This window comes from Capra hircus, chromosome 1 (assembly GCF_001704415.2).
Source record: "Capra hircus breed San Clemente chromosome 1, ASM170441v1, whole genome shotgun sequence".
NCBI lineage: Eukaryota > Metazoa > Chordata > Mammalia > Artiodactyla > Bovidae > Capra > Capra hircus.
This window is the reverse complement of record NC_030808.1, coordinates 129,863,778-130,069,225: the sequence shown is the minus strand read 5'-3', so window position 1 is coordinate 130,069,225 and position 205,448 is coordinate 129,863,778. Positions and strand designations below refer to the sequence as shown.

At 38.2% G+C, this 205,448-nt stretch overlaps 1 protein-coding gene and 1 long non-coding RNA gene across 2 annotated transcripts; one reads left to right on the top strand and one right to left on the bottom strand.

Moving 5' to 3' along the window:
- LOC108636254 lies at positions 5,515-9,319 on the top strand. The gene is made up of 2 exons (XR_001918242.1): positions 5,515-6,298; positions 6,425-9,319. It is a non-coding gene; the product is annotated as an uncharacterized LOC108636254 (long non-coding RNA).
- Positions 8,240-187,409, bottom strand: PIK3CB (phosphatidylinositol-4,5-bisphosphate 3-kinase catalytic subunit beta). The gene is made up of 24 exons (XM_018049899.1): positions 187,214-187,409; positions 135,067-135,172; positions 107,313-107,499; positions 101,840-102,065; positions 94,291-94,514; positions 91,910-92,089; positions 89,911-90,081; positions 88,904-88,981; positions 76,020-76,271; positions 74,447-74,543; positions 71,247-71,377; positions 68,825-68,875; positions 52,744-52,932; positions 48,064-48,185; positions 45,031-45,174; positions 43,384-43,483; positions 35,431-35,609; positions 34,506-34,615; positions 33,679-33,757; positions 19,373-19,540; positions 18,087-18,210; positions 11,162-11,307; positions 10,087-10,219; positions 8,240-9,734 (listed from the first exon to the last, which is right to left on the bottom strand). Exons 3-24 carry the CDS (start codon positions 107,481-107,483, stop codon positions 9,597-9,599), a joined length of 3,213 nt encoding a protein of 1,070 aa, XP_017905388.1. The 5' UTR covers positions 107,484-107,499; positions 135,067-135,172; positions 187,214-187,409; the 3' UTR covers positions 8,240-9,596.

Here is a 205,448-nt window from a genome sequence, read left to right as displayed (position 1 = left end):
AAGCCAATATACAAACAATAGACTAGGGGAAGAAACTTGTAATGGAGATGACAAGATATATGTAAAAAGAGTCAAGATATATGTAAAAAGCTCTTAAAAACCGATAAGAAAAGTCAGGCTAACTGTAAAATGGATAAAGGATATTAATAGCCTATTTAAATCCAAATAGCAAATAAATATATTTTTAATGCTGAAATTAATTTATGATTAGGAGTATTATTTTAAAAATGAAAACAGGAAAAGATTTGAAAGAGCAATGACTGAAATGTGGAAGAAAGTGTACCCCCTCACACTTTGGTGACAAAATTAATAAAATAAGCCTCAATGAAATGAGGCAGAAGCCATATGAAAATGGACAAATAATTAGTAGAGGATGGAATAAAAGTGGCAAAGGTAATGGTGACAAATCTCTTGCTAACAACTGAAAAACTGGTCAAAATATATGAATGGGCAGCAACAGAAATAACCAGCAATAGAAATAGACCCATATGATTTGTAGATTAAGAATTCATTAGATATAAAGCTCAAAATGATTATGTTTAAAATGTTCAAGGTAATAAAAAGACAACTCTGAAAATTTCACAGAGAACAAAAAAATATTAAAAGGCAAAGGAAAATTTGAAAAGAACCATAGAAACTGTAGAACTGAAAAGTATAATTATGAAATTAATAACTCAAAATCAGAAAAATAATAAATTGGGAAATAGGTGAGAAGAAAATATCTAGGAGAAAAATAAAAAAGGAGATTACAGAGAAGAGTAATTAAAATATAGACTATACAGTTAAAGGTCAAATACATGTAAACAGAGTTCTAAAAAGACGGAGAATTATGAAAAAGTAGATTTGAAGAGAATTTTCCAAATGGAAAAAGGTAGCAAGCAATAGACTGAGGAAGATCTGCAGATACCAAGTAGGAAGAAAACCAGCCCTCGGTATATTATAGGAAAACTGCTAAAAAACAAAGAAAAACATAAAAAATTTTAAAAGTGTCTAGTGGAAAAAAATGCATATTAAAATATAGTTAACTTCTTAACAGAAATGATAGAAATAAGAGAACATTGGAAACAACTACTGAACCCACTTGCTGCAACTACTGAAGCCCAAGTGCCTAGAGCCTGTGCTCCTCAAAAAAGAGAAGCCACCACAATGAGAAGCCTTCACACCACAAGGAAGAGTAGTGCCTACTCACCACAACTAGAGAAAGCCCATGCAAAGCAATGAAGACCCAGTGCAGCAGGAAAACAAAAAAAAGGTAGAAAAACTTTAAGAATTATGAAAGGGTATTCTTTGGTCTAAGAGAAAAATCATCCCAGATGAAAACTTGAAAATGCAGAGGAAAAAAAGATAAAAACCAAAGATAGTTGACTGAATCCACAGTTGACTGAATCTGTGGATATAGAACCATATATACGGAAAGTGAAAGTGTTAGTCACTCAATCATGTCCAATTCTTGGCCAGCCTGTGGACTATAGCCTGCCAGGCTCCTCTGTCCATGGAATTCTCCAGGCAAGAATACTGGAGTGGGTTGCCATTCCCTTCTCCAGGGGATCTTCCTGACCCACAGACTGAACCCAGGTCTCTTGCATTGCAGGCAGATTCTTTACCAGTTGAGCCATTCTGCCCTTGGACTAAAGTCTACTAAATGATCCACAGTTAATTGACTCTGTGGATACAGAACTCCATACAGGGAGGGGTGACTAAAGCTACATTCAGATTTCTGATTGTGTGGGATATTGGCCCCCACAGCCTCCATGTTGTTCAAGGGTTAACTGCATATTTAATGAACAATGGCTGTATAAAATAATATTTTCTTGTGGGATTTAAGACTGATATATGATTAAAATTCAGTAACAACAGCATATAGGTTGGTAGAAACTTAAACAGATTTAAAGAGTTCTAAGTTCTTGTGTTGTCTGGAAAGATGATACAAGTACCAGTAAACATTAGACCTGGATAAGTCTATATACTTTCCCATATCCATTGAGCTATGCAAGTTCTTTTTTTCCCTTTCATCCATTAATGTGATCACCTTAACTGATGTTTCTTTCTAAACCAGAACCATCTCTCTTTCCTGGGATAAATCCTACTTAAAATATTTAGCTAGCCTGATATCTCACTTAGGTTTTATACACTAATGATTCAAAGTGATACCTACAACTTACGTCCCCTTGGACTACAAAGAGATCCTCAGTCCATCCTAAAGGAAATCAGTCCTGAATATTCATTGGCAGGACTGATGTTGAAGCTGATGCTCCAAAACTTTGGCCATCTGATGCGAAGAGTTGACTCACTGGAAAAGACCCTGATGCTTGGAAAGATAGAAGGTAGAAGAAGAACAGGGCAACAGAGGATCAGATGGTTGATGGCATCACTGACTCAATAGACATGAGTTTGAGCAAGTTCCAGAAGATGGTGAAGGACAGGGAAGCCTGGCATACTGTAGTCCACGGGGTAACAAAGAGTAACATATGACCAAGCGACTGAACAACAACAATAAATCATCTCTAAATTTGGATGCATTTAATAATATTGTTTCAAACTATAAAATAAAAATTGACATAACCAGTATAGGCAAATTCAAAATTTTAGTAGGATATTTTAACTTACCACTTTTATAAATGCTTGACAAAAATTCAGTAAACATAAATAAATCTAAACAATAAACTTAATAGCAGAATAGTTCTAATGAACATATATAAAGCAGTTGATCTAATAACTTAAATAGGGATTTTTTTTCATGTGCACACTGAACATTTATGAAATTTGACATGTCATAATGACAATATTGTGTCATAAAAAGTAACTTTCACAATTTCGAAAGAATTTAAACTCATGTTGTATGAATGCCATCCAATCTAGATATCAGTAACAAAATGATAATAATAAAATCCATGTGTATTTGGAAATAAATATACTTCAAAGTAACCTGCAGGTCACAGACATCAAAATGATAATTTTGGAAATATTTTCTACTGAATTGTGATGAAAAGTCTTTGTATCAAAATTTATAGGATGCAGATAAAGATTGTTATCATAAAAGCTAAAACTGATCAGCTAAGCAACCTTCTTATAAAGATGTAGGAGAGGAATAATAGCAAAATAAACCTAAATAAACTACAAAGAAGGAAATAATAAGGATAAAAGGAGAGTAGAAAACAAATGTACAACAGAGGCTCAAAAAAAGCCAAAAACTGATTTTTCTAAGAATTGAAAAACTTCTAATGAAAGTAACTGAGAAAACAGAGAAGGCACTAACCAAAACCAAGAATGAAAAGAGGATATCACTATCAATCTTGCAACATTAATAAACTCTTAACATATGGATTATTTTATAAAAATGTTTTAAACGGTAGGTGAAACGGACACATGCCTAGAAAATCACAACTCTTCAAAACATATTTTTATAATCTAAATACTCTTCTAGCTATTAAACTAAATCCGTATCTCAAAGAAACATCAGACATAAGGTCATTACCAAGGTTCTATTAACCATTTAAGAAATAATGCAAACCTTACCTGTGTTGTAAGGTCATCAAAAAGTTAATGACAAAAGCTGAAACAGACCTTAAAAAAATTTTATAGGCCAATACAACTGATAAAAATAGATACAGAAATCTCAAATGAATTATTAGCAAATAAAATCCAGGAATATATATATTTTTAAATTATACATCACAATCAATTCGGGCTCATTCCAGAAATGTAAGTATTTGGTTAAATATATGAACATCAATCAATATAACTCAGTGTTTCTCAAGTGGCTCAGTCATAAAAAGTAGAGATGTGGGTTTGATTTCTGTTGGGAAAATCCTCTGGAGGAGGAAATGGCAACTCACTCCATTATTTGAGTCCGGGGAAATCTCATGGACAGAAGAACATGGCAGGCTACAGTTCTTGGGGTTTCAAAGAGTTGGACACAACTGAGCAACTAGCTGGCACACAGTGATATAACTTACCAAATGAGAACAATTATTTGATCATTTTTGTAAAATTAGAAAAATAACTTCCTAATATTCAGCATTCTTCATGATTTTTGAAACAAGTCCTGTGGGAACTGAAGCATGCTTTCTTAACCTGATAAAAGATCCAGATTCCAAAGTAAACACCATACCTATTGAAGATTTTCCCTTTGAGATCAGCAAAAGGTTAAATACTGCTTCTATTCATCTTTTGTTGGAACTCCTAACCAGTGCAGAAGGGCAAGAAAAAGAAATAAAATGCTGAAGGGAATGGAAAAGAAGAAATAAAGCTACTAATCATCTGCACGATATATACAAAATCAAAATGACTTCTATAAATGGTTAATAAGAATGTTAATGTCTGCTAAATAGAAACATCAGTATCTATTGACTGCTCTGAAACTTTAGTTAAAACTACTAAAACACAGGTTGCTGGATTCCAACTCTCAAATTTCTGATTAAGTTTTGGGGTGGGGGTCAAGAATTTGCATTCTGCTCAGTTCCAAGGTGATGATATTACCTCTAGTCAAACCACTGTGGATAGATACTCCATTGTCATGGACTGTAAGAGTCAATATTCTGAAGATGTCAGTTTACCTCAACCTAAGTTAGTGCAACTCCATTTAAAATTTTCATATTTGGGGCATCTCAACAAGTATATTCTGAAATGTATACTGAGGCATCACAGATAACTGTGAGTAAAGGGCATGGACACTTAGACAGACTCCCTGAATTTGAATACTGCTTCCTACTTAGTGACTGTGCATTCTGTCACTTGTAAAATAGGAAAGAATTATCACATGACTGTTAAAAAGATTAAATATATAAACTATATATATAAATATTATATATATATAAATATATATAGTTTAGATGTATGCCCAGCACATATTAAATACCATGCATGAGTTTAATGATAAAGCAAAATAAAATTAGGAAAATGAAATCTACTGGATATCTTCTAGAGTTCAGATGCAGACTCATGCATATGTAGACGGATAGTTTATGACCAACGGGGATATAGAACAGTGGGGAAAGAGGATTACATTTCCAACTGAAAGGTATCAGGAAAAACACATTATATGTAAAAAGTAGTTCCAAGTAGATTACAGATCAAAACAGATTAGGAAAAAAATTAAGCTTTCAGAGGATAATCCAGATGAGTATCTTCATGACCTTCAGATAGGGAAAGATTTCTTAAATACTATACAAAGGATATTAACCAGAAAGGAAAATAATGATAAATTGGACATTACAATTAAGATTTTATGTTATTAGAAGAAACATAACGCTTGTATACAAAATATATACAGAATTTCACATAACAAAAATTGAAAAAGCAATATTAAAAACATTCTTCCTCAAAACAAAAATCCAAAATGACAAGTAACTAAGCAAATAAAGGACTTATTCCCTTGTGGCTGAGATGGTAAAGAATCCGCCAGCAATGTAGAAGACCTGGGTTCGATCCCTGGGTTGGTAAGATTCCCTGGAGAAGAGAAAGGCTGCCCACTCCTGTATTCTGGCCTGAAGAATCCCATGAACTGTAGTCGCAGAGTCAGACATGACTGAGTGACTTTCACAAGCAGGCATTTTACAAAGGAGAAAATCCAAATGGCTAAAAACAGGTATGAAAGAGCAATTTAATCTCATTACTAGTCAGGGAAATGCAAATTAGCTTACGATAAACACAAATGGCTAAAACTCTTTAAACGTTGGTTAAGTGGGTGTTGCAGAGAACAGGGAGCAATAAGAATTAAGTACAAGGGGAAAATAAATTGTTATAGACATTCATTTTAGCATTACTTGGTAAAAGTAAAGATGTATATAATTCGGTGACCCACCAATTTTAACCTTAAGTATATACATCCAAAGAAATACATACACATGTGAAATAAGAGATGAATTCTAATAACCACAGCAGCATCATTTGTAATAGCCTCAAACTAGAAACAACCTGTATGTGCCCTAGACAGGGTATATAAATTATAGGGTATCCATAACATGGAATACTATACAGTGATGATAGAGGATGGAGATGCATGCAATTAATGGCTGAATCTTAAAATCACAATGCTGACAGAAAGAATCCTGATGATTGCCATAAAAGAAGATATGGCGATTACCTTGGCAGAGCCTTTACCAGGAAGGGGAACTTGAATGCTTTCTGAGATTTTTGTCAATGTTGTTTCTTGATCTGTGTGGTGGTGACCTGGATGTTTGCTCTATATGCTAATATTATTTATATGTATTATTGTTTTATGTTCTTTATAGTATGTGCCTTTTCCACAATAAAAATGGTAGAAGAGCAGGTGGAGAAGATCTGAAAGGCCAGACTTGTAAGTATTAAACCTGGGTTTTGTAAAAAGTGAAGGGGAATCAGGAGTTCCAAAAATCCATTAGTTATATATTTTCATGTAGTAATAACCCAGAAAGTGATGTCAGTTTTTTCTTCATTGGAAAAGGGAATAAAACCACTACCAATACTGAAGAGGAGGAGGCTCCAGGATGACATGATCCTACCTGGAAAGAGATGTAGCATTCTGGTGTGCAGGAAGGGGAAGAGGCAGGTAGAAATAAGCAATCGTTGATCCGGTTAATGCCCATGAATCATGCTTTATATACGCTGTACCTCCCTGCCGACCATGCTCTTCCCACTACCCCTTCACCTAGCTCCTATCTGTCCCTGAAGAACTCAGCTCAGTGGCCCACTTCTCCAGGAAACTGCAGCCCCTGCTCCCTCCCTCCTAAGAGCTGCTTGCCCCCAATAGTCAGGGTAACATGGCACAGCACCTCTCTGCTCTTCACCTGTGGACCAATCTTTCACCTCTACAGACAAGTGATCCCTGCATTTCAGGCTAAGATCTGGCGCTGATGGTCAGGGCTATAGGCTGGACGGGGCAGAACTGAGAAGACACTGGAAGATTGGAGACAGGCACAGAGCTCTGGACCTTTCCATGAGATTCCTCCCTTCAGTGGCCTTCAGGAGGGGGAAGCAGAGAAATAAATGAGATTGCCTCTGAGTTGGGACTCAGCACACGTTTCCATTCAGTCTTAAACTAGCCTGTTCCACAGAGTTGAGTACAGCAGTTATTACCAATCCCACACTACAAACAGGAAGCTCAGACCCTGAGAAAGAAAATAAACACCTTATTACAAGGTCAGAGAGGCAGAGCTGGACTGCAAATACTAGCCTCTGTAGCTCAGGGTCTGACTATAGACATGAGGAGAATACTCAGAAATAACAAAGTCATCCTTTGTCATCCCAGATGTGGGTAGACACAGACACTGTCCTCAAGTATGGAAATGTATAGGGTTTCCAAGACCTTGTTTTGGGAAAGAACCAAAGGCAGGGAGCCAAGGCAATGACTAATCAGCCGCCAGGCAGGAAACTGTTCCTCCAACCCAGACCCCTAGCCCACGATGGACGTTGGCTATTGTTCATCTTTCTGACTCAGGAGAAGCCCCTGAGAATCAGACATGCAGGTCAGCAAGTGTGTACGGAGTACCTGCTCGGAGTGCTCAGGAGCTACAGAGTGCTACCATTGCAATCTATGGGGGCCTATGACAGCGGGCAGGACAGTCAAGAGCCATGCCAGCCTTAGGCCCAGCACTGTCTGGGCAGGTTCATTTCTCTTTCTTACTCATGAAGACATTCACTGATTAAGCATATGTTTACCAAGGAACCCATGGGCTGAGATGTCTTTGGAAACAGTGGTACCCAATTCTACATGGCAATGCTCACCACTTTCTAAACCCCTGACCCATATCCTAGTGTGTGTAACGGTGGATTGCTATAGAACAGAGACTCCCCAGACACACCTGTCCTTCTTCAGTCCTATTCTTGGCACTCTCATCAAGTCTAGAACAGTCCCTGTTCATCGAGAACTGAACTGAATGGTCAGACAGTTCAGAGCTCCACCCCCACCATCAGCTGAGTTATTTCTGAGAAACTGTGCTCTGAGCTTCTGCCTAATGGAAGAGAGCTATAGAGTGACTAGCCTGGTCTTGGGTACCAAGTTTAACGGAAAGGACATTTTTCCAGACCTCAGGAACCTTCCCAAAGGCATGGGAACTTGGTGAGGACACCTTCATGTCTCAGGCTCCCAAAGTCCAACAGGCCTCCCATACTGCAGGAAACAAGGAGAGAAGTCACCGAAGAGATCATGAGCCTCAGCTTACTCCTGAGGCTGCTTTGTCTGCTGACTTGACCATTTCTGACGGTTCCAGCACCAAAGTTCAAAGGCCTGTGCTGCCCATAAAGAAGAGGTCCACACATCCCAAGAGCAACCAAAACCAGCTCACCCATTTATTTGACTGAGAACATTAAGGAAGACAACAAAATTAAACAATTTTTAATAAAATTCCTATAGAAAACTCAGTCTCAGGGCAAACATTCAGTTCTCTTTTCCATGTCATTGAGGACTGAGAGCTCCCAATAGTCTTTGGAGAATAAGCAGTAGTTTTGCTGGATGTTGCCAGTACTCAGAAAGAGCCTCCATTTACACATTCAAACCAGTAGTTCCTATTGCACATATTAACATTATCTGCAATCTAGCACCCTAAATATATGGTACCTCAACAAATAAATTAAAGAGTTCCATGTGGCATGAAACATTTCAATTTGAACTAATATTCTTGAAAAATCACATTATTACAAGTTTTAATAAATACAGTAAGAACAGCTGGCATTTTACTAAAACACTGAATTTTAGGTCTGGAGTTTATTCCATAAATAGTTTCCTGTTCATTTTCTTTCTGTCTTGGATACATTTGCTCAAGTATTATGCTCTATGAAGTGAACTCTTTCATAGATACCATGTAAAACCTGTATTAATATGTGCCTCATTATAGAAGCAGCTGGAAGAACTGGATCACATATTAACTAAAAAGTAACTTAGGAAAAAGCTCTGCTTTTGCAAAACTTTAAAACACAGGCTGAAGAAAATCAAAATAATATTTTTTTATATAGAACCCCCACTAGAAATTTTATAAATATATATGCAGCATAAATTATATTTGCCTCACCAAGCAGATTTTCAGCAATTCTGGCTGGGATGATGCTATCATGGTAGATAAATATCAACAAAAGAATTAATGTTTCCACAGGTTTAAAAGATTTCTCTTGAAAAACAATCATAATTTCAAATTATATTATAATTTGTAGTTTACACAATTTAAAAAGGGAGGAAAGAAAGCTTTCTTTTAAGCCTCATTTGGAAAGTAAGAACAGCTACTAGTCCCCAGGTATGGATAAGTTGGCTGAGTGATAACACTTGGTCACAATATGAAAAAGAAGTATTTACATCTTTCCAGAAAAGTACCAAATACTTAAAAAAAAAAAAAGACAAAAAATAACCTCTAGTAGCATTCCTTGGCGTGCAAAGTCAGCAGGAAACGATTCTCCATAATGTTGAGTTTTCATGATGAATCTTGGAAGCACTCAAAAAGCAGCGGGTGTTGTCAGGGATTATTTAGATTAGGTTACTGTGGGATGCCCCATTCTTAATTTAACTCTTGGGTTCCAGGATTTCATTCCCTTTGTAACATCTCTGGCAGGGTCATGTTCAATTTAGTGCAAGTGCAAAATGAAAACTAAACGAAACCAACAAACACATTAGGAGCAAAGGCTGATTGTTAAGATCTGTAGTCTTTCCGAACTGTGTGGGCCATCCAATTGACTTTAGTAGTCCAGCTTTCCCTGAGTGCCTCATCAAATTTTTGCTTGAATTGCTTGAGTGCTTCTTCTTCACTCTTCCCTAAGGCAAGAGAGTCCTGGCAATGAAAGAGAAAAATGTGATTGTATATATTCTCTGTAGTGAGGTGCAAACCTCAAAGTCTGTAGAAGGCCAGCTCAGCCATACAGTGTATTCCATGTTCTTATTCAAATACCATTTACAGGAGAGAAAATGAACACCAAGGTATGGTGATAATATGACCTCTGCCAAAGGGTTTTTGTAGATGAAATGAATTTACAATTACTGCAAGACAACTATTTAGCTTCTTGCTGCCACCACTGAAGGGTAAATGATTTATTCCATTTCCTTTGAACGTCTGGATAAAAGAGGTAGATACAGCTGAGCTCTTTGTTTACAAGGCCCAAATTACAGAGGAAAGAGGTTTATACCTTAAGATACTGTATATCCTTGACTGAGGTGAGCTCAGGAAGCCCTGCAGTCAACATCAGTGCAAACAGCGTGATGAAGAGATTCCCATGCCGGCGTAAAATCAGATATGCATCCTCACAACACTGGCGGAACCTTAGGTTGATGCAAGCAAATCACAGGAGTATGATATCAGAATGAAAACAGCATATTTCATAAATGAAAATGAGACATATAGCGAAACTTTCCATACAAGCCAGAATTTTTACTTCTTTGAAAACTGTCCCAGGGCTAAAATTTACATAAAATAAATCAAGCTCTTTAAAACCATATATATCTTTTCCAGAAACAAAACTGAACAGAAATATATAAAACACAATGTCACACTTAATCTACACGTTTTTATTCTGTGAGACATAAAAAATTAATTGTAAAAAAGTGGCAATTATACTCTATAAGGAACTCTAACCACATTTCTAGATTCTAGATTTGTGGGCTGATTCCAGAGACTTAATTTCTTTAATGTCCCCCAAATATATTCTGCAGAAGCCCACACAGATCTGGAAATAATACTAGGAATCATTTGTTAAGCCTATTGTATGAGTTGGTCACATCATATAACATATCTCTCATTATCAAAATACCCCTGAAGCTTAATTATTTTTATCACCATTGAAAATAAAGAAACAAAGATGAGATGCTAAGTAATGTGTTTGGAAACATCAAACAGCAAAGAATAGATCTGAGATTACAAAGTCTTTCTGTGAACCCTGACTCTCTTACATAGTTCACACTGAATGACAGCGAAATGCCAGTCCCTTTCAGCATTTCAATATCGAATGTCTTAAGTCTCAGAGAAATTTCCAATGCAGGTAAAAGGCAGAATTCTACTGGAATAAAACAGTAATTTATCTCAAATTCCTAGCATTATTTTTCATTCTCTGAATCAGAACATGGATCTCACAGGCAAATTCCCCGAAACCTCCTGTTAGCAGACTATCTCCCCAATTAAATATCTCTCAGCTAAGAAATGCTAGCCTAACTGGTCTCACGAGAAAACAGTAGATGTGTTTACTCTGACACGAGGACAATACTCACCGGCCAAATTTTTCTGTGTTTCCTGTTTTTCCTTGTTGAATCACATGAATGAAATCATAAGTAAGAATAAAAGGCACTCGCTCCCTTTTAATGCCAAATTTAGACTTGAAATTTCCAAGAATATGTCCAAAGTCAATGTGGAAGAGCTGGAAAACAAATGGGATTTAATTTCCACCCCCTCTTTTTTTTCTGGTGGGTTCTGAATAAAAAGGCAAGGTCGCAGCAGACCCTGAAGTACTACATCCAAAGTCATGAGACCCCTTCTCACTTTTCATTGACTCTTGGATCATTTGGGAAAAGTGCCTCTGATATTCATAGGTCTTTTATATTTAACAATAACCCTGATATTAAACTGCATATACCCAGTGGGAAAGATGAATCTTTAAAAAGAAAAATATATGCAAATCATAAACATGTCTGATTTTAAAAAGTCAAATAGTTTTATATACAGAGCCAAACCAAAACAGAGTGCATCCCTGCCCCACCAGTTCCCTCACCACCTTAAGTGCTACTTAGAGGTAACTTCCTCCCACACTTTCACATGTTTTCCCTGATATTTGCCTCCATTTTCCTAAATAGTATTAATATGTTTATACTTATTTTTTACTTCCTAATTTTGGATTACTGTGAAAGGTAAAGATTTAGTTGTCTTGTGATGATGTAATGCCTCAAATGCAGCACAACTATATCACAATTTATGGTTAAATCACTGTTGTTGTTCCATTGCTAAGTCGTGTCTGACTCTTTCCGACCCCATGGACTGTTGCACACCAGGCTCCTCTGTGCCCCATTATCTATCTAGTGTTTATATTGTTCAAACCGTGTAAATATATTTCGAAGTTCAGTCATGTGGTAATGGTATATACTATTATTACATTTCCTTTTTTTTTTTTTACAATTTTATTTATTTATTTTTGGCTGTGCTGGGTCTTTGACGCACAGGCTTTTCTCCAGTTGCAGTGGTGGTCTTCTTTCTCACTGCAGTGGACTCTCTTGTTGCGGAGAACGTGCTCTGGGGCATGCCGGCTTCAGTGGTTATAGCATGTGGGCTCAGTAGTTGCAGCTTCTGAGCTCTAGAGTACTGGCTCAATAGTTGTGGCTCATGGGCTTCACTGCTCCACAGCATGTGTGATCTTCCAGGATCAGGTCAAGCCCATGTCTCCTCCACTGGCAGGCAGATTCTTTACCACTGAGCCACCAGGGAAGCTATACATTTCCTTTTCTGCTCATCTTTTTCCTTGACAAAACTTTTGTTGTTGTTTTCTTAGTGTTTTATGATCCGGTCATTAATTTTTCACAAAATCTTAAAATTCTAAAGATCATTCCAAAACAGTTGTCCACATGGCCAGGTAGTCTGTCAGTTCCTGTCTGTGCTTGGCTGTTCTCCCGGCCTGCCACAGAACCATCACCCTGTGCTCAGCCTTCACTCTTCTCTTGGAGTCCCTGATTCTCAAGTCCCATATCACTGTCTCTTTTGGTATACACCAGATTTTCTCAATATTGGCACCACATCTGGGCCCTGTAATTCTTGGTTGTGAGGTTCTATCATATACACTATAAGATATCTGGCGGCATCTCTAGCCTCTACCCAGAGATGCCTGAAGAACACCCCCATTTACAGTCAAGACAACCAGAACCATCTTCAGGCACTGACAAATGTTTCCTGAGGCAAAAGCACCCCCTGTTGAGAATTACTAGTTTAGACCTTTGTTCTGACATCTTCCTGAAAAAAAGGCACAGAGGTGACACAGCTTTGGAACCATTTTTCTACTTTTATACTGAAAGTCTGGTATAGAATTCTAGGTTAGAAATCATTTTCACTCAAAATTATGAAGGCTAATTACCACTGTCCTATAGTTTCCAATGTTGCTATTCAGAAGTCAAATCTTTCTGACTCATGAACCCTAGTATGCAGCCTGCTGTGTCTCTGGGAAGGTTTCAAGATCTTCACTTTATGCCTGATGCACTGCAGTATCATGGTGGATGGCCTTAGCAAGGGTCTTTTCATCCACTATAAAGGAACTTTTGTGGCCTTTTGGCTGAATATTCATGAACATCAGCTTTGGGAACCATCTTTATTTTCTGGGAAAGTTCTTTCCCTTCCTCTTATGAGCTACTTCCTTCTGTAACTTTAGGATAAGATGGTAAACCTCCCTGGACTGACTCCCTGTCATTTCTGAATCTTTATTCTACATATTAGGCATTTTGTTCCTTTTGGGGACATTAAAGGGCAATATATACCATGGTGCCTCAAAAACAGAATCGGGGCCAAACTGCCAGGATTTAAATCCTGGTAGTCATTCTCTGTTTTATCAATGTTCTCGCCTGTAAATGAGGATACTACTACTTAATCTATAAAGTTGTCATCATGATGATTGAAGGAGTTAACATATAAAGAATTTAAAGAACTATGCTTTCTACAAGTAAAAGAGTTCAAGAAATCTTAGTTGATCTTTAATCTATATTATTCTAATTTTATTTGTTCTTCTTAACGTCCAAAAATTCCACTTTCTGATTTTTAAAAATAGAATCTTATTACTTCATAGATACAGTGTCTTTTGTTTTTTCACTTTTTAAATCATCCTCTGTTTACTGTAGTTACTCTGTTTTCCCAGAGTTCTTTTCCCCTCATTTTGCTTCTTTTTGGTCTCTATCTCCATCTGTTTCATGGTGGAGGCTTTCTACAAATGTCTAATAATCTTTGGCTGACCATTCATGTTTAAGAATGAGTCACTAAAAAGATAAATGAAAAATCTAAGGATGTGGTAGGATTCTTGATCAGTGGGCTTCCCTGTAGAATGACTGGGGAGAGACCTCAACAGTCAGGATCTGTGAGCTTCACTGGAACAGACCAGATTCTCTTGAGATGAACCACCTTGGGACAGTGGGAATATACACCTGGTTGCTATGTTCCTGGAGCAAAGCAAGCAGAAGTGGCTGGGAGTCATACTGTTTATCATGACAACATAATCACTTCATCTCCATTTTTAATATGGCAACTTACTCTTAAGCTTCTGTAGAACCTGTGTGTCCTTGAGTCAGAAGAATTGGTTTCTTTGGAGAACCATCTAGCCCTTCTTAGAGTCAGGAAGGAGACATGAGTACCTAACTGCTCCATATATACACCACCAGTCAATCCTGTTTTTAGTTTCTTCTCTTCTCCCCTTCTTCAGCAGCACTCACTGCCTCTAATTCCTTAGGGTGACACACCCACCTACAAGTAGCCATTTCCTCAGCTATGCTAAGTCACTGCTATTTCTCCATTTTGCTTTTGCTCATCCCCAAATCTGCTGATGTCTTTCACCCACTGTGGCCTCTTTCCGTATTATCTTTGACATCTTGGATTTACATATTGTTTAATTTATTTTTTATTGAGGGATAATTGTTTTATAAAATTGTGCTGTTTTCTGTCAATCCTCAACATGAATCAGCCGTAGGTATACATATATCCCCTCCGTATTGAAACTCCTTCCCCATCTCATCCGTCTAGCTTTATACAGAGCCCTTTCCTGAACCAAACAGCAAATTCCCATTGGCTATCTATTTTACATATGGTAATGTAAGTTTCCATGTTACTCTTTCCATACATCTCACCCTCTCTTCCCCTCTCCCCATGTTCAGAAGTCTATTCTCTGTGTCTGTTACCGCACCGCTGCCCTGTAAATAAATTCTTCAGTACCATTTTTCTAAATTCTGTATGTATGTGTTAGAATACGGTATTTATCTTTCTCTTTCTGACTCACTTCACCCTCCATAATAGGTTCTAGGTTCATCCACCTCATTAGAACTGACTCAAATGCATTCCTTTTTATGGCTGAGTAACGTACCATTATGTATATAAACCACAACTTTATCCATTCATCTGTCGATGGACATCTAGGTTGTTTCCATGTTCTAGCTATTGTAAATACTGCTGCAGTGAACAATGGCATACATGTGTCTCTTTCAATTTTGGTTTCCTCAGTGTATATGCCTAGGAGTGGGATTGCTAGGTCATTTGGTGGTTTTATTCCTAGTACTTTAAAGGAATCTCCATACCAACTTCCATAGGAGCTGTATCAATTTACATTCCCACAAAACAGTGCAAGAGTGTTCCCTTTTCTCCACAGCCTTTCCAGCATTTATTGTTTGCAGACTTCTGGATAAGGGCCATTCTGACTGGTGTTAGGAGATATCTCATTGTAGTTTTCATTTGCATTTCTCTAATAATGAGCCATGTTGAGCATCTTTTCATGTGTTTGTTAGCCATCTGTATGTCTTATTTGGAGAAATGTCTGTTTAGGTCTTTTCCTCACTTTTTGATGGGGTTGTTTGTTTTTCTGGTATTGAGTTGTTTCAACTGCTTGTATATTTCGGAAATTGTCATTTCTGTATGCAGTTCTTTTGTCTCCTTAGAGCTAAGTTTATTCCTAGCTATTTCTTTTTGTTGTAATGGTGAATGGGATTGAATCCTTATTTTCTCTTTCAGATTTTTCATTGTTAATATATAGAAATGCAAGTGACTGCTCTGTTTTGATTTCATATCCTCCAATTTTGCTAAATTCACTGATTAGCTCCAGTAATTTTCTTATACTATCTTTAGGGTTCTTTGTACAGTATCATGTCATCTGTAAAAAGTGAGAGCTTTACATCTTCTTTTCCAATCTGGATTCCTTTTATTTCTTTCTCTTCTCTGATTGCTGTAGCTAGGACTTCCAGAACTATGTTTAATAATAGTGGTGAAAGTGGACACCCTTGTCTCATTCCTGATCATAGGGGGAATGCTATCAGTTTTTCACCACTACAAATAACGTTTGCTGTAGGCTTATCATATATGGCCTTTACTATGTTGAGGTAGGTTCCTTCTATGACCATTTTTTGAAGAGTTTTAATAATAAATGGGTGTTGAATTTTGTCAAAGGCTTTTTCTGCATCTACTGAGATGATCATATGGTTTTTATCTTTCAATTTGTTAACACAGTGTATCATATTGATTGATTTGCATACGTTGAAGAATCCTTACATCCCTGCAATAAACCCAATTTGATCATGGTGTATAAGCTTTTTGATGTGTTCCTGAATTCTGTTTTCTAAAAGTTTGTTGAGGATTTTTGCATCTGTGTTCATTAGTGATATTGGTCTGTAGTTTTCTTTTTTTTTTTGTCTTTGTCTGCTTTTGGTATCAGGGTGATGGTGTCCTCCTAGAATGAGTTTGAAAGTGTTCCTTCCTGTGCAATTTTTTGAAAGAGTTTTAGAAGGACAGGCATTAGCTCTTCTCTAAATGTTCGACTGAATTCTGCTATAAAGCCATCGTGCCCTGGGCTTTTGCGTTTTGGGAGATTTTTGATCACAGCTTCAATTTCAGTGCTTATAACTGGGTTCTTCATAATTTCTATTTCTTCCTGGTTCAGTCACGGAAAATTGAACTTTTAAGAACCTGTCCATTTCTTCCAGGTTATGTATTTTATTGCCACATGGTTGTTTATAATAGCTTCCTATAATCCTTTGTATTTCTGCATTGTCTGTTGTAAACTCTCCTTTTTCATTTCTAATTTTGTTGATTTGATTCTTCTCTCTTTGTTTATTCATGAGTCTGGCTTAGGGTTTGTCAATATTGTTTATCTTCTCAAAGAACCAGCTTTTAGTTTTATTAATCTTAACTATTATTTCTTTCATTTCTATTTCATTTATTTCTGCTCGGACCTTTATGATTTCTTTCCTTCTACTAATTTGGGTTTTTTTCTTCTTCTTTACCCAGTTGTTTTAGGTGTAAAGTTAGGTTTCTCTCTTCGATGTTTTCCTTCTTTCTTGAGGTAGGATAGTATTGCTATAAACTTCCCTCTTAGAACTGCTTTTGCTGCTTTGAGTTGTCGTGGTTTCCTTGTCATTTGTTTCTAGAAATTTTCTTATTTCCCTTTTGATTTCTTCAGTAACCTGTTGTTAATTTAGAATTAACAACACTAACCTGTTGTTTAATCTCCATGTCTTTGTGTTTCATCCAGTTTTTTTCTTGTAATTGCTATCTAGTCTCATAGCGTTGTAGTTGAAGATGCTTGATACAATTTCAATTTTCTGAAATTTACTGAGGTTTGATTTGTGACCCTATATATTTCTTATTCTACAATATCTTATTAGAAGGGAGTGAAGAAAAAAATGGAGAAAAACTTGTCTTTCAATCTGATTAACGAGTAGTCTAAGGGGATTCTTTAACTGTGAACACAAGGTTCATCTCTCAAAGCCAAAACCAGAACTACTCAGATCTCCAAGGAGGTATAAAATTCTGGGTCCCTCTGAGAGTCAGAGTTCACATAGTGGCCCAGAGATTTTTATTCTGGAACTCCTCTAGTGTCAGCGAATTACGGCTAAACTGATAAATATCTCAAATTATTTTATCTGTCTTTGCTTAAAATAAAAGATTTACAAATTAAAGTCACTCTGAAGATTTATAAATCCTTTATTTCAAAACTAAGAGTTTCTTTATAATAAATAACCTGGTATAGTTCCTAAGCTACCCCAAAATGATATTACTCACACTCCATTTCTCCTTACTCCCACAGATGATTATATTTGATATTCTAAAAGAAAAAAATAAAGTGGGATTTGTCTCAACTTTTCCATTTCTCAATCTTTCTTTACACCCTACATAATACTGCTTCTTCTATTCGTAGGTATATGTGTCCCCCAAATACAATTTCTTATACTGAAGGAATAGGTCACTTATAAATAACCTCAATAATTTTAAGCATTTAAATAAATGTTTATCACCTAACATTAAGCAAGCAAACCAATAAATGAAGCAGATGGTATATGAAACAAGTGGTGGGAAATAAAAGAAAAGCCAAAGACATGACTCAGAGAATCATAAAGAATCTGAGTTTCATTAAGAGATTGTGCTGCATATAACAGCATCACTGAGGTCCTTGGCAGACTCTGGCAAGCTGCTTACCTGGCCAGTTTTTTTGACCATGATGTTATCACTATGTCTGTCACCAATCCCAAGGACATAAGAAGCTACACAGTAGCCGGCACAGGATAGGGTAAACTCCTCAATGGCTCGGTCCAGGTCATCCCTGAATGAGAGAAAAAAACAGAAGAAAAGATTTTAGTCTCCAAATATCAGATGGAGCCAATCCACATTTCTGTTTCCTTTCAGAGGAGCAGGGCAGGGAGGAGTCAGCAGGCTGGCTCAGATACCAGATAACTAGAAATCAGCTATTCAAACTGCTGTGTCCTGGGGCTCATGTTTCAGTGGGGATGGGGGGCAGTTTCATATGAATAGTAATGAGAGGAGACCACCAGCTTTGCTGGGTGTTACTGGGCTTTGGAACCATTTGTAGTTTTCAACAAAGACTAAAATTCATATTTAAGAGTTAAGTATTGAGGTTCCAATCATTTAAGTCACTGATTTAAATCAGAAGCAACTAATATAGACCCCTTAGGGACAAGGCCCTAAATCAGAATCTGAAAACTGATTCTCATATACAAGGTTTTGGATTTTGCCAATGATAAACATTTAAGTCTGACTTCAAAGTCTTAAGCCAGTAATACTTTTAGTGTTTTCTTCTCATTGAAAATTCTTTAATTTCCTATTTATTAGGGCTTGTCCAACACAATAACAGAATTCCTGGGCTTCCCTGGTGGCTCAGGTGGTAAAAGCATCTGCCTGCAATGCGGGAAACCTGCGTTTGATCCCTGGGCTGGGAAGATCCCCTGGAATAGGGAATGCCAACTCACTCCAGTATTCTTGCCTGGAGAATCTCATGAACAGAGGACCCTGGCAGTTCTCTGGGGTTACAAAGAGTTGGATATGACTGAACGAATGAGCATACACAGCACAACACAATTCCTAGCACTATATTGTTTAGACTGGAGAGACCACTTGACAAACTCATTTACTGCTACTGTGAAAATCTACTGAAAATTTACTTAGGTTCATACATTCCCATAATTAGAGAAGTTCATGCACTTAAAAAGTTACCTTACTTGTTAAATACTTAAACTCTTAGTTTTGTTAAACAACTGCTAGGCTCTGAAATTTGATCTAGATGAAGTAGAATTCAATGCCAATCTGCTGTTAGACTCTAGGAAGGCCTGTTTGTCATTTTGATCTAACCAGGAATAAAGCAATAGATAATATTAATATTTCCTCTAGGACACTGATGAGTCTACCTGAGAGAATAGTTATTTGTTTGACAGTTTGTTCAGAAGAATGATAAAGAAAAATACACGAACCCAGAATTGTATTCTTTAAGCCAGTTCAGAAGGGCATCTTTGTTGAAGGCTGCTGCTGCAGCCACATTGCTACTGTTCAGCTGAATGTCAGCAATTGTTTCAGAGGTGCTCACAACTTCAATGAGGCCAGAACGGTCTCCTGTTGCTAAGCAGCCATAAGGTAGCATCCTGAAAAGAAGAAAAGGGATATAGAGTCACAGGTCTATGCATCCATAAATTGAGAGACTGACAGTTATTTTTTTCTTTGAGTTTTAAAAAAAGTTTTATTACTATTGATACCCTTGTCACTATTGTATCAGTCATATAAAAAATATTAGTTCCACTTTCAGTCAGAGTATAAATATCTTGGCCAACAAATAGAGTACTTTATAGAACTCCAAAGTGCCAGCTAAATGTATCATTTATAACCTGATTATTCTGGTGCAATATTCTACTCATTTATGCAGGCAGACAGAAGCATATCAGAGAAAAGAAAAGCCTTTCATCTTTACCCTAAATTTTGGAGAAGAGAATCACCCTTTATAGAGCGTCTAGGTGCCACACTGCAGGCTAAGCACTTTACACATTACTTTGGTTAACAGCAACCCATCCTTCCACTGTTCAAGGCACAAACGTAACATAATCTATGATTCTTCCTTCTATTCCCAATATTTACCTACCTTGAAAATGCATACAGTCTCAAGAAGTTCTTTGTCTCCACCCTTCCTTAACCTACCACCCTAGTTCAGGTCACCACCACCCCTATTCAATTACTCACATTTCCTAACTAGTCTCCCTGCTTCCACAGTATAGTCTGTTCTAAACCCAACAGCAATATGTGCTGTATGCTCAGTCATGTCCAGCTCTTTGCAACCCCATGGACTGTAGCCCACCAGTCTCCTCTGTCAAGGCAAGAATACTGGAATGGGTTGCTATTTCCTCCCACAGGGGATCTTCCTGACCCAGGGATTGAACCCATGTCTCTTGCATCTCCCTGCATTGGCAGGAGAAATTCTTTACCACTGAGCCTCCATTTAAAATACATCCATAGGACTTCTCTGGCACTCCAGTGGTTAAGACTCCATGCTACCTATGCAGGGGGTGTTGGTTTGATCCCTGGTCAGGGAACCAAGGTCCCACATGCTGCACTTTGTGGCCAAAAGATTTTAAACAACAAACAGCCATTCATGTCATTCCCCTGATGCAATTTTCGGCAATCACTACCCACCTGAGTGTAAGCCAACATGCTTGTTGGAACTCCCAAGACCTTCAATCTAGTCCTGCTTCCCCTCTCTTAGTATCTTTCCCTTGCTCACTTGTTTTTACTACACGGACTCCCTTGCTACTCCTCATACATATCAGGTACAACACTCTTTCATTCCTTTATCTGTGTTATTTTCTCTGCCTGGAACATTCTTCCCCAAGACATCTACATGGCTTATTCCCTTACCACTTTGAAATCTTTCCTGAAATGGCACCGTCTCAGTAAAGAATTCCCAAATCATCTTATATGACAAAAAACTACCTGCTGTCTCTTCCCTGCTTTATTTTCCTCGATAGCCCTCAACACTCCAAAATCCTGTACATTTGTTAATGTGTTTGTTTATTGTCTATCTCTACCATTAGGATGTAAATTTCTCAGAGAGGGATAATTTATGCACTGTGTATATTCAGCACCTGAGAGTGTGTACAAAGCAGTCACTCAGTAAGTATTTCTGAATGAATTAAACAAAGTTAACAACAAAATTCCTATAACTAAGGTGAGTTCCTTACTTTTCAGTTTAACAAGCAAAATGTAAACTTAATTTGCAAAAAAGTCATCCATTTAAGTAGAAGATCCAAGACTTAAAACTAGGTCTAGGTGGCTGTAAAGCCATCTTTTTAACCTGATACAGTCTACACAGTCACTGACTTAGAGATCTCTCAGGCTGCTTCCTGTACAAAATAATTTTGGCTAAATTGATATGTAGCATTTTGCTTAAATTTGCATTTTTATGATCCCTAATAAAAATAACATTTTCTCAGGTCTCTTTTAGACATTTCAAGTAGAGTTTCTTTTGTGAATTAGTTAATCAGATATTTGGTCTATTTATTACAGTTTTAAACATTTTTCTTAGAGATCTATGTGAATTCTTTATATATTAGTATTATCCTCTCATTTTGGTTGTCAACATTTTCTTTGCTTTTCTAAAAACTGTATTATCACTAGGACAAATACAAAATGGAATAAGATACCTTGTAAATTTCAAATATAAGGCTGGTGTCTACAGAAAATGCAAAGTATACTGAATTCACTGATTCAATACATACAAGCGCACCTATATGTCAATCATTGTATTAGCTGCTGGTGATACAAAAAAGTGAGCAAAAAAAGAGAGTCCCTTTTCTCACTGATCAGATAAACCAGAAATGTGTAATGTGCATGTGACTATTGGATGAATGAGAAGTGCCACTAGAACATGTCAAGGACTAAGAAAGAGCTCTGTGAGGAGGAAGGACACGAGGGACAGAGGCAAGTACAAGGTAGAGAATAAATGCCAGATGAGGAGAGGAAGTGGTCAGTGTTGGAAAGACCAGGTGGAGCTTTATCTGTCATGTAAGAACTTTATCAAAGAGAAACAAATATGTGTGTGTGTTGGGGGAATGAATCAGTGTGTTAGTGTGAGTAATAATCAGATAAAAGAGAGTTTCATTTAAAAGGTTTTGAATTTCCTTCTAACCAGCAATTCAATTTTATGGCTCTTTAAGCTATTTCCTAGTTCTAACAAAATATGGTTGGGAGCAAAACTGTGAAACTACATGCCGACAGCCTGACGATATACAAATAGCCTGCCTTTACATCTGCATTATTGATTGATTTCTCTTTTTTAAAGTTTACCCTTCACTAGAAAAGGCAGCTATGGAGCATGACAGTTTTTACCAATCCCCCCATCCTTATCATGACACAGCACATGTGAGGTAAACACGGTCCGGTAAAGTGCACTTTGGCTCACTTTCCAACATCTCTTCCTACCCTACTTGTAGCCAAACTGGGCAAAAGTCCAACAACTTCCTCTTCAAAAGCAGACACTGATGAAAGCATTTAGTGTCTTGAGGATAAAATGCTCACAATGGGTAGGAAAAAACATCCTTGTCATAAAGACAGTTTGACAGAAGTCAAGCTGGGGACAAACTCTTGGAGCCCTGACCACCTTACAGGGGCCCCCTTTGCACTCAACTTCTCATTAAGGCCATGACAACACTTAGTAAAGTTTATCTTCCTTTCTCAGACTCTCTGACTCAAGGTGCAATTTGTTATCTTTCCATAAAGCAAGAATTGTAAAACGAGATAAATTCTAAAGCAGCAGGGATGGCAGCCCCATCACCCTACTCTGAATGGGTATGTAGAAAGTTTTCTCTGACCTTGACTCTGACACACTGACCCAAGTCTTGGTGGTACTTTAGCCCACTGCCTCAATTGGCTTGCATTGCTTCCATCTTCTTCCTTCATCCTTCTAACTACCGATACCAATGTCATTAGATCTGCTGTGTAGCTCTCTTAAAGGGAAGTAAACCCCCATTAGTACGACACAGATATAAAGTCACAATGAAGACAACTCTCCAAAATTCAGTACCTATTTGATGACCAGTGGTCAGAGTTCTAATACTGATGGCTTATTAAACTTCTAATTCGGCAGGGAAGCTATCAAGAGTATTTTGAGACATCGGAGAAAAATGAAAAATATGTACTTTAATTCATGCTAATGTCGCACTTTTGCAGGAGCTAAAATATTCTGATCAAAATAGTAATGCGTAGAAGGCACCTGAAGATTTGACATTGAACTTAAATGTAACTTTGCTAGAGGCTCAGTGGTAAAGAATCTGCCTGTCAATGCAGGAAACATGGGTTCTATCCCTCACTGGGAATGATCCCACATACCACAGAGGAACTAAGCCCATGGGCCACAACTATTGAGCCCTTGCTCTAGAGCCTGCGAGCTGCAACTACTGAACCCATGTGCTGTAACTACTGAAGTCCATGCACCCTAGAGACCATGCTTCACAACAAGAGAAGCCACTGGAATGAGAAGCCCTTTCTGCCACAGCGAGAGAGTAGCCACCTTTTATCGCAACTAAAGAAAAGCCGGAAGAAAAATAGAAAAGAAAAGCTAGCACAGCATGAAGACCCAGCAGAGCCAAAATTAATTAATAAATAAAATTATTTTTAAAAAATAGTGTGTGCTACATGAACCAGTTTAACCTGAACAGCTGGCCAAAAGAAAAAAATACAACACCAACAGTGGGGCATGTATATTTATAGAAACTAAAAAAAAAAAAAAAAAAGTTTGGTGGAAAAAACAGCTATTGGTTTGAAAATGAACTCAAAAGAATTAAAATCCTGCATATTTTTAAAAACACGGGGTCAGAGTACAAAAAGTCAGCAAAGATCTCACTGAACAGACAAGTTCCTTTTTCTTGTCAGACACACATTGTTTCCCCTGAGACAGATACCAGGTTTATTTCTAGCACTCCCACATGTGGCTGCCTCCCTTTGCCTGAGGTCACAATGAACTTCATTTGATGCTAACTGCTTTACAGCTAAATAGAATGGCCAAAACAAAAAAACTAGGAGAAAAGAACTTAGTTTGGATTTCAATTAGTCTGATTAAACTAAGGATAGTTTTTACGTCAGTCTTTTGTAATTAAAAAGACTCAGATGGCTAGAAGCTGCTCAACTTTAGTATAATAGCCCACTGTGGAGCTTTATGTGCTGACCAAGGAAACAAGTGACAAGTTACCAGCCAAAGCTTGAAAAGTTTTCCCCATTTTTTATGGACAAATCAAGTAAAATCAGTTTAATTGGGGTTTACTTTATAAGAACAATTAATAAACTTTTACTGAACTGAACCAGATAGTAAATATTTTAAGTACTGTAGGTAATTAAATCATTTTGTACCTACAGTATAAATGCGGCCATAAAAATAAGAAGGAAAAACAAAAAAGGTAGGTCAGACTCCTCTGAGTTTGTGTTCCTCAGGAATAATTTCTTACATTCACCCATTCCCCTCTTATCTACATAATATTTCTTATGACTAAGTTATTGACCAAAAGTTTGCTACCTATTCAAAACTACCTGTTCTATTTTGACACATATGTATTAGAAATTTCTGCTAATTGAAAAGCAAGAATCTTTTAAAATGACAGTAGTCAAAGGTCCTTTTTAGATGTACTATAATCTTACTTCTGTATTCCAATCACACCTACAAGTCCTATTTATGGAAGAAAACCTATGGGAAATTGTTCAATCTACCTCAACAGTATTGGAAAAGTTTACAACGGAAAAATTCAAAGACCAGAGAACTCTTAAAAACAAACAAAACAATGGACAATTACATACTTGGGCCACCAGAATACTTTTATATACGAAGAGTTACTAGGTAAGTCTTACCATAATTTTTTCTAACTGCCAAATAATAAAACAACTGAAATCAAATTTAGAGTCTGACAGACCACAATTTGGATCTAGCTCCACCACTTACTATTTCTATAATTTTTGACAAACTGTTTAAAATCCCTTAAACTTTAATTTTCTCATCTGCTGAAAAGAAATTTTCTCATTTTCTTGTAAATTACATGACATTACATATGTGAAGAAACTAATACAATACATTGTTCAATAAATAAATATTTTAGGTTTTAATACATTGAACTTAAACAGAAATAAGTAAATACTCCTAATCTTGCAGGGATAAAGTCAAGCACAAGTGTAACTGTTGCTAGCAACCTTGTGGACAAAGTTGCTGTAGATACTAAAACACATAAAAATAATAAAGTAAAAAAGCTTTTAAAAGTTACAATTAATAAGAAAGAAAAGGAGACTTCTATATTCCAGATATATAGATTATTTACAGTAGTGGCTCAGGAAGTTACTGACTTGGCTGACATTTTAATGTGCATGAGAAAAGAGACATGGCATTGAGCCCCCGAGAGGCAGGATCTGGACTTGAAATCCTACACAAAGCTGGGGCTAGAAAAAGGCTATCAAATGTATGAAGAGAACTAGAAAACGTCTGTCTGCTCATTTATAACAGCATATACCATAAGAGTTTGCCTTAGATCTAACCTGGGCCTGGGGTGGGCAATAAAAAAGGAGAGATTCATGAAACTGCAAAAAATTCAAGCCTTCCCATATCCTTATGAGACTCAAATATAGTCTGAAATATGAGAGCCTGAAGGCAGAGTTAACATAAAAACTGGTTGCTCATGCATGAAGATCTTGGGCAAAAGCACAAACGAAACCAAAACTCATTTTGGGAGGAACTTTCACACCCCAGGTGGCAAAGGACCATCACAGAAAACACTATATTCACCAATAATGAATTCAAAACTAAATATTAGTAACTACACAAGGAAATGAATAAGATTAAGCATGTAAATGAAAAGGTGATACCCTAAGAGAGAAAAGCGTGAAAGAGATGCTAAGATGATAAAGACATAAAAAAGGAATAGAAAGTCTAAAAAGAGAAAAGTACAGTATTAATGGGAAAAGAGGTATACAAAAATCAAATCAAATACAACAGCTAAAAAAACAATTACCAAAACAAACACACTACACTGATACACAAGAAATTAGACAATACTGAACAGATAATTAATGAACTGGAAGATAGAATAAAAGAAACTACAAAAAAGATAAAAAGGAGAGAAACAGCAAAGATATTAAGATGACATGTAGGAAAAAACAGGAAAAATCAAAATACACCTACTAAACTTTCAAGAGAAAATGAAGGAAACTGCAATGCTGAAAAATGTGGATGCATTCTGCAGAAACTAAAAGATGTGATTTTCTATTAAAAAAAGATACAAAGAAAATAGACAAGTAAAAATAAATCAAAAGAAATCCAAACAGACAAATTATAGAAAAACTATAGAAACAAGGACAAAGAAAACTTTTTTTCCTGCAATGGGAATTAAAAAAAAAAAAAAAAAAAGACAGCTTGTTTAGATTGACAGAAGACTTTAGAAAACGACAACAGAGGTCAGGATACTATGGAATAACATCTTCTAGATTTCTAGGGAAAGTAGCTATCAATCTGTATTTTCAAATTCTATAACCAGGTAATATAAGCAAAAGGAGTACATCAAGGCTGTATATTGCAGAGTACATCACGAGAAACGCTGGACTGGAAGAAACACAAGCTGGAATCAAGGCTGCTGGGAGAAATATCAATAACCTCAGATATGCAGATGACACCACCCTTATGGCAGAAAGTGAAGAGGAACTAAAAAGCCTCTTGATGAAAGTGAAAGAGGAGAGTGAAAAAGTTGGCTTAAAGCTCAACATTCAGAAAACAAAGATATGGCATCTGGTTCCATCACTTCATGGGAAATAGATGGGAAACAGTGGAAACAGTGTCAGACTTCATTTTCTGGACTCCAAAATCACTGCAGATAGGGATTGCAGCCATGAAATTAAAAGACACTTACTCCCTGGAAGAAAAGTTATGACCAACCTAGATAGTATATTCAAAAGCCGAGACATTACTTTGCCAACTAAGGTCCGTCTAGTCAAGGCTATGGTTTTTCCAGTAGTCATGTATGGATGTGAGAGTTGGACTGTGAAGAAGGCTGAGCACCGAAGAATTGATGCTTTTGAACTGTGATGTTGGAGAAGACTCTTGAGAGTTCCTTGGACTGCAAGGAGATCCAACCAGTCCATTCTGAAGGAGATCAGCCCTGGGTGTTCTTTGGAAGGTATGATGCTAAAGCTGAAACTCCAGTACTTTGGCCACTTCATGTGAGGAGTTGACTCATTGGAAAAGACTCTGATGCTGGGAGGGATTAGGGGCAGAAGGAGAAGGGGATGACCCAGGATGAGATTGCTGAATGGCATCACTGACTTGATGGACATGAGTCTGAGTGAACTCCAGGAGTTGGTGATGGACAGGGAGGCCTGGCGAGCTGTGATTCATGGGGTCGCAAAGAGTCAGACATGACTGAGCGACTGAACTGAACTGAACTGATAAGCAAAACCAGGAAGTTAAGGACCTTTGAAAATCCCCTCTTCTATAAGAACAACACTGGCAAAATATTGTAACAATCAACTATTTCAGTAATACGGAAATATAAAAATGGTTTGCACTGATCTGGGGAGTATTTTTTGGCTGAATCTCAGTTTTGTTTTACTGTTACTTATCCCATCTACTTTCTAGTTCTTCAGTAGACATGGCAACAAATGTCTCATAATCACTGTGGTTACAGCAATCTGGAGCCTCTAGAGGGGACAAAAAAGAGGTTGGAGCACCTTCAAAGCCTCAGTTCTACCTAACTGTCATTCTTTGAACTCTGTTGCAATTTCTAAGAAGATTGCACTAACAATTCTGTGTTTCTTTGACCTGACTGAGACCTTGCCTACTGTGAACTGCCTTTTAGCTAAGGGTGTTTCTCAAAAATAACCAGGAATAAGGTGTTCAACACTGAGGCTGTCTTAAGGGTAAATAATAGTTGGGTCAAACAATAAAGAAAAACTTTAACAGAAGACTTAAAGGAAAAACTGTGGAATGAGATGTTCATAAAGGATATGAAAGACTACAACACATCCAAAGGAATCTAGAAGCTGCATGGTTGTATGCCTTTCTGGGGTTGTGCAAAGGGAGAGAAAAGAATCAAGAAGGCCCTAGCACTCACTTCTTACTAACTGAGGCTTGCACAAATTAGGGGTCACAGCTCTAAATTACCTGGCTGCCTCAAGATATGTCCCAACATGCACAAGAAACCTCAGTAAAGATTGGAAGACTTAAGAATTCCAGGCATTTAAGGAAATCTGTGGTTAACCATTAGCTGACCAATAAACTAACCAAGCAGAGAAATCAGTGACCATGCATAACAAAGAACACAAACTTTACAAAATTAGTTGAGAAGTCATGAAATAAACAGCAATAACAAAAAAGTCCTAAACAAGGGAAAGAACCTGATTTTCAAGGTTCACAAGATTAAAACCCTATATTAAGTATGTTCAAAGAAATAAAAGGAGCCATATCTAAAGAACAAAAGAGAAGTATAAGAATGATGAATCAGATTTTATTAGTGGTCCGCTGGTTAAGAATCCACCTGCCAATGGAAAGGACATGGGTTCAATCCCTGGTCTGGGAAGATTACACATGCCGCTGGCCAACTAAGCCCATGTACCTTGGCTTTAGGGCCCTACTGAAGGCCGTGTACCCTGGAGCCCATGCTCCACAGCGAGAAACCACTACAATAAGAAGCCCATGCATCACAACTGGAGAGTGGCTCACACTCGCCACAATTGGAGAAAGCCCACATGCAGCAATTGAGACAGCACAGCCAAAAATAAATTTTAAAAGTTAGAGGGAAAAAATGATGAGTCACCAGAGACTATATTTAAATAAACAGAAATTATTTAAATGAACCAAATACCACGACATTTTTCAAAGAACCTGAATAATCCTAAATCTTATCACATACCTAGATTTCAGAATGCGCTACAATAATCAAAACATCATGTAACCAGCACAAAAACAGACACATAAATCAATGGTACAGAACAGAGTCCAAAAGTATACTCATTCAATGGATCAATGAGTCTATGACAAGGGAAGCAAAACTATACAACTGAGAAAGGACAGTCCCATCAATAAGCATCACTGGGAAAACTGGATGGCTACAAATAAAAGAATGTAAACAATATCTTCTAACATCATATACAAAAATAAACTCAAAATGGATTAAAGATCTAAATGTAAGACCTGAAACCACAGAACTCCTACAAGGGAATAGAGGCAGACAATTCCCAATTTCAAAACTTACTACAAATTAATCAAGACTATGCATAGAAATAAGATATATAGGTCAATGAAATAGAATTTAGACTCTAGGAAAATTCCCTCACATTTACAGTCAATTCATGTTTCACGTAAGTGCCAAGACAATTCAATGAAGAAAGAACAATCTTTTCAACAATGGTGCTGCGACAACTGGATACCAACACACTAAAAAAACGAAACTGGACTCCTACCACGTACCATACAAAAATATTAACTGAAAGTGGATTAATGACCTCCTAGATAAGGGCTAAAATAAATTTTCAGAAGAAAGCATAGGTGTAAATCTTCCTGACAGTGGACTAGATAATGGTTTTCCAGACCTGACACCAAAACCACAAGAAGCTAAAGGAAAAAACAGATAAACTGAACTTCATCAAAGTAAGTATTTTATGCATCTAAGGACAGTATCATGAAAGTGAACAAACCCACAGAATGGGAGAAAATATTTGCCCATAATGTATTCACTAGGAGTCTAGTATCCAAATATATAAGGAACTCATAACTCAATAGATAAATATAATAACCCAATTCAAAAATGAGCAAAAAACTTGAATAGGTATTTCTCCAAATAAGATATACAAATGACTAACAAGCACATGAAAATCTGGCCGACATTATTAGTCATTCAGTTCAGTTCAGTCGCTCAGTGGTGTCTGACTCTTTGCGACCCCATGAAGCTCAGCACGCCAGGACTCCCTGTCCATCACCAACACCCGGAGTTCACTCAGACTCACGTGGAAAATGCAAATTAAAATCACAATTAGAAGATTAACAAAACTACAAACTAGAAACTGACAAATACCTATTATATTGGGAGGTTTTAACATAACTCTGAAGTGACAAGTAAAACTTTAATGAGAAGAGAGATCTGGACATAATCAACAAATTTGATATAACAGACCAGTTTATGACCTTATAGTTATTAACTACAGCATCTGAAATATTTTCAATCAATGAACATCACAATCCATCTGATAGAAAAACTGGGCATATGGTAATGCATAAAAAATCTTAATAAACATGACATTGATCTTACACAGACCACAAAATCTGACAGTAGTCAGGTACAATAAAATTAAGACATCTTAGAGTCACCACCAACAAAAAGTTCAATGTAATTTGGGAGTCAAAATAATTTAAACTAGTTCAGGACTTGAAGAAATAAAAATGGAAATAATAAAACATTTAGAAGTAAATTCTATATAGTGTGATGTATTATAAAAAAGGACAAACAAGTACATTTTAAAACTTAAGGGAAAAAAATTTATGGGAAGCAGTTAAGGCAGTTAGAAGAAATATATGTATGGTTTTAAAAACTGGAAATTAATGTCTCTGTAGCACAAATGGTAAAGAATCTGCTTGTGATGCAGGAGACCAGGGTTCGATCCCTGGGTTGGGAACATCCTCTGGAGAACGGAATGGCAATCCACTCCAGTATTCTTGCCTGGAGAATCCCATGGACAGAGAAGTCTGGTGGGATGCAGTCCATGAGGTCACAAAGAGTCGGACATGACTGAGCAACTATCACACATACACATGCAATGTTCTGTTTCAAAAAATCAGAAGCAGAATTAACACAAGTAAAAGGAAGGAAACTATAAAGATGAAATCAATGATAAAAAGAGAAAAATTAGAAGCCCATTCTTTTAAAATACTTGAAATATTTAAGATGCAATCCTCTAAGACTAATCTAGAGAAGACTAATATGGAAAAAATACTGCATACAAAATAATTTTACAAATGTAAAAGGAGAAAAAAATTAAACACAGCAGAAGTTGACAAGATATTATAAATAGTATGGTAATAAATTAAAAAACAATGAAGAAATAGACAATTTTTAGCCTCAAAAGGGACTCAAGAAGAGTAGTCAAAAATACCTAAATCCCAAAAAAGTCAAACTAGGACTAAACTTTTGCAGAGATAGAAAAGAAGTCAAGTTTAAAATTCAGAAAAAAAAAAAAAAATACAGCATCTGTAAGATAAGTGTACAGCAAAGGGACTTTTTTAAAAATAATACAAAAAGCATAAACCTTAAAGGAATCTACATAATTCACAGCAGAGAGAAAACACACTAATTATAAACATTGAAAAATTACTCAACCAAAGAAATGCCAATTAAAACTCTATGAGATACCATGTTATATCCACTAGATTTGCAAAAAACTAACAAGTCTGATTGGCAAGGAGATATTTCTGGAGAGAAACATAACACTGGTATAAACATTCTCGAAGCCACTTGGGCAACAGTGGTAAGGGTGAAAGTATACAAGCTTTATGACCCAGCAATTCCACTTCTGCCTATATAAACTAAGGAACTCTTCCAAATATAAGTAAAGAGAAGTGTACAAACAAATAAACACAAATAGCTGCTAATAGAGGAATGGATAAATTTGTGTATTTACTCAAAACATTAATAAAGAAGTAAAAATAACAAATTAGAAACTTCACATATTAATCTTGATAAACCTCGAAACATGTAATTAAACTGCAAAAAATTACATGTGATATGATAGTTATTTATTAGAAGTTCAAAACATTCAATAGATATATAATATATAGTTTAAGCACAAACATACATGTATTACAGTTTAGAATAATGGTAAATCCTGAGTTGTGAGAAAGGAGATCATAAGAATGCATGTTTGATCTGCATATTTCTCTTTTAAAAAAGTAAATATGAAAACATGTTAACATCTGTCATTAAACTATTAAATATCTATACAAATCTGGGTTTAACAGCACAAAAATATTGTCAATTATCATCTACATTTCATGTTTAAAATATTTCACAGTTTAGAAAAGCAAAGAAGTAGAAGATGAAGTTATTAATAACTAGCATGGAAAAAAATTTTTTAACTGTATGGTTCTATATTATATCATGAACGATGTTTAATGTTTTTCTCTCCTTAAAAGGAATATACTGTAGAAATCTAGAGAACCAGGTGTACCAAGAGCAGAGGGGATTGTATCATCTTTAATCCTACCACCCATAAGTAATGTCTATTATACCATTTTAGTTTCTGTAAACATTTTAAAATGTGTGTCATTTTTCAGGAAGCTTTTCATCAAATGGTTGAAATCATTCTATTAAAATATTTTTTGCATCTTACTTGTTTGCACCTCCAAACTGATCGAAATTCTCTATAAACAATACTTTTAAATACCTGAGATGTTTCGTCATATGTGAAAGCACACCATTTTTTAAACCATTATACTATTGAACAAACGTTGAAAAGGGTGGCCCAATTTTTTTTTTAACTGTAAATAAAGCAAGAATGAGTACCTTTGTATATAAATCTCTTTTTACATTTTTAATTTTAAATTAAATTATGGAAATATTGGATATAGAGTATAAATAAATGATATAGAGCTTTATATTAATTTATAATGGTATATGACAATATTTGTGTTTCTGTTACTGCAACAGTGCTCCAGACTGCATTTCATTTAACAAAATTTTTGGTAAGAAATCAATGGTATCTAATTGTTCTTTTAATTTGAACTGCTGCTGCTGCTGCTAAGTCACTTCAGTCGTGTCCAACTCTGTGCGACCCCATACACGGCAGCCCACCAGGCTCCCCCGTCCCTGGGATTCTCCAGGCAAGAACACTGGAGTGGTTTGCCATTTCCTTCTCCGATGCATGAGAGTGAAAAGTCAAAGTGAAGTCGCTCAGTCATGTCTGACTCCTAGCGACCCCATGGACTGTAGCCTACCAGGCTCCTCTGTCCATGGGATTTTCCAGGCAAGAGTCCTGGAGTGGGATGCCATTGCCTTTTCTGATTTGAACTTCTACCTTAGAACAAATGGTATTTGCATAATTATTAGCTTATTTATTTTATAACCCGAATGGCCTTTTCACATCTCCCTATATATTTATTTCTATGAACTCTTTTTAATATTTAGAATTTTTATCCCTTTGTCCTGTTCATTATGAATCAAATAATGGGGTGAGTCTTGAATTTGGTTTGCTGACATTTGAACCTTATATTTTTATATAATTAAATATATCAACAGTGTTGCCAATTAAGATTTATAACAATTAATCTTTAAAAATCCAGTATGTTTCCTTTTTCTTTGTCACCATAAACCTGTTCTGCTCACTGTCTACTCCTCACAATGGTGGCAAGCAAAAAACCCTGAAAGTCCTAAAGACTTCACTTTCAGGAAGGTTAAAAGAATCCGGGTTACAAGGCTGAAAAAGAAGAGGCACAGGCCCTTCTCTGGCTTATCACTCTTGCAACCACCAGTGCATCTTTCCTGAGACCACCTCCAAAACTGCAGATTGGGATGTGACTCTTGCTGTCATAAGTGTAGTTTTACACTTGATGAGGTTTCAGTAAGATAATGTATTGAGAGATTGTTGTAAATATAAAGTATTATATGGATATGATTATGAACAACAACCAATAATAATTTCAGGAAGAAATCAACAAGAAGTTTTTAAAACTCTTTGGTGGAAGGAATACAAAATGAGATAAAAAGAAATTCACCAGAAATCTTACCGAAGGTCCAGACCAGCTTCTTTCCAAAGTAAATCCATCAAGCGCAGCATTTGGAGTGTCAACATATCCTGCCGTAAATCTAAGCGGGAAAAGCCCTTATATAAGTGCTTTCTACTTTATGCTTAATAACATTAATTTAAGATTAACTAATTCAGCCAGAATTAACTGGCTGGAAAATAAACACTGAAAAATAACTCTTCTGTTCAATTTCTTTTCCCAGAATTTTAAATTTCTTTTAAAATAGTTGTAAGCACATACACTTAGGTTCACTTAATTCCATTTAACAGACCCAACACAGAGATGATATAATCTTCATGGACAGGGAGAACCTGAAGCTCAATGAATTTCACGTGATTTGCCTGCAATCCCAAAACTAATGAATGGTAGCAATCATGACTACCTTCTCCTTGGTGTGATTACTTCAGAGGCATTTCTTTTATAAAATATGGGTAAACTGTTTTAATTAAAATATAAAACTATGGCAGCAATATCAAAATTGTTATCAATGAAACAATGTTATGAATGTATTGAAAATATTCTCTTATACTTTATAAGCTTTTAACCAAAGGAATACACAGCATTGTATTTTGTAGGAAAAAGGGAAAGTTTATTAGAACAATGCATGTAAGTAAGCTATACAAATCACTTTCCCAAAGGAGAAAAAAAGGGGGTTTATGATAGGTCAAATTCAACTTAATGACCATTAATAGCTACCTCTGGCTGCCATCTGTTTGTTCTACATTTTCACATCATCTTTCAGAGAAAGCAAACAGATGACAAACGAAAAATACTAAGAAATTTGGCACTGTAAATAATTTAATACATACCATCACCATTTTTAAAAATCACTCCAACTGAATCCTCACCAAACACCTTGTTGTTGTACACAAGCCACAAAGGCTTCATTTTGGAATCCATGTATTTACACTTCTCAACACTGAAAGGAAGAAAGGGAAAAATTAGCCCACTTCAGTTAAAACATATGGCAAGATTGTAATGTTGCTATGAAATACTAGGCCTGGGAAAACCCCTCACCTGTTCCATTCAGGTCTACGGAAGTCAAAACTATAACATTTCTTCTTGGCAGAAAAGCAACTGTGACCCTAGCCTTGGTAGGCATGCAGTGATTACAAAGGAGCTGAACTGAAAATCCAGATTTGTCCTTCTCACCCTTCTCACCGCTATATTTAAAACTCCTCCTTTTCTTTCCTTATTCTTCTTTAACTTTTGTTATCATACATGGACAATAACAATCAGAGTATAACACTGGATTGTGAGTTTATTCGTGATTTCCTAAGAGGGATCAACTTTGAATCCTGATATACTGAACATAATAATTACTTTCCCATTGTTACTTTTACAGGAAAAGTAAAAATAAGAAATCATTTTCTAAGTTCATTGAAAAATTTCATTTTGATGGAACGTTTAATTAGTAAATAATCTATGATGGCTGCCAACATTTTGCTTACTAAGACTTTCAACTAAGAAACCAGTAATACAGAAAACAAATTTAATTACATACAATTGAACGGAAATTAACTTCCACTAACCCCACTGGTAAATTTAGCTAGAAGGCAAACATCCTACTAACATTAAGAATAACTTTTGAGAACTTTAAGATTTTCCTTCTTTAATTTTATTCCAATTACCAAGAGCTGTCTTCACTGCTCCCCTAAGGCAGTCACTCGGAAATCCCTCTTACAATGTTATTTAAAGGGAAGTTCACCAAGCACAGTATAGAAGGTCACTTACTAGAGTTCTGAGAGGATAACACATGGGTTCAGAGGTGACTGCAGGTCAGAGAGGGCTTCACGGTAAGCATTCTGTTTTAGACAAGTATGCATTGCTTCTTTCCCTTTGGCTCTATTTAGCTTCATTGCATTCAGTTTGATTAAACTATTTAAAGTTTTTAGTTTATTGAGTGCTTCAACCTGAAAAATAAATTTCCACACCACCAAAATGCATTTTTGTTAAAAACAGTATCACATGGTACTATTAATCAATAACCTTTCCCTATTAACTCTCCTCACCACAACATACAGGCAGGATAATCAGCTAAAGTAAAAATAGTACTCGCTTTATGACAAATATATTACATACAAGGAAATAAATTAATTGTGAACACTTGTAACTTAAAGTATTTTTCAAATGTTCACAAATCCTTTCCTTAAATAAAATCTTATAAACTAGAGAAAAGTAAAGAGACCTAGATTGCAGGTAAGAAGATAAGTATGAAACTTTACTGAGAACTCTGTAACTAATTGAGTTCAAATAGAATTTGAAACACAATAAATCTGAACCACACTAATTGGGCAACTCTATAGTACGAAAGGAAAATCTGCATTTTCAAGTAACCTGGGATTGACATTACTATCTTTGTTTAACATTTTTTTTAACACTCCTGTTTTACATTTTCTCAGTATATTCTCTTTCCACTAAGGGTGTATCGTAAATGGCTGTTCAATAAAATAAATATGAATACAGACAACAATAGCTATTGTTCAAGGCTAAATTACTGGTTTTTATAATGAGTTAAACTCTAGCTATCAAAACTTGAAAGTGAAAGTTGCTCAGATGAGTCCAACTCTTTTTGCGACACGATGGACTATACAGTCCTGGAATTCTCCAGACCAGAATACTGGAGTGGGTAGCCTTTTCCTTCTCCAGGGAATCTTCACAACCCGGGGACTGAACCCAGGTCTCCCGCATTGCAGGCTGACTCTTTACCAGCTGAGCCACAAGGGAAGCCCAACAATACTGGAGTAAGTAGCCTATCCAGTGGATCTTCCTGACCCAGGAATTGAACTGGGTCAAATCTCTTGCATTGCAGGTGAATTCTTTGACAGCTGAGGTACCAGAGAAGCCTCTATCAAAACTTATGCAAATAAAAAAAAACTTACGCAAGTAGTACAAGGGGAATCAACAAGGGCCAACTGAATCAAAATCATGTGTTTAAAAGTCAATCTTATTTTTACTAACTTAAGGACTATCCAGGTCATATTAGTCAAATTCTTTAAGACCTAGCCTTGGCCAGCCATAAAACATAGAAAGGAATATTTCATTTTATTATTATGTCATTAAAACTGGAAATAATTGATAAATGTTAAATACATACATCAACATGTAAACTGCATATAACAAGCATATAGAATATATATGCAACAAACATGAACTTTAAGGTTTGCATTTCCATGAACAGATTTATTTTACACCATGTTTTCATTTCTGAATTTTGCTTCTATACAAAGAAACCTCTAAGACTCTATAGGGATGTGAATTCAGCATGCAGTTTCTACAGAAAGGCTGAGGGCTTGCTCACAGGAAACTGGAAAGGTTCTATGTAGTTGGAAGATAAAAATCAAGATTGCTGAAGCTTGCCAAGTCAGCCATCTGTCAAAACCACAGACAGCCCATTTCTCAACAATTTCAGGAGCTGTACAAACACTTGTGGGAAGGGAACTAGCTGAGAAGTGGACTATGCAAATAAGAACTTTTTGTAGTATTTCAAATATGAATTTCTTCCAAATTTGTACAGTTGCAAATGTTCAGGGCCTATCCATAATTATGTTGATATCCATTTCCTAGAACAGTGTTCTGAATACCCACATGGCCATTAACCAAATACCTTTAAGAGTTTCAACACCTTGTCATATAGTAAGTTTACAGTGATAACAAGAATTGCCACATAAAGGGTACAATCTTACCCTGACTATCCATTAGTCAAGTCAAGAGAGAGTAAGAATAATGTGATCTGACATATGCCATATTTTTGGTGTTATAAAAGGAAAACTGGGGTTCTCAGAGAAACAAGAAAATGCCCAGTGTAGTTTGATCATATGAATGAGTCCAAAGAAGTAGGGACTTTATCAAGGTGCAGGGGATCGTGGTGTCTTAAAATTCAATTATTATTCATGCAATGAAAATTACTGCAGAGATTTTGAAAAGGGAATTATTGTTGTTTAGTCGCTAAGTCATATTCAACACTTTAGTAACCCCATGGAGTGTAGCATGCCAGACTACTCTGTCCACAGGATATCCCAGGCAACAATACTGGAATGGGTTGCCATTTCCTTCTCCAGGGGATCTTCTGCACCCAGGGATTGAACCAATATCTCCTGTACTGACACATGTATTCTAAACCTCTGAGCCAGGAGGGAAACCCTGAACAAAAGGTTAGGAGTTGGGAAACAAATGGCGTTCAAGTGAGAGAATTTAGAAAAGGTAAAAAGGGAGAGGAGTCTTTGCCACAAAGAAAACACAATGTAGTAACAAAAAACATAGTCTGGGAGAGCATATTTAATACTACATAAAATGTCAGTTACGTGAGTTTAATATACTACTTTCAGTTTACATCAGCTAGATGAAACTTGGACTGCAAGGAGATCCAACCTGTCCATCCTAAAGGAAATCAGTCTTGAGTGTTCACTGGAAGGACTGATGTTGAAGATGAAACTCCAATACTTTGGCCACCTGATGCGAAGAGCTGACTCATTTGAAAAGACCCTGATGCTGGGAAAGATTGAGGGCAGGAGGAGAAGGGGACGACAGAGGATGAAATGGTTGGATGGCATCACCAACTCAATGGACATGAGTTTGAGTAAACTCTGGGAGCTGGTGATGGACAGGGAGGCCTGGCATACTGTGGTTCCTGGGGTCGCAAAGAGTCGGACACGACTGAGCGACTGAAGTGAACTAAGATGAAACTACCCTGCTAATACTTACAGCTTACATACTGTAATAATTACAATCACATACAGCTTATGGTCTAAATTTATCAGCATTAATAAACACCTAAGTAGTAAACCTTCAGGACTCATTTTTCTAACATGTACTCATATATGTAGAAAAACTGAGAAGTTGATAAAACCCCCGATACTTTAATCAACATCAAATGACACCTGCAAACTCTACAGTATCAACCAGACTGAAACCGACTTTACCCTGGCTTCCTCAAAGAGACTTTTGCCACAGTAACTCCACACTGGGAGAAAGAAAATAATCAGGCTTTTCAGGGATTTTTGGACACTGTCTCTAAAATGGCACTAATGCAAAGTGACTCAAAATGTCACTGACAATCACCAAACCAAGGAGGGGCTTATGGAGGTCAAGTTAACAAGAGAGTTTTAGCATAGATCTTCCTTGCAATGGGCACAGTTGGTTCCAAATACATCTTGTGGTTATTTCTGTAGTTCAGGAATGTATAACTGAAACATAATACTCAGAAGGTGGCAGAATTCCTGTGTTGGTTCCCTGATTTCTGGAGTGAGGGCTACTATGGTCAGAAAGGCTGGGTGGAAGTTATTACAACTGTTTCCACCTAGTGTTAGTCACTCAGTCCTGCCCGACTCTTTGTGAATCCATGGACTGCAGTCCACCAGGCTCCTCTGTCCATGACATTTTCCAGGCAAGGGTACTGGAGTGGCTTGCCATTTCCTTCTCTAAGGGATCTTCCCAACCCAGAGATCGAACCTGGGTCTCCTGCACTGGAGGCAGATTCTTTACTGACTGAGCTACAAGGGAAGCCCGTTTCTACCTAAGAAAATAGTAAATACATTCCTGGAATAACTGTATAGATTAGTGTTATCATCAAGGACTTGAAAGATGCAAGGTGGTGATTCCCATCACATCCTCATTCATCCCGCCTACTTGGCCTATGCAAAAGATAGATGACTCTTAGAGAATTACAGGGAATTGTTACAGCCTTAACCAGGTGGTATATATCAGAGGCAGTTTCACTGCGTAAATAAATTAATTTATCTCCTGGTATCTGGTATGCAACTACTGATTAGACAAATGCTTTATTTTCCATACGTGTCAATAAGGACCACCATAAGCAATCTGCTCAAGTTAGCAATGCCAGCAATACACTTCCATTGTCCTAACTCAGGAGTATATTAATTCTCCAGCTCTATGTCATAGTTCATTTGAAGGAATCCTGATTGACTTTCCCTTCAATAAGATACCATGCTGTTCCATTACAGTGATAACATTATGCTGAATGAACCCAGTGAGTAACACACAGCAACTTCTCCGGACTTAAATTTGTATTTCAGAAAGTGGGAAATAAATCCAGCAAAAAATTTGAGGCCTTCAAACTCAGTGAATTTCTAGAGCTCAAGGAGTGTGGAATATGTCAAGATATCCCTTCTAAGGTAAAAAATAATTTGGTGCTCAGAACCCTCTTTACAAGCAAAATAAGGCACAACCTAGTGAGCCTTTTTGGATTTTGGAAACAACGTATTTCTCTTGTACCCTGGCCTATGTACTGGTTTTGAATGAAGTCCAGAACAAGAGAAGGCTCTGCAGCAGGCCCAAACTGCCACACACGTTGTGGCCACATGATCCAACAGACCTAATGGAGCTTGAACTGCCTTTGGCAGGTTCCTAGAGCTGAATCATAGCACAAGTCCTTAGGATTTGGCAGAGAAACAAAAAATCTACCATCCCCTGCTGATAGCTACTCTCTTTTTGAGAAACAGCTGTTCGAGTTTGCTTCTAGGTTTTAGTAGAGAGTGCATGTAATCATGCAACCTGAGCTGCCTGTCAAAAACCAGATTTTCTCTAACCCAGCACACATAAAGATGGGCAAGCACAGCGGCACTTCATGATCAAGTGAAAGTGGTTATATGTAAGACTGTGCCCAATCTGGCCCTGAAGGCTCAAGTTACATGAAGGAGTAGCCCACATATCCATGATTTCCCACTCCTGTTACACCATCTTCTTTCTCCTAACCTACACCATGGCCTCATGTGGAGTTCTTTATGACGAGTAGATACAGAAAGAGAAGACTTAATCATGGTTTACAGATGACTGGATTATAATACATAGGCAGCATATAGCATACAACTGTGGTACGACAGCCACTTTCAGGAATCTATCTAAAGGACAGCAGTAAAGGGAAATACTCCCAGTGTGCAGGACTTTGAAAAGTGTACCTGGATGTTCATTTTACTTTGAAGGTGAAACGGCCATGTGTGTAATTATATACCAATTCACGAGCTGTGACCAAATTTCCAAATTTGCTGGCATATTGAGTGCAGCACTTTCACAGCATCATCTTTTATGATTTCAAATAGCTCAGCTGGAATTCCATCACATGCATTAGCTCTGTTCATAGTGATGCTTCCTACCTATTCAGTGGAATGTAAAATCCTTGATGCCAGCGACATAGCTAACGTGGCTTCACATCACCAATACCTAACAGAAATCCTGGCATATAGTAGGTTCTGAATAAGTATATATTAAGTCATTTTTTAAAAACCTTCTAGTGGTAGGTTAGATAACATTCGATTCAGGAAAAATTACTGCTAAAGAACAGGAGCATGTCACTGTTATTTGTTAATGAAGAATTTCAGCAGGAAGAAGCTAATACAGGGTTGCTTTCCTTGATGGCAGAAATGCTCTCATTTCATCCTTTAGGGCACCAAAAAAGCCACCAACAATCAAGCCTGGGCCATGGTTATGCATCTCATTTGGAAGAAAGCTCTTGAAAAACCATTGCTATTTGCAACGACTTAGCTGTATGAGTCAAGACTATCTCCAAAACAAAAATACACAAATAACTGGATACTGAGACAACTGTCAACAATAACCCTTGATGGAATTCTGTGTTGAGTAAAACAGTATCTGTTTATTGGCTTATGTTTTACTTATCTTCAAAGATATATTTATAATGAAACAATGAAATTGTTGTCTATTTTATTTTGATTTAAAAAAGAGAAGTGTTGCTAAAAAGTGTGAAAACTACCAGTATAATAATAAAAAAAAGACTTAGTTTTATAGTTGGACAGAACTAAGTCTGATTATTCTTTTACTTAAAAACTGAGCTTTTAGCCAACTTACTTAACCTCTTAGAACCTTGTTTTTTACCTTGTCAAATTCAGGCACTATCAGTAACTACTGTGGCACATTATTAGGAGAGTAAAACAGCATACTTAAAACACTTATTATGGTTCCTGGCATATAGTAAGCATTTAATATCTGATCTATTAAAAATGACTAATACCTCATTATCTGCAATGATTAGAAAATGAAGACCTAGGAAGAAAATGACGGAATATGAGAGAGATATTTCATACCTGAAATATCACAGTTTCAGGCATGTATACACAGTTTGAAAAAGCAGCTTGAATATATTGAATTTTAGAAGTTATAACACCTACGAACTCAGGTGTCAAAATATCTCAATCTAAAACAAATGACAAATGACAGAGCATATGAATCATATATACTATTCTTATAAGAAAGAGTATCTCAGAGGTATGAAAAAAAACAGGGTCTAAAGATTTCACAACAGTTGTTACCATCAAACCCATTGTTGCTGCTGCTACTGCTGCTGCGTCACTTCAGTCGTGTCCAACACTGTGACCCTATAGACGGCAGGCCACCAGGCTCCCCCGTCCCTGGGATTCTCCAGGCAAGAATACTGGAGTGGGTTGCCATTTCCTTCTCCAATGCAGGAAAATGAAAAGTGAGAGTGAAGCCGCTCAGTCATTGTTGCTGCTGCTGCTGCTGCGTCGCTTCAGTCATGTCCGACTCTGTGCGACCTCAAAGACGGCAGCCCACCAGGCTCCCCTGGCCCTGGTATTCTCCAGGCAAGAACACTGGAGTGGGTTACGATTTCCTTCTCCAATGCATGAGAGTGAAAAGTGAAAGTGAGGTCGCTCAGTCATTGTTCAGTCAGTTCAGTTCAGTTCAGTCACTCAGTCATGTCCGACTCTTTGCGACCCCATGAATCGCAGCACGCCAGGCCTCCCTGTCCATCACCAACTCCCAGAGTTCACTCAGACTCACATCCATTGAGTCCGTGATGCCATCCAGCCATCTCATCCTCTGTCAACCCCTTCTCCTCCTGCCCCCAATCCCTCCCAGCATCAGAGTCTTTTCCAATGAGTCAGCTCTTCGCATGAGGTGGCCAAAGTACTGGAGTTTCAGCTTTAGCATCATTCCTTCCAAAGAAATCCCAGGGCTGATCTCCTTCAGAATGGACTGGCTGGATCTCCTTGCAGTCCAAGGGACTCTCAAGAGTCTTCTTCAACGCCACAGTTCAAAAGCATCAATTCTTCGGTGCTCAGCCTTCTTCACAGTCCAACTCTCACATCCATACATGACCACAGGAAAAACCATAGCCTTGATTAGACGGACCTTAGTTGGCAAAGTAATATCTCTGCTTTTGAATATGCTATCCAGGTTGGTCATAACTTTTCTTTCAAGGAGTAAGCGTCTTTTAATTTCATGGCTGCAGTCACCATCTGCAGTGATTTTGGAGCCCCCAAAATAAAGTCTGACACTGTGTCCACTGTTTCCTCATCTATTTCCCATGAAGTGATGGGACCGGATGCCATGATCTTCGTTTTCTGAACGTTGAGCTTTAGGCCAACTTTTTCGCTCTCCGCTTTCACTTTCATCAAGAGGCTTTTTATCTCCTCTTCACTTTCTGCCATAAGGGTGGTGTCATCTGCATATCTGAGGTGATTGATACTAATACTATGAGGAATCCTAATTTTTCAAATAGCATTCAATAACATTCTGTTAAATTTGCTGAAACTTCATTTCTAAGCTTACATTTTTTTATTAAAAAATGTATTAACTGAATTTAGTTATGGAAATCTCTTATGAAACCATGTGTTGGGAGAAATAGCATATGACACAATTTATCAAATATCATGTGGCAAAGTGAACATGAAGATTAAAGTAAGCTGATACCTGCTTAGAAAGCGCTTTCATGTGACCTACGCTTCCCCGGCAGTACGCTTCAAGGATAACACCAAATTGTACTGAAACAGCAGGAATGTGTACTTCAGATCTGCAAAAAGGTAACAGTAAAGAAGATTTATCAAACACTTCAGGTCCCCAGATGAAAATACTTTTTTATGAAATTAACTAATGATGCTTATCAAAGAAAGGAAGATCATATCACGTATACAGTCACTGGTTGGATGCTAAACTTTTAATTCTTTAAACACTGTAGTTCAAAAAGAAATGTGATATTAACATTAGCTAATGGTTTATTCCATGAAATCTGAAGTTTTTACATTTTGTTTTTTGCAGTGAAATAATATTACCAATTTACAGACAATTAAGATGAAATAGATCTGATTCATATCACACAACTAACAAATCCCTCAATTGACTTCTATTTGATTTTTTTCTCATTTAAAGAATGGTAAACACACTTGAAAAAAGAAGGAATATCTTATTCTTTTATTCCTTTGAGGATTTAAAAATAAGATTGAACTAAATGAGAAAGAAGATAAGTTAAAAAGTTAATAATAAAGAAATCAAGATTCAGAACTACAACCCCTAAAATAACATCAAAATATTATACAGCTTATTTTCTTTAAGAAGCTAAGCCAAAGAGGAGAAAAGTTATCTTTCTCTGTTACTGATTAGCTTCAAAAATATGAAGTCCAGGTGGGAAAAAAGTCACAAATGTCTGAGTAGAGTCAGAAACAAAGAATTGACAATTTTCCTAGGAAACAAAAGATCTTTAGTTCTCTTTCTCACTTTTACTCCCATATAAACTTGGTTTACTAAGACGGATATATTTCTGAAAATGACCTTGTCAATAAAGAAGCTAAAAATAAAGTTGCTGTTATAGGAAAACCTAAAATCTTTTGTGTGTGTGTGTTTATACATAATTTTATTTATTTATTTTTTGGCTGCCTTGGGTCTCCATTGCTGGGTGGGCTCTTCTCCAGTTGTGGTGACTTGGCTTCTCATTGCAGTGGCTTCTTTTGTTTCAGAGCCTGAGCGCTAGGGCGCATGCGCTTCAGTAGCTGCTACTGCAGGCTCTACAGCGCAGGCTCAATAACTGTAGTGCACGGGTTTAGATGCTCCATGGCGTGTCGGATCTTCTTCTATCAGGGACTGAACCTGTGTCTCTTTCGTTGGCAGGTGGATTCTTTACCTCTGAGCCACCAGGGAATCCCTAAAATCTTTACTTACGCAATAGTAGCAATGATGATACAACTATCCACGACCTTTTGGAGGCATAAGTAAGTCTATTTCTTAATCCAAATATGTTAACACAATAAGTATACTTTACTGGAAAACAGCAATACTTACAACCTATAACCATCAGTAGTAGTAATAAAAATTACTATGATGAAAAGTTATTAATTACAGTTAAAAATCAAGGAGGCATAGAGGGACATTTATCTGAGTTACATTGCCAAATCATGAAAATTGAGAATCTGGGTATTGAGAAATAGGAGAAGACACCAGGAAAGCATAAATGTTATGGATGACTCAAACAAAGCAGCTGGACTGTTCTGCTAAATGTCGTATATTATGTTGATTAATACTCACAGAAGCGTATCATGGACTCAATTTGAAATATAAAAGACTTACCTGAGGTGCCAAAATAAAAACTGCCCTATCCTCCGATTAGCAAGTGCTCTTTCTAGTAGGAATCTAGACAAGGCACAATCAAGAAAAGGCTCATATTTTAAAACTTGCACCAACTGTAAAAGATACTGAGAGAGTTCTTCATCACTGAAAGAAACAAAACACAGAGTAAGTCACTTAATAATCAGAGCTGGAAAAAGACCCCTTCTTACTTATCAAACTTCAAATACTAACTTTGAAACAATGGTTCTTGTGGGTCAAGCTTGTTGCATGCCTATATTCAGCTTCATGACTACAATAGCACAAAATAAGCTGAGGATTTCTGGTGGGCAAAAGAGTGTATGAAAAGGAGCAAAGAATAGCTAATATGGGGCACTTTCAGTAAGTTAACGAGGTTGATACAACTGATGACTGTATTTACAATGACCCCAGAGTTGTAATAAAAATAGTTTTCTAATCATGCTGAAGAAGTTTAAATACTCAATCAACCAGTTTTTTAAAATACAAATTCCATCAGTACTTCAGCAACTTAGTTTTCCTTTCCTATCAAAAGGTTAAGTAATTTTTGCTCCCCGATAATGAATGAACAATTAAAATCTTCAAATACTTTGAAGAATAAAGAGTGCATTTATAAGCTGGAAAGACTCAAAGAATTAACAAAACACTATAATTAAATGAGCTAAATTAATTAAGATTGTGGCTCTCTATTTTGTATCTATCTCCAAACCATTCACATGTAAACAGTCTCATTAGAGGCAATTCCTGTAGTCAGGTTAAGATTCGTTATCTCAAGTCCTCTACTTGGTGACTAATCTTGGACAATAAACGGTTAAGAATGTAGTCTAAATCAGATGTGGAACCTAAATCTAGGACATTATTCATCTAAAAAAAAACACCTCATACGCAGAAAATTTAACAGAGGAAGATGCATTAGAATTACCTATATGGAACATGAGATCACAGCAATCTCTGCCTAGGGGTCAATATATTTGAAAAATACACAATTGGCTCATTCCAAGGAGGTGGCCAGGTAGCCCCTCCCCATCAGGTATCCAATGCAAACTTAGGGAAGCTGAGGAACAATGGGGAGCCTCATTTTTAAAAACTATCTATATAACAATTTTAAGCTTACTGTAAAATCCATGCCCATTATAAAATCTATAAATAGTGTAAATGACAGAAGTATAGAAGAGGCTTCCTCTTTCCTAATACTTAAAAAGACGTCTCATAGACATACCTGAAAAAATATTTTGTATAATTTGCTTTGAATATCACACAATTTAAAACATAAATGATTTATTTAAAAAAGAAAAAAAAATCACTGTATCCTTAATTTCTGAGAAGTTTTGCTTTTTAAATACTCATACAAAGACTTCCCTGGTGGTCCAATGGTTAAGATTCTAGACTGCCAATGCAGGGGGTGCAGGTCTGACCCCTGGTCTGAGAACTAAGATCCCACATGCTGTGCGTCACAGCCAAAAGAAAAAAAAAACAAAAAACCATACAGTATAACCCCTCCTTTTGAGGCTAGAAGGAAAATGGAAAAAAATTTAAATCTCATTGTCTGAGATTGTCTCCATAACAATATTTTATCAAATAAATCCCACAGATTCTCACACATGTATTACCCTAAAGGGACTATACAAACATATTCACTGCATTGTTAATAATGGGAAATTTTGAGAAAATCTAAAATGTTCTTCAATAGAGAAATGGAGAAATATAATAAATCTCTATGACAGAATATTACACACTAGTGGAAGGAATAAACTACATTTATACGTAACAGGAGAAGACTGTCCTCAAAAACATAATGTTTGATAAAGGAAAAAAAAACGTAAAACAATATATATATAAGACACATTTATGTAATTTTTAAATGTACAATATTATTTCATAGCTATACTGTATAGATATATAAAACTGATAAAAACAGAAAAATGATGTATAGAAGAATACACACCAAATTTGTGGTAACAGTTGTCTCTGGGAAGTGAAAGTAATCAGGACTGAATAAGCAAACTATGAAGACTAACTGTAATGTTAATTGCTTAAAAAATACAAACTTAAAAGTAAAAACTTTAAAAATACAATTTAAGAAATTAACATTTCTTAGTTCTGGGTAGTGGATGGAAAAGAGTTAATAGAATAGCAAGCCAGATTGCTATCCTTTGAAAAAGTAAGCGTACAAGGTTAGCCCTTAGCTGACATCTGGGAATGTAGACGGGGAAGGCTTCTTACCACCCTAACAGGTAAGACTGGGTCACTGCTTTAACTGTTTTTGCAAACAGTACGGCTTATGCCCAACACCCATTTTCATTCTGGGAGTCTAGGATTTGAGAATATGCTAAACAGAGTTACTTAAGTGACTAGGTCTTAATAAAAATCAAACGAACGAACAAACAAACTACAACCAAGTCTCTAACAAGCTTTCTGGTAGACAGTATTCAGGCATGCTGTCACAAATTGTTCCTGGGGGAATTAAGCGTAGTCAGTGCGACTCCTTTTGGAAAGAACTCTTTGAAGCATCTCTCTGGTTTCCTCTGGATTCTGCCCCATGAATTTTTCCTTTGCCAATTCTGCTCTGTATTCTTTTGCTACAATAAACCTTAGCCAAGAGTCATGGAACTGGAGAGTGATCTTGGGGACAACCAGAAGCAGTTTTTGATTGTTTTTTTGTTATAGAGAGGGGACTCCCTGATGGTTCAGTGGTTAAGATACCGTGTTTCCACTGCAGGGGTGTGGGTTTAATCCTTGGTCAGGGATCTAAGATACAGCCATGTGGTGTGGCCAAGAAGAAAAACATCTGTATCGTGTGTGTGTGTCTCTGTGTGTGTGTGTGTGTGTGTCTGTGTGTGTGTTTTGGATAGGAGAGACTTGAGAGTATGAGAGAATAACAGGGATGAAGGGAACAAATGCTTTGAACTGAATCATTCCTAGCCTTTTCCTTTCTTACAGAACATCCAAGCAGATCTCAACTTCTCTTCTCACCCACAAGTTATTCCTTGACCCCAAAAAGCCTCCTGCAGGAGATACCTCATCTGTTGTAGGCAGCCCACCGCATATTCTCGTACATACTGATCTGGATAATTGAAATCTAGAAGCTCAAGGGCCTCCCGGGGGGGCAGTTTAGGCCAAATCTGAAGCAGTGCTTGAAGCTGTTTAAAAGTTGAAAGGAAAAAAGATTAGTTTTCTCTCCTATAACTTCTGAACAGTGGTTCACTTATGTTTTTTCTCAGTACACAGGAACAGAGATGGGTCAAAAGAAAGGAAAAGTATACGTTCAATTACTAAGGCCTCAAAAATCCATTATTGCTAATATAGGTTAATAAAAGATGGTCTCTGCTGACATATTCTATAGGTAAGCAGGCAAAAAAGCAATTATGTACTTAGCTGGAAGTAGAATGATACACTGAATATATGAACTCTACAATCATTAACCATTAAAAATTTTTTTAAAAGGAAATAAAGGCAGGGGCAAGAGGAGAGAAGAAGGTGAGAGGAAGGGGAGGAGAGAGAAAAGACTAAGAAATACTTAAAGGCCTTTGAGGGAGGCTAAAGAGGGAGGGATATATGTATACTTATAGCTGATTCACCTTGTTGTACAACAGAAATCAACACAACACTGTAAAGCAAGTAACCTCCAATTAAAAATAAAATTTTTTAAAAAGAAATACTTAAAGGTAAAATCCAAAGTACAAATATAAGCTGAAAAAGTACATTAATAAATCAACATAAAACTATCTTGAGAGTTTAAGAGAGTTTATATCTGTCACTTTATAAAACTTTATTGACTAGAATACATTTAAATCCTTTAAATCATAGTAAGTTACCCACAGGAAATAGAGTACCTAGTTTATTAAATACAGCCAGTTTCCCATTTACAGATGCCACTTAGAAATTTACGAGACATAGGATAAAAAAGCATCCCATGGAGGGATGACCTGGGATTACCAGTGAAGGCTGGGTTCAGATGGACATGGAAACCTAAGTTCCAGAAAACCCAAATTTCTAGAAAGGATTTCATCTGCCTCCTATGAGAATGAGTGAGACTCATCAGAGTTGATTTCCTTTTATGAAGGGTTGATATTGGAAAGACTCCCTTCCTCTTCATGATTTTGATATCTTTATAGCTTACATTCTTATTGCTGAAGGGAAGTGTGAGGAAAAGTGGTTATGAAGGAGAGTGAAACACTTTTTTGATAATTATGAGTTGTGGCTGTCCAAAGCGCAACCCTATCTGACAGAGTCTTATTCCTTAATTTCTGATTTATGTCGCTGGGTTTTTTGGATATTACTTAAACAGCACTGACATCAAGACCAAGGAAGAAGCACAAAATGTATGCAAGACCAGAGTTACAAGAATATGGCAAAAGATGGCAATGGCTGAAGGCTTCTCTCAATTGCATGTTCAACCTCAAAGTCGTGTTGCAGGAGGTGGCCTGTGAAACCTGCTGCCTGCCTTGTCATTTGTCAATTCAGCATTTGTGAGAAACTTGGGCTTTGACAATTTCATAAAAATAATTTAAATTTGTTGTTTTAATTATGAAAATTATAAAACTTCTCATTAGTTTCTCAAGTGCCCAAAAAAAGCCAACATCTAAATGAGTAACTAGTTTCATAAATTTAAGTTCTCTAATGATAATTTATAAAAAAATTAACTTTAAATTGCTTTACATTAGCAGAAAAAATAACCCTCTTGAGTAATTTTTAGAGATTGATTACATTACTATTAATATACATTTACATAAATTACTAACTTGGATATGAAATGTGATACTTTGCAATTTACATAATAGATTATATCAAAGTTATTCAACAAATACAGTGAAATGTTACTTTTTACATTGTAACTTTTACCTTAAATCTTGATTCAATTATTCTTAAACTACTAAAGGAAAAGATTACCTCTTATACTTGTTCTTTTAATGCATACAGTACTTGCATGCATACAGGACACAGGCAGACATACATACACTTACCTGTGGTATCAAAATCCCATGGGGATAGGGCTGTTAGGGGAAAATTATGTAAAAATGCTCCTCAGGAGTGTAATAATGAAAAAAGATGGAGGAATACTGGTTTAAAGGTATGAAACACCTACCTAATCCCAGGTTTTACCACACAATTCCTCCAAAACTCTAATGGACCAGTAGTCCTTATATAGATAAGGAAGACTGTTCCCTAAGGAACTGAAACAATAGTTAAAAAAAAAACTCCTAGCATCCCCAGTTAACACATGGAATACACTGCTCCACAAAAACAATACTGGGATAGATAATGTTATATAATACCAGAGGTTCAACTATGTTATGGGTTAAAAATAGCCCTACTACTGAGAAGTAATTCTTTCAGTATGTTATTTATAATTTTTAAATTGAAATATAAACATTAAATTACAAACACTCATCACTTCAGTTTGATGAAAACTATGGAAGCAAATAGGGAAGGCAAATCTGACTTAGCCAAATAAATAGTGAAATAAGTTTCACTATTTTAACTATTTTTCACTATAAATAGTGAAATTAACATGTAATTAATTGCTCATCTCCTGCAGAGAGGACTGAATTAATTTCACTATCTATATGGCTATTGAAATCCCTTCTGCAGTAAGCTAAAAGAATACTTTCCTGTGGATTAATGGGAGGCTAATCTTTTATAGGGTTTTCACCCATGGCTTATACCTTCAGAATCACAGTACAAATTTGCACCAGGTTCTAACTCGCCACTTCTCTTAGGCAGTCAATTTTTTTAAATTTTTTATTTATTCATTTATTTATTTTTGACTGCACTGGGTATTAGTTCCTGCACAAGTGCTTTCTCTAGTTTCAGCGAGCGGGGGCTACTCTCTAATTGTAGGGCATGGACTCTAGGGCACGTGAGTTTCAGTACTTAATGGCTTGCAGGCTCTAGAGAGCACAGGCTCAGTAGCTGTAATGGGCTCAGCTGACCCATGGCATGTAGAATCTTCCCGGCCCAGGGATCAAACTCATGTCCCCTACATCCTCAGGTGGATTCTTAACCACTTGACCACTAGGGAAGTCTAGTAGTTAATTTATTGAAAATATGGTTTATATTCTCTTCTGCCAGTTCAGTGTAACTGGCAATGGTACAGGACTGGGGAGAAGCCAAAACACACAATTTTTTATTCTGTTGCTCTTCCTTCCTAGACTACTAAAAGGGTGGCTTAGGATCATGAAATTCATGTCATCCTGTACTTGCTTATACATGTATAGGTTTTTCTATTAGAGTATTAAGTTATACTACTGACTTTTTCTACACAATGGAGGAAATTAACTTGTATCTGAAAACAGTAGATTTCAGATTCACTCATGGAAATGAGACAAGTATACTAAACTCCTCAGTATAAAAATCTGTGTCCCGGGGTTTCAAATAAAAAAATACTAAGCTTGAACTCTCTTAACTCTATTTTCTGACAGATAAAATACAAAACCTCTTTTTCAGATATCTTAAAGTATAGTAAGAATTTTTTTCTATTCTAATTCTATACAAAACAATAAAATGATGCATTTCTTGGATAGGCACTTAGAAACGAATGCTATTCATGAGAAGTAGGCAAATGTGCCAACTAAAAAATTCCTATATCTTACATTCAACCGTTATGGGGGTTCACAGAAAACTAACCTTGAATTTAAAGAAATAACTGGTTAGATGACAAACATATTGGAACAATTAAAATCTAGCTTTAAAAAAAAGATATCCTGACAAAAATAGCTTCTTTTCAAAATAAGTAATGGTCATGTGGCCTAACTGTATAAACAGTTCAAATAGGGCACATCATATAATTTTGTAACATGATTCAAAAAAAAACTGTTAGACACTAGGAATAAACTCAAAAGAAATGCTTTCTAAACTTAATTTGAGAAATAAAACAATAAAGCAAAGATTTTAAAAATACAAGATTAAAAGAAATATGTATTTCTCAACTAAATTTAACTCATTATAGATTTAACAAAACAAGAAAAAAATTTAAAGACCAACTGAATTTAAGTAACTAAGGTGAATAAATGTGGTTCTCTTAATATACCAAATGTATTCATTCTGATTAAAAAATCATTTCAAGAATCTTTCTGGAGAACGTTGATAACCAAATGAATTTAATAACGCCACTGTTTTTTCATAGGTTCTTGAAAATAAAATCAAGTAGCTAAAATTTGGTGGCTTCTTCTGGATCCAAATTTTTTTTTTCCTTTTCTCTATACTGCCTAAAGGTTCATCAATACTGCCCAACTTTAAATAAATAGTAAAAGTGATGTCTTAGATCATTTAATTTATGATCTAGAATGTTAACTTCTAAAAACAGAGGTTACTTTCAAACAATACATATGCATTTTAGACATTCACTGCAAAGGGTCTTAAAATGAAAACCTAGGAGTTCATTGACAAAGCTGGTAAAAGTAACCCAGGATCTACCATATGCTGACAGAAATTATGGATGATTATTCCAAGACCTAAGTTTTAGTCATCTCTAGTAAACGACATAGAAAACTTACTCAGAATTTGGGATTTTGAAATCTTAAAACTTTCTGGCCTACCATTTAGATCAGAAGGTCTGAGAGGTTAAAACCTGAAAACTTTTCCTGCAGAAAATTATCCTACCTATGGAAACATACCTTTGTAGGAAAAGACAATTTACATGAAATCAATAAAGTAATATAACGACCAAATGGAGTTACAAAAACAATCTCTTGTTACCTGAGCAACATCCTCAAGTTTATTCCACTTGATCGACAGCAGCAATTTCGGCAATGCGTGTGGGAAATTCTCTCTGCAGTCTTGTCGCAAAGTCCAAATAAGATCCATTTCATTCTCACACAGTTGAGACAATGGATCCCTGTCCAAGATTTCTTTCAGTACAGCAAGAAACTTCTTTCCACCTCGACTCTAAGAAAGCAAAATTACTCGTTACAAAATTAAATCGTGTAAACATAACTGGTAAACCTAGAACACAGGGGTTAGGGGCACCAACTCCCAAGCAGTAGAAAATCCCTAAATTCGTGCATTTAACCAAACCATGAATCATGTGGTAGTGTAGAATATGTATATTTTTTAAAACTTCACTGGATCTGCACAGCTCAAACCTGTGATATTCAAGGGTTAATTATACCATGAATTTTTAAAATAATTAATGAACTTTAAAATGTGAGATACTAACAATCTAATTCAATAAAAACTTGGAGCTTCCTTTAAAAGTTTTATTAACCTGAGTATTAAATTTGTAAAGTAATGATGAAGGAAAAATTATTCTTAGTTTTTTTAAAAGAATAAAAAAGAATCCTCTTTCAAAGTCCACGTACAAACACTAGGTGGCAGAATTGCAATTTGGATTAAAAAGAAGTCATATTTGAACTGAGTTTCTCATCTTTTGATATTTTTAATTGCTATAAAGAAAAAAACAAAATCAAAGATGTACCAAACATATGAAGTTTTTTTAGAAAAAAGTAATAGGTGCCTTCTCAGCTCTGAGGCACTAAACCATTTAGATTCAGAACTGAATCTTGGCTAAAATCAAACATTAAAAAAAAAGTTATCTCATTTTCTTTCCCAATCCTTGTAAGAATATATTAAAATAAAGAAAATGGACCATACTGTTTATTTAATCCAGACTCTGAATTAAGACTAACATGAAAGAAAGAGACACAAAATTTCCCAAATATAAAGAAAAACTATAGCATTTAGGCAAAAATGTATCTCCGTTACCCCACCCCCTCAAAAAATCTCCAGAACTATCTGATAAGATTGTGTAAGGAGTTATTAATATATTCTATTACTATGCTATTTGGTACTTGAAATTACTTTAGCTGGGATTTCATATCAACATTAAACTGAATAAATCAAACCACTAACTTTCTAAAGTAGTAAGATTCAAAACAGTATATGCATATGTTAAAAAGAATTAGGATAACACAGAGAAAATCTGAAACAGTCAATGAAAACACCATTGGAATCAATAAGCAATTACACAAGTGTGGAATACAAGGTTAATATATAAAAGTAAATCATATTCTTATGTATTAGCAATACACAAGTGGAATTTGAAATTAAACAACACAATACCATTTACATTACTACCACAAAATAAGGAAACAGGCATAAAGTTAAAATAAATATAAGATCTATATGCGGAAAACTATAGAACTCTGATGAAAGTAATCAAAGAATTAAATAAATGGAGCTATATTTCATGTTCATGGATAAGAAGACTCAAAACTACTGCCAACTTTCCTCAACTTAATATCAACAGATTCAATTCAAACCCAATTAAAATCTCAGTAAGTTATTATGTGGCTATCAAAAAACTGATTCTAAAGTTTATATGGAAAGGCAAAAGACTCAGAAGCGTCAACACATTATCAGAGAAGAAAGAACAAGGTTAAGGTCAACATGACCCTTTGGGTCAACATGACTTAGGTAAAAATAAATATGAAATACAAAACTATAAAACTCCTAGAAGAAAACAGGAGAAAATCTAAATGACCTTGGGTTTGGTGATAACTTTTAACATATAACACCAGATGCATGATCCACCACTGAAAGAACTGATAAGCTAAACTTCCATGAAATTTTAAATTATCTGCTCTGCAAAAGAAGCTGTCAATGGAATGAAAACAAAATCCACAGACTGGGGGAAAATATGTGCACATATCTTATAATAAAGGACCGGTATCTAAAATATACACAGAACTCTTAAAACTCAACAGCAAGAAAACAAACAATAAACAAATATACAGATCAAAGACCTGAACAGATACCTCATCAAATAATAAATACAGATGGTAAAATACATACATATATATAAGGAAATCAGTCCTGAATATTTATTGGAAGGACTGATGCTGAAGTTGAAACTCCAATACTTTGGCCACCTGATGCAAAGAACTGACTCATTGGAAAAGACTCTGATGCTGGGAAAGATTGAAGGCAGGAGGAGAAGGGGACGACAGAGAATGAGATGGTTGGATGGCATCACCAACTCGATAGATATGAGTTTCAGCAAGCTCTGGGAGTTGGTGATGGACAAGGAAGCCCAGTGTGCTGCAGTCCATGGGGTCACGAAGAGTCAGACACAACTGAGCAACTGAACTGAACTGATATATGAAAAGATGTTTAACATCACATGTCAGCAGGGAAATGAAAATTAAAGCAAAAATGAAATATGACTACATACCTATTAGAATGGCCCAAATCCAAAACACTGAACATATCAAAAGCTGCAAAGGATATGGAGCTACTCTTATTCAATGCTGATGGGAATGCAAAATACTACAATTACTTAGGAAGACAGTTTGGTAACAAACAATATCATGCTCCTTGGTTATTTATATTTACCAAAAAGAGTCAAAGCTTATGTCCACACAAAAACCTGCACATGGATGTTTATAGCAGCTTTATATAAAGTTGGCAAAACTTGGAAACAACCAAGATGTTTTTCAGTAGGTGAATGGGTAACTGAATGGATAAACTAGAATACACAGAAAGGAAAACTATTTAGCACTGAAACAATTGAGCTATCAAGTCACAAAAAGACACAGAGAAACGTTAAATGCATATGACTAATAGAAAGAAGACAATCTGAAAAGGCTATATGTGGAATGGTTCCAACTACAACATTCTGGAAAAAGCAAAACTATGGAGACATTAAAAAGATCAGTGGTTGCCAGGGACAGATATGTCATTATGCATGTGTGCATGCATGCTCAGTGTGTCCGACTCTGCTACCACATAGATTGTAGCCACCAGGCTCTGTCCATGGAATTTTCTAGGCAAGAATACTGGAGTGGGTTGCCACTTCCTCCTCCAGGGAATCTTCCTGTCCCAGGGATGCAACCCACGTCTCCTGAGTCTCTTGCATTGACAGGTGTTTTGTTTATGACTACACTACCTTGGAAGTCCTATATGTCATTATACATTTGTCCAACCCCACAGAATACACAACAGCAGGAAGGAAATCTAAGGCAAACTATGGCTGTTGAGTGATTATGATATATTAACGTAGATTCTTCCCTAGTAATAATGTACCATTCTGGTGAGTGATGCTGATAATCAGGAGGCCTATATATGTGATATGTGAAGGGGCAGGGATATATGGAAAATCTCTGTACAGTCCTCCTAAATCTGTTTTGAGCCTAAAACTTCTCTTAGCAAAAATAAACTCTTTTTATACACATGTATCCATACACACACAAACTCTCTCTCTCCTCCCATGTATGAATTATAGTGGGTTTATATTCAGAGCTTCAATCTAAAAAAGGTATGTTTTATTTCATGAACATGACTAAGTTTCTTTGAAAAATGATCATGATAAGTAATCAGAATTTGAAAATGAAACTTCTACACTTACATATAAAAGTGAAAGCTGATACTGCAAACAATGAAGAATATAAATTGTTCATGTGAGAGAAAGGCAGACTGTTGAGTTAAATAGCGAAAAAAGCTAGCAGACCTACTATAATCTCATGGATCAAAATAAGACTTTACAGACCTGCTACAGGTAAATATCCTGAAGACACAGTAGTGAAGGAAGAGGGAAGAGCAATGAGTTAGCTGTGTAACTGCACTGTGATTGTTTACTGAGCTATGAAAAGCACAGTACTGAATAAGTCCAAGATAAAAACAAACAACTACCAGAAATGTTGCAGGAAGCAAAAAAAACTAAGAACCTTACGTTCTTTTACAAAACAATCAGCAATTAAAAATTATATTTCAGTGCAACTGAAGAACTTACACTCATGTTAAAATGCTGGAATTTAAGTAATGACGGAAAAAAATGAAAATTAACACCAATATTCTCTACTTTGTTTTTATGTTTATATTTTTCAACTTATATACATATTATGAATTATTGACCAAAATAAAACACATCATATGTATCCGGCCATGAGCATATGAAAAAAGACTATGGCTCTTTCCCCTTGCTCACTAGAGGTAGGGGGTCAGATTGTCATATTCAGAGAGCCTACAAACTCAAAATGTGTTAGCAATAAGCTATCAAAGGACAGAATTAACCATGCATTGGCCAGACTGGGGACCTGACAAACACACAACTGAGGATGAGACAGCCCATGCAGTCATGGCTGGTGGGACAGAGTGTGAGAAGACAGTTAAATGATTGGGAAATTAATTACAAACAGAGGATTGAGCAAATAAATATGTTAAGGTTGATAGGAATCCAGATTACGCACTGTCAGAAAAGGTAAATCAAAATATATTAAGGCAGAGACTAAAAAGAAATCCTTTGGTAGCGAATCCAAATAAGAGACAGAGATAAGAACTCGTGGTTTTCAGCAGATAGACAAAGCAAAGAAACTTTGTTGTCGTTTAATCACTAAGTCATGTCTGATTCTTTTGCAACCCCATGGAGTGTAGCCGTCAGGCTCCTTTCTCCACGGGGTTTCCCAGGCAAGAATACTGGAGTGCATTGTCATTTAGTTCTCCAGGGGATCTTCCTGACCCAGGAATGAAACTTGCATCTTCTATATTGGCAGGTGAGTTCTTCACCACTGAGTCACCAGGGATGCTTAAATATGCAGCTAGGTGATAAAGATACCACCTAGCTCTGTTTCATGAAAAGACCTAAAGCTATTGCATGCAAAGGACAATGAGAATACCAAGTGCCCAGAATTTGGAATCGAAATACTTTCGACAAACAAAAGGAATCAGGACTCCCAGGAGGAATGACTAAAACCAAAGTTCAGTTCAGATCAGTTCAGTTCAGTTCAGTCGCTCAGTCGTGTCCGACTCTTTCTGACCCCATGAATTGTAGCACGCCAGGCCTCCCTGTCCATCACCAACTCCTGGAGTTCACTCAAACTCACGTCCATTGAGTTGGTGATGCCATCCAGCCATCTCATCCTCTGTCGTCCCCTTCTCCTCCTGCCCCCAATCCCTCCCAGCATCAGAGTCTTTTCCAATGAGTCAACTCTTCTCATGAGGTGGCCAAAGTGCAGGAGTTTCAGATTTAGCACCATTCCTTCCAAAGAACACCCAGGGCTGATCTCCTTTAGAATGGACTAGTTGGATCTCCTTGCAGTCCCAGGGACTCTCAAGAGTCTTCTCCAATACCACAGTTCAAAAGCATCAATTCTTCGGTGCTCAGCTTTCTTCACAGTCCAACTCTCACAACCGTACACGACCACTGGAAAAACCATAGCCTTGACTAGATGGACCTTTGCTGGCAAAGTAATGTCTCTGCTTTTGAATATGCTGTCTAGGTTGGTCATAACTTTTCCTCCAAGGAGTAAGCGTCTTTTAACTTCATGGCTGCAGTCACCATCTGCAGTGATTTTGGAGCCCAGAAAAATAAAGTCTGACACTGTTTCCCCATCTATTTGCATGAAGTGATGGGACCAGATGCCATGATCTTCGTTTTCTGAATGTTGAGCTTTAAGCCAACTTTTTCACTCTTCTCTTTCACTTTCATCAAGAGGCTTTTTAGTTCCTCTTCACTTTCTGCCATAAGGGTGGTGTCATCTGCATGTCTAAGGTTTTTGATATTTCTCCCGGCAATCTTGATTCCAGCTTGTGCTTCATCCAGCCCAGCATTTCTCATGATGTACTCTGCATAGAAGTTAAATAAACAGGGTGACAATATACAGCCTTGACGTACTCCTTTTCCTATTTGGAACCAGTCTATTGTTCCATGTCCAGTTCTAACTATTGCTTCCTGACCTGCATACAGTTTTCCCAGAGGCAGCTCAGGTAGTCTGGTATTCCCATCGCTTTCAGAATTTTCCACAGTTTATTGTGATCCACACAGTCAAAGGCTTTGGCATAGTCAATAAAGCAGAAATAGATGTTATTCTGGAACTCTCTTGCTTATGCGATGATCCAGCCGATGTTGGCAATTTGATCTCTGTCTGTTCTGTCTTTTCTAAAACCAGCTTGAACACCTGGAAGTTCACAGTTCACGTACTGCTGAAGCCTGGCTTGGAGAATTCTGAGCAGTACTTTACTAGCGCGTGAGATGAGTGCAATTGTGTGGTAGTTTGAGCATTCTTTGGCATTGCCTTTCTTTGGGATCGGAATGAGAACTGACCTTTTCCAGTCCTGAGGCCACTGCTGAGTTTTCCAAATTTGCTGGCATATTGAGAGCAGCACTTTCACAGCATCATCTTCCAGGATGTCAAACAGCTCAACTGGAATTCCATCACCTCCACTACCTTTGTTCGTAGTGATGCTTTTTAAGGCCTACTTGACTTCACATTCCGGGATGTATGGCTCTGGGTGAGTGATCACACCATCGTGATTATTTGGGTCGTGAAGATCTTTTTTGTACAATTCTTCTGTGTATTCTTGCCATCTCTTCTTAATATCTTCTGCTTCTGTTAGGTCCATACCATTTCTGTCCTTTATCGAGCCCATCTTTGCATGAAATGTTCCCTTGGTATCTCTAATTTTCTTGAAGAGATCTCTAGTCTTTCCCATTCTGTTCTTTTCCTCTATTTCTTTGCATTGATCGCTGAGGAAGGCTTTCTTAGCTCTCCTTGCTATTCTTTGGAACTCTGCATTCAGAGTCTTATATCTTACCTTTTCTCCTTTGCTTTTCGCTTCTCTTCTTTTCACAGCTATTTTTAAGACCTCCCCAGACAGCCATTTTGGTTTTCTGCATTTCTTTTCCACGGGGATGGTCTTGATCCCTGTCTCCTGTACGTCACAAACCTCAGTCTATAGTTCATCAGGCACTCTATCTATCAGATGTAGGCCCTTAAATCTATTTCTCACTTCCACTGTATAATCATAAGGGATTTGATTCAGGTCATACCTGAATGGTCTAGCAGTTTTCCCTACTTTCTTCAATTTCAGTCTGAATTTGGTAATAAGGAGTTCATGATCTGAGCCACAGTCAGCTCCTGGTCTTGTCTTTGTTGACTGTATAGAGCTTCTCCATCTTTGGCTGCGAAGAATATAATCAATCTGATTTCGGTGTTGACCATCTGGTGATGTCCATGTGTAGAGTCTTCTCTTCTGTTGTTGGAAGAGGGCGTTTGCTATGATCAGTGCATTCTCTTGGCAAAACTCTATTAGTCTTTGCCCTGCTTCATTCTGTATTCTAAGGCCAAATTTGCCTGTTACTCCAGGTGTTTCTTGACTTCCTACTTTTGCATTCCAGTTCCCTATAATGAAAAGGACATCTTTTCTGGATGTTAGTTCTAAAAGATCTTGTAGGTCTTCATAGAACCGTTCAATTTCAGCTTCTTTAGCGTTACTGGTTGGGTCATAGACTTGGATTACCGTGATATTGAATGGTTTGCCTTGGAAACGAACAGAGATCATTCTGTCGTTTTTGAGACTGCATCCAAGTACTGCATTTTGGACTCTTTTGTTGACCATGATGGCTACTCCATTTCTTCTGAGGGATTCCTGCCCACAGTAGTAGATATAATGGTCATCTGAGTTAAATTCACCCATTTCAGTCCATTTTAGTTCGCTGATTCCTAGAATGTCGACATTCACCCTTGCCATCTCTTGTTTGACCACTTCCAATTTGCCTTGATTCATGGACCTGACATTCCAGATTCCTATGCAATATTGCTCTTTACAGCATTGGACCTTGCTTCTATCACCAGTCACATCCACAGCTGGGTACTGTTTTTGCTTTGGCTCCATCCCTTCATTCTTTCTGGAGTTATTTCTCCACTGATCTCCAGTAGCATATTGGGCACCTAGCTGACCTGGGGAGTTCCTCTTTCAGTATCCTGTCATTTTGCCTTTTGATACTGTTTATGGGGTTCTCAAGGCAAGAATACTGAAGTGGTTTGCCATCCCCTTCTTCAGTGGACAACATTCTGTCAGAGAAACCAAAGTGGGGGTAAAGAAATCACCAGGTTAGCCTGGAACACTTTCTTGTACCAGAGAGAAGCAGATGCTCAAAGAATTATGTCGACAGTTCAAACAGACACAAGATAGAACTTGAGTTGCCACAGCCAAAATCTGGGTCAAATCAGCACATCAAAATTAACTATGTCATTAAATAAAAAAGCAATCACAAATTCAAACCACTATAATTTTTTAAGTAAACAAATGGGGGGTGGGGATGTGAGAAAAACATCTACCCTACAGCATAAGTCAACTAACAAACCCAAAAGGAAAATAAATTTGAAAATCACACTTTGGAAACCACTGTAATTAATACTGGTTCAGACAATCTGTATTAATAAATACTAAAAGAAGTGGGTGAAAGTTAGCTGTGAAATAGTATGTTTCCTAAGTCGCAAAATAAGTCCACAAACTTCTTAGTTATTAACTTCGTAGTAGAAGAACCTAGTGGACTCTATACTAACCAAGTAATAACAATTAATATCATCAGTAATGGAACAACAACAACCCAAAAACAAACAAACAAAAAAAAACAGCCAAAATGACAAATTGACATTGTTTGCCGGTAAACAATGAGTAAAATGCAGTAAGGACACATCACCACTTGAATGTGCTCAGTTGTGCCCGACTCTTTGCAACCCCATGGACTGTAGCCCACCAGGCTCCTCTGTCCATGGGATTATCCCAACGAGAATACTGTATCAGGTTGCCATTTCCTCCTCCAGAGGATCCTCCCAACCCAGGGATCAAACTGACCTCTTGTGGTCTCCTACACTGGCAGCAGATTCTTTACCACTGAGTCATCAGGGAAGCCCCCAACACTTCAATGTATTCATGCTAAAAATGCATAGTTAGAATCCAATCATGACAAAACATTAGGCAAATCCAAACTGAATGACATTCCACAAAGTAACTGATCTGTATCCTTAAAAAAAAAATCAGTCATTAAGGATAAGGAAAGACTGAGTAACTTTTCTAGAATGAAGGAAACTAAAGACACATGTCAAAGAAATACAACAAGTAATCCTGGGTTGAATCCTGTGCCTAAAGAACACTACTGAGACAACTGGGTAAATACGAATGGAATGCGGGGAACAGACAATAGAAGTGTATCAACATTATTTTCCTGATTTTCACGGATTGATTCTGGTTAACTATGAGAATGTCCTCATTTTTAAGAAATAGATACTGAAGAATTAAAGGATAAATGGCATAATGTATGCCACTTCATCTCAAATGATTCTAAAAGAAATGCATACACACACATGGAATGATAGAACAAATATGGCCAAGTGTTAACAGCTGGGGAAGTTGGAGAAAGCTGTACGGGAATTCTTCATACTCTTCTCTCCGGTTTTCAGAAAGTCTGAGATTTTTTTTTTTAATGTTTGCTCTTTTCTTCCATCAAATGGAGGGCATTAAAGATTCCAAATCATTCTATTAAGAAAACATTCTAGATAGATCCCCAGAACCTCTGAACTAAAGGCTGAGTCACTATCTGCATTCACAAAAGCCAGTCGTTAAGATTTTGTGCCTGAGATTCAGCAATAAGAAAATAAAACTTTTTAACACACATGTTTTAGATTATTGCAGGGTTTCTAACCCCCATGCTATCTCATAGGAGGATGGTCCTGTGCATTGTAGGAAGTTGATAGCACCTGAACTTCATTCACTACCTGTCAGAAACAACCTCCAGTGAGTTGAGACAAATAAGAAAACTTTTAGACATACTAAATGCCCCACTTGAGGCAAAAAAAAAAAAGCCACAGGTTGAGAACTACTGGCTAGGAAGATGAAAAGCGCCAATTCAAGAATCATAATTCACAAAGATCCCATTTTTTTCTATTCTTCAGATGTCCCACAATCTTTGGCAACTACATATTTTTTAAAATGCCAGTAGCTATTAGGCTTAACACTTTTAAAAGAGCAGAAGTGCTGTTGAGAAGGATATGAAAAAACTAGAATCCTTTTGCAGTTGGATTTTGCAGGTGGGAATGTGATATGGAACAGTTATTTTAGAAAACAATGGTAGTTCCTCAAAAGATAAAAAACAGAATTAACATATGATCTAATAATTCTACTTATGGGTACATAGCCAAAAGAATTGACAGCAACATCTCAAAACTATATTTGCACACTCATGTTCATAGCAGTGTTATTCACAATAGCTAAAATGTGGAAGCAAATAAGGGGATAAACAAAATGTAGTACATAAACTGGGTATTAGTGGCGCTAGTGGTAAAGAATTTGCTTGCCAATGCAAGAGACGTAGGTTAGATCCCTGGATGGGAAGATCCTCTGGAGGAGGAAATGGCACCCTACTCCAATGCTCTTGCCTGGAAAATTCCATGGGCAGAGGAGCCTGGCGGGCTACAATACATGGGGTCCCTAAGAGTCAGACATGATGGAATGACTGAACACACACACACAAATACACACACATACACAATTCAGCAAGAGAACTTACCATGATCTTATTGAAGAATGTAACATGCTCTTGATATATACACGAAGAGAGGATTAAAACAGTGAAACGAGAACATAGTTCTCTCTATTCCTTTCATTCAAAAAGATGAAGTATTTTAAGTATTTAAAAATACTCACCAGTAACAGTTCTGGGATACAAGAGAAAGTGCCTAACATAGGAATCCTTTACTGAGAGAAAGCAGATAGGATCAGGAATCAGATCTGCTAAGATTCAAGCAGTAGTGACACCGTTCCAGGATGCATTCCAGCTTAGAATCAGAGGATTCAAGGAATGAGAGGTGGCCAGGGGGAATCATCAGGGAAGTTAGTAGTAACGGATCTGCAGGTGGAGCAGCTGCTGTGGTCACACATGCCCCTTATTCTGTTTGTGCTGAGCTGAAACAGCAATGGGACTAGCCCAAAACTGAGATGAGGAGCAGGGTACTAAGTACTTGGGAGACACTTGATCTCAGAAGGAAGGAAATCTTCACATATAGGAAACTCATTTTCAGCACAGCCTACCCCAAATCCTACAGACATTGAATGCAGGTTACAGTGAAAAAGCAAACAACCAGGGAGCCACAAGTACACAAGAGCTAAACTTAAGAATCACCAAACATTGAGAAAAGCCGAAATAAGATGCCAAAAGAAGAAGCAAGACCACTTCAAAGATAAGATTGTTTTATTCCTCAGAGAGAATTAATGTGACAGAATAGCCATGAAAAAGGAATAAACAGAAATCTTTTAAAAGATAATGAAACAAACTCCAACCTGACTAATCACAAGAAACTGCAAGTTAAAATAATATGTCATCAGTTTATGTTCATTGAATCAATAAATTAAAAGGGTTAGCAGATGCAAAAGGACTGAAACTCTCCCACAGTGCGTTTTAACCCTTTTTGGGTATGCAACTTGAATTTAGAATTCTTACTAAAAGGGGACGAACCTTTCAATTTATAATTTTATTTATAGGAATTTATCCTACAAAACACAAACATGTATAAAGACATACAAAACATTCACTGCAACAAAGCTTTAGTAGAGAATAAGTGGAAATAAACAAACATACACCAGCAGAGGTATGAATATTTAATAACTAATGGTATCAGTAATTAATCTCATGAAATATTAACAATGCTTTCATAAAGAGAGAAGTGGAACTCTTCCTACAAACATTACAAGATCCATAAAATTCATTGCATGAAAAAGGAACAAAGTAAAAAGATCTCAAACTTTTCAAAAAATGTACAGATATGTACACACAAAGCTAAACTGTTTATACACTTATCTTTAGGAGAGAAAGGTAAGTAGCAGTTAGTAAAAAAACTTACATTTTTGGTTCCATATAGTTTATTCATTGTACTATGACAAACCTAGATAGTGTATTAAAAAGCAGAGACATTACCTTGCCTACAATGGTCCGTATAGTCAAAGCTCTGGTTTTTCCAGTAGTCATGTTATGGATGTGAGAGCTAGACAATAAAAAGGGCTAAGTGCTAAAGAATTGATGCCTTTGAACTGTGGTGCTGGAGAAGACTTCCGAATGTCTCTTGGACAGCAAGGCGATCAAACCAGTCATTCCTAAAGGAAACTGACCCTGAATATTTATTGACGGACTGATGCTGAAGCTAAAGTTCCACTACTTTGGCCACCTAATGCAAAGAGCTGACTCACTGGAAAAGACCCTAATGCTGGGAACAACTGAAGGCAGGAGGAGAAGGGGAGGACAGAGGATGAGACGGTTGGATGGCATCACTGACTCGATGGACATGAATTTTGAGCAAACCCCAAGAGATGGTGAAGAACAGGGAAGCCTGACATGCTACAGTCCATGGGGTCGCAAAGAGTCAACGTGACTGAGTGACTGAACAACAACTATGTGCCCACTAAAAACAAAACAATACAGCAAACTGGACAAGAATACTGCATCCTCATTAAGGAAAGAACCTCTGATTTATGTAAGACAGCAGTAGATCATAGGAGAAATAACACAAATTAATTTAGCCTTCTGATATCCAAAGAGCAATATTAACACTAATAAAGGGTAACTAAAAACAGGCATGAGAATAAAGACAGGAGTATATACATATACATATATACATGTCTTAGATTGCAATTGTATGCTTCCATAATTTCCAGACAAGCTGATAAGTGTATACTTGTGATAAAATTATTTTATTTCACTAAAGAGAACTACAGTTGACCCTTACACAACATGAGGATTAGGGATGCAGACTCTCGGAACAGTCAAAAACCATGTATAATTTTACAGTTGATACTCTGTATCTGAGGTTCTGTATCCACAAATTCAATCAGCTTGCAGATTACGTGGTACTGTAGTATGCATTTAATGAGATATCTGAGTGTAAAAGGACCTATGCAGTAACTGTGTTCTTCAAGGGTCAACTGTACTCTGAAAGCATTTGTAATAGGAGTTACTTGCACTGCAGGGCTATGGACATTTTTGAGAACTCTATAAAAAGCAGAAGACAGCCTGGGAAATATCCAAAACAATCTTAAGAAAGAAGAACAAGTAATCATACTCCCTGACTTCAGACTATACTACAAAGCTATAGTAACCACACAGTATGGTACTGGCACAAAAACAGACACACAGATCAATGGAAATGAACAGAAAGCCTGGGAATATATCCATACACTTATCGTCAACTAATCTACAAGAAAGGAGGCAAGAATATACAATAGAGAAAAGACAGTCTCTTCAATAAGTAGCCTTGAGAAAACATGGACAGCTACATGTAAAAGAATGAAATCAGAACATTCTCTAACACTACATACAAAAATAAACTCAAAATGGTACTATATAAGTCCTAGAGGAAAACATCAGCAAAATACTCTTTGACATAAATTGCAGGAACATTTTTTTATGTCTCCTACAGTAATGGAAACAAAGCAAAATTAAACAAATGGGAGCCAGTTAAACTCAACAGCTTATGCACAGTAAAGGAAATCATAAACAAAATGAAAAGACAATTTACAGAATGGGAGAAAATATTTACAAACAACGCAACTAACAAGAGATTAATTTCCAAAATATACAAACAGCTTATACAGCTCAATAATAAAAAATACATACAAAATAATTTTTAATGTATAGAACATCTAAATGTTAATAGCTGTTTCTCCAAAGAAGACATACAGATAGCCAATAGGCACAAGAAAAGATTCTCAACATTTCTAATTATTAGAGAAATACAAATCAAGACAAAAATGAGGTACCACTTCACACCAGTCAAAATGGTAATCATCAAAAAGCCTGCAATTCATAAATGCTGGAAAGGGTGTAAGGAAAAAAGAACCCTACTACACTGCTGGTAGGAATGTAAACTACTGCAACCACTATAAAAGACAGTATGGAGCTTCCTTAAAAGACCTAAAAATAGAGTGGCTATACGATCCAACTATTCCACTCCTGGACATATATCCAGACAAGATGAAAACTCTAACTTAAAAAGACTCCTGCACACCAGTGTTCACAGCAGCACTATTTACAATAGCCAAGACATGAAAGCAATGTGAACGTTCACTGACTGATGAACGGATAAAGAAGACGTGGTATGTATACACACATATATACACATCTTACAATGGAATATTAGTCATAAAAGAATGAAGTATTTCCTACTGTATAGCACATGGAACAATATTCAATATCCTGTGATAAAACATAATCGAAAAGAATATGTACACATATGCATAACTGAATCACTTTGCTATACAGTAGAAATTACCACAAAATTATAAATCAACTAAACTTCAATAAAATAAAATTTAAAAACAGAAATGAAACATTGCCACTTACAGCAAAAGGAATGAACCTAGAGATTATCACACTAACTGAAGTATAATTCACTTAGATTATCACACTAAGCGAAGTTTTATCTACAAAACAGAAATAGATACAAACACCAAAAAACAAACTCTACAGTTATCAAAGAATAAAGTTAAGGGAAATAAATTGGGAGTTTGGAATTAACAGATACACACAGCTATATATAAAACAGATAATAAAGATCCACTGTATAGCAAAGGGAACTATATTCAGCATCTTGTAATAATCGATAATGGAAAGAATCTGGAACAGATATATAAACTGAATCACTCTGCTGTACACCGGAAACACTGTAAAGCAACTGTACCTCAATCTAAAAAGGGCTCCCTTGGTAGTCCAGTGGTTAACAATATGCCTGCCCATACAGGCGATACAGGTTCCAATCCCTGGTCTAGGGAGATTCCACATGGCACGGAGCAACTAAGCCCATGCATCATCACTACTGAGCCCAGGCTCTAGAGCCCACAAGTAGAACTACTGAAACCCATACGTCCTGTAGCCCCTGTTCTACAACAGTGAGAAACCCATGCGCTGCAACTACAGAGTAGCCCCTACTCATTGCAACTAGAGAAAGGCAGTGCACAGCAAGGAAGACCCAGAGCAACCAAAATTTTAAAAGCAATTTAAAAAATTTTTTTAATTAAGGAAAAAAAAAAAAAGAAGAAGGAAAAAAATGAAGAAGACAGTCTGGGCCAGACGTTTCTCTAACTACAACATTAAATATTGCATTCATTCTGTACAAATAATAAAACCATATACATTATCTCCATTTGTCTCCTGGCTTCTAACTAATGACCATTCTATATAGAGTGGCATCACTATAGTCACTTGAAAATTATAAACTGATGACATGAAAAGAAAATATCAGATTAAAACTCAGAAAAGTCTTAAGGTTAAAGCAGGAAAAATTATTTAAAAATATAGATGGTAGAAATATTACATATATTGTAAACAAAATAATTTATTTTGAAGTCCTTGAGCAGAAACAATGGGAAAGGTGTGTGTAGCAGAGACTATTTGTCTGTCATTATGCACTGCCCCCTTCTAGTTTTATTAACTATAATCTGTTACTCTTAGCCAAGTACATGACTGCCGGCCAAGGACTATATTTCTCAGTCTCACTTATCATTAGGTATGGCCTCTAGTCTAACTTTTCCTGTTCCTGCGGCCCGGAAGGTAGTAATGTAGAAAGTTGAAGCACCAGTATTAAATGAAATAAAAACGACATACCAACGTGAAAGATTACCAAGATGCAAGAAACCTGGGTCCCCAGCAGTGCAAAACCTGCCTTAAATATATCTGCTCTATTCTGTCAGAGAAGTTAAGAAAATATAACCTCCTCACTCAACTGAATAACATTCAAAAGATGGTATCATGAATTTATGAAGTGTCAGAGCATCCCTCACAGACCACCTTCTGAACCTGTGCTTGAACCAGAAAAGTGCTTACTAACTAAACACAGACCAACCTCAAACAGCTGCCATTTAACAAAACATTAGCATGTACATACTCACGCACACTCAGACTATTCTTGCATATGAGGATGGTCTTCCATAAGTTCATTACCATAAATGACATGAAAGTGACTAATAATAAGCACAACTTTGTAACATAAGGCTATTTTAAAACCTTGATACTTACTGATACATTAGCACTATCACTGCTTGCAATCTCAGCTGCTTTTTCAATAATCTGTTTAAAGAAATGGAAAAAATTAAAATTGGGCTCTTGTATTTGTAAAATTATAGGTGTAAATGTCTAGACTTGTACATAGACTTATACATCCACATGTACAGGAGCTACATATGATATGACATTTCTATGGTTTATAACGTGAGAATTTTAAATGCAAAGTGGTATTATCTTCAAACACTTGACAAACTCTTTCCTATAAAGGACTATTGACTCCCAGACTATGCTAGGATTCTCTATAGATAAAATAAGCAGTGACTAGTATATATGAACAAATTTTTAATATAGGTAAATATTTTCTGGTTAAGAAAATGCAAAAGTATGTAATAGCTGGGAAATAGCAACCCACTCCAGTATTCTTGCCTGGAGATTTCAATGAATGCAGAACCTGGTGGGCTACAGTCCATGGTGTCTCAAAGAGTTGGGCACGATTTAGCAACTAAACGATGTAATATTTACCAAACACAGAATTAAGTTTTTATCATTTCTCACATTTTATTCTGAATTAGCAGATAACAAGGCAGAAGTAATGTCAAGAGAAAACATAAAAATATTTTCTGAAAAAAAATATATATTTTTTCTGAATTTAGTAAGTTCAAAAGAGGTTCTGATTCTTGAAAAGATGGGGAACCCACTACTCTACGGGAAAGGCTCAGCAGGTAAAAAAACCTGAAGATCCATATCCAGTTACTGAGTTAACTAATTCTCTGGAAATAACTTAATTGTATCCATACGTATGAAGTATACTGGTAATTTCCATCCTATTTCATAAGGTTATATGATAAAATTATATCACAGTTATTAATATTAAGCAATAATCATAAAACTAATTTGAAAACTAAAATGCATACAAGTGGGTAAAGCAGAAAACATTAAATAAAAACATGAAATTTTCCCTTTTTATATCTGCATTATGTTTTTTAAATGATCATATATGCAATTGGACAATTAAAAGAAACTAAAAAATATAAATATATTATACACATTTAAAGACTAAACTTTCCATCCTACGTAGACCTTCAAAGACAGACTCTCCAAGGGATCAAAAAGGCAAAAGTAAAGCTTAAAGACCAGGTGTAGACGATTCTGCTGACAACAATGCTGAAATAGAACATTTCAAAAAACTGGACTGCTCTTAAAATATTAGATTAAAATTCTTAAAATTGCACAAGATGTTACATTTGTAAAACCACCTCAAAAAGCATTTCTTTTGATCCAAAAGAAATTATAAGTGACTGCTGAACACATACAGTAACTGGAGACAAAAAAAATCTGAGCTTGGACTATTAACTGTATCACAAGTAGTTATAGCTTATGTATAAATTCCTAATCTAAAGAATAAAGCCAAAAAAAAAAAAAAAAGAATAAAGCCACAGGATAAATGTAATGGATGCATCAAAACGTACCTTCCACCCAGTGTGCACTAAAGCATACGGTTCTTGACATATTTGAGATTTCTACTTAATAATCACAAATTTTAATTTGGTTCTATATTACTGAACAGAAAAAGATTCTAGAAGAAAATGAAAAATTACATCTACGTGGATAAAATTCAATTAAAATAAAAGTAAAGGAAGAAATATTTGGTGGTACAGAATGTTAAAATACAATTAAGTGTACAATATATTAACTGAAATTGTACTATAGCATAAATGTTTAAAGGCAGCTTGGACTCAAATGACTTAATACTATAAACTTCTTATTTATTATCTGAGAATTTGCTCAAAGATTTCCTCACAAAAATCAGCATCAATCATACCTGAAACAAAGATGCCAAACCTGAAGATAAAACATATGACAGCTTAACTCTCTTAGCATGTAAATGATGATAGCCTAATTTTCAACCTCCACCACTCTCCATATCCCAAAGACATGCAGCTTATACACTAAAAAGTTATGTTTAGAAACAGAAGCCCTTGCTGTAGCTTTTACAAAAGTAAGTCTGACTAACACCATATTCAACACAAATAATCTGTTCTTTGCATACCAACTCTAATCACACTAGTGATTATCTTTAAACTGAACTGACACACTGGCACGTTTCACTGAGTATTTCACACGTTTAGAGCTATAAATGAATGCATTTACAGCCCTTTTAAATTGGAAAGAACCTCAGAGAACAATTATGATTTCCTCATTTTACAAATAAGGAATCTGAACTCTAGAGATGCCATGTCTCACTTGCTCACTGATAAAGCCAGTACTAAACAGAGCTGGCTTCTGGCTCAGTGGTCGTTCCACTGAACCAAGTTGTAAATGCATATACCATCTTCAAAGAGAAACAGACATATCTAGCTTAAGTGATAAAGTTACAGAGCTGAGAACTAATAACTGAATTATTTCATACATAGTGCCCCTTTAATTAGCTTACCTTATCGAAGGGAGGATAGTAATAAGGTTGTTTTTTATTCTCTGGGAATTTTATGTGCAAAGCTGTTGCATTTTCTGTATATGGATTTGTTTGAACAGTTCCCATTGGATTCAACATTTCTTCAAGTTCATCTAAAATATGCAAATAATTTTGATTCTTAGGAAAATGCTTTTAAAACTAAACTAAAACAAAACCTTAATGGATTTCTATCATGAAAATTATCTTAAAAGTGCGTCACCAGGACCACTCTGGTGGTCCAGTGGCTAAGACTCCCCGCTCCCAATGCAGAGGGCCCCTATCTGATCCCTGGTCAGGGAACTAGACCCCGCATGCTGCAACTAAAGATCGTTCATGCCACAACTAAGACGCAGCACAGTCAAATAAACAAACATTTTGGAGGTGCGGGGGTGGGGAGGAAACGACTGCGTCACCTATGGAAGTTTGATAGACAATATCACTAAGCCTCTAATCTTCTTCATACTTGGCACAAAATTTGAATGTAAGTTTATATCACATCTTTAAAATGAAAAAATTAATAAAAATTAATAGCTACCTCACATCTTTCTTCAAATTTGTTTAAGTATATTCAATCTACAAATAAAAACAGTTGGAACTATTCTTAATTGCTCAAAATTAGGTGGTGCATAGGAATTTTTATTATTTCAACAACATTAATCTCTTAGTCACATATGTTCTAATTTTCACAGTCATCACAGTAGTACCCAAACTGGTACTTTGAGTGTCATCGATGATATTCCTTTTGACAAACCTAATGTTGGTAATATTTCTCTGTGATCTCAAAGCTGCTGATATAAACACCTTCTCTGGTAGTTTCTGAAACATTCCATCTAAGTGGTTCTTCTTCAAGACACGCCTTCATTTTCTCTATCATTCTAAGTATAGCCCATTCACAGATAATGCATAGTAATCAGAAAGTCAACATTATCTTAAACTCTGGAGATGATATAACTTTCTCACTTCACAGAGAAGTAAACTGTTGAAGAGACATTAAACTCTGAGGAAACAGAGTTAGCAGTACAAACTAAAGTCTCCCCTCTTCAAACTATTTCTCTCATAACAGATTTTTCGCACATTCTTTTGCACTTTAGTAAGGAAATAAAAGATAAAACTACATTCTGTCCAGACCTGATGTCTAGGTAGTATGCAAATTCAGAACTGTCTCTCAAAGCTAGAAAATCTTTACAAAATATTTAAAAGTTTCAGCTCTTTAATCAGTCCTTTGCTTATCATGTTTAATACTCTCAAATCTCACAGATTCCATTTTGACCTAGATTGAAGGAATTCTCATAATTTCCACACTTCTAAAGCTGACTTCTCAGCAAATTAATAATATCCTCTATTTGTGTTATCTACATAGTAGTGTTATTTTGTCCTATCAGTTGCATCCTATCTAAAGTCCAGTGTAGCATTTTAGTATTATCAGCCCCAAACATATGGAGAAGAGAACACTGCACAAAATATGCTATTTTGCTTTAAAATAGGGAGAAAACTAGAAACTGGTGCTTGTAGTTCCTGCTGTATATATAAGGAATTAATGTGATTATAAACCTTCTAATGAGAAGCTATGAACTCATTAGAGTATTTATAGTTCCTGTGTTTCTAGCTTGTACCTACTAGGATAAATGTGAATTCTAGAAACAAAACAAGCAGAACAAATATCTCTAACATTTTGTTAGAGATAAATTCAGGTCCATGGGATGACAAGTTAACTGCAAAAATTGTCAATTTTTCCAAAAATGTCAGTCAAGTAACTTACTGATTTTGGAGAACATGTGTGAGTCTAAATTAAAATTTTCAGAAAAGTATACTGCTGAACGGAATAATTTTTACTCTGAAACTACAGCTCCTCTTAAGAAACGTGTAAATGCACACCACTCGCCTATATTTAGGGAATAACGTGGTTAGTGAAAATTAATAGAGGTGTATGGAGGAAAGGGTGGAGAAGGCAATGGCACCCCACTCCAGTACTCTTGCCTGGAAAATCCCATGGACGGAGGAGCCTGGTAGGCTGCAGTCCATGGGGTCGCTAAGAGTCAGACACGACTGGGCGGCTCCCTTTCACTTTCATGCACTGGAGAAGGAAACGGTAACCCACTCCAGTGTTCTTGCCTGGAGAATCCCAGGGACGAGGAAGCCTGGTGAGAGGCCTGGTGAGAGTCGGACACAACTGAAGCGACTTAGGAGCAGCATGCAGGAAAGGGTAGGAATAAAAAAACATACACAAATAAAATACTAGGATGTGAGCAGTTTATAAATATGTCTGTGGATAACTGATTATCCAAAAACAGTTTCTCAGGTAGGAACTACTAAGATAGAACATTTAAAAATGTTTGTCACCCACAAAATAAACTTTTTAAAGCAAGAAGGTTCACAATGTTATGAAATGGATTAACCAACGATGAAGACAGGGGAAAAAAGCCAGTATTTTAACACAAAATAAAATTTCCAACATTTGTGAAAGCTATGAGAACAATGGAAAGAGTCAAGTAATCTTTTGCACAAATCCTAGGTTTGAACCAATTACATAAGACTGACTGACTTATCAGTGACTTTCCCTTTTTCATCCATAAAAAGCCATCTCATCTCTTAACATGAGAATGTAAGCATTTCCTCTAGTTATTATCATATAGTTTTTAAAAATGAATATTATTGTTTAAAAGTCAGATAAGAATTATTTCCTAGGTATTTTTTTCCTCCACTGATACATAATTTTAGGAGTACTATTTAAGCCATCTCACAGGAGTACTATATATGAAATACAGGCATATGGAAGATGCTCCTCTCCTAGCTCAAGTTTCAAGCTAAAGCCAACTAAGGAATAAGTGATTTTACTATCCTTCCAATGTTAGTTAATGTTTCTTCTAGGGTAGAAGTTTAAAACAACTAGCAATAACAGAGGTTGTTAAAAAGACATTCTTCTTGAGAATTTCTCAGAAACCTATAAAAAATAAAAGTTAATGTGAGAAAATACTCATCAAAGTAAATATATTCAGATACAAACCACTTGTAAATATATCAATACAATCTTTCAGAAAATCTGTTTTAGAATAAACAATAAAAATATGAAAAGATGGTTTCTTTACTGGACTTAAAAAAGAGTGAGTCATAAAAACATGTTAACTAGTCCCCACATGCCAAAAATTACTCTTTAACACTAAGGATTAGAATGTAAATCTTACCAGGAAATGAAGACCAGCTGTGTAGTATTATATCTCCAGATCTCAACTGTCCTTTAAAGTCAAAAACCATCGTATTTACCCAGGCTACAGGATAATGCTGTTGAAAAAGATACCATTGCATAAATATGCTAAGAATGAACTTTAAGGTATGAACAGGCACATGCCTTTTGCTTCAGTATTGGTTCTAGAGTTCTAGATGATTTCCCCCCAAATCAACCAATATAAAAACAAGATGTACATGGAAAGATGTTCAACATCTTTATAATGGTTTTAGAAAATTCTAAAAGCTAATTAATGTCTCTCACAATACAGTATGCAAAAAATAGAACATTTATTGTCCATCCGTTCCAAGTGATGAGGAAGTTTTAATAATTCAAGGAAATATGTCTGATATAATGTCAGATTATATGTCTTAAGAGCTTTCAGTCTACATAAATCTCAATTTGGCAAAAGGCAATGTCTCTAGGTATTGTAGAATTTATTCACCTTTCTAAAAAGGAAATACCAAGCTAACAGAACTTTTATGTAGACAATTAGACTAATTAACCAAGTCCCAGGAAATGGCAACCCACTGCAGTACTCTTCCCTGGAGAATCCCGGGGCAGAGGAGCCTGGCGGGCCACAGTCTATGGGGTCGCAAGCGTCGGACACGACTAAGCACATACGGTGCAGCACAGTACAGTAGAGAAAAGGCTATAAAAGCTTGGACACTTTGACTGAAATTATGTATCCGTGGAGGGAAAAAACACTAAGGAAATAACGCTTATCTGACTTTTGAACAATAATATTCCTTTTTAAAAACTACATGATAATAACTAGAGGAAATGCTTACATTCTCAGGTTAAGAATAAAAAGATACTAATTCTTGTAGATAAATATAGTAACCACATTTTTTAATGTATAAAATTCATATACCCATCCTCAAAAAAAACCCTTTCCATAAAGTAAGAAGAAAACAAAAAAGACTTGAAAATGTGAAATTGAAGATGAGCTATGAGAACAGGTTCACCATCCTTTATCCACAATTTCAAAGTCTAAGAAACTCTTGAAAAGCAAAGGTTCATTTACTACTCATTTGACAATAAAACATGACCAGAAATGACATGAAGCTAACTGACAGCCTTCATTTGTCTCATTTAGTGTGAATACTCATATATTTCACGTCTAGAAACAGATGTGTTTGATTACTGAGTTGTCCCAGACCCTACATGGGGCGTTCAGTGATGTACGATCTTTCTAAAATACGTAAAACTTTACATTCTGAAATACATCTGACACCAGAAGTTTCAGTTAACCCGTAATATTTTAACTCCTTTCATTCTTAACTATATTTTCTAAAAAGCAAACATTTATAATAGAACACTTATATTAATGATATTTACTAAATTTGCCAAAAGAAAAATGAAAAAAACATAAGGGAGACTTACTGTCTTTTTAAAAATCAATTCTTAGGGACCAAAGTTATATGATATAATTTCATTTATATTAATCCATTATTTTAAATTTTAAAATTATTCCATTATGTTATTATTATTCCATTATAAAACTTTTTCAGAAATTAGTATATAACTACCACTTTTCCAGATTTCCTGATGGTCTGATACTTAGAGGGATTCATGGTTTTAGTTGATTTCTTAGTTTTCACTTTATCCAAAACTGCATAAACAGCAAAACATAATCGAGTCATTCGTGGCAGGTCACAAGTATTGATATCAAATTCCAGTGGTTCATTCCAAATATGATCATTCTTCCCTGATATCTCTGAGCTTACAACAGTTTTACACAGGAGTTCGGTACCATGAAAAAGGCCGGCCCTGACATGAACCTGTAATGATGGAGACAAAAACAGAGAGTCATGAATACTGCACCACTAGAACATCTTTCTTTTGAAGAATGGAGAAGCGCATACTGGCAGAAGAAGCAGACAAACTCTAGGACAGTCTATTAGTCCACAGAACCATTACATGATAATTAATCACCATGTAATTCACAAAACTGTTAGTTAAAACCTATTTTCACATACTAAGCAGACTAGCTAAAGAGTGTCTCAATGGTGTAAATGGATCTAAAGAAACCAAGACCATAAGTATAAAAACTACTACTATATGCTTACTTCCAATCAATTCATTTACTAAGGGCCTTGTCTTAGTCTTTTGTACAGCTGGGAAGGAAAGGGTGGATAAAACGTCTCCAAAATCTCTACTTACTTCAAATAATTTATGAATCAGTCATTATAAAGGTCAACTTGAAGATATTCTATCCATATTTACGGTTATCCTACATACCACTATCTTTCATTTGTGAAAGACTCAGGTTCAGAGTGATGCAGGACATGTGCAATATGTCCCAGGAAATTTTATTTAGTCATTTACATTATTTATAAAACAAGATGACATGATTATCTCCAAGTTAAAAGTGAGTGGTAAAAGTAGAATGAGTACTAAAACACAGAGCCTGGGACTTTCCTGATGGTCTAGTGATTACCATTCTTTACCTCTACTGCAGGGAGCAAGGGTTCAATTTCTGGTTGGGGAACTAAGATCCAACATGTCACACTGCACGGCCAAAAAAAGAATTTATACAAAACCCAGTTTTGAGTAAAAACACACATATGGAACTTCCAGAAAGTCTTTGACTTTGGAAAGTCCAAATATTACTATTCAATTAAATACTCACATGGCCAAATATACTACAGACTGAAATATACAGAATGACTTTTTCTGAATTGCACGGTCAACACTGTAAGTCTATCCAGTGAAAGACAGTATAAAGAATATATGTATGTAACATTATTTTACCGACTACAATGATGCTGGCAGGGGCTTTGGTGTGCATCACCCACTGTGTCTCCTTCATAAGAAACTGCTAAACATCTCTCCATTAAAATAAAACGATGAACTACAACCACAAGACTAACAAGACTGTTTTTACCTTAAAGAGATTCTGGGCATTATAACTGAGCATGTTTGCCTTGCTTTGGATGCAGTCTATATTGCAAGCAGAGAGCAAATCCTGCAGTATACATCAAGTAGTTATATAGGATCTTACTATATAAATATCTACTACAAATCTTGCTCCTGGCTTTTTAAACTATTAAACATCTGAATTATTTTTTAAGAAGTCATATTTTATATATTCTTTGTTCATATATGAGACTGTGTGTGAGTGCATGTGCGTGTGTGGGGTTGGGGAAGGCGTGCTTACCTCAAACCATTTGTGAAATGAGATTAGGGAAATTATAAATAAAACAAAATATAAATAAACCATATTTTGCATCTTTTGTATGACAATGGAAGATAGGAATTTCAGGAAAAAAATGATATTCAGTTCTTACTCTCAGTGACATTAAAGGCTTATGAACCTATCACCTTTTGTATACAGAATATATAGTTTATTCAGAAAAATCACAAGTTTAAAAATAAATATTCTTCCATGTTTTTGTGATAAAGACAAGATACTAAAAATAAACTGCTAAGCTTAAAAACATTTGCATCTCTTAGTTTTTGACAATTTTTGAGAAATAAAAATAAATTAGCCCACTATATAAAAAGTACTCAATAAATGTTAATACTTTAAAAACAAAAAACAAAAAAAATGTTGGTTATCATTGAATCAACCAATTATTAGCAAAATGCAGACATATGGAAAAAGTGAAAGTGTTAGTCTCTCAGTCGAGCCCAACTCTTTGCAACCCTGTGGACTGTAACTCCATGGGCACCTCTGTCCATGGAATTCAGAGAATACAGGATAGAATACTTGAGAGGAATGCCTGGATCAGTTGAATATAAAACTCAAAAAAGAACTCAAGTAGAATGAACTAGAAAAGTTCACTCAGTTACACTAGCTGTAAACAGCAACAGCCAAGGCTGTTGTACGTAAAAGAATAACTATAAAGAATGACTCTAACTTGGGTGTGGTAACGATAAACAAAAAGAGACCCAGCACATTCTGAAGAAAACTGCTGAAATACCAATCATTATCTAATAGTCAAACTGTGATCATTTAAGACCAAGTCACTAGAACTAAGTCTGATTGAGAAATCTCCTCGTAATCCACTAATATAACTGAATTTCATACATGGTTAAAAATAAACAAGAGTAGAAAAACTTATCTACATTTAAAATGAAAGGAAAAATTTGTGCTTTCTGAACTTAGAATCTCCTGTAGAAGACATTAACATGGTTTTTGTTTTCAGAAAAAGCAGTAAGAAAAATTATTCTCTACATTTACATCATGTGAAATTTTGTCAAAATCGCCATATTTCCTGATGCTTTGTCTGAATCACCATCAGGCTCTGAAAAGTTGAGAATTTTAAAACAGCATCTTGTTTAATTACAATCACACATTTTTTTGGCCAACTCAGTAAACTTCCAGACACATTTTCACAAATCCCAAATATCTGGAGATCAAGAGAAGGCAGGCTTTGTCATGGAAATGACTTTCCACTGTGCTACAGCCAGGATGTGTCAAGCCTACACATAGCCTACATTCCTGAACTCACAAATTAAGAATACTGTGCTGGGTAAGAAATGAAACTTTCTCCAAACATCAACACCTAACTTCACTTTTGTTCCACTATATATTCCCTTTTTATATAAGACAACTAAATAACAATCAGTAGTCTGAACAGAGCCAAAGCCTTTTGACGGTATGGATTACAACAAACTGTGGAAAATTCTGAGAGATGGGAATACCAGACCACCTGACCTGCCTCTTGAGAAACCTGTATGCAGGTCAGGAAGCAACAGTTCGAACTGGACATGGAACAACAGACTGGTTCCAAACAGGAAAAGGTGTATGTCAGGGCTGTATATTGTCACCCTGCTTATTTAATTTATATGCAGAGTACATCATGAGAAACACTGGGCTGGAGGAGGCACAAGCTAGAATCAAGACTGCCTGGAGAAATATCAATAACCTCAGATAAGCAGATGACACCACCCTTATGGCAGAAAGTGAAGAAGAACTAAAGAGCCTCTTGAAGAAAGTGAAAGAGGAGAGTAGAAAAAGTTGGCTTAATGCTCAACATTCAGAAAATGAAGATCATGGCATCTGGTCCCATCACTTCATGCAAATAGATGGGGAAACAGTGGAAACAGTGTCAGACTTTATTTTTCTGGGCTTCAAAATCACTGCAGATGGTGACTGCAGCCATGAAATTGAAAGACGCTTGGAAGAAAAGTTATGACCAACCTAGACAGCATATTCAAAAGCAGAGACATTACTTTGGCAACAATGGTCCATCTAGTCAAGGCTATGGTTTTTCCAGTGGTCATGTATGGATTGAGAGTTGGACTGTGAAGAAAGCTGAGGCACTGAAGAATTGATGCTTTTGAACTGTGGTGTTGGAGAAGACTCTTGAGAGTCCCTTGGACTGCAAGGAGATCCAACCAGTCCATCCTAAAGGAGACCAGTCCTGGGTGTTCACTGGAAGGACTGATGTTGAAGGTGAAACTCCAAAACTTTGGCCACCTGATGTGAAGAGCTGAGTCATTTGAAGAGACCCTAATGCTGGGAAAGATTGAGGGCAGGAGGAAAAGGGGACGATGGAGGATGAGTTTGTTTGATGGCATCCCTGACTCGATGGACATGGGTTTGGGTGGACTCCGGGAGTTGGTGATGGATAAGGAGGCCTGGCGTTCTGCGTGCAGTCCATGGGATCGCAAAGAGTGGGACACGACTGAGCGACTGCAGTGAACTGAACGGAACTGAGTCCGAACAGGCTGAAATTCCCATGGTTTCATGAAATACGAGTGTACGTATGAATGCGCAGTTGGGTCTGACTCTTTGCAACCCTATGGACCGCACACAGCATGCCAGGCCTCCCTGTCCACCAGGTTCCTGTGTCCATGGAATTTTATAGGCAAGAATACTGGAATGGGTTGCCATCTTTCTGACCCAGGAATCGAACCCACGTCTCCTGTGTCTCTTGCATTGTCAGGTGGATTTTTTACCACTAAGGCAGCTGGGAAATCTTCAAGAAGTATGGGTGTGTGTTCAGTCACTGTAGTCGTGTCCAGTTCTTTGTGACCCCATGGACTTGTAGCCTGCCAGGCTCCTCTGTCCATGGAATTTTCCAGGAAAGAATTCTGGAGTGGGTTGCCATTTCCTCCTCCAAGGGATCATCCCAACTCAAGGATCAAACCCTCATCTCTTACAATGCAGAGGATTCTTTACCACTTAGCCACTGGAGAACCGCTTAATAAAAAGGCATGGTTGCTCTGACTTAGTGGGAGAAGGCCTGTCTTACATTTAATTAAGGATTTACAGATGTCAGAGGCAGCTACATTAAAATGTATTAATTCATTGCACAAATATTTATCTAGTGTTACAGGTACTGAAATAAGAAGATAAAAAGATTAAGATAGATATTACCTCAGGAAAGAAAAAACTATTTTAACATGATAGGAATGCTGATAGCCACAAAATTAGGCTTATGAAGTGTTAAGATTTTTGACTAATAAGAATCAAATTATGATTTTGAAAGAGAAAGTATCTGGCCTTGGAACTGTTTGAGTTTATCATGTTTAGGGTTCACTGAGTTTCTTAAATGTTATATTTATGTCTTTTGCCAACTTTGGAAAGTTCCCAGTAATAATTACTTTAGTTTTTCTCAGCCACACTCTTTCTCTTTTCTTTCAGAGACTCAGATTAGATAAGTGTTAGACCTTCTGATATTGTTACTCAGGTATCTGAGGCTCTATAGAGTTTTTTCTCCTCCATTTTCTTTCAAATTGTTGTTCAAAATGGAAAATTTTATTGATTACTCTTCAAGTTCACTCTTTCTTTTCACACTATTTCCACTATGGAGTCCATTCAGAGTTTTTTAATTCATTATTTGTTTTTCACTTAGTTCATCCTTTATTCTCCCTCCATATCCACAGGTACTACATCCTCAGACTAAACCAATCAAATATGAAAAGTATTTTGGAAAAAATTCCAAAAAGTTATAATAAGCACATTTGAATTTGCTGCGCTCCAGTAACAATTTATATAGCATTTACATTTTATTAGTTATTTTAAGTAATTAAGACTTCCCTGGTGGCTCAGATGGTAAAGCGTCTGGCTACAATGTGGAAGACCCAGGTTCAATCCCTGGGTTGGGAAGATCTCCTGGAGAAGGAAATGGCAACCCACTCCAGTATTCTTGCCTGGAAAATCCCATGGATGGAGGAGCCTATTAGGCTACAATCCATGGGGCTGCAACAAGTAATTAAAGGAGGATTTAAAGTATAGGTTATGCATAGGTTTTATAAAACTACCATGCCATTTTATATAGTAATTTGAACTTCCTCTGAGAATCCTGGAAGCAAACCCCTCCAGATACTGAAGTACAACTGTGTATTGTGGCTAAGACTTTCTCATTTTTTCCCATTATTTTCCATTGTGTTTGCTTTGCCCTTAGTTGCTGGAGCATTTTTATAACAATTTCTTTAACATGTTTGTGAAGACTTTCAACATTCATGTCATCTCAGCACTGCTGTCTGTTGATTCTCATAGTCCATAGGGCTTGAGATTTTCCTGGTTCTTTTTATGCCAATTAATTCTGAATAGTACCCTGCAAATTTTTAAAATTTATTTATTTTTGGCAGCACTGGGTCGTCGTTGCTGCTCAGGGACTTCTTCTAGTTGTGGCGCAGGAGCTTCTCATTATGGTGGCTTCTCTTGTTGTGGAGCACAGGCTATAGGGGGCTGGGCTCAGTAGTTGTGGTGTACCGGCTTAGCTGCCTGTGGAATTTTCCCAGACCAGGGACTGAACCCATATCCCTGCATTGGCAGGCAGATTCTTATCCACTGCACCACCTAGGAAGTCTAGGACACGACTTCATATACATTTTCACTATTATAAGTCTCTGGGTTTTATTTATATTCTATAGAGACTGCTGATGATTTGTTTTAGGAGATAATAGTTTCAAGCTGCAAGTTTCAACAAACCTTCTGTGAGTTGTGGTTCCAATACCAGTTCAGTTTTCAAATTCTTTGTAGGGCTATTTGGAACTATCCAGTATGTGCACCAAAATACACTGACTAGTTTGAGATGCTGGTTATGGTTTATGCCACAATTCTCAAAGTATATACGCAGCTGTGACTCTGATCCATATACGTACAGCTCAGGAATAAACCTAGAAGTTTTGTGAGCTCATCCCACTCTGAAATCATCCAAGTATATTTTGTGGCTACCTAAGGCCCCCCTTTTATTGTCACCCAGCAAGAAAACTGAGGCTTCGTTCACTCATATTTCCTACAACAATGCTGAACAGAGAAGGCAGGGGCAGGGGAAGTGGGCGAGTGGGTATCAGGATATTCACCATTTCCCTTAGGACGAACGACAACTCCTCTAATCAAACAGGGATGTTCAACTCTGCATTTTTAGCAACCACTGCTGTTCTGCTACCACTAGCGCTCTGCTACTGCTGCCTCAGGACTTCTAGGGAGACTGGGGCAAATGAAAATAGAAAACAAAGAAGAAAGGCCAAAAATGGGGAGATCCCTACTGTCTTTTCTGAGAGTCAGAAGAAACGATTGCAAATAGTGGTATAACTAGAGGGCAATCTGAGCTCTCTGTCTACACAAATACCATCTTTTAGATTTTGAGCAGCACTGACTTCAGGATTCTGCTGAATATCAAGCTGGACATATGAAAAGGCAAATGCCACAAGGCAGGTAAAAGATCCACCAGAAAGCTCTATACTACAATATTCTAAGCACTTTCACAGTGAAAGCCATTCAAGTGCCAACCAGGCAGAGTAATGAATCCTTATTGAACACCTAGGATTTCATTACAGACTCCATAGAATCATGTGATCTTACTCCAGTAAGAACTCTGGGACTGTGATTACAATGGATTTCACTCCCATGAATAGGTTTTACTATAAAACACAGGTGACTTTAAGAAAGGGAGGGACTTCTCTGGCAATCCTATGGTTAAAGCTCTATGCTTCCACTGCAGGGAGTGCAGATTCAATCCCTGGTTGGGGAACTAAGGCTGCACATGCCACAGAGCATGCCCAAACAAAACAAAAAGGGAGGGAGATTATCCTTCATGGGCCTGACCTATTGATGAGCCCTTAAAGGGACCAGATTCTTCTGGCAGGAGATTCAAAGCCAGAAAAAGATTTAATGCTTGAGAAATACTGTTTCAAGAATTGAAAATACAGCCAAGAATAAGAACCTGAAAGATTCTGAGGGCAATTCTCCGGCAAAAGCCATCAAGGAAATAAGAACCTCAGTCCTATAACTGTAAGGAACTGAGTTTGGCCAATAATTTGAATCATCTTGGAAGCAGATTCTTCCCAAGAGCTTCAGTAAGTAATGTAGCCCAATTAACATCTGGATTTCAACCGTGTAAGATTATAAGCAGAAAACCCAGCCACACCATGCCTAGACTTCTGAACAACAGAAATATGAACAAACAAATATGTGCTGTTTTAAGCTGCTAGGTTTGTGTTAGTTTGTTATACAGCAAGAAAAAAACTAATTTAAGGGGCTGTAATGAACTTAATGCCAATAAATTTAAATAAATTTTAAATTCTTCAAAAGACGAAAATAATCAGAGTTGACACAAAAGAAATAGAAATTATGACTGTCTATCTATCCAGTAAAGAAATTAAATTTCTAATTAAAAACATTCCCACTAAAAAAAACCTACATTCAGGTGTTTGGAGTAATTCTACCAAATATTTACGGAAGAAACAATACCAATCCTACTTAAACTTGTTTAGAAAACTGAGGAGGAAAAGGCTTCTTACCTCAATTTATAAGGTCAACATTATCCCAATTCTAAAATCAGAGAAAGATATTGTATGGAAAGTACAGATGAATATTCCCCATGAGCACAGACATAAAAATGCATACCAAAATATTAGTAAGTCAATATTAGCAATAGATAAAAAGGCTACTACATCTTCAACGTGTAGTACATAAAACTTTTGAAAATCAATCAAACTGGGGCTTCCCCGGTGGCTCAGTGGTAAAGAATCTGCTTGCCAATGCAGGAGACGCAGGTTTGCTCCATGATCTGAAAAGATCCCACTTGCCAGGGAGCAACAAAGCCCTTGTGCCACAACTATTCAGCCTGTACTCTAGAGCCAGAGAGCCACAGCTACTGAGTCCACAGGCCGCTGCTACAGAAGCCTGTGTGCCCTAGAGCCAGTGCTCTGTAACAAGGGAAGTCAAGGCAATGAGAAGCTAGCACACCGCAATTGGGAGCCCCCGCTTACAATTAAAGAAAAGCCCATGCAGCAGGGAAGACTGCGCACAGTCAAAAAAAGTAATTACATTATAAAAATGAAAAGGAAATCCAATTAACAGACTAAAATATAAAAGCTAAAAAATCATCTCAATAAATACAGAAACCTATATGCAGGTCAGGAAGCAACAGTTAGAACCGGACATGGAACAACAGACTGGTTCCAAATGGGAAAAGGAGTCTGTCAAGGCTGTATATTGTCACCCTTCTTATTTAACTTATATGCAGAGTACATCATGAGAAATGCTGGACTGGAAAAAAACACAAGCTGGAATCCAGATTGCCAGGTGAAATATCAATAACCTCAGATATGCAGATGACACCACCCTTATGGCAGAAAGTGAAGAGGAGCTAAAAAGCCTGTTGATGAAAGTGAAAGAGGAGAGTGAAAAAGTTGGCTTAAAGCTCAACATTCAGAAAATGAAGATCATGGCATCTGGTCCCATCACTTCATGCAAATAGATGGGGAAACAGTGGAAACAGTGTCAGACTTTATTTTTCTGGGCTTCAAAATCACTGCAGATGGTGACTGCAGCCATGAAATTGAAAGACGCTTGGAAGAAAAGTTATGACCAACCTAGACAGCATATTCAAAAGCAGAGACATTACTTTGCCGACTAAGGTCCGTCTAGTCAAGGCTATGGTTTTTCCTGTGGTCACGTATGGATGTGAGAGTTGGACTGTGAAGAAGGCTGAGCGCTGAAGAATTGATGCTTTTGAACTGTGGTGCTGGAGAAGACTCTTGAGAGTCTCTTGGATTGCAAGGAGATCCAACCAGTCCATTCTGAAGGAAATCAGCCCTGGGATTTCTTTGGAAGGAATGATGCTAAAGCTGAAACTCCAGTACTTTGGCCACCTCATGCGAAGAGTTGACTCATTGGAAAAGAGTCTGATGCTGGGAGGGATTGGGGGCAGGAGGAGTAGGGGATGACAAAGGATGAGATGGCTGGATAGCATCACTGACTCAATGGACGTGAGTCTGAGTGAACTCCGGGTGATGGTGATGGACAGGGAGGCCTGGTGTGCTGCGATTCATGGGGTCGCAAAGAGTGGGACATGACTGCGCGACTAAACTGAACTGAAATACAGAAAAAGCACTGGACAAAGTGAAACTTTTTCTATCCCTTTTAGTATAAAAACTCTCAGCTAAGTAAAAAGAGAAGAAAAATTCTTGAATAAAGGGCATGTGTGAAAAACCTACAGGTAATATTGTACTTAAAGCTAAAGACTAAATGCTTTTCTTTACAATAAAGAACAAAACAGAAACATCTACTGTGATGGTTAATTTCATTTATCCATTGACTGGATCTTGTGGTGTCCAGATATTCTGGTTATTTCTGTGACAGTGTTTTCTTTTTGATAAGATTAACATTTAAATGGGAGGCTGATTAAAGCAGATTATCTTCCTTTGAGTAGGTGGCTCTAATCCACTCAGTGGAAGAAATGAACAGAACAAAAAGATTGGCCCTCCTGAGTGTAAGACAGAATTCTTGCCTGACAAACATAAGCTCTTCCTGGGTCTTGAGCATACAGAACTTCCAGAGGAACTACACCATAGGTGCCTCCTGTTTCTCAGGCATTCCAGGTGGCACTAGTGGTAAAGAACCAACCTGCCAATGGGGGGAGGCAAGATATGCCAGTTCAATGCCTTGGCCTGGAAGATCCACTAGAGTCAGAAATGGCAATGTGCTCCAGTACTGTGGCTTGGGAAATCCCATTGACAGAAGAGCCTGACGGGCTATAGAGTCAGACACGACTGAGCGACTAAATACAAACAGACTCAGAGTGGAACTAAACCATCCGGTCTTCTGGTTTTCCAGCTTGCAAACAAACTTCACAGACTGTGGAACTTAAACACCTCCATAATTATATGAGCTGACTCCTTAAATAAATCTATGTGTGGTGGACTTTCTTGGTGGTTCAGTGGTTAAGAATCTGCCTGCAAATTCAGGGTACATGGGTTCTATCCCTGGCCCAGGAAGATTCCACATGTGCCACTATTACAGAAGCCCGCAGGCCCTAGAATCTGTGCACTGCAACAGAAGAAGCCTGCAAAGCATAACTAGAGAACAGCCCCTACTTGAAGCAACTAAAGAAAGCCTATGCAGCAACAAAGACCAAGCACAGACAAAAATTAAAAATCAATAAATCTCTGTGTATATGCATATATATATACACACACATACACATACACAAACACCCTATTATTATTTTTCTTGGGAGAAACCTGACTGATATGTTTGCTCTCATCATTTTATTCAGTATCACACCAAGGTCCTAGTCAGTACATCAAGAAAAGAAAAGTTTGGAAAGAAAGAAGTAAAGTTCCCTGCTCCTCATCTACCCCTAATCTTTTTTTTCCCCTCCAGATTTCTCTTCAACATTATACTGGAACTCCTAATCTGAACAGCAATTAAAAAGAAGAAAGAGGGATGTACGTACAAGAAAGTGATGCCATAATTGCATTAACTTACTTCAATTCATCTATGTAACCTCTCTGAAAAGAGAAAAAGGGTAAAGGAGGGAGAACCAGAGAAGCAGATGGAGTGGGGAGGGAGAGGGTACTTTAAATACTATATTAAGCCCACTAGTCCTAAAAATATATGACCACAAACAATAAAATCAATCCAGCTTAGAATAGCTGATGGAAGTTGGTAAAACCTACAGAAATAAAATGTTACTCATAAGTAATCTGTCAAAGACAAAAATAAAGCATAATGCTTAAGAAAAATAAAGGCATATAGTAAATGCTTCTTTGGTTTTCTTTAGGAATAAACTGAGCAAGGATGAAAGGCTTCAGAGAAACAATAGCTAGAAAAGAATTAAATAGCTAATAAATAACAATAACCTAACAAATGGGAAGAATAAGTAGTAATTCCCATTTTTAGAATGCAAATTACACATGGATTCATACAAACCACTAAGCAAAATGATACATATATGTTTAAAAAAAAACACCCCATATGTAAAGGTAGGTATATTGAGGGTATATTTGCCAATATATGACTTCTGCCCTTAGAAAAGTAATATCCAAGGAACTTTACTGAATATTTAATAATCCAGAGAATCATCTAAGATATAAAATCAACAAATCAAATTATAGATTTATATATATTATATATATATATATATATATATATAAAACATCATCCCTTTTCTTTAACAAACCAACCAATCAATAAAATAAACACGACCATAAGTTTATATATATTTGTATAAACATGGAGGTCACTCAAGGCTTATTGACCTTGAATCCCATGTGATGGTAAACAGATGACGAGAGATCGACAACTTCTTTCTTAAATCATATTTGGACTTTTTTTAACTGCTGCAACAATCATGTTATACTTTTACAACTGGAAAAGATTAAGAAAGAAAATTTAAATTCAACGGAAAAATAAATTACCATTAAAATAGAAAAGAAGGCTAGTTGGTCTTAAAAATTAAAATCTAGCTAAGAATATAAGAGAAAACACCCTTATTTTAATGACAGCTACCCAAAGAATCTTTAATGTCCACTTAGAAAAACAAGGCATTGGTAATCTTTGGCAAGGTACTCCTGAATATATCCTCATGCCAGCAAACATCTCAAACTAACTGAATCTCTTTCTTGGATCACAAAACTATTCACTTCATTTCCTGCCAAGCAAAATAGAGGAAAATGCATGCTTTACACTTTGAAGCAAAATGCCTTGTTAAGTCTTTACTTAATTGTAGGGGTGGTGCAATAAATCCCCATGTGTTAACAAGTTGTGGTCTACAATGTAGTCATCTATTTTATTTCAGGAATGGTATTACATTTTCTGTCTGTTCAGCAAGTTTAAAAGGAAAAGAAAAAGGCAGGGGGGTGGCGCCTAAAAGAGGCTGAGGGAAGCTCTGACCAAAGCTGAAAAAGAAGAATAAGCCTGCACAGAAACATGTGACCTACAGTTTTGGCTTAAATTTCACTTGCTGAATTCTTGATCTAAACCAATTTCTTTTCCATAACATACACTGGGGAAATGTCAATCTATCCAGTACATCTCCAACTATGCAAAGAATATTTTAAAACAAAGATTTATAATTTTTCTATAATAAACTGCCATATTCTATCTCCTGTAACTGACCAAAATGGATAAAATGCAGTCTCCCATCTGTCCTTAACTGAGCATATTAGTGAATTCAAATAACAGAGCAGAAGACAAATTCAAATCTAAATAAGTACTCACTTTTACAGTTTCTTCTGTGTTAAGTTTATTTCCTTTAACCAAGACAATTTGGAAAGGATTGTTATTTTCCCAAACATGCTGGTAAAAAATGAAAAAATACAGGGTATTAATGTTTAATTTTAATTAAGAATTCATTTAATTACTCATTTCTTAATATTTAATTAAGAAATGAATATTTGAGGCCAACAATGAAACTGCCTTGTCAGTTCGCATGTGCACCGGTAAAATAATGAAAATACAACTCTGAACTAACAACTGAAAACCACATATATTAACTTAAGCATCACAACCACTAGCCCTTAGTTCTCAAGGTAAAACAATACTGCTACAAAATTCACTAGACACCATAAACAAATGGTATTAAAAGCTTTGGATAAATAAAGAATTGACAACATAAATTAATATACAGGTAATATATTAATTATCAAGGAATGGTTTTTCTTAAGACAGAAGAACTATTTAAAAACTGTTAAGTACTCCAATGAACACAAATTTAAAGGTCTGCTTTATAAAAATATTATATGCTAGAAGAAATGTCTTTGTTACATTTAAAGTCTAAAAGTTCAATAAGAAGAAAACAGACAAATTACACCAAAACACTATTATAAGCTAATACAAATGAGATATACCAGAAAATCAACTATCTCAGCACACTTAACTTTTCTACTGGAATGCCTCAACTTGCTCTCTGAAGTCTCACATTTAGCTCTAATCTCAAAATATACTCAATTTGAGGGCATTTTTATTTAGCAACTAAAGATAATCAAAAACATAAATGACCTATTGAGAATCATATGTAGCTTGGGTATGGAAAAATAACAGTAGCTTTAAAAATTACTATTAATAAATGGTGATGGATCTTTAGCAAAACATGAATTAAGTTTCCATAGGAGAACTGAGCAAAGAATATGTGTGGGAGGATTAAGCATACAAGCTAACAACAGCAACAACAACAAAAAAAATCACATGGCTTTTAAGGTCACCAAAAGTTCATATGTGAAACTTACAGAAATAATTCGAGTTTTCTTTGGTGGTAAAGGAAGAGGAAGGTTAGATGAATTTCGATTTATGGCAGCCTCTATGGCAACCATTTCCTGTTCATACAGCTTCTTGATCTTGCAACACTCCACAAGTATAAAATGGGGCAATGTTCTGTTCATCACACAGTTCCGGATATACTACAGTGGCAAGGGAGAGTAAGGCAAGGATTTTCAAACAAAACTTAAATCAAGAGAAAAATAAAATTAAGCTGAACAACATTAGAACAATGTTGAAAGTCTATATCAACAATTCAATGTCAAAGATATGAGAAATTAAAATCAAAACATAAAATAGCTATCATTAAGTGAACACCTAAGTATCTAAGAACTAGATACTTCTATGTCAAGCTAATCTTCTTAACTCTGGAAAACAGATTTTCCCCCTTTAATAGATTATAGAACTAAAAACCCAAAGGCTAAGTTACACATCTAGTATCTCTAAGACCTGGATTTAAATCCACCTGATTGAATTTTTTTGTTTGCTAAACCTTACAGAAATATGTGTCACAGTATATATGTTGTTTTGTTTTTTTTCCTCTTTTCTGCACTCCATACTTGACAGGATGACCAACTGGCATACTTTTCCAGGGGCAGAACTTGATCATAGATTGTGATGCTACAGGGCAAGCTCTGGCCAGTAAGTGAAAAAAGGTGAATATGCAGTACATGAGTAGCCATTTTTTTAAAGTCCTGAGGTGGCCAGCTTTCCATGGATCCCTGAGGTAGACATGGTACCTTATCAGCACAGACCTCAAGGCAACCATTAGTGTCTTTACACCAAAAACCTACTGACTATCCAAGTGTGATGCTCCGTTTCATTTCCATGAAACCAAAATAACTCTCCAGAGGCATATAAAGAAAAGGGTGATTGTTTACGATACCAGTGATTCTAACAAAATGAATAAAAAGACAATGTATTCCTTACCAGAATAAATTTCCTATACAGATATAAAGTGTGATTCACTTTAGATAGTATAAAGTATACAGTATACTGCATTCAATTTAGAACCTCTGAAAATACATTTCTGATATTAAAAAAAAAAATTTCAAGAATGGCCTATATGTGGGAGTTAACATGATACTATGATAAATATATTCATGCAAAAACTTTTCACTATGAAAGATGCATCATTCCATTTCTTTCAAAGTCCTTCGCCTACATTCTACATTTTCTTTCTCACACAACCTTGCACACAAAAAAAACCATAACAAAATGCACACATGCTTTTAGTTTTCCTTGTAATAACAAATTCCAGTTTGGGCAAAACAATATACTTTCCCCTTGCTAAGGTTTTTTTAAAAAAGTATTAAAGAAGCAGAAGGCTACTTAAAAGATGGCAGAACATGAATGGAAGAAGTCAATACTTTTATGTTACCACCAAGCACTTTTCATCTTCTTCCTCTCAGGGTTAGAGTTCAAACTGTCAGAATGCCACAGATCCCAAAGCTTTGCATGAAGGTTATAACTGCCAGAAGATTTTCTACCTACTAAACCAAGAACTAAAGGCTACACTAAATACCTGAAAAAAAGAGAAGGGAGATATAAAATCCCCTTTTACCTGGCTAATAAAGCAGAGCTCCTTGTCAAAAGAGACATCACTTCATAATTGGCAGGTCATTATCCCTCTTGCTTCATACAAACACCAAAAATCACAAATAAAAGTAATCAAATACTTTTCTAAAATTCAGTTACTATTTACCTCTAACGTGTCACTTAGTCTATTATTCTTTATGCAACAACTATTTTCAGTCTCCAAATGTAATTTCAACAAAAATATCTTCAAGTTCCTTGAAGGCAAAATCAGGATTCTCCTCTTTAAATAGCGTACCTTATGGTTGGGGAAGGCATCTCTCACTACATGTATCTTAAAAATACTCCAAAAATAATCTGAGGCACTTGAATGCTCTGCATAAGACATCTACTCAAAGAATTCATAAATGGTAAATTGACAGTTAAAACACATACCTGGAACTGAATTAGCGAGTGATCACCAAACACATATTCTACTCTCCCACTGACTTGCAACACATAGTCATAAGGGCTAACTTCATCTTCTTTCCCATGAATAGTTAGACGTTTTTGGATTGCCAATTCATTTATTTTGATAGGATTCATATTAGGAGATACCTGAAAACTAAACACATCCTAAAAAGGAGGGTAGAAAAAAGAAAGCAATTTTATATTTACAGTGAAAATATCACTCTTTACATTGGTACTTAGTAGTAGTATTATTTATACCACATTGTATCCAACGAGACACAATGCTTACACATATACACCCTTTACATTTAATGTTTCAGTACATTTTCTTCACTCCTACCAATCTTGGAAAATCATTTTTTAACCTAAATGAATACTTTGTTACAATTCATCTCATGTTTACTATAGTGTCCCCACATGCTGGTTCCCAATGCTGGTCATCAGCAGTGATGCTGAAATGGCCAAAGAAGGATTCTACAGAACCGGGCAGGGAGGGAATACACGCGTGATGGTTACCAAACGTACTTTACTCTGAAATTTTGCCATTCCTAACATGAATGTTTATTCAATTACAAAATAGTGTTGGTAATGAATCACGGTATAGGGTACTTTTAAAGGAATAACAGCCTTAAAAAAAGCTATAAACTCTATGTGACCTGCCAAATTGATTTAATAACTTTAAATTTTACTATTCTACATGATCCAAAACTCTTTTGATTTAGCCTCTGATAAACAGGTAGCCAGAAGAAAAGGAGACTAAGGAGAGATATAGATATATTTCAATTAGCTGAATACATGGCATGTACAATAAAGGGAGACTGAACGGATACTTATTCAAATAAGAAAGTATAACCAGAATACCAGAAATCACAGAAAGCCACTACGAATTTCTTTTAATTTTTTAAATACAATATTTAAATGTGTTCTTGCTCCCAATGAAAATATGCTATCAATATTTTATAAGCAGAACACTCCCCATAGCTAATGGATATATCAGGTTAGGGACACAGGCTATAAAGAATGGTGAAAGAATTATTATATAAAGAGCCTGCCAAGATGATCTCTAAACTCCTTTTACTGTTAAGTTCTATGACTGCTTGGAATCCAGTAAGATTTCACAATGAAATCTTTTTTTCATTTTTTCTGACTTTAGAACATTTCTTTTCACATATAATCAATCTGTTACAATGATGATCACGGGGCTTCCCTGGTACCTCAGACAGTAAAGAATCTGTCTGCAATGTAGGAGATTCGATCCCTGGGTTGGGAAGATCCCCTGGAGAATGCAATGGCTACCCACTCCAGTAATCTTGCCTGGAGAATTCCACAGACAGACAGAGGAGCCTGGAAGGCTACAGTTAGTTCACGGCCTTGCAGTCAGACACCACTGAGTGACTAACACATGTACACATAATAACGATCATATTAAAATGTATATATCTAGTAGAGATTTGACCCATATGTGATGAAATTCAGACTGACCTAGATTTCACAAATAGCCCACAGTCAGTATTTTCAAGCTGGATTCTAATTACCTTCTAAGAGTGAAATTCCTATTTCAGCTCTTTCAACAATGCACGATTCTTTACCACTGAGTCACCTGGAAAGCCCTCAATATAGAACAGTTACTGATAAAGGTTTTGTCATTTTTATCACAGTAACTGAAGGACAAAACAAAATATCCCTGCTCTCATACCCTAATTCTAAGGCCAGAGCCTAAATGATAAAATGAGTATACTTGAAACAAAAGGAGAAACAGAATTTAGCTTGTGAAATTCTATGACCATTCAGATACAGACTAACTGTATATATTCTCTATTATAATGCCCAATTCCATATCAGCACGTAGATCACATATTCATAGAATGCAAAATTGAGAAAATAGAAAAAAGCGCTCTTTTGATCAAATCTTTCATTTTATAAACAAGAGAAAAACAACATGAGAAAATAAATTATATCTACATTAAATTATATCTACATTATTTACAACCATGATTGGCAAACTTTTTCTCTAAAGAACTAGACTTTACTGACAAAAAATGAGTCTCGATTGCATATTCTTCCTTTTCTTTCTTTTTAACATCCCTTCAAAATTGTTTGAGTTTTCTACATAACCTTAAAAACCATTCAAAAACACTGCAGTTTCTGGACCCTGATATAGACAAAAATGCATCAAAAAACTGTATGTGTGCAAAGGATATGTCACTTTAGATTGTCATACCTAATCCTAAAATATATTTCCATCTTAAGTCTAAAATGATCTTTGACAGTGTTTACTAGGTGAGCAACAGCCTCCTCTAAGATTGGTGCTGCATTCTGGGAAAATTCACAGGTTTATTATAAAGTATTTCTTAATATAATACTACCTGACAATTTTCAAAATGAACAGCCACAATGAGCTTTCCTCCATAAAGTTTATCTTCTAAATTTTCAGGGATGGATGGTTCAAGCTCAGGTGGATAGGTATGCTTTAGCCAATCCATCCAAGATAATCCCACAAGCGACTGAATCTTTTCCTCACTGAATCTGCGCATTTTTATTCGGAATTCATTCACTTCAGGATCCTTCAAGGCATCAAATTCATGCAGACCTAAACAAAAATTTTAAAGGTGTCATTTTGAGTACCTACCAATAAAGAGAATACAAAATATACTTAAGGAAAGCTAATTTGGATGCTCGATTTTTATGAAATTTAAAAAAAAACTAGGCAGGAAAATATTATGAAACATAAGAATACTCAAGATAAAATAATGAATTTCATGTATAGAAGATGAACATACAATTAAGATTTCAAAAGAGTACAAACTTGAAACCACTTAAAGAAATATAGTTGGTTACCAATTAAAAAAAGATAATCACTGAAACTCACACTACCATTTTAAAACTACGCCTGAAAAGAGCTGCATGTTTTCTTTAAAAATCAAAATAGTTAAAATATCTAACAAAGGCTAAGAATCTGAAAATGTTACAAATAAGCCTAAAAGTCAAGCTATTACTGAAAACTCAGTAAACTTAAATTTTATAAACTTTTCGTTTACTGTGACTTTCCAACAATCGTTACAGTACATCAATTAGTAAAAAATCTCATAAATATAAAATTCTTTGTTGCATGTAATTATGAGTTACTTCTGCCATGAAGTGACATATAACAGCTTTTTCATAGCTTATACTTATTCTAATAAATAATTCTAGAAATTTAAAATAAACTGAACATGTACACATTTTTACATGTACATTAATTTTTACGTATCAGACTGGCAAACACTTTGATAAAACCTTGAGCTGTAAGGGGTAGAAGAGAAATGAGCATATTTAATAATTTATTAAAAATTACACATACAAACACACATTTTGACCTGGAATTCCAACAGGAGACTTAGGACTAACCAGTGAAAGCCAAATATGCTCCCAAAACTAATCACGGAAGATGCCTAGCTTCTTCTGGGCCTACCTCCAGCTTCCCACCGCCAACAACTTCTAATCAGGCAAACAGGAAAGTCAACCACTTTCTCCAGAATGAAACTAAACGACTCCCCTGCCTGACTCTGAGTTACTGCCAAACACAAAGTTTCTTTATTTTGGCAAGCTGTGATTAAATACTATGTTCTCAAATTTGAGTGGTTATTTTCCACACACCTATGGAAATTTTTCCATAGTAATGTATGGTTTTTCCAGTAGTCATGTATGGATGTGAGAGTTGGACTTTAAAGAAAGCTAAGGGTCAAAGAATTGATGTTTTTGAACTGTGGTGTTAGAGAAGACTCTTGAGAGTCACTTGGGCTGCAAGGAGATCCAACCAGTCCATCCTAAAGGAAATCAGTACTAAATATTCACTGGAAGGACTGACGCTGAAGCTGAAACTCGAATACTCTGGCCACCTAATGTGAAGAACTGACTCACCTGAAAAGACCCTGATGCTGGGAAAGATCGAAGGTGGGAGGAGAAGGGGATGACAGAGGATGAGATGGTTGGATGACATCACCAACTTGATGGACATGAGTTTGAGCAAGCTCTGGGACTTGGTGATGGACAGGGAAGCCTGGCGTGCTGCAGCCAAGAGTCGGACACAACTCAGCGACTGAACTGAACTGAACTGAACTGATGGAAATAACTGTTCAAGTAACATGATAGAAGTACAAAAATGTTCACTGTTGCTTTCTTTATTATAAATAAGAAATTGGAAATAACCTAAATATAATCATTAAGACATGGGTTAAAAAGTTAAGGTATACCCATACAGCAATGCCACAATGGTACAAGTGATAAAATGAATAAAATGTTCTGTTATTAGGGGGAAAGGTCACAGATATATTAAATTTACAAAGCAGGGACAGAATGGGTCTCACAAGATTCCTTTTATGCAAATTCAAAAGAAAGAATATAGAATATGTATACATTTTTGCCTTGGAAAGAAACTTGAGATAGTATTAACAACATTTTATAGTGTTGGAGAGAGAAGCACAGTAAAGCAAGTTGTTACTGTTGATTCCACAAAACACAACCAATATCATATTAAAAAAATATATTGTATCATTTGAATATATATATATGTTAGAGTATTACCTTGATAGCACACTTATCAGCATTGTCTACTGACATTAAAAGTTATCATTTTTAAAATATTAGCATTGATTTGTGATATTAAATATAAAAAATGTTTTAAGTTACATAATACAACAAAGGTAAAATCCTGAGGGTAAAATGTAATTTCATGGATACTTTAACAAATTACTCTAAATCAGTTATGAAGGAACCATAATTTAAGTTAATGGCTACAGGATCTATAAGAAGTAGGTAGAGACATTTATAAAGTAGATTTGACAGGACTTTTTTTTTTTTAGTAGATAAAGGGTAGATCATTTGATTTTTGTTAGATCTTCTCACAATCCATTTCCATTCCCCAATGTGAATAGTTTTTCTAAACTGAAAATGTAATGCTGTAATGCCCCTATTTAAATCCTTTCAATAGCTTCCCAAGTGCTCGTATGAGTTCTCTACTTTTTATATGACTTGGATAGGCCTGCATACTCTGAAACTGGTTGCCTTTCTGAACTTCCTGCTTATCCTGGCTGTCCCCGTCAACAAATCATAGTCAATTTCTTTTATTCCTTGAATAGACTATCTTTCACATATGCCATTCTCATTTGCTTTTCCTTCTTCCAACCCCATTCACCTGGTCAACTCCTAATGAGCACTGAAATCTCACTTTAAGAGCATCTTCCTGTCTTACCTAGCTGAGAGAGGTGACCCTCCTCAACTCAGAGCTGCAAAGTCCACATCACCTAAGTTCCCTGCTATGGTTCTCAAGTAAAAACACTCAAAATAAACTGCTGAATTGCAATGCTATCATTTTGGTCATTTTTTTCAATATATTACAAATATAGAACTCTTTCCATAAAACTATGAGAGTCAACTGAAAAGTACACATTTCTTTCATTTATTTCAGACTCACTAAATCCCAATCTCTGAGAATTCGTATTTTAAGAAACTGATGAATGGGCACCTAATCTGTGACAAAGGAGATGAGAATATTCGATGGAGAAAAGACAGACTCTTTAATAAGTGGGAAAACTGGACAGCTATATGTAAAGGAATGAAATTACAGATGTAGAAACAAGCTTATGGTAATGGTCACTGGGGGATGGGCAGGGGGGAAGGAATTGAGAGGTTAAGATTGACATATATACACTGCTACATATAAAATGTATAAGCAACTAGAACCTGCTATATAACACAGGAAACACTATTCAGTAATGTGTAATGGTCTATATGGGAAAAAAATCTAAAATAGAGTGGCTATATGTGTATGTATAATTGAGTCACTTTACTGTACACCTGAAACTAACACAACATTGTAAATCAACTATGCTCTAATAAACTTTTTTTAAAAAAGAAGAAACTGTAGAAGCCTGAATTGGGGAACTCCTACAAAGATTTCTTAAAAGTAGAATCTTTTTCAAAAATAAAAAAGTTAGGCTGAGTAATTTTAAACCTAGTTAATTCCCTATGTATCTCGTGTACGAAAATTTGATAGCAAAGCTTAAATCTTAAGAGTACTGTATAGTTTACAATCAAATAGAATTTTTTATATTAAAAAGCATTGAATGAACAATTTCTACATACTACAGATACCTTTAAAATCCTTGGACTATATATTTCCGTCATTTTAAGGAATATTAAGGGGAAAAAGGAAGTGTTCAGATACCTTTATCAGAATGCTGACAAAATTCTCTGATCAAGATTTACTGCTGGGTGTTTGAAGAAATTAAGGAAAGAGTGACAAGTACCTTCACTACAGAGAATAATCAGAGCCCCAGCATCAACGCTGTAAATAATTATTTAGAATACAGAGAAAATACAATGATTAGTCATATCATTTTTCAGGAAAAGGTATTTTTAGACCCATCAGGGCAGTTATGTCTGTAAAGGGTCTATTCTTTTCTTTGAGGAGGAAGAGGCAGCAAACTCTCGCTCCTCAAGTTAAACTGAAAGAATTGTTTATTGTTTTCCCAGGAGGCATGACCTCACCAAGTCCCGGTTGTAGTCATCACATACAAATCAGCAACTGCAAAACTTGACTTGTTGAGTATTTAGTGGAAATTCACTCTAAAACATCAAAACAGATTTACTCAACTTCGTAAATGAACGTTAGTGTTTGAATTTTTGTATACAATCATAATACTAGCTATCCTAAAGTATTGAGGATCTGAAGTATATAAAACTTATCATTCAAGTTGCAAAACATACTGAATAAAACCTTTGTACAATAAGCTTTATACCAGATAAAATATGATGCATTGTTTAAAGAAAGAAAAATTCAATTCTAATATATATTAGATCCCTGTGCTAAAGTTAGAATTGTCAAATTTTTAAAAAAAGTATGTCCTTTCTATTTGAATTTTAGATAGTGAATGACTTTTTAGCAATAAGAGTATAACATGAATCTCCTGTATTTTTATATGATAAATCTGACAAGCACAGATCAACATAATGGTGGCTCATGAATCCATATGCTTTGGAAATCAAAATCCAAATAGAACACAATGATCTAAGTTTTCAAAAGATGGTCAGTCTCAAAAAGACATCTATACGTTAACTGATAAATGTTAACTCTATCTGTGACGTGAACCTTTTGAATTATCAAATATTTCAGCTTGTCTAAAAATCAGCAGAAAAATAAAGACAAACAGTATTTCATAAACAACTATAAAACCCTTAAAAATAACTGTATCAAAATATTATCAGGGGATATTCTTATTCTGGATAAGATGATAAGTGATTTTTTATTCTTTCTACTTTTATATACACTCTTCAACTCAAAGGAAAAACTTCTAATGGAGACTACAGTTTTTAAAAAATCTTTGAAGCTCTAGAAAATAGGAATGCTTTCTACTGAAGCTATCAAAATATTTTTAAAAGATCTGTAAGGTATACAATTACAAAGCTACTTAATGGGGGAAAAAGTTACTGCCAAAGCAAACTAGTTATAATCTGAAATAATCAAACGTTTTTAAAACACAGAGTGTCACATATAAATCAATAAGCTTCTGTTCTAAGCACTCAGAGAATTTAGTCCCCCAATGTAATTTTAACTACAGGGTAAGATCAAAGAAAAGTATCTTACAGAGAATTGTACTATAGTATCCTGAATTTGGACTAAGATCATGGCATCTGGTACCATCACTTCATGGGAAATAGATGGGGAAACAGTGGAAACAGTGGCAGACTTTATTTTGGGGGGCTCCAAAATCACTGCAGATGGTGATTGCAGCCATAAAATTAAAAGACGCTTACTCCTTGGAAGGAAAGATATGACCAACCTTTCAAAAGCAGAGACATTACTTTGCCAACAAAGGTCCGTCTAGTTAAGGCTATGGTTTTTCCATTGGTCATGCATGGATGTAAGAGTTGGACTGTGAAGAAGGCTGAGCGCTGAAGAATTGATGCTTTTGAGCTGTGGTGTTGGAGAAGACTCTTGAGAGTCCCTTGGACTGCAAGGAGATCCAACCAGTCCATCCTAAAGGAGACCAGTCTGGGTGTTCACTGGAAGGACTGATGCTGAATCTGAAACTCCAACACTTTGGCCACCTCATGCAAAGAGTTGACTCACTGAAAAAGACCCTGATGCTGGGAAAGATTGAAGGGAGGAGGAGAAGGGGACAACAGAGGATGAGATGGCTGGATGGCATCCCTGATTCGATGCACACTGAGTTTGGGTGAACTCTGCGAGTTGGTGATGGACAGGGAGGCCTGGCGTGCTGCGGTCCATGGGGTCGCAAAGAGTTGGACACGACTGAGCGACTGAACTGAAATGACCCTGAATTTGATCAATATAGGCAGCCAATCCAGACCCAACAAATTGGATTACCTCAGTTACAAATTGGATTATCCAACAAAATTACCTCAGTAATCGCTTGTAGTATGTAATTCAAGTTAATATCTTGTCTAAGGCAGAATACCACTGGTCCAGTAAACACCTAAGATTACTAGAACAAGAGTGACTGCTCCACATTGTGTTATTCACAATTTTCCCTGGATTTAACATGCAAAGAATATGGACTTGACTTGCTATAAAAATAACTTCTACTTAAAAGATAATTTTACTTATGAAGTAAAACTTATGGAAACTTATCAATCACCTTAAAGTCTCAATTATCACAGAGAGCTGTGTATAAATTATATTCATACTTCAGGGGTAGTTCACAAGAAACTGAGGATGCATCTCTTAGAAAAGGGCTTCTCAAACTAACTGAGGCAAAGGAACAACTTTTTGATTTCCAATCTGACAAAAACCAATACTTTTATAAAATAAAAAGAAGTCAAAGACATATAGATGGCCAAAAGGCACATGAAAAGATATTCAACATCTCTAATTATTAGAGAAACACAAATGAAGAGTACAATGAGGTATCACCTCACATCAGTCAGAATGGCCTTCATTAAGAAGTCTACAAATAATAAATGCTGGAGAAGACGTGGAGAAAATGGACCCCTCCTACACTGTTGGTGGCCATGTAAATTGGTGTAGCCACTGTGAAAAAAATAGAATACAAGTTCCTCAGAACAATAAAAACAGAGTTGGCCCATGATGCAGCAATCCCACACCTGGGCATGTACCCAAAGCTGTAATTCAAAAATATAGATGGTTCCCTATGTATTCAGAGCAGCACGATTCACAAAGAAACAGCCTAAATGACCATCAACAATAAATGGATAAAGAAAATGAGGTATATATACACAGTGGAACACTCAGCCATGAAAAAGAATAATGCCATTTGCAACAACATGGATGGACCAAAAGGCTATCATACTAAATGAAGTAGAAAGAAAAAGACAATACCGTATGTTATCATTTATAGGCAGAATCCAAATTATGACACAAATGAACTTATATACAAAAAAGAAATAGATTCATAGAGAAGATACTTATGGTTGCCAAGGAGGAAGGGGGTGGAGGACAGATGAACTGGAAGGTTGGGGTTAGCAAATGCAAACTATTATATCTGGAATGAATACACAACAAAGCCTACTTACTGTGTAGCACAGGGAACTATATAAAATATCCTATGATAAATCATAATGGGAAAGAATATGCAAATGAATGTATGTATTATATGTATGTGTATATAAAACTGAATCATTCTTTGTACAGCAGAAATTAATGCAACATTGTAAATCAACTATACTTCAATAAAATAAATTAAAAAAATAAGTCACTGGAAAAGAAAAAGACAGAAACTTTAAAAGCCCTTTTTGTGGCAATATCACATTGTTAGAGAAGTTTCTAAAGATTTATTTTTGATTTCTGTTTTTACTCTAACACTGGTAACATAAATACCATAGAGTACTTATTACATGTTTATAGATTTATCTGGCAACAAACATTAAATTCATACTAAGAATTGTTTAAATTACCTCTTCCTATAAGGACTCCAATTTTTGAGTCTAATTTTTCCCCTGGGTCACAACTTCTTGTCACTAATTTGAGAACTGGAAGAAAAGGTCTGACATCACAGAGTCTTCTTGTTTCATCTTCAAGCTCCTCATATACAGCAGTTTGATTCACACATGCAAACATATAGGAGTCGATTTCCATAAGGAGGTTAAACATTGGGTAATTGGTAACTTGTTTCCATAACATCTGCAGAAAAAAAAATCAGACATTTTATGAAATGGAAATACTTGCTCAAATGTACAAAGACATATCTACAAGGATGCTCACTGTAGAACTTGTTGGAAAACTCAAAAACTGAGGACAAGCCAAATGTTTAGCAATACTGGTTTGGTTAAATGAATTACAGAATATTACAGAACTATGAATATAAGATAGACAAACAGGGTAATGCATAAAGTATACAAGGTGTATCACAGTTGGTTTCTTTTAAAACAGCAAATTGGAAGAGAATACGAATAGTATTAACGCCCTCTTATAAAATAACATAATGGTATAATTTTAAAAATACATTTTAAGAAACTAAAGTATTAAAAGTAAGTATCTATGAAGAGCAAGAATCAATGAAGACTTTCACATTCAGCATTCTTGTAAACATAAATAACTTCTAATAAAAAAAGAACATTTAAAGTATGTATCATCTATCACTTTCACACAAAATTTACATTATTTCTGTCCTGAATTCCTTTCTGTTCACCAGAGTTATCTCCATTAACTAGGATTGCCCTGTCAGGAAGAGCACAATCAATCTCTCATCATCTCTGAATTCTCCTAAATGAGATCCTATAAAAGAAGGTCACTATACAAATACAAGGTGGATTACATATTTTAATTGCAACCAGGACAAAAGCCAACAGCTGAAAAATGAAAATCATGGCCAAACCTCAGATTCAGTTACATAAAACAGAAAAAATCAATGTTAGGCAAAAAAGAAGGAAAGAAAATATAGGTAAATTTGATTTCATCAAAATTTAAAACTTTTCTGTATAAAAGGACACTATTTTGAGAGTAAAAAGGCAACCCACAGAATAGAAGAAAATATTTTCAAAATATATATTTCACAAGAGATTACCATCCAGAATACATGAAGAACTCTTACGACTCAACAACAAAAAAACAACTGAATTAGAAAATGGGCAACGGTCTTGAACAAAAAATTCTTAAAAAAAGTCCACAAGAACATGAAGAGAACGTGATAGTATTAGCCATTAGGGAAATGCAAATAAAAATTAAAATGAGGTATCACTTCACAACCAGAAGAATGGTTACTTTTTTTTTAAAAAAGAAAATAAGTTCTGGCCAGCATTTTGAGAAACTGGAACCCTTGTGCATTTCTGCTGGGAACGTAAAATGGTATAGCCACTATAAAAAAAAAAGGTTGGCAGTTTCTTAAAAAGTTAAAACAGCATTACCATATGATCCAACATATGGAGAACAAGGATTCATATTGAAACTTAAACATCAATGTTAAGAACAGCATTGTTCTCAATAGCTAAAAGTTGAATATAACGAAAATGACCAACAAAAGATGAATGAATAAACAAAATGTGGTATATCCATACAATACAATAATATTCAATCTTAAAAAGGAAAGAAATTTGGACACATATTACAACATGAATGAAATTAAAAATACTATGGCTAAGTGAAAAATGCAAGAGATAAGGCTGACTGTTGTGTGATTCCACTTACATGAGGTAGCTAGAATCAATACTAGAATGGAGATTACCAGGGGTTAGGGGAGCAGAAGTTTATTATTTAGTAAGTACACAGTCTGTGTTTACATGATGAAAAGTGTTAGAAATGGATAGTGGTAATGAATTGGGGCTTCCCTGGTGGCTCAGAGGTAAATGGGTCTGCCTCTAATACAGGAGATCTGGGTTTGATCCCTGGGTCAGGAAGATCCTCTGTAGAAGGAAATGGCAACCCACTCCAGTATTCTTGCCTGGAGAATCCCACGGACGGAGGAGCCTGGTGGGCTACAGTCCATGGGGTCGCAAAGAGATGGACATGACTGAGCGACTTAACTTAATGAATTGGACAACATTGTGAATATACTTAATACCAAAAATTATGTGCCTAAAAATCACTGATTAATTTTAATTTTATTTTGCTACTGATAAGTCACTCCCGGAGGAGACACCCACAACCGAGGTCAGGGGCAGCCGGGAGAAGCCACCTCGCGCCCAAGGCCAGGGGCGGTAACCCTGAAGAGTCACCCCGAGCCCGAGGCCAGGGGCAGCAGCTGGGAGGAGCGACCCATGCTCGAGGCCAGGGCCAGCGGCCGGGAAGAGCAACCCGAGGAGCAGTGGCTGAGCAGGCACAGGAGGGCCTAGAGGAGCTATCCCATGCTGAAGGTCAGGAACGGTGGCAGTAAGGAGATACCCCTCATCCAAGGTAAGGAACAGCAGCTATGCTTTGCTGGAGCAGCCAAGAAGAGATACTCCACGCCCAAGGTAAGAGAAACCCAAGTAAGATGGTAGGTGTTGCAAGAGGGCATCAGAGGGCAGACACACTAAAACCATACTCACAGAAAACTAGTCAATCTAATCACACTAGGACCACACCCTTGTCTAACTCAATGAAACCAAGCCATGCCTGCAGGGCAACCCAAGACGGGTGGGTCATGGTAGAGAGGTCTGACAGAATGTGTCCACTGGAGAAGGTAATGGCAAGCCACTTCAGTATTCTTGCCTTGAGAACCCCATGAACAGTATCAAAAGGCAAAATGATAGGATACCAAAAGAGGAACTCCCCAGGTCATTAGGTGCCCAATATGCTACTGGAGATCAGTGGAGAAATAACTCCAGAAAGAATGAAGGGATGGAGCCAAAGCAAAAACAATACCCAGTTGTGGATGTGACTGGTGACAGAAGCAAGATCCGATGCTGTAAAGAGCAATATTGCATAGGAATCTGGAATGTCAGGTCCATCAATCAAGGAAAATTGGAAGTGGTCAAACAAGAGATGGCCAAGAGTGAACGTCGACATTCTAGGAATCAGCGAACTAAAATGGACTGAAATGGGTGAATTTAACTCAGATGACCATTATATCTACTACTGTGGGCAGGAATCCCTCAGAAGAAATGGAGTAGCCATCATGGTCAACAAAAGAGTCCGAAATGCAGTACTTGGATGCAATCTCAAAAACGACAGAATGATCTCTGTTCGTCTCTAAGGCAAACCGATCAATATCACAGTTATCCAAGTCTATGCCCCAACCAGTAACGCTGAAGAAACTGAAGTTGAATGGTTTTATGAAGACCTACAAGACCTTTTAGAACTAACACCTAAAAGAGATGTCCTTTTCATTATAGGGGATTGGAATGCAAAAGCAGGAAGTCAAGAAACACCTGGAGAAACAGGCAAATTTGGCCTTGGAATGTGGAATGAAGCAGGGCAAAGAGTAATAGAGTTTTGCCAAGAAAATGCACTGGTCATAGCAAACACCCTCTTCCAACAACACAAGATAAGACTCTACCCATGGACATCACCAGATGGTCAACACCGAAATCAGATTGATTATATTCTCTGCAGCCAAAGATGGAGAAGCTCTATACAGTCAGCAAAGACTCTGATGCTGGGAGGGATTGGGGGCAGGAGGAGAAGGGGACGACCGAGGATGAGATGGCTGGATGGCATCACGGACTCGATGGACGTGAGTTTGAGTGAACTCCGGGTGATGGTGATGGACAGGGAGGCCTGGCATGCTGCGATTCATGGGGTCGCAAAGAGTGGGACATGACTGAGCAACTGAACTGAACTGAAGTCATTTCAGTCGTGTCCGACTCTGCGCAACCCACATACGGCAGCTCACCAGGCTCTCCCGTCCCTGGGATTCTCCAGGCAAGAACACTGGAGTGGGTTGCCATTTCCTTCTCTAATGCATGAAAGTGAAAAGTGGAAGTGAAGTCGCTCAGTCGTGTCTGACCCACAGCGACCCCATGGACTGCAGCCTTCCAGGCTCGTCCGTCCATGGGATTTTCCAGGCAAGAGTACTGGAGTGGGGTGCCACTGCCTTCTCCAAATTTTATTTGACAACAATATATTAAAAAAAATTTTTTTTAGATGACTTTCAATAGTTAATTAAGCTTCAGCTATAGACACAGTCATCCATACCTGTCACTGGTGACTAGAAAAATAAATGTACTCTCTGCACCTGTCAGGTGCCTAAAACAATTTTGAATTTTTTTTCACTTCAGGGATCATACAGTTCTAGAATTTTTATGGCTCCCCAATGAAGAAGCTTGGAAAACAGTTGAGAGGCTGTTCCAACTCTAGTACTTTGCCATAAATTTTTTTTCTTAAAAAGATCACAGTCCTATACTGGGCTTCCATATTGGGTTCAGCTATTTGAAATACATTTAAGAGAAAGTTAGAAAAATAATTTCACTTAAAAGTCACAGTCGTTACAAATCAAACAGCATTCATCAATTCAGTTGAAAAAAATTAGCCAACAAACAGGCAAGCCTTGTTATATGAAAGAATTTGCTTTCAAGTGAGGACATACCATTCATATGGGGGTGGGGAGGCAGAATCTAGTAAACAGCAGAAAATCTCTTCTTCCCCGAAAGTGACCATGAAAACTAGTGGGGATGGGACAGAAGAAGGGGAACAGAAAAGGAACGAAAAGGAGAAAAGAAACGACAAACCAAAAGTCACATTTATTTAAAAAAAAAAAAAGTGACAAATTCAAAGACAATAAGTACAAAGACCTTACCTTAAAACTTTCTCTGACAATGTCAAATTCCTTTTGATAATCTGAACAAATCTTTCAAACTAGCCGACATAAGCTAGTGTGTCTTAATTCAGGTATCACACGTGGATCTTTTTTTAATTAAAAGTGAGTAGGAGTGAGAATGAATTTGTTTATTTATATATATATATACATACCCATACAGAAACACACACACACACACGCAAAACTGAAAGTGGCTCAGCCATGTCTGACTCTTTGCGACCCCATGGACTATGTAGTCCATGGAATTCTTTAGGCCAGAATACTGGAGTATGCAGCCTTTCCCTTCTCAAAGCGATTTTCCCAACCTAGCGATTGAACCCTTCCGCATTGCAGGTGGATTCTTTACCCACGAAGCCACAAAGAAAGCCCAAGAATACTGGAGTGGGTAGCCTATCCCTTCTCCAGTGGATGTTTCCGACCCAGGTATCGAACCATTGCATTTGTTACCAACTGAGCTATCAGGGAAGCCATGTGTGTGTGTGTCTGTGTATGTGTCTGTGTGTCTATACACATATAAACCAAAAAGAAGATCCAAGACAAAATGTGGATTGAAATCTTTAAAATATAGTAACTTACAAACTTCTCTTAAATTCGTCATATGATTTACATGAATACCATTCTAAAAGGGAGGAATATATCCTCCAAGTGATAAAGTAAGTAAGCTAGCTTTATAGAAAGCTCACCTAGTAACATACCTGCTTAATACAGGAAATGGTAGCTTCACGAGGCACCTCCAACTGGATATAAATCCCAGTGGGCAAAAGAAAATCCACGGGTATGGAGCCATCAGATGCTATCTGTGAGTCCACTGCCCAGATGTCAAGGACGTCTGCCATAGCAGGAGGCATCATGAAGTAGAAGCACATTCATAACCACGGGGCTCTAGAAATCAGTAGGTAAAACAGTGAATTAATAAACCAGATTTTATACTAAAACGTGATAAAGCCCACCAACCCATAATTAGTCCTTGGATTTCAATACAACCAATAATATAACAGGAGGCCAATTAAATTAAGCAAGACTAAGCCACATTACTTAAAATACTTTTGGGTATCACTACATGAATTATGTATATATATCATACTGACTCAAATTCAACATAACTATATGACATGTAAAAGATGAAAGGTTTAAGAAGTACAGGGTCCTGAGAAATTCAGTTAATGACCACTCAACAGAGGATTCTCTCCAGAGAATCCTAGAGGATTGATATTGGATTCTTCAGCCAAGCTTTTCTTGGCAAACTCCATGAAAAGTGGGAATCAAGGAGCTTTCTTTCAAAAATAATTTTCTATCAATCGATGTGAGAAACAAAATGTCATGAACTTCGATCCATGACCCATCATCAAAGTATTAAAAAAATCAAATCCCACAAACCAGCTGGCAAGGCCTTTTGCCCTATGACTCTAGCCTGTTTTCCTTTGCTTCTCCAACAATTCCACAGTCCAGGCTCTTATGCCACAAGTTTTGCCTCCTGCTGGCTAGACTTGTGTTCACAGATATGTTGAGATTCCCCTTACCAAACCAGTTTTCCAACAAATGCACCCTCCAAGTGGGCCATTTAAGTCTCAGCTGTTTTAAGCGTTTCCTTCAAGAAAGCACAACAATAATCCTAAGAAGAACATGGGCACTAAAGTTAAAAGAGAAAAAAAAAAAGAAAAAGAAAAAGGCTCAAATCTCATTTATTAAAAAAATCCAAATCTTGTGTCAAGAGACAAGATTCAATTTAAAGCATTTAGGTCATCAAAAACAATAATGACATCCGTGGATTGAAACACATCAAATATATACAACTGTGAGACAATAATAATAGAGAAAGGCCCTTTACTGATCAACTTTAAAGGCTGCTTTGAAACAATCTGGGAAATTAAAATACGAATTAAATATTAGATGATTTTAAGGAACCTTCATTGTGTGAGGTATAATAATAGAACGCTTGTTATGTTTCTAAAAATCAGTCTTTATCAGTCAGATGAATAATAAATATACATCGGGATAAAATGTAATTATCCTTGGCATGTGCTTTAGATTATTCCATTTTTTAAAACGTGAAAGGGCAGCTGATTTCAACAAAGACATAAAGGTAATTTCATGATAAACAAATTGAACAAATGGTGCTTCAACTAGTTATTCTAGTTTGGAATACCTAGACATCCATAAGCTAAGAAAATGAAGCTCAATTCATACCTCATACCACTAATAATGGATTGTAGGTCTAAATGTAAAAACTGAAACTGTAAAACCTCTAGAAGAAAACATAGAGAAAATATTGTGCTCTTGGATTAGGCAAACAGTTCTTAAATATGGTACCATAGGCACAATTCACAAAACAAAAAATTGAGAAAATGAACATCACCAAAACTAAAACCTTCTGCCCTTAAGGATGACACTGTTTATAATATAAAAGATAAGCCACAGAAGGGAGACAGTGCTTGCAAACCATATAAAGATCTGGTATCCAGAATACATAAAGAACTCTCAATATACAATCATAAAAGAAAAACTCAGTTTACTTGAATTGGCAAAAGATTTAAACAGAAACTATCAAAGGAGACAGACTGATGGCAAAAAGGCTTAATAACAGTCATATAAACTAAAATTACAATACGATACACACATCTTACAGGGGCTAAAATTAAAAACACCAACCATGCCAAGGGCAGACAGGGAGAGGAGCTGAAACTTCATACACTGCTGATGGGAATGTTAAACAACAGAGCTACTTTGGGAATAGTTTGGCAGTTTCTTAACATATATTTACCATATGATCCAGTCATCCCACTTCTAAATATACACCTAATGATATGAAGGTATCAGTTCAGTTCAGTGGTTCAGTCGTGTCTGATTCATTGCGACCCCATGAATCGCAGCAAGCCAGGCCTCCCTGTCCATTATCAACTCCCAGAGTTTACCCAAACTCATGTCTATCAAGTCGCCGATGCCATCCAGCCATCTTATCCTCTGTCGTCCCCTTCTCCTCCTGCCCCCAAATCCCTCCCAGCATCAGGGTCTTTTCCAATGAGTCAACTATTTGCATGAGGTGGCAGGAAGCAGGAAGAGGTAAAAGAGGATTACCAAGGGACACAAGGAAACTCTTGGGAGTAATGGATATGCTCATGATCTTGTCAGATGATGGTTTCAGGGATATGCACATATGTCAAATTACACATTTTCAATATGTGTAGTTTAAGCCAATTGCCTTTCAGTAAATGTTAGTCCCGTGTCCAACTTTGTGCTCTCATGGACTGTAATTCACCAGGCTCCTCTGTCCATCGAATTTTCCAGGCAAGAATACTGGAGTGGGTTGAAATTTCCTTCTCTAAAGGATCTTCTTGATCCAGGGATTGAACCCGGGTCTCCTGACTTGTGCAGGCAGATTCTTTATCATCTGAGCCACCAGGGAAGCCTATACCTCAATAAAGCCGTTTTTAAAAATGAGAGAAATAGATAAAATGAGAGGCAAAACATTGGTATTGACTGAGGTTGGGACATGAGGAGTACACTATTACTTCTCTGATTTTGTATATTTTGCTATTTTTCATAACAAAAAGGTTTTGTTAAATTCCACCTACACCATTTATCAGTTCTTTGGTATTTTATAAGTCACTTAAACTTCTTGAGGCTTCAATAACTAAAAAAAAAAAAAAAAAAATTCATACTAAAATATTTCTCCTGGGAACACTGTGACAATGAAGGAGCTAAAACGGAGTGCCTGACACACTGCAAGGACAGCTTTCTCCCTCCCCTCAACATCCTAGCCATTACTGATCCCTCCTTCTTAACTCTTACACGTCATAGCCTAGATCCAGCACACTGCCACTGTGATAAAGGTTTTATGCCAACCTTATTTCTGTAGACAGAACAGACAATAATTAAAGATTGTGTTTTCAGAGTCTAACACCTGAGTTGTAAACCTGGCTCCATCACTCAATAATGAAGATGTCTTGGGCAAATCACATTATCTTCTTCCTAATTAAGTTCCCTTACCTGTGAAATGATGAAAACAGCAGTAACTACATTATATCATGGTTATGAAAACTGAGTAAAGAATGCCCAACCATAATAGGCCCAAGGTTTGTTTTGAATAAAAAAAACAAAAGTTCTTTTGAGCTGTGAGTTATATATATTCAACTACTTTGTTTCTCCAAAAGTGATTACACATAGTAGCCATTTGTAACTGTTTAATGAATTTAAGACCAAATACTATTGTTGCTACTCCTACAGTAATTTTTTTAAAAGCTCAAGGGATAATGGAATTTATAACACTAAAGGTAAGTACTTACTATGTATCAGGATTCTACTAAAATCTTTACATGCATTACTATATCTTATCCTGACTACTACCCTGTGGTAATACTACTACTCCTTAAGGAAGTACCTAAGACTTAGATAATTTGAGATCTCATTCATGGATAAAAAGTAGCGGTCTTGGGATATCAACTTGGGTCTAACTCTGGAGAGGGAGCCCAACTCTACACTGTACATAATGACTGCTAAAGCACCCGAAAAGGAGTCTGAGACATTTGTTGTTGTTGTTCAGTCACTAATCATGTCCGACTATTTGCAACCCCATGAATTGCAGCACGCCAGGCTTCCCTGTCCTTCACTGTCTCCTAGAGTTTGCTCAAACTCACATCCATTGAGTCAGTGATGCCATCCAACCATCTCATCCTCTGTCACCCCCTTCTCTTGCCCTCAATCTTTCCCAGTATTAACGTCTTTTCCAATGAGTCCAAACTTGGGTCCAACTCTGGAGGATGAGCCCAACTCTACACTCTACATAATAACTGCTGGTGGTGGTTTGGTCGCTAAGTTGTATCCAACTCTTGCCACCCCAAGGACTGCAGCCTGCCAGGCTCCTCTGTCTATGGGATTCTCCAGGCCTGCCAGGCTCCTCTGTCCAAGGGATTCTCCAGGCAAGAATACTTAGTGGGTTGTCGTTTCCTTCCCCAGGGGATCTTCCTAACTCAGGAATTGAACCTGGGTCTCCTGCATTGCAGGCAGAGTCTTCACCGACTGAGCCATGATACTATAATATACCATAGTAACTGCTAAAGCACCAGAAAGTGTGAGACATTTCACCATATTAAACCACATTACCTGACTGTAAGCTCCTTGACATCTTGTGCCAAGCTTTTTAAAAGACTGTCTCTCACCACAGCATATAGTGAAATCACTATATTTAGTAATTTTAAACTGATAACTTTCACAGACAAGAACAAAACCACACAAAGTTACTACAAGATGCCATTAACAGACACTGATCCTGGAAATGCTTTACGCAGATCAATGCAGAACAGCCTTAGAAACTGTTTTCAGTGGAGGAGCTTCTCAACTTTGCAAGTATTAGATATTCAAGAAACATCTGCATAATGAAAACATTCTACATCAAATTTTAAAGACCATGCTTTGCTTATATTCAAATAACACCATGCAAAGACAAACAGGAAAAAGCTATCTCCTGAACACCAAGAGCCAGGATACATACGAGAGTCAGGAGTTGTCAATAAAAACTGAGAGGACAAACTCAAGTTGGCATTTAAAATTGAGATGGATTTATAAAACAACAGAATTATAATCAAGATAAACCTGTATAGTCCCCTGGTTGCTTTAGCATAGATTTTTGGCAAGATTCTCACAATTGAAACCAAATCACTTGAGGAATATCAATAGTAATATAGGAGCACAAAACTATAAAAACAAAAATCTGAAACCTCACCCTTACCAGCAACTAGAAATGATGAGGATTCCTGAGCCTCCCCAACAGCATCAACTCCCCAGATTCAAAATTCTAAACTTCTCAGTTATTAAAGGGAAAATCACCATGGTAGATTTAAGAATTTCTTGATGAAGTAGTCACATCTAAAATGAATTACAGGAATGAATTCTTGGGCCCCTGCCTTCCCTTCTTTCTAGATCTGTCATTCAACTCCCACACGTACTATCCTTAATCCTGCCCTGCAGAACTGCTGACACTTACCACCAGGTCTCATACTCTTTCCTGCCTTCTACCTTAAATCTATCATTCCTCTCCCTAGCATGTCATCCCAACCAACTCTCACACTTCTAGGCTCTCAGAATCTGTCCCTAATACTCCTCTGTGCACCCGAGTACCAGGGCATATCCGTGTCAGCGAAGGAGTACACTATACTAAAATTCACTGCTATGGGATAGCTTCCCAGTTTATTGCTATTTCCAATTCAATAAACACTTATTTCTGGCTGAAGGAATTAATGAATTCAAATTCTATGGAAATCACTAGTAGACCAAATATATTTTATCATTAAAAATGTGATTTTTTGTTTGTTTGTTTTTCTTTACCCCAAAGCACGGCATGCAGAAACTTATTTCCCTGAGCAGGGATGGAACCCGCTTCCCCCTGCAGTGGAAGCACTGAATCTTAGTGAACTGCCAGGGAAGTCCCATTAAAAATGCAATTTATATCATGCTTGACAGGAAAAAAGGAACTATGTGGCCATCAGTGTGGTCTTTCAGTGCCTAGTATAATGAATACCATAAACAGCTTCGAAATAGATATCACTTTTTCACCAGGGCTGGGCAGGGGATGGGGGTGGTGGGACTGGGCAGGTATTTCCGGGGTCTTTTATGCACTACATACGCTCTTTGTTGAGGCACACAGGCTTCTCTTGTTGTGGAGCACTGGCTTTGGAGCACATGGGCTCAGTAACTTGTGGCCTGTGGGCTTATTTGCTCTACCGCATGTGAGATCTTAGTTCCCCAACCAGGAATCAAACCTGGGTGCCATGCATTACAAGGCAGATTCTCAACCACCAGACCACCTGGGAAGTCCCAACATACAGAATTTCGATTGCTTAATACCATCTGTCTCCAATCCATAAATGCCTGTCATGTGAAGAGAAACATGAAATAGGTCTTACCAAGTACTGTATTCCCTCTGTGCTGCACTTCTAATAATGTTACAGCCATTACCAAAAATTATGTATTTTCAATTAATGTGTGACTACAGAACTGTTTATTCCATAAAATGGCATCTTCTATTAAATTTAGATTGGGGAACTCCCAACCTGGTGTCAACCGACAACCACTGTTTTTAATATAGAGGAAAAGAAAGCAGAATTTTACTTCAGAATATGCTATATTTAACAATCATAATGCCTTAAATATTTAAAAACTGGCAAAATATTATAAATTGCAATGATGAAATATTTTTTTCTGCCATCTCAAAATGCATTATAAAGTTTAATCCTTTAGCTTTACAGTTCACCATGGTCCTTGCTTACTAAAGCAACATCACACCAGTCTCCAAAATCAATTCCCCTATCTTCAATTTCTTATTCTAAAAATACGTCTTATTGAAGTATAGTTGATTTATAGTGTTGTGCAAAATTCTGCCATTCAACAAAATGATTCAGTTATACATATAAATAATTAAATAAGTATATATGCGTACACACACACACACACACACACACACACATATTCTTTTACATACGCTTTTCCTTTATGGTTTATCATACAATATTGAATATAGTATGAGGGCAGATTTTGGTATTTGTGAGGCTCCTGGAATCAAACCTCTGCAGGTAATGAAGGTGAACCCTAATGAAAAGTTACATCCAGGTATATAAATTTCTACCTTGATATTTTCATATTAATCATTTACTAATAACTAAGCTAGAATGCTTGTCACACTTTGTAAATATTCCAGAGAAACCTACAGTGTGTAATTACAGCCTAACACTGTACTTGTGTGTCACTTTAATAAAAGTACTTTTATTAAACCAGTTCTCACGGTTTTCAAAGTACTTCAAGCTAAATACTACCTAAGAGAATGGTTTTCAGTCCTCATGTTCAGTACTTTTTAAGTAATTTACAAATACTTTAAAAACCTGAAATGAAATTATTAATATGATTTAGATACATATATACTTGATTTCAAAATAAACCCATATGATCTTCTAATTATAATACAAAGAAGAAATAGAACAAAATAAAAATGTGTATTTCACTATGTAAAAAACTGGACATAACCATTATGTGCACAATAGAGTCGTCAGAGGTTTGAATCTCTACATATAATCACCATGGATGTGACAACTACAAATGCAGACTGATTAAATGCCACAAAAGCCACTGGTGCCAGAGATTTTCAAAATCTCTATCTTCCAAAATTAATGTAATAAAATCATGAAAAACTACTTTGTATTATTTCTTTATGTAAATAAAGTTGAGATCTAGGATCAGATAATAATAAGACTTTTAACCATTACGTAATAGTAGTACCTCCCCTAATCACTGTAATAACAGGAATAACAAAATCACCATCCACAAATTTCAGAAGCATCTTATAGGAGGCATTTCACACTGCCCAGTTTGAGAATCACTGCTCTAGAATAATTCCTACTGTTTCTCAAAGGATTAATGGGATCTCCACAATTTATCTAGTCTGTACAAAAGAACTATACAAAAAAGATCTTCAAGACCCAGTAAATCACAATGCTGCAATCACTCACCTAGAGCCAGACATCCTGAAATGTGAAGTCAAGTGGGCTTTAGGAAGCATCACTACAAACGAAGCTAGTGGAGATGATAGAATCCCAGTTGAACTATTTCAAATCCTAAAAGAAGATGCTGTGAAGTGCTGGGCTCAATATGCCAGCAAATTTGGAAAACTCAGCAGTGGCCACAGGACTGGAAAAGGTCAGTTTTCATTTCAATCCCAAAGAAAGGCAATGCGAAAGAATGCTCAAACTACCGCACAACTGCACTCATCTCACACGCTAGTGAAGTAATGCTCAAAATTCTCCAAGCTAGCCTTCAACAATACGTGAACAGTGAACTTCCAGATGTTCAAGCTGGTTTTAAAAAAGCCAGAGGAACCAGGGGTCAAATTGCCAACATCCATTGGATCATAGAAAAAGCAATAGAGTTCCAGAAAACAATCTATTTCTGCTTTATTGAGTATGCCAAAGCCTTTGACTGTGTGGATCACAATAAACTGTGGAAAATTCTGAAAGAGATGGGAATACCAGACCACCTGACCTGCTTCTTGAGAAACCTGTATGCAGATCAGGAAGCAACAGTTCGCACTGGACATGGAACAACAGACTGGTTCCAAACAGGAAAAGGAGTACGTCAAGGCTGTATATTGTCACCCTGCTTATTTAACTTATATGCAGAGTACATCATGAGAAACGCTGGGCTGGAAGAAACACAAGCTGGAATAAAAATTGCTGGCACCTGGACCCATCACTTCATGCAAATAGATGGGGAAACAGTGGAAACAACGGCTGACTATTTTTCTGGGCTTCAAAATCACTGCAGATGGTGACTGCAGCCATGAAATTAAAAGCCACTTACTCCTTGGAAGGAAAGTTATGACCAACCTAGACAGTATATTCAAAAGCAAAGACATTACTTTGCCAACAAAGGTCCATCTAGTCAAGGCTATGGTTTTTCCAGGAGTCATGTATGGATATGAGAGTTGAACTAGTAAAGAAAGCTGAACACCAAAGAATTGATGCTTTTGAGTTGGGGAAGTGGAGAAGACTCTCGAGGGTCCCTTGAACTGCAAGATCATCCAACCAGTCTATCCTAAAGGAGATCGATCAGTCCTGGGTGTTCATTGGAAGGACTGATGGTGAAGCTGAAACCCCAATACTTTGGCCACCTGACTCGAAGAGCTGACTCATTTTAAAAACCTCTGATGCTGGGAAAGATTGAGGGCAGGAGGAAAAGGGGACGACAGAGGATGAGATGGTTGGATGGCATCACTGACTCAATGGACATGAGTTTGGGTAAGCTCCAGGAGTTGTGATGGACAGGGAAGCCCAGCATGCTGTGGTCCATGAGGTCACAAAGTCAGACAAGACTGAGCGACTGAACTGAACTGAATGAACAGTAATGAACAAAATTTCTCATACATTTCTACTTGTCAATTAATAGTGTTTCTTATACTTGGCCATTTTCTTTTCAGCTAATTCTTGAAGGGCAAAAGAAGCTCTTAAGTCAATAAGACTTTAGCCCCTTATTTGATGAGAGTAATGTAAGGTGAGTATAAGTGGCTCTTAGTTTTCAAGACCCTCAGTAAACATACTGATGGGGTAGTCTACCTAAAATCACAGGGTAACTTGCAGCACTTTCACAACACTTTTAAGCTAAGTACTGAGAGAGGGGGGTATACTCTCAAAATGTGATGTGCTGAAATTAAAAATAGTATGTCCTTTATCTGATCTAAAACAAATAAGGTAACAAACCAACTGGTATCAGATAAATCTTTTATAAAGATATTCTGAAGAAAATTAAATTACTGCTACATAATTGTATAAAAATAAATGTGTTTTGGTTCCTATTCCCCTAAGGCACCCTTATCTTATAAGGAGCATCACACCTGAGTGTCCAACCTGAGAAGTAACTCATGGTTTCAGGTTGGGTGGTACCTTAGGAGTGGCAGGCTCTTCTTATTTTAAAAATTAGGAAACTAAGGCCCAGAGAAATTATGTAAATTATCTAGGCAACACAGAGACACAGCCAAGACCAAAGTCAGATTTTTTTTTCCAAGCAATTAACATACTTTATAATGATTTTTTCTTTACCTTTACCCTTTTTCCCTCTCCTTCCTTAAAGGAAATGTTTTTCACAGAGTTGCCCTAGCACAACAACCCTTCACAGGGTTACTGTAGCACAGGCTTACCCTGGCTCAGCAAGCACAAGACCCTACCTCAGTCAGGTATGGCTCTTTAGTTTGAGCATTAAGCAAATGATCAAAGGCTGAACACAAGCATGAAACTACTTATGAAAACAACTTTTCAAGGAAGCTATCAGAGGGCAAAGGAACTTCAGCAGTGACAATTAGCTCAACTAAGCCCTTAGACTATAATTACAAACCCATATCCTGTCAATTGTTCACTGGCAGAAAGAGAGGAAGGGGTTTAAACATTCTCAGCTTCCCTAGCAATGTGCCAGCAGAACTACTGGATTTTACTTCTTTCAATAAAGTGATAAGCAGAAACCAACATCGACCTCATACAGATGAACAAGTTCAGACAAAAACTTCTTAGAAAATCATGGGGAAAAAATTTGGTAGAAACTGAAAGGGAATTTTAAAAAATATTAAATGGAATAGCATTTACTCAATATTTATTTCTTTACTATTGTAGGATATAGCTAGAAGACTAGTTAATGATCATTAAAAAAAAAACTGGAAGGGGCAGTGCACTTATCATGAACACATTTACTATCTAAACCTGCAGGTTCTAATCACAGACAAGTGACAGGATTTTGATTTATCTGGGTTTCTGTACCCCCATGTCTATCAGCCTTACTTATTGACTGATTTACAATAAAGTATCCATTATTCTCAACACTGAAAAACTGAACAGTATAGCACTCCATTTATTAAACATGGTTATTTTATCTGAATCATTATCATTTCATGTAAAAGATCTCTCTAAAGTAATTCTAAAAATTACTAAAGAATAACTGCTAAATCATTTAGCAGTTATTTTAATATAATCTTATCATTTGTATTGAAATATTAAAATTTATCATCTAAAAACAGAAGCTGGGAGGCTTCCCTGGTGGTCCAGCAGCTAAGAATCAGAGCTTCCACTGCAGAGGATGCAGGTTCCACCCTTGTCGGGAACCAAGCTCCTGAATTCCATTTCGTTGGGGAAGAAAACAAAAAACATGGCACTCTAAAGAGCTTTTAGAAAATATCTGCAAATATGCATTGAGTCTTGAAAATTTTTTAAACCTGCTAACTCATTATCTATTTAAAAACCTGAATTTAGTAAAACTGTCATACACAAAGCAAAATACACAAATGACAAACTTGCAAATAAACCAATGGTCCAATCATGAAGATATAGAAAAACAATGATACACCCCCATCTGATGACATATTAAGCAGCTATTTACACTGGTTTGTCAGATGTGTATATTAGAAATGTTTATGGATGATATATAGAGTAAAATATAAAGCAGTACAGTAAGTACAATTAGAATTCTGTTCATTGCAAAAAGGAAAAAATCATGAGTACAACCTAATGCATGGAAATTTAGGCTGGAAAACCAGAGTCTGGGAGGGGGGGAGAGAGGCAGCGGGTATAAGATGAAGGTCGCAAAATAGTACCAAAATCCCAGTTACAAGATGAATATGTACTAGAAATGTAACGTATAACATGATACAAATAACTAATACTACTGTTCTCATCATAAGGAAAAAAAATTTTTTTTATTTCTTTAAGGTTGTATCAATATGAGATAACAGATATTCATTAACCCTAATGTGGTAATCATTTCATGATGTATGTAACTCAAATCATTATGTTGTACACCTGAAACTTATACAGTGCTGTATGTCAATTATATCTCAACAAAACTAGAAGACAAAAATGAAAGGAACAAATTAAGGCTGGAAGGAAATATATAAATTTGGTTCAAAAGTAACTATAAAAAAATATTTGCTATTTTCAATATTCCATCAATGAGAACATACAGATTATATACTTTTTTAAAAGTTTTACTATTCAGGACACTTAGAATAGTCCAAAGGAAGAACTCAGGTCAGAGCTGCTGCTGCTAAGTCACTTCAGTTGTGTCCGACTCTGTGAGACCCCATAGAGGGCAGCCCACCAGGCTCCCCCGTCCCTGGGATTCTCCAGGCAAGAACACTGGAGTGGGCTGCCATTTCCTTCTCCAATGCGTGAAAGTGAAAAGTGAAAGTGAAGTTGCTCAGTCGTGTCCAACTCTTCATGACCCCATAGACGGCAACCCACCAGGCTCCTCCGTCCACAGGCTTTTCCAGGCAAGAGTACTGGAGTGGGTTGTCACTGCCTTCTCCAATAGAGCTAGGCTATCTCTCTACTTAATGTCTGTGTTCATCAGTATCTCTAAACTGCAGACTTTCAAGTGGCATACAACATGACAGAGTAATTTCTACCTTGTGTGTACATTAGTGGAAATTGTGCTTCATGAAGCCCCAAACCCCTGAAGTGTCTGTTACAAATTCCTAAGGGAGCGGTGTTCAGTGACATTTGGCTCTGTATACAAATGAAAAGCCATGCAACCAGAGTAATGGTTTTTCCTTTTGGTCTGTTATTTTGTGGTCCATGATACAGATTCAAAAGTAGCAGCTACATGTACTATTCATGGAATTTAAGTTACCAGCACAAAATCTCAGTGTCAGTCTTTACTTGTCGTCAATATGTTCACAAGTGATCAAACTACCCATATAAGCATCTGACTATCAGGCTACAGATCACAGGGTCACAAAGAGTTGGACACGACTGAACCAACTTACCACCTATGCATGGTCTACTACTGGAGAAGGAAATAGCAACCCACTCCAGTATTCTTGCCTAGAGAATCCTGTGGTCAGAGGAGCCTAGTGGGCTGCTGTCCATAGGATCTCACAGAGTCAGACGCGACTGAAGCAACTTGGCATGCATGCATGCATTGGAGAAGGAAATGGCAACCCTCTCCAGTATTCTTGCCTGGAGAATCCCAGGGACAGAGGAGCCTGGTAGGCTGCAGCCCATGGGGTGGCACAGAGCCAGACACAACTGAAGCAACTTAGCAGCAGCAGCAGCGTGGTCTACTCCATGGGCTTCCCTGGTGGCTCAGACAGTAAAGAGTCTGCCTGCAGCGCAGGAGACCAGGGTTCAATCCTTGGTTCGGGAAGATCCCTGGAGAAAGAAATCGCTACCCACTCCAGTATACTTGCCAGGAAATCCCATGGACAGAGGAGCATGGTGGGCTACAGCTCGTTAGGTTGCATACGGCAGTTAGTTGTTCATGATTGACCAACTAACACTGTGGTCTACTGCAATTGTACCTGAGTGTCTTTAGCATGTAAATAGCACACTGTTTTTAGCACATAAATAGCACAATATTTTTTATCACAACTGACCGTTCTTTTAATTAAATCACATTTTTCTTAATGTACGCAAGCAGATATTACCTATAAATTTCTTATTTAATACAGCAAAATAAGCATTATAAAACATACCACAATGACTTCCCTGATGGTCCAATGGTTAAGATTTCACCTTGCAATGCAGGGGACACGGGTTTGATCCCTTGTTGAGGAACTAAGATCCCACCTGCCGCAGAGCAACTAAGCCTACGTGCCATGACTAGAAGGCCGAGTGCCCCAACTACTAACCCCATGGACTTCAATGAAAGATCTCACATGATGCAATCAAGACCTGATGTAGCCAAATACATTTTAAAATAAATAAAACATGCTACCAAAAGGGGGGTTGGCTCTGACAGGGTTTAGAATCTTTATTATAAACTTCTTTAAGATTCTTTATATATATTGCAAAACAAACTAGAAAGGTATTTTCAAGAAAGGATTTGGGACTTCCATGGTAGTCCAGAGGCGAAGACTTTGCACTGCCAATCCAATGGACCAGGATTCAATCCCCTGTCCTGGAACTAGATGCCACATGTGACAATGAAGATAAAGATCTCGCGTGCCACAACTAAGACCCAGAGCATGAAACGGTTGGATGGCATCACCAACTCACTGAACATGAGTTTGAGCAAACTCCAGGAGATGGTGGTGCACAGGGAAATCTGGCATGCTGCAGTGTATGGGTCGCAAAGAACGTTTATCCGATAATGTAATGCCCTAAGCGAACTTCACAAAATACTGACATATCTACTTATCACTCACGTTATATTAAAAATTATTAGGAATTATTTGTCTGTTTTAATTGAATCAGTTAATTTTTCTTTAAAAAATTCCATTCTTGGGACTTCCTTGGTGGTCCAGTAATTAAGAATCTATCTTACAGAGGAGGAGACATGGGTTCAATCCCTGATCTGAGAACTAAGATCCCACGTGGCTCAGAGCTACTGAGTTTGTGCGCCTCAACTGTGCAATGCAACTACTGAGTTGAGCCTATGTGCCGCAACTAAGACCCAGCGCAGCCAAAAACTTTTTTTTAATTGTATTCTCAGCATACTCTGTGTACTAACATAATGTATTCAGCATTCAAATAAAACATATTCTGTTCTTAAAATAAATTAAACCAACTGTTGTCATCCACTGCCCATTTCGGAGTGTCAGTGTTCTTCATTTCTAACTGGTATGGTGTCTTTCTCTATTAAGGATCTTTATGTGGTAAGAATTTGGGCCTCTCCAAAATCAGAAATAGTCAAAGCTAATCCCAGAGGCGTAAGGTCTGAGAAGTACAATCCTGAAGATCACATAGAGCAGCAGAATCTCAGCAGTAGTCTACACTTTAGGACACAGGGTATAGCATAGTGGTATAAAATTCACCTCCCAGTGTAGGAGATGCAAGAGACACAGGTGAGATCCCTGGGTCGGGAAGATCCCCCGGAGAAGGAAACAGAAACCCACTCCAGTATTCTTGCCTGGAAAACTCCATGCACAGAGGAGCCTGGCAGGCTACAGTCCATGGGTTGCAAAGACCAAGCAAACACACATAGAGCAATGCAAAGCATCTCAAAATGCCAGGGGATCATCAGACCACAGGGTAGCTCCACGATTCATACTTTCACCTTAATTTTTATTTGCTCCTTCCACTGATAATCTCTGAACACTTGATAAGGTTTGAAACAAGCCATATAAATCAGCACTGTTCATTTAAAGGCAGTAGAAAATTTTAAGTAACTCCCACATTCCCAACAACTTTGTAAAAGTCATTACTGTCAGATAAAAGTATCAACAGAAAGTTAGATACCTAATCCGTAACAATGGTACTCCCATGGGGAGTGGGGACAGTACATTATTGGTATTTCTTCACACTCAATAGGCTAATGAAAAATTTAGTTCAGCACACTACCAGGTCTAAAGAATGTTAATCTTCTTACAAAAATTAAAAAAATAAAAAACCACATCATTCCATTATTCCAAAATATTGCAAACGGTTAGCTTCTTAAGATACTCAATTTAAAATTATTTAAACATTTTTCATTCAAGTATTTTTTTGTTTTGCTTTAAATACTTTTAAATTTATTTTGGTTGTGTTGGGTCTTAGTCACAGCACTGGGGATCTTTACTGGTGGTGCACAGATTCTTCAGCTGTGGAGAGCTCGAGGGCATACCCAAGATCTCAGTTCCTGGAACAAGGATCAAACCTGGATTCCCCCAAATGGCCAGGCAGGGGAAGTCCCGAAATAGTTCCATTTTTTATTAAATAATGCTATTTATTTGTTTCAGTGTTCCTAATTTTCAGTCTGCTCTCCTGGCTTTTAATCTAAATGTTCAATCATAAGAAAAAGATAATAAGAAAAAAATAAGAAAAAAATAATAAATTATCTTAATTGGATATTTATTACCAAGAAGATGTATTTCATCCCCACAGTGTTCTCCCTTCACCTTGTCCCTTCTCTTCTACTTCCAATGAATAGTATTAGGGTCACAAGAAAGTGAAAGTGAAGTTGCTCAGTCGTATCCGACTCTTTGCAACCTTGACTGTAGCCCGCCAGGCTCCTCTGTCCGAGGGATTCTCCAGGCAAGAATACTGGAGTGGGTTGCCATTTCCTTCTCGAGAGGATCTTCCTGACCCAGGGACTGAACCCGGGTCTCCTGTATTGCAGGCAGACGCTTTATCCTCTGAGCCACCAGGGAAGCCCAGCGGCACAGGAACTAACCATTAAAATTGCTTCAGTCACTGGTGGACCATTACCATGATTTAGAGTATATGTGATTATTTTTCTAAATATATCAAATTAATCAAAGACTCACTGCCAATTCCTAATATATGGGGATCTTCTCCAACCATTAAAAATAAAGCTGATGGAATTCTTCAACACGATGTACAAGTATTTTCTATTTCAAAATGTTTTTTTGCTTAAAATAACACATAAACAGAAAAGTACTTTACAAATTACTATTAAAAAAAAAACACCATCTATATCAAAAATTAGAACACTGCCAGCATCCCAGAGACTCCTTAGATATTCCGTCCAAATATCAACCGCCTCCCTCATCTCTCAGCAAAACTCTGTGGTAAGCCTTTCTCTGCATTTACTCATTTTACGTAATAGTACAAACTGCAAAGTAAAGCAAATATTATAATCCTGGCTTAGTGGATATACTTTGTACCTATTATGGGATACATACTTTAGACAAAAGTTTCATAGTCTGGACAACTACTGCTTCTGTTTTTCAGTCTAGAAGCAATAGAACCAACAGATTAACTAGGGTGGGTTTTCTTTTCTTTTTACATGACAACAAATCTTGATTTCAGAAATCCTAATCAAGTACGGTACTTGTTTATAACAAGTGACATCAAACAATCAAAAATTACTGTATAGCAAAGGGTATCCACATATAAGTGCTGTGAGGGTGAGTCATGAACCAGATTGTACAAGTGAGTAGGGAGGCTGGTGAGTAACTACCCAACAGCCCTCGCATCTAGGAACTAATTCAGTGCCAGAAAGCCAACTGAATGGCAAACAGTAACACGAGAAGAATTTTAAATAGCTTACAGCTGTAGAAAAAGCACTATTACAGGCTCTGAACCTTTTAGTTATTTCCGTCTGCTGTCATTTTGAACGTTAAATTGTAGGATGTAAAAATTAAATGAGAATCCTAAAAAGCTAGCATTTCTCCCAAACCATTTCAGGATTACCCTTCTGCACACTGGTCTAAGTTTGGTCTATGCAAGAATTTGTCTGTTTTAAAACTTTTCCTTGGGCTTCCCTGGTGGCTCAGTGGTCAAGAATCCACCTGCCAGAGCAAGAGATACGGGTTTGATCGCCAGTCCGGGAAGATGCCACATGCCGCAGAGGAACTAAGCCTGTGCACCACAACTACTGAGCCTGTGCTCTAGAGCCCAGGGACCCCAACTACTGAAGCCTGTGCTCTCCAGCAAGGGAAGCCACCGAATTAAGAAGCCCGCACACCGCAACTAGAGATGCCCCTGCTCATCATAATAGAGAAAAGCCCGCACAGCAACAAAGAGCCAGCAAAGCCAAAAACAATAAGTAAAATTACCCAAAGAATTCCTTAATTAAAACAAACAAAAATAAATAAAACTTCCCTGTCGACCAATTTTCCTCATAAACTATCCAACAATGAATGACAAAATGCTTCTGTGGATAGTTTCATAGCCCCTTCATGCTGCAACTAAAGATCTTGGATGCCACAACTAAGACCCAGTGCAGCCAAATAAATACATATTTTTTAAAAAGTGGTTAGGACTCCGTGCTTTTACTGCCAAGGCTCCAGATTCAACCCCTGGTCAGGGAACTAAGATCCCACGAGCCATGCAGCATGGCCAAAACACAAAACAAAACAGTATGGTACCAGCACAAAAACAGACACACAGATCAAAGGAACATAACAGAACTCAGAAATGAACTCACACTTACATGTCAACTAATCTATGACAAAGGAGGTGGAGGTAAGAACAAACAATGAAGAAAAGACAGTCTCTTCAATAAATGGTGAGCAAAAAACTGGAAAGCTACATGAAAAAGAATCAAACTGAATTACTTTCTCATATAGAATACAAAAATTAATTCATAATGATTCATAATGTTGATTGAAGACTTAAATGTCTGAAACCATAAAACTCATACAAGAAAACACTCTTAGACATTGGCCTTAGCAATATTTTGGGGGAATGTCTCCTCAAACAAAGGGAACAAAACCAAAAATAAACATCAAACTAAAAAGGTCCTGCACCACAAAGGAAACTATCAACAAAATGAAAAGGCAGCCCACTGAATCGGAAAAAATATCTGAAAACAATATCCATTAAGGGGTTAACACCCAAAGCATAAACTCATACAACTCAACATCAAAAAACAGCACAATTACAAAATGGGCAGAGAACCTGAACAGACATTTTTCCAAAGACATACTGACGGCCAACAGATACATTGAAAAGATGCTCAACATCACTAACCATCAGAGAAATGTAAATCAAAACAATAATGAGATACCACCTCCACCTGTCAGAATGTCTGCTGTCAAAAAACCAAGTAACAAGTGTTGGCAAGGACGTGGAAAAATGGCAACCCTTGTGCACTGTTGGTGGGACTGTATACTGGAGCAGCCATTATTGAAACACAGTATGGAGGTTCCACAAAAAGTTAAAAATAGAACTGCCAGTAATTTCACTTCCGAGCATTTGCCTGAAACAAACCAAAATTCTAATTCAAAAAGATATATGCACCCCAATGTCCACTGCAGCATTACTTAAAACAGTCAAGATATGGAAGCAACCTAAGCATCCATCAATAGACAACTGGATAAAGATGTAATATCTGTATCTATAATGGAATATTACTTAGCCATAAAGGGGGAAGGCGATCTTGCCATTTTTTACAACACGGATCAAGAGGGTATTATGCTAAATAAAATAAGTCAGACAGAAAAAGACAAATGTATCATCTCACTCACATGTGCAGTGTAAAAATTAAATAAACAAAATGAAAACAAATTCATATACAGAAAACCAACAGGTGAGGAGTGAGCAAAACAGATGAAGGGAAGTAAAAGGTGCAAAGCTCCAGTTATCTAATTAAAAAAAAAAAAAGCCACAAGTATCTAATATACAGTGTAAGGAACAGGATTAGTAATAAGTTGTAATAGCTTTGTATAGGGATAGATGGGTACTAGACCAACCGTGGTGATCATCTCATAATGGATGTGTGTGTGCTAAGTCGCTTCAGGCATGTCCGACTCTGTGCAACCCTATGGACTGTAGCCTGCCAGGCTCCTCTGTTCATGTGATTCTTCAACCAAGAATACTGGAATGGGTAGCCATTCCCTTCTCCGAGGGATCTTTCCCAATCCAAAGGTCAAACCTAGTCTCCTGTATAGCACGTGGATTCCTTACCATCTAAGCCACCAGGGAAGCCCTATTCATAATGTATGCATAATGCAGTCCACCTGAAACTAACATAATATTGTACATCAACTGTTTCAGTTTATTTTAAAAAAACCCTCACATGTGCTCCCTGACTTACATTCAGTCTTATGCTGTGTACTCTACCACTGTGTTCTTCGCATCAACCTTCTCCATTCAAACAGAAAACAGAACTATGAAGAGGAGTGGGGGGCACCGATGAGGCTACCCATCATGATGTTCGAAAATCACTCATCATTTAGCTTTCATCCTTGTTTATGACTCTGCACTTTTTAATCCCCTGGTAGAAATGGACATGTTGACAGCTTTCTTTCGCCTCTTGACTAATCATCTGACTAAAACTACACTATTTTTCCTAAGTATAGAGACACAAAGTATGTGAATTTGAGGCAGGTATAGACAAGAGTACTTTCCAAGAGAAAGGGATATCTGAACAGTCTTGAAGAGAGGAAACTGGCTAGCCAAAATGAAAAAGAACATATGCAAAGGCCTAAGAAACCTTAATTATCTGAGGAATTCAAGACTACCATTTGGAACAGAGAGAAGTGGAAAACAGAGGCAGAATGGTAGTGGAGGGGCTGGCCAAATCCACATTCCGGTAGGCCACATTAAGGTTCTATGCTTTATGCAAAACCCAACAGGAGACTCAACGATGAAAGTTAAACAAGTGAATAAAAATTGATCAAATAAACAAATTTTATATATCACAGTGAGAAAATGAATATACAAAGAACACAAACCCAACAGAAAAATGGGCAAAATAATTAAATAGAAATTTTCACAGGAGCCAAAAGTCCCATTAGCATATCGGGAGTATATACCATAAATATCATTAGTCACCAAGGAAAGTGAATTAAAATCACAATGAGATACCATTTCATAGATCTGGAGGGATAGTAAACTGATTCAACCTCTTCCAAGAATTTTGGCATCAAAAATTCCTTTACTAGGCATTCATGCCAGGAAACCCCTTATCCAAGTTGTCACATGTACATGGGTGTGCAATGTGAAATTTTTCATAATATCTAAAAAATAGACACAAACTAAATGTGCATTAATAGAATGGACCCAGGACTTCCCTGGTGGCACAGTGGATGAGAGTCCCCCTGCCAATGCAGGGGACACAGGTTTGATCCCTACATCAGGAAGATTCCACATACTGCGTAGTAACCAAGCCTATTTGCCACAACTACTGAACATGTGCTCTAGAGCCCGTGGGCCACAACTACTAAAGCCTGCACACCTACAGCCTGTGGTCCTCAACTAGAGAAGCTACTGCAATGAGAAGCCTTCACACTGCAGGGAAGAGTTGCCCCCACTCACTGCAGCTAGAGAAAGCCCACGCACAGCAATAAACACCTAGAGCAACCAAAACAACTAAAATTTCAAAGAACAGAATGGTTCAATAAATTATACATTTTAAAATATAGGAAATTACTGAAGCTACACACACTACCATAAATGAATCATAAAATAATATTAAGAGAAATAAAGAATATATACAATATGATTCCATTTACTCAAAGCCTTATATCGTTCAGAGATAGAGATGAACAGAGATAGTAAGGTTAGAAAGAAAAGCAAGAAAATAACAAAAACTCAGTAAAGAAGAGCTTGGGGAGAGGAAGGGAGATTGACAGAAGAAAGCACCTATGATTACTCTGGCTGTTATGCAGAGTTGTTCACTTTTCATCATTCTTTAAATTATAAATTTAGGTTCTCATGTGCTCTTCCGCATAGATGCTAAATTTCACACTCTTTTAAAATGGATTAACAGCAATAACAGATGTAAAGCTCCTCGGCAGCACCTAGCCTGAAGCATTCATTTGATGGGAACCCACTCCCTATTTTACTGTGCCTATGACCTCAGGGTTAATGATAATCAAACCCAAGCTCTAGATTTTTTCTATCACCAGCACTTGCTTCTTTTCCAGCATTATTCCTACCTAAGAATCCTAACTATCCTCATGGCCCTAACTACTACTCCTCATCACCTTTGTCTTTATCTCTAGATTCCAGGAGGGAAGTGGCATTAGCATCTGCAGCAAGGAGTTGTGATCCTGCTCAGCTCTACTCCTGTCTCCTTTGCTGAAATCTAAATGGTGAGCTCCTGAATGACAGGGACAGGTTCTGTCATCTTTGCGGTTCGCTGTGCACCATGTCTGATGCAGGACCTCAGTAACTATTTCCTAAATGATGAATAAATAAATACATTACAGAGCTAAGCTACTAGTGGAAAATAAGATTAAAGTTTAAAATCAAGTTGGTGCTTTCTCAGGTTCCCTAGACCCTTTCACAGTTCTAAAAAAGAATCTTCAAGAACAAGAGAAACACAATTCCAAAGTTGCTTTAAAATTTTTGCCACAAAATAATCTCCATTAATTAATAATTCTTAAAACTCTGAAAAAAAAGTTAGACCTTTCTTCAAAGTAACATAAATGATTTCCCATTTCAATTTTTACTACTGTAATTTACTATTATTTTCTTTTAAAAATTACACTTAAGGGGGAGGGATAAATTGGGACATGAAGACTGACATATACACACTACTTCATTAGTTACCTGTATACCTATATTAAATATTTTGCATGAAATAGGTAACTAATAAGAACCGATCTACTCAATAGTCTGTGATGGCATGTATGGGAAAAGAATGTTTAAAAAAAAAAAACAAGAGTGGATATATGTATAACTGATTTAATTGTACATATGAAACTAACACAGCACTGTATTGCAAATCAACTATACTCTAATAAAAATTTTTTTTAAACTTACACTTAAAATGTACTCTATGTATAATGCATAAAACTAGTTCATCCCCAACATAAACGAGATCAACAAGGCAGTCATTTATATCGCCTTATATATACTACTTCCTCTGTCATGTGGCAGTCAAAAGGCTAAGTGAGATGTTTGCAGCAAAGAAAACAGTTTTGAAAGGTCATGCTATGCAGACAGCAGAATTTCTATCACAATATCCTTACTGTCTGTGGCAGACTATATGACAATCTAACCACAGTTATTTTCTGAGTTAAAGCAAAAAGCATGTTATCAAAGAACCAGAAACAGTAGACACAAACAATACAATCTTTATGAACACTTTTCTAATGCATAAACAAAAAGAATCCTGAGGCAACGAACTGGGAGAAGAGGAACTAGTAAAAACTAGAAGACAAGTTTAAACCACTCAGTTTATTCATAACATTCATATAACATGATAAGAAGCTTCTAAAATAAACTTTTTCAAGTTTATTATTACCCTATGATCCAGTTAAAACATAAGATTTACTTAGGAAAAGCAAAATTATAACAATATTGAAGCCAATGAATATGATCTATTTCAATATTTCCAAATCTTAATGACAACTGCAAACGAGGTACAAAGTTTCAAAAACTGCAGAAACTATAATCCCATCCGCACTTTTTTTTTTGCTTAATAACTTTGATTGGTCTTCTATCCATCTGAACAATTAGTGTCTTTCCCAACTATTAAACAGACAGTGTGTCAGTCAACAGCACAATGAAAATCTCTCCACCAACTTACAAAATTTCCAATTTCCAAGCACATCTGTTGGAGGAGGGGAAGTATTCTAACCCATTTAATCATCCTGTCCAGTCCTTGGAAATCATAGTTATTCCTGCTCAGAAATTAAAACACATAGCTTTCTCTTAAGCCAAGTGAAGGTCCTTACTACAGCAAACATCACAGTCAGATTACACAGAATAACTAAGTTTTTGGCAATGCATTCTTTTCAAAGCCCAATAATGTTCATTTTTGTGAGGATCTGTCACTAAAATTTATTAATAACTAGGTGTTCTTGCCTGGAGAATCCCAGGCACAGGGGAGCCTGGTGGGCTGCTGTCTATGGGGTCACACAGAGTCGAACACGACTGAAGTGACGCATCAGCAGCAGCAGGTGACAACTTTCTTTACGAGTTCTGACTTGGCTTCAAAGCATGAAGATTTGTGTTTCTGCTAAGACTACTAGAAAACAACCTATGATAACCTTTTTTTAAGGAAATATACTTAAAATGTTCCACTGCTTAAAATTAAAAACACACTATAAACCAAATTCAGGCAAAGATGTGAAGAAACTGTAAACCCTTGTATATTACTGGTGGGAATGAAAAATGGTGCAAATACTGTGAAAGAGTATGGTAGTTCCTAAAATATTTAAACAGAATTACCATATGATACAGGGCTTCCCCTGTGGCTCAGCTGGTAAAGAATTTGCCTGCAATGCAGGAGACCTGGGTTCGATCCCTGGGTTGGGAAAATCCCCTGGAGAAGGGAAAGACTACCCACTCTTAGTATTCTGGCCCGGAGAATTCCATGGACTGTATAGTCCATGATGTCGCAAAGAGTCGAACACGGCTGAGTGAATTTCACTTCACTTCACTATATGATCCAGCAGTTCTACTTTTCTTGGTATATAACCCAACCAGTCCATTCTGAAGGAGATCAGCCCTGGGTGTTCTTTGGAGGGTAAGATGCTGAAGCTGAAACTTCAGTACTTTGGCCACCTCATGCGAAGAGTGGACTCTTTGGAAAAGACTCTGATGCTGGGAGGGATTGGAAGCAGGAGGAAACGGGGACGACAGAGGATGAGATGGCTGGATGTCATCACTGACTCAATGGACATGAGTCTGAGTGAACTCCGGGAGTTGGTGATGGACAGGGAGGCCTGGCGTGCTGCGATTCATGGGGTCGCGAAGAGTCGGACACGACTGAGCGACTGAACTGAACTGAACTGAACCCAAAAGAATGAAACGAAAGCAGTCACATAGATATTTGTATACCCATGTTTATAGCAGTATTATTAACAATAGCCAAAGGTGGAAACAAGTCAAATTTGACTCAATAGATGGGTGGATAAACAAAATGTGGTACATATTCATACATACAATGGAATATTTAGTCAGCCTTAAAAGAGACGTTGTGATACATGCTAAACAGAGATGAACCTTAAAGACCCCTATACTAAGTGAAATAACCCAACCATGAAAGGACAAACACTGTATGGCTGCACTTACAAGCCCTAAACAGAATAGGCAAATTCTCAGAGACAGACAACTTCACAGAATAAGGGATATCTGGGTTTAGAGGTGATACAATAAGTTGTGGAAATGGACAGTGTTGATGGGTGCACAACACTATGAATATATTTATGTCAGGAAATTGTACACTTAAAAAACAGTTAAAATGGCCAACGTTTAGGAGAACATGTTGAGCTCTTTCCAAATGCCCACATTTGCACATACCCCTAATTTAAGGATTCCTTCATCTATAAAATGTGGATAACTTCCACTTTAGAGGGAAGTTGTTGATAGGATGAAACACGATAATAAAGTAAGAACAATAAAGTCACATAGAGTTGTGGATGGCTTAACATTTATTTAAGCTTATTTATCTGAAAATGTGGCCCACTGGAGAAGGAAATGGCAAACCACTACAACATTCCTGCCTTGAGAACCCCATGAACAGTATAAAAAGGTAAAAATGGGAATGGGCTTCCCTTGTGGGTCAGACAGTAAAGCATTTGCCTACAATATGGGAGACCCGGGTTCGATCCCTGGGTCAGGAAGATCCCCTAGAGGAGGAAATGGCAACCCACTCCAGTGTTCTTGCCTGGAAAATCCCATGGACAGAGGAGCCCAGTAGGCTACAGTCCATGGGGTCAGAAAGAGTTGGACATGACCGAGTAACTTCACTTCAATGTATGTTTATACTTCATTAGCTTTAGGAGCTAAGAAGCACAGGATTTAGAGACAATCTGGGGTCCTACAGCTGTGTTTTTTTCTTAGTATTCAATGTCAATGAGCAAAGCAACCAGACTCTTTCTTCAATTTAGAGGGAAATTTTGTTTGTGTTATTTTTTCTTAATTTTTTTATTTTTTGGCCTCACCTTGCAGCTTACAGGATCTTAGTTCCCAGACCGGGTATTCAGTCTGGGCCCATAGCAATGAAAGTGCAGAGTCCTAACCACTGGACTGCCAAGAAACCCAGGAAAAAAAAGACCTTTTCGTTGCTTCTGTACTCTACCACCATCTGTTAAGTCAATCACGATGTGGTTTGGAAATCTCCTTTTTATTAAAGTTTTTAAAAAGGCAGTACTCTTGGGTATTTCATTTCTCAATTTATAGATAGAAGCAACAGCAAGAGAAGAGACCCTTGACAATATAAAATGAAACGATTAATTCTTTCAATATTTCTCAGTCCCTATATCTGCTGTGAGTATAGAAAAGCGAACACTGTACAGATGAAACTGAACATTCAGATGCTTTGTACACATGAAGAAGCATACCTAATTCATATATAGCAAATGTTAACTTACCATAAAAAATGAAAATAATAATAGTCAAATGGTCAATTTTGTTATGCACATTTTACAATTTAAACAGGGACTTCCCTGGTGGTCCAGTGGTTAAGAATATATCTTGCAATGCAAGGGACACAGGTTCAATTCCTGTTCAGGGAACTAAGATTCCACATGCCATGGAGCAGCTGAACCTGTGAGCCACAACTACTGAGTCTATACACTCCAGAGCCCATACCACAACTTGAGAGCCGTGTGCCACATCTACTGAAACCCCCATGCTCTGGGGCCCACGCTCCCCAAGTAGAGAATGTCTGTGCACCACAACGAAAGGCCTTGTGTGCCACAACTAGGACTCAACATAGCCAAATAAATCAATATTTTAAAAATAAAATAAAGTAAATCCAAATAAATTTATCCATCAGGAATTACAAGCCCTCCATGTATCCAATTCACCTTTTTCTATACTTCCTTCTTTCCTGTGGTATTAAAAAATCTTTTTTTGTATTAAATTCATCTCCTGGAGTAGGAAATAGCAACTCACTCCAGTGTTCCTGCCTGGAAAATTCCATGGACAGAGGAGCCTGGTGGGCTACAGTCAATGGGGTCAGAGAGTGGGACATGACATACACACACACACACACACACACACGCACGCACGCACGCACGCACACACACACACACACACACAATGCTAAAATGTCTTCCATTTGGCTAACTTTCCCAAAGATTGCTGTCTTATTTCCTGCACAAACTTCTTGAAAAACATTCTGTTTTATTCTTCATGCTTCTTTGTACTTTGTAAAACCATTTGCTTAACCTCTTATAATTCATCTTGGTCTATTCAATCTGTTCTCACAGGTCAAGAATCTCATACTAATTACTATGCTACTTTATTATATAATTAACCTAATTATTAGTTATTAGGTTATGTTTATACCTTAGAGAGGTTATTGAATTTATTTAAACTTAATTCCCTTCTAGGGTATTAAAATCCTTTCTAATCATCTCATCCCTCTTCATACTTTTCTTATTTTTCCTTTATCGATTCTTTTTGACACCAATATTTACAATAGGCATTTCTAAAAGTTCTGTGCTTTACCTTTTCTTCTATGCTAGGATACTAGAAATGTTACCTACTTCCACAGCTTAAACTCCATGTGAATTACACCAAAGTTTGTATCTTTGGGCCCTAAATTATCATTTTTCTAAATGTTAGTCTCATATTTCCACCTTTAGGGAAAAACACTGAAATTCTACCAGTACTTTCAAAATCAAAATAGGTCTAACAGAATTCATGTTACAGTCCCATCCGCTTGCCCCCTAAAAACCAGTCTTTCTTTGTGGTTTCCTTACTTTTCTTATGCTACTATCACACTTTTAGCCACTCAAAATCCTACATTCATATAACATGATTTCTCTCTTCCATATGCCCTGCCAAACCTGCCTTTAAATCTATCCTGCTCAATGAACTCACAAACCACCAACTTCCACTCCCACCCGCCACTCAGGTAGTCATTATTTCACTTTTGTAGCACTTATCACAGTGACCAGTGCTGTTAAACACCTAACTTGCCTGCTAGACTACCAGCCCCATATAGCAAACAAGTTATACCCAAGCTGGGAATATCTGTCCCTGTTAACGGTATAACTAGGATGGACCATGTAATTTATCACACAAAACAGTAAAAAAAAAGGCATAAAAATAGTTCAGCAAATACACAATGTTGTATGTCAATTATATCCAAATAAAGCTGGGGGGAAATATTTGTGCATTAAATCATCTATAAGAAGCTTGAACCAATATACATACATATATATATATGTATGTTAATACTTACACACTGTAACTACAGTGCTTAGAGAAATGATTGCTACATACTAAGTACATACCATATATTGGTTTAATAAATCACATAAGAGGTACAATATTCACTTTTTCAACTTCTCTTCACTCTTTACTGCAAACTTACTTTTAGCAACAAACATAGACAGAAAATGGCCTCTAACCGGCCAGCAATGACCTCGTAACTGCTAAATCCAAAAAGCTCTCAGTTTTTAATTAACCTCTCTAAAATCTTTAAATACCACTGACCCCTCTCTCCTTCATGAAGTTGTGTTAAAATATGTGGTAAACATAATCCTAAGTATCTATCTTAAAGCTTACAATTTCCTTCCTATGTCCACCCTAGAAGAACTAAAAGATTTTAAGTGTAACCAATATTCAGATCTTCCTTCTATATTTAACTACTGAAAAAATAATGTGATGAAGATGTGAAATTGATACTTACCTTGAAATAAGAGCCCCCATTTCACTGTTTTAGAAAAATAGACGGCATTACTTGTTTTTTTGAAAGTGAAGTTTTCATGGAAGACTTTTTCAGATTAGAAGATACACTACAGAAAAAAGGGTAAAGATAAAAGATATTAACACCTAAATGGACTAAATTAAAAATAATTAAATCACTTATATAACATAACTGCTTATAACTCTGTAATTTTGAATATCGGAAAAACACAGAAAACACATAAACCACAATATTTAAATAATAAAATGTTAGAGCTGAAAGGGAATTAACTTCATATCCTATTCAACTATCTGATCTCTTATGTAGATCACCTCCTTTTCCTTGAAACCTCTTTTCTGTAATATGCTAGCTATCTTTCTACTTTCCAAGCCACCCCTCCATCTACGTCATAAGTGGCTAACCAGAAGTAGCTTTCCCGTTACTTCTTTAATGTAATGTTTGACACACACAAAATATATGGAAAGATGAATGTAAGCAAGCATAAAATAAACAGTTAATTGTAAATCTCCACATCACATAAGAACACCAATAACATAATATAAGTGCTTCTGTCCTCCTAACCTTCATCCTAATTATGTCTTATCCCATCATTTTTTAAAATATAAGACTGTCACATAGTATATGTCCTTAAATAATATTTTGTTTAGGTATGTGTCCTCCCCCAACCCATCATCATTTTTTCAGCTTGATAAACTGATATGTTGAATGAAATATTTGGGGATGTGAACTTTTTCATGTAATATTTTTCTGTTTTATCCATGTTACATTTTCACTGCCTTATATGATATTCCATAATATAAATGTGCCACAATCTATTTATCTACTTGTTCTGTTGACAAACATTTGTATGGCTTACTTTTTTGCTTTTATCAACATTACTATTCAAGTCGCCAGGTATACTTTACAAGAATGTCTTTGGGATATGCAAAGTGGGAAACTGGTGGGTCACAGGGCATCCAAATCCTCAAATCTATCAAAAATGCCCAAGTGCCTTCAACTGGATCACCTTTCCAATTCACCAGTAGCATATGAACACATTTTCTCCAATACTAGGTAAAATCAAATTTTATAATTTGTAGCAGTCAGTCAAGTCAGTTCACTCAGTCATGTCCAGCTCTTTCTGACCCCATGAACCACAGCACGCCATGCCTCCCTGTCCATCACCAGCTCCCAGAGTCCACCCAAACCCATGTCCATCGGGTCGGTAATACCATCCAACAATCTCATCCTCTGTTGTCCCCTTCTCCTTCTGCCCTCAAACATTCCTAGCATGAGTCAGCTCTTCACATCAAGTAGCCAAAGTATTAGAGTTTCACCTTCAACATCAGTCCTTCCAACGAACACCCAGGACTGATCTTCTTTAGAATGGACTGGTTGGATCTCCTTGCAGTCCAAGGGACTCTCAGGAGTCTTCTCCAACACCACAGTTCAAAAGCATCAATTCTTGGGTGCTCAGCTTTCTTTATAGTCCAACTCTCACATCCAGGCATGACCACTGGAAAAACCATAGCCTTGACTAGATGGACCTTTGTTAACAAAGTAATGTCTCTGCTTTTCAATATGCTATCTAGGTGGGTCATAAATAATTTTCCTTCCAAAGAGCAACCGTCTTTTAATTTCATGGCTGCAATCACCATGTGCAGTGATTCTGAATCCCAGAAAAATAAAGTCTGACACTGTTTCCACTGTTTCCCCATCTATTTCCCATGAAGTGATGGGACCGGATGCCATGATCTTCGTTTTCTGAATGTTGAGCTTTAAGCCAATTTTTTCACTCTCCTCTTTTGCTTTCATCAAGAGGCTCTTTAGTTCTTCTTCACTCTCTGCCATAAGGGTGGTGTCATCTGCATATCTGAGGTTATTGATATTTCTCCCGGCAATCTTGATTCCAGCTTGTGCTTCTGCAAGCCCAGCATTTCTCATGATGTATTCTGCATATAAATTAAATAAGCAGGGTGACAATACACAGCATTGATGTACTCGTTTTCCTATTTGGAACCAGTCTGTAGTTCCATGTCCAGTTCTAACTGTTGCTTCCTGACCTGCAAGTTGCTCAAGAGGCAGGTCAGGTGGTCTGGTATTCCCATCTCTTTCAGGATTTTCCACAGTTTATTGTGATCCATGCAGTCAAAGGCTTTGGCATAGTCAATAAAGCAGAAATAGATGTTTTTCTGGAACTCGCTTGCTTTTTTCGATAATCCAGCAAATGTTGGCAATTTGATCTCTGGTTCCTCTGCCTTTTCGAAAACCAGCTTGGACACCTGGAAGTTCATGGTTCACGTATTGCTGAAGGCTGGCTTGGAGAATTTTGAGCAGTACTGTACTACTGTGTGAGATGAGTGCAACTGTGCGGTAGTTTCAGCATTCTTTGGCACTGCCTTTCTTTGGGATTGAAATGAAAACTGACCTTTTCCAGTCCTGTGGCCCCTGCTGAGTATTCCAAATTGGCTGGCATATTGAGTACAGCACTTTCACAGCATCATCTTTCAGGATTTGAAATAGCTCCACTGGAATTCCATCACCTCCACTAGCTTTTTCATAGTGATGCTTTCTAAGGCCCACTTGACTTCTCATTACAGGATGTCTGGCTCTAGGTGAGTGATCGCAGCATCGTGATTTACTGGGTCATGAAGATCTTTTTTGTACAGTTCTTCTATGTATTCTTGCCACCTCTTCCTAATATCTTCTGCTTCTGTTAGGTCCCTACCATTTCTGTCCTTTATTGAGCCCATCTCTACATGAAATGTTTCCTTGGTATCTCTTTTCTTGAAAAGATCTCTAGTCTTTCCCATTCTGTTGTTTCCCTCTATTTCTCTGCATTGATCGCTGAAGGCTTTCTTATCTCTCCTTGCTATTCTTTGGAACTCTGCATTCAGATGCTTATATCTTTCCTTTTCTCCTTGCTTTTTGCTTCTCTTCTTTTCGCAGATATTTATAAGGCCTCCCCAGACAGCCATTTTGCTTTTCTGCATTTCTTTTTCTTGGGGATGGTCTTGATTCCTATATCCTGTATGATGCCACGAACCTCTGTCCAAAGTTCCCCAGGCACTCTGTCTATCAGATCTAGTCCCTTAAATCTATTTCTCACTTCCAGTGTAGTCTTGAGGGATTTGACTTAGGTCATACCTGAATGGTCTAGTGGTTTTCTCCACTTTCTTCAATTTCAGTCTGAATTTGGCAATAAGGAGTTCATGATCTGAGCCAGTCAGCTCCAGGTCTTGTTTTTGCTGACTGCATAGAGCTTCTCCATTTTTGGCTGCAAAGAATATAATCAATTTTATTTTATGTATCGACCATCTGGTGACGTCCATGTGTAGAGTCTTCTCTTGTGTTGTTGGAAGAGGGTATTTGCTATGACCAGGGTGTTCTCTTGGCAGAACTCTATTAGCCTTTGCCCTGCTTCATTCTGTACTCCAAGGCCAAATCTGCCTGTTACTCCAGGTGTTTCTTGACTTCCTACTTTTGCATTCCAGTTCCCTAAAATGAAAAGGACATCTCTAGAAGGTTTTGTAGGTCTTCATAGAACCATTCAACTTCAGCTTCTTTAGCGTTATTCGTCTGGGTATAGACTTGGATTACCATGATATTGAATGGTTTGCTTTGGAAACGACTGAGATCATTCTGTCATTTTTGAGACTGCATCCAAGTACTTACTGCATTTTGGACTCTTTCTCTTCACAAGTTTATTCATGATTCATGTTCCTTTCTGCATCCCTTTGTTCAGAATCTTTGACATTTTTATTGGATTGTCTCTTTCTTATTAAATGATACTCCTTGTTTTTCAGGACCAGGACTGGTTATGTAATTTGTAGTCCCAGTTACAATATAAAAAAGCAAAGCCACTTATTCAAAAATTAAGAATTTCAGGGACTTCCTTGGTGGTCCAGTGGTTAAAAATCTACTGTGGTTTTAATCCCTAGGAAGGGAACTAAAATCACACATGCCCCGAAGCAACTAAGCCAGAGAGCCACAACTACTGAGTCCCCATAGCACAACTAGAGAGTTTATGAGCTGCAACAAAAGATTCTCCCATGGCATAATAAGGTCCCACATGCCACAACTAAGACCCAACATAGCCAAATAAGTAAAATAAATTTTACAAAATTAAGAATTTCAAGACTCTTGACAGCTTCGCATTAAAATAGACATAGGGGGATTTCCCTGTTGGTCCAGTGGTTCAGAATCCCCTTCCAACGCAGGGGACACAGGTTGGATCCCTGATTCAGGAAGTTTCAAGATGCTGAGGGGCAACTAAGGCCATGTACCACAACTACTGAGCCCATGTTCTAGAGCCTACACTCTGAAACAAGAGAAGCCACTGTGATGAGAAGCCCATGCACCACAACTAGCATTTTACCTTTATGACAGCAGCATCCTAATCATTAACTCATTTCTGGACTAGCCCATTCAAACTAAACTGGAACTTGTACCCCATGGTAGGTCTGGAATCATCTATCTATATTTCTCAGTAGTACTACAAGCCAGAATTTTTTTTTTTAATATTTATTTATTTGGCTGCGCCTGGTCTTAGTTGCAGTACTCCGGATCTTTGATCTTTGCTGGAGCATGTGGAATCTTTAGTTGTGGCATGTGGCATCTAGTTTCCCGACCAGGAATCGAACCCAGGTCCCCTGCATTGGGAGCACAAAGTCTTAGCCACTGGATCAGCAGGGGAAGTCCCCAAATCAGAAACTGTAATAAAAATTTCAAACATGCGGTTTGAACATTTTACATTTAAAAGAAAGGAGAAAAGGCTGAAAAATCTTCAAGTTTCAATAAATTCAGTTCAGTTCAGTTGCTCAGTCGTGTCTGACTCTTTGCGACCCCATGAATCACAGCACACCAGGCCTCCCTGTTCATCACCAACTCCCAGAGTTCACTCAAACTCACGTCCATTCAGTCGGTGATGCCATCCAGCCATCTCATCCTCTGTCGTCCCCTTTTCCTCCTGCCCCCAATCCCTCCCAGCATCAGAGTCTTTTCCAATGAGTCAATTCTTCGCATGAGGTGGCCAAAGTACTGGAGTTTCAGCTTTAGCATCATTCCTTCCAAAGAACACCCAGGGCGGATCCCCTTTAGAATGGGCTGGTTGGATCTCCTTGCAGTCCAAGCGACTCTCAAGAGTCTTCTCCAACACCACAGTTCAAAAGCATCAATTCTTCAGTGCTCAGCTTTCTTCACAGTCCAACTCTCACATCCATACATGACCACCAGAAAAACCATAACCTTGACTAGACGGACCTTTGTTGGCAAAGTAATGTCTCTGCTTTTGAATATACTATCTAGGTTGGTCATAACTTTTCTTCCAAGGAGTAAGCGTCTTTCAATTTCATGGCTGCAGTCACCATCTGCAGTGATTTTGGAGCCCAAAAAAATAAAGTCTGACACTGTTTCCCCATCTATTTGCCATTAAGCGATGGGACCAGATGCCATGATCTTCATTTTCTAAATGTTAGCAGGAATCAAAGGAGAGCATAACTGTTGCTATTAAAGTTGAAAATCTTCATTTGGAAACTTCAAAACAAAATTTGGCTAGGAAGCAAATAATTTAATTCCAGTCTTGGTTTCTTTGCTTTTGAAATAAGGTCAATAATATGCTTTCTAAAATGAAAAGAATGTTATAATTTTAGAGTAATGTCAACATATATCAAACTGCTTACTTTCCCAAAAGTAAGGGAATTAGTCAACTCAAAAATTACCAACATGCTGGTGCAGGATGTTGACAGTGAGGGAGGCCATGTGGTGGGCAGGGGCGCGGGGAGGATAGAGGTTGCATATATGGGAACTATGCACTTCTCATTCAATTTTACTATAAAACTAAAACAGCTCTTTAAAACAAACAAACAAACAAAAAAGTCCATTTAAAAGGGAAAAGAGAAAAGGAAAGCAAAAAATAATATCTAATTTAATTCAGGCTATAAATGAATGTAAGTATAGTGCTTACTCTTGTTCAACAGTCAATTACTCTGACTTACTCAAACACAGAATTAAATACAATTTATTCTTAAAGTTCCTAGTATCCTTTAGATTACAACAATGATATTAATAACCTAACACATGAAGATCCACTCAAAACTTTATTGTCAAAAGAAAACAGAACATATTAAGAGAACTTCTGGACAAATATTCATTAAATTTTAAAGGGGTGGGGGTCGGGGGAGGGGGGATTTCAAAAACTCATCCAAGCACTGAGAATGGCACATGATGATACCAAAACCCCCACACAAAGCACCACAACTAGAGAAGCCTGCAAGACCCAATAAACACCCAGCACAGTCAAAATTTAAAAGAAAAAAAAAAATTCTAAATTCCAACATAAAAAAGAAACAAACTCACAGATACAAACTAACGATTGTGGGGGCAGAGTGGGGGCGTGTGACTGCGGTAGGGGATTTAGAAATACAAACTACTGTTAGGTGGAAGATCCCCAGAAGGGGTAAGATCCCCAGGAGAAGGTAATGGCAACCCACTCCCCCATATTCTTGCCTGGAGAATTCCATGGACAAAGGAGCATGGAGATCTACAGTCCATAGGGTTGCAAAGAACCGAACACAACTGAGTAACACACACACACACACGCAAAGAGTTAGACACATATAACACACACACACACACAGGAAATTAGGCATGAGCAACAGAGGGGTAGCCTATTGAAAAGGATGCAAGCTGATTTCTCAACCCCACCCAAGACACGCCCAGGAGAGCTCAAGGATATGCTACAAAAAATAACCACAGAGATCTTCCAAGTCCTGCCCAGCACCCTAGCCACAATGTGGATACAAACTAGCCATAGGGGCTTCTCCAACTCCGACACAAGAGCCACTGATGCAAAGCTGTGTCCTCAAGTAACTTTAGGCAGCCAGGAGCCCATTATGGGTTCATAAATATTCTATACATACATACAACTGATTATAACAGACTGAATTATCGGAAAGACACACACTAGAGCTTGTTGTTACGTTACGTGCAATTGTCAATCAAAACAGTCCACGCCCACCTAGATGAACATGTAACAGCCCAATTTTGCAGGGTCCCAGACATACCCCCTTCCCTGATTGGCCTTGAAGGTACACCCAATTTGCATTCCCTTTCCTGATTGGTGGCGGGTACAAGCCCTATTTTGCAGAACCAAGAGGAAGTACAAAAAGGAAAGCCAAGAGGGATTGCTGCTTCTCCTTCAGGGTTTCCTGCTCCCAAGTCTCTGGTGTCCTCTATCCAGTGTCTCCTTAATAAAAGTTCTATCTGCCTGAGCTGTAACCAGTCTGTTGTTTCAAATTCTTGCTACAAGACAAGAGCTGAGAAATCCTGCTTGCTTGAGCTATAGTAATTATAATTAGTCTGTCATGCAAAATCTTTGTTATGATGACACAAGAACTCAGGGAAAGAAATAAACTGACCTGTTGTTATTATATATAAAATAAATAAGCTACAAGGATATACTGTACAGCACAGGCAGCTTAGTCAATATTTTACAAGAAGTATAAATGGAGTGTAAATGATAAAATGTTTTAATCATTATGTTGTACATATACCTCCAAACTAATATAAACTAATGTTTTAGACTATCTCAATAAAATAAACCAATAAATGTTGATATTTTTAAAATAGCAATTCTTAAAATTTTATTTATTTTTGGCTGCGCTGGCTCTTCATTGCTGTGTGCAGGCTTTCTCTAGTTGTGGAGAGCTGGGACTACTCTTTGCTGCAATGCACAGGCTCCTCATTGCATTGGCTTCTCCTGTTGAGGAGCAGAGGCTCTAGGCACTCAGGCTTCAGTAGTTGTGGCTTAGTGGCTCTTTGACACGGGTAATCTTCCTGGACCTGTGATCAAACCTGTGTCCCCCACATTAGCAGGGGGATTATTAACCACAAGATCACCAGGCAAGTCCATAAAAATGATATAATTAAAAATTAAATTCTAAAAATCACTTCATGGTGGAGGTACTAATCTCTCTCCTTTCCCTACTGGACCAAGAGTATTCCTCACATACTACCAAAAAGTCCTGGCCCTACATCAAAGGAATGTAATCTCTATTCTAACATTTATTTTTATAAAATGCAATTAGAACACTCAGAATATTCTTTGAAGGAATTCCCTGATGGTCCAGTGGTTGCTGCTGCTGCTAGGTCACTTCAGTCATGTCCGACTCTGTGCAACCCCATAGACGGCAGCCCACCAGGCTCCCCTGTCCCTGGGATTCTCCAGGCAAGAACTTAGGACTCTGCATTTCCACTGCAAAAGGCACGGAATCAATTCTAGTGAGAGAGCATGTGGGAGTTAGTATCCCACATGCTGACCAGTCCAGCTCTCCTCTCAAAAAAAGTTTCTTTGATACCCATGAAATCAAATACTTCTTGATTATCCAAGAAATAACCAGATTAAGACTACTAGTACATGAGTTTGTTAGTCTTTCTTTTTACAGGTGGAAATTATATATTTTGGCTTTTTAAAAAATACAGTTTCTGAAAGGACCAATACAGTCAGTAAATAAAGGGGGAAATTGGCGATCTTATTAATACTCTGAGTGAGTGAGTGAGTGAAGTCGCTCAGTTGTGTCCAACTCTTTGCGACCTCATGGACTGTAGCCCACCAGGCTCCTCCCCGATGGGATTCTCCAAGCAAGGGTACTGGAGTGGGTTGCCATTTCCTTCTCCAGGGGATGTTCCCGACTCAGGGATCGAACCCGGGTCTCCTGCATTCCAGGAAGACGCTATAACCTGTGAGCCACCAGGGAAGCCCATTAATACTCTGGAAAATAAAAATTAAAACCACAATAGGATACCACATGTGTACTCATCAGAATGGGTAAAAATTAAAGAAACTGATAATACCCAGGCTTGTTGAAAATGTACAGCAACGGAAATCTACATTGCTTATGACACAGAAATTCCACCCTAGATATAAATCCAAAAGAAATGTGTATATATTTCACCAAAAGATATTTACTAGAATGCTCACTGCAGCATTATTTCAGACTAGCCAAAAAGTATAAATGTAAAACAGAATGGATAAATGATATATTAGCATAATACTGTATTGCAATGAAAATGAATTAAGTACCTTAGAGATAATTAAATATGGTCTGATATATTAAAAATATGCAAGATGCTAAGCAAAAGAAAAAGTACAGATAGTTGTTGTAATGTGTTTTGGGCAGAGGGATAAAGATGTAATCTATATTCATATTCTCTTTGGGCTTCCCTGGTGGCTCAGATGGTGAAGAATTTGCCTGCAGCGCAGGAGACCTGGGTTCAATCCCTGGGTAAGGAAGATCCCCTGGAGAAGGGAATGACAACCCACTCCAGTACAGAGGAGCCTGGCAACCTAAAGTCCATGGAGCTGCAAACAGTCAGACATGACTGAGTGTCACGACTGAGCAATTAACACTACCACCACAATAAAAGACACTGGAAGATTACACAGAAACTAGTAATGTTAGTTTCCTAGGCAGAGTCAGATGTTAGGCAATTGGGGTAGACATGAACTGGATAGTTGTAGAAGTGGGAGACTCTACTTTTTTTATACTTTTTAATCTTTGAACCACAGGAATCTATTACATATTACAAATATAAATAATTCAGAAAAAGGATTCAAAGACCACAGATATATATGTTTTAAATCTATTCAGATATGAGTATCTGAATTATAAAAAGATATTTCAGCAATAAAAATGATTTGCAAACTCTTCAATAAAACAAAAATCATAAGTGAGTCAAACATACACAAATAATGGGAATCACTCTTACACACTGTAAGAATGAGAACATATTTTTGTTCGTTTTACTAAGCCACATGGAACAACTCACAATGACACTTAATAAGGATAAATGTTACGAATACATTGGAGTTTTCTCTTTTTTTGAAGGGGGAGATCAACTTAAACAAAAAATATCAGTTCCAGAAGCTGGAAATCTGAAATTAGGCTGCCATCATGGTCAGGGTCTTGCTGAGGGACCTCTTCATGGTTTACAGATCACCATCTTCTCACTGTATCTTCATATGGTGCACAACAGAAGAGAGAGGCGGCAAGCTCTCTCAACTCTCCTTTTCTAAGGACACTAATGCCATAATGGAGCTTCCTGGTAGCTCAGATGGTCATGAATCTGCCTGCAACTTGGGAGACCCGGGTTCAATCCCTGGATCAGGAAGATTCCCTGGAGAAGCAAATGGCAACCCACTCCAGTATTCTTGCCTGGAGAATTCCATGGACAGAGGAACCTCACAGGCTACAGTCCATGGGCTCCATAGAGAGTCAGATCTGATTGACAGGCTAACACACACTTTTAATGGCATAATGAGAGCTCTAACTCATGATCTGATTATCTTCTAAAGGCCCTCACCTTTTAATACCATCACAATGGGAATTAAAGTAACAATATCACCAGTTTCAATGCTGAGCATTTTCACATGTATTATTTCAGAGAATCCTCACAGAAAGCCTCTCATATAACTGGAGTAGGGATCATTATAGTCACTGAGTTTATGTGATCTCAAAGTCATCCAGCTGGGGCAAAGCAGTATGAGAATCCTAATTTGGGCTCCTGGTTTCTGACCATTGCCCTCCCCATCCTTATGGCCTCGATCATGAAAAAAAGTGTTTCCTTTTGAAAATAATGCTATTCTCAAATGTAAAGTATTTCCGTTTTTTCCTCCCCTGGTGGCACTGACATATTGGTTTGTTTGTTTACAGTATTAGTTTCGGGTGTCACCAGCATATTGTTAAATAAAAGACATCAGATACAAAGGTACCCCTAACTGCATGATTCATGTACATAACATTCAAAAAATGGGCAAAACTGATTCTACGGTGTTAGCTTTCAGAATAGTGACTTCTTTGGGAAAGAAACACGCAGAAGTGAGTGGGGTGGGAGGTGGCACACAGGTGGGCTCTTGGCAATGTTTTACTTCTTGGTGGTGGTTACATGGATCTATTTACTTTAAGATAAAATCATGATATTATACATTGATGATTTTTTGCCATTTACTGTATGAGTTAGACTTCATTGAAAAATAAAATTAAAAGGAGGAAAAAAACAGTGAACTACTATATTACATGTGAGACTGACAAAAAGATGTGACAGTATCAACTATTTGAGAATGTGAAACAACCAAAACATTTTACCTTCCTGTTGACAATGTAAATTAGTATGAACTCTAAGGAAAACAATCTGACATTATCTAACATATTTCATCATTTTTAAGATGAAGTGTTTTCTGCATTTGAACACCTCTGACATAGAAATGCATCTTACAGTCACTAACAGGCAGCAGGAATGCCTCATGTGCACCTGGTTTTTCTTCCTCATGGCCCAATGAGACAACTACAACCCTTTAACATTTCAGTATACAAATCACATAAGGACCATCCGAAAAGAAAAAAAAACATCTTGGCTGTTGTCTGAAACTTTTGTTGACATCTTTTGGTAAAAAAATCACCAAAAAAATCCAGATTGAGTGTCAGAAGCTTATAAAAATCAAACCTTACTATATCCTTAAGATTTATACACTCTGCTGTACCTGATAAACTTGAATTAAGGGAAAAAATGTATAACTAAGGATAACAATTTCTGCTTCAAAACCCCTAAAGTAGTTAAGTTCACAGAAAAAAGCAGGGGGAAAGGGGAAGAGTCCTGAAACTATGGACAGACTCTTAACCTCACTTATTAGAAAAATGCAAATTGAGATTATACTAGACCCAATTTTCAACCTCTTTGCCATGGTACATTGTTGGCAAGGCTGTAAGGAAATACACATTACCCACCTTAAGAACAGAACAGTAAGTATATAAATTATGTGACGGATATTTTAAAGAACCTTATTGTGGTAAATCTTTTGGAATATATACCTGTATCAAATTATCACACTGCACACCTTGAATTCAAACATGTTATATGTCAATTAAATCTCAATAAAGCTGGGAAGGAGGAGAGAAACACAAATTATCCCTTTTCACTGGTGGGAGAGTCAGGGTGCAAACATAAGGGCAACCTAGCAATATCTATAAAAATTACAAACGTATATGGACTTTTATTAGTTATACCACATCTGGATTTATTCCATAATTATTTACTTGCATACAGGCAAATGCCAGATGTACAAGGTACTTCATTGCAACACTGTTACAATAATGAAAAGACAGAAACAAGTCAACAGAGAACTGGTTAAATAAATTATCAAAGGGAAATCATACAAAACAAAAACTATATACTGGAAAATGAAACAAAACTACTCTACAGGAAGATCTTCTGTAAAGATCTCCATTGTTAAGTAAAAAACACAACATACAAAGGGGAGGGTCGATTGTTAAGTAAAAATCACAATGTACAAAGGAAAGGGTAAGAAGGACCAACCTGCAGATCAACAGGTATAATACCGAACTTTTGGAGTTGGTGACCTTTTTGGATAAAGACAGGAAAAAATGTCTGTATTTTTATTGCCTTTATTTATATATATAAACTCTAGAACACTACATCAAAGGCTATTAAACAGTTCCCTGGAAAGGAGTTTTGGAGGAATGACATAAATAGGAACAAGGTGGTTGAGGGCTAGGGGCAGAATAGTTTCTATATTGGAAATGTTTTTTAAGACCATGGGAAAACCAATATATATAGATTGGTGGTGGTGGTGGTGGTGGTGTGATCAATAAGCTATGTCCAACTCTGTGACACCCATGGACCACAGCCCACCAGGCTCCTCTGTCCATGCAGATTTCCAGGCAAGAATACTGGAGTGGGTTGCTATTTCCTTCTCCAGGGCATTTTCGTGACTCAGGGATAGAAACTGAGTCTCGTGTATCTCCTGCATTGGCAGGCAATCCTTCACCTGCGGGGCCAGTCTATACATAGATTAGTAAATTAATAAACCAAATTAGGGTCCAAATACTACCAGCATACACATATGATGACAGAAACTATTCTTTTACAGTCTCTGTAACTGAGGCAACAGCAGTATCCATCTCACTGAAGTCTTGTAGTGTGAACACATCCACCTGGCTTGTCATCATCTCCAACAATAGCCTCCTTAAGAAAGTACATTTTCTCCCAAAATTCCATTTGCTTCTCTCAGAGTCGGGTCAACCTCCTCTCCTCTAGTTACAGAAAACCTCAAGACTCTTCTGAACAAAAGACTCCCCGAAAGGTTCTCACACTCCCACTTGTAGGTCCAAGGGCTAGTTGTTTCTACTCACCACTAATTCACCCTAACAACTAAGTCATGGTCTAATAAATAAGGGGACATACAAAAGGGAGCATTTAGACTTTTATTTTCCAGGTGGTAGAGTGGTAAAGAATCCACCTACCCATGCAGTCAACTCAAGAGACTCAGGTTCAATCCCCGAGTCAGGAAGATCCACTGGAGTCTGATGTTAGTGTAACCCACTCCAGTATTCTTGCTTGGAAAATTCCATGGAGAGAGAAGCCTGGGGGGCTACAGTTCCTGGGGTTTCAGAGTCAAACATGACTGAACACACACACACACACACAAACACACCAATGTTAGGTAGCTGGAATATAAAAAGGAGTCCAAGATGGGCGTGGCTAGAAGAACCACTGAGAGGGCACACAAAAGAAAAAAAAAAAAAAAAGCCCAGGAAAGAGGAGGCTGAGTGAGGACCAGAGTGAGAGCCTCTGGCAGGAAAACATGCCCCCTTCCCTGATTGGCCTTGAGTGTATGCCCATTTTGTTGGCAGGTACAGCCTATTTTGCATAGGGCTGAACCAATCAGGCTTCAGGGGGAGGAGACAGTATAGATAGGAAAGCCAGGAGGGACTGGGGCACTCCTTCAGAGGTCTGCCTGTGCTCACATTTCCAGGGTTCGCTGCCTGTACCCTGCTTGAGTTGTGACAGAGCTGTAACTAGTCTGTCCTTACAAAAACTGCCTGCTTAATAAAATCCTGCCTGTTTGAGCTGTAAGCATTGTTGTTCCGAATCTTTGCTACAATGAGATAAGAGCTAAGGGACACCAAAAATATCTCCTACTTAAACTAAAACAATGAGATAACCCCTATTTTGAACTCTCCTCCATAGGAATTATATCATGCATCTCTCATTTATCTAAAATACAAGACATTATTTGACTAAATTCTGGTAACAACAAGATTAAGTATGAGAGTTTGCAGTATAAACCTCTTGTGCCGATACAGACAGTGCCCATTCCATCACCCTGACCATCAGGCCAGATCCTATGCACCCGCCCCAGGTCAGCGACATTCTCTCTAGAGCCCTTTCTGAGCCCCCAAGGCTCACTCCCATGGGATCCTGCTGTGGCTTCTATCTCAAATGTGAGAGTTGGACTGTGAAGAAAGCTGAGCGCAGAAGAATTGATGCTTTTGGACTGTGGTGTTGGAGAGGACTTTTGAGAGTCCCTTGGGCTACAAGGATATCCAACCAGTCCATCCTAAACTAGGAGATCAGTTCTGCGTGTTCATTGGAAGGACTGATGCTAAAGCTGAAACTCCAGTACTTTGGCCACCTCATGCGAAGAGTTGACTCACTGGAAAAGACCATGATGCTGGGAGGGATTGGGGGCAAGAGAAGGTGATGACAGAAGATGAGATGGCTGGATCGCATCACTGACTCAATGGACATGAGTTTGGGTAAACTCCAGCAGATGGTGATGCACAGGGAGGCTTGGTGTGCTGCGATTCATGGGGTCACAAAGAGTCGGACACAACTGAGTGACTGAACTGAACTGAACTGAAATTGGCAATTTAGCAAACAACACAAAATCAAAAACACAATCTTTCTAACCTCCTTAGATTTAAAACTACATCTACAGTAAAATAGCTTCCAATATCTGATATCTGAAGAAGTACCTGTGCCAGAGAGAAATTCTTTTGCAGTAAAGCCAGGAAAGGGGTTAGGGTAGATGTCAGGCTAACCAAGATAATTTAAAAAGCTCTTGGAACAATTCTCAGACGTGAAGGGTAAATTCAGTGAAGAGCTTTCCTATGTGCCCTAGGGAATCCATTTCAGCCTGCACACCCTAGAGCTGGTAGCCTCCTTCTCCAAGTTCCTATTACTCAACTAAAATAAAGCTCTAAAATGCAGAGGTTATCTGCCACAGTTTTCATGAAATCTCTAACCTGTGTGCGTAGGAAATCCCGAACCTCTCCGAAGAATAATCTGGCATTCCCAAGGTCTGAATTTTAACCAGAGTCAGCTCATTAGTATTCCACATTGTATTAGCAAAGCATTCAATTACTGTTAGATCACTTAATAACAAATGGGTTATCACTGTTATCACATTTTCTAGATAAAGAAATAACAGAAATAACCTGACAAAAATATTTGACGTCTTGAAACAGCGCTGCAAATATTTCAGAAACAGCCATTAAAATAATTTTCCAGTTCCTATTATGTTTTATAAAAGCAGATTACTTAAACTTTTAGTAGTTAAAATCACAACATATTTTTCATTGGCATCATAACCTGTAAATATGGCCACTACACAAAGACATTCACTTTGGCATACCCTTAGAACAAGGTTCACAGAGCTATATTGATGGCATAGTTTAAAAAACAGGCTTTTCTGGGAATTCCCCAGCAGTCCAGTGGTTAGGACTCAGTATATTCACTCCCAGGGCCGCGGTTCAATCCCTGGTCTGGGAACCAGGATCCTGAAAGCCATGGTTGTGATTTAAAAAAAAAACAAATGGGCTTTTCTTCTACAGGGTAGAGATGTTCACTAAAATTATCCATAATGTTCACTAAAATTTTACTATATTCTCATTTTTGTTTTTTATGTCAACTATTCAAAAAGCCTTATGTGGTCTTTAAGTGGATACAACAATGTTTATTATTCTCACCAACTTTTAAGAACATCTCTAAAAAATCAGCTAAAGTCTGGTCATTGAATGTATGATATATAATTCCTTAAGAATTCTTACATTCTGCAATTTCTTTCCCAGCATACTTTGAGCATCAGCCTTTAGAAAACTCAGTTAAGTATTAAAATCAGCAATAGGAAGTCAACTTTCCATTTCAAAAGGATTCTTCCCCTTATAAACAGAACCAGAATTTCCTTAACATAGGCAGGGCAATAGTTTCTATATAGACTAAGAGACAAGTATGTTAACAAACACACAATTATAAGCACATCAATGGTTTGTTTATAAAATCTTCAGTAATTTTTCAGACTTGAAAAAAAACATTCAGAAGACACATCACTATTACATTCATTAAGTCAGTCACATGATACCTTATGTTATGTGGTCAGCAGAATGAAGCATCCCAGGAATGACCGAGTTGACATATTACATTAAGTAGAGGTACACTGGCAGGGGTTGCGGGGGCAGAAGGCGGGTGGCATTCCTTAAATCCTTTTCCTCCTTCCCTTATCAGATAAGATAATCTCCACTTGTCAGAAAGGAGGCAGTAGCTCCCTTTCTGCCTAACAATCTAGATTTTGTCCCATCCCTCAATTAAGAAAATTTAATCACCAAATCCTTCAAGACTTAATTCAAGTCTGACTTCCAGGATGCCTTCTCTTACTAGTCCAGCTCACATTAACTTTGGTCTCCTCAGAATTTTAGGGTTTTTTAAAACACAATTACATACATTACACTGTATATTGCTGGCATGCTGAGTGCAGCACTTTAATGGCGTCATCTTTTAGGACTTGAAATAGCTCAGCTGGAATTCCGTCACCTCCACTAGCTTTGTTCATAGTCATGCTTCCTAAGGCCCCCTTGAGTTCACACTCCAGGATGCCTGGCTCTAGGACACTGATCACAGCATCGTGGTTATCTGGGTCATTAAGATCTTTTTTGTAAGTTCTTCTCTGTATTCCTGCCACCTCTTCCTCGGATCTTCTGCTTCTGTTAGGTCCATACCATTTCTGTCCTTTATTGTGCCCATTTTTGCATGAAATGTTCCCTTTTATCTCTAATTTTCTTGAAGAGATCTCTAGTCTTTCCCTTTCTATTGCTTTCCTCTATTTTTTGCATTGAGCACTTAAGAAGGCTTTCTTATCTCTCCTTGCTATTTTTTGGAACTTTGCATTCAGATGGATACATTTCTCCTTTTCTTATGAATATATTTTTCTTTGCCTTTTGCTTCTCTTCTTTTCCTAGCTATTTGCAAGGCCTCTTCAGACAACCATTTTGCCTTTTTGCATTTCTTTTTATTGGGGATGGTTTTGATCACAGCCTCCTGTACAATGTTACATAGTTCTTCAGGCACTCTATCAAATCTAATCCTTTGAACTTGTTTGTCCTTTACACTGTCTAATCATAAGGGATTTGATTTAGGTATTGAATGGTGGAGTAGAAGGATGTGCGCTCATCTTCTGCAAACTCCAAAATCGCAACTAACCACTGAACAACCATCTACAGGAAAACACTGGATCCCATCAAAAAAAGATGCCCCAGCTCCAAGGGCAAAGGAGAAGCCCCAACAAGACGGTAGGAGGGGTGAAATCATGTTTAGAATCAAATCCCAAACCCACCAGACACTCAGAGGATTTAAACAAAACCTTGTCTGCACCAGGACCCCATAAGAGACTGAGGCAAATCTGCCTTTGAGTGTTTGAGTGTCTCCTGCAGATGCACGGGTCAGCTGTGACCTGCCATGGGGACAGGGGCTCTGGCTACAGCAGACCTGGGAGGTATGGTGTGCGGCATAAGTCCTTTTGAAGGAGGCAGCCATTGTCACCACTACCCTACAGGGAGGGAACACAGCCCCACCCATCAACAGAAAATTGGATTAAAGATTACTGAACTCTGCCCATCAAAGCAAGACCCAGATTCCCTTCACAGCCAGTCCCTCCCATCAGGAAGCTTCCAGAAGCCTCTTATCTATCAGAGGACAGACAGAATGAAAACCACAATCACAGAAAACTACCCAAACTGATCACAAGGATCATCACCTTGTCTAACTCAGTGAAACAATGTGCCATGCCATGCAGGGCCACCCAAGACGGACGGGTCACAGTGGAGTTCTGATGAAACATAGTCCACTGCAGAAGGAAATGGCAAACCACTTTGGTATTCTTGCCATGAGAATCCATGAACAGTATGAAGAGGCAAAAAGATATGACACTGAAAGACTGCTAAGAAAACCAAAAGCCAGATTTCTAACCACCACAGTGGGGCAGCTAAGCAAGAAGCTAGACTGATTTAGAGTTGGAAACATCAGTAAAAACTCATGTTTTGTTTAATAATGGGTTGAGACAGTTAAAAATAGAAACACTTATTTAAAAATTTTTTTAATAAAGAAATAAATAAAAAATAGAGGACTTCCCTGGTGGTGCAGACTCCACACTTCCAATGCAGGAGGCAAGGGTTTGATCCCTGGCTGGGAAACTAAGATCCTGCATGCTTCATAGCACAACCAAAATTTTTTAAAAATCAAGAACAAAATAAAAGAAATATCTATTTATAAATTATTTATTCACAGGTTCATATACTTGAGTATTTCCTTGCTCTGTCAGTCAAGAAGGCCTAGAGGCAGTGATAACCAGTAATAGTAAGTACACTTAATAGGCACATCTTAGTTTCTAAATACCAGCCTCCAATAAAAGGAACCAAGGTCCCTTGGAGAAATGACTGATCCTAGGAGTGTAGCAGAAAATAAACAAAATAAGCCCTGAGCTTATCTTGTAAGAAAGTGCTAAAACAACAACAACGTCAAAAGGAAACAGGAGTCAACCAAGAAATTCCCAGTAGCCAAGTGGAACATCTTGAACAACACAATAAAGCAAGTAGTACCGGATTATAACCTAAAGTATAAAATAAATATCCACAAATCCATAATAATATAAATGACCAAATAAATGGGGGTGGGGAAGGAGACATATATACCATGAGGAAGAATTTATGTACAATCACCCGACTCCTCAAAGAGATGGAGCACAGCTCCTCTCTCCTTAACAGTGGGCTGCACCCAGTTCTTTCAATCAAAGAGTATACGCTTTCATTCAAAGCGTATACCCTTTCATTCAAAGAGTATAACATGAAAAGAGGAAGAAAACAACTTTACAAGGGAGAAAACTGACAGGCACCTTCTCAGCCAGGTGATCACCAGCAACATCAAGTCATGTTGAGTGACAGCACACAGCAGGCGGAGAGGACATGCGCGCCCTCTCTCCTTCCTTTCCTGACTCCATCTTCGGGGTAGTGGCAGTGCTGTCCACAATCTAGTCACCAACATGCTCACAGCCAGGAGCTACACACTCTCAAGGTGACCGGCCAGGAGACAGTCACCCAGATCAAGGCACATTTAGCCTTGTTGGAGGGCAACGCTCCCTCCAGAAGATCAAGTCCTGCTCCTGGCAGGCACACCCCTAGAAGATGAGGTTACCCTGGGCCAGTGTGGGGTGGAGGCTCTGAGCACTCTGGAAGTAGCTGGCCGCATGCCTGGAGGTAAAGTCCATGGTTCCCTGGACTGTGCTGGGAAAGTAACAGGTCAGACTCCCAAGGTGGACAAACAAGAGAAAAAGAAGAAGATGGGGCCAGGCCAAGACGTGTACTTAATACAACCCATGCTTTGTCAAAGTTGTGCCCACCTTTGGCAAGAAGAGCCCCAGTGCCAACTCTAAGTCCTCTGTAATCTTGGCTTTCTCTAATAAAGCTATTTCGCCTAATCAAAAAAACAAACAAAACAAAACAATGCAAACAATGCATGGTGACAGTATGTGATAAAAATGGCACTTTATCTCTGTAGCCTTCCTCCCAAAATTTCATAACACTAATCATAAAAAAATCAGAGAAATCCAATTGAAGGATACCATGGCAAAAATACCTGATCCGTATTCCTCAGAACTATCAACGTTTTCAAATATAAAGAACATCTGAGAAACTGTCAGCTAAAAGAAAGGAAAGGAAAAGGAAAGTGAAGTCATTCAGTTGTATACAACTCTCTGCAACCCCCATGGACTGTAACCTACAAGGCTCCTCTGTCCATGGGATTTTCCAGGCAAGAGCACTGGAGTAGGCTGCCATTTCCTTCTCCAGGGCATCTTCCCGACCCAGGGATCAAACCCAGGTCTCCCGCATTGCAGGCAGACGCTTAACCGTCTGAGCCATCAGGGAAGCAAAAGGACCTTTCAGGAAACACAGCAACTAAATGCAATGTGGTATTTTGGGTGGAATTCAAAAACAGAAGAAATACATTAAAGTCCAAAGAAATCTGAATATAATATGGACTTCAGTTAATAACAATTTATCAACACTGGTTTATCAATGTAACAAATGTACCACGGTAATGTTAATAAGAGAAACTGGATGCAGAGTATATAGGAACTCTGGGCAATCTGTGTAAATTTTTGGAAATCTAACAGTGTCCTAAAAAAATTTTTTAAACCACCTCTACCTTCAGATATTCAAACAAGCTTTTATAATTTTGTAATTCACCATCAAATCTTAACTTCTCAAGAATTACTCCTTACTGCAACATATTTCTCTTATAAATTATACTTTTGGAGAGGGCCTAAATTTATCCTTTTCGATACAATTTAACTCTTTCCTTTTTAGGCTTGCCTTTATATTATTAACATATATATATGAATTGTTCTTTCTGCTTGTTAACTGGACGCTGAAGTATAAGTCAGCTTTGCCTTTTCACTGATCTTTAAAAGTTTATCACCATTTTGCAACCTTGATAATAATTCAGGGAAAAACAAACCCTCAAGGGATGCTAAAATTGGTGACAGTTTAATAAGAAACATGATCGTTACTTAGACTCCCACAAAAATATTTATTAACAACCAAAGCAAAAATTAACAACTTTAAATGGAGAAATCAGGCCAACATCACTTTAATCAAGTAATCAAACATGGTGCTCCTGCCAAAAACCCATAATCCATAATATGGATCTAATCATGATGAACAATCAACCCAAATGAGCAACATTCTACAATATAAACTGACCTATACTTTCCAAATATATCAGTTATTAAAGGAAAAAAAAAAGTTCCATATTTGAGGGAACTACTGAGACCTGACAATTATAATGTGACAGTGGCTTTGGCAACGGCAGAGACAATATAAAGTGAGAGAAGTGAAAGTGTCAGTCAGTTAGTCGTATCCGATCTTTACAACCACATGGACAGTAGCTTGCCAGGCTTCTCCATCCATGGAATTCTCTAGGCAAGAATACTAGAAGTAGGTAGTCAGTCATTCCCTTCTCCAGGGATCTTCCCAACCCAGGGACCAAACCCAGGCCTCACTCATCGCAGGCAGATTCTTTACCGTCTGAGCCACTAGGGAAAAAATATACTTAATACAACTGGTGTAAGTGGAATATGAATTATAGATAATAATATTTTATCAATGTTAAATTCCTAACTCTGATAACTATACTACAGCTATGCAAGAGAATGTCTACTGATAGGTGCCATACCGTGGATGGATCTTCAAGGAATTATGCTGAATGAAAAAAGCCAATCTCAAGGGTTACAAACTAGAGAATTTACATAGCATTCTTTTGTCCGTTTGGCAGGGAGGGACATGTCACACAGCTTGTGGGATCTTAGTTCCCTGACTAGGAATCTAAATTGGGCTCCCAGCAGTGACAGTGCTATGTCCTAACCACTGGATGCCAGGGACTTCCCTATACAGCATTCTTTTTTTAACACTTATTTACTTATTTTTAATTTTTGGCTACACTGGGTCTCTGTTGCTGCACTCAGGCTTTCTCTCGTTGTGGCAAACAGAGGTTTACTCTCTAGTTGTAGTGCTCAGGCTTCTCACCGCGGTGGCTTCTCTTGTTTGCAGAGCATGGGCTATAGAGCTTGGAATCAGTAGTTGTGACACAGGGGCTTGGTTGCCCCAAGGCATGTGGAATCTTCTCCAACCAGGGTTCAAATCCCTGTTCCCTACACTGGCAGGTAGATTCTTAACCACTGGGCCACCACAGAAGTCCACAGAAGTCACTTTAAGAAGCAGCATTCCTGGAGTGGGAAATGGCAACCCACTCCAGTATTCGTGCCTGGAAAACGCCACAGTCAGATGCGCCTGATGGGCTACAGTCCGTGGGGCCGCAAAGTCAGACACCACTGGATGACTGAGCACACAATACAAACATGGTTCTCACCTTAAAGGCTTTGAGAATTTAATGCAGTGAAAGTAATCCCTTATTAAAATTAAAGTCACCCATTTTAAAAAAAAGCAGAATTCTTAAAGTGACAAAAATCATTGAGAAGGAGAACATAGAGTAGTTGTCAGAGGTTAAAAGGATGGGAGGGAAAGAGGTAGCATGCAAGATTGTGACGTAACTGTTGTTATCTTGACTGTAGTGATCACACAAATCTATCCATGTGATGAAAATATACAGAAATAAATACAAAAATTACACAAAAAAAATGGTGGCTTTTGAATACGGAAGATGGATTGTATCAATTTCCTAGTTCAGATGTTTCTTCTATAGTTATGCAAGATGTTACTTCTAGGGAAATATGAGTAAAGGGTAGCCAGGATTCTTCTGCATTATTCTTACAGCTACATGTGAATCTACAATTCTCAAAATTTAAAAAAAAAATTAAATGGTGCCTCTCATTACTTTCAAGATGTTAAAATTTTTTTACAAAGCTTCTTTGTTGGACAGAAAAAACATGCTCTTATAACCTCACTGTAATTAGACAGTTGACTCACCAATCACAGCTACTGATACTACAGCAGGAGTCTTGTGTGAAAAGCTAACAATGCCTACAATTTTATATGGGTGAAGTGTGCACAGAATCAAACATCATTCTTTTTGGGGATGACTACAATGTGCATAACAATGTTTAGAGTATGATACTGTTTTAGTTTTAAAGAGGGGTAGATATATAACTACGTACATATATATGTATTTGTTTATATAAACCAAGGAAAACCACATTTTCAACCACTAGTTGCTTCAGGATTGAAAACTGGGTGACTGGGGAAAGGGTGGAAAGATTAGCATTTCTCTAGGCTCAATGTTCCTAAGGCCCATGGCTTTCTTCATTCTGAGACAAATATTATCAATGCCTACTATATGCTAGTGAGTGAGTGAATAATGGTCACTCAGGCGTGTCTGACTTTTTGAGACCCCATGGACTGTAGCCTAGCAGGCTCCTCTGTCTATGGAATTCTCCAAGAAAGACTGGAGTGGGCTGCCACTTCCTTCTCCATACTATATGCTAGACACTGTGCTAAGAAGTATCTTAGTGGTGGTTGCAGAGTAAAACTTAATTATACAAAACAGTACAAAACATGGTCCTCCACCCTCAGATAGGGGTAAATAATTAGATATGGGAATTTCAAAGGAATGAGGTGACATCTAAGACAAAGGTATAGGACGCAGAAGTGGGGCTCTTGGTGTAATCAAGATGGTTTGGGGGAGAAGTACACTTGAGCTGTAAAGACTGAAAAATAGCAAAGCGGGGGTGGGTCAGGGAACAGAAAGCTTTCTCAATGTGGATGGATGCTGTACCAACAGCTCTACAGCAACATACGATGAGGTGTTATTATCCCATTTTGCAGATGAGGAAATGAAGGCACAGAGAGAACAGGCAACTTGCCCAAGATTACATGGTTATTAACTTCGAACAGTCTGGCACCAAGACAGTAGTTTTAGTACCTGCCTTGGAAACATCCGGTTTATTTCACCCTTTAATCCTGCCTCCTTCAATTGTTTGCTCTCTCCCTTCATTCTCCTACCTCTCCAGATTTTCTCCTGCTATCTTCCTCCCTTGTCTCAAACATTAGAATGGCCTTTTTCTCTTTCTCAGTCTCCACACATAGCTTGCAAATCTTGAATTCAAATCTGGCCACATCAAAACTATCAAAACTAGAAACAAGATAAATGTTAATTCATATACAAATAGAGAAAATTTATGTTACATTGACACAACAGAATACTAAGAGGCCATGAAAAATAATAAAGCTCTTCTGTGACTCTAGATACATAATATCAAATATCTTGCTAAGTAATAAGAAAAGACACAAAGAAAAATGCATATGCCAGCTACCATTTCTGAGGGTGGGCTTTTACCTCTGTGTATATTAATTAATTAATTAATTAATTAATTAATTAATAATAATAGTGGCTTCCCAGGTGGTTCAGTGGTAAAGAATCCATCTCCCAATGCAGAAGACGTAGAGATCCCCTGGAGAAGAAATGGCAGCCAACTACAGTATTCTTGCCTGGGAAATCCCATGGACAGAGAAGTCTGGCAGACTACAGTCCATGGGGTCACAAAAAAGTCAGGCACAACTTAGCTACTAAGAAACAACACAGTCATTAATACATAGGTTGGGAATTCCCAGGTGGTCCCATGGTTAGGACTACATGCTTTCACTGCCAAGAGCCCAGGTTCAATTCCTAGTAGGGGAACTAAGACCCCACAGGCCGAGGGGCACAGCCAAAAAAATAAATAAAATAAAATAAATACATGGGTTATCTAAAGAACAAAAAAAACTTAAGAGAATAATTATCTCCTCACAGAGAATTAGGAGAGGCATAAGACATACATTTCACTGTATTCCTTTTAAATTTTAAATGACAAGCATGTACCTACTATTAGAAATAAATATATCCAAGAATTTCCCTGGTGGTCAAGTGATTAAGAATCCACCTGCCACAGCAGGGGACACAGGTTCCATCCCAGGTCCAGGAAGATTTCACATGCCTTGGGGCAACTAAAGCAATGTACCAAATGACTGAAGCCTACCCTTTAGAGCCTGTGTTCTACAAGAGAAGCCACTACACTGAGAAACCCAACCACTGCAACCAGACAATAAGCCCCCTTTCCACCACTAGAGAAAGCTCATTCAAAGAAACGAAGATCTAGTGCAGCCAAAAATAAATTAAATTTTTAAAGAAACAAACTCAGATACAAAGAAAAAACTACTGGTTACCAGCGAGAGGGGAAGGGGAGGGGCAAAACAGGGGTAAGGCATTAAGAAGTACAAACTACCATGTAAAAATAAGCTACAAGAGTATATTGTAGAATCAAATCAACAAAATTAGAAATGAAAAAGAGGTTACAACAGACAATGCAGAAATACAAAGGATTATAAGAGACTATTATGAACTATATGGCAACAAAATGAAAAACCTGGAAGAAATGGACAGATTCTTAGAAAAGCTCTATCTTTTAAGACTGAACCAGGACGAAATAGAAATTATGAACAATCCAATTACAAGCACTGAAATTGAAGCTGTGATCAAAAATCTCCCAAAAAATCAAAAGCCCAGGACCAGATGGTTTCACAGGAGAATTCTATCAAATATTTAGAGAAGAGCTAATGCCTATCCTTCTAAAACGCTTACAAAAAGTTACAGAGGAAGGAACACTTCCAAACTCATTCTACGAGGCCAGTGTCACCCTGACACCAAAACCAGACAAAGACAACACAAAAGAAAACTACAGGCCAATATCACTGATGAACATAGATGCAAAAATCATCAAAAAATTTTAGCAACCAGAATTCAGCAACACATCAAAAAGCTCATACACCATGATCAAGTTGGGTTTATCCCAGGAATGCAAGAATTCTCTAATATAAGCAAGTCAATCAATGTGATAGACCATATTAACAAATTGAAAGATAAAAACCATATGATCATCTCAATAGAGGCAGAAAAAGCCTTTGACAAAATTCAGCATCCATTTATGATTAAAACTCTTCAAAAAACGGGCATAGAAGGAACCCACCTCAACATAGTAAAGGCCTTATATGATAAGCCTACAGAAAACATTATTCTCAATGGTGGGAAACTGAAAGCATTCCCCCTAAGATTAGGAACAAGACAAGGGTGTCCACTTTCACCACCGTTATTCAACAAACTTCTGGAAGTCCTACCAGAGAAGAAAAAGAAATAGAAGGAATCCAGATCGGAAAACTAGAGTTCTCACTGTTTGCTGATGACATGATACTGTACATAGAAAACCCTAAAGATAGTATCAGAAAATTACTAGAGCTAATCAGTGAATTTAGCAAAGTTGCAGGATATAAAATCCATACACAGAAATCACCAGCATTTCTATAAACTAACAATGAAAAATCAGAAAGGGCCATTAAGGAATCAATCCCATTCACCACTGCAATAAAAAGAATTAAGTATATAGGAATAAACTTACTTAAGGAGACAAAAGAACTGTCCATAGAAAATTGTAAGACACTGATAAAAGAAATCAAAGATGACATAAACAGATGAAGAGACAGCCCATGTTCCTGGGTAGGAAGAATCAACATCGTGAAAATGACTATACTACCAAATGCAATCTACAGATTCAATGTGATCCCTATCAAATTACCAATGGCATTTTTTTTTACAGAACTAGAACAAAAAATTTCACAATTCATATGGAAACACAAAAGGCCCCAAAAAGCCAAAGGAGTCTTGAGAAAGAAGAATGGAGCTGGAGGAATCAAGCTTCCTGACTTCAGATCATACTACAAAGCTACAATCATCAACACAGTATGATACGGGCACAAAAACAAAAATATAAACGAATGGAACAAGATAGAAAGCCCAGAAATAAACCCATGCACCTATGGGTAACTTATTTTTTTACAAAGGAGCCAAGAATATACAATGGGGCAAAAACAGCCTCTTCAATAAATGGTGCAGGGAAAACTGGATAGCTACAAGCAAAACAATGAAATTAGAACACTTCCTAACATCATACACAAAGATCAACTCAAAATGGATTAAAGACCTGAATATGAGACCAGAAACTATTAGAGGAAAACACAGGAGGCACACTAGATGACATAAATCAAAGCAAGATCCTCTATGACCCACCTCCTAGAGTAACGTAAATAAAAACAAAAATAAACAAGTGGGACCTGATTAAACTTAAAGGCTTTTGCACAGCAAAGGAAACTCTAAGCAAGGTGAAAAGACAACCCTCAGAATGGGAGAAATAATAGCAAATGAAACAACTGACAAAGGATTAATTTCCAAAATATACAAGCAGCTCACACAACTCAATAATAGGAAAACAAACAACCCAATCAAAGAGTAGGAAAAAGATCTAAACAGACATTTCTCCAAAGAAGACATACAGATGGCTAACAAACACATGAAAAGATGCTCAACGTTGCTTATTATTAGAGAAATGCAAATCAAAACCACAATGAGATATATCACCACACACCAGTCAGAATGGTCATCATACAAAAGTCTACAAACAATAAGTGCTGGAGAGGGTGTGGAGAAAAAAGGGAATGCTTTTGGACTGTTGATGGGAATGTAAATTGATACAGCCACTATTGAAGAAGTATGAAGATTCCTTTAAAAACTAGGAATAAAACCGCCATATGACCCAGCAATCCCACTTCTACGCATATACCCTGAGGAAACCAAAACTGAAAAAGACACATGTATCCCATTGTTCACTGCAGCACTATTTATAATAGCCAGAAGATGGAAGCAGCTGAGATGCCCATCGACAGATGAATGGATAAAGAAGTTGTGGTACATATACACAATGGAATATTCAGTTCAGTTCAGTCTCTCAGTAGTGTCCGACTCTTTGCGACCCCATGAATCACTGCATGCCAGGCCTCCCTGTCCATCACCAACTCCTGTAGTTCACTCAAACTCATGTCCATCAAGTTGGTGATGCCATGCAACCATCTCATCTTCTGTCGTCCCCTTCTCCTGCTCCCAATCCCTCCCAGCATCACGGTCTTTTCCAATGAGTCAACTCTTCACATCAGGTGGCCAAGTATTGGAATTTCAGCTTCAACATCAGTCCTTCCAATGAACACCCAGGACTGATCTCCTTTAGAATGGACTGGTTGGATCTCCTTGCAGTCCAAGGGACTCTCAAGAGTCTTCTCCAATATCACAGTCCAAAAGCATCAATTCTTTGGCACTCAGCTTTCTTCACAGTCCAACTCTCACATCCATATATGACCACTGGAAAAACCATAACCTTGACTAGACAGACCTTTGTTGGCAAAGTAATGTCTCTGCTTTTCAATATGCTATCTAGATGGGTCATAACTGTCCTTCCAAGGAGTAAGCGTCTTTTAATTTCATGGCTGCAATCACCATCTGCAGTGATTTTGGAGCCCAGAAAAATAAAGTCTGACACTGTTTCCACTGTTTCCCCATCTATTTCCCATGAAGTGATGGGACCAGATGCCATGATCTTCGTTTTCTGAATGTTGAGCTTTAAGCCAACTTTTTCACTCTCCTCTTTCAGTTTCATCAAGAGGCTTTTTAGTTCCTCTTCACTGTCTGCCATAAGGGTGGTGTCATCTGCATATCTAAGGTTACTGATATTTCTCCTGGCAATCTTGATTCCAGCTTGTGCTTCATCCAGCCCAGTGTTTCTCATGATGTACTCTGCAAATAAGTTAAATAAGCAGGGTGACAATATGCAGCCTTGATGTACTCCTTTTCCTATTTGGAACCAGTCTGTTGTTCCATGTTCAGTTCTAACTGTTGCTTCCTGACCTGCATATAGGTTTCAGCCATGAAAAGGAATGCATTTGAGTCAGTTCTGATGAGGTAGATGAACCTAGAATCTATGACACAGAGTGAAGTGCGTCAGAAAGAGAAATATCGTATTCTAACACACATATACAGAATCTAGAAAAATGTTTCTGAAGAATTTATTTACAGGGCAGCAATGGAGGAACACACATGGACAATAGACTTATGGACATGGGGTGAGGGGAGGAGAGGGTGAGATGTATGGAAAGAGTAACATGGAAACTTACAGTACCATATGTAAAATAGATAGCCAACGGGAATTTGCTGTATAGCTCAGGAAACTCAAACAGGGGCTCTGTATCAACCTAGAAGGGCGGGATGGGGAGGGAGATGGGAGGAAGGTTAGAAAGGGATGGGATATAAGTATACCTATGGCTGATTCATGTTGAGGTTTGACAGAAAACAACAGGGTTCTGTAAAGCAATTACCCTTCAACAAAAAAAAAATTAGAAAAAAAAAGTAGTGTACAACACAGGGAATATAACAATACTTTATAGTAACTCTAAATGGAGTATAATCTTTAAAACTTATGAATCACTATGTTGTACACCTAAAATGTTATACAACTATCCTTCAAGAAAAAATATTTCATTTTTTAAAAATTAAATAAATAAATGTTAAAAACCAGAAGGCGGTAGTCTCCTTGGAGATTACTATTTACTTCCTTAGTAACAACGGGCCTTTCTTCACTGAGTCACGAAATAGTACCAAGCATTCCTGAGCTTATTCACCCTACCTGACATGACTTTGAGTAAACTCCGGGAGTTGATTATGGATAGGGAGGCCTGGTTTGCTGCAGTCCATGGGGTCGCAAAGAGTCAGACACAACTGAGCAACTGGACTGAACTGAACTGAGTAGATAATGTATCAGTATACAACCAAAACATGGTTATTACTATAGAGAATTACGTACACATAAAGTTCTCTACAAAATTAATCTTCTGGAGAAATCCCTGGTGGCCCAGTGGCTAAGACTCTTAAGCTTTCACTACCAATGGGCTGGGTTCAACCCCTTGTCAGAGAACTAAGATCTCAAAAGATGTGCTGTATGATGTAGCCAAATAAGTAAGTATATAAATAAGTAAAAATAATCCTCTGAACAAGATCTCAACCACACAGAGTTACTATTTCCCGATTTTCAGTATTATTGTAAAGTTTCCTTGGTGGAGAAGAGCTTTGCTACAGAGAGCATGAACTAATCTTTGCAGGCAACCATTAGTCTACTTAACCAAAATAGACACCCAGGTAAAAGGTCAATGCAGGGGGCTTCCTGGTGGCTCACTGGTAAGGAATCCACCTGCCAATGCAGGAGACATGAGTACAATCCTTGGTCTGGCAAGGTCCGACATGGTGCAGAACAACTAAGTCCATGTACCACAGCTATTGCAGCCCATGTGCTCAAGGGCCCGCATGACTCAACAACTGAGGCCACATGCCACAACCACAGAAAGCTGCGCACCGAGAGCAGGTACTCCACAACAAGATAAACCACTGCAATGAGACTGTGCAACGCAATCAAGAATAGCCCCCACTCACCACCACGAGGGAAAGTTTGCTTGGAGCAACAAAGACCCAGTGCAGCCAAAAACTACAACAGATAAAGAAAGTGTTAAGCCAGCATGTATAGGAAGTAAAAGCATACTATCTATCAATAGAAGGGTAGATAAACATGCTAATACAGAAAACAACTAATTAACTGAGCATACGTTAAGATCATAACTTGTATGATTCTATTTAACCAGAGGATAAAATCATGGCTCACAGCCTTGTCCTGGCAAATGGACTTGTGTAACTCAACGAAGCTATGAGCCATGCCCTGAAGGGCCACTCAAGACAGACAGGTCATAGTGGAGAGTTGTGAGAAAATGTGATGCACTGTAGGAGGAGATCGCAACCCACTCCAGTATTTTTGCCTGTAGAACCCCATGGACCATATGAAAAAGCAAAAAGTTAAGACACCAGAAAATGAGCCCCTCATAGGTTGGCAGATGTCCATTATGTTACTGGGGAAGAGCACAGTACAATTACAAATGGCTCCAGAAAGAATGTAGCTGCTTGGCAAAAGCAGAAATGATGCTCAGTTATGGATGTGTCTGATAGTGAAAGTAATGTCCAGTGTTGTAAAGAACAGTATTAAATAGGAATCTGGAACTTTAGGGCCACGAATCAAGGTCAACTGGATATGGTCAAGCAGGAGATGGCAAGAGTGAATACTGCTAATTTAGAAATCAGTCTACTAAAATGGACAAGAATGGGCAAATTTATTTTAACTCAGATAACTATTATACCTACCACCATGGGTAAGAATCCTTTAGAAGAAATGAAGTAGCCCTCATAGTCAACAAAGGAGTCTGAAATGCAGTACTTGGGTGCAACCTCAAAAATGACAGAATAATCTCGGTTCATCTCCAAGGCAAACCATTTAACATCACAGTAATCCAAATCTATACCCAAACCACTGGTGCTGAAGAAGTTGAAATTGACCAGTTCTAGGAAGACCTACAAAATGTTCTAGAACTAACACCAAAAAGAGATGTCCTTTTCATCACAGGGGGGTTGGAATGCAGAAATAGGAAATGAAGAGATACCCAGAATAACAGTTGAATTTGACCCTGGAGTACAAAATGAAGCAGGGCAACGGCTAACAGAGTTTTGTTAAGAGAACACGATGCTCACAGCAAACATCCTTTTCCAACACCACAAGAGACAAAGACTTTACACATGGACATCACCAGGGTCAATATTAAAATCAGACTGATTATATTCTTGTGGCCAAAGATGGAGAAGCTCTATACAGTCAGCTGGAGACTCTACACAAGCTCTGTACAACACCTGAAGCTGATTGTAGCTCAGATCATAACCTTCTTATTGTAAAATTCAGATTTCAATTGAAGCAACTAGGGAAGACCACCAGGCCATTCAGGTATGACCTAAATCAAATTCCTTATGATTAGACAAGGGAAGTGAAGAAGAGATTCAAGAGATTAGAGCTTGTAGACAGAGTACTCGAAGAACTATGGATGGAGGTTCATAACACTGTACAAGAGGCAGTGGCCAAAACCATCCAAAACAAAAAGAAACACAAGAAGGCACAGTGGTTTTAAGAGGGGACTTTACAAATAGCTGAGGAAAGAAGAGAAGCAAAAGGCAAAGGAGAAAGAGAAAGATACACCAAAGAGTTCCAAAGAGTAACAAGGAGAAATAAGAAGCACTTCTTAAATGTACTATGTAAAGAAACAGAGGAAAACAATAAAATGGGAACGGTTAGGGATCTCTTCAAGAAAACTGGAGATATCAAGGGAACAATTCATACGAGCATGAACACAAAAATAGACAGAAATGGTAAGGACCTAACAGAAGCAGAAGAGATTAAGAGAAGGCAGCAAGAATACAGAGAAGAACTATACAAGAAAAGTCTTAATGATCTGAATCATCCACAATGTTGCGGTCATTCACCAAGAGCCAGACATCCTGGAGCGTGAAGTCAAATGGGCCTCAGGAAGCATTAGAATGAATGAAGTTAGTGGAGATGATGGAATTCCAGGTGAGCTATTTCAAATAGGAAAAAACTGATTCTTTAAAGTGCTACACGCTATATGTCATCAAATTTGGAAAGCTCGGCAGTGGCCACAGGACTGGAAAAGGTCAGTTTTCATTCCAATCCCAAAGAAGGACAATGCCACAGAATGTTACAACTGCCGGACAATTGTGCTCATATCACAGGCTAGCAAAATAATGCTCAAAACCCTTCAAACTAGGCTTCAACAGTACGTGAACCAAGAACTTCCAGGTGTACAAGCTGGGTTTAGAAACGGCTGAGGAACCAGAGATCAAATTGCCAACATTTGTTGGGTCATAGAGAAAGCAACTGAAAGGCAATGGCACCCCACTCCAGTACTCTTCCCTGGCAAATCCCATGGATGGAGGAGCCTGGCAGGCTGCAGTCCATGGGGTCTCGAAGAGCCAGACACAAATAAGCAACTTCACTTTCACCTTTCACTTTCAGGCATTGGAGAAAGAAATGGCAACCCACTCCAGTGTCCTTGCCTGGAGATTCCCAGGGATGGGGGAGCCTGGTGGGCTGCCATCTATGAGGTTGCACAGAGTCGGACACGATGGAAGCCACTTAGCAGCAGCAGCAGAGAAAGCAAGGGAATTCCAGAAAAAAGTCTACTTCTGCTTCATTAACTACACTAAAGGCTTTGACTCTGTGGATCAGAACAAACTGGAAAATTCTTAAGAGATACGAATACCAGACCACCTTACCTGTTTTCTGAGAAACCTATATGCAGGTCAAGAAGCAACAGTAGAGCCTTACATGGAACAAAGGACTAGTTCAAAATTGGGAAAGGAGTATGTCAACGTTCTATATTGTCACCCTGCTTATTAAACTTCTATGCAGAATACATCATGCAAAATGCCGGGCTGGATGATGGAAACATGACTGCCGGGAACAACCTCAGATATGCAGATGATAGTAACTGAAGAGGAACTATGGAGCAATCTTGATGAGGGTTAGGGAGGAGAGTGAAAAAGCTGGCTTAAAACTCAACATTCGGGGGACTTCCCTGGTGGTCCAGTGACTAACGTTCCTTGCTCCCAATGCAAGTGGCCTGGGTTCAATCCCTGGTGGGGGAAATAGATACCACATGCCACAATTAACACCCAGTGAAGCCAAATAAATAAGTAAATATAAATATTGGTTTTTTAAAAAGTCTCAGTTCAGTTCAGTTGCTCAGTCGTGTCTGACTCTTTACCACCCCATGCATCGCAGCATGCCAGGCCTCCCTGTCTATCACCAACTCCCAGAGTTTACTCAAACTCATGTCCATAGAGTCGGTGATGCCATCCAACCATCTCATCCTCTGTCATCCCCTTCTCCTCCTGCCCCCAACCCCTCCCAGCATCAGGGTCTTTGCCAATGAGTCAATTCGTCACATGAGGTGGACAAAGTATTGGAATTTCAGCTTTAGCATCAGTCATTCCAATGAACACCCAAGACTGATCCCCTTTACAATGGACTGGCTGGATCTCCTTGCAGTCCAAGGGACTCTCAAAAGAGTCTTCTCCAACACCACAGTTCAAAAGCATCAATTCTTCGGCACTCAGCTTTCTTCACAGTCCAACTCTCACATCCATATATGACCACTGGAAAAACCATAGCCTTGATGAGATGGACCTTTGTTGGCAAAGTAATTCAATATGCTATCTAGATGGGTCATAACTGTCCTTCCAAGGAGTAAGCGTCTTTTAATTTCATGGCTGCAATCACCATCTGCAGTGATTTTGGAGCCCAGAAAAATAAAGTCTGACACTGTTTCCACTGTTTCCCCATCTATTTCTCATGAAGTGATGGGACCAGATGCCATGATCTTCGTTTTCTGAATGTTGAGCTTTAAGCCAACTTTTTCACTCTCCTCTTTCAGTTTCATCAAGAGGCTTTTTAGTTCCTCTTCACTGTCTGCCGTAAGAGTGGTGTCATCTGCATATCTGAGGTTATTGATATTTCTCCTGGCAATCTTGATTCCAGCTTGTGCTTCTTCCAGCCCAGTGTTTCTCATGATGTACTCTGCATGGAAGTTAAATAAGCAGGGTGACAATATACAGCCTTGACGTACTCCTTTTCCTATTTGGAACCAGTCTGTTGTTCCATGTCCAGTTCTAACTGTTGCTTCCTGAACTGCATACAGATTTCTCAAGAGGCAGGTTAGGTGGTCTGGTATTCCCATCTCTTTCAGAATTCTCCACAGTTTATTGTGATCTACACAGTCAAAGGCTTTGGCATAGTCAATAAAGCAGAAATAGATGTTTTTCTGGAACTCTCGCTTTTTCCATGATCCAGCGGATGTTGGCAATTTGATCTCTGGTTCCTCTGCCTTTTCTAAAACCAGCTTGAACATCTGGGAGTTCACGGTTCACGTATTGCTGAAGCCTGGCTTGGAGAATTTTGAGCATTACTTTACTAGCGTGTGAAGTGAAGTGAAGTGACGTCGTTCAGTCGTGTCCGACTCTTTGCAACCTCATGGACTATAGCCCACCAGGCTCCTTTGTCCATGGGATTCTCTAGGCAAGAATACTGGAGTGAGTTGCCATTTCCTTCTCCAGACTAGTGTGTGAGATGAGTGCAATTGTGCGGTAGTTTGAACATTCTTTGGGATTGGAATGAAAACTGACCTTTTCCAGTCCTGTGGCCTCTGCTGAGTTTTCCAAAGTTGCTGGCATATTGAGTGCAGCACTTTCACAGCATCATTATTTCAGGATTTGATATAGCTCAACTGGAATTTCATCACCTCCACTAGCTTTGTTCGTAGTGATGCTTTCTAAGGCCCACTTGACTTCACATTCCAGGATGTCTGGCTCTAGGTCAGTGATCACACCATCATGATTATCTGGGTCGTGAAGATCTTTTTTGTACAGTTCTTCTGTGTATTCTTGCCACCTCTTCTTAATGTCTTCTGCTTCTGTTAAGTCCATACCATTTCTGTCCTTTATCGAGCCCATCTTTGCATGAAATGTTCCCTTGGTATCTCTAATTTTCTTGAAGAGATCTCTAGTCTTTCCCATTCTGTTGTTTTCCTCTATTTCTTTGCACTGATTGCTGAGGAAGGCTTTCTTATCTCTCCTTGTTATTCTTTGGAACTCTGCATTCAGATGCTTATCTTTCCTTTTCTCCTTTGCTTTTCGCTTCTCTTCTTTTCACAGCTATTCGTAAGGCCTCCCCAGACCCCCATTTTGCTTTTTTGCATTTCTTTTCCATGGGGATGGTCTTGATCCCTGTCTCCTGTGCGATGTCACAAACCTCCGTCCATAGTTCATCAGGTACTTTATCTATCAGATCGAGGCCCTTACATCTATTTCTCACTTCCACTGTATAATCATAAGGGATTTGATTTAGGTCATACCTGAATGGTCTAGTGGTTTTCTTCACTTTCTTCAATTTCAGTCTGAATTTGGTAATAAGGAGTTCATGATCTGAGCCACAGTCAGCTCCCGGTCTTGTTTTTGCTGACTCTATAGAGCTTCTCCATCTTTGGCTGTGAAGAATATAATCAATCTAATTTCGGTGTTGACCATCTGGTGATGTCCATGTGTAGAGTCTTCTCTTGTGTTGTTGGAAGAGAGTGTTTGCTATGACCAGTGCGTTCTCTTGGCAAAACTCGATTAGCCTTGGCCCTGCTTCATTCCATATTCCAAGGCCAAATTTGCCTGTTAACCCAGGTGTTTCTTGACTTCCTTCTTTTGCATTCCAGTCCCCTAGAAAAAAGTCTAACCACTACTAAAAAACAAAAACCTCAACATTAAAAAACTAATATTACACCATCCAGTTCCATCACTTCATGGCAAACAGAAGGGGAAAAAGTGGAAACAGTGACAGATTTCCACAGATTTTATTTTCTTGGGCTCCAAAATCACTGCAGATGGTGACTGAAGCCATGAAATTAAACACGCTTGCTCCTTGATGGGAAAGCTATGACAAACCTTTCTTGTTCAGTCACTAAACCGTGTCCAGCTCTTTAAGACCTCATGGACTATGGCACCCCAAGCTTACTTGTCCTTAACAATCTCTGAAAGTTTGCTCAAATACATGTCCACTGAGTCAGTGATGCAATTCAACCATCTTATTCTCTGCAGATCTCTTCTCTTGCCCTCAATCTTTCCCAGCATTAGGGTCTTTTCCAATGAGTTGGCTCTTTGCATCAGGTGGCCAAAATACTGGAGCTTCAGCGTCAGCATCAGTACTTCCAATGAATATTCAGGGTTGATTTCCTTTAGGATTGACTGGTTTGATCTCCTTGCTGTTCAAGAAACTCTCAGAAGTCTTCTCCAGCACCAGTTTGAAAGCATCAATTCTCAGGCCTTCTTCCTGGTCCAACTCTCACATCCATACGTAACTACTGGAAAAAAACCACAGCTTTGACTATATGGACCTTTGTCAGCAAAGTGATGTCTCTGCTTTTTAATATGCTGTCTAGGTTTGTAGAGATATCACTTTGCCAGCAACATAACTATTATGGAATTTATAAGATAGGATTTTCCTGTTCTAACTATTTGCTTTCTATTTTGTAAAATGACAGTTTGGGAAATGCTAATAATGTTAAGGGCGAACAGGTATAACTAAAATAAACCTGGTGGTCACTGGATACCTGTTAACAGAAAAAATTCAGACTTCTAAGAGAGAAAAGTGACTCCACCTACCCCAATTTGAGCCCACTAGAGCCTGTCTATGGGAAGAAGCATATTCAGTAAGAGCTCAACTCTTCAGCAGTAAAGAAAACAATCACACAGATGTCCCTGGTGGCACAGTGGATGACAGTTTGTCTGCTAATGTAGAAGACATGGGTTTGATCCCAGGTCCCAGAGGATTCTGCATGCCACATGGCAACTAAGTCAATGCATGGAAACTATTGAAGGCATTGAGCCCTAGAGCCTGTGCTCAGTAACAAAAAAAGGCAGCACAATGAGAAGCCTGTGTCCACAGCTAGAGTAGCCCTGCTCACTGCAACTAGAGAAAGACCATGCAGCAATTCAGTGTAGCCAAAAATAAAGAAAGAAATAAGAAGAAAATCACCACAAATCTCCCATTTGCAGATCAGATATGCTGTCATAATGGCTTGTATTGGAATCACAACCAGAAACTTGCCTGAAACAAGTTACCTGGACTCTAGAGTTAGAAAATCTCCATTCTGTCCTATGCATCTCCTTCTATGTATCCAGGTACTGCTAATGGCAAATGTAATGTTAATGCTCACATTCCTTTCTCACGTGAATATGAAGAGGAAAAAAAAGGCCAAATAGTACTAATTCTTCTCAAACCATTTTTTTTATGTTAAGAGATTAAAAATTGTCTACTGGTTCATTTATTTAAAAATAAATTTATGTCTGCTACTGCTAAGTCGCTTCAGTCGTGTCTGACTCTGTGTGACCCCATAGACGGCAGCCTACCAGGCTCCTCCGTCCTTGGGATTATCCAGGGAAGAACACTGGAGTGGGTTGCCATTACCTTCTCCAATGCATGAAAGTGAAAAATGAAAGTGAAGTCACTCAGTCATGTCTGACTCTTCACGACCCATGGACTGCAGCCCACCAGGCTCCTCCACCCATGGGAGTTTCCAGCAAGAGTACTGGAGTGGGAAATTTATGTCTACCTTCCTCTATTCCCGTTAATTTAGGATCAAGCTTAGTAATATATTTTAATGAACCACCCAAACAAATAACCTATAAAAAAGAGGGGGGAAAAAATACTTTACATCTTTTTTTTTTAATGTAGATCATTTTTAAAGTCTTTATTGAATTTTTTATAATATTATTTTCATTTTATGTTTTGGGTTTTGGCCATGAGGTATGTGGGATCCTAGCTCCTGGATCAGGGATCGAACCCACACCCTTTGCATTGGAAGGCAAAGTCCCAACCGCTGGACCACCAGGGAAGTCTCTGTATTTTCTTATTTTAAAACTCTGTAAAGAGTTTTACAAGAAGACTAGGACCTCTAACTACATGAGGTCATACATTAAGTATATTCATTACTTACATATATATGACAAACCACACAACCACACTCCAATAGTAAAGCCAAGGGAAAAGGAAAGCTTATCTCACGTTCAAAACAAAAGTATACTATATCACATAACTAATTTATTGTTTAACTCTTATCCATAAAAAAGGACTATACACATAAAAATTTGTTTAAGAGTAGTGAGTAAAGAACTCTCTGGGTGGCCAGTGGATAAGGCTCCATGCTTCCAATGCAGGGAGCGCAGGTTCAATCCCTGGTCTGAGGAACTAAGATCCTATATGCCACTCAGTGCAGACAAAGGAGGGAAAAAAAAAGAGTACTGAATGAAAGAAAGTTAGTGGTTAAATGACTAAAAACTTGCTTCCTGTATCCAAATACACAGGTACTGTCAAATCAAAGTGGTGATTATCATGCTAAAAAACAACACTTCAAACTTACAGTCTCTTCCAATTTTCCTCTGAAAAAAACAAAAAATAAAAAAACTAAGTTAAAGTGAAAGTGAAGTCGCTCAGTCGTGTTCGACTCTTTGCGGTCTGCCTGCAATGTGGGAGACCTGGGTTCGATCCCTGGGTCGGGAAGATCCCCGGGAGAAGTAAACGGCAACCCACTCCAGTATTCTTGCCTGGAGAATCCCATGGACAGAGGAGCTTGGTGGGCTACAGTCCATGGGTTGCAGAGTCAGACATGACTGAGCAACTTCACTTCCACTTTCACTTGAAGGCAGAAGGCTCACTTGTATAGTCTCTATGGAAGCAACTATCTCTCAAATGACAAATGTAAATACCCTTTAACACAGCTATTGCTCCACTAGGAAATTATTCTACACATACCTGAGATGTACACAATTATTCACCACACTCTGCAATCTCAAATGATTAGAAAACAACTAAATGCCCATTCATTGGTAGACTGGGTAAATAAATTATGGTACATTCACACACAAAAACAAAGCATCATTAAATATACAACGAAATGGTCCCTTAAAAAAAAAAACTATTAAGGTGATCAGTTATAAGCATAAATTCTATCCCAGTTTTCACTGCAACATTGTTTACAATAGTTAAGATATGGACACAACTTAAGTGTCCATCAACAGATGAATGGATAAAGAAGAATGGTATACATACAATGGATAACTACTCTGCCATTAAAAACAAGAATGAAGTTTTGCCATTTGTAACAACATGGATGGATTCAGAGGGTATTGTGCTAAGTGAAATAAGTCAGAGAAAGAAAAATACTGTATGATAATACTTACATGTGGAATATAAAAATTAAAACAAACTAATGAATATAAAAAAGAAAAAACCTGACAGTTATGGAGAACAAACTAGTGGTTATCAGTAGGGAGTGGGAAATGGGGAGGAGCAAGGGGCGGTAGGGGATTAAGAGGTACAAACTACTACATATAAAAAGAATAATCTAGAAGGGTATATTGTACAACATGGAATATTTTGTAATAACTATAAATGCCATATAATCTTCAAAAAATTTTTATCACTATGTTGTATACCTGAAACTTATATAACATTATAAATCAACTATTCCTCAATAAAAAAATAAATAAACTTTAAAATAAACAAGAACATAAATTTCAGAGTCACAGATACAGATTTGAAAGCTGAGTCTCCCACTTAACATCTGTGTGCCACCTGGCATGTTAATTTCCGAAAGCTTCAGTTTCCTCATCTATTAAATACGGATATCATTAGTACCATTAGTACTACAAGTTTCTTATGAAGATAAACTGAATAACACACAAAGAGCACTTAGCATAATCTGACACAGTCCAGTTCAGTTCAATCACTCAGTCGTGTCCGACTCTTTGCAACCCCATGAATAGTATCACGGCAGGCCTCCCTGTCCATCACCATCTCCCGGAGTTCACTCAGACTCAAGTCCATTGAGTCAGTGATGCCATCCAGCCATCTCATCTTTGGTCATCCCCTTCTCCTCCTGCCCCCAATCCCTCCCAGCATCAGAGTCTTTTCCAATGAGTCAACTCTTCGCATGAGGTGGCTAAAGTACTGGAGCTTCAGCTTTAGCATCATTCCTTCCAAAGAAATCCCAGGGTTGATCTCCTTCAGAATGGACTGGTTGGATCTCCTTGCAGTTCAAGGGATTCTCAAGAGTCTTCTCCAACACCACAGTTCAAAAGCATCAATTCAAAAAAAAAAAAAAAATGCATCAATTATTTGGCGCTCAGCCTTCTTCACAGTCCAACTCTCACATCCATACATGACTACTGGAAAAACCATAGCCTTGACTAGACGGACCTTAGTCGGCAAAGTAATGTCTCTGCTTTTGAATATGCTATCTAGGTTGGTCATAACTTTTCTTCCAAGGAGTAAGTGTCTTTTAATTTCATGGCTGCAATCACCATCTGCAGTGATTTTGGAGCCCAGAAAAATAAAGTCTGACACTGTTTCCACTGTTTCCCCATCTATTTCCCATGAAGTGATGGGACCGGATGCCATGATCTTTGTTTTCTGAATGTTGAGCTTTAAGCCAAGTTTTTCACTCTCCTTTCACTTTCATCAAGAGGCTTTTTAGCTCCTCTTCACTGTCTGCCATAAGGGTGGTGTCATCTGCATATCTGAGGTTATTGATATTTCTCCTGGCAGTCTTGATTCCAGCTTGTGTTTCTTCCAGTCCAGCATTTCTCATGATGTACTCTGCATAGAAGTTAAAAAAGCAGGGTGACAATATACAGCCTTGACGTACTCCTTTTCCTATTTGGAACCAGTCTGTAGTTCCATGTCCAGTTCTAACTGTTGCTTCCTGACCTGCATACAGATTTCTCAAGAGGCAGGTCAGGTGGTCTGGTATTCCCATCTCTTTCAGGATTTTCCACAGTTTATTGTGATCCATGCAGTCAAAGGCTTTGGCATAGTCAATAAAGCAGAAATAGATGTTTTTCTGGAACTCGCTTGCTTTTTTCGATAATCCAGCAGATGTTGGCAATTTGATCTCTGGCTCCTCTGCCTTTTCGAAAACCAGCTTGGACATCTGGAAGTTCATGGTTCACGTATTGCTGAAGGCTGGCTTGGAGAATTTTGAGCAGTACTCTACTAGCATGTGAGATGAGCGCAACTGTGCGGTAGTTTGAGCGTTCTTTTGCATTGCCTTTCTTTGGAATTGGAATGAAAACTGACCTTTTCCAGTCCTGTGGCCTCTGCTGAGTTTTCCAAAGTTGCTGGCATATTGAGTGCAGCACTTTCACAGCATCATCTTTCAGGATTTGAAATAGCTCCACTGGAAGTCCCTCACCTCCACTCACTTTGTTCGTAGTGATGCTTTCTAAGGCCCACTTGACTTCACATTCCAAGATGTCTGGCTCTAGATTAGAGATCATATCATCATGATTATCTGGGTCGTGAAGATCTTTTTTGTACAGTTCTTCCGTGTATTCTTGCCACCTCTTCTTAATATCTTCTGCTTCTGTTAGGTCCATACCATTTCTGTCCTTTATCGAGGACATGCCCATCTTTGCATGAAATGTTCCCTTGGTATCTCTAATTTTCTTAAAGAGATCTCTAGTCTTTCCCATTCTGTTCTTTTCCTCTATTTCTTTGCATTGATCGCTGAAGAAGGCTTTATCTCTTCTTGCTATTCTTTGGAACTCTGCATTCAGATGCTTATATCTTTCCTTTTCTCCTTTGTTTTTTGCTCTTTTCTTTTCACAGCTATTTGTAAGGCCTCCTCAGACCTCCATTTTGCTTTTTTGCATTTCTTTTCCATGGGGATGGTCTTGATCCCTGTCTCCTGTACAATGTCACAAACCTCCGTCCATAGTTCATCAGGCACTCTATCTATCAGATCGAGGCCCTTACATCTATTTCTCACTTCCACTGTATAATCATAAGGGATTTGATTTAGGTCATACCTGAATGGTCTAGCGGTTTTCCCTACTTTCTTCTTCAATTTAAGTCTGAATTTGGCAATAAGGAGTTCATGATCTGAGCCACAGTCAGCTCCTGGTCTTGTTTTTGCTGACTGTATAGAGCTTCTCCATCTTTGGCTGCAGAGAATATAATCAATCTGATTTCGGTGTTGACCATCTGGTGATGTCCATGTGTAGAGTCTTCTCTTGTGTTGTTGGAAGAGGGTGTTTGCTATGACCAGTGCATTTTCTTGGCAAAACTCTATTACTCTTGCCCTGCTTCATTCCGCATTCCAAGGCCAAATTTGCCTGTTACTCCAGGTGTTTCTTGACTTCCTACTTTTGCATTCCAGTTCCCTAAAATGAAAAGGACATCTTTTTTGGGTGTTAGTTCTAAAAGGTCTTGTAGGTCTTCATAAAACCATTCAACTTCAGTTTCTTCAGTGTTACTGGTTGGGGCATAGACTTGGATTACTGTGATATTGAATGGTTTGCCTTGGAGACGAACAGAGGTCATTCTGTCGTTTTTGAGATTGCATCCAAGTACTGCATTTCAGACTCTTTTGTTGACCATGATGGCTACTCCATTTCTTCTGAGGGACTCCTGCCCGCAGTAGTAGATATAATGGTCATCCGAGTTAAATTCACCCAATCCAGTCCATTTTAGTTCACTGATTCCTAGAATGTCGACGTTCACCCTTGCCATCTCTTGTTTGACCACTTTCAAAATCTGACACAAAGGTGCACATTTTACAATGTTAACTATGGTTATAGTTTAATTCTATATAGTAAATCACACAGTTTCTCTAATATACTATATTGTCAGCCACAATTTTGAAAGGCAAAAGAACATAAAAGAAACAGGTAAAAATAGACAGAATATATGGATTTACAGAAAGCACTGATTAAAAAGTAACTGCCTACACCTCAATGAGAAACAGTGACTTCTTCACAAATTAAAGATAAAATAATTGTTGCTGGTTGGTATGGTATTATAGTTCTCGTAACACAAACACACAGAAATATTCCTTTCTTGTAGGTAGAATGAGAATCCAAACTCAGAAGCCTCTCGGGATATTTTAATAACTTAATATAATTTAATAATGGAATGGTAGGTGAAGTACATCGTTTTAAGACAACTAATGACAACTAATGATTTCCAATGAAAATGTGAACTTTCCACCGCTATCAAGAGAACAAAAATTAAAGAACTACAATTGATCACAAAACTAACAACTACCTTCTTCTGTGGATGTTTCCTTAGGCTCACAGAGCAAAAAACAAGCACATTAAGAGAACTCCAGTTGGTTTTCCCCCAGGACATGCCTCCAGCGATTAACTACAACGAATCTCAATTTCAGGAATGATATCTACATAGCTAATGAATATGGAACCATAAAGAAGGCTGAGCACAGAACTGATGCTTTCAAACTGTGGTGCTGGAGAAGACTCTTGAGAATCCCCTCCATAGCATGGAGATCAAACCAGTTGGTCCTAAAGAAAATCAACCCTGAATATTCATTAGAAGGACTGATGCTAAAGCTAAAGCTCTAGTACTTTGGCCACCTGATGTAAAGAGCTCACTCACTGGAAAAGACCCTGATACTGAGAAAGATTGAGGGCAAGAGGAAAAGAAGGCATGGCATCACCGACTCAAGGGACATGAGTTTGAGCAAACTCTGAGAGACAGTAAAGGACAAGGAAGCCTGATGTGCTGCAGTTCATGGGGTCACAAAGAGTCAGACATGACTTAGAGACTGAACAACTTTTGAAAATATATTACAACTACAGAAATAAGTTTTAAATAAATTTTTGTTCAGATAACATAAAGGCAGAAATTTGTAATGATTTATAAAGCCAGAGGAAAACATCCATTTTAATAGCATAAGATCTAAATACAAGACCCACACTAAATCAGTACCTTAAGAATCAGCTCAGTTCAGATCAGTCGCTCAGCCGTGTCCGACTCTTTGCGACTCCATAAACTGCAGCACACCAGGCTTCCCTGTCCATCACCAACTCCTAGAGCTAGGAGTCTAGCTCATGTCCACCTAGTTGACGCCATCCAACTATCTCAACCTCTATCATCCCCTTCTCCTCCTGCCTTCAATCTTTTCCAGCATCAGGGAGAAGCACTTTTAAATAACCATATTTCAACTGTTTAATAGAAATTAACTACTGTGTAACTACATGTAAGTAACATGTCAGAGGCAGTAGGATAGCTGCCTGGCTACAAACACGAACACCTACATTTCCAATAGCAAATCTTCAGTTTAATTCCTATGAAAATGGTTAGCAGGTTAAATGATTAAATAAACACTAAAGAGAACTTCAAATCACAGTAAATTTATAATTCTGACAATATCCAGTACTCATTTAAATCACAAAAGGCCAATCATTTAAGCTAGTAAAGTACAAATGTCTCAAAATGGAGTTTGGCCTCTTGTTGACAATCACCTCAAATTTCCTCCAGTGGCTCAGCAGGTGAGGAATTCATGGAATTCTGGTCTTCAAGGTCTAGTAAGCACTGTGGTTAAACCATCCAGCCAACACGGAGTCATGTGGGGCAAGGCCTATAGATTATCCAACTCCTTTGTTCCCTCCCATATCTTCTTTACTTTGTAACTACCATTACTTCTAAATGGTACAAGAAGATAAACATGAAATTGGTAAATATTATAAATTAGTTATTAGAAATGCAAGGAAAAACAATGGTCAGGAATGTGGTTAAACTGCAGTTTAAATAAAGCTTCTGGATTATCCATGGATTTCTTTTAATCCACATAATCCTCCTCCTGAAGGCATGGATAATCAGGATCGCATTTCCACTCTAGGCAAATGAGCATTTGTCTGGTGGTCTCCCAAGTAGCCAGAGCAGCAGAAGACAAGCTACAGGGCCCAGGATGCGCCAGTCCCTCCTGGGTGTGCAGCAGGGCCTTGTGAACTGCTGGCGTGGGCTCTAACAATACCACAACACAGGGGACTGCCAGATTGACATCCTTTGTTTTGGCAACAGATACTCCCAATTAAAGGGGCAACTGCCAATAACCTTAGGTGACCTACATTAAATACTTAAGAAAATGAGGAACTATACATTCTTGATGAAGTCCGGGAAAGATCTACAGCCAGGACTTAGGGGAAGGATTTGTAAAATTTTTTGAGGAAATGAGGGAATTTCTAGATTACTGACTATTTTAGGCTGGAAATAAGAAAGCTACCTTTGCAAAACACTAAAGCTATAAAGATATCACACTTTTCCCTCCAATCCTAGAAAAGTGAATACCTAAAATAACTAAATGCAGAATAAAATGGATAAGCTAGGAAAAAGTGACAATGTTAGAGAGAGAAAAGGGAGAAAAGCTGAGACTTCATAACATAACCCTTCGCAAAATTAATCTCTAGTTTACCCTAGCCTACCCTGCAATTGCAGTAAGTGGGAATTCTGGATTTATCGAAGGGAGATGAAAAGATATGTGATGTCATCCATTATGATATTATCACTGACTTAGCCACCAAATTTCTTTGTTAGATGTTCCCTATTGTAACTTGACATTACGGGATTTGCCTCATTTGACAGGTTCCAGAAGTTTTACAATAATTTTTTTTTAATTTAAAGCCTTTTGGGAAAGGAGTACGTCAAGGCTGTATGTTGTCACTCTGCTTCTTTAATTTATATGCAGAGTACACCATGCGAAATGCCAGGCTGGGTGAAGCACAAGCTGGAATCAAGATTGCCAGAAGCATAGACGACCTTGGATAGAAGAGAAGGCAAACTAAAGAGCCTCTTGATAAAGGTGAAAGAGAGTGAAAAAACTGGCTTAAAACATTCAAAAAACTAAGATCATGGCATCCAGTCCCATAGCTTCCTGACAAATAGATGTGAAAAAGTGGCAACAGTAACAGATTTTATTTTCTTGGGCTCCAAAATCACTGCAGAAATGAAAAGATGCTTGCTCCTTGGAAGAAAAGCTCTGACCAAACTAGACAGCATATTAAAAAGTGGAGACATCACTTTACCGACAAAGGTCCATATAGTCAAAGCTACGGTTTTTTCAGCAGTCACGCAGGGATGTGAGAGCTGGACCATAAAGAAGGCTGAGCGCTGAAGAATTGATGCTTTCAAACTGTGGTGCTGGAGAGGCCTCTTGAGAGTCCCTTGGACTACAAGGAGTTCAAACCAGTCAATCCTAAAGGAAATCAGTCCTGAATATTCATTGGAAGGAGTGATGTTAAAGCTGAAGCTCCAATACTTTGGCCATCTGATGCAAAGAGCCGGCTAATTGGAAAAGACCCTGATGCTGAGAAAGATTGAGGGCAGGAAGAGAAGGGGATGACAGAAGATGAGATGGTTGGATGGCATCACAGACTTAATGGACATGAGTTTGAGCAAACTCGAGGACACAGTAAAGGACAAGGAAGCCTGGTGTGCTACAGTTCAAGAGGTCACAAAGAGTCACACATGACTTACAGACTGAACAACAATAGAACATTCCTCCATCTACGAAGTTTAGTACTTTTTCTAAAAGAATACCAACAATTACGTTGATCAATTATCCACTTATTCCAAGTTCTAACCTTTTCTTGCCATGAGAAATATTCTGTTTAGAAAAAAAGAACAGTAAGGCCAAGTGTTAAAAAGGAGAGCAGTGGGCTTCCCTGGTGGTTCAGAGGTAAAGAATCTACCTGCTGATGCAGGAGAGGCTGATTTGATCCCTAATCAAGGGAGATCCCATATGCCATGGTGCAGCTGAGCCCACGTGCCACAACTGTTAGCCTGTGCTCTAGAGCCCAGGAGCCGAGACCACTGGGCCCACATGCTGCAACTACATGCCCTCAAGCCTGTGCTCCACAACAGGACAAGCCACAGCAATGAGAAGCCCACAACTAGAAAGTAGCCCTCACTTGCAACTAGAGAAAAGCCAGTGCAGCAATGAAGACCCAGCACAGCCCCAAAAGAAATTAATGTTTTTATTTTAATGAAGGGGAATTGACTGCAAAGGGGTAACATGAGAGAATTCTTTGGGGTGTTGAAATTATTCTGTACACTGTTAGTGGTAGTTACAGAAATCTAGGCAGAAAAAGATTTTTAAAAAACGATTTAAAAAAAGTAAAAGAAAGTAAAAAACAATCTAAGTACGTGTTAAAACTCATAGGACTGTACATGAAAATGTTTTTACAAAATTTTTAAAGTTCAATGTCACTCTCCTTTTAAAAATATCCTCTTACTTTAAAAAATCTAGTAACTCAGAAAAAGAAAGGTCTAAATTAGACATATGCAATCTGCAGTATCAAAGCAACTGGTAGGTAACACACTACACACCCAACCATACATCTAATTCCTTTCATTTTTCTCTATCAACTAGAAGCTTGTGACTCAGGATTATTTAACCTGGAGATGATAACATAAAGGTTACCATGATACATGAGAGAACAACTTTAAAAGGAAGTACAGGCACTTCCCTGCTGGTCCAGTGGCTATCATTCCATGCTCCCAACGCAGGGGGCCTGGGTTCAATCCCTGGTCAGGGAATTAGATCCCACATGCCTCAACTAAGTTTGCATGCTTCAGTTAAAGGTCCCACATGTCACAACTAAGAGCCAGCACAGCCAAATAAAAATATAATTAATTTAAAAAAAAAAAGGAAGTACACCAGTTTAGAGTCACTCCAAAAGGTAAAGCTGGACTGACTGAGTGGCTGGAAAATCCAGAGAGTCAGACCTTGATTATGAGAAGTAGAAAGGCCTCTTCAAGAAAGAATTAGTATCCTCTCACAAAAAGTGTCCCAGACTACCAAAGATACATAGACATTCCTTAGAAAAATAGCCCATACAAATCAGGTAATGCAGAGAAGGCGGAGGGAAAAATAATCCAAAGTGTCAAAGTTTGGAGATGTAGGTGAGAAGGTAAAAGAAGTAAGAAGAGAATTTGTCCCACCCAAGCCTGAAAATCTATAATGCTCTCCTCTATCTTCCTTTTCTTTTTCTCTACTGAATGTTTAATATTATTCCTCTTGTCTAGGATTTCCTTATCCAACATATCTTTTTCCTATTATCTACTCTGACAATGAAATTCTACACTTTGATTTTTCCATACCCTTCTTTCTTCACAAACCTGCTAGGCCGTTTTAAGGGCTTCAGTCTCAGGCAGGGGGAAAACCCTAAATTATTAATATTTGCCTCTTTCTACAACATGACAAAGCTTGCAAGTGAGCAGTTAACAGAAGACAAATGATAGAGATTTATCTCCAAGATATGCTAGGATACAACTGAATCAAATAGTTCAGAGGAAACACATAAATGCACATAGGCAGGGTAGGGGGAGTCTCACATTAAAATATATATATATATAAAATGCAACTGAAACAAAAATGCCTGTTCTCTAAAAGTTTCAACTGCTACCCTATACAATCTGGTATGCAATACTGGATTAAAGTACCACATTCTACAGAACCAGTTCCCTCCAGTCAAGACCAAAATTTAATGCTTCTAAAGAACAAAACAAGGCTGAAAAGCTTGCTTGGTTTCTTATTCACAAAAATACTAATGATCCAGTATACAATGGACAAAATCCACATTTGTTCTTGCTATCAATGGTTTGACGTCTAAATGCTTAGTCTTTTCAGGAGGTGCAGTATCTTAATGAAGACTGAGAGAAGAAGGATACCTAAAAGAATAATTCTACGCCCTGTGATTACTTCCTCATTTGCACAAACCTGGGACAAAAAAAAAAAAAGATCGTGTGTTCAATACATGTTATACTTGGAATTAGAAGATTTTATAATGTATTTCATTCATACATTCATCCATTCAATAATAGTTAAATTTTCCAGATACTGTTCTGCTTACTGAGAAAACCTCAGGGCAGAAAAAGTTCCTTCCATCAGACAGCATATAATATGTTGGAGCGAAAAGACCACAAACAAATGAACAAGGAAATAAGATAATTAGTTGATAACGCAGGAAAAGAGTTGGGTTTATTTTTTAGTGTAATAAGTCACTGGAGCAGGAAAGTAAGGAAAGTTCACTCTGACTGCTGTCTGCAAATGGACTGTAGGAGAACAAGGTCAGGGGCAAGGAGACCAGTTAGGAAGCTACTAACCAGGAAGAACTGGAGTGGTGGCAATAAAAATAAACATGGACTTCCCTGGTGGCCCAGTGGATGACAGTTTGCCGGCCCATACAGAGGACACGGGTTCGATTTCTGCTCTGGGAGGATTCCACATGCCATGGAGCAACTGGGTCTGAGCTACAACTACTGAAGCCCATGTACTTAGAACCCATGCTCCACAAGAAGAGAAGCCACCGTAATAAGAAGGCCGAGTACCACAACAAAGACAAGCCCCCACTCACCACAACTAGAGCAAGCCCAAGCAAAGCAATGAAGATCCAGTGCAGCCAAAAATAAATTAATAAAAATAAATAAAATAGAGCTGGCTTCATTTTTAATAAATAAATAAAAATAAAACAAATATATCTTGAAGGCAAAATCAACAGGGTTTGCTCTGGGTGGTGGAGGAGCAGTAAGGCAAAGTGATGAATTAAGGATGACCACAATTCAATTTTAAAAAAAAATTTTAATTTAAAAACACAAAAAAGGATGACCATCAGGGTGGTCCAGTGGTTAAGAATCAGCCTTCCAATTCAGGGGATGCAGGTTCAATCCCTGATCAGGAAACAAAGATTCCACATGTTTCAGGGCAACTGAATCAGCATGCCACAACTAGAGAGCTACAATTAGAGAAGCCTTTGAGCCACAACAAAGACTCAGGGCAGCCAAAATTTAAGAAAGAAAAGAAAGAATGACCACCAGATTTTTCACTTAAGTAGATGGAAGAGGGGGCAGACGGGTGCTCTTATGAAATCCAGACTGCTGGAGAAGGAATAGATTGAAGAATGAAAATCAAGAGCTCCACTTTGAACACGTCAATTTTAAGATAGACAAATGGAGTGAAGATGTATAGGCAGGTAGAAGAAATCTGAAGGTCAGGGCTGGAGATAAAAATCTGAAGAGTCCACAGCACAGTGGTAGTATTTAAACCACCAGACAGGATGAGATCACCCAGAGAGAAGTGGAAAAAAGGAGAGAGAGATGGGCTTGGATGCCCTGAGGCATTAGGATGATCAGAATTCGGTAAGAGAAGAAAAAGTCAACAGAAGAGATAAAGAGAAAGAAAACCATAAAAACGTAGTATCCTGGAAGGTTCCTTTATATAATGATTCTCTAATGAACCACAACCCTCCCAAATCCTGGCCACAGAGACTCTCAAATTCTATAAACAAAAACTGAGGCCCAAAAATACAGGTGGCCTCCCAAAGTCCCAGATATTTGGGACCCAGAACCAGTCTTCCCTGGTGGCTCAGTGGTAAAGAATTCACCTGTCAACCTCTGCCAATGCAGGGGATGCCGGTTCAATCCCTGGGTTGAGAAGATACCATGGAGAAAGAAATGGCAAGATATTCTAGCATTTTTACCCGGAAAATCCTAGGGATAGAGGAGTCTGGCGGGCTACAGTCCAAGGGGTCACAGAAAGTCAACTTAGCGACTGAACAATAATCAGCTCTAAGAACCAAGATGTGACTTTCGACCTTTTCGCAGTGACTAGTAGTGCTTTTTACTGTTCTGTTCATCAGTGAAACAGGGAAGGTCTTAATTTAGGAAGAACAACAATTAGACTACAAGGAAGTACCTAATTTAGATTACAAGGTTAATTTTAATTTTTTCTATATATTTTGTTTACAGTCACAAAGCAAGTTGGATCAAAAACCTTTCTGGACAGTCTCTAAGAAAAGTAGGAAATACAGACAAGAGGGGCAAGATGGAAATAAATCAAAACCCAACTCAATTTTCTCCACCTCTAAAAAACTCTCTGAAGGCAGAAGACCCTCAGGATGGGAATCAGAGATTGTACAACAAAGTTTTCGGTTTCAACCATTTTTCCTTTGGTGAATAAAATTTCAGTTCTAAAGTTTAAGATTTTAACTTTGTTCCACACTTGCCTTTTGAAACTAAGTGAAGATCTTTATCCTGACCACCCTCTCCGATTCTACATTATCATGACTTAAGCAGTTCTTTAACCATAAAAATCTTAACAGTGTAACCTAAAAATCCCCAAATGATTAATGAACTGCTGAGAATTCTGACTCGTTGGCGATGATTTTATTAGGACTCATATTTTCAAACATCCATTCAGTGCTTCAAAATAAGTACTCATCTAATTTAATTATGATGACTTCACCAGACAGTAACACTGCCCACAATGATGTTTACAAAACCACTTGTCACTCCCTTCGTGTATGTAGCAATGCAGAAAAAGAAGCCTGTTTCCATATTCTGTTTATACTCTGTAACAAGTGACAGAGTTTAAGTGGCACTTAAGATTTTAAACAGCAAAGCACTTCAAGTTTAATGCGTCCCACCATCTTGCATCCGAAGAGAATGGTAAATTCGCTCAGTTTTATTTCAGCAGCAATCCCCATTCAGTACCTGAGACAGGTATTCCAAGAAAGCCTTCACAAAAAAATAAAGGAGAGAGACTCCAAGATCTTAGCTACTGTTAAGACAACAGGCTCTAACATTAAGCAACTTCAGTAGAGGTTACTGCAACATCAAAGCACTTCGGAAATAAGCGTGCCCCCCAAAAGTACACCAGCAACCAGGTATCAGGAACAGTTAACAAGGTAAGATGCTTCAGCAGAGTTACTCCTGATAGCCACCCACTGATCCAGCACTCCCTGTTCGGTCACGCACATCACCCTGTGCTAGCTTCACAACAACCCGCGTGAAGTTCGTGTAATTATTCCCTCTAACAAATCCGGATACTCAGATTCAAGGCCCCAGGACTGGTCACCAGAGGCTCTGGGATCTGAAAACACGACCCTATCCCAACAGTCCAGGAACCCCGGCCCTAAAATACACTGCGCAAAAAGGCATCTGAGAGTCGGCAGCTCCCTGGTGTCCGCAGAGACGCAGGGAAAGAGGACGCCGCCTCTCCGCAGACGCCCCTCATGAAAGCGACTCAAACCGCCGGCAGACCGGGGCGCCCGGCCCCGTCCCTGCCGCCCAGAGGCCGGGGAGCGCCGCTCACCTTGGAGAGCCCAGGAGGCCGCAGGCGAGCCAGGCGCCCCCTCGGGCCGGCGAGCGGCTGTCCGCGGCGCCAGCAGGAAGCGTAGCGCGGGCACCCCAGTCGCCGGCGCCGCAGGCTGTGGCGGGCAAGAGCGCGCCCGCGGCCCGCGCGGGGGCACCTCAGAGGCCCGCCGCGACCGCGCCGCGCCTCAGCCGTGCCGCATCCGGGTCCCGCGCCGCGGCACTCACCTGCTCAGCGCTCCGCCGTCGCCGCCGCCCGCTCTCAGCTCCTGATGCGCGTTCAGCAGACCAGGCCGCCGCAACCTTCCAGCTGCGGCGCCCCCATCCCCGTCTCTCTCAATCGCCGACCGCCTGCCCCGCGCGGCGCTACACCAGCCCGCCGCCCACTGCCATGGCAAGCTCCGCCGCCGCCGTACCGACCAACGGAGCACGCGCGCGCCGCCGCCGTGCCCGCGCGCGCGCGCGCGCGCCTCCCCGCCCCACCTCCCAGCAGCCCTCGCCCCGCCCCGCGCGCCGCTCCGGCCAATCCCCGATCTGCGGTCCGGGCCGGGCCGCGCCGGTCCCAGCTGGGAGGAGAGTTAGGCGGAGCCCGCGCCTCTTTCTCCACCGCTGCCTGCCCTGTGGCGATGGTGCTCTGTGGCCGTTCTTCTCTTTGCGGCTCTGGGAGGACTTGCTATCGGGAATTCCCAGCAAGCTACTTTCAGGAGAGACCCAGCACCTGCCTCGACCTTCGCAGCCACCTCCGAGAGATTCCTCTGTTCCTACGTTTACTTGCCGGCTTTCTCTTCTCAATCGCTGGCCCCAGTTCTGCGACTTTGAACCGATTGCTAGGTTCCTGGGTACGCACTTTGCTTTTCCCTCTCCGGCTCTATCATTCCTGTTCTGCGGGTTGGGGATGTTAGGTCGGCCTCCCAGCCGCTGACCCTTCAATCCCTGCATTGGCCAGCAAAGCAAAAGTTCAGCCTTTCAAGCCCAGGATTCTTTTTCTGTGTGCTCATTTTTTTTTGCGATAACAACCAGCGTTTATCTGCAAAGCCTTACAGTTTACCCAGCTCTCTTCGCATACCTTATCTCCTGTTATCTTTTGACCTCAACTGGGAAATTTCATGGTTCTCTTTCTTAATGGCTCACTTGAATTTCTCTTACTGAAAACCAAAACTTTAACTTACTGTAAAGGTACTCTGTTGTAAAGTTGTGTAATAATAGCTCAGGTAAACAGTCCAGTAGTCTGGGATGAAATCTCAAGTAAACCTAATATTAAAGCAAAGGTGACATACAAGCCAGTGATAAAAGAATAGTTTATTTGATCAGTGATCCTGATTTAATTGCTTCATAAGTAGTCAAATCTAGAGCCATGCCATATTCCAAAATTAGGTTCCAGAAGATAGACATAAAAATATACAAAACAGACAAGAAATTTTTTAAAAGAATAGTAATATAACTTTAGTGAGGGGAAACGTTAAGACAGGAAGCCCAGACTCATCCCGCCCCCCAAAAAAATACCTAAATACTTCGCAAGTTTTGCATGAAATCACACTAAGACAAGTTCTTTATAAAAGAAATAAATAGATGGAGTAGAACTGCACCAAACATGGCAAACACACTATATCTCTAACAGGTGAGTCCCTCTAAGTGGATAGGCTACCCATTCCAGTGTTCTTGGCCTTCTTTTGTGGCTCTGCTGGTCAAGAATCTGCCTGCAATGTGGGAGGCCTGGGTTCGATCCTTTGGTTGGGAAGATCCCCTGGAGAAGGGAAAGGCTACCCACTCCAGTATTCTGGCCTAGAGAATTCCATGGGCTGTATAGTCCATGGGGTCACAAAGAGTTGGACACGACTGAGTGACTTTAAATAAAAGAAAATTTGGCTTTTTAAAAGTCCACTAGAAATGAAGTGAAAGTTGCTCAGTCCTGTCTTTGCAACCCCATGGACTATAGCCTTTCCCTTCTCCAGGGGATGTTCCCAACCCAGGGATCAAACCAGGGTCTCCTGCATCTTTGGCAGATTCTTCACCAACTGAGCTAACAGGAAAGTGTTTTTATAATACAGGCAACATGTATAAGCAGGCAATTAATGGATGAGAAGATCCAAATGATTCATTAAAAAGATGCTTATTTCACTAATATTCATGGTAAAGCAAATTAAAACAGTAATCCATTTTTCACTCGTTAGATTGGCCAGCATTAACAAGACCAATCAATACTACTTGGGGAAACAAGCTCTGATGGCACTGTAAATTGCCACAAACTTTCTAGGAGTAATCTATTGAAATTTAAATACATATACTTATTCAAGGACCAAGAAATACATGAACTCCACCCTATTGAAAAATTAAAACACTAGTTACAAGGATGGGATCCAAGGATGCTGTGGCAGGTTAAATGTTGGCCCTCCAAAAGATTTGTCCGCAGGAAACTGGGAACATAGCCTTTCTGGAGAAAGGATCTTTACAGATGTAATTAAGGAGTTGCTGCTGCTGCTGCTGCTGCGTCACTTCGGTTGTGTCCAACTCTGTGCGACCCCTTAGACAGCAGCCTACCAGGCTCCCCCGTCCCTGGGATTCTCCAGGCAAGGACACTGGAGTAGGTTGCCATTTCCTTCTCCAATGCATGAATGTGAAAAGTGAAAGTGAAGTCTCAGTCGTGTCCGACTCTTAGCGACCCCATGGACTACAGCCTACCAGGCTTCTCTGTCCATTGGATTTTCCAGGCAAGAGTACTGGAGTGGGGTGCCACTGCCTTCTCCAATTAAGGAGTTAAGGATCTCGAAATGAGATCATCCACATTTGGGGGTGGGTCCTAAATTCAATGACAGTCATCCTTTCAAGAGAAAGAGAAAGATTTGAGATAGAGACAGGGAGATAAAGGGGATGTAAAGAATGAGGCAGAATTGGAGTAATGCACATAGAAGCTAAAGAATGCCAAGGATTGCTGGCAGCTTCCATAAGCTAGGAGAAGACCACAGAACAGATCCACAGAGCTAACACCTTGATTTCAGACTTTGGAACTCCAGAAACTGGAGAGAATAAATTCTGTTGTTTTAAGCCACCCAGTTTGTGGTAATTGTTAAAGTTGCCAAAGGAAATTAATACAGATGCTTATTGTGTTACTTGAAGTGCAAAAGAAACACAAACTAGGAACGATGTGATTGTCCATTGGTAGTGGAATACACGTACCAATTGTACTGTCTCCCTTCTATGCAATATTTTACAGCATTGAAAATGAGTTACAAAAAAAATAGAAAAGAAAATGAGTTACACCTATCTGTATTGACCCAGAGGGATCCCCATGATATATTGCTAAAGTGGAAAATGCAAACTGAAGACTGATAAAGAATGCTATGATCCTATTAGTATATTGCTGACCATTTATAGATATATTCCTGTGGCCATAGAGAAAGGGGTGGAAAACTAGACTAAGCTGATCACTGGATAGTTCAGAGGACTGAAGAAGAGGGGTTAGGTGGGAGGGAGTTATCTTTTCCTTTAAAGATATCTGATATCTTACTGTTAAAACCATTGTATGTTTTATCTTAGTCCTTTAATAAGTAGAGCTTTAAAGGAAAAAAGCAACGTGTGACTAGTTTTTAAATCATGATTAAAGTTGTGAATCTAAAGAAAAGATTCTCTCCAGATTTTAGAAGATTCAAATGTCCTACATGACCCCCACTCCCCCACTACTGAGTATTGAGTTATATGTTCAGTATATGATCTTTTGGTGTTTGGGGAGGTGTTTCACCCGTGTTTTCCTTCTTCTTGCTTATGAGTACTTCCTGCTGAGTATTTCTTAGGCTCACAAAAAATTATTTTTCTGTTTAGAATTTGAGTGCTTTTCATTTTATAATACAATGGAACTTTATACATCTTATAATGTACAACAGAATACACAGAAGTCTCTTTCGGCTATGAATCTCTCTTCACACACAACCAAAGTTGTCGGTTTCTTGAGCATCTTTCTGAAAGTATTGTATGAATATATAACCAAGTACAGGTATACTTCCCCATTTTTTCACACCTATGGAAGAGTTTGACTCATGCTTGGTTTTTTTGTTGTTGTTGTTTTTCACATAATATCTAGCAGGCTGTCTCATAGCAGTGCTTATAGAGTTTATGTATTCTTTTACAATTTTACTGCTATATAAAATACAAAACAAACTGCCCACATCATAAAATTTCCACACACAGAACATACCTGAAAAAAAAAGAACACACCTGTGTAACAACTTCTCAAATCAATAGAGAACACGACAAAATATCTCAGAACACACTTGTGATCCTTTTGAGTCACTGCCCTTCTCCCGGGCTAACTACAGTCTCAGCTTCTATCACTAGAGATTCCTATTTCCTGTTTTTGAACTTTAATTAAATAGATTCACACAGTGTGTGCTTCTTTTGCTCTACATTTCCTCTACACTGTTTTGATATTCATACAGTACTGCATGTAACTGTATTTTGCTCATTCTCGTTGTGATACAATATTTCATTGTATCTGCATTCTATTTTCTTGTTCCGTTGTAAGGATATACTCTATATTTATCTGGCCCCTTATTGATAGATATTTTTAGACTACTTCCAGTCTTTTGATGTACAAATAATGCTGTAATGAACAACCTTGAATCTATATCATTTTGTACATATGCAAGTGTAACTACAGAATAAATCCCTAGAAGTAGACTTATTGGGTCAATAGGTATTGGTATTTGTAATTTTGAAGGATATTGCCAAAGTACCCTCTCTGTGAAATGTACCCTTTATACTCCCACCACCAGAATATCTGAGAGTTAATTTTCTTAGAATTTGAGAGCTTGGAGCTTGGGAGACTCAGAAATTACATTGTATACCATACTTATCTTACACAGAGAGAAATCTAAGCCCTTAGAGGTGAGCAGACTTACACAAAGCCCTATAAGTTATTTATCATCCCCAAATTCTGAAGGAGGAGGCATGGAAGCTGGTCTTGCATATCAGAGAGAGCCGATTAAGCCACAAACATCCTGTCCTGCCCACAGTGCCTGGCCTGCTGCCTCTCTCTCCCCTCCTCTTCCCCAACTGCCTTCAAAGACCACTTCAAAAAGACCTAGGCTCCCCCCTACAAATACACACACACTCACCAGGGCCACCAACCATGGGAGGAAGGGGACAGAAAGTGAAAGGCAGTGGAGAACAGAGAGGACTCAGGGGGAACCAGACCCCACATGCTTCCAGAAAGCAAAGTAAGAAAGAGCTAAATAAGGCTTTGAACAGAAATTCAGTAAAACAGTTATACCCATGAGCACACTCACACATACACAGGTCATAACTGAATTATATGATAGTATACAACTGCAAAAATAATGAAGCATTTCTATATGAAGAGATGAAGAATAATCTCTAAAATACTATTTTATGAAGTAGGCAAGATGCAGAACAGTAAAGTCTGCAAGTATCTGTATATGCATAGATTATTATCAGAAAGACACAAGAAACTAACAGTGGTTGCCTTGGAAAAGGAGAACTAGAGATTGGGAAACCAGAGTGGAAGGGAGAATTAGTTCTTATGGTTACTGTCTTTTATGCTCTTTGAAATTTTTATCATGCTCATATATAACCTATTATATAGTTAGAAATAGACACATAAATATATATATAAAGAAATCATATAAAAGGGATATAATTTAGCCAGGGATATGATTATCACTGAGGAATGAGAGACAAAAAACAAGAAAGGAAGGGGTGGACCCTAGTAAGGGAGCCTGTGAGGCAATGAGGGCAATAGAAGGACAGGAAGTAGACTCAGGGACCAGCCTCATAAATCGAGAAGTCTGATCACACTGTATTTTAAGTGCAGTTTGTCTTCAGCTCTATTAACTTGCTTCCCTTGTGGCTCAGCTGGTAAAGAATCTGCCTGCAATGCAGGAGACCTGGGTTCAATCCCTGGGTTGGAAAGATCCCCTGCAGAAGGAAAAGGCTACCCACTCCAATATTGTGGCCTGGAGAATTCCATGGACCGTATAGCCCAGGGTGTCACAAAAATAGGACATGACTGAGCGACTTTGATCATCTATTAACTTGCAAGTCTAGAATGGTGCCATTCACTAAAGAAACATAAGTTGAATGCTGAAAAAAAATAAATCAGGTACTTCTAAAACCAATTAGCTCTGGTATGCAGAGTTAACTAGATCAAAGATTGTAGTCCTGATTCCCAAGAGGTTTGGGTGTGACTCTGCCTTGTGGAATGTGAGTTATTTATCAACAAAGGCTCTACCCTGTTTTTTGTTGTGGACAAGCCACTTGAAACTGCAGTTTAACCTGTTTTTATAAATAAGGATGTAATGTAATTAATGTTTTAAATAATCTGCTAACTTAAACAACTGGAATCCAGAATTTTCTGGCCCATTAAAGAGGAGTCAGAAGCAGAAATGCCTCAAACAGGCTAGGGGCCTGATTACATTTTCACCCTGATAAATCCATTGCTGAAATTTTATTGGAGAGCCTATTTTCAGGTCCTTTAACAGCACTCAGGGCCTAGTATCTGCACAACAAAGCCCAAATTTCAAAGGGAATTTCTTTAGCTAAAAAAAAATGAGCTTCATCAGAGACTTTTTTTCAAGTAAACTCCAAACCAAAGAGTTGACTTTACTTTCTGCTTCTTAATCAAGTCTTTATTTCAAAATGTAGGTAGAGGAGATGGTTTGACTTTTTACAGCAACTTTTGATACTTCAGTCAAGCCCAGCTCACAGGTCTAGAGTAGTCTGGAAATACACAAATGAATGGGGAAGCTAGCAGGTACAGGATGGGTCTAGAAAACAGAAACCTGGATTGCTCAGTCTGAAAGGGTGGGGACCAAAGCAAAATGTGAAATGGTTCCTTGAGTCCTCAATCCCCCAAATTGGTCAAGAGGTGGATAAATGTACAAGAATCAAGACCTACACATTCAGAGGGTTCAGGGATGTTCCATCCAGATGGAACTTCCAGAATGAAATCAGCAAGTATTTGTCATGTCAAATTCCAATAATACACAACTCTTTGGAGGGGAAAATAAATAAATAAAATCTCTGCTTCTTGAGAATATTTACTTCTTCATTCACCAGCAATAGCCTCAGGCACTGGATAAATGATGGAGGTATGGGGGTGGACAAAACAACATGATTCCTATAACATCTGCAGCAGAGAAAGAAACAGTCTTTACTGAAATCATCACATGATTAACTGCACATTACTGCAAAATGCCTTAAGGTAGGGGCACCTGACGCTTTGAAAGTAATACCAGAAGAACTGACTGAGAAGAGAAAGCAAAACTTTCCCTAAGGAAAGGCAAAGTTGCTTCAGTCTGAAGGAAAATCAGACTAACCAAAGAGTGGGAGTTAAAAATGTCATAATCAGGGACTTCCCTGGTGGTCCAGTGGCTAAGACTTTATGTTCCCAATGTCAGGGGCTGGGTTCAACCCCTAGTCAGGGAACTAGATGCCCAGATGCCGCAACTGAAGATCCTGAATGCCACAACTAAGACCTGGCAAAGTCAAAGGGTCACAATTAGGGAGAGGAAAAAAAAAAAAAAAAAAGCCAAGATGAGCGTGCTGTGGCAGGAGGGAGCATGGCTATTTAAAAAATCAAAAAGATGGGCTGGAGTGCTGGAAGCCTGATATTGTTATTGAATTGGTCGACTAGACGAGCTCCAGGGTTCTAGCCCCAGCCAAGACCCCATGACTCAGGGAGGTTCCTTTTCCAATCAGATTCACACATCCAATGAGGATACCTATGGTGAGACTAGAACAGCAGGATCTTTACTCTCAATGGAGTGTGGAGAAGCAGGATTCTAGTTGGCAAATCAACTTCTCAACCCAGTTCTGATGGAGACACCATACATACTAAAGAGTCAAAGTAAAAGGGAGGGATTTGGGAAGAGTGGGAGGAATATTCATGAGTTATTGGAGAACAGGGGTGTGGTTGGGACCTAGCACTGATGCAACCCTCCTTTTCAGTCCTGCTAGAGGCTTTTCTGGTTGTTGTCATGGTGATTGTCAACTGTCAAGGCCTGATGGCTATTTCACTGAGCATGCTAATGCATTCTAGTGAGCATATAATGAGGCTCAAGATATATTGCAAGTCAAATCTTCCACCATATTAGGCTTTAACAGTTATTTTTTTCTCTCTGCGACTCAGAATTTTATTAGAGCTTGGAGCCTGGAGATTTACATTGTATACCCTACTCATCTTACACAGGAAGAAATCTGAGCTCTTAAAGGTGAAAAGCCTTACACAAAGCCCTAAAACAAGTTACTTATCATCTCTAAATTCTGAAGGAGGAGGCCTGGATGCTGGTCTCCAAGATCCACAGCACCTATCCTTTCTCAACACAAGTTTCCTTGTTGGATGTGCAAATCTGATCGGAAAAAGAACTTCCCTATCTGAAACAAGGGATCTCAGCAGGGGCTAGGAACTTGGCACTGGTCTAGTCCACCAATTCAGTAACAATATCATGCTTCCTGCACTCCTGCCAATCTTTTTGATTTTTCAAATAGCCATGCTCCTTCCTGCCACAAGACCCTTGCCTTGGCTGTTTTTTTTTTTTCTTTCCTTGAAGTTTAACAAGAGTAATTGGTTTCCATCTGAAAGAGGGACAAGTGTATGATTCTGGGGCAACAGCCTTGGTAACAGTATCAGACCCTTGAGATTGAGATTACCACCACTTGCTAATATTTCCGAAAGTTCTCTTCTCCTGCAGAGCCCATGAGCGGACTATACTTCCTCGCTCCCTTGAAGTTAGATGGAATCCTTACAGCTGAATGTATACATAAGGATTGCTTTGGCCAATGAAATGTGAGAAGTGGCATCTGCTACCTCTCAGTTCAGTTCAGTTCAGTTCAGTTGCTCAGTCATGTCCAACTCTTTGCAACCCCATGCATCGCAGCATGCCAGACCTCCCTGTCCATCACCATCTCCTGGAGTTCACTCAAACTTTTGTCCATCAAGTCGGTGATGTCATCCAGCCATCTCATCCTCTGTCATCCCCTTCTCCTCCTGCCCCTAATCCCTCCCAGCATCAGAGTCTTTTCCAATGAGTCAACTCTTCACATGAGGTGGCCAAAGTACTGGAGTTTCAGCTTTAGCATCAGTCCTTCCAAAGAACACCCAGGACTGATCTCCTTTAGAATGGACTGGTTGGATCTCCTTGCAGTCCAAGGGACTCTCAAGAGTCTTCTCCAACACCACAGTTCAAAAGCATCAATTCTTTGGTGCTCAGCTTTCTTCACAGTCCAACTCTCACATCCATACATGACTACTGGAAAAACCATAGCCTTGACTAGACGGACCTTTGTTGGCAAAGTAATGTCTCTGCTTTTTAATATGCTATCTAAGTTGGTCATAACTTTCCTTCCAAGGAGTGTCTTTTAATCTCATGGCCAGAATCACCATCTGCAGTGATTTTGGAGCCCAAAGTGGAAGCATTTAAGACATAGAGTGTGTTTCTCTCCAGATCCTCTCATTTCCACATGCTGATGTAAAGGTACCACAAGAAAGGATCAATGCTGTGGATCTTGGAGCTAACACTTGAAGGATGGCTACCCTGCAAAGCTGACAGGAGCACACTGGGTATAAACCTTCGCCATGTTCGACACTGTGATTTAGAAGTTGTTTGTAATTGCAGTAAACCTAGCAAGCCTATACCTTACTGATACAATCCCAAATTTGAAAAACTCCTCAGAGAAAATACATAACCCAAAGGAAAAACACCAAAATAATTCAGAATTTACACAGACTTTCTTTCATCTACAACTATATCTACATCTCATCTACATTCACAGACCTTTATTCAGTTATAAATTTCCATATCTAGCTTTTCAGAACTGCATCTGACTTGCAGCTTCTGACTTTCAGTCTTAAACACTGAAGAAGAGTGTCTTTTATTTTCATTTTATAAAACTGAATAGAAAACGTTTATCAAGTGCCACTCTACTACTAGTACCAAACTAAGTATCTGAATTCACTCATTTAATGTTCCTAACAGATGAAATGAAGGCCTATTATTATATACATTTTCCAGATGAGAAACTGAGGCTCAGGTGTACTTGTATTTCCTACCAGATTGTAAATTCCTTGGAGACAGGATATGATATTGTTGTTCAGTCGCTAAGTCATGTCTGACTCTGTGATCCCGTGGACTGCAGCGCACCAGGCTTCCCTGTCTTTCAATATTTCCTGGAGTTTGCTCAAACTCACGTCCACTGAGTCAGTGATGCCATCCAACCATCTCATCCTTTGTTGCCCCCTTCTCCTCCTACCCTCAATCTTTCCCAGCATCTGAGTCTTCCAATGAGTCAGCTCTTCACATCAGGTGGCCAAAGTATTGGAGCTTCAGTTTCAGCATAAGTGTTTTGTTTTATTTGTTTAAGAGTTATTTTTGGTTGCACTGGATCTTTGTTGATGCATGCAGGCTTTCTCTAGTTGCGGTGAATGGGAGCTATCCTTTGCTGCCGTGTGCAGGCTTTTTCTTACAGTGGCTTCTCTTGTTGTGGAGCACTGGCTCTAGGTCACACGTGTTTCAGTAATTGCGGTACATGGGCTCAGTAGTTGTGGCTCCCGGGCTATAGTGCACAGGCTCAATAATTGTGGCCCACAGGCTTAGCTGCCCTGTGGTAGGTGGGATCTTCTCAGATCAGGGGTCAAACCTGTGTCTCCTGCATTGGCAAGTGGATTCTTTACCACTGAGCCACCTAGGAAGCCCATGGTGTTTATTTCTATACTTCCCACAGTTGACACAGGGCCTCCCTCTCAGTGAGTCTTCAACACATATGTATTAGATCCCTTCATCCGAATCCACATAGCAAGTCATGAAACAGGGATTCAAACCCCATCTGTTCAGGACAATAGCCCCAGTTCCTTCCACACCATACTCACACCACTCTAGCCTCCCTGAGTTCTATTCCTCCAGGTTGTTAATTAATTCAGTGAATTCTAGGAATATGCAATGTATGACGCAACCATACATGCCAATGGGAAAAAGTTTTTTTTTTAATTTTGTATCAGCTTTGAAAAACATTAAGTCATCTGTTATTTGAAAAAGAAAGAACAGAGAAAACACACTTAATTGTACATATGATTAAATGGCTTGAGGATGTAACACAAGCCAATCAAAGCATAGAAACCCAGAGTTCACCCTGCAAGAGCATCCTGAAATTGTGTCTCTACTTCCACTCTGGATTTTTGAATGAGAATGAGCTTCCCAGGTGTTATTTTCCAAAGATGACATAACTTAAAATCTGGAGGTCTGGACTGCTCTGAACTGGAAAGATAGTATCTTACCATACTTTAGTCCAAGCAGCTTCAGGCAGAACTTCCAAAACTTTTTGACCCAACCTACAGTAAAAGATGCATTGTACTGCAACCCAGTAAGTACATAAGGAGGGATGTGTGTATATGTGTATTTGTAATATTATATAATGAAATAAGAATGTGATGGAATAACACACATCATGTGAAATGTAACATCATGTCTGATGTTTTCTAGGCCGTTTCTATTTTCTATGTTATACTAGTTCATGTTTTAAGAATTGTAGTTGCAATCCACCGAGTTAATTTTACTATCCATTGAGTCTTGCAGTTTGAAAATTACTGGTCTAATGCAAATACAGAAGTGATGATGAGGAACAGGGAGGCCTGGTGTGCTGCAGTCCATGGGGTTGCAAAGAGTCAAACACGACTGGGCCACTAAGCAACAACAAGCAACACTCCTTGAATGCCAAATATGTGTGTGTTCAGTCGCTAAGTTGTATTTCACTGTTTGTGACCCCGTGGACTGCCAGACAGGCTCCTCTGTGCACAGGATTTCCCAGCCAAGAGTAGTGGAGTAGGTTGCCATTTCTTCCTCCAGGGAATCTTCCCAACCCATGGATCAAATCCAAGTTTCCTGTGTCTCCTGCATTGTCAGGCAGATTCTTTACCACTGAGCCATCTGGGAAGCCCTGGATCCAGGGATACATGTCTTATTTACCTGAATCTTTAGCACTTATCACCTCCTTTTATTTATTTATTTTTCTGGATAAATAAGGGAGTGAATACCTACCATAGGCAACCAAACTAGGAGCTAAGTATGCAACCAAGAGCAAAACTAAGAGCTAAAGCTGAGGGAATCCTTGCCCTGGTGGAGTTTACAGCCTACTGAGGGAGACAGACTTTCAACCAGTACGAAATTAAATAAAAAACTATTTTTGAATGACAAAATTGCAATGAGAATGTCAGCAGATATATGTAACAATGTGTGGGGTCGGGGGTGGCATCTCTCAGGGAGACGTTTAAGCTGAGACCCAACATCCAAATAGAAGTTAACCACATGGGATGCAGCTAGAGATGATCATACTAAGTGAAGCAAGTCAGAAAGAGAAAGACAAATACCACATGATATCACTTACATGTATAGTCTAGCGAATGAACCTATCCACAAAATGGACTCACAGACATACAGAACATACTTGAGGTTGCCAAGGGTGGGGGCAGGGGGAGCAGTGGCCTTCCAGTTTAGAGTTGGCAGATGCAGACTATCACCTTTAGAACAGATAAACAGCAAGGTCCTGGGACTTCCCCGGTGGCTCACTGGTTGAGACTCCCTGCTTCCCCTGCAGGGGCAGGAGTTTGCTCCCTGGTTGGGGAAGTTCCACATACCTTTCGGTGCAGAAAACAAACAAACAAACAAACAAACAAAAGGTCCTAATGTATAGCACAGGGAACTATATTCAATACCCTGTGATAGACCATTATGAAAAAGCATATTTAAAAAAGAATGTCTATATGTGTATAATTGAGTCCCTTTGCTATACAGCAGAGATTGGCACATTGTAAATCAGCTATACTTCAAGTGGAAAAAAAAAGGAAGTCACATAGGATGTGAGTGGCAAAGAGATGGGGAGAGCATTCAAGGCAGAGGAAAGAGCACCCATTTCAGCGAACAGAGGCAACAAGGAGTTAGGCACACATGAAATCTCTCCCCACACAGAGTCTGCAGAAAGAAGCCTGGACCTCTACAGGATCTGTCCCCACTTTTCTTTTAGAAGCCCCAACCCCTTACTCTACAAGGGCTTGGTGGAACTTGTTTGGGGGAGCTTTGCTCTTATCTCACAGGCATGAGTTGGGGCCCAGCCAATCAGAGCTCTGCACCTCCCTGACCACAGTAATAAATGTGATTCATTCAGGGAAGAGCAGATGACTTTAACTGGACCAACGTCACCTTTATAATTTGTATGTGGAAAGGGTATTTTTTCCTCTGGAACTCTAGATATAAAATAAGTAAAGCCAGAGCTCGCTTCTATTGTGTGAAGGAGTAGGTTAGAAAATGAAACCAAATGCAGAGGAAAAGAGTGCTAAGAGCAGGAGGAATAGAAGGAGAAAGAACATCAGTTGAAACTCTGGGTCCAGGACTTCCCTGGTGGTCCAGTGGTTAAGACACCACACTTCCACTGCAGGGGTTCAATCCCTGGTCTAGGAACAAAGGTTCTACATGCCATGAGGCCAACAAAAGACAAAGAAGCAGAAACAAAAACCACAAAATCCCTGTGGGTCCAGATTGACCTCAAGCCAGGACCAGCAATACTTCATAATTGTTTGAGCTAATAGCTCCATTTTTCCCTATTACTGGTTTTAGTTGGCTCTCAGCTATTTGCAACTGACTGCAAGTGTGAAAGAAAGGGTAGAAAGCCAATTAATTTATTTTTTAAAAGAAAAAATATGTTTGTGGGGTCACAGACACATTTCTTCCATGAATGGGAAATTTGCCTGGAATATGCCAGGTTTCAAGATTTCCAGATTTATGAGATTGGTCATTTTCTCCCTTCCTTCCTTCCTTCCTTCTTTCTCTCTCATTATTGTATCAGCTGAGTGGAGAAATGTTAGGGGAGTTTTTAGAGAATGCTGGGAAGCTACAATATATTCCCAGCTAGAAAAAATATCTAGATAATGTGGCTTAAATGAAGGTGTGGTGCCAACAATAGAGATCAAGAGAAGCAAATTTAAGAACAATTTTGGTTGAGTTGCTAGGACTTGGTCATGGATTAGATACAAGGGACTGAACTGCCCAGATGAATGGATAAAATGGTTAATTAACAAATGCTAAGTTAAACAGTCACAGAGTAGCTGAAATGTCTTAGACCCTGTAGTAGGAGCTAGGATAGCAGAGATGAAAGCAGTCCTTGCCTTCAAGGATTGTACAGAAGAGGAGCCCTTACCATTCAGAAAAGAAACAAAAAATGAACAATAACAACATACCAAAGCAGGAGTAGTGAAGGGCTCACCTGGAGTTGAGAATGAGCTTTGTAGTCCCAGATGTGGGGGCCTTAGCCTTGCCTTTGGAAGACAGGACTTGTGTTGATGTGTAACCTAGTCTACAGATTCCTCAGGCTGTTGTAGGGGTCAGTGGAAGGACTTGGAATGGCATTGAGAGGACAGTGTTTGAGGGGAAGGAAAAAAGAGGGGGGCAAAACTCTGTGCAGGGTGGAATTGCTGCGTTTCCAGCTGCATAGGATTTGGAGAAACAAGGGGTATGAGAGTAGCTGCTTCATGATGATTGAATGGGAACCTGTAAGGACCGTATCAGGCCACTTATCTCAGAGGCCATGTGATTAAATGCTTGGATTGCATGCTTTATTGAACCAAGGAAAAATACATACGGAAAAGCAAGGGGAAAGAGTTAGAGTCAGTTGTCACATTTAAAATAGGAAGCAAAGAGGTAGAAACATGAGAGAATTTGAATCTTGGGCAAACACAGGGCTTGTATATTGTCCCTTGGTTGCATCAGCCTTCCCTGCTAATGGTGAGTTACAGACCAGAGTTTTGAGGTTTGAGCACAGTTATGCCTATGGATGGAAATTTCCTCATCAATAAACAAATGCCAAAGAAATGCCCACAACAATACACTTGGCCACGGATTTTGCTCACCAATTAGTCAGCTGAGCAGTTATGAGTTTTATTTATATATTTTGGAGAGGATGGAGCCACAGTGGTTGCTATCTTCTTCATTAAGATTTCATGCATGAATATTTAGTGCCTTATATATTTAGGGTATCATGAATACTTAGAATTCCAGTACCTCACGTATATTTAGTACCTCAAAAATATTAGGTGGTCTTTCCAGGTGGCGCTAGTGGTAAAGAATCCCCCTGCCAATGCAGGAGACGTAAGAGACGCAGGTTCGATCCCTGAATCAAGAAAATCCCCTGGAGGAGGACATGGCAACCTACTCCAGTATTCTTGCTTGGAGAATCCCATGGTCAGAGAAGCCTGGCAGGCTACAGTCCATGGGGGTTGCAGAGAGGCAGACAGACTGAAACAACTTAGCATACATGCACAGAATACTAAGTATCTCTTGGTCCCTCCATCTCTCCTCTCTATGTTTAAACTCACACACCTTGTACTTACTATCTTTTTTTAAAAATTGGTATAGGCTTGTCATGCGGTTTGTTTGTTTTGTTTTTTAGGTTTAGGTCGTGCCACTCAGCATGTGGGATCTTTGTTCCCCACTAGGTATCAAACCTGTGTCCCCTGCATTGCAAGAACAGAATCTTAACTACTGGACTACCAGGGAAGTCCCTGTACTTACTATCTTTACTTCACAAATCTATATAGGGTTTTGCCTTCATCCTACAAAACTATAAACTTGTTCTTTTTCTAAAATAGACTCAAATAGTCTAGAAACAAATGCATAATACAGTAAGACTTCCAGGTCTCCAAGTTGGAGGAGCTTCTGCAAGTGGTGAAAACTATTCCGGCCAAGAGGGCCTGAAGCCCTGGCAAAGGCTCTTCAGATACCAAAGAGGAAAGGGACCTTCTCCTTCAGGAGTCAAGAGCTGAAAACAGGAAAGGAAGAGGGGCAGCCAGAGCCTTCCAAGGGGTGCTTGGGGGTCAATAGCCAGAGGTGTGATAGGTAAGCAACCGGAATAAGCAGAGCAGCCTAACATTCAACCAAGACAGGTAGGATGGTTGACACCCAAAGTTGTAGCAAGTGGCTTTTCCCTAGGATTCCAAGAATGGACACTTAAGGGAAGACATGAGAGGAAGCCGGGCTAGGTCCAGCCCAGCCCTGCCCAGCCTTCAGTCATATGAATAAAGACCAGCTCATACCAGGACTCCCCAGGTTTCTTGCAAATCTGTAACTTCCTTAAAGTAGGTTATTTTTGTTATTCCTTGTTTCCCTGCAGCTCAACTAGTAAAATGAATAGGCTTTAAGCAAAGAAAGGAGGAAGTGCAATGAGGGGCTGGCTACTTACTTAAAAACCAGCCTGGGGAGCTGAGAACATCCCCAGATGGGGTAGGTGGGGGTGGGGTGGCTGTGAATGGACAGCATCCAGGGGGTCTGTGAGGACAGAGGAAAAGGGGTCCATTGCAGTGGAGGTGTGAATGCTGGCTGGGGTGAGGGGTGGGAGTGGGGGTAAGAACTCAGTTAACTCCTCAGGCTACACTTGGGCTTTCTAAAACCGCTTTGCTTTGTAGTCAGAGGTGTAGGAACTGACTGCTGCGGAAAGAGGGAAGTGTGGGAAGCAGTTCTGCCCCCTCCCTCTCTGCTCCCACCATTCCCTGGGCTGCCTCTTCCATCACTGTACCCTCATTGTCTGCTCTTCTTAGGTCTCCCCCCCCAGACCATGAACGTCCCAGGAGCAGGCACTGTGTCCGATTCACCTCTTTCTGCCTCACAATGTGGCCCAGCATGGGGTCTGACACTTGGAAGTTTCTCAAAGAGTTACTTGTTGAATGAATGAACAAATGAATGCTTTCTCCAAACTACACTGAACTCTGGATGGGATTTACAAAGAAGGAAAGGCCTGATTACCCACTTATCCTGTGCCTCCAGGATTCAAGAAGGCAATGAGCCCCTAAGGTTTGGTTTCCGTGTTTATATGTGTTTTCCTAGGGATAGGATTCTGAATCATCCGTCGGATTTTTAAAAGGGTGTGTGTCCCCCAGAAGGATAATCACTTAAGAACATAGTCCAAGATGGATGTTTTATATAAATTGTCTTCCAATTCATTTTCCTGAACCGAATTATTTTTTCTTCCCAACACTACTGTTTTCTTCTTATATATAATCTCTTGGAGTGTGTTACTTTGTAACGTCAGAATCTCCCATTCATCTGAGGAAATGGTAACGAGATGCCAGTGAGGTTCAAGACATGCCACTCCAAAATATGACACCTTGGCATATTAAATACCTTAACTGGAAGAAATTTTAAAAAGCAGCAGAGGGACTTCCCTGACCGTCCGGTGGTTAAGACTCTGTGTTTCCACTGCAGGGGGCTCAGGTTTGATTCCTGGTTAGAGAACTAAGAGCCCTCATACTACTTGATGCAGCCAAAATTTAAAAATAAACTAATAATTTAAAAAGACAATAACATTTTTAAAAATAAAATAATACTAAAAAGTGGCAGAAGCAGGATGGTCATTCTAACCTCCCTGCCCTTCTTCCCTGAAACAGGTCATAAAACTCCCTTGTGAAAGTACCCTCCCTAGACCAGGAGGAAGGAGAACTTTCTTGTTGCCAGGAACAGTGAGTTTGGGGCAGAGGCTATTTAAGCAAACTGCTAAGCTAACCCGTACCTTCCTAGTCACTTCTTGGCCATTTACTACTCCTAGCACAAACCCTCTGTCTTGTCAATTCTTCACACATTCATTATTTGCCTACGAGATGGAAAAGCTTCCTGCTCTGATCACGTCTTCATTCACTCGATGAATTAAATAAAAATGTGTTAACAGTTGTATGCAGTTTTCTTGTTACCCTGTCTTTGCCAGTTTCATTTTCATGCCCAGCCAGGGGTCCTAAGAGGGCAACTTTTTCCTCCTCTCCCCTGCCTCAGCCTCAGCCCTCTTGTTCCTTTCTCCCACATTCCCAGCTCCTTTGTTCCAGATTTTGCAGGTGGGAAGATAGTGTGGAGGGGGTGTGGGGCTTGTTGGAAGTGAGACCTCAAGGGCAGAGGCAGAACCCGGAAGAGAGCTGTGGAGTCACCCTGCTACCTAATCCAGCTCTCCACGCCTGCATAACAATGGAAGGAAAGAGGAAGTGGGAAAGAATCGGGTCATCTAATTGAATTAGAAGGGGAATTACCCAGACCCTGGAGCAGAGGTGAAGCAGGTCCCAGAAAGAAGGGCTGAAGACAGCACACAAAGATGAGGAGGGGGGAAATCAGTAACAGATATTCACTTGCATCCAGAAGCAAAAAAGTCAAAAGCCCAGAGCTGAGCTGCATAGGCCCTGAGGAAAGCTGAGACTGGCAGGCAGGTCTGAGCCGGGGCAGGATCCCCAGAGGAAGAGAGAAAGCTCCAAGCCCCACCAGGATTTCTCGGTGGCTGCCTGGCCTAATACTGAGTATCGGTGCCTCAAGGGAAGGATGAGTCAGCGTCAACAGATTCAACTTTAGGATAAAAGCCACTGGAAGGCACTGGGCAAACACATTTCCTGTGAGAGGGCTCTCTTATCACCCAAACCCTGGCCCTTTGCAGGAAACTAGGG

Bases quoted from the DNA above. Each gene is read 5' to 3' on its own strand.
- PIK3CB (XM_018049899.1), bottom strand. From the start codon at position 107,483: ATGTGCTTCTACTTCATGATGCCTCCTGCTATGGCAGACGTCCTTGAC. The intron at 92,090-94,290 runs GTAGTATTATAT...CCTCCTTTTTAG, and splicing joins TTCATTTTGAAAATTGTCAG to GATGTGTTTAGTTTTCAGGT. The intron at 18,211-19,372 runs GTTCGTGTATTT...TCTCTCATTCAG, and splicing joins CTTAAAGAATACAATTCTGG to GGATGACCTGGACCGAGCCA.